At 43.4% G+C, this 288,358-nt stretch overlaps 2 protein-coding genes and 1 pseudogene across 3 annotated transcripts; 2 read left to right on the top strand and 1 right to left on the bottom strand.

Moving 5' to 3' along the window:
• S1PR3 (sphingosine-1-phosphate receptor 3) lies at window positions 55,186-68,159 on the top strand. The gene is made up of 2 exons (XM_005684237.3): window positions 55,186-55,467; window positions 64,484-68,159. Exon 2 carries the CDS (start codon window positions 64,627-64,629, stop codon window positions 65,761-65,763), a length of 1,137 nt encoding a protein of 378 aa, XP_005684294.1. The 5' UTR covers window positions 55,186-55,467; window positions 64,484-64,626; the 3' UTR covers window positions 65,764-68,159.
• SHC3 (SHC adaptor protein 3) lies at window positions 73,927-260,808 on the bottom strand. 2 transcript variants are annotated; one of them, XM_018052522.1, is made up of 12 exons: window positions 259,234-260,718; window positions 204,229-204,299; window positions 154,700-154,763; window positions 151,931-152,050; window positions 148,366-148,419; window positions 140,494-140,545; window positions 126,186-126,312; window positions 107,834-107,984; window positions 106,750-106,849; window positions 104,095-104,253; window positions 100,540-100,835; window positions 73,927-77,722 (listed from the first exon to the last, which is right to left on the bottom strand). In XM_018052522.1, the coding sequence occupies exons 1-12, from the start codon at window positions 259,687-259,689 to the stop codon at window positions 77,594-77,596; spliced, it is 1,779 nt and encodes a 592-aa protein (XP_017908011.1). In that variant the 5' UTR covers window positions 259,690-260,718; the 3' UTR covers window positions 73,927-77,593. The 2 variants fall into 2 exon arrangements, with proteins under 2 accessions (XP_017908011.1, XP_017908012.1); XM_018052523.1 differs by having other exon boundaries at window positions 77,293-77,722; window positions 106,762-106,849; window positions 259,234-260,808.
• On the top strand, window positions 271,606-272,125 carry LOC108636646 (annotated as a pseudogene).

The following is a 288,358-nucleotide window of genomic DNA, read 5'->3' as shown; positions in this document are numbered from 1 at the left end:
GTGAGTTCTTTAGATATTTTTGATATTAACCTCTTATGGTATATGTCATTTGCCAATATCTTCTCTCATTCAAGTAGGTTGTCTTCGGGGCTCTCTCTTTGCCTCCACCCAGCAACTCAGCGGTGTGGATAACACCACAGCCTGACTCCTGAGCCTGAAGCACCTCTACTCAGAGCAAATGAGCCCTAACTTATGACCAAGAAAAACTATTCAGTATGTGTTCAATTTGAGAGATTAAATGCAGATGTGACTTTAACAGTTAAATTTAAAGAGTGTCTAGTAACTAGGATTTGTTTTTCTTTTAATCATCCTGCTTGAGGTTATTGGTAAGTTATAACTGCCCATGCCACAGGATCACAAAGAGTCGGACATGACTGAGTGACTGAACTGAACTGAATTGAACTGCCCATGATTAGATTTACTAAATTTCTGTGTCTTATTTTAGGAAAAGAGGTTCCATCTATATAAGTTAGATTCACTTTGACTTCTTTCAATTGTCCAACCATTAGGAATGTTTCATGCAGACTCATTTTCAGGAAGCATCATATGCCAGTTGGGAGGTGCATGTGTTGTAGCCACTCATACTAGGGAAAAGTCATTAACCTACATCTGGAGAAGTGGTGTGAGTCTAGACCTTCAGGTGGAGCAGGCATCACATAGGATGGAAACAAAGCGAACTTGAGGCCGGACAAGGCACAAAATCACCTTAGTTGCTTCTGCCCTTCTTGGGAGGTCCATGGGCAGAAAGGCACCCTCAAGTGAGGCTGGGTGGGGCTTTGCATAGGAAGTTCATTACAGGAGTATCAGTACCGTGACAATTCAGAGCATGTTAGCTATCAGACAGTAGATGAGTGTAACTTAAATGATCATACAACCATATCACAGAGAACAGCCGTTAAAAACCCTGTTTTTGATACTTTATGGTTTAAGGAAAAATATCAGCTGTTTTAACAAGTAGCATAGAGACTTTATGTCACACAAGGTAGCTCCCTAGAGATTTCATACGCATGTGTTGTGTGTACATATAAATACACAGTACACAGTATTTTCCAGTACATAGCACACATAAAACATACACACATCATATATATGTGGTGTGTGTGTATGTATGTGTGTGCATATATATATATTTTTGTGGTCCTACTGTGTGCCCTGTCATTCACAGTACTAAGTGCTTGAGAAACATTATCTCATTTATTCCTTATGTTGACCCTTGTGGACTCCTAAGGAAACTCCTGGAGAAAATCCTCCAACCAAAGGATGCTGACATGAGAAGCATGGTGAGGACATGGAAGGGCCTACAGGCATGCCAGGATAGTGTGATGGATCTGAGTCACATGGACAGTGAAGGTGGTGATGTGGCTGAGTGTGGGCAGGCAGGTATTGTGGGTGATTTAAAACAAAGAGACATATGATATTTTAAAACTGAATGATGACCTAGAACTAAAAGTTCCAAATTCTTCTTTGGGGGGTGGGCATAAAGGTGAAGTGAAAAGGGATATGAAGTAAGGAGAAACTTATTTATTGGTTTTACAGTTATTAATAAGATTTAATTATGCATGTTGAAAATGTTCACTGTTAATATGATCCCAATGTGAGTCAAATAAAACTGAATATGCTATTATCACCTCCTTTTGTACACATATTATTTCAGATTGGGGCATTCAGTGATCTTCAAATACTTACTACTGAGGAGTTTTCCCTGGAAAATAATGACATCAGAAAGGCTGGCAACCAGCAGGATACCATCCTTAAAATTCTCCAAACAACAGAAAAATTGGAAAAGAATGTCAGCCCTAAATGCATGGCTGGCTGAAGGGGAACACCTTTCTAAATCAGAGAGTTATATAACCAGAATCCTACCATAACTGTAAGTCTCCTTCGATGGATCGAGGGTCAGACATCTCTTCTTAACTGGTCCTGCAAGCGATGAGTCATGAACCTTCTTCTCCTGCTTTTAATGCCTGGGGGCACCCCTTTGGACTTCCCCAGTAGCTCAGTGGTAAAGAATTCATCTCCAATGCAGGACATGCAGAAGATGTGGGTTCAGTCCCTGGATCTGGAAGATCCCCTGGAGGAGGGCATGGCTACCCACTCCAGTATTCTTGCCTGGAGAATCCCATGGACTGAGGAGCCTGGCGGGCTACAGTTTGTGGGGTCACAAGGAGTTGGACATGACTGAAGCGAATGAGCACACACACACCCTTTTGGAGGAGGCTGCAGGCAGTAATAGGCCCTTTTCACTTTTTTCTTCTTTATGTACCAGCAAAAGCAAAATGGAAGGAGGAGGGCAGGAGGGAATTGGGACATTGGCAGAGGTGTGAGCACAGGGTCAGGGAGGACTTCTCATTCACCTGTCTAATTATTCATGGGATGACACATCCAGGAGCAAGGAGTCAGGAGAGAAGATGAGATGAAGGATGACTGATTTGAAACATCAAATGGAAACAGGCTTTGAGCCTGGAGGGAAAAGGGGGATGTAAAGTCAAAGGTGGGTGCAGCATTCCTTGAGTAAGGGGTCCAGAGAAAGGAGACAAGGATGTGCCAACACAGGTAGTGCAGAGGCAGTGCGGTGCCTCCCCCTCCTGAGAGGGGCACAGGTGGGACGTCCGGTTTGAGGAGAGGTGATGCTCAAATAGAATGAGTGAGGACCGAGACAAGGATGGAACATACAGCTATCAACTCTGAAAACTGGGCTGCAATGAGAGGCTATAAAGTTGTGGTAATACCCATCTGTAGGATGAAGGCTTGGGGAGTGAGAAAGCAGGTGGCTGGCGGGACTCAAAGTGGGGCACTGGCAGGACAGCTGCAGCAGATGGACAAGAAGGCAAAGAATTTGAGGTAGAAAAGAGGTAAAATAATGTACAAGAAGAGCTGGGTTGTGAGGGAAGATAGTAAAAATATGGGCAGGGAGTCAAAGGACTCAAAAACTCCAAAAAGTCAGAGCACCCCTCACAGATGGAGAAAGGAGAGGGCTGTGGTTATACTCAGAAAGCTGGAAGTGGAAGCCTTCAATCACAAGATGACTATATGGCATGAGTGCAAAGTGAGGTATGTAAAGGTTGTTGAAACACCAGCACGGTAGTGATCCAAGTTGCTGGCAGGAGTGTCCCTGACTGGTGGGGGAATTTTTTTACCATGGAGCTTATTGTCTAAGTGCTACTGAATCACACCAGGATCTGCTGGGCTGCACACAGTAAGGCCAATCTATTAACACCAAGGGGTGGTAAAGCAGGACATGACTGAGCGACTTCACTTTCACTTTTCACTTTCATGCATTGGAGAAGGAAATGGCAACCCACTCCAGTATTCTTGCCTGGAGAATCCCAGGGACAGGGGAGCCTGGTGGGCTGCCATCTATGGGGTCACACAGAGTCAGGCATGACTGAAACGACTTAGCAGCAGCAGCAGCAGCAGTGGTAAAGCAAAGTGCAATATATATTGCAGGACACCAAGCAAGGAGTCCAGGTAGCTATTGCTTAAAAGACCCAGACTCCTTGAAGGCTTTCACGGGAAGGTTTTTAAGTATAGGGTTAGGGAGGAGAGTTGTGGGATGTGTGGTCATTTTGCGAACATTCTTTTGATCGGTTCGTGGTGAGGCAATTCGGAATCAACATTATCAACCTTCTGGTTCCAACCAGTCTAGGGTATATGAGATTGTGGGAAACACATGGTTAACTTCTCTCACCTGGTGGAGGTTTCAGTATCTGCAAAACAGTTCAAAGAATATGTCTCAGAATAATATCTTAGCCTTTGAGGATGAACTAACGGTCTTTAACTTTTTTTAATGGCTAAGCTATTATTATTTTATTTTACTTGACTGTTTTCCTTTCTTTCTTCATTTTCTCACTGCTCTGATTAAATTTACACCTTGGAACTAGGGGAAGGCCTAGGAGGCTAATGTTTTTCTACAGACAAGAGGCTGGCAGATTTGGTTGGTGGGTCTTTTCTAGGTAGGTCCCATAGAGTCCTTCTCAGTTACATAAAGAGCTACACAAAAACAAGATGAAGACCATCAATCTAGTTTTGTTGTTGTTGTTAATAACTTATCCCCATAGCTTTATAAAATACTATCAAGAATAAGATTTAAAAGAAATCCCACATCCTATGTTCAGGATTTTTGGTGTCATCACAGAGCTTCTAGATCAGTCCCTACCTGAACCCCACCCATACTGTTTCAGGCCTGTGATTTGGGTCCTCTGTTATTTGCAGCTGAAAGCATTCCAACAGATGCAGTTTGTGTAAGAGTTATTTCTTTGTTTCTAATTATTTTTCCCTTCCCTTATACTAACTCAGCTAGATTAATTCTTCTGGCAGAAATAACAGTAAATTTCTCCTCAAAAAATGCATGCAGATCAGCTGCATTTTAAACTAGTGAAGCAACAGTAGTTTACTTATGAAGATGATATGCTAAGGTAATGTGAAATATCAACATAAGAACATAAAGTTAAAAACATTTCCACAAAATTCAGATGTATAGGAGGCCAGAATATGAGTATTAAAACAATAATCATGAAAATGAAACTTTCTCTATTATCCATACCAAATCTACAGGTCACTGAAACATGCGGAAGTTCGGCCTTGCAGGGGAAAAAATGCAAACACATGGATATTCACTGTCAGCCTTTGGTAATAGAAGAGAAATTGCCAAAGAATGAATCCAGACAAATCTAGATATACTAGCAAAATCTGCAACAGAGAGCTTACAGAAATCCAGAGGTTCAACATCATTTGTCATTTTCTTCCCTACCTGTATTTCTCACTGTCCTAACCTGTGAAGGCAGCCAGACTCTTTCCTGGGGGCAGTTTATGTACAGCCCAAAGCAGAGGTTGCCAGCAAGACTCTTCCTTCACTGGCCTTTGTTTTCCTAAGGCCTGAGTTTATGAAAAAGACTATTCTAAGAGCCTCTGTGGTCAACCAGGTAGATATGATAGATGTGAGGGTTGGGAGTAGAAATAAGGGAGCCAGAGGAGGAGGGAGGCCAGAGAGAGACAGCCTCCAGGCACTCTCAGCTGAGCTAAATTTCCTGTTTCCTGCTTGACATATGGACACAGAGAGCTCCTGAGTTGTCCAGGCCATGCCCAACCTAGTGAGGGTTGGGTGCTGGCAGCTGCCATGATGGAGTTCACCTTAGCAGCCCCTCCCATCACATGAACCTCCCAGGGCAGGTGCCATCTGGGAACAAAGGCAATTCCAAGACTCCCTGAGGTTCAGTTCTCTATCAGCCAGAAGCATAAAGACTCTGAGTCCGATTTCAAGGAAAATGAAGACGTAACTGTATTTTGCTGACCTGAGATAGAGATCTGAACTCAGAATCACTGCTTATCAACACATTCAACACATGCATAAGGTTTTGTGGTGAGTTAGCCTTTTCTTCAGAAAACCAAGTCTGGAACAAAAGGGTTTATGAGAAACATCATTCATATGAACCAAAAAAGCTAAAAATAGAACTACCATATGATCCAGGAATTCCACTCAGGGGCATATATCTGAAAAAAAAAAAAAAAGAAAGAAAGATACCAATTCAAAAAGATGCAAACACCCCAATGCTCATAGTTGCACTATTTACAATAGCCAAGATGTGGAAGCAAACTAGGTGTCCATCAACTGATGAATGGATAAAGAAGATGTGATGTGTGTGCATGTGTGTGAGTGTGTGCAAACACGCACATGCATGCTTAGTCATGTCTGACTCTTTGTGACCCCACAGACTGTAGCTTGCCAGGCTCCTATATATATAGACACACACACACATTAGAATATTACTTAGTTGTAGAGAATGAAAATTTGCCATTTGCAGCAACATGGATGGACTTAGAGGGCCTTAAACTAAATGAAATAATTCAAACAGAAAGATAAATACTGTATGATATCACCTACATGTGGAATCTAAAAAATACAACTAGTGAATAAAATGAAAAAGAAGCATACTTACAGATATAGAGAACAAACTAGTAGTTCCCAGTGGGGAGGGTGGAGCAGCAGTGTAAAGGCAGGGGATTAAAAGGTACAAACTATTAGGTATAAAACTCGATACAAGGATATGTTGTACAGCACAGGGAATACAGCTGATATTTTATAATAACTATAAATGGAGTGTAAGCTTTCAAAATTGTGAAATCACTATACTATACACTTGTAACTTATTCAGCAACTATGCTTCAATTTAAAAAATAAAATTTAAAAGAAAGTTTTAAAATTAAAAAAAAATTGTTTTAATTTCCTGCTCTAAAGCTAACTAAAAAATCAATAGGCTGATGAGGGAATAAAGCTGAAGACATTGGTAAGAATTCATTTTTGTTTTCATATAGATAAGGACAGATACCAAAATAAATGTCGATCAGTGTGCCAGTGTGCATTAAAGGTTAGCCTGCGCCAATCTCTAAGCAAAAAAGATTAGAGTCACTAACTAGCCTCAGGGGTCTTGGAGCAGTAATATTCCAGGAGCAACAAGCAGATCCAGGTCACAGATCTTAGTGTCTAAATACCAGTTCCAACAAATGGAACCACAACTCCCTGGAGAAATGGCTGATTCTAGGACAGGGGCAAAGAAAATACCAGTTGAGCTCGGAACATTTTGTTGCTCCAGAAATTAAGTACTCAAGAAAAGAACAAAAGGATAACATTTAGGACATTTTAACTGAGCACAGGAGCCAACCTGGAAAAATTCCCAGGGGCCAAGCTGGAACAAGTTGAGCAACAAAATAAATAAGGGGAATATTAGATTGTAACTCAGAGAAGAAAATAAATATCTATGAGTACATGCTGATATAAACAAATGATTGAAAAATAAATAAATGGAGAAGTGGGACAAAAGTGCCTTCACAGATTCCAAACAGTAAGTGTAGAAGGACTGAGGAAAAGAAAAAATCCCCATGGAAACACCTAGGTAATCGTTGCTGCAGGCAAGGCCCACAGATGATGCTAAAATTAGTGGATATTGGCATCACTTCACAGTACCTACTGCAAAACATTTATTAATTACTGTAGTGGTTTTATCATAGTCCACAGATTCTTTGATCCACCTCCAGGAGAAGGATCTTACTTCCCCTCCCCTTGAGTGTGAGCTGGACTGAGTGCCTGGTCTCCAACTTACTGAAAGAGAGAAGCAGAGCCTTCACAGAGACCCCACTTCAACCAATGCTTGTGCCCGTGTCCTTACTCACCCAATCAAGTCTGACTCTTTGCGATCCTTTGGACTGTAGCCTGCCAGACTCTTCTGTCCATGGGAATTTTGCAGGCAAAAATACTGAAGTGGGTTGCCATTTTCCCCCTCCAGGGCATCTTCCCAATCCAGGGATTGAACCCTCATTTCCTGCATTGCAGGCAGATTCTTTATCTGATGAGTCCAAGGGAGGAACTAGCACCAGGGAGGTGCTTCAGGCATGTTCCTCCTGATATAGGTGTATGAGTAAACACTCACCTCTGTGATATTCTTCCCAGAATAATCACAAGAAAGCATCAGACAAACTCACACTAAGGGACAGTCTGACAAATACCTGAGCCATGCTCTTCAAAACCATCAAAGTTATGAAAACAAAGAAACATCATACCTGTTCCAGGCCCCAGGAGGATTTGTACATCTAATCACAACATGGAATCCTGGATTGAATTCCAGGGTAGAAACAGGACATTAGTGGGGACATGGATGACATCTGAATGCTCTGGACTTCAGTAAACTGCATAATGAAAGTGCAAATGTTAGTCACTCAGTCATGTCCAACTCTTTGTGACCCCGTGGACTATAGCCCCCAAGCTCCTCTGTCTATGGGATTTCCCAGGCAAGGATACTGGAGTGGGTAGCCATTCCTTTCTCCAGGGGAATCTTCCCTACTCAGGGATTGAACCCAGGTCTCCAGGATTGCAAGCAGATTCTTTACTGTCTGAACCACCAGGGAAGCCCAAACAGTGTATTACCAATGCTAAATTCTTAGTTTTGACAAATGTACCATGGTTACACAAGATTTCGGCATCAGAGAAATGGTGAAGATGAGAGTTCTCTGTACTATTTTTTGACTCTTTGTGAATATAAATTATCTCAAATGAAAAAAATACATTGTTTTAAAACAGGAAGTTGGGCCATCAAATGGAGGATGAGAGACTATTGAGGCAATAACAAGCAAAAAGCCTGATCCATCTGATATATTTTAAAAATGTTAGTCGCCTTCTTTTCCCATCTGAAGTCCTTCCTCTTGCAGAAGAAACAGAATAGGCCTCCTAAGTCAACTCAAAGTGGTAACCATTAGTTTCATTTTACCTTAAGAAGGCCTATAACTATCACCAGAGAGCTGTTTGAATAGGATAAATTTTTAAAGACAGAATTTCAGGCAACAGAGACCAGCCAGGGAGCCCCTCTCATTCACCAAAGTGAAAGGCTAGTACCTCATGTAGCTACTTACAATGTGTCCTCCATCATTTTACTCTGCAATTTCATTTCCATTTAGGATTTTATCCTAAGGAAACAATCAGGTATATGTGCAAATCTTTAGCTAGGAAGATATCCATAGTTGTGTTGCTTATAATAATTTTAAAAAGTGGAAATAAACATTTGAGAACAAAGAATTATTTAAATAAGCTATGATATATTTGCAAAAGAAATACTATGTAGTCATTTAAGAAGATGTTGGAGTACAATGCAATATTATTCAGTCTTTAAAAGGAAGGAAATTTTGCACATGCTACAACATGGATAAACCTGAGGACATTATGTTAAGTGGAAAAAAAAATTGTCACAAAGGACAAATACTATATGATTCCACCTATATGACATCCCTAGAGGAGTCAATTCCATAGAGACAGAAAGCAGGATTCGGGTTGCCAGGGGCTGGGGTGGTGATGGGGGAGGAAACACAGGGAAGCGGTGTTTAACAGGGATGGAGTTTCAGTTTGGGAAGACAAAAAACTCAAGATGGATGGTGGTGATGGCTACACAACAATGTGAATGGACTTAAAGTCACAAAGTTAAAGTCACTCAGTCATGTCCAACTCTTCGGACCCCATGGACTTTACAGTCCATGGAATTCTCCAGGCCAGAATACTGGAGTGGGTCGCCTTTCCCTTCTCCAGGGATTGAGCTCAGGTCTCCTGCATTATGGGTGGATTCTTTACCAGCTGAGCCACAAGGGAAGCCCAAGAATACTGGGGTGGGTAGCCTATCGCTTCTCCAAGGTATCTTTCCGACCCAGGAATCTAACTGGGGTCTTTGCATTGCAGGCAGATTCTTTACCAACTGAGCTATCTATCAGGAAAGTCCTAAAGTCACAGAAAGGTATATTTTTAAATGACTTTTGAACTGTGGTGTTGGAGAAGATTCTTGAGAGTCCTTTGGACTGCAAGGAGATCCAACCAGTCCATTCTGAAGGAGATCAGCCCTGGGATTTCTTTGGAAGGAATGATGCTAAAGCTGAAGCTCCAGTACTTTGGCCACCTCATGCGAAGAGTTGACTCATTGGAAAAGACTCTGATGCTGGGACAGATTGCGGGCAGGAGGAGAAGAGGACGACCGAGGATGAGATGGCTGGATGGCATCACTGACTCGATGGACGTGAATCTGAGTGAACTCCGAGAGTTGGTGATGGACAGGGAGGCCTGGCGTGCTGCAATTCATGGGGTTGCAGAGTTGGACACGACTGAGCGACTGAACTGAGCTGAACTGAAAATGAACAAATAGGACCTAATTAAATTTAAATGCTTTTGCACAGTGAAGGAAACTATAAACAAGGTGAAAAGACAACCCTCAGCAGGGACGGGGGAGCCTGGTGGGCTGCCGTCTATGGGGTCACACAGAGTCGGACACGACTGAAGTGACTTAGCAGCAGCAGCAGCAGCAGCAGCAGCATGGCAGTAAATAACAGAAAATGAAACAACTGACGAAGGGTTAATCTCCAAAATATACAAGCAGCTCATTCAGCTCAATACCAGAAAAACAAACACTGGAATCAAAAAGTGGGCAGAGTACCTAACCAGATATTTCTCCAAAGAATACATGGCTAATAAACACACGAAAAATGCTCAACATTGCTCATTATTAGAGAAATGCAAATCAAAACTACAATGAGGTATCACTTCACACCAGTCAGAATGGCCATCATTAAAATATCTACAAACTATAAATGCTGGAGAGGGTGTGGAGAAAAGGGAATTCTCTTGCACTGTTGGTGGGAATGCAAATTGATACAGCCACTACGGAGAACAGTACGGAGATTCCTTAAAAAAAACTAGGACCAAAACTACCATATGAGCCAGCAATCCCACTACTGGTCATATACCCTGAGAAAACCATAACTGAAAAAGATACATGTACCCCCAATGTTCATTGCAGCACTATTTACAATAGCCAGGAAGTGGAAGCAATCTAAATGTCCACTGACAGATGAATGGATAAAGAAGCTATGGTACATATATAAAATGAAATATTACTCATCCATAAGAAAGAATGCATTTGAGTCAGTTCTAATGAGGTGGATGAACCTAGAGCCTATTATACAGAGTGAAGTAAGTGAGAAAAAGAAAGACAAATATCATGTATTAACACATACATATGGAATCTAGAAGGATGGTACTGATGAACCTATCTGCAGGGCAGCAACGGAGATGCAGACACAGAGAAAAGACTTGTGGACAGACACAGTGCAGGAAGGAGAGAGTGGGATGAATTGAGCGGCTAGCGTTGAAACATATACATTACCATATGTAAAATTAGACAGCCAGTGGAAATTTGCTGTATGGTGCAGGGAGCTCAAATCTGGTGCTCTCTGACAACTTGGAGGGTTGGGAGGTGGAAAAGAAGTTAAGAGGGAGGGAACATATGTATACCTAAGGCTGATGCACGTTGATATATGGCAGAAACCAACATAATATTGTAAAGCAATTATCCTCCAATTAAAAATTAATTTTAAAAATAAATTAGTTTTAAGAAGAAGCTATAAAATGAGTAAAATATTGAATTTTATGTATATTTCATGACAATTTTTAAAAAGTACTGAAGAATGTAGAATCACGTGGAAAAATGTAACCAAATATTATTCAATGGAGAAACAATTTGCAAAAGAGTACTCAGTATGCACCATTTTCACACAAAAAATACACACAGACATGCACACACAGAGCACTGAGGAAGTGTCTGGAAAGAAAATGCCACAGTGTCCGCAGTTGTGGATAGTGGGAACAAAAGTGACCGTGATTTATTCATCTCTATCTTTTACCTTTTCTGAGGCTGAGCCATGAGCACTACAGAAACAGTCATGTCCCTGAGAGTAACTTGGGAGGTTCCATAAGCTATTTTGAACCTCAGAATAGACTTTCATGGGAGTGGTTCTTGAGAGTGGGGAATGAAGCGGAGAGAACCCCTGAAGAAGCTCTGTCTCTGGGGAACCCCAGCAGGACTCGGCCAATGGACCAGCTGTCCTACCCCACACTCAGTCAGATTTGTTACACCCTAGGGCCCATCATGTGGAGCTTGGATGTGAGCATTTGGTGAGATTTACTCATTTTTATTAGAAGTACATGTCAAACATTCATTTTTGCCAGTTAGTGACTATACCATTATTTACTCCTGTAAATAATGAGGGACATCAAGCTGGTTTCTGACTCTTGACATTTAAAAATTGCGGTGGGACTTCCCTGGCAGTCCAGTGGTTAAGATTTCTCCTTCCAATGCTTGGGAGTGTGGGTTTGATCCCTGGTCAGGCAGCTAAGATCCCACGTGCCTCATGGTCAGAAAAACCAAAATATAAAATAGAAGCAACTGAAACAAATTCAATAAAGACTTTCAAAATCTGGTCCACATCAAAAAATTTTTAATAAATAAATAAAAATTGCTGCTATGAATATCCTTGTACCTGTCTCCTGCTTAATCACAAGACACATCCATAAGATACTAGCTGCGTTGTAGGGCTTTAGATGCTACAGTCTGTTTATAATAAAAATTCCCTGAATTATCACAGATTGAGAAGAAGGCCAGATACATTCCAAGGTCTTAAACTCTCCTGCTGTCTGAATTTTCCCTCTTAACCTCTTTTCCACATGCTCTCAGGAGTGGATAGATTTTACGGGTTCAACGACTCATAATGACCCCATAAGGCTCAGAGACTTGGCGTTTTTTAATCAAAGCTAAAAACTGTATTGCTTTTCTAATAAAATGGGCATCTGAGACATTGGTCAGCAGAGTTGAGTGAAGGGGGAGGTGTTATGGAGTGAGTGGTTTGTTTCCACCCTGAAATCATGCCAGGTAGGCGGCCACCAACCCCATACTGGGGACCTGGCCATAAGGTGAAGGTCAGCCAAGAGGGAGGGTGGCGATGTTGCCATAAGGTAGGGTGTGTGTGTGTGTGTGTCTGCTTGTGTTTACAGTAGGGGACAGCCAAGGTACCATCTGCCGCATGTCTTCCAGATCAAAATTCTTCCTTCTATTTGACTGAATAAATTTTTCTATCTACCACTCTTGACATTTTCCAGTTTCCCGTTGTGATGGGAGTTCTCCTTTGTAATGGGAGAGGGGTGTTGGTTGATTTCTCACTTTTTTTTTTTTTTAATACACGTAAGTCTCAATTCACTCCAAGTCATTATCAGGAAGGTTTTAATGCTTTAAATGAGGTAATTGCTTCAGAGCCAGTCTGATCTCCGCCTCTGTATTATCATCCCTGAGGTGGAGAGTCTGGGCAGGGAGGGGTCACCTCTTCCAGAAAAGTTCTGAGGCACAAGCTCCCAAAAGCATTCAAAGGGAAAAGAGAATTAAACAAAAAATATGAGCATCCCTATAAATAAAGCTTGTCAGAGAAGCACCCTTGAGTTTACAGAAAGGAAAACTTTAAAAAAAAAAAAACAACAACAAGAAAAGATGCCTTCCCATTAATGTTCTGTGGGCGAGCACAGACAGTAGGGAAAAGTTCTGGAACTGGTCAGCGACCTCTGAGTTTCTGCACAGCCAGGAGACTCCATTTCTGGGCTCGTGGCTCATTCAGCAACCAAGACAGAGCATCACTTCCCTGAGAGGGTCTCCCACCACCACTCGCATAGTCCAGCATCTGGAATCTGACCTTGGAGACTCAGCACGGTTTATTTTAAGACCAAGCCACTCAACAATGCCCACACACTCCTTACTGATAGACGAAGTTCAAAGGTGGCTTAGACGGTTCCCAGAATAGAAGCGTCTCTGCTGCTTCCGGCAGCACTCCCTGTGTGACCGACAAGGGCGGTCTCAGCCTGGCTGTGGGCGCCGGGCTGCCTTCACCTGCCCGCGGCTCCCTGCTGCATCGACCGGTGTTTTTCATCCTTTGCCCAGGCAACCAGGGTCTCCAAAACCTGCACAGACATTAGAAGAACTGGAGTCTTAGGACAGCCTGTTTGTAGCTGCTGCTGCTGCTGCTAAGTCGCTTCAGTCGTGATTGACTCAGTGCGACCCAAAGACATAAAAATTCTTATGATTTTTAAAAATGTATATAGAAATTCCCCAAGAGCAATCAAGTTCGAACATTCATATTCCAAAAACCCCTGGCCAACGTTCCAGCAGTGTCAAGCTTACAAGTGTGCACAGGCTCTAATGATTACTGTTGAAAGGTTCATTTTGTCCCCTCCCAGCCAAAAGTTACTAAACCCTAAAACGCTTCAAAACTTAAAACACCAGCCTAAAAAGCTGTTACTTCTTTTAGGACTTATCTAATCTGTTTTCATAATATTTCAAAGAGAAGATCCAGGCTTGATTTCACAGACATGTAGACTTGAGGGGAAAATGACTTGTCCAAATTAGTACCTGCTCCTTAAGCCGGTTTGCTGTGTAAAGCTATTTCTTTGGCTGGCTTGCCCATTCTGAAGACGATCTGCGCCTTGTCATCCATCATCCACTGTGTATCATCAGCACCCTGTGGCACCGTTTCCATGCTCCGCCCACCACCCTGGAGGCCCTGCACTCTCACTTCCTGCACCACTGACCCACACCACTTTCCCTACAGAGTGAAGTTTATCCCCACCCTCAACCCAGGTCAGAGGTCTGTTTGAAACTTTCAAGACAGCCCTGTCAAAGGCACTTGTTCGTACAAGCATTCTGCATGCCTGTACTACGATTGCCAGCGACATCTTCCCGGCCAGTCACAGCAACTTCTGCTTCTCCTTCCTTGTCAGTTAGTTACCTTTAGTCAGGTTCTTCCAGAGGCTCCTGCTCCTGATAAAGTCCTCAAGCACCCAGGCCAGCATGCTCCTGACCCTTCCCCCAGATCTGGGCTGGCTCCCCATTATAGTCACCACCCTGCACAATTGTAATCACCTGGGACTTGTGTGGAGCTTGTTTATCCTATTGCATTAATTGTGTCTTTCACAATAACAGCTTTATGAAATTTTCTTATATAAACACATCACAGACAGAGACTAACAAGACAAAAACTTTTAAAATTTCTTACTGAAATGCACTCATGTCATTATCAGCTTAAAAGGATCAAAAGTTTCTTGAATGTAAAGCTTGCAAAAATGTATGCTCCTCTATTATTTGCCAGCAAGAATGTATACATCAGTGAGCTAAGTCCAATTTAAGACTTAGAGAATTCAGTGATGGAGCTCTTTGATCACTTTTATTTTTATTCCCATTGTTTTTAAGAATAAAAAGAAAAATGGAGGGTGGTTAAAAAAAAAAAAAAGAGCCAAAGCAAAAAGGAAATCATGGTTCACTAAATGTCAAAACCCTGAATTTGAACTCTTCAGAGAGCCATCAATCACAGAGAAGTGTTTTTTCATGAGGTAAACACCACAGGGCAAAGGAATGTGTCATACTGGTTAAGGGTGGCAAACATGACATGAAATAGCTGTAGATATTGAAAAATTAATTCCTCCTAAATGAAGGGTTATCTTCTTAGCTAGTCCTCAGCTGATTAGGAAAATCAAAGCAGAAACCAGCAAAATTCTGTGGGTTTTCCACTGTTAGACTTGCCTACTGTTCTCAGTGGTGTTCTCTGGGCTTTTGGTAAATGCAGAGTGGCTATGTTACAAATAGAAATGTATATTTAGGAGACGGTGCAAAGGAAAACCCCAGTGTGACGATTTTCTCTCACAGACACCCTTGGCTAGTCACTGCCACATTCTGTCACCCATGTGTGCATGTGTGTGTTTGTGCATGAGTGTGTCCCTGAGCAGATGCATATGTGTCTAACTCAGCTTAACAGTGGTTGCCCCTGGCTCTTGTCTATGTAGTTTCACAAAGTGCATTGCTTCCACAGTGTCACTAGTGTGATTTTTTTTTTTTTTTTTTTTTTGCCACACTGCATGGCTTGTAGAACCTTAGTTCCCGGACCAGGGACTGAACCCAGACCACAGCAGTGAAAGCATTGAATCCTAACTACTGAACCACCAGGGAATTCTCTGTCTGATGTTTAATTCTAACTATCAACTTGGCTAGGCCATGGCATATAGATGTTTGGCCCAAAGTCTGCTGTGAAGGTAGTTTTAGATGTAATTAACATTTAGATCAGTAGACTTTGAGAAAAGCAGATAAGTCTCCATAAGGTGGGTAGGCCTCATCCAATCAGTCAAAAACCTTAAGAGAAAAAAATCTTTGAAATCCCCAAGAAAAAGGGGATTCTGACTCTACATGGACTTTGGACTCAAGTTGAAATATCAGCTCTTCTCTGGGTTTCCAGCCTGCTAACTTGCACTGTAGAGTGGGACTTGAAAGCCTCCACAAACCGCATTAGTCAATTCTTTAAAATAAGTCCCTTATCTACTTGTCTATCTCTCTTGGTTCTGTTTCTCAGGAGAACCCAGACTAAAACTCCAGATAATGAGCTCATGGCACCTTTCTTGTGGGTGGAATCTAAGCAGTGCCACCACCAGTGACGTTCTTGTGAACATCATGGTGGATCTTCTCAACCCCAGACCCATACAGTGAGACACAGTCCTTGCTCTCCAGGCGCCCCCAGTCAGAAAGTGAAGTCGCTCAGTCGTGTCCGACTCTTTGCGACCCCATGGACTGTAGCCTACCAGGCTCCTCTGTCCATGGGATTTTCCAGGCAATAGTCCTAGAGTGGATTGCCATTTCCTTCTCCAGGGGATCTTCCCAACCCAGGGATCGAACCCGGGTCTCTCGCATTATAGACAGACGCTTTACCATCTGAGCCACCAGTCAGAAAAGGAACTGTCAAACAGAGATACTGGGAAGCTGAGAGGAGGCAGACAAAACCCACTGTTCAATGAGGCGGTCAGAGAATGTTTCTGGTGGGAGAAAAAAAGCTTGGAAAGAGATCTCTAGAGAGATGAAATGCCTTCTGGTTCTTTTGGAAAAATGAGTGTCAGAATGATGGTGGAAAGGGCCGCTAGCCTTGGTGCTTGGGAACATGGGCTGAATTCTGCCTCAGCTGATCTGCACTGGTGTGAACTTATTATTTCTGCATTACCGTGGTTCCTCGCATCAGAAGCCCCTGCAGGACTTTAAAATGCAGTGTTCTGGGCCCTACCCTGAGTTTCTCGGTGGGTCTGAAAGGCATAATAATTGCATTTCTCAGGTGATGTTGATGCTAATGGCCCTTAGGCTACACTTTGAGAATTTATCTTATTGAGATAAGAAGTAAGGATCCCTCACTTCTAGATTGAGGGTTGGGTGAACCATTGCATATGCTGATCCATAGGATCATTTAACCATCAACTTTGCCCAGATCAAAAGAAAATCACTCAAGGAAAGATGAAGTACTTTTAAAAAACTTTTTATTTTATATTGAGGTATAGCCAATTAGGTGGCTCATTTGGTAAATATTCTGCCTGCATTGCAGGGGATGCAGGCTCAGTTGCTGTCAAAAAGAGAAGGAAATGGCAACCCACTCCAGTATTCTTGCCTGGAAAATCCCATGGACAGAAGAGCTGGGCAGGCTCCTCTCCATGGGGTCACAAGAGTCAGACACAATTTAGTGACTAAACCACTATTGCAAATTGACAATGTTGTGATAGTTTCAGTAAAGGGACTCAGCCACACATACACACGTATCCATTTTCCCTCAGGGAGGTGCTTTAGTGCCAGCCTTTCACTGGAGGAGCAGGAGGTCACACGTGAGCCCCTCCTCCCCCAACTTCTTCACAACCTCACCCACCCAGCTTCATGGGTTACTCAGGAAAGGAATCTGGGTATGGAAAGTGGACTCAAACTCAATTCCTGCCCATCTCTCAGGACGATTTTCAATTTTTTCAATCCAACAGTCCCTGGAAAATTCTGTTCCTATAGGTGTGGCCAGCAGGATGCTGAGGAATGAAGGATGAATGGTTCTCATCTCAGTCATGACCACCTTTCTGTTACCTTGTAACTGGATCTCGCTTTTTCTGGAAGCTGGTGCAGTGAGGAGACAGCATGTTGAGAGACCTGCTCTGTTCAGTCTGTCTCAGTGTCAACATAAGGGTCCCTCTGCCTTGATCGGCCCTCTGTTAAGACCTCATGTTCTCCCAGACCAGAGTGGTGGTGGGCTATCCATCAACCAGCTTGCCTTCCCCCCAGCTTGTGAGTGAAATCCCGCAATTAAACACCATTTCCCTGTCCCACAGAAGAATGCAAGATGCCCTTGCTTCTCAGAGCAGAGCCTCGTCCACTGACTACTTGGGGACAATTATTTAAAATTAAAATGGGTACATGTATATAATGGATTGGGCTTCCCCAGCGGCTCAGCGGTAAAAATCTGCCTGCGATACAGGAGATGCAGGAGATGAGGGTTCAATCACTGGGTCGGAAGATTCCCCTGGAGGAGGGCAGGGCAATCCACTGCAGTATTCTTGCTTGGAAAATCCCGTGGACAGAGGAGCCTGGAGGTTTATGGTCCATAAAGTTGCAAAGAGTCAGACACGATTGAAACAACTACGCACTCACAAACATATTATTACTGGATTATTACTCAGCCATTTAAAAGAATGAAGTAATGCCGTTTGCAGCAACATGGATGGGCCTAGAGAGTGTCAAACTGAGTGAAATAGTTAAGCACAGGAGAAATATTGTGTGACATCCCTTATATGCAAAAACTAAAAACAGATGATATAAATGAACTTATTTGGGAGAATGGCATTGAAACATGTATAATATCATATAAGAAACGAATCGCCAGTCTAGGTTTGATGCAGGATACAGGATGCTTGGGGCTGGTGCACTGGGATGACCCAGAGAGATGGTATGGGGAGGGAGGTGGGAGGGGGTTCAGGATTGGGAACATGTGTACACCCGTGGCGGATTCATATTGATGTATGGCAAAACCAATACAGTATTATAAAGTAAAATAAAAAAAAAACCTAAATGCAAAGTAGGCAGAAGGAATGAAGAAAAAAAAAAAAACAAACAGAATTAGATTCACAGACTTAGAGAACAAACTTAACGATTGCCAGAGGGAAGGACCCAGGGAAGGGATAGTTAGGAGTTTGGGATGGACATGTACACACTACTCTATTTAAAATGGGTAACCAGCAAGGGCCTACTGTACAGAATAGGGAGCTTTGTTCAATGTTAAGTGGCAGCCTGGAGGGGAGGGGAGTTTGGGGGAGAATGGATATATGTATATGTATGGCTGAGTCCCTTTGCTGTCCACCTGAAACACACAACATTGTTAATTGGCTATACTCCAATATAAAATAAAACATTTTAAAAATAAATAAATAAAATGAACCTGAAAATCTGCTTCCTGAGGCCATCAAGTCCAAATTTGGGGGCCAGAGCCTCATCACCTGCATTTAAGAGAAACTCTGGTCCCTTAGGCAAGAGACTGCCTTGTCTTTAGGGACCGGACAGGCTTCAGAGCAAGGAGGCGTCCTCTCTGCCTTGCCCACCGCTCTGTACTAGGCTGTCTTTACCCTTCAGCCAACACATTCACTGCTACTCCAAGAGTGGGTTTCTTAGACCATCGCAGAGAAGGTGGGGAATGGGGAGGCAGAAAAGCTCCCAGGCAATCTCAACCAGAGACCAAGTAGAGGGAAGAAGAGCCAGCCCCCCAGGCAATTTGGACGGTAGCGTGTTCACCCATGTGATGCTATCACAGGGGTCAGAAGTGATCCTCTTCCATAGAGCGCATGGTCCTGCAGGGCACTGATAATCTTCTCCACTGTGATGTGCCTGCCTCATCCTCCAGACTGAATCTGAAAACTCCCAGAGGGAACAGGGTTCTCTACAGACTTCTCACCTCTGTGTATGCACGACCCCTCCGCAAACACTGACAGACCCCTTGGTAGTGGTGGTGGTTTAGTCCTAGGTCACGCCTGACTCCTGCGACCCCATGGACTGGGGCTCGCCAGGTTCCTCTGTCCATGGGATTCTCCAGGCAAGAATACTGGAGTGGGTTGCCATTTCCTTCTCCAGGGGATCTTCCTGACCCAGGAATCTAACCCGGGTCTCCTGCATTGCAGGCAGATTCTTTACAGACTGAGCTACAAGGGAGACTCTGGGGAGGCCTGCTAAACAAGGATTGCTACCCTGTATTCGAGAACACTTAACTGCCCCTGGGGATTCCAGGGTGGGCTGGATCCCAGGACTCTGAGGTGGTTTGGTAGCAAGAGCAGGAGGCTTTGTAGCACATTTTGATTCAGAATCTCTTTGGGCCTGTCCAGTGGCTCTCCTGGAAGGCAGCCTAAACCCATCGGGTCCCACACAGTATCTCCCTCCACAGGTGCCTGGCACATCCCAGCCCAATCCTCAGTGGAAAGCTCACTAAAGTGACTTCGAGGCTGCCCAAAGTTCTGCAGCCAAGGAAACGCCAAGGCTGAGATTCCCAAAACTGGTCACAGAGGTGGAAGAGGAGGTATTGGGGCTGCTTTAGGATTGGCATCAGGCAGGTCAGCTCCAGCTCTCCCCTACTCAACTCCTCCAAGGGACCCCCACAAATTCACAGCACTGTGCCCCCGGGTCAGCCTGCAGCCAGCAGGCAGGAGACGTTCCTGCAGAGCACAGAGCTGCCCCATCAGTGAGGTGGGTTTCTGGACCACCCCCATGATGACCCTGGCAGCACCATCACAGGATCACTTGCATATTTGGAGATGTTCTAGAATCAGGATGCCACTTTGAAACTCCAGAAACTCTGAGTCAGTGGTTCTCAGCTGAATGTGATTTTGCCCCCTCCCCACCCCCAGGAAACATTTTGCTGTGCCTGGAAGATGTTTTTGGTTGTCACAACTGGGAGGAAGACGTGCTATCGGCATCTAATGGGTAGAGGCCCGACTTTCTGCAGTGTACAGAACAGTCTCCACAGGAGAGAATTTTCTGGCCCAAAATGCCAAAGGTGGTTATGTGGCAGCCTGCATAGGAGGGGAGTTTGGAAGAGAATGGATACATGTTTATGTATGGCTGAGTCTCTATGCTGTCCACCTGAAACTATCACAGCATTGTTAACTGGCTATACCCCAACATATAATAAAAAAGGTTTTAAGAATTAATACAGAAAGCAAGAAATCCTGCTCTGTATGCTTTTTTAAAACCTTAATTTGTTTTTAGTGATTCAGTTCAATAGATCTCCTACTTAGAGCCTTATGTCTCCAAGTGTTGTGTGTGTCCCCACCCCCACCCACCTCCTCACCCCACCCTACCTTGGCTGATGGATGGAGTCCTAGACCTGTGCTGATCCCACCTGGCTCCAGGTGGTTTGTGTTTGTGTCCTAGTTTGAGTCTTTCCCAAAGCGAGACAAATTTTCGTTACATTAGTTCATTTGGAGACAGCTGCAGGAAGCACTTACTCAGGGAGAAGGGAGGAGGATTGATGAAGTGTGCGCCATGGTTCTGTGGGCACCTGGGGCTCAGTCCTGCTGGGAACACTCCAGAGATGTGCAATTGCCCCATGGAGCAAGAAAGACAGAGATCCTCAGTCCAGGCTCCTCTTTGGTGAGGGGTGACCTTGGGCATTGGTTCCCCAGCTTTTCCTGACATTGGAGTCTGGGCCTGCTTGGAGGTGGTCTGCAAGAGGGGCAGGCAGCCTCTGGAGTGGGCAAGGGCCAAGGACAAGGCTCTCACTTTTGCTAATCCCACTGACCTCCCCCAGCAAACATGAACATCACACTGTAACCATCTCCATTTCCCCATAAACTCCTGAACAGCAGTGATCATGTCTTCCAGCTTTGTGTTCCCAGACCTGGAGGCCTGGTACCCTCAAGAGATAACTGATACAAGAAGGAAAGAACTGAATACCAGCAACACCCAAGTGGCTGATGGAGGGATCAAACACCCACATGGCTGACGAAGGGATCGGTTACTTCATTTCCACTGACCCTGTCTGGTTTGTTAACATAATAAGAAATACACTGTGAAAGCCAACTTTCCAATCCACCTTGGTAAAACTGTAGTATTTGAAAATTCACTCTGTGCTCAGTATTGATCCACAGACAGAAAGAGAAAATGGGTATAACTTGATCCTGCCAAAGGAGACCAGCATCTAACTGAGAAGACTCTGGATAGCAGCACCTCCGGTGAATGTGTTCTGTAGGTGCATCTGCCTGAACTTGGCTAGAGGTAAGCTGCGTGTAACTAACTAGGGGAGAAAATCAAAGTCATAGGGATTTATAAGAATTTGAACCATCATCCCACCGTCTCCACATTTTTCCTTCAACATTTTGTTGTGAAATGTTTCAAATAAACTGAAAAACCAAAAGAATATTGCAGTAAAAGCCAATACGCATGCCGTCTAGATCCTACCATGCCCATTTGACCCTACTGCTTTATCACATATCCATCCATCTCGCCACCTGTCTACCCTCCAGCCACCCTCTCATCCCTACGTTCTACCTTTCAGCTCTATGACCAAGTTAACAGGTTGTAGCTTCCTGCTGCATTTATTCAGGGAAGACAGAGTCTAGACATAACAAGCAACACAAATATGCAAAAAGAGTTCAGATTGAAGAAAGCAAACCATTTATGAGAAGGCTTCCCTGTAGCCAGATGGTAAGAGATTTAAAGTTATAGATTGTTTACAACTGTGGCCAAGCCACAATTCTCATTTCAACATCCTGGGAGTTGGTAACTCCAGTAAGTACATTGTAGTTAATTTAGTCATAGCAGAATGTTGTTTTAGGACTTAAGAGAAAGGGCTAGACCTATGAGGGTTGATGGGTCTCTTTGTGCAATGGTCTCCTCAGCAGAGCCTGCCATTTGTGGTTCTGACCATTACTAGATGGTGCCCAAGAAAATCATGCTGAAAATTATGAGTGTGGGCTTTAGTTGCTGGGAATTTTATTGCTTAATATTTTGGAAATTCAACTTTCTATTTCCATAGGTATTATTCAGCATATATCATGGAACTCAATAAGATGAATAAGATTAGGTCACAGTTACGGGCATTTTCTGAGCCCTTAGTCACTTAAGGAAGCTATGGATTGTTAGCAATTGTTGACATAATCAAAGGTTTGAGAATGGAAAGAGATGACTGAGACACAACACAATAAATATTAAAAAGAAAAAGAAATAGGAAAGGACAAATAGGCCACCAGCTATTTGAAAAGTCTTTTGAAAATAACACTATTTTGAAAGTAATAAATGTAGACAGAGAAATAAATAAAAATTGAGAGAAACTGATTCAAAACCAGAAAAACAAAAGCAGCAAACTATTAAAAATATGAAAGAGCAGAACACAGAAATAACATGTTAACTATAAGCGCTGCATGCATAGCAAGAACCAGGCACAAGGTTGAACATGTTTTTTTTATCATTATTACAGCAGCTAGGAGTTTAACAGAGTAACCTGTGTTTGTTTTGGTTGCAATGACACAAAAGAGAGACTGAAGGATGACTAATGATGATAATTGCTGCAGGAAGAGGTGAGAATCCAGAATCATAACCTAAAGAGTTCTCTCTCCTATCTTGAGCATGTGAGCATCTCCTCGACTTCCACCACTACTGGTATCAGAGGAAGCCAAGTCCAAGTCCCCACTTGCCCCATTGCTTCACATGCGGTCATCACAAACTTGTTCTTATCAGCCTCCCAGGAGACAAATATATTGCAACGCTCAAGAAATATGCATTAGTTAATGCTTCCAGGTGCACTAAAACCCATCATGCGAGACATTAACTAAGGTCATATCTCCATCCCCTGCACCTGGCCTCCTTGGAAAGAGCCTTCTCCAGGGACTGTCTCCCTCTCATCCTACTAGATGGTTGTCAAATATTGTAACAACTTCTACAGAATAGGACAGAGTAAATGTAACCCAGGTGCAAGCTGTTAGAGTGAATTTCCAGGCTTCGGTGAAGATTATCCTTAAACCAAAATTTTTCATTTTACCAATGAGTTTCAAAAACTTGTGCAAATTTACAAAAATGACTTACTATGATAATAGTCATTACCTGGCACTTCATGTAACTAGCTTATATAAACACTTAAATAGGACAAGCCTCATTCATTATACAAGAATACCGATCACAGTAAGTACATTATAATACTTAAAACTGAAGGAACTTTTTGACCAACCCAATAGCAGGGACGATTAAATAATTTAGGGATTGCAGTGAAGATGCCTCTTCAGTTGAATAGAAAAGTAGATGTGACACAGAGTTACCAAAAATAAAAATGGGACTCTCAAAACAATATAGTTCCCTCTTGCAATATGAAGAGGGCCAGACCCATAATAGATTCAAAGGTATTTGAGGTTCTCTTCTTCTGTAAAAGACACTAACCAGTGGACATTTCACCATTTCAATCTCTTCTTGAACATGTAGCCTGGAGAACTCTGGAATGCAGTGAGGGCTGAATCAAAGAAGAGGCTCTGGCCGGAAGAAGCCAGATGGTGGACAGGATTCCTCTCCAGCTCCCTTTCCCCTCTGCACTGGACACACACAGTGGGCAGCTAGGCTTCCATGGGCCCCAGGGAGGGCCTGGCACCCAGCAGACTGTTCCTCTGAGAATGGGGCTATGACAGGTGCCAGAAACATCCTACGTGCATGCTAGGTCACTTTATTCATGTCCAGCTCTTTGAGACACCATGGACCATAGCCTGCCAGGCTCCTCTGTCCATAGGATTGTCCTGGCAAGGATACTGGAGTGGGTTGCCATACCCTCCTCCAGAGGATCTTCCCGACTCAGAAATGGAACCATGTCCCTTATGTCTCCTACATTGGCAGGCGGGTTCTTTACCCCTAGCGCCACCTGGGAAGCCCAGAAACACCTTGTGTGTGTTAGTCGCTCAGTCATGTCCAACTCTGGCGATTCCCATGGACTGTAGCCCATCAGGCTCCTCTGTCCATGGAGTTTTCCAGGCAAGAATACTAGAGTGGGTATCCATGCCCTTCTCTAGGTTATCTTCCCATCCCAGGGATCGAACCTGGGTCTCCTGCATTATAGGAAGATTCTTTACCATTTGAGCTACAAGGGAAGCCCTGTGCATCCTGAAGGGCTCTGTAACACTGTGACACCCTGTTGCGGGGGTGGCTCTTAATCAGAATACTTCCCTATGTGAATTCCTCCAAAAGCTCCTGCCACACACAGGATAAAAATGCAAATTCCTCACCTGGTTGGTAATGACTGGCCCCTTAGAGGCAGCCTAATCATGTCTTAATCCCTGGAATCTATGAATATGTTACCTGCATGTGGTTGCATGTGGAATTAAGGACCACATCTCTCAGTGGAAAAACAGATATCCTGCAAGGTGACATGGGATGTTATTTTCTTTTGAATCCATCAGATGGGCCCCCTGTGAGTTCAGACTCAGGCCCTCCAGAGCATCTGGGCCCACTCTCCCTTAGAGTACTGAGTGGAACAGGCAGTCTGTATCCAGGTGACCCCCTTGTTCTCAGAAGTTAAACATCTCCTGAAGGCCCCCTGACATATCACAGTCTCCCCTTGCATTCTATTTCCAGGTCTCTGTTCTTGCACTGCGAACTCAGATCTATACAGCCCATCACTAGGAACTGTGTCTTCAGGAAGAGACAAGCGTCCTTTGTAGTCCACCTTCTGCAAAGGAGTTAGGAAGAAAAGACTACTCAGAAATTCTCCTGATGCAGGACATGTTTGCATTTTTCAGAGACAGAGAAAGCTGCCTCGAGGAAGGAGAATAACCACATGAACAAACACACAGGTTAAGCCGAACATTAGCTTTTTATTTAACAAACCCAAGCATTGAAAATGTCCTTGCTTTGAAGATCATCCTTGAAAAGTATCCAGAATGGGAAATCCTGACCTCCTGATGTAATTTATGTTCATGTTCTTCATTTCTGCTGATGGTCTTGTTCTTACCCATCATTTCAAAGTGCCTGAAAACTTAAAGAAAAAGTAAAGAAAAGTAGCTGTATTCATAGTGTCAGGAAAGTCTTAAGCATTTCATAGTTATCATTTTTAACATTGTCAAAGCATTTCTCCCAACTACTGTCTTTAACCATTCCTCCTGCACTACAGTCACAGCCAGAGAGGCTTCAAGATGCAAGTGTAGGAAGATCCTGATCTCACCTCCTACCATGGTCACAAAAAACCTACAAATACATAGGAAATAAGCCCCTTAGAAAGAGACCTAAAACCCAGAGCCTCCACAGCAAAGGGTAAAAGGACAGCATCTAAATGGGTAAAAGAGGCAGAGATACAGGCTTGCCAAGGAAAAACCTAGATCCCACCTAAATCAGGAGAGATCACAAAGGTATGGGTCTTTTCCCCGAAGACTGAGGGATCTGAGCTTCACATCTGATACTCCAACCTCTTGATCCTGTACAGGAGAGATGAGCCCCCAAAACACCTGGCTTTGGAAACCAACAAGGAACATGCCCGGGAAAGCTACAGAATTACAGGGAATGGAGAACCCACTCTTAAAAGGATCATGTGCAAAACTCACTCAATCTCAAAAATAGCTTAAAACACCAGATTTAAAAGCATATGGGCCATAGGTGAAGAAGACCCACTTACTAATCTTGAAGCATCTGCTGGAAAGGAAGGAATAAGTTGCAAGACTTCGTAGGGGCTGAGTCACTCCTCCAAGACTGTGAGAGATAGATAATATACCTAATGTTGCTGTTGCTGTTGTTCAGTTGTCCAGGCATGTGTGACTCTTTGCCGTCCCATGGACTGCAGCATGCCAGGCCTCCCTGTCCCTCACCATCTCCTGGAGTTTGTCTAAGTTCATGTTCATTGCATCAGTGATGCCATCCAGCATTCTCATTCTCTGATGCCCTCTTCTCCTTCTGCCATTGGTTTTTCCCATGTAGCTAATACACAGAAATAAACAGAGAAGACAGAAATAAAATAAAATAAAATAAGAAGACAGAAGAATATGTTCCAATCGAAAAAAACAAGACAAAGCCTCAGGAAAAGAACTAACTCAAACATAGATAAGCAAGCTATCTGGTAAAGAATTCAAAATAATGGTCATAAGAATGCTCACAGAACTTGGGAAAAGAATGGATGAACTTCAACAAAAGGATAGAAAATACAAGAAATTACCAAACAGAAGTTATATCCAAACTGAACAACACACCAAAGGGGTGCAACAGCAGACTGGATATGGTAGAAAAATGAATCAGTGAGATGGAAGGCAAAACAATGGAATTCACCCAGTCAGAGCAGCAAAATGAAAAAAGAATTTTGATAAGTGAAAATATCTTAAAGGACCTTTGGGACAACATCAGGTAGATGTTGTATTGTAAGGTTCCAGATGGAGAAAGAATACAATCCAGTATTCTTGCCTGGAGAATCCCATGGACAGAGGAGCCTGGCAGGCTGCAGTCCATAGGGTCACACAGAGTCGGACACGCCTGAAGCAACTTAGCACAAGGTCCCAGAAGAAAAGAAAGGGAAAGGGCCAGAAAAATTATTTAGAGAAATAGTGGCTGAAATTTTCCCTAATTTGGTAAAGAAAATGGGCATTCAAGTCTAGAAAGCTCAGAAAATACAAATAAGATGAGCATTGTAATTAAAAAGATAAACGTTAAAGAAAGACTTTTAAAAGTAGCAGGAGAAAAACAATCTGTTAAATATAAGGAAAATGCCCCAAATCAGTAGATTTTTCAGCAGAAATTTTTACAAACAAAAAGGGAATAGTATGCCATATTCAGTGCTGAAAAGAAGAAAAACTTCAAATCAAGAATTCTCTGTTGAGCAAGGTTTTCATTCAGAATTGAAGAAGAGATCAAGGGTTTCCTGGAGAGCAAAGAATCCATGTCCCCATGGATAAGCAAAGTTAAAAAAAAAAAAAAAGTTTATCACCATTAAAGTAACTCTGCAAGAAATATTAAAGGGATTTCTTTAAGCTGAAAGAAATGGCACTAATTAATAATAAGAAAACATATTAAAGTAAAAATCTCAGTGGAAATGACAATATATAATATATATCATAATACAGTAAGTCCTCAAAATACAAACCATCAAGTTGCAAACTTTCAAAGATGCAAACCTGCAAGCCATCAAAGTCAGGTGTGAGTGAAACTGCAATTTGCCCTCCATTTCCTATTGCTGACAATCCTTCAGCTCTTCCATCTCCCAACTCCTCTCTCTCCTCTAGTCAGTAACTATTCTTGCCTGTTTACTCAATGCCAGCCCCTGAATGGCAGCTGCTATACTGTGCTATTGTACATTTAATGGTACTATACTTTAAGATTAAAAATGTTTTCTTTTTTTGTGTGTTTGTTTTTTATGTATTATTTGTGTGAAAAGCATTTTAAACCCACTATAGTACAGTACTATATAGCCAATTATGTTAGTTAACCTAAGTTAACTGTGTTGGACTTAGGAATGAGCTTTGGGAATAGAATTCATTCATGTGTAGGGGACTTACTGTAAAATAAAGATAGTGGGTCAAAAGTAGTAAATATTACTACAATTATAATAATCAAGGGATGCATAAAATAAAATGGGGTAAAATGTGTTATCAAAATTATAAACTGCGGAGCTGTGCTTAGTTGCTCAGTCATGTCCAACTCTTTGCATCCCCATGGACTGTAGCCTGCCAGGTTCTTCTGTTTATGGTGATTCTCCACGCAAGAATACTGGAGTGGGTTGCCCTGCCCTCCTCCAGGGGATCTTCCCAGCCCAGGGATTGAACCCAGGGCTCCTGCATCACAAGGGAGTTCTTTACCGTCTGAGCCACCAGGGAAGCCCAAGAATACTGGAGTGGGTAGCCTATCTCTTCTCCAGGGGATCTTCCTTATCCAGGAATTGAACTGGGGTCTCCTGCCTTTTAGGAGGATTCCTTACCAGCTGAACTACGTGGGAAGCCCAAAATATGGTGGGGTAGAGTAAAAGGATAAAGTTTTGGAATGTTGCTACCAATTAAAACAGGCTACAATTTACATAGGATGTTATATGTGAACTTCATAGAAACCACAAAGAAAAAAGCTTATAGTAAATAAAAGAAAATGAGAAAAGAATGTAACACTAAAGAAAACCAGCAATACATGAGGTAAGAAAGAAAGAGAAGAAGAAAGTTACAGAGATAAACTACATAAACAGGCACAAAACAATTAACAAATTGTCAATAAGTATGTACATACAATAATTAAATGTAAAATGCTAAATTCACCAATCAAACCATAGAGCAACTGAATGGATAACAAAACAAGACACGTCTATATGCTGCCTACAAGCCACTTCAGAGAAAGTACGTAAAGAATGAAAGGATGGAAAAAGATATTCCATACAAATGGAAATGATATCTGGAGCAGCTATATACTCATACCGGAGAAAATAAACTTTAAAACAAAGAATGTAATAAAAAGACAAGCAAAATATTGCACAACGATAAAGGGATTGATCCTGTAAGAAGATATACTTTTATAATTTATAAGTGTACATGCACCAATATAGTTTCACCAAGATATATAAAGCAAATGTAAACATTTTAAAGGGAAAATTGTAAACGACAAAATAATAGCAGAAAAATAGAATAAAATAATAAAGTAAACAAAATAATAGTGCAAGAGTAAAAGTACTAATAGTAATAACCCCACTTACATCATTTAATGGGCTTCCCATGTGGCTCAGACGGTAAAGAATCTGCCTGTAATGCAGGAGATATGGGTTCGATTCCTGAGTCAAAAAGATCTCCTGGAGAAGGGAATGGCAACCCACTCCAGTATTCTTGCCTGGAGAATTCCATGGACAGGCTACAATCCATGAGGTTGCAAAGAGTTGGACACAACTGAGTGATTAACAATAAATCAATAGATAGATCATCCAAACAGAAAATCAGTAAGGAAACATCAGACTTAGACAACATATTAGATCAATAAACTTCGCATTTATAGATAGAACATTCCATCCAAAAGCAGCAGAATACACATTCTTCTCAAATGCATATGAAACATTCTCTAGGATATGTGACATATTGGGTCATAAGAAAAGAGCCAATAAATTCAAGATTGAAATTGTATCAAGCACCTCTCCAACTGCAATGGTATTAATGTAGAAATCAATCACAAGTGGGAAGAAACTCAAAGCCACATAAACATGAAGATTAAACAACATGCTACTGAAAACCAAGAAGTCATGGAAGAAATTAAAGGAAAAATCAAAACATACTAGCATCAAAATACTCCCACATATGCTGAAAGATAAGTTCATAGCAATCTACCTCAAGAAAAATCACAAATGAAAAATCTAACCTTAATTCTAAAGAAGTTTTTTTTTTTAAAAAAATGAAGCCCAAACTTAGTAAAAGGAAGAAAACAGCAAAGATCAGAGCAGAAAATAATAAAATAGAAGCTACAAGGAAATAGAAAAGATCAATCAAACTAACAGCCAGTTGTTAGAAAAGACAAAATCAACACACCTTTAGCTGGACTCAACAGGAAAATAAGAGAATTGAAATAAATAAAATCAAAGATGAAAGAAATTTCAACTAATACATAGAAGTACAACATTTCATAAAAGACTGCTACAATCACTTATACAACAACAATTTAGCCCAACCTAGAGGAAATGGATAAATTCCTAGAAACATATAATCTTCCAAGACTGAGTCTTGGAGGAATAAAAAATCTGAGTAGACAGATTACTAGTAAGGAAATTGCAATAATAATCAAAATCTCCCGACAACTGAAAGCCCAGGACTAGTTGGTTTCACTTGTGAATTCTACAAAATATTCAAAGAAGATACTACTTACCCTTCTCAAATTCTTATTAAAATGTGAAGGGAAGTGAAACCTTCCAAACACATTTTATAAAGCCAGCATTACCCTCTATTGGGCTTCCCTTGTGACAGCTGGTAAAGAATCCACCCGCAATGCGGGAGGCCTGGGTTCAATCCCTGGGTTAGGAAGATCCCCTGAAGAAGAGAAAGGCTACCCACTCCAGTATTCTGGCCTGGAGAATTCCAGGGACTGTACAGTCCAGAGGTCACAAAGAGTTGAACATGACTGAGTGATTTTCACTTCCAGCCCTATACCAAAATCAGACAAGGACATCACAAAAAAAATAAAATTACAGCCTAATATCCTTAAATTTGGGGGCTCCAAAATCACTGCAGATGGTGATTGCAGCTGTAAAATAAAAAGACTATCACTCCTTGGAAGGAAAGTTATGACCAACCTAAACAGCATATTAAAAGCAGAGATATTACTTTGCCAACAAAGGTCCATCTAGTCAAGGCTATGGTTTTTTCCCAGAGGTCGTGTATGGATGTGAGAGTTGAACTGTGAAGAAAGCTGAGCGCCAAAGAATTGATGCTTTTGAACTGTGGTGCTGGAGAAGACTCTGGAGAGTCCCTTGGACTGCAAAGAGAACCAACCAGTCCATGATAAAGGAGACCAGTCCTGGGTGTTCCTTGGAAGGACTGATGCTAAAGCTGAAACTCCAATACTCTGGCCACCTCATGCGAAGAGTTGACTCATTGGAAAAGACCCTGATGCTGGGAGGGATTGGGGGCAGGAGGAGAAGGGGACGGCAGAGGATGAGATGGCTGGATGGCTTCACCAACTCCGTGCACATAAGTTTAGGTGAACTCCAGGAGTTGGTGATGGGCAGGGAGGCCTGGCATGCTGCAATTCATGGGGTTGCAAAGAGTTGGATATGACTGAGTGACTGAACTGAACTGAACTGAACTGGTCCTTAATAAACACAGATGCAAAAATCCTCAACAAAATGGTAGCAAGCCAAATTCAACAAACGAATACAATATTGTAAAGTAATTAACCTCTAATTAAAATAAATAAATTTGTATTAAAAACATTAAAAAGGTCATACACCATATTCAAGGGGGATTTATTCCAGGGATGCAAGGATGTTCAACATCAACAAATCCATCAATATGACACATTAATGATTAATACATTATTAACAAAATGAACAATAAAATCATATGATTATCTCAATAGATGCAAAAAGTATTTGACAAAATTAACATCCATTCATGATAAACAGTCGCAACAAACTGGGTATAGAGGGAACATACTTCAACATAATAAAGGCCCTCTATGACAAACTCGCAGCTATCAATAGTGGTGAAAAGCTAAAAGCTTTCCCTGTAATATCAGAAATGAGATAAGGATGCCCACTCTGGCCATTTTTAATCAACACAGTATTGGTAGTTCTACCCACAGCATTAAACAAGAAAAAGAAATAAAAAGCAACCAAACTTAAAAGGAAGAAATAAAATGTCACTATTTTTAGATGTAATATATAGAAAACTCTAAAGATTACATCAAAAAAGTTAAATGAATTCAGTAAAATTTCAAGATATAAAATCAATAAACAGAAATCTGTGGCATTTCTACAGACTAATAACAAATCATCAGAAAAGAAATTTTAAAAATCCCATTTACAATAGCACCAAAAAGAATAAATTAGTTGGGAACAAATTTAACCAAGAAGTTGAAAAGCCTATACAACTGAAAACTAAGACACTTATGAAAGAAACCAAAATTAATGGAAAGACATCCCATGTTCATGGATTAGAAGTATTAATATTGTTTAAATGTCCATAATACCTACAACGATCTGAAGATTCAATGCAATCTTTATCAAAATCCCAATGGCATATTTCACAAAACTAGAACAAATACTCTAAAAATTTTATGGAACCACAAAAGATCATAAATATCCAAGACAATTTTAAGGAAGAACAGAGTTGGAGATATCATACATCTTGATTTCAGAGTATGCTAACATATATCAATAGTATAGAGAGGAGCTATGGTAATCTGAACAGTATGATGTGTCAGTCACAGTCATGTTGACTTTTTTGTGACCCCATGGACTGTAGCCTGCCAGGCCCTTCTGTCCATGGAATTTTCCGGACAAAAATACTGGAGTGGGTTGCCATTTCCTCCTCCAGAACAGTATGATACTGGCAAAAAAAAAAAAAAATTGAATAGCAGAACTCACACATATATGGAAAAATTATGGCAAGGGAAAGAACATACAATGAAAACAGGATTTTCAACACCATTCTTCAATAAATGGTGTTGAGAAAACTGGACAGTCCATGCAAAAAACAACAACAACAACAACAACAACAACAAACTAGATCACTATCTTACAACGTTAGACCTGAAAACATAAAATTCCTAAAAGAAAACATAGGCAGTAACTTCACTTTTTTTTGTGGTCTGATTCCAAAGGCAAGGGAAACAAAAGCAAAAATAAGCAAACTGGACTATATCAAACTACAGAGCTTCTGCTCAGTGAAGGAAATAATCATCAAACTGAAAAGGCAACCCCTCTAATGGGAGAAGATGCTTGCAAATCATGTATCTGATAAGATACTTGCAACCATATGTCTGATATCTAAAAGATATTTATAAACCTTATATGACTCAACAACAAAAAGAAACAACCCACTTAAAAAGGAAGTATTTGAACAGGCATTTTTCCAAAGAACACATACAGATGGCCAGCAGGCACATGAAAAGATTTTCAACATCACCAGTTATTGGAGAAATGCAAATCAAAACACAATGAGACACTACCTCATACCTGTTAAAATGACTATTATGGAAAAGACAAGAAGCAACAAATGTTGAAGAGGATGTGGAGAAAAAGGGAGCCTTGCACACAGGTGGCGGGAATATAAATCGATACAGCCACTATGAAGAACAGAATGGAGGGTCCTCAAATTTAAGACTGCAACTACCATATTATCCAGCTATTCCACTATTGGGTATTTATCCAAAAAACAGGAAAACACTAATTTGAAAAGATATCTGTGTTCAATTGCATCATTATTTACAACTGCCTAGGGGTCACGAAGAGTCGGACACGACTGAGCGACTTCACTTTCACTTTTCACTTTCATGCATTGAAGAAGGAAATGGCAACCCACTCCAGTGTTCTTGCCTGGAGAATCCCAGGGACGGGGGAACCTAGTGGGCTGCCGTCTATGGGGTCACACAGAGTCGGAGATGACTGAAGCGACTTAGCAGCAGCAGCAGCAGAGATGGAAACGTGGAAGCACCCAAGTGCTCATCAGTGGATGGACTAACGAAGGATGCGGCACTTACATGTGTGCATGCTGTGTGCCCAGGCACTCGGGCATGTCCAGCTCTTTCTGATCCCATGGACTGGAGCCTGTCAGACTCCTCTGTCTGTGGGATTTTCCAGGTAAGACTACTGGAGTGGGTTGCCATTTTCTCCTCTAGGAGCTTCCCGACCTAGGGATCGAACCCATATCTCCTGCATTGGCAGGTAGATTCTTTATCATTGAGTCACCTGGAAAGCCTGTGTGTGTGTGTGTGTGTGTGTGTGTGTGTGTGTAGTACTACTCAGCCATAAAATATGAAATGAAATTTTGTCATTTCCAACAACATGGATTGACCTAGAGGGTATTATGCTAAGTGAAATAAATCAAATGGAGAAAGATATCATTCACATTAAAGAAAACTGTAAAAAACAAACAAACAAACAAACAAAATTAAACAAAACAAACTCCTAGGTACAGAGAAACGATTAGTGGTGATCAGAGGGGAAGGGGGTTGAGGGGAGGGTTAAACTATTGAAGGGGGTCCACCTTATGGTGATGGATGGCAACTAGACTTGTGGCTATGACAACCCTATAGTGTATGCTGCTGCTGCTGCTGCTGCTAAGTCACTTCAGTTGTGTCTGACTCTGCGACCCCATAGATGGCAGCCCGCTAGGCTCCGCTGTCCCTGGGATTCTCCATACAGGTGGCATAATATAATTTTGTGTGCCTGAAACTGATATAATGGGAGAGGGGAAGAAAGGCAGGAAGGAGGGACAGAAGGGAGACAAGAAAAAAAAAAAGTCATGGTCAGTAAAGGAATCCATTTCCAATCATCATTATGTTTAATGGAAAACATCTGAAAAAAAGATGCATCCATAACCGAAGCACGTTGCTGGACACCTAAAACTAACTAGTTCAATTTTTTTAAAAGGGACAAACTACTGATGCGTGGAACAACATAAAATGAATCTCAAAACAGCGTGTCAAATAAAAGAGGCCAAACCGAAGTAACAAAAACAAAAGCAGAAATCATTATTATGAAGAATGGATTTCCCCAGATCACCAACCTAGGGGTTCACCCACCTCCCTCCCACGGGCCTGTTTCGGAAACCCCTGACGGGTCTGTGAGCCACTGCAAGGCTGACAGCTGCAGGAGGCAGTGGTCCTGGCTCCCACACACCCTGCTCACCACAGCTGGCCACATCCTGCCCTGACTCAGGCCATTCTGATCTCAGTTCCTGGAAGCCAGTTGAATCTGAGGAGGGAGACAGTCTCCTTTTCTCTGCCCCAAGGCGGGGCCATTGATGAGGATCTGGAGATCCCCTGCCCCTTCCTGGGAGCCACCAGGGTCCTGTCACCAGATTCTGCACACCTGAGCCTGATCTGTGGTGGGCTTCTCCACCTGTCACCTGGCTAAGCCATTCCTCTTAACTCCGGAACTACAGTTCCCTGTGATGTACTTGCCTATAAGCCACCTCAGAGCCAAAGTTTTTACCCCAATAAGGCCATTTGAGTCCTAACTCATTACATTGCTGCCAGGCTTATGGGGGTTCTTGAGGCACTCACAGCCCTGCTCTAGGCACCCAGCCCACATCCCACAGCAAGCTGACCTCTGCCCATCATCCCAGTCCCCATTCCTGCCACACTCTGCAGTGCCCCATGCTTGCCCTTTGCCCTGTCTGGATCCCAAGGTCCTCAGTTGCTCAGAAACCTCAGAAACCTGGGGGCTTCATCATTGTCCATGGGCTTCTTGCCACCAGCTACCATTTTGGAGCTATTATTAGAGTGAAAACTTCCTTGGATATTTAATTAAAGAAGTAGCTATACAAGTAATTTGCCTCCATGTCACAGGAGCACTGATTAGACCCTGGCCTTGGCCATATTCAGCTAAGACTCTCAGGATCCCAGGGCATGGCAGGCTACTGGGCGCCCCGTCTCCCTGATGGCACACCCGGTCTCCCCCAACTGAAATGCCAGGTATGCCCAAAGCCACAGCTCCTCTCTTCACACTGCATTGTTAACGACCACCCAGTCCTTGCCCTGTGGTCACTCTCAAGCATGTCTTTCCATCTACTGCTTACACTTTATTTCTTAGAGTAAAAGACAATTTTCAAACACCCATTTATCATGTTTGGCTTCAGCTCTCCCTGTTATCTTGCTGTGATTCAGATTCAGGTTTGATTAAATAAAGTTTTGGCAGGGACTCGACTGGGGGTGGGAAGTGTGGAAGTTGTTGGGGACTTGACCGAGGAGTGATGATGCTGCTAAGTTACTTCAGTCGTGTAGTAGTGGACAATGAACTCCTACCTGGGGGAAGAAGGGTAAAGACGTGGGAGATGAATGCAGCAATCCCGTAGGAAGGGAGCCGTGGAGGATGTGCAGGAGAGTGAGAGGAATGCCGGGAGCCAGTGTGAGGAATCCCGCCTGTGACAAGGTCATGAGGAAGGAAGCTGACATACGCAAGGCGTGCTCAGACTTCAGGGACCCCTCTGGAAATTCCTAAGCATGTACCCCAACAAAAATCTGCCGGGTTTTGTGCTCTGCTTTTCCACTCTTATGACATTTTCTGGAAAAAGTCAATTCAGGGCTTTAGTCTTCTGCATTTGAAAGAGTGTTTCAATCCAAAAACCCCTCTGATGGCTTTCTAGCCTGCCTGCAGGACTCTACAGCTGCGCATGTGATTGTTTGAGGCCTCCTGACCGCAGGAGGCACAGGAAGATTAAAACATCCTAGGAATGTAGGAGCTTCCAAGGAGTCAAAATCTTTAGCATAGGACTGATTAAAAGTTTCATTTGTTGGGTCAATGCTTGCTGCCAAATTTTCATATCCTTTATTTTTAGATATAGTTGGTATATAGAAAAACAAGTAGTAGACCTGTTATTAGCAACATTAGATCTTTGAGTTAAGTACCTTCTTTGTTATAACCCACTGCACCTTTGTTCTATAGAGATGTAACTTTAGCGCTTTAAGGAGATGTAGATTAAAGAAAAACACTTCAGGGGAAACAAAATTAACATTCATTAAGGAAGAGAGCCAAAAAGTGTTAACAAGCCTCTTGGTCAAAAGATAATGTAAATCACCTGAGACCTTTTGTATACAAAATGATATACGGAAAGAATCTGGGTTGCGAATGCTACATAATTTTGTGCTACCCATTGATCTCCATATTTTATCAAAAGTATAAAAGGCCTTCTGAACAATAAAGGACGGGACCAGCTTCTCGGACCACTTTCTCAAACTAGTCTCTCGGCCTGGTTTCTGGGGAATCTTGCTCCCCCCGTGTCTCTCTCTCTCTCTTTTTCTCTCCCTTTCCCTCCCTCTGCTCTTTACTTTAATTTCAGGCTGAATTTCCATCTGGGGCGCGGAGGCTCGCCAGGTCTACTTATTTGCTCTGGCTGTTAAGACCCGCGCGAAAGGGAGCTTTAAGGCGAGGCACCCTTAGATATTCAAGCGGACGCCGGTGGCCCAACGTAGATGGTGCAAATTCCTTGTCTGGAATTTTATTGGTCTTCTGCGTAAATCAAGCTATTCAGCCCTCTTCCTCCACTTAATCTTCTTACTACACTATAGTTTCTTAATCTAATCTTATATTACTCAATAAGCAAGTCTTTCCACGCCAACGTCGTCCACCCTTCGAATTCCCTGGATCCACCGGGGCTGGACCCCGGCAGAGGAGCCCTTGGAGAGACGGTGAGAACACCGGGAATATAGGACTGTAGAGGCCTGACTGGAAGGTCAGACTCAGACCAAGCCAGGCAAGGACCAAGGATTAGCTCTACATCAGGGAGACTGAGCTGCGGGCTCAGGTGAGTCAGATCCAGCAGGTGGAGCAGCTCCTCAGCCCTGGCTGTGCAGGGCACCAGCTGCACACCAGCAGCTGGCTCTGCTGGCCTGGCTTGTGGCTGGATTGGGGGAGTGTGAGATCTCCGATGATGCTAATGTGCAGAGTGTATGTGTGTGTGTGTGTGTGTGTGTGTGTGTGACTCAGTCACGTCCAACTCCTGGCGAGCCCATAGACTTTAGTCGGCCAGGCTCCTCTGACGCAGGGAGACAGGGAGTTGCTGCTGTTGCTCAGAGTTCCTCCCACCTCAGTGCCTCAGAAAACACCTGCAGGTCTGTTAAAATGCATGTTCTGGTGCAGGAGGAACAGTGGGCCTCAGAACCTGCATTTCTGATGAGCTCCTGGGCAACGCCAAACCCAACATCATGCTTGCACAAAGAGAGTGGGCTCTTTAACAAGATTTTCTTCTGTCCAATGGCTTACACCAGTAAGCAAGAACTCACCTCAAAGTGCCCTCAATGTTCAGGTGCTAAGTCATGTCTGACTCTTTCTGACCACATGGACTACAGCACACCAGGCTTCCCTGTCCTTCACCATCTCCAGGAGCTTACTCAAACTCATGTCCACGGAGTCAGTGATGTCATTCCACTATCTCATCCTCTGTTTGCCCCCTCTCCTCCTGCCTTCAATCTTTCCCAGGATCAGGGTCTTTTCCAATGAGTTGGCTCTTTGCATCAGGTGGCCAAAGTATTGGAGCTTCAGCTTCAGCATCAGTCCTTCCAATGAATATTCAGGGTTGATTTCCTCTAGGATTGACAGGTTTACAGTGCCCTGGATGTTAACAAATAACATATGTATTCACAGAGCAACCAACCAGGAGCACATGTCACCTAAGACATTCTCAGTAAGTGATGACAGTGTTGTCCATACCCACCAAGCTCTTGCCTGCCCTGGAACTCTAGTCTCTAGTGATTCAGAGCATGAAGGCTCTTGCAGCCCCCAGCAGTCTACCCAGCCAGGCCTCCCCAGGATTCTGCCTTCCCTCTCCTTCAAGGCTGCACAGGGAGGACTTCCTCACTGTGTGCACACCAAGGTGTGAGGGTAGAAAGTGAGGCTGATGTGTGTCTTCACAGGCCTATTGGATCAGGACACCATTGCTTCAAAGCCAGAAAAGGCCCTTAGTCTGAAAAGATAGTTGGAAATTCTTGGTGTGATGATTGAGAGGTCAGACCCTTCCCATGGCCTTACTTGCCATGACTTCCCACTCCCACCCCAATACACACAAATCTTAAGTCACATCTAACATGATGCAAGGCCCAGGAGGCACAAGCTCTCCAGGCTTGGCACCTGCCACCCAGCCCTTCGCTGCTGGACCCTGCATGTTTTGTATCTGTAAGATGTAAGATGGAGGGCAAGCCCCTCCTGCAGGAAGCCTTACCCACCTCTGTAGACTGGGCTGGGACCCCCACCCTCCTTAAAAGCAGCCCTATCATCGCCTCCACTTTCTGGTCTTTCCCACTCTACTGGGTTAGAGGGGGTTTAAGGACAGGACCCAATGCCCCCTCTGGGTCTGGCTTCACAAGTGTTAGTTGTTTGGGTAGCCATTCCCTTCTCCAGGGGATCCTCCCAACCCAGGGATCGAACCTGGGTCTCCTCCATTGCAGGCAGATTCTTTATCATCTGAGCCACCTGACAAGCCCTATTAGTTGATACATTAAAAAAAAAAATGAATGAGAGATGAGAAGGAAGGAGAGAACGCAGGAAAGAGGAAAGCATTTAGCTCTCCAAACCCTGTTTTCTGTTTCTTTTGAAGGCCTCGGAACTTACACTCCATGTGGCAAGACCAAGAGTGCCCAGTGAATGTAGCTGGTGCACTACCTTTAGAAGAGTCAATTCAAGGTGACATGAGTGTAAGTAGTCACTGATTAAGTAATGAGTGGATCTAATCTTCAATTGGGTGAAAACTCATAGCATGGTTACTATCCTGCACATTCAAGTGAATGTGCTATAAGGACCAGCAGGAATATTTAAAATTCAAGGTGAACACAGGTTCACCTTACCTCATTGTAATCCAAATCAAGTAAGGTTGAGTGTGGGGAAGAAAGTAACAGAGAAATAAGAATTTCATCTTAAATCATCTCTCTATGTAGTCAGCAGAAAACAGAGTAAGAATACTGCACACCAAAGTGGTAATTGACATGAAATTCAGAAGTCATTGTCAGAGCCACCAGCCCTGCTGGACAACTGCTGAGCAAGGAGCTAGTGAGACAGCAGGGTGGCTACTCCAGAGTCAGCCTGAGGAGAAGTGCCGTCTGGGCCTGAGATCTCTGCTCCACAAGTGCCCAGATGCACATGTACAGACATGCAGACACACACGTACATACATGCAGACACTCACGTATACACACGTACACTCCACACTTTTCCCAGAGTCACACTGGGCTCTAGACCACAGAGTTGCTGAGCCAACATTTCTCTAGTCTCTGGGTTTGGAATACGTCCAAAGGGGCGGTCTGTTTTCCCAAGCCCTGGTCCCAAGTGTAGATTTCCCTCCTGCCCACTTATATTAAGCAATCAACTGTCAAACATTTTAATTTAGTGAATGAAAACCCCTTGACCCTGGAAGGCCGTAAATTAAATGAAACCTCCTCTGCACACCTGGCCACCTTGGGGGTTTTACCCCCAGGTGAGCAGCCACTTGGCTGGAGGAGGTCAGGATCCCCAGGTGCTTCCTGGGGCTGCAGCAAGCCAGGCCCCAGCATAGGGCGGCTGTGGCATGTCATGTCAGTGTGAGAGCAAAAATACTCCCCACATTCTGCAAGGTCAACCTATGTTACATGCGTATTTTAATTACATGAATTCAAAACATAAAAATTTCACTTCACGTTAAAAAAGGATGAGGAACTATGCATGCTTCTTAACAAGCCAGCAGAGTAAATGTAAATTGTGTTTCTGCTACATGGGAAAACAGAATGCCCGCCACTCTACATTGAGACTGGCTGAAATGACGCAAAACCCTCTGAAAAGTGTTGCTTTCCAGAGATAATAGAGACTCCAGCTCTCCTGATAATAGAGTTTAGGGTCTGGAGGGAGATGCGGAATACAGACAAAAGGTGAGGGGAGGAAGAGGTAGAGAGCATTTATCTCTTTAGTGGCCAGGAGGGAACAGAGAGACAATTAGATGCATCAAGCAGGACTTCCTGCAGGAAGAGCCTCTTCATCTGAAAGCCAGAGTGTGACTAGGATCCACTGAGATGAGGAGGGTGTGAGAGCAACATGTGCAAAAGGTCCTGAGGTGGGAAGTGGTGTGGCAAGGAGGAGGCACAAGGCAGGAGGTGGGCTGGAGAAAGGACCTGCAGGACATCAGGCCGTGAAGTAATGGGGACAGCACTGGGAGCTCCTAGCAGCTGGGAGGGGCTAGAGGTGAGGAGAGAGGTCACTGTGCATTTTGAAAAGATCCTTTAGGTGGCAGTGGGAAAGGAGAATTAGGGTGAGTTCAGCTGTGTTTGTGCATGACCACTGTGGAAAGTAAAGATGAGAGGGCCTAGATCCAGCCCTAAGGTAAGTCAAAAGTCAACCTCGAGTGAAGCCAGAGTTACCCACAGCGGAGAGTAAGGGGTCATCAGAGAGAAGGATAAATAGATGGCCAAGGAAAGAAGGACTGCCCAAAAGGTATCAACATGACAGTCTGCTGAGGGACCACAGTGTAAGAAAAAGCATCCTGGGCTTAGCAGCATTTGGATCCTCGTGACCTTAGCAAGAGTTATTACGGTTGGAGCAACAGATACAAGCTAAATGGGAGTGAACTGAAGAGAGAAGCAGAAAGGGAGAAAATGGCAACTTTTTAGGAAGGAGACGAAAGATGATAGCCGTGGGGAAGAGGAAATCATCAAAGGAGGAACTTGTTTTGTTGTTGTTAGCATTGTTTAGAATGAGAATGTTTAAAAACCTGTCTTAAGCTGTCTGACTGAATATATTACATTGTGCATGCATGCTAAGTCACTTCAGTCGTGTCTGACTCTGCCACCCTGTGGACTGTAACCCTCCAGGCTCCTCTGCCCATGGGATTTTCCAGTCAAGAATACTGGCATGGGTTGCCTTGCCCTTTCCTAGGGATCTTCCCCACCCAGGGATCAAACCTGTGTCTCTTAGATTCCCTGCATTGGCAGGCAGGTTCTTTACCACTAGTGTCACCTGGGAAGGCCATATTACATTAACCGAACACTTAACCTTCTCTCCTTCTTGAAACCCCACCAGAATTGCCATAAATGTACAAGGGATAAAGAGAAATGGAATAGAGACATCGGGGAAAGAGACACTCATGGAAATTTGGAAAGAGAACACCTGGATGAAGGGGAGGGAAATGCCTTAGGAAGGCTAGCAGGGAGGGATGCTGACAAGGAGAACCCCAGGAAGCCTTTGGTCTAGAGAAACAAGAGAATCTAACTGGGAGCCCATGTCCCCATCCCACCTGCTCTCAGGGCACAGCCAGGAGATGGTTATAAGAACCTACACAAGTGATTAAATGGCACAGAACCACATACACACACTCTCCATGGCAGGGTAACTTGTAGAATCCTATGCATCCATAATTATTTTAGAATAAAAAGTTAACATTTTGACTTTCCTGGTGGCTCAGACAGTAAAGAATCTGCCTGCAAAGCAAGAGACCTGGGGTCGATCTCTGGGTCAGGAAGGTGCCCTGGAGAAGGAAATAGCTACCCACTCCAGTATTCTTGCCTGGAGAATTCCATGGACAGAGGAGCCTGGTGGGCTATGGTCCATGGGGTCGCAAAGGGTCAGACACTACTGAGCAACTAACACTTTCACTTTCAAAAAGTTAAAATTTTAAATAAGTGAAAAATCAGAAAGTCCTTATATTTTCTTTTGAAAGATTTAACACATGATGTCCTTGTTCCAGTGGGAAAACTGAAGAGTATGTTCTCATGATATGTACAAGAACCAGGATGAAGACCCCCAGTGGGAAAGAACTGAATACCTCTCTGTTAGGAAGAATGGGAAAGGGACAGAAAGACCCCATGTAGATATCCCATGGACCTGCTGCTCCAGTGCTGGTGGTCTCAATGTGGAGTGGGTTTTCTTTTTTCTTTCTGAGGTGCCTTCTTTCTAGACAGTGCAATGGAGTGCTGCTGCTGCTGTTAAGTTGCTTCGGCCGTGTCTGACTCTGTGTGACCCCACAGATGGCAGCCCACCAGGCTCCACCATCCCTGTGATTCTCCAGACAAGAACACTGGAGTGGGTTGCCATTTCCTTCTCTAATGCGTGAAAGTGAAAAATGAAAGTGAAGTTGCTCAGTCGTCTCCGACTCTTCGGACCCCATGGACTGCACTCTACCAGCCTCCACCATCCATGGAATTTTCCAGGCAAGAGTACTGGAGTGGGGTGCCATTGTGGAATTTAGGAAGATGGCAATGACGACCCTGTATGCAAGACAGGGAAAGAGGCACAGATGTGTATAATGGACTTTTGGACTCAGAGGGAGGGAGAGGGTGGGATGATTTGGGAGAATGACATTCTAACATGTATACTATCATGTAAGAATTGAATCGCCAGTCTATGTCTGATGCAGGATACAGCATGCTTGGAGCTGGTGCATGGGGATGACCCAGAGAGATGTTATGGGGAGGGAGGTGGGAGGGGGGTTCATGTTTGGGAACGCATGTAAGAATTAAAGATTTTAAAATTTAAAAAATAAAAAAATAAATTTAAAAAAAAAAAGAGTACTGGAGTGGGGTGCCATTGCCTTCTCTGGCAGTGGGGTGCATGGAACTGAAAACCCTTGAACCAGCAAGTCCTGGGATCCCACAGTGACTGGGGAAGCTGAAGGAAGGCCACAGCACTGCATGCTCTCTGGGTACCTGGTGAAGTGCTCAGAGCCAGGGCTTCTGGCCATTTCCGTGCTGCCTTCCTTGGGTTCTCAAGTGGCTCATTGCCTCTGACTCATTGCCTCTCTCAACAACCACACAGTCCCCTGTTGGGGCCTTTGTTTCTCCTGGGTTTACCCACCGCTCTCCACTACCTTTCCCCGAGCCTCTGCATTTAAAAGCATAATGCTCCAAAGGTTGTTTTTTGGGTTTTTCCCCCCTTTGTGTCCTCTTTATTTATCTTTAAATGCCTATGTGAGCATTATAGCTAATGTAGTCCTGGAACATTCCCTGTGACTTTTATTGAATGGAATTTACTCTACTCTTTATGAATCAAAGTCAGTTCCTTCCAGTGTAAAGGAATCTGTTTTCAGATGATTGTTGAGGATTCTCAATTACTTGGAGGCTTCAGGCAGCAGGTCAGCCTTACAGGCAGGATTTATTTCTGGTTTATGATTTGTTTCTGCTTTTATCTAACTTTGCAAGATTCTACAGCCCACAGAACTATGAGTCTGAGGTCCTTTGGTTAACTTTGCTAGTTAAGAGATTGCAGCCCTGAAGCAAGGGACGTCATAGAGTTCTGCACTGAGGGACTAGAGAGATTACTTTACTTCTTCCCTGTTGTTTGGAATATAGAAGGGAGCAAGAGAGTCGTTGAAGGAGGACAGGGCGTGTTTGTATACTTGGTTTATAGAAGTCTGAGAGCACTTATAGAGAACACCTCTGTGTTTCTTAGCATTATTCTTTTAGCATGCACTGTATAAAATTACCATATCAGTGGTTACAAGGGGTCAAGTGTGGAAATTTCACGTGGTTCATTTTTAAACGTTTCTTTAGTAGTCAGCCTCCTCCTTCTACCAAAAATACAGCGATGTCTTTTCTCTCTTTCTTTATCTGGTCATGCTTTCCCAGTAAACCTCTGCTTATCCCAAATGCTCCCATCTTAACTAATTGCAAGATTTTCCCATTCCCCAGGGACAGCAATGTTTAATGAGGTTCATAAACAGAGGCATTAAAGACAAAGTAGAAATAGCCACAAAGAAAACTGAAGGAGGATTACTCTCCAGGTCTGACCCTTTTAAACTGTCCATTTGTATGACAGCAGCAGGGAGAAGGGTAGAGCTAATCACGGATGAATTTCCTGTAGAGCCATCATCCAGAAACTTCCCTTCTCAGGCATCATGAGATCTGCTTTCTCTTTCTAGTTTAGGTTTCTTATATTCAGGCTGCATGTTTTTCTCTTTCTTAGTTTACTCTGATTTTGCTGAAACTCATCCTCCAGTAACTTCCTAAGAAAGGGACATAGAAGGAGAATTGTTTCAATCCTTGCTTTGTCTGAAAATATCTTTATAATACCTTCAGACTTGGCTGATAAACTGGCTGAGTGCAGGATTCCCGGCTCCACTGTCTGTCAAAGCTACTGTTGAGAAATCTGGTCCTTGTTATGATGACCATTTTTCTGGCATGTGGCCTGGTTTATCTTCCCTTTCTCTGGAAGTTTTTAGGAATTGTGTTAAACCTTATGTCAGTTTTGGAGAGAATTGACCCCTTTAAGTTCCCCAGTTTATGAACATAGTCTATTTCCCCATTTATTTCTGCCTTTGACTTCTCTCTCCAGCACTCTGTAGCTTTTAGCATAGCTGTGCAGATTTTGTTAGATTTACACTTCAGAATTTCTTCTTGCTTTAGTGATTATAAGTCATATTATATTTTAAATTTCAGTTTTCATATATTTATCACCAGTATGTAGAAATACAATTAATGTTTGCACATTGATCTTATGGCCTGAAAACGCGTTTCTTAGTTCCAGGTGTTTTTATGTTTGTTTTTTGCTTGTTTGCCTTCTGTAGATTTCCTTAGGGTTTTTATGAAGACCCTCGCACCATCTGCAAATGGGGGCAGTTTTATTTCGTTCTTTCTGACCTGTATACCTTTTATTCCTTTTGTTTTTCTATTTTGCTGTCCAGGACTTACAGTATCATGCTGAAGAGAAGTGGTCTCAGTGTCCTTGTCTTGTGCCTGATCTCAGGGGAAAACATTCAGTCTTCCACCATCACATATAATGTTGGCGGTAGGGATTTTGCAGATGTTCTTTACCAAGTTGAGGAAGGCTCACTCTATTCCTAGTTATCTGACAGTTTTATCATAAATAATGTTGAATTTTGTCAAATGATTTTTCTCATCAACTGATAGGATCAAATGATTTTTCTTCTTTAGCTTGAAAGTATTCTGGATTATATTGCTAGATTTGTGAATATTAAACCAGCCTTTCATCCTTAAAATAAACCCAGCTTGCTCATGTTAATTATTTTATATATTACTGAATTCTATTTGTTAACATTTTCTTAAGAATCTATGTGGCTACATTGATGAATATTGGCCTGTAGTCTTTTTTTGTACTTTTTTTTGTTTGCTTTTGCTTTCAGGATAATACTTGCTTTACAAAATGAGTTGATGTTCTCACTTTTATTTTCTGAAGGAACTGTGCAAAATTGGCATTTGTTAATTCTTCTTTTCACACTTTGGTAGAATTTTCAGCAAAACCGTCTGGCCTGAAGATGTATTTTTTGAAAATTTAAAAATTATGAATTCCTTTTTTTTGATAGCTATAGGGCAATCCAAATTTGAAATGTTTTATTTCATAGTGGGAGAATTGTGGTAGATGGTGCTTTTCAAAGAATTGGTTCTTTCCATCTAAGCTGTCAAATGTATGTGTGTAGAATTGTTTCTAGTTTTCCTTTTTTATGTTTCTGATGTCTGCAGGGAGTGTAGTCATTACCTGTTTCATTCCTAATACTGCTAATGTCTGTCTTGCCATATTTTTTGTCAACCCTGTTAGAGGTTTGTCTGTTTATTGACCTTCAAAACAACCACCATTTATTTCATTGATTATTTTTCTGTTTTCATTTAATTAATTTCTGCTCTTATCTTTCTTGCTTCCTTCTTTCTGCTTGCTTTAGATTTGTTGTGCCTTCTTTTTTTATTTCCCGAGGTGAGAGCTTAGACTATTGATTTGAGTCCATTTTATTTTCTAATCTAAGCTTTAAAAAACATGTTTTGGAAGTCTGAGGTCTTCTGCCAGTGTTCAGCACGTGTTCTGTAGGAATTGTGATGGGGGAGGGAGGCTCACGAGGAAGGGGATATATACATATATAGTTATGACTGATTCACTTTGTTGTATGGCAGAAACAGACACAACATTGTAAAGCAATTATCCTCCAATTGAAAAAAAAATTAAAAAATAAAATGAATTAAAATCAATATATCACCCAAAAAGGTAACTACTGATTTTGATGGAAAAGATGGTTGGAAAAAACAAGAACTGTGTGCAAAAAAAAAAAAAAAAAAAGTTTTAATCAAGAAGAAGAGCTTGTGCATGGTTCCAGTTCAATGAATATAGAAGGAAAATCTTTCTCTTTTTATGAAAAGTTGTAGAAATTCTATGATCCATTTAAATGCCCAGATACTTAGCATTGTACCCATTAAATGGGGTACAATGTGCCACTTTCTAGATGCGGACCCTGACACTCAGATGTTTGACAGTTTCTTTATTAATTAACAATGATGGTAGAAGCAACACTCCCCACCCTTCTCCCCATGACAGCATTTCAGCCTGTGCTAGCCATTCTCACCAGTTGGAGCAGAGGCTGTCCATAAGGGATCTAGGCAGGTTCTACCCCCAAACCAGCCATGCACAGTCTACAACCCAGAGCAGATGTGGGGACTGGCAAGAGTGAGGTCAGTGGATGGCATCTAACCTTCCTTTTCTTGTCTTCAGGCTCCAGTCAAGTCAGGTCAAAGGAGTCAGGCCCTGGGCCTCTGCAGGCACCTGGATAGTGGACATCCATGCATAAAGGCCAGCCTAGGTCTTTCAGGAGGGTTGCAACTTCCAAAGTGCTAAAGTAAATCAACAAACTTCAGATAGGCAGGGCAAGCCAACTCCACTACTTGCCAACTGTGTGACTTTGGGTAAATGTATGATCAATTCAGCATTTCACTTTCCTCTTCTGAGAGATGGAATGATATTGGTGCCCATCTCCTACGGTTGCTCTGAGGGTTAAGGAGTTACTTTGTGTGAAGTTCTTTGAAGGTCTGGCAGGAGTAGGTACCAAATCAGTACTGATATTTGCTCTGACTTCCCCATCCAAACTCCTTCAGCCCTTTCCACTTAAGACTCAATCTCTGATGGTACAGGAGTGAGGAAATTGGCAATTACTTTTGCCCTTATCTCATCACCCTCTCTCTCCACCTTCATCTCCAAACAACCCTTCCACGGCCGAGGAAAAGCCAAGTCATTCAATAATATTGCAGACACTTGTTCAAAAAGCCAGGGGCAGGGGAGGAATACATGGAACCAGTCTGAGCAGACTGCAGACAGGTTTGTGCAAAACCACCCCATTCACTGAGGGCTATGTGAATGATAGGATAAACACAACCCAGGCATTTTTGCTGAATTACAACCCAGACTATATATATCAACAGTCCTCCATAAATGGAAAGCTCTTCTCCAGCAAGTCAGCCCCCACCACAATTTCCCAGAAGCAATATCCAGCAAGAAAAGCACTTTTAGGGACAAACTTGACTCAAAGTTTCAGGCTGCGGAAGACTGAGCTACCCGGTTTGTGGGGTTCATCACCGCAAGCCTCAGACAGGTCTCCTCAACAAAACAATGGAAAGACTCAGGAGTGCCTCCACCCTTCGCCCGGCGTGTCTTCCAGCCCACCCTGTCTCCTCCTGCTTTCAGAGAACACAGACTTCTAACTGAAAACACACCACAGGGGCAAATACACTAACATATTAGACCTTCACCACCAGCCCAGGCTGAGCTTACATTTCTCTGTTTATCTGCTCCCACTGAAACTTCTGCACAGCGGACTACAAATTTACTTATGTTACAGATTTATTATAAGTGATACAGCTCAGGAACAGCCAAATGGAAGAGACGCACAGAGCAAGGTATGTGGAAAGACCTTGGAAAGTCCATGCCCTCTCTGGGTCTATCATGTGCCCAGCATATAGATATGTTCACCAACCCAGAAGCTCAGTTGTGTGGGGGCTTCCATGGAGGTTTCACTGCATAGGCTTCATTGATTAAATCACTGGCCTTTGGTGATTATCTCCAGCCACCTTCCTCCCCAGAATGGGGCTGAAAGTTCCCACTCTGTAATCACATGGCTGGTTCCTCTCAACCAGCCCCCATCCTGAAGCTTTCCAGGGCCCCAAGCAGCAGCCATCTCATTAGCAGGCAAAAAACAATTTGAGGATTTTAGGAGTTCTGTCAGTGCCATCCAACTCTTTGCAACCCCCTGGGCTGTAGCCTGCCAGGCTCCTCTGTCCATGGGATTTCCCAGGCAAGAGTACTGGAGTGGGTTGCATTTCCTCCTCTAGGGGCTCTTCCTCACCCAGAGACTGAAACTGCACCTCTTGTATCTCTTCCATCTCCTGCATTGGCAGGCAGATTCTTTACTGTCTGGGCCACCAGGGAAGCCCAAGGAATCAGGAGCAAAGACCAAATATTTATTTTGTACTATACTACAGGGTCCATGGGCTTATCTTCCAGGGAGGATAAGCACACTTATGCATGCAGGCTCATGCGTACATGTATGCAAATACATACACACATACACTCATACACCCACACACAATGCACACATATATAGACAGGTACACACTTACATGAACACACACACTAATTAGGTGTCTGAATATTAGAAACAGCCGCACCAAATATGGAATGTGAAAAGAACAATTCCTGGAATCTGTTGGTTCTCCACTGAGCAAGAGTGGAGAAACGGGATGGATGAGACATAAAGATGGGGACAGGTGATGTAATAACTATGAAAGTCACAAAGTCACGAAGGCCAGCTTTGGCTGGGAAGCTCTGTCAAAGAAAGAAAGAGTTCTGGGAAAGAGTTCACTGGGAAAGAGCTCACTGGGAAAGAGTTCTGACAGTGAGGCAGCCTGGCTTCACTTGGCCCCAGCCAGGGTTATTAGGTACAAAAGGCCAATTTCCATGTTGCAGATCCAATTCAGATCAATGTTTTAGAGCTATTTCTCTCCCTGATAGCTCAGTTGGTAAAGAATCCACCTGCAATGTAGGAGATCCCGGTTCAACCCCTGGGTTGGGAAGATCCCCTGGAGAAGGGAAAGGCTACCCACTCCAGTATTCTGGCCTGGAAAATTCCATGGACTCTATAGTCCATGGAGTGGCAAAGAGTCAGACATGACTGAGTCATCTTCACTTAATTTCTCTCCAGCACTATGTAAATAACTTCCACTGTGGTGATCTTCTGGAAACCACAAGACCGGGGACCCCCAGGGGCTCTTTTCTGCTGGGTACCCTTCCCTGTGGCCAACCTACCCTACCCCACCCCCTGCCCAGAGCTCCCACCACTTGTCCACACGTGTGAACTCACACATTGCATCCTTAAAAATCGACCTCTGAAACCCCCAAAAAAGTAGCATGTACACTCACTCAGGATAAGAGCAAGACAGAGATCCAAGAGGCAGAGGCAAGTAGAGAGGAACGAAGGTGCATTTATAGGCACAAGTGTCTGGCTTTCCCAGCTTCTCTGTTCCTACTACTTCTGCAGCATCTCAGCTCTGCTGGGGAAGCCTTCCCTGTGGGTTAGAGTCTTAAAGCTGGATGTCTTTTCACTATGTGGCACCTGAAGGCCATGTTTCAGGCACTAATGTGCTGTAAAAATAAAGTGTATTGCTTTTCAAAAAACTACACATAAGAACATAATGTGTGTGTGTGTGTCTGGGTGTTCAGTTGAGTCCTACTCTTTGCGACCCAGTGGACTGTAGCCCACCAGGCTGCTCTGTCCATGGCATTTTCCAGGCAAGAATACTGGAGTGGGTTCTCATGCCCTCCTCCAGGGGATCTTCCCGACCCAGGGATCAAACCCAAGTCTCTTCAGTTTACCTGTACTGGCAGGTGGGTTCTTTACCACTAGCGCCACCTGGGAAGTCCACGTGATAATACATATTTGCTCAAATGATATTGAAGTCTCTAGAGAAGGAAACGGCAACCCACTCCAATATTCTTGCCTGGAGAATCTCATGGAAGGAGGAGCCTGGTAAGCTACACTCCACGGGGTCGCAAAGAGTCAGACACGACTGAGCGATTTCACTTTCACTTTCTTTCATATTCAAGTCTGGGATCATGTGGTTTTCAAAGGTATACAGACATAAATGTTCGTATCTTTTAATTTTATCCCCATAAGCCTAGATTTGATTTGATAGTTTGAGCACAGAGATGGAGAATTTTTTAAATTACTTAGTCAAGGCTATGGTTTTTCCAGTGGTCATGTATGGATGTGAGAGCTGGACTGTGAAGAAAGCTGAGTGCCGAAGAATTGATGCTTTTGAACTGTGGTGTTGGAGAAGACTCTTGAGAGTCCCTTGGACTGCAAAGACATCCAACCAGTCCATCCTAAAGGAGATCAGTCCTGGGTATTCTTTGGAAGGACTGATGCTGAGGCTGAAACTCCAATACTTTGGCCACCTCATGCGAAGAGTTGACTCATTGAAAAAGACTCTGATGCTGGGAGGGATTGGGGGCAGGAGGAGAGGGGGACGACAGAGGATGAGATGGCTGGATGGCATCACCGACTTGATGGACATGATTTGAGTGAACTCTAGGAGTTGGTGATGGACAGGGGGGCTTGGCGTGCTGTGATCCATGGGGTCGCAAAGAGTTGGACACGACTGAGTGACTGAATTGACTGAACTGAACTGAACCTCACATTTTATTTTTCTCTAAATTTTTATCATGGAAAAATTTCAAGCTCTTAGAGAAGGGGAACACATAACACAAGTCTCCCCATCCACCTTGGAGACCCAATTACGGCTAACATGTTTTTATATCAGGTTTACCTGTACACACTGTGGTGGCTCAGATGGTAAAGCGTCTGCCTGCAATGCAGGAGACCTAGGTTCGATCCCTGGGTTGGGAAGATCCCCTGGAGAAGGAAATGGCAACCCACTCCTGTATTCTTGCCTGGAAAATTTCAAGGAAGGAGGAGCCTGTTAGGCTACAGTCCATGGGGTTTCAAAGAGTTGGACACAACTGATAGACTTCACTTCTTCACTTCACTGTTTCTGCTGAATCATTTAAAATCAAGTTTCAGGTATCAAGACCCTTCAGTAGTTAAGCAGCCATCTTCTAAAAATAAAGTCATTCTAGCAAGCAGTGTGCTATTATTACACCTAACAATGTGAACAATAATTCTACAATATCATTTAATACATCATCATGTTGAAACTTCCTCCAAACTGTTTCACATTGGGTAGTTGACTTAGGAATTGATCAGCATCCATGTTTGCTACGAATATTGCTCCCTTTTAGTTGATTTTGTACTAGAACATTCCCACTCCTTCTCTGACACTGACATTTTTGAAGAGACCAGAAAAATTGATACAGAATGCTCTGCTCTCTGCACCTATCTGATCTTTTCCCCGTGGAGTCATTTACTTTGCTGTTCAAACCCTTCTTTCTCGAAAACCAGAAAGGCTGCAGGCTTGAACTTTGATTCAAGTTAAGTATTTTTAGCAAGAACACAGCACTGGTGATGGTGTGTGCTGGATTCTGCATCCTATAATACCGGGTTGATTTGGTTTGAGAGATGCTAAGTTTGATCCCTCCTGAAGGCCCTGACAGCCAGATGTGTCCACTGAAAATGGAGAATGTTCTTCCTTTTCCAGTTAGCTCTGTGGTTCACCAACTCTCCACACCTTCATAGGGCCCCTGCATAAAATCGCCTTCTCTAACTCAATTATTTCACTGACCACTGCACACTGGGATCTTCCTAATCATCCCACTGTTGTTGTTTAGTCGCTAAGTCATGTCCAACTCCTTTGCCACCCCATGGACCACAGCCTGCCAGCCTCCTCTATCCGTGGGATTTCCCAGGCAAGGATACCAAAGTGGGTTGCCATTTCCTTCTCCAGGGGATCTTCCCGACCCTGTGACAAAACCCACATCTCCTGCGCTGCAGGTAGGTTCTTTACCACTGAGCCACCAGGGAAGCCCAGTTCTTTCATTACTTCTGCATTTACGAAACATCATTCCTCTGGAAAGAGCTGTCCCTGCAAAAGGGAAGAGTTTTATCCCACAGACTCTTAGGGAGAACTGGTTCTCTCCAGAAAAGTCATGAGAGAATGTGGTCTCTAAGAGTTGTGTGGGGGCACAGAAGGTGCCCCTAGTCAGGGTCCATTGTCCGAGCTTTAAGGAAAGGAGGAGTAAGCAGGGTTGGGCACTGGGCCAGTGAGAGGACCATGTATGGCTAGAGCTGCTCAGGATGGGAAATCTTTGCAGAAAAGGAGTTTCAGATATGCCTATATATCAAATCCTCTCATCTCCCTTGGACACCTGCAGTAGAGTCCCAGAAGTTTTCAGGCTTCTGGAGTCCAGGTCCTGACGCTGGTTTTGGAGGCATCACTAAGCCTCAAGGTTGCCCTGGTGATGTCAAGATTTCAGACACCATCCAGTGACTGAAGACATGGGCACCAATCAAAACAAACCTAGTAGTGCATTTTTCACAACGCGAAGCAACTAATTGAACACACTTGTCAATGAACCAACTGATTGTTTTTGTCAGTTGTAGGCACCACGGCCTGGAAAAGGCAATGGCACCCCACTCCAGTACTCTTGCCTGGAAAATCCCATGGGCAGAGGAGCCTGCCTGGTGGGCTGCAGTCTATGGGGTCTCGAAGAGTCGGACACGACTGAGAGACTTCACTTTCACCTTTCACTTTCATGCACTGGAGAAGGAAATGGCAACCCACTCCAGTGTTCTTGCCTGGAGAATCCCAGGGATGGGGGAGCCTGGCGGGCTGCCGTATATGGGGTCGCACAGAGTCGGACACGACTGAAGTGACTTAGCAGCAGCAGGCACCATGGCCAGTACTCTGTGTTTTTACCCTGGTCATTGGCTGAAAATGTGTGATCTCTCCTCTCCTTTTCCTGACTTGCTGGTGTAGAAGTGGAAAGATGAAAGCACATTTGGTTCCCCTTGTAATCTGGAGCAGAAATGGCTTCTCAGAGCTGGCAGAGGATACTCTGAGCCAGCTTGGAAGGAGACCAGAGGGAACTCAGAGTAGATTAAGTGGAAGCAAGGCGAGGGCAGCACCAGCCCTCCACTGAGTGACAAAGGTCAACAGATCTGCAAACCCACACCAATACCCCTTTTTCTCCAGGGCTGGGGTTTCTCAACAGTTCAGTTCAGTTCAGTCACTCAGTCATGTCCAACTCTTTGCGACCCCATGAATTGCAGCACGCCAGGCCTCCCTGTCCATCACCAACTCCCGGAGTTCACTCAGACTCACGTCCATCGAGTCGGTGATGCCATCCAGCCATCTCATCCTCTGTCATCCCCTTCTCCTCCTGCCCCCAATCCCTCCCTGCATCAGAGTCTTTTCCAATGAGTCAACTCTTCGCATGAGGTGGCCAGAGTACTGGAGTTTCAGCTTTAGCATCATTCCTTCCAAAGAAATCCCAGGGCTGATCTCCTTCAGAATGGACTGGTTGGATCTCCTTGCAGTCCAAGGGACTCTCAAGAGTCTTCTCCAACACCACAGTTCAAAAGCATCAATTCTTCGGCGCTCGGCCTTCTTCACAGTCCAACTCTCACATCCATACATGACCACTGGAAAAACCATAGCCTCGACTAGACGGACCTTTGTTGGCAAAGTAATGTCTCTGCTTTTGAATATGCTATCTAGGTTGGTCATAACTTTGCTTCCAAGGAGTAAGCGTCTTTTAATTTCATGGCTGCAGTCACCGCCTGCAGTGATTTCGGAGCCCAGAAAAATAAAGTCTGACACAGGGACCAACTCAAAAGGCAGGCAGAAGTGCTGGCAACTTGCCTTCCCTCGCCTACCCCATCAGGGCTCAGTCCCACCCCTAATGGGCATTTGCTCCCAGCTCAAGGGGAAGGATGCTTGGGGCTCCTCCTCTAGAAGCAAGGGAGCAAATCACAGACTGGTAACTGGGCAACTCCCCAACTTGCTCCAGGGACCCCTGTGGTCCCAGTCCCCTCCTCCCAGGAATGGACAGCCTTGCTATGGTATCAGGCCTTCTGGTTCCTTCTTCCTGCCTTTCTCCTTTTCCTCCTAACCCTTCCTCCGCCGCCCCCACCCCTCGCCCCCGCCCAACCGCCCATCTCTTTCTCCCTCCGGCTAGAGGCTTGGAGGGTTGATCTGTGTTCACTTACTCAGGACCTTCACTTTCCCTGTCCAATAGAGTTGGTCGTCCTCTCCCGGGGGATTCTTCTTTAGGAAGCTAAAGAAGACTATCTCATTCATACACACAAGAGAGGCGAATCGCTGAGACCTGCCCCCGCAGGCCCACGAGCTCTTGTGTCCGGGGTAGATCTGGGGATTCAGAGAGTGTGTGCCCTCCGGGGAACAGCCTCTGCGCTGGAGGCTCAGAGCAGAGGGAGGTGGTAGGCGCAAGGTTCAAATCAAAATGTGGCCAAATGTCTCCCCTCAAGTCAGTCAATTCCAACCAAAAATGATCGTGATCGCGACAAAGATGATGATGATGAAACTAACAGCAATAATCTGCCAGATCCTCGCCCTCAATGCACCCGGTCCAAGCCTAGTCCCCGATCCGGTTTGGACCTTCCCGGCTGGGTGCTGGGCAGGGGTCGGCAGCCTTGAACTCCTCGGAGGGGCGGAGATTCTGAAGGGCAGTTCTGGGACAAAGGCGGAGGGGCGAGCCAAGCTCTGGGGGGACTGCCGAGAGAGGCGGGGGCGACAGGAGAATGTCCCGGGCCCGCCAGAGGCTTGACTGCGGGGGCGGACACGAAAGGCGGGGGCACTCCGGGGGTGGCAGTCGGGGAGAAGGATGAAGGCGTTGGGGGGCGAGGGCAGGAGCCGAGAGCGAGAAAGTGGGATGCAGGGGCTGCGGGGAGGGGAGGAGGGATGGGGATATAGGGGCTCAACGCTGAGGGAAGAAGTACAAAGGTGGTGGGGGCCGAGAAGAGAGGAGTGAGGGCGGAGGGCGGGGAGACGGGGGAGGGGCCCAGGACGGTGGGGGCGTGGGAAGCGGGAAGGTGGGGACTTAAGGGGCAGAGGGGGAAAAGATGCGGGTGGGGGAGCCGCAGGGAGCGGGGGAGATGCAGCGGGGCCGGGAGCTGGGGCGGGGCGCCGGGAGGTGGGGAAGGAGGTCCGGGTAGGAGGGTCTTGCGGGGGCGGGAGTAAGGGGCTGGGACGCGGGGAGATGAGGGCTGGACGGCCGGGCGGGGAGGCGGGGCGCGGGCCCAGACCCCGGGGTTAGCTGGAAAAGTTTGCGCCGGGGCCGGCGGGGGCAGAGGCTGAGGAAGCAGGTCTAGGAGACACGCGACAGGAACCCGGCGCCCAGCGCGGTGGCCGCAGTAACCCGAGCGAGACTCTCGGCCCGGGCAGGGTCCCCAGCCCCGAGCGCCGAGTCTATCCCGGAGCCCCGGCACCGGGAGGGCAGGAAGGGGTGCCAAGATGCCGAGGGTCCGAGCGCCCTTCTCGGATAGAGGTGAGCCGGCGGGACAGAAGGCCCGGGCTCCCGGGCTGGGTGGGGGCAGCTGGGTCCGCTTTTCTCACGGATTTCCAGCCCGTCTTCCAGGCCATCCAGCCCATCGCGACGTGGACCTGGGCGGGCGAGCACACCGCATCAGCATCGCCCACTCCCACCAGGTCGTCCATTCTGGGGACTGAACCCGGGCGGGGGAAGTGGGGATGGCTCCTTTTTTAACTACAGTTAGAGCATTTAAACGCCGAATGAAAGAGAAGTGACTCTTCACAGAGACGCGCCATGGGTCCTTTTCCTGGGATAATTAAGTTTATACCGCCTGGAATGCGGACCTGGGGGCTCTGGAAGTGTGTGTTCTTGTTCTCTTGGGGAAATCGTTCTATTTTATTTTCTTCGCCGCAAAGTTCCAGTTTTCCTTCCATTTCTCAAACAAGGCAGTCGGGGCTGTCGGAACCGGGCGGGGGGTGAAGGTGGGGGGACGGGAAAAGGAGTCTGGAAGACAAAAGTTCTACGGTGCGGTAATGAGGTTCCCAGGGAAGATCAGTAAGTTACAGTCATATTGAGATAAATCCGGGGAAGCGACTACTGTGGTCCTTCTTCGACGATTGCAGGAAAGTGCTAACTTTGCCACTTAACCCCGTGCCCCCACCATAGTCTCCAAATTGTTCTCTCTCCTCTTTCTCCTTACTTTCTCTCTTCCTGACGTTGGACATTGCCAAGGACATATTTCTTTGTGGTGTATTTATATTTAGATGTAAGAGAGGGACTTCTTGTTGGATTTTTAAAGGGAACATGCTTTACTTTGAAGATGAAGAGCATGAATGAGTCTGCCTCTGGAGCTCTGGGTACTTAGAGAATCAGGCATCTTTTAAAGTCTGGAGTTAGAAGTTGCAGACATTGTACAGAATCCTGGAAGTAAAGTGTTAGTCGCTCAGTCCTGTCTGATTCTTCACAACCCGGTGGGCTGTAGCCCACCAGGCTTCTCTATCCATAGACTCCTCCAGGCAAAAATACTGGAGTGGGTAGCCATCCCCTTCTCCGGGATCCAAACCCCCATTGCAGGCAGATTCTTTTCCATCTGAGCCATCAGGGAAGCCCCAAAGAATTATGTCTTCATGATTTATTTTTACAACATTCCTTTCTTCATTGATGAAAATCTTACATGTAAGAAAAATTTAATTCCTAGAAAGTACAAGGGCAGGACTATGATCTGTGGGTATATGACTAATGAGGATGGGGGTGGTTCTGGGGGGGGTGTGTGTGTGTGATGTGGGGTGTGTGTGTGTGTGTGTGTGTGTGTGGTACTCAAAGAGTTGTGGACTCAACTGATGCAGAGCTCAGTGCCAGTTTGAATACTTTTGTTACCATAGGTGAACCACACATCGAGTTTTCTCAGTCAGAAAACTTGCACTTTGGGCCTGCTAGTCCAGGCGCTCTAGTCTCCTGACACCAGGGATCCGAAACGCAAAATCAGCCATTAAGATACAGATGCAATGATTCCTCGCCCAGTATTCATCTCTGAAAATACTGCTTTCCTCTTTATATTTGTGAATTCCATTAAGTGCATGACGCTCCTAGTTTTCTACCATACGTGGATAGTGAAGCTACCGTTTCTTGTACAAGGCCTATCTTACGAATGGGCCTAATGACTTTATGTCTCAAAATTTAGGGACTGGTTTTCCTTTACCTGGAAATTATGACACTAATTTGATTCCACGGTATCTCTTCGACCCCCTAAAAATGTTTCAAGACCTACTGTGTATGCATATATTTTTGTTACAAAGACATGGGAATTTGAGCATAAAATAATCTTGAAACATTTGTTGTTGCCCAACTGGTGAAAACCTTTTTCTCTGCCAGGATTTGGGATTATACAGCTGGCATGGCAGCCTAGGGCAATCTACTGTGTTGGCCAGTTAGCTGAGACTGAGCTGCCCCTGGGCTATACAGGCTTTCTGTTTCCCCACATTTGGTTTCATGATTCCTTTCTTATCAGTTTTGGAGCCACTTTGTATTATTCCCTTGCCATATGTTTTCTGTAAAATTGGTTAATTACCTAAAGAACATTGAAATATATATATTACCATATGTAAAATTAAATAACCAGTGAAGATTTGCTGTTTGAAGCAGGGAACTCAAATCAGGTGTTCTGTGACAACCTAGAGGGGTGACATGGGGTGGGAGGTGGGAGGGAGCTTCAAGAGGGAGGGCATATATGTACACCTATGGCTGATACCGTGTTGATGTATGGCAGAAACCAGCACAATATTGTAAAGCAATTATCCTCCAATTAAAATGAATGAAAAAGATATTCCATGAGCTTTTGGAGATGATATGCTAGACTTTTCCTGTCTAGCTTTAGTTAATAATACTTTTTAACTTGTTGTTATAGTTACTAGGCATAAAGTTTCTTTTGTTTCATTTTTATTCTGTTTTTAAGGAATCACAGTGGCATCTGGAAAGGCCAGGGCATAGCCAGTCAGGTAAATCAGTGACAAGGTTGTTCAGAGGAGGGTGTGGAACCCATCGGGTGGTTCTAACGTCTGGTTGGAACTGTGAGCTGGAGTGGGAATCCTGAGTCATTTGTAGGCTCTTTGCCTTGAAGATGATGCTCCATTTCCTTGGGGTCAGAGTTTTCCGTATATTTCAGTCAAGCCCCCAGATTCAGCATTCCAGCATTTTGCTAGCATAGTAGCTAGAAGCAGTTCTGTTCTAAATATGCTGGTGGCACCCGTGTCGCTAGATAGGTGAGGAACGCATGGAAAAGCGACAGCTTCTGGAAGAGCTTATCCCTCATGTGGTGCACTGGAGTCCGATGACATGGGCATCCAGCCCTGCACAGCCTCTGCCAAGCTGCGCCACAGGCTCAGTTTCCTCCTGTGTCCATTTGGAAGCAGATGCTGCGGTGGTCTCAGCCGTGGCGCCTGCAAGGCGCAGCGCGCAGAGCGCATGCCATGCCACCAAGCAAGGGTGCTGCTGTGGGAACGGATGAAAGGAGCCCTGCGGTTACCACTTCCTGCCCAGAACACCTCTCATTTTCGTGTGCCTAGAGGAACTCATTTCCACACACTTTGATTCGTGCTGTGACAGCCTTGGTAGGAATTCAGTCCTGTACCCTTCCTTAGAACAAGCAGAGAAGAGATAGTTTGAAAAACCTGGCAGAAAAGCAATGAAGATAAAGACCTCTTGCATCAAAAGCATTTGCCCTCAGACCGATGAGCCTGGATGCCCAGGAGAACATGCAGAGAGGCAGATGTTCAAGCTGGACTTGGTTGTGGGCACAACCTGCATACATGGGACTCCTTGGACTGCTGTCAGATCTCTGTTAGCATCTGAGCCTTGTTTGCTGAGAGAATAACCTTTGTAGAAGCTGCATAAAAGTAGGAAATCTGACTGGGGACAAACTCACTTCTGCAATCTGGAGAAGAAAGGGGAAGATGTAGAATCCTGATGTGGTTCGTCTGTAACAGCCTTTCTCACCAGGCGCTCCACTAATGGGTCCAGAGCAACATGCAGGAATGCGAGGCTGAGTATGTAACACCTCTTGTCATGAACCATCTCTGAAAGCAGAGTGAGGTCACCTAAAAAACCCCTGAGTGAAGGGAAATACTCATTAGCAAAGGAATTTTGTTGGGGCCATGAAACAGCCAACTCATTATTTCCTTTCTAAATTCTTCTAAGTGGGGGAAAAAAAAAACAAACCTTGCTTTCCAAGAAATTTTACTTGGTGACAAATACTTTGTGTTTTAATTCAGTTTGTGGGATGAACTGGGAGAATATAGCATTTTAAAAATATAACACCTTGCATCTTACCAGGAGAAATCAGTGTCTCACTATCTTATTGAGCTTTTTTTTTTTTTTTTTTGGCCATTACCAAGAAAAAGAGACGGACCCCAGACTGGTGAAATATTTTCCTTTGTTTTTTTCCCCTTTTCCTTCTTTTTATAGTTTGTTTATTTTTCAAAGTGACGTGAGTAGAGAAAGTGACTCTCCAGCGTGGAAAACACATCTGGAATCCATCGGGCTCTGCCTGGCCCCCTCCCCCTCCCCCCACAGATGCTCTTCCTTGGAATGGCGGGAGGAGGATGGGGTGACACCCCTATGAACCACCTTCTAGAAGGCGTCATATTCCTTCTCTGCAGAAAGAAAAGCCTTGGTGTTGGAATGCCTTGAGGTAGACTCAAAGACCCCACCTGAATGAGGATGGAGTGAAAACTCTTAGGTAGCAGATCTCTGTTGAATAGACGGAAGACAAGCCCAGGAGCGGGCAGTATACCGCCTTTACCTTCACAGTGAAATGCAGGCAGTCAAATCCTCACTCAGAGTGGGTGAGGGGAGAAGTCTGCGGGGGTCTGGATGACCCGAGCACAGTTTGGGAGGGAGAGCTCTGCTTACGGATATAAGTAAAGCCTGCTCTCAGGCACAGCTCTGTCGGAATCTGGGTTTGTTGGAAGACCACTGCGCATGAGCAGGAGCACCACGTGTCTTCTATAACTGGCCAGGTTTTTTGAATATGTACATGACTAGCTGGCACCCAGCCACATTTTCAGCATCAGGCCGTATTTTTCAGTATGCAAGTGAAAATTAAGCAGTGATCCAATTTTTACAATGGAAAGGCAGATACTGGTCTGGTCACTACCAGCCCCAGACCTTATCTTTAAATGTGAGCATTTGTAATGTGTAACTCTCACCCTCGGTGGGGACTTCTCCAGCTACCCACAAAGACAGTTCTCAGGACCGCTGGCTGAGACCCGTAAGCCTCTGTGGGGACCCTCCATCAAAACCCAGCCTAGGCATCAGCAGTAGGAAGTCCATGGTACCCCTTGGCACACAGACACATGCTCACCACAGGGGACATCCTTAGCTCGTCCTAACAGCACTGCTGAGGACAACGGCACAGGGAAACCACTCCATGTCCACAGCCCAGAAAGTATCCATCCACACTGCAGGAGCAATGGGAAGGAGTTACCCACATCTCTCTGCATGACTCACATTGAGCAGGAAGCTCACAGGAACATCACGTTGAGAAGAAGATGCCAGGCACAGCTTCATGACTCCATTTATGTGAGCGTCAGACACAGGCTAAATTACTCTAAGGGATAAGAAGTCCAGAGAGTGGTGCCATTCTAGTGGTTAGTGACTAGAAGAGGCCATGAGGGATAGGAAAGGTTGGGTATCCCAGGAACCCTGGTGCCCACGGTGCCCAGCACTCCTGCGGTGACTGGCAGCAGCAGGATGGGTGAGACACAGAGGGCTGATGCCCACCTCTCCATGAGCAGAGCCAGCTGACTCTCAAAGATTCAGGGACCAGGGAGGGGGCAGAGCATTCTCCCCGCAGACTTGGAGTCTGTGTTGCATCCTTTCGGATGGAGGCAGGAACTCACCCGTGAGACGGTTTTGACCATGCATAGTGGCATTCAGATCTATCCAAAATCAATCTAATCTTTGGGCTGGCACAAAACTCTCAGATGGGATCAGCTTTTTAATGTTAATAACCCAAAGGAAATAAGCTTTTTTGGTTCCAAAGAGAGATGGGTATCTTCCAGTTACGCACAGTGTGGAGGTCGGTATTTTATAGAAGATGTTCTGAGAAAATATGCTCCTTGAGTGATACATATTTAATTAAGGGAAATTATAAATCGAGCATTAATGGGAAAATGTGTTCACCCTCAGGATTCATGGTTTTGATGGGTTTCTGGCACATCTTAAACTATTGTCATTTTGGTTATTTTCTTGCTGGGTATTCGTTTTTATTGTTTCCTTTCGTACCCTCTACTCAAGTTTATCAAAACTCTACATATTGAGGGGGAAAAAAATGAATGTGAGTCTGTGGAGCCTGCGGTGTACTTCCTCCGCCCTTTATTCCCAAGAGAAGTCCACATCCAGCAATTTTAAAGGGACTCGCAGCCCTCCTCTCTGTACTGTAGAGCACAGTCGGAGGGGCAGAGACTGTCTCAAGGGGGCCATGAGGTATTTAAAGGCCGTGGAGTTATCGCAGGCAAACTAGGGCACAGGAGAGAAACTTCGGACACCCTGTTTCCAAAAGGCTTTCAGATGCAGTTTCCTGGAGCTGTTTCGCCCCGGTGTGAGGGGAAATTACGATACAATTCACATTGCTCTCCTTTTCTGTAATGTTTGTATATTTTGATCATTCAGGCTGTTCTGGTGCTAGGTCACCATCATAACTCCTCATGTTATGCTCACCAGCATCAGGTCCTGGGATAGAGGGGCGGCCACCTGGACATGGCAGCCGGTGGCCTGGAGTGGCGGGGGCAAGGGTGGGGCTGGGGACAGGGAGTGTTGGAGGGCCCTCCAGCCAGCTACATGACCCCATTGCCCTCAGAGGAAAAACAGCCCCTCTCAGGATGCTGCTGCTTTGTGACTCTCACTGGAGCAGCGCGTGTGTTCCTCTTCCCTGCCTTTGGGTCGTGCCTTATCTGTGAACAAGGACACACGTGGTGCCGTGACAGGGTATCCATGTGGAAATGCCAAGCACACTCTCAGGGTTGTGCTCTGGGGTGGGAGGTGTTGGAAAGATAACCAGGTGGCTAGGCTCTCCTGTGCTGGGTTTCCTACGACAGCCAGGAAAAGTCAGCAAAGTGGGAGCTCAGAGACTCCATTCAGTGCCCACAGACGAGAGCACTTAAGATGAGCAGCAACGAGGGGCACACGCATTTACTGGGCACCGTTAATGTACGTGGTGCTGTGAGAGGAGAGATGGAGAGGATGAAATAAGGGGCCCCAGGAAAGTGCTCCGAGAGTGTCAGCTGCTGCTCCTATCTCTATCCTTAAAAAACAGTTTGCAGTTTGTTTTAAAAAGTGGTGTGCTGGGCCAGGATGATTCCAGAAAATGCTATAGAGCTGGTAGAAGTTGACCTGGAGCCTTAAGCATGGCCACGATTTAAATAAAAATGGAAAAGAGGTAAGCTGTTGAGGGGAGTGGCCCACGAGCTGACCCCCACCACCCCTGCTTCTGTCTCTGGGAGACCAGGCCCCTTATCGCAGACCAAGCAGGGGGGACCAGGGCTGGATAGGGAGACTGCCTCCTACATGAGGCCTCACAGTGCCCCTGGGTAAGGGGAGACAGCCCCAGGGTCGGGTGCTGCCTCCGAGGCTCATCAGCTATGTGGAGACCTTGGCAGGCCCCAATATTTGGTGGTAAAGTTGACTCCCGGCCCTCCGTGACCTCAAACTTCACTGAGACACCAGGGGCTCATGTGGTTTCCACAGTAAGCCACACACAAACCTCCAGGACACTAGAAGAGATCTCTGCAAAGCAGTGGGGCCGTCTTTGCCCCATGTCAGAAAACCAGGCTCCCCCAAATTAAGGGAGTGGAGGCTTGACAACATCCTCAGGCCCTGGAGCCAGCACCCGAGTGGCAGGAAGGCATCCATCTGGAGAGCCCTTGGTCAGGGAGCTCCGTCTAGAGCCTCCTCTGCTTCTCACTCACAGAGCAGCTATCCAGGCTGAGCCCCCGGGTCCCCCTGCCACTGAGGCCTTCTCTGGAATGAGCTCAGCAGTTGTACCAGGCCTTCAGATTCCACTGCACCCCAAAATGCAGAGCCCCACTTCTCTGGAGAGTGGTCCATGTGCCGCCGAGACAAACTGAGGGCTGTGATTTAAACTTATAAAAGTTAAAAAACTTCAGAGTTTAGATAGAACTGTCTAGATAGAACCAGATCCACACAGTAGGCTGATGTAAATTGACCTTGTTTGAGTTTCATTATATATTTAAATATTCATAGTTTTAATTTAGAATCAGTGCATTTAGCGAAAACCATTTCTACCTTGGTAGATGGGTGTACTCTGCCTTGGACATCACAAGAAGCCTTTGGACAAAGCCACGTGGGGGTGGGGGTGCGTAGAGGTCCAGCAGGGGAAGGGCCGTTGGAAGCCTGGCTCTTGGGCTCTCTGCCCCATTATCACTAATGCTCCCAGGTTGGTTGTTTCTTTCCATTCACACACACTGATTGAGTTTTGGCAGTTTCGACAGTTCTATCTAAACTCCGAATTTTAAGCCAAACTCAAAAATCCACTTGCTTGTCCTTGTTCTTCTTCCTTTAGTCTCAGTAGCGGTTGATTCCACTTATACAGGTTTATATTCTTTCTTCCCCTGGCTCCACGATTAGCTGCTCACTCAGGGAGTGGCCCTGTGGCCCATGTGTGGATTGTGCTGTTCTTCCTTTGGTGACCAGATGGTTTGTCTCTGAGCTCTCTGTGGGGCAGACCTGAAGGCCATCTAGATTTGATTTCTGGTCTTGGCCTTGGTCCCAGGGATTCCAGGGAAGTGTGACTACTTCCTACAACATTGCTCCAAAACCCATCAAGGAGGTTTCAGAAATCAGTGGGCCTTATTCTGAATTCCATCTTATTTTTTGGACCTGACATAATCTCTGTTTCTCTCTCGCTAACTGGGAATAAGGGTTTACCAGCTCCTGTGCAGGAAATGGGGCTCCCCAGGTGGTGCTAGTGGTGAAGAATTCACTTGCCCTTGCAGGAGACACAGAGATGCAGGTTCGATTCCTGGGTTGGGAAGATTCCCTGGAGGAAGGCATGGCAACCCACTCCAGTATTCTTGCCTGGAGAATCTCATGGACAGAGGGGCCTGGCAGGCTACAGCCCATAGGGTCACACAGAGCTGGACACGACTGAAGCGACTTAGCGTGCATGTGTGCACAGTAGATGAGTATGAACTGGTCAGCTTTCTTAAGTCCTTGAGATTTCCAGGTGGAAGTGTTCTTTGGATTTAAATCCGTGTGTTTGGATTACATGACTGAATGATGGCAGTGCTCGATCACAGAATTTCCCTCCTTGGCAACTGTAGACACAGAACTGCTTCTTCTGGTCTCCACAGTCACATAGGAAGTTGGCCTGGGTTAAAGGCCCTCTTTGGGCCCTATGGATCAGCCATCCAAATGCTTCAGCATTTTTAGTGACTTTCTCCAACTCTGTTGCTGCTGTTGTTCTTAGGTGCTGTTACTTTATCACTGGGCTCTCTCTCCTTTTATCTTTTCGTAGGAGCCTATTCTCAACACCCTAGCCGGTGTCTGGCCTGGATCCCTGTTGCAGCCTAAGCAGAAAGCAGTGTTTTCCCTGGAAATGGACGTTCTCAGGGCGCCCTCTGGTGTATTCAGGAGCTAACTGATTGTGAGTTCCAAGTGATGGCGCTGATTCTCACGCCACGCCCCAGACCTTATACCTCCAACGAAACCCTGCACGAACATTACAGCTACGTCGGCAAGCTGGAGGGCCGGCTGAAGGACGCCCCCGACGGCAGCACACTCACCACAGTGCTGTTCTTGATCGTCTGCAGCTTCATTGTCTTGGAGAACCTGATGGTCTTGATTGCCATCTGGAAAAACAATAAATTCCACAACCGCATGTACTTTTTCATCGGTAATCTGGCCCTCTGCGACCTGCTGGCCGGCATAGCCTACAAGGTCAACATTCTGATGTCGGGCAAGAGGACGCTGAGCCTCTCTCTGACGGTCTGGTTCCTACGGGAAGGCAGCATGTTTGTGGCCCTTGGGGCGTCCACCTGTAGCCTGCTGGCCATTGCTATCGAGAGACATTTGACTATGATCAAAATGAGGCCGTACGATGCCAACAAGAAGCACCGCGTGTTTCTTCTGATCGGGATGTGCTGGCTCATCGCCTTCTCGCTGGGCGCCTTACCCATCCTGGGCTGGAACTGCCTGCACAACCTCCCCGACTGCTCCACCATCCTGCCCCTCTACTCCAAGAAGTACATCGCATTCTGCATCAGCATCTTCATGGCCATCCTGGTGACCATCGTGATCCTGTACGCACGCATCTACTTCCTGGTGAAGTCCAGCAGCCGCAGGGTGGCCAGCCCACACAACTCAGAGCGGTCCATGGCCCTGCTGCGGACCGTGGTGATCGTGGTGAGCGTGTTCATCGCCTGCTGGTCCCCACTCTTCATCCTTTTCCTTGTGGATGTGGCCTGCAAGGTGAAGGAGTGCGCTATCCTGTTTAAGGCCCAGTGGTTCATCGTGCTGGCCGTGCTCAACTCTGCCATGAACCCCGTCATCTACACGCTGGCCAGCAAGGAGATGCGGCGGGCCTTCTTCCGACTTGTCTGCACCTGCCTGGTCAGGGGCCGGGGAGCCCACTCTTCACCCATCCAGCCCGCTCTCGATCCAAGCAGAAGTAAATCCAGCGGCAGCAATAACAGCAGCCCCTCCCCCAAAAGCAAGGAAGATCTCCCCCAAACGGCCGCCTCACCCTGCATCACCGACAGAAACAAAACCCTGCAGAATGGAGTCATATACAAGTGAGGGTGTGGGCCTCAAGGAACCTGGGGTCCTTGCATCGCCACAGGAAGAGCAGCGACCAACCCTGCAGCCACGTTCTTCTGGATTGCATGCCTCACCATGGGGGTATTTCCAGATCTGGGACTCGAGAAAGCTGTTCTGCCAACAGCCTGGCCTGGTGTAGATGTCTCTTCAGGAGGGGGCCCAAGGAATTGCCAATGCTTTTCAGTGCAGACACCATGCCTTGTCCATTTAGGCTCTAGGGTCTTCCAAATGTACCAAGCTGCTGATGTCAGCAGCCACCTTCTCCTGAATCCTCCCTCCTCTCTGGCCTCTGTCTGGAGAGGGAAGGTGTTGGACCACACACACTGTGCAATGTGTTTCCCAGGAACATCATCATCCCAGGATGCTGTTCGGTGACTACACTACACTGACTGTGCACGGATGGATGCTGTATAGTCATCATTTCTGTGTTACAGAGCACTTGCGTTTCAAATGTCTGCCATTGGTACCTATGTGAGCTGCAGTACATGGTGTCGTTATGTAACAGGGAGGACAAGTAAGTTCTGGCTGAACCACCAAGTATGAGGACGTGACTGGAAACTAGGTGGACAGGCCAGTTGCAGGCTCTTCAGACTGACACAAAGTGTCACGTTAAGCAGATTTGGAAAGCGCAACCCCTCTAAAAGGGCTTGTCTGAGGCTGGTCTCAGATGTATGCATCTGACCCCCAACTGTCCTGAGATGCCCTTGACTGCGTCTGGAGGATCCAGGAGAGAACGAGTGAGTTCTGTGGATGTACGTCCCCCAAGGGGACTCCTGCTTGTCTTCCGTCATTTCTCCCTGAGGAGTCTTAAGCTCATCCAAAAGTCAAATTAGCCAAATTACCCAGTTGTTTGGGGTTTCTCCAAATCCTAGAAAAGCCAGCCAAGGTATTCCAGGAGCCCGTGCCCTACACCAGTCAAGAAAAGAATCCAAGAGGGAGAAGCAGAGGACAGACCCCTGGCCCATTTCACCTTTCCGACATAATGGGGAGTTTCTGTTGAATTCGAAGATGCTTACAGGACAGCGCTGTGATCCTGTGTTGAGTTTGAATCTGTATCAGAAAAGCATCAAGTTAGCAACCCCCCTGTGCTGTTACAGCTGAGCAGCTGGGGCCGTCAACAGCCTCGTGGATTCCTGAAAGCTGACCCTTACCGCGACCGTTAGAGCAGTTTAACTGTGATCTGGCACTTTGTGCTTTCTTCAGAGAGAGGTAGCAATATTGTAATCTTTCATTTTAACACAGGTTGACCCTGTATCACTCTTTACCTTTAGAAGGAATTACTTAGAAGGCATTTTTGTACACAGTCATCCCCAAGGATTCTTCATGAAGTACAAATGGATGAAAATATACAAATTTCAGAGTTGTCATAAGTACGTAGTTGATGTACTGAGTCCTTTGTTTTTTAAAAAGATAAAAAGGAACCTTCAAAAGGATTCTTACCTGTGTAAGCCTCACTTCAGAACCCCTGAAGTTTTTAGGTTCAGTGGGAATTTTGCCTGAGTAAAGACTAAAAGAGTAGCCTTAACACGTGAGTAACTTTTCAGAGAAAAAGTGATTCCTCTTTGTTATCTCATGCAAGCTCCTCTTTATAAAGGAACATTTTCATGGGTCCTGGGTGACCATGTACCACCCAACATCTTTCTTAGTTTTTGTTGCTGATGGAGATAAATCCTATTTTCAAGGACATGCTCATCAGCGGCATTTTAGTTGTTTTCATCACATCACTGAAAAGGAGCTTATTCTCTTGTCAAACAGCCTGAGAAAACTGGGAGCATTTATAGAATAGTTAAGCATTAAGATACTGGGCTAAGAAAATAACAACAAAATTGCCTCAGAGAGCCCAAATATTGAGTATTGCATTTTGTCTTCAGTGGTGAAATGACTTAAGAACTTTATATGTTAGTTCTGAGTTGCTTGGGGGCTCCAGCTCTCTGGCGCTAATAGTAATATAACACTGCACCATAACCTCAACTTTTTTTTGAGGTAGCACAACACTTTCAATCAATCTGCATGAAAAATACCCCAAAACAGTCATTGTGTCTATTTGATATATGCAAAAAATAATAATAATCAAATTTAGTACCAAGTGTCAGAGAAGGAAATGGCAACCCACTCCGATAATCTTGCCTAGGAAATCCCATGGACAGAGGAGCCTTGTGGGCTACAGTCCATGAGGTGGCAAAGAGCTGGACATGATTGAATGACTGAACAACAGCAAAAAGTACCAAGTGTACAATCCTAACTAGCTAGCTGATCATTTAGAAGCTGAGTGTGTCAAAGCCACAGAGAACCTGTCTGTTAGAGCTCATTCAGTTAGCAACCTTTATCGAGTCCCATGTATGTTTGTTAAAAATAAAATAAAATTGAAAGCCTTTGTATAAACTGGTTGTCGGAAGTCCATGTGGGGAGCTGTGTACACTAAGGCTGCCCCTGGTGATATGCAGAGGGACAGCATGAGCTCTCACCTGCTGCTAGCTGTTTCTCCGGGAATTATATCACTCTGAGAACTCTAGTAGCATTTCCCCTATACTTCCCAGTAGCAGAGCTGGTATTTTTGGAAACTTTGGTGTATTGGGTGCTAACATTGGTGGAATAGCACCCAATACGCCAAAGATTCCGAAAATACCAGCTCTGCTTGTGGGAAGTGGCTCAGATGGTAAAGAATCCACCTGCAATGCAGGAGACTCAGGTTCAATCCCTGGGTCAGGACGATTCCCTGGAGAAGAGAATGGCAACCCACTCCAGTATTCTTGCTGGAGAATTCCATGGACGGGGGAGCCTGGCGGGTTATAGTCCATGGGGTTGCAAAGAGTCAGATATGACTGAGCAACCAACACTTTCGCTTTCCATGAAATTTGGTAGGTCAACAGGGAAGGAGGTCAGTAGGGAAGGAGGTCAACAGGGGAGGAGGTCAATAGGCCGCCCTTTCAATGGGGAGAAAACTGTAAGAGTCATGGCAGCCGAAGTGCAGCCAAAAGAGAGGGGAGGGCGGGTTCTGCTCCATTTGGTGCAGTGGAGGCACCAGGAGAGACTTGATAAACCAGCCCTTTTTTCTAGCTTTATCCATCATAGATGGCAAGTTTTTACCTCTCCACCTTGCATTCTTACACAGAAAGGAGCCAGTGTTTGGCATCGCTATTTGGTAGTGACATTCCTGAAGAAATCTGCCCCCAAAAGTAACTGTGGGTGTACTGTGGGTGTACACAGAAATTCATCATTTCTCTGTTACAGAGCACTTGGATTTCAAATGTCTGCCATTAACATATGTGCAAGCTGCAGTGTGTGGTTCCATCATGTAACAAAAACCACAACCTACTGCCACCTTTGATTTTGCCCAAGGCCAAGTGGGCAGAAGTTTACCTAAATCCCATCAGGAATGCTTTTGTCAAACTGCCATTTTCCTCCCACACCTTTGGTGTCCCCAACAGGACTCTGCTGTGATTGTATTTTAAAAGGTCTCCTGGGGAATAATTGAGAATATCTGCTTTCTATGGAAAGGCTTCCAACTCCCTTCCTCCCCTTCATGAAGCAATACAAGATCCACCATCCAAATGAGAGACTTTTCACAATATTCTTTATTGCCCACAGACTCACATTGACAGCCAGTTAACATCAGACTATTTAGAGAACAGTTGTTTCTCTCCAACCTTGACCCATGGTTCATCTACACTGGAAAAGAGCCTTTCACAGAAATGTATTATTAACGAGGTGTACGTTATAGAAAACTTGTAGTTAAATTACCAATTCCATGCTTTTAAATGTATCTATGAGTGCAAAACCTCCACACTCAAATGTTTTTAGTATCTAAGTCAAATATCAAAGGGTTTGCTACATAATCAGAAACGCACACACCACTATTCTGAAAATGAAGGCACATTTTCCGATAACCAGTGACAAGGAGTGCAGTCGCGCCTAAGTGGGAGTGACAACCTCTGCTCCTGGGCCATGGTGGTGAGACACAGAAGTGCCATGTGGCACCTCCAGCTGGCTGCCCTAGAAGTTCAGGGATGTGCCCGGCATGGCAGCAGAGCTCACAACAGGAAACCACATAATTTACTGAAAGAGTGAAGTGGAATCACTGAACGTGACGAGGGAATTTAAGCCAATTCTCTTAACCCATTGTGTTGTCAAATCTCCCAGATGTTGGCCAAATAATTTCAATTTTATTATCTTTCAAAGAACAGAAATTAGAAAACTTGAAGTTGGTTTTGTGTTTCCACTCCTCAGAGATCTCCAACACCAATTCTTATCCAGTAGCAACATAGAAAGTGGTAAATTGGCAATAAACCAGAGATCGTCACAGTAATTCTTTTTTGTTTCACAAAAGTTAATGGAAAATAAACATGAAATTTTCAAATATTTACCAGTAGGTATAATTTCCCATCCAAATGCTTTTTAAAAAGTAATAAATATCTCATTATTACACATTAGATGTACACGGGACGGAGTTCTCTCCTAATCCTCGGATTTAAGCATCAAATTTTAATTCTTATTTAGTTCTGGATACAAAGAAACATTCATGTCCTTAATTTTACAAGATTTACTCTGGAACAAGTTATAGTCAAAAGTCAAAGGAACAGAGAACATTCCACTTGCAACCGACATATAATTGTTACAAAAAAGTTTATTCAGTGTTCAAAAATGGATTTGTCTGTTGATTTCTGCTTTAATCATCCCTTGATTCAGTGGTTAGAAACTTTGGTTGTGGTTAAAATGTCCCAGATGAGTGTGAATTCGTGACTTCAGTCACCCAGGGCCACGGCATGTGTCCCCTTGTGTGCATATTTCTGCCTACAGCATTTCAAGGTGAAACAACAAAATAGAAACTGGAAATTGTATGGGATTTCATTTCTCATGCTTTCTTCAATGAGAATGCCTCTTCCATACCTTAGCCCTCAGGAGGGAGCCCCGTGTGTTTGGGCCTAAGGGGGTCATTATTCTGGTCATCTGTGGTTGTGAGAAGGAGGCAAGAATGAGGCAGGAGCACCCCAGGGATGCCTCCCACATCCCTCCCACCCCTGACCACCGTTCATGCATGAGGGTGTCTCTGCCTCCTCCTGGGCCGTCCACAGTGTGTCTGCCTGTTCTAACCTCCATCCTGTCTGCAGCCCATCTGCAAAGACTTCAGACTCCCCAGACCCACCCAGGAGCCCCACCGTCCAGGGTCCTAGTGAAGTGGGCCACACATCAGGCTTGTCGTGCCCCCATACCCTCCATGTGTGTGTTTTCTACTGAATTGTAACTGCAGACAGGCAGAACCTTTGCATGATCGAAGAGGCACAACACAGTGCTTGCCTCATGTGAACTAACATGAGACAAGGTCAAGAGGAGGCTGGTTAGTAAAGGCAACAAGCAGTGTAGCTGCACCAGGAAGACAACGCTCAGCTCCTAGGCACAGCTGCCTGGGCAGCCTCCTGACACCCACCCCTGCTTATCTTTACACACTGCTGGACGAACATAGGATGTAGGTCTGGACTTGCTGCCCCCTACCTTTTTTCTTTTTCCTTCTCTGTTCTCCCAGCCTCTCCTTTCCTGTCTTCCCCCACTGGCTTCTCTTCCCTATGTCCCTTTGTCACTTCCCACGGTGGCCCCCTCATGGCCCTCTTGTCTTGTTCCTGCAGCATCCAAGACCATTCCCCCCAAGACCAGCATCCAGGACCATGTGCAGATGCCAGGACGTATCGGTCCCCAAACTCTCAACATGTGTGTAACTTTCTAGTTGTCCATGTTAATTAAAATACCAAAATCCAGGGAGGAGTCCCAAGGTACCAACCTGCATGTGCACACATAGACAGAGATGTGTGTCCGTAATAATCAATGTAGGTATATGCATATGTATATACGTATGTACAGACAGACGGAGACAAACATCTGTCATAATTAGTAGGTATACGTATGTGTGTGTGTTTATATATATATATATATACACATATGCAGTTGATATTCACAAGTCCTGGTATAAAGTTGCAATTTTTCTGGCTGCTATAAAATATGCCAGTTTTAAAACTGCGCATTTGTTGCTTGCAAACTTATAAATATGTATAAACCCCATTATAAATAAATTGTGTCTGGCAGATGGCATTTTATCTGCCAGTAGTGATTGCATGGAGTTATAAATGCTTATTAATCCTCCACTTTTGAACTCACAGCTTGGACTCTGGGATCTATAATATGAAGTGGCATGAAAACAACCATATGTTAGAGGGGAAAAACAGTCAGCGAGACAGGTAAGGGCTAGCAATTCATACCTGGTGATGGTTCCGAAAGTCAAGACTGCCTGCCAGCATCAACTGCAATTTACTAAGAATGCAAATTCTCTGGCCCCATCCAGGAGTACCGAGTCAGGGACTCTGGGGAGGATCCCCGATGGCTCTGATGCCTGCCTTTCATCCCAAGTCTGCTTATGAAGGGCTGTCTCTCCACCCAAGTACTCCTCAGTTTGGTGTGTGAAAGACCAGCCAGGACACTGTGGCCAGAAACAGCCTTCCACCAGTGCTGGGCTGTTTGGGTAAATAAATGTCTGGCTCAATCCCTGCCCTGGTGGGTTAGCTCTTAGGTCTGTCCAGCCCTGGCTCTCAGTCCCCAGTGCAATTAGTTATCTACATCTTAGTGATTTGCTTGATCATGCCTTCCTCATCAGCTTCCTTCCCCAACCCTGAGTCTACATACACTCAGAGCCTTTCTCAGGGTCTGCTTCTGTGGGACCCCAAGCTAAACTGGGGCTTCCCAGGTGGCGCTAGTGGTAAAGAACCTGCCTGCCAATGAAGGACATATAAGAGAGGCAGGTTTGACACCTGGCTCAGGAAGAGCCCCTGGAGAAGGGCACGGAAACCCACTGTAAAATTCATGCTATGGGCATAACTGAATCCCTTTGCCATACATCTATCACTGACACATCATTGTTAGTCAACTACGTTACTGTTTAGTCGCTAAGTCATGTCTGACTTTTTGCGACCTTATGAACTGTAGCCTACCAGGATCCTCTGTCCGTGGGATTTCCTAGGCAAAAATATTGGGAAATCAACTATACTCCAATAAAAAAGATGAAAATTTTGGGCTTCCCAGGTGGTGCTAGTGATAAAGAACTTGCCTGCCAATGCAGGAGACATGGGTTCAATTCCTGGGTCAGGAAGATACCGTGGAGAAGGAAATGGCAACCCACTCCAGTATTCTTGCCTGGAGACTCCCACGGACAGAGGGGCCCAGCTACAGTCCATAGGATCACAAAGGGTCAGACGCACAAACTAAACAAAGGAATAGAAACACTTTCTTGTCCATGTGAATGGCTCATCTTTTATGCATTTTGGGGGGGAAAAAGAGCATAAAGATAAAGTCAAGGAGGGAAATACTACTTGCCATTTTCCACCAGGGGCTGAACTTTATGTAGAAACCCTGAAGGACCCTAATAAGTCCTGCATTCTGTCCTAGATTCAGCCACTGACTGTCACCACCTTCTAGGAAATCAATCAGCTCTAATTTCCTCACTGAAAAATGGATCCTTCCAGCTGTGCTATCTGAAGACGCTCCCTCGTTTGCTGTCCTCTGAGGAGCAGGGACAGTTCCAGGTTTCTGACATGTGCCAGTAAAGTCATTTTTCCGCTTCTCTTTATTAAAACCAACTTAAAGTTTCACTACAGAACTTAAGAGTATTTTTCTGAAACCCAAGGTCAAGATCTGTCTGTGTCCTGCAGTTCCCAGGTGGCACTAGTGGTAAAGAACCCGCCCGCCTGCCAATGCAGGAGACATAAGAGACATGGGTTCAGCATCTGAGTTGGGAAGATCCCCTGGAGGAGGGTATGGCAACCCACTCCAGTATTCTTGCCTGGAGAATCCCACGGACAGAGGAGCCGGGCAGGCTATGTCCTTGGGGTTGCAAAGAGTAGCACACGACTGAACAACTTACACACACACAAGGTCAAGATTTTTCTGTGTCCTATAGTTACCTACTGGTAATCTTTCCAGTCTCCTTCGCATTTTCCACTAGGCTTCCACCATTCACAGGTGGTGCTAGTGGTAAAGAATCTGCCTGCCAATGCAGGAGACATAAGAAATGCAGGTTCGATCCCTGGGTCAGGAAGATCCCCCAGAGGAGGACATGGCAACCCATTCCAGTATTCTTGTCCATGGGATTCCATGGACAGAGGAACATGGCAGGCTACAGTCCATGGGATCCCCCAGAGTCAGACACGACTGAAGCGACTTGGCACGCATGCACACTGCCATTCACATAAAAGTATTTATGGCTGCTGTCCATATGTACTTGGACAGCAATAGAGCACAGATGTACACTTTGAGAGTGAAACATCCCAGAAAACAACTGTCCTTGGTGCTCACACACAGTCATCACCCCCACACCCTCTCAAGGTCAGGTGCAGCCCTGTGGTGCAGGTGGCGAGGCAGAGCTCAGAGAAACCCAGCAGCCAGCTCAAGGGCACGTGGCTCTCCATGCAGGAGCTGAGGTGGGCTGCCCAGGGAGCCTGGGATCCTGTGACTGGCCTTCAGGGGGTGACCGATTCGGGGAATTAAGGACCAGGATATTCGTTCCATTACGTAAGCATTTCTTACATAATGCTTCAGTGCTCCCTGAAAGGAGAGCTGCACTACAGGAAGGGGGCACTTCAGGACATGGGGCTGGACATGGAGCCAGGAGTCAAGACTGTCCTGGAGCACAGGGCTCTGTGGGGATGGGGCCTCACCAAGCGCTGCTCCATCCACCCTCCCAGCCTGAAACTAGGCCCTTCCCTTCACACACGGACCCCCAGGGAATTCTCCCCCTGCTTCTACTGTGAGCCTTCAGAGTATCCTTAGGAGTCAGGCCTCAAAGCTGGCTGAAACCAGTGACCAGCAGCCCCACAGGAAGCCCTGCAGACTCTCAGCAGGTGGGAATCGCTAGAAGGCACAGCTAATTCCCACAAGATGATGGGGGAGGGAGGAGCCGTCTCCAGGGCCACTTAGCAAGAGGGGCCATTTTAGGACTCGCCAGGTCCTCCCAGCAGACACAGGGGCCTGGGTAAAGTGGCAGGAGGGCCCACAAGAGGGACAGCCGGTCCTAGTACACTCCAGGGGCCCAGGATGGCCCTCACAGCGCGCAGTGACCACGCCCTGGGAGTCGGAGGCCCAGGAGCGCATGGTTGCGCTGGCGGGAGTTTGCCTCCGAAAAGCAGCGGAGCTGCAGCGCGGAGCTCAGGAAGCGCCTAAAGGAGCGGGAAAACAGCTCGCTGCCGCCAACCGCGTGAACTTGAGCAAGTGGGCACCACCCGAGCCTCAGTTTCACCATCCGTGTGTGAGGCTCCGTGATACCCGGCACGTGGCGCTTGAAGGAAGAGATGAGATGGCCTGGTGAGCTCTTACATGCTTTACAAAGGGGAGAAAACTAAGACCACAAAATCACTGCCATTTGCTGTGTCTCAAATCCGCTCCAGTGGCTACCGGGGTGCCGGTTTGTCCCACTGCCCCATGGGAGACAAGGTATAATCTGAACTTAAAAATACATATTTTAATTAACATTGAAACGATATTTGATCCCCCCATACTTTTAATTTTGTAAATTGATTCTCATGCCAAAAAACCCCAAAACCAAAAAAAACATATATTGCTTATCACCACTGAGATAAACACTAACTTCAGAGCAGAGAGCTACTAAAACTGCAGATTAGCATTTCTTGCACACCGGAGAGAAAAGAAGACACAGATCAAGTGTTCAGGGGCTCTCAGGTCTTCGCTCTTGTTTCCTTCTCCGCTTTGCCCTAAATGTGAATGTTTTGGCCTTAGCAGCGGAGAGTGCAAGACTGTTGAAAGAAGTCGTTTGATTCATGAATATGTGTGTACACTCGCATACAGAGAAGGATCGTGCCTCCCACAGAGGTCAGACATTTATGGACATCTCCAGGATGCAGGTATACATAAAGAATGCGGGGCAATTCTCACAGCCACCTTAAATCTGCATTGTCACAGGGGAGGAGCCCAACCCAGCTACTCAGCCCTTCCCCACTCAGCCCCTACTGCCTCTGGATAAGCTGGAACAGGTATCCCAATTGCACCTGAAAGCAGAACCAGTCCAGAAAGAGGCAGAGTTGGGGAGAGGGAGTGGTTCTAGATTAGTGTCAGACTCCCCACAAAGTTCCCATTCACGGCAGAACATTCTAGAAGATTGAAACCACTGTCAGCTTGGATTCATGGGGTAAAATTCCACAGAATGCTAATATGAAGCTCTGGACCTTCCCCAACCCATCCTCAACTGTCAGCTCTACCCCATTCTCCCATCCTGGCCAAGCATACCCCCTCAAAGTAGAAATAGGGTTCACACACAGTATTAGAACTTTGTGGAATTAGCGCTCGTCAGCGTTTTCAAAAATCTACTTTTTGCTCCTCATTCTGGAAGCATCAAATTTATTACTATTAAAGGCTAAGTGTATGTGGAGGGTCTTTCTGTTGCACTGATGAAGGGGGTGCTGCCCAAGAGGGGATTTTAACTGGACAAGAGCCAATGTCGTGGCACTAGTGGGAAGGTGCCATTGAATGAATAAATCTTTCTATCTTTTAAAAGTCATCAGCTGTTAAATCGCATGGAAATCTCAAGCCAGACATTTAGAAACATTGTCAAATTTCCTAAAACCAGAAGACCCAGTAGGAGATCAGAGCATTTGACCCTGAAGGAAGGAGCTGGGACAAAGTGCTGCCTGGGGCAGGTACCCTCTTCATGGAACAATTGGGAAACCTATCGTGGAAACAAACCAGACACTAGACCCACCCATCTGTCCAGAAGCAGGACTTCAAACTGATTCCCAAAGCTCCTGAGCCTGGTCCGTAGGTTTAGGCAAACCTTAATCATCCACAACCGAAGGAACGTCTCTGAGCACACGTGTTTGCACCCATATTCTGCGCAGGTCAAATGCATGCTTCCTCCTCTGCTGAATATAAAGGGGACAGGATTTCACGAGCCGGTACGGCAGCAGCCCATTGGCTGAGAGGATGTACACATCCCCGGCTACCCAATATCCCTGCACACACCCTCGTTTTGCCATTAAACTGATAAAAACAAAGGAAGCATTTACCTGTCAAGATCTTGATCCGTGAGGCTTATTTTGGGCCCTATTTGGCAGTGAAGTGAAACCCCAAGAACCCCTGGGCAACCAGGGTCATGGGAAAAGCATGCCTGTGCTCAGCACTACCTGAAACAGCTGGAACTGGAGTGACATCTGCTTTTAGCACAGCACCCCAAACTCTGGTGCTGGAAACCCCATGAACATGGGTGTGGTGCAGGCAGCCTGGGAGGCGTCACCAATGAGAAGGGACGGCCCTAAGGACCAGCACTTCAGAGCGCTTTGCATGCAGAGCACGGGCAGCATCTTGTCTTACTCTGTTACATCCCAAATGTTTAGTACTGACCCTCCTGCTGCTTCTATTCCCTGTATTGTGCTTAATAGGTAACACTTTCCCAGTGGAATTTCCCAGTGGAATGGGTCAGCTGAATTAACATTTTGCCTGGACAACTACAGTCAAACTTAGTTTTCATTAAAAACATACAGCACAGAACATTAGTCTTACATCTTTCTTAGTCTTAAAAAATATAAATATAGAGGGATAATTTGTACAGGATGTATAGGTATGTACACCTTTAATATGCTAATGAGAATTCTGAACAAGTTTATGAAACTTGCATCTTAGGGAAGCCTTCCTCCTAGGGCTTCTGAACAAAGCTCTGAGCCAATGGACAGCTGCCCAGGTTCCCGGGGCCCAATACCCATCTACTGGGAAGAACCAAGCCCTCTTGACCACAGGTGCAGTGTCGAACAGGGCAGCTGGCGGGTCATGGGTTCCTCTCCACTGGCTGCTGCAGGCAGAGCTCGCTCCCGGCAGAGACGATGGGCAGGCTGTTTTCCAGGTGGTGGTTGATGAGGTGGCTGATACTGTCAAAGATCCTGTCCTTTGTCCGGATCTGGGAGGGATGCACAAGGAAGGTTAGTACCACCCACAGTCAGAGAACAGAGAACATCCCTCCACACCAGGAGTCGAAACTGGAAGGGCAGGCTCCTTAGGCACCCGGGATCACCCTTCCAGAGATGGTGTCTGCCAAGTCCCTGGCTACTGTCACTGGCCAGTCAATTTAGTCAGCTCATTTGTCCACCCCTCTGGGACTAAACCGGCCAGTCAATTTAGTCAGCTCATTTGTCCACCCCTCTGGGACTAAACCAGCAGCAGCAGCTGGGACTAAACCATGCCCTCCCCAACCTTTAGCAACCAGGGACTGGTGAGCTCGCTCACCTGGTGCCAGCCTCCTCTCTCCTGCTCCCCTCCTACCCTCCTGGGACCCAGAAACCTCTGTCCCACACCACCCAGCAGTATCTACAGGCTCCAGAGCCCCTGCTACCTTTGGGCCTTTGGACAGTGGTCCCTGGCCCAGACTGTGCTTCTTCCACCTGGAAACCCAACTCAGCCTCCAGCTCAGCATTCTCAGGTTCCTTCCTTCCACACCTACTCTCCCCAGGCCACCCACCAGCATCCTGCCTGCCTGCCAGGAAGGAGTCCACGGCTGTGATGAGGGGCTTCAAGTTTCTACTGGAGGGTGACCCTAGCTGCGATGGAGGGGCAGTGCTGCAGTTCCTGGTCACTCAGTTCTGGAGCTGGGTATCGTGCCTGTCCATGAACTCCTCCTGAACAGATGAAGGCCTGAGATGGGGTGCAGGTCCCAGGAGGAGCTCTGTCTCCTTGCTTTGCTCACTGGGCCTGTGCTCTGGTCCCTGGAGGCCACCAGTCCCCCCCCACCACCCTGAGTCAGTGCACTCATAGGAGAGATCACACTTGAGAGAGGCAGTATGAAGTCTGGCCAGGAGCAGTCTCTCTTGCTTTGGATGCAGCCCTAGGGGCCTGCTCCTTTGAGAGGGAGGGAAGGTGGGGCAGGGAGTCGGTACCTCACTACATCCATGGATGCTCCAAGCCCATAGTTGGCCCTCACAATGTATCTGGGTTGCCTGGGTACTCCACTCTCTCTCCAGCCTCATTGCTCAGAACTTATCCCTCTCAGAGCAACCAGATCTCTCCCATTCCTACCTTGGGGACCTGAAGACACGTCCATTTTCCTTACTTGTGTCAATATTCTTTCCCCAAGTTCTTTTTTATTTTATTATATTGGAGTAAAATATATTCCAATATAAACAGTTGTAGTATCAATACAAATAGTTGATTTAAAGTATTGTGTTAGTTTCTGCTGTACAGCAAAGTGTATCAGTTATACATATACATGCGTGCATTGTGTGCTAAGTCACTTCAGTTGTGTTGGACGCTTTGCAAACCTATAGACTGTAGTCTTGTCTAACTCAATGAAACTATGAGCCATGCCATGTAGAGCCACCCAAAACGGACAGGTCATGGTGGAGAGTTCTGAAAAAATGTGGTCCGCTGAAAAAGGGAATGGCAAACCACATCAGTATTCTTGCCTTGAGAACCCCATGCACAGTATGAAAAAGCAAAAAGATAGGACACTGAAAGATGAACTCCACAGGTCAGTAGGTGCCCTATTAATATGCTACTGGAGATCAGTGGAGAAATAACTCCAGAAAGAATGAAGAGACAGAGCCAAAGCAATAACAATACCCAGTTGTGGATGTGACTGGTGATGGAAGTAAAGTCTGATGCTGCAAAGAGCAATATTGCAAAGGAACCTGGAATGTTAGGTCCATGAATCAAGGCAAATTGGAAGTGGTCAAACAGGAGATGGAAAGAGTGAACGTCAACATTCTAGGAATCAGCGAACTAAAATGGACTGGAATGGGTGAATTTAACTTAGATGACCATTATATCTACCACTGTGGGCAAGAATCCCTTAGAAGAAATGGAGTAGCCATCATAGTCAACAAAAGAGTCCAAGATGCAGTTAAGTTCAGTTCAGTCACTCAGTCGTGTCTGACTCTTTGTGACCCCATGAACTGTAGCATGCCAGGCCTCCCTGTCCATCACCAACTCCTGGAGTCCACCCAAACCCATGCCCATGGAGTCAGTAATGGCACCCAACCATCTCATCCTCTGTCGTCCCCTTCTCCTCCTGCCCTCAATTTTGCCCAGCATCAGGGTCTTCTCAAATGAGTCAGCTCTTCACGTCAGGTGGCCAAAGTATTGGAGTTTCAGCCTCAGCATCAGTCCTTCCAATGAAAACACAGGACTGATCTCCTTTAAGATGGACTTGTTGGCTCTCCTTGCAGTCCAAGGGACTCTCAAGAGTCTTTTCCAACACCACAGTTCAAAAGCATCAATTATTCAGAGCTCAGCTTTCTTTATAGTCCAACTCTCACATCCATACATGACCACTGGAAAAACCATAGCCTTGACTAGATGGATCTTTGTTGACAAAGTAATGTCTCTGCTTTTTAATATGCTGTCTAGATTGGTCATAACTTTGCTTCCAAGGAGTAAGCATCTTTTAATTTCATGGCTGTAGTCACCATCTGCAGTGATTTTGGAGCCCAGAAAAATTAAGTCAGCCACTGTTTCCACTGTTTCCCCATCTACTTGCCATGAAGTGATGGGATTGGATGCCATGATCTTCGTCTTCTGAATGTTGAGTTTTAAGCCAACTTTTTCACTCTCCTTTTTCACTTTCATCAAGAGGCTCTTTAGTTTTTCTTCACTTTCTGCCATAAGGGTGGTGTCATCTGCATATCTGAGGTTACTGATATTTCTCCCAGCAATCTTGATTCCAGCTTGTGCTTCCTCCAGCCCAGTGTTTCTCATGATGTACTCTACATAAAAGTTAAATAAGTAGGGTGACAATATACAGCCATGATGTACTCCTTTTCCTATTTGGAACCAGTCTGTTGTTCCATGTCCTTAGCTGCAATGTCAAAAATGACAGAATGATCTCTATTCATTTCCAAGGCAAACCATCCAATATCACAGTAATCCAAGTCTATGCCCCGACCAGTAATGCTGAAGAAGCTGAAGTTGAATGGTTCTGTGAAGATCTACAAGACCTTCTAGAACTAACATCCAAAAAAGATGTCCTTTTCATTATAGGGGACTGGAATGCAAAAGCAGGAAGTCAAGAAATATCTGGAGTAACAGCCAAATTTGGCCTTGGAATGAAGCTGGGCAAAGGCTAAGAGAGTTTTGCCAAGAGAACACACTGGTCATAGCAAACATCCTCTTCCAACAGCACAAGAGAAGACTCCTCACATGGACATCACCAGATGGTCAATACCAAAATCAGATTGATTATATTCTTTGCAGTCAAAGATGGAGAAGCTTTATACAGTTAGCAAACACAAGACCGGGAGCTAACTGTGGCTCAGATCATGAAATCCTTATTGCCAAATTCAGACTTAAATTGAAGAAAGTAGGGAAAATCACTAGACCATTTAGGTATGACCTACCTAAATCAAATCCCTTACGATTATACAGTGGAAGTGAGACATAGATTCAAGGGACTAGATCTGATAGACAGAGTGCCTGAAGAACTATGGACGGAGGTTCGTGACATTGTACAGGAGGCAGGGATCAAGACCATCTCCAAGAAAAAGAAATGAAAAAAGGCAAAATGGTTGTCTGGGGAGGCCTTACAAATAGCTGTGAAAAGAAGAGGAGCTAAAGGCAAAGGAGAAAAAGATAGATATACCTATTTGAATGCAGAGTTCCAAAGAATAGCAAGGAGAGATAAGAAAGCCTTCCTCAGTGATCAGTGCAAAGAAATAGAGGAAAACAATAGAATAGAATACAATAGAAACAATAAGAAAGACCAGAGATCTCTTCAAGAAAATTAGAGATACCAAGGGAACATTTCATGCAAATATGGGCACAATTAAGGACAGAAATGGTATGGACCTAACAGAAGCAGAAGATATTAAGAAGAGGTGGCAAGAATACACAGAAGAACTGTACAAAAAGATCTTCATGACCCAGATAATCATGATGGTATGATAACTCACCTAGAGCCAGTCATCCTGGAATGCGAAGTCAAGTGGGCCTTAGGAAGCATCACTACAAACAAAGCTAGTGGAGGTGATGGAATTCCAGTTGAGCTATTTCAAATCCTGAAAGATGATACTGTGAAAGCGCTGCACTCAATATGCCAGCAAATTTGGAAACCTTGGCAGTTGCCACAGGACTGGAAAAGATCAGTTTTCATTCCAATCCCAAAGAAAGGCAATGCCAAAGAATGTTCAAACTACTGCACAATTGCACTCATCTCATGCTAGCGAAGTTATGCTGAAAATTCTCCAAGCCAGGCTTCAACAGTACATGAACTGTGAACTTCCAGATGTTCAAGCTGGATTTAGAAAAGGCAGAGGAAACAGAGATCAAATTGCCAACATCTGTTGGATCATTGGAAAAGCAAGAGAGTTCCAAAAAGACACCTACTTCTGCTTTATTGACTATACCAAAGACTTTGACTGTGTGGATCACAACAAACTGTGGAAAATTCTGAAAGAGATGGGAATACCAGACCACCTGACCTGCCTCCTGAGAAATCCGTATGCAGGTCAGGAAGTAACAGTTGGAACTGGACATGGAACAACAGAATGGTTCCAAATGGGGAAAGGAGTCGTCAAGGCTGTATATTGTCACTCTGCTTATTTAACTTATGCAGGGTATATCATGAGAAATGCTGGACTGGATGAAGCTCAAGCTGGAATCAAGATTGGAATCAAGATATTTCTGGAAGAAATATCAATAACCTCAGATATGCAGATGACACCACCTTTATGGCAGAAAGCGAAGAAGAACTAAAGAGCCTCTTGATGAAAGTGAAAGAGGAGAGTGAAAAAGTTGGCTTAAAACTCAACATTCACAAAACTAAGATCATGGCATCTGGTCCCATCACTTCATGGCAAATAGATGGGGAAACAGGGGAAACAGTGGAAACACTGACAGACTTTATTTTGGTGGGCTCCAAAATCACTGTAGATGGTGACTTCAGCCATAAAATGAAAGATGCTTGCTTATTGGAGGAAAAGTTATGGCCAACCTAGACAGTATATTAAAAAGCAGAGACATTACTTTGCCAACAAGGTCCATCTCGTCAAAGCTATGATTTTTTTAGTAGTCATGTATGGATGTGAAGGTTGGACTATAAAGAGCTGAGCATTAAAGAATTGATGTTTTTGAACTGAGGTCTTGGTGGAGACTCTCGAGAGTCCCTTGAGTGCAAGGAGATCAAACCAGTCCATCAGGAAATCAGTCCTGAATATTCATTGAAAGGACTGATGCTGAAGCTGAAACTAATACTTTGGCCACCTGAAATGAAACACTGACTTATTTGAAAAGACCCTGATGCTGGGAAAGATTGAAGGTGGGAGGAGAAGAGAAAGACAGAGGATAAGATGGTTGGATGGCATCACCGACTCAATGGACATGAGTTTGAATAAACTCCAGGAGTTGGTGATGGACAGGGAGTCCTGGTGTGCTGCAGTCCATGAGGTCACAAAGAGTCAGACACAACTGAGCGACTGAATTGAACTGAACTGGACTGTAGTCTTCCAGGCTCCTCTGTCTATGGAGGCAAGAATACTGGAGGCAAGCACAAGAATACTCCAGGCAAGAATACTGGAGTGGGTTGTCACTCCCTCTTCCAGGAGATCCTCCCTATCCAAAGATCAAACCTGTGCCTCTTATATCTCCTGCATTAGCACACGGGTTCTTTACCACTAGTGCCACGTAGAATCCCATACATATACGTGTGTGTGTGTGTGTGTTGTTAGTCGCTCAGTCGTGTCCAACTCTTTGTGACACCATGGACTGTAGCCCGCCAGGCTACTCTGTCCATGGGATTGTCCCGACAAGGATACTGAAGTGGGTTGCCATTTCCTTGTCCAACATTGCATATATCCACTCTTTTATAGATTGTCTTCCTGTATAGGTCATTACAGAGTATGGAGTAGAGTTCCCTGCACTACACACTATGTTCTTAGTCATTATCCATTTTATATACAGTAGTGTGTATATGTCAGCCTCAACCTCCCAATTTATGCCTTCCCACTTTCCTCCCTGGTAACCGTAAGTTGGTTTTCTACATCTGTGACTCTATTTCTGTTTTGTAAATAAGTTTGTTTGAACCATTTTTTTATAAGTACATATAAGTGATATCTTATGATATTTCTCTTTCTTTGTCTGATACTTCACTCAATGTGACAATCTCTTGGGGAAAAACAATTCATCTTTCCCCAAGTTCTTAGTCTCACTCCCCTGCCATAATATGGTCACTCTTATCTCTTCCCCCTCCATCAACCCCAAAGACATGGGATGTCTTTCAGTCCTGTATCTCTGGGCCTTCAGTCCCATATCCCAGTCTTCCACTAACTCTATGCTCCAGATGTGGATATCAGAAGCCATCTGCTTCAGGTTTTAAACTTTTTTAAATGAAGATGTTTTCCTCTCCTGGGATCCAACTCTGCTATGAGGCCCCTCTCCACCCAACTCTGTAAGTATTGAAGGGGAAGAAACTTCCCAGTCAGGTCCCCTGACTCTTGGGCACTAAGCCTCAGTAAGGATGTAATCTGATGGGCACATTCAGAAAACAAAAACAAAAACAAAAACACCTTATGCAAGACTTTCTGGCATCTTTGCATCAAGGTTGTTTAATCCTCCTGGAGCTCCGTAGAATTCCCCACCCAGAAGGACCCCTGAGTGCATAACAGGCCCTTTTTAGGAGGATGAAGGCATCCAGGAGGTCAGCCTGAGCCTAGTACTGTCAGGGTGTTGCCTTTACATTGATTCCTTATTCCCACTTCTTAATGATTAACATTCATTTCTGTTCTAGGGCAATAGGGCAGATGCAGGATTTATGATGGGGAGGTGTCTGGGACAGTGGTCTAAACCTAGGCTCATGTTGGCATCACCTGAGGGGCTTTCCATAACTCCATGCCCAGGCCAGCTCCACCAGGAGCTTGGGGTGAGGCCTGGCCACTAGTATGTTTCATATTCCCTCCATGACTGCAACATGCTGCCCAAGCTGAGGACCACTGCTCAATGTTTTTGTAGTGCCTAGGATGGCCAGTATAAACATGCACACATGGAACCAAAGGCACACAGAAGGATAAGAAATATAAAGAAATAGTTTACTTCATTCCCATAAACACGTGCTGAAAGCCCATCTGGATTCTGCCCAGAGAACTTGCAGCCCATAGACTATCTGTGGGGCTGACCTGCCATGTGTTGGAAATGTCAAAGGCTGATTTTAAAAGCCCAGCAGCCAGACAAACTTAGGACAAACTCCTCCAGATGCATAAAGGATTTTGCTACAAAAATGACACAAGGAATGTTAACCCTAGAAAACTATGTGCGGCAGAGGATGAGACAGTTGGATGGCATCACCATGAGCATGAGCTTGAGCAAACTCCAGGAGATAATGAAGGACAGGGAAGCCTGGCATGCTGCAGTTCATGGAGTGGCAAAGAGCTGGACATGACTTAGTGACTGAACAACAAGGAGGATAGGCTAAAATATGCATGTATTGTAAAAGAAGAAAGATCTGAAATCAATCATCTAAACTTCCACCATAGGAAACTAGAAAAGCAAGAGCAATTTAAGTTCAAATAAGAGAGAGAAATAATAAAAATTAGAGCAGAAATCAATGAAATTGAAATAGGAAATCAGTATAGAAAATCAACGAGTCCAAAAGCTAGTTCTCTTAAAAGTTAAAATCAGTAAGCCTTTAACCAGGCTACCTAAGAGGAAAAGAAAGAAAACACAAATTACTCATATCAGAAGTGAAAGAAGGGTCATCACTACAGATCTCAGGAATATTAAAATAATAAAGGAATATTATAAGTAATGATGCTTTCCCACTATAAGTAGGAACAAGGGAAGGATGTCCCATTACATTACTCTTTTTCAACACTAAAATGGAAGTCCTAACTAATACAATAAGTCAAGAAAGGAAATACTTGAGAAGGAAAAAATAAAACTGGGTTTGCTCACAGATAATATGATTATCTATGAATAAACCTCAAAAAATCAACAGCAAAAACAACCAAAAAAAAAAGAACCCAACTTTCCTGGAATGAATACATGATTGCATCAAGGTTTCAGGATAAGAGGTTAATATACAAAAGCCAATTGCTTTTCTATATGTAAGCAATGAACAAGTTGAATTTGAAATTTAAAACAACACTATTTATATTCAGCTCAGTTCAGTTCAGTAGCTCAGTCGTGTCTGAATCTTTGCGACCCCATGAACCGCAGCATGCCAGGCCTCCCTGTCCATCACCAATTCCCAGAGTCCACCCAAACTCAAGTCCACCGAGTCGGTGATGCCATCCAACCATCTCATCCTCTGTCATCTCCTTCTCCTCCTGACCTCAGTCTTGCCCAGCATCAGGGTCTTTTCAAATGAGTCAGCTCTTCGCATGAGTGGCCAAAGTATTGGAGTTTCAGCTTCAACATCAGTCCTTCCAGTGAACACCCAGGACTGATCTCCTTTAGGATGGACTGGTTGGATCTCCTTGCATCCAAGGGACTCTCAAGAGTCTTCTCCAACACCAGAGTTCAAAAGCATCAATTCTTTAGTGCTCAGCTTTCCTACAGTCCAACTCTCACATCCATACATGACCACTGGAAAAACCACAGCCTTGACTAGACGGACCTTTGTTGGCAAACTAATGTCTCGGCTTTCAAGGGACGTGAATAACCAAAACAATCTCAAAAAAAGAAAAAGAACTAAGAAGACTCACACTTCCTGATTTCAAAACTCACTACAAAGTTACAGTAATCAAAACAATAAGATATTGGTTTAAAGATAGGCATATCGACCAACGGAATAAAATAGAGGGCCCAGAAAACAAAACCCCCACATATGTGGGCAAATTTTTTTGACTGGGAAGCCAAGGCCTTTGGCTATAGAAAGGACAGTTTTTTCAACAAATGTCTCTGGGAAAACTGGATATCCACATGCAAAAAAATAAAGCCACACCCTTAACCGACACAACATACAAAAACTAACTGAAAATGGATCTAAGACCAAAGTATAATGAAATACATCTCATAGCCATTGTGATGGCTATTATTAAAAAAAAAAAAAAAAAACAGAAAATAAGAAATGTTGGCAAAGATGTGTAGAAACTGGAACTCATACATACAATGGAATATTAGTTAACTTTAAAAAGGAAGGGAATTAGTACACATGCTACAGTGTGAATAAAACTTGAGGGCATTATATTAAGTGAAAGAAACCAACATAAAGAGACAAATACTGTATGAATCCAAGTATATGAGGTACTTGTTGTTTAGTTGCTAAGTCATTCCCAACTCTTGAGACACCATGGACTGTCTGTGGGATTTTCCTGACAAGAATACTGGATTGGGTTGCCATTTCCTTCTCCAGGGGATCTTCCTGACCCAGGAATCAAACCCAAAGTTCCTGCCACGTCTCCTGCATTGCAGATGGGTTCTCTACCACTGAGTCACTGGAGAAGCCCATGAGGTACTTGGAGTAGTCAAAATCATAGACAGAGAAAGTAAAGTGGTGAAGGCCAGGGGCTCTGAGATGGGAATGAGTGAGTGAGTGAACGTCGCTCAGTCGTGTTTGACTCTTTGTAACCCCATGGACTATACAGTCCATGGAATTCTCCAGGCCAGAATACTGGAGTGAGTAGCCTTTCCATTCTCCAGGGGATCTTCCAAACCCAAGGATCAAACCCAGGTCTCCTGCATTGCAGGCAGGAGTTATTGCTTAACGAGTATAAAGTTTCAGTGTTGCAAGACAAAAAGAGTTCTGAAGGTAGCTGGTGGTGATGGTTGTATATCTATATGAACATACTTAATATCACTGTACACTCAAAAATGGTTAAGATGGTAAATTTTACACTATATATATTTTGCCACAATAAAAAAAAATGAAGGGAAAAAATGAGCAAAAGATCTGAACAAACATTTCTCCAAAGAAGATACCCAAATGGCCAATAAGCACATGAAAGGGTGCTTAACATCAAGAGTCATCAAGGAAAATGCAAATTAAAACCACAATCAGTTCAGTTCAGTTCAGTCACTCAGTCGTGTCCAACTCTTTGCGACCCCATGAATCGCAGCACGCCAGGCCTCTCTGTCCATCACCAACTCCCGGAGATCACTCAGACTCACGTCCATCGAGTCAGTGATGCCATCCAGCCATCTCATCCTCTGTCGTCCCCTTCTCCTCCTGCCCCCAATCCCTCCCAGCATCAAAGTCTTTTCCAATGAGTCAACTCTTCGTATGAGGTGGCCAAAGTACTGGACTTTCAGCTTTAGCATCCGTCCTTCCAAAGAAATCCCAGGGCTGATCTCCTTCAGAATGGACTGGTTGGATCTCCTTGCAGTCCAAGGGACTCTCAAGAGTCTTCTCCAACACCACAGTTCAAAAGCATCAATTCTTCGGGGCTCAGCCTTCTTTACAGTCCAACTCTCATATCCATACATGACCACTGGAAAAACCATAGCCTTGACTAGACGGACCTTAGTCAGCAAAGTAATGTCTCTGCTTTTGAATATGCTATCTAGGTTGGTCATAACTTTTCTTCCAAGGAGTAAGCATCTTTTAATTTCATGGCTGCAATCACCATCGGCAGTGATTTTGGAGCCCCTCAAAATAAAGTCTGACACTGTTTCCACTGTTTCTCCATCTATTTCCCATGGAGTGATGGGACCGGATGCCATGATCTTTGTTTTCTGAATGTTGAGCTTTAAGCCAACTTTTTCACTCTCCTCTTTCACTTTCATCAAGAGGCTTTTTAGTTCCTCTTCACTCTGCTATAAGGGTGGTGTTATCTGCATATCTGAGGTGATTGATATTTTTCCCAGCAATCTTGATTCCAGCTTGTGTTTCTTCCAGTCCAGCGTTTCTCATGATGTATTCTGCATAGAAGTTAAATAAGCAGGGTGACAATATACAGCCTTAATGTACTCCTTTTCCTATTTGGAACCAGTCTGGTATACCACTTTATATCCACTAATATTCTCAAATTTAAAAGTCAGATAATAACAACTGTTGGTGATGACACAGAGAAATTAGAACCCTTATACACTGCTTAATGATGCAGCTGCTTTGGAAAATTGTCTGGCATTTCAAGTGGCTATTTATAAAGTTACCGTTTGACATACTAATTCAACTCCTAGGTATATATCCAAGGTAAATGAAATATATGTCCATTCAGAAACTTTTATATAATGTTTACAGTGGCATTATTCACAACTGCCAACTGCCCATCAACAGATTAATCATAAATAAAATGTGGTATATTCATAAATGGAGTATTATTCATCCATAAAAAGGAAGTGCTAACACATGTTACAGCATAGATAAGCCTTTAAAACATTATGCTAAGTGAAAAAAATTAGTCACAAAAGTGTACATGTTGTATGATTCTGTTCATATGAAAATCCAGAATGGGATAATCTACAGAGACAGAAAACTGCTGAGTGATTCCTAATGCTGGAGAATGGGAGACTAGAAGGGTGAGAGCTAAATGGTACAGCATGAAATTACAAAATGGACTGTGATGATGGATGCACATATCTGTGAATATACTAAAAACCACTGAATCATACACTTTAAATGGGTGTTATGTAAATTATATCCCAATAAGGCTGTTTTTAAAGATCTCTGTGTCCACCAGTTCACAGAAAATACAGGAGGCAAGAAACAAGTGAAATAACACCACAAGGGAACAAGGACCCAAATCATAATGTACCCAAATCATAATGTGCCCAAATCATAATGTACCCAAATCATAATGTACCCAAATCATAATGTACCCAAATCATAATGCGGGATATTTTACAGACAAATGTCTAATTCCTCAAATAAATCAAGGGGGATTTAATTCCTCAAATAAATCAAGAGGGAGGCAGAAAGAAAGTTGCAACAGAGAGAACCATAAGAGACATAACGAAATGCATTATGCAGATCATCTATCAATTTTGATTCCAACAAACTTACTATAAAAAGAACATCTTTAAGATAATCAGGAAAATTTCAATATGTTCCATAATTATTTTTGGTTTTGTTGGTATAACGATGATATGTTATTGTTGCAGCATCCTTATTGGTAGAGATTCCTGCAGAAGTTACAGGAGAAATGACAAGGGGCCCAGAATTTGCTATGAATTACTTTGAAAATTTCCTCCTTCCCCTTCCTTTCTTCTCCTTTTCCTTCCTAAAAGAACAATCAGTCCAAAAGCCAAGAAGATAGGTCTCGGTGCTATGGGGTCATGTAGTCACAATGGCCCCACATGGCATCTTGGAGTGTTAGCAGAGTGGAAATGCCCATGGGATGGATGGATGGGCTGGCGCAGGGTTACAGAGACATCCGTGCCAGGGAGAAGGTTGGTCAGTGCAGTATGGTGGTCAGAGCCAAGGAGGGGGAGGGTGTGTATGTAGGAGGGTAGAGTGGCGCAGGCATCGGAGCATGAGCAAGGTGAGGAGGGAATCACGTGGAGAACGGTTGGGGCGGGAAGTCCGAGTCAAGGCTGGGTGAGGAAGGTTTCCACACACAGTAGGGGCAGCAGCCGTGATGGGTGATGTATCACATACAAAGGAGTTCATCAAATAGGTTAAATTGTTGAGAATAATGGGAGTCAGGTTCCTCATTGTTGGAGAAGGGAGTTGAAGACAGAGAAAAGGAAAAAAGTAAAAATGAACCCTGTGATTGTAGCTTGAAATTAGAAGAATTTTTGTGAACGCCTGGTTTCCAATTCTCTGGTGGCTCAGATGGCAAAGAATCTGCCTGCAATGCAGGAGGCCCGGGTTCAGCCCTGGGGTGGAGAAGATCCCCTGGAAAAGGGAATGGCTACCCACTTAAGTGTTCTCAGCTGGAGAATCCCATGGAGAGAGGAGCCAGGTGGCTACAATACACATGGTCGCAAAGAGTCGGACACAGCTGAGCAACTAATGCTTCACTTTCACAGATAGATATAAAAATAGATATGGAAATAAGTGTGTGTGTGTGTGTGTGTGTGTGTGTGTGTGTACAGTGTCTGCCCATTTAGAGGGTCTGGTAGCAGCAACACCCCACCAGCAATGAGCACATGCAATGCCCAGATCTTGGTCTCTGAAGGAACCAGAGCAGAGTTCATTTGGAGAAGTGGGTAACTGCAGGACTCTGCCAGGTGGCCGAGGTTTATCACTTTGCATCAGAAGAAAGAAGATGCTGAAAGATAAAGACATATCAAAAGGACATAGAAGCCAGCTTGAAGAAGCATCAAAATGAATACAATAACTAAGTGTAACCTGTCGGATGGCATCACCAACTCAATGGACATGAGTTTGAGCAAGCTCCAGGAGATGGTGAAGGACAGGGAAGCCTGGCGTGCTGCAGTCCATGGGGTCGCAGAGTCCGACACGACTGAGTGACTGAACAACAACAAATAGCCCACTGAATAAAACAGGAAACTAGAAATCCACAACAGCAAAAATAAATCAGTGATTAGATGGGAAGTTTGATCATGAAGAGGGAAGTTATGTAGTTTTCAAAGTACCTCCCCCAATGTTAACTCAAGGGAAAGGAGAGGGTCTGCTATGGGGAGGCATGCCGACACCTCCTCGGTGAAACAGTCCAGGTGAACACTCACCAGCAGTCAGCATCTCCCCAGCAGGATGCAGTGATACAGCGAGTAGTGTTTCTCTGATAGTTCATCCAAGATGCATAAGCTGACTCCAATAATGAGGACACATCAGAGGAACCTGAACTGAGAACTGTTCTAGGTTGAAGGAGGCTAAATAGACATCACCGCTGAACGCAGCACATGATTCTGAACTGGATCCTTTCAGGACAAAGGACACTCCTGGGACAACAAAAGGCTCTGGAGGATGAGCTGGTGGTGATGCAGCAGGATAAAGGTCTGATTCATTCGGGTGTCTGTACCATGGTTAGGCAGAATTGTTAGCAGGAATTCACACTCAAGTACTCTCAGGGGTGATGAAATATCTGAGCAGTTGACTTTCAAATGATTCCAGAGAAGAAAGTTTTTGTATACTGTGCTTCCAAAAGATACTCCAAAAAAAATTAATGGTGTGAGATACAGGTGAAATGACATTAGAACAATATTGGTCATTTTTGCAGCCATTAATAAGTACTTGGGAATTCACTAGGCCACTTTCTTTGCTCTGGTACATTAAAGAAAAATGTGAAGCCAGTGCTGACAGAAGACAGATGGAGGAAGAAGGGGGAGAAAAGAAAGGACCTTCAGGGTGCCCAGTCTGCCTGGGGCAGGGGACGAAGTTGTGAGACACCGGTCCTTACACTGATAGACCTGGAGAGAGCCTCGGTAGATTGCAAGGCACAAAAACAAGCACTAGAAAAACTAAAATACTTGTCAAAAAATTAAACAGGTAGCAAAAATGAGGTAGACCAAAGAGTGTTCACAGGGAACATCAAGAAACAATGTCTTGAAATTTTAAACTACTGAATCAAGCACTCTTCAAAGAACTTGAAAGAGAATCCATTGGCAGAGCCTGTCTCTCTCAGAATTGGAAACAAGGTAAGGAGGAAGGAGGGGGCCTATTGGTCTTCATTAAACCCTTTCTGCCTTTTTTGTTCATATCTGGGGACACGACGTTGACAGAAAGTTAAAAGACAGATTGTTGAGATGAACTTGTCAGTCAAGCACTTTTCATGCTTCCTTACATTTCTCCACCTCTCTTGGAGTCAGGTGGGGATTAATGGACCATGAGCTGAGTGACATGTGTAGCTTCCCCAGTGAGGCCACTGATCTTCCTCCATCCCTCTCTTCTCCATGGTGACAAGGCAGACCCAGGAGATGGACGAGCCTGCATCCCTGAGCCACCCAAGGAAGGACTGGAGAGGCTAGGGAGCCACAGACACCAGCTTGGTGTGAGTGGGAACAGAAGCTCTGCTGGATTAAATCACTTTCAACCAGAATTCACCTGTTATTTGTTAAGGCAGCACAGTCTAGACTGACTGGTAAAAAGGGAATTTAAAAATAATAACATGGCTTTATTAAGTGGAGGGATTGGGAGAAGGCTTTGTGTTTTCTTAATTACACTAAGAAGAAAGTAACAACCTAATAAATGTGAATGTTGGATGGCTGTTGTGGTTTGGTGATTGTATGAAAGCAAAAGCCCCTATGTGCTCTCAAACCTGTTATAACCTGAGACCACGTTAACAAACAACCTGAGATCACATTAATGAAGCCCACAGAACAACCAGTCATGTGTGACAGCAGCTTGTTCAAATGTAAGCACGCTCGCTGCCCACCACACTTTGCTGGCCCTTCAAGGCCAACGTGATGAATCAGTGATAAATGACTCAGGGAATAATTTTAGACACAGAGCGCTGACTAAATGTTTCTGAAAGATGTTGAAAAGATTTTTTTTAAAAAGTGCACCAGATGCCATCTCTGAGGCTGTTCCTACAGACCAACTCATGGGCCTATTTCCAGCTGGTATTTTCAAGGGTCGGTAACTACCCAGGAGCTCAGAAGCCCAGCCACAACCATCCCCGTCACCCGTTATCAGTGCCCCCAGGAGCCTTGAACAATCAGTGCACAGTGGGGAGGCACATAGGTTGATATACTCGGGGGTAAATTTAGACGCAGAACTGTTTTGCATCCTTATTTTTCTGAGTAATCTGTTCTGCCAAGTTTTCCCCTTTATAGTCTGGGACCAACCAATTACCATGAAAATCAGATGAATAAATATTGAAGAGAATGTGTTCATCGTCTATTTTCGTGTCCTCACAGCAAGCAAGCGACATTATATTTTTAATTAAGTCTTTGATTTCCATTTTCCCTTTCAACTAAAGCTGTCCTCCATAGGATCAATTAAGCTAGATAATCAGATCCAATGAAAAGCCCCCCAAAAGAACAGTTATTAGTAGGTGTGATTCACACATTTTCCCAACCATACTGCAAATTTCTGCTCCAAAATTAAAGTTGTAGAGACAACCCAGTGTGGGGTGTTTGGGGCTTGCTCAGACATCTGGTCTAACTTATCTCCTTCTTACCCCCTGCATTATCTCTATACTGGTTTGTGAATGTATAATATATTAGTAGTACATATCTTTTCATAAATCATCCTTTTGTCTATAAAGACTGAGTGACCAAAACATAATAATAATAATACTCATCTTTGATCTATAAGAGGGTATAATTTAGCTAAATTTTAATTTTTTAAAAAATTCCTAAAATTTTCAACCAAAATATTTATATTATCAGAATTGCTTATTTTCCTCTCCTATTTACTTAGAGATAACTACAATAAATTTCATAGGTATTCAATGCAGATGGAAAGAACTCTGGACTGAGTCTGTGTAGAAAACTTATTTGTGAACCCAGGTTGCCTTCTTGGGTCCTCAGTTCCTAACCTGCAAAGGTCTGAGGTTGCTTTATGTATTCAGTTATCCAGTGCTTACTGAACACCACTTATGTGCCAGGCCCTGTTCTGCTGCTGCTGCTGCTGCTGCTAAGTCGCTTCAGTCATGTCCGACTCTGTGCGACCCCATAGACGGCAGCCCACCAGGCTCCCCCGTCCCTGGGATTCTCCAGGCAAGAACACTGGAGTGGGTTGCCATTTCTTTCTCCAATGCATGAAAGTGAAAAGTGAAAGTAAAGTCGCTCAGTCGTGTCCGACTCTTCGTGACCCCATGGATTGCAGCCTACCAGTCTCCTCCGTCCATGGGATTTTCCAGGCAAGAGTACTGGAGTGGGGTGCCATTGCCTTCTCCAGGGGATCTTCCCACCACAGGGACTGAACTGACTGAACCCACGTCTCCTGCATTGGCAGGCCGATTTTTTACTGCTGAGCCACTAGGGAAGCCCTATTGTCTAGCTGGGGAAGCTAAATAATAAATTAGCAAATAAGAGTGCTTGTTTGTGGTAAGTGCTTAAGGGTAAGAATAAATCTGGGTAAAGAAGAAGCAGTTATACAAAGTATTCTATATGAGATAAAATGGTTGGGGGAGGAGGTTTCTCTGATTTGGAGTAAACCTAGATCATTGTAAGAGGTGAGTATAACCCCATAATCTTGACATCGCTTGATGAACACACAACCAAAGGAAGTAAAGATGATGAAGACAGATTTCTCTTATGAACAGCACCTGAAAAAATTCTAAAGGAAATCTTCAGACTCCAAATCCAAATCCATGATTACTATGTCATAGACCAAGCAGAGTATACCAGGATGAAACATCAGAAAAATCTACCTGTGTAATTCCCCAGACAAATGGACTTTAGGGGAAACAAATCATGGTATTATCTCAAAAGCTGTTGAAGAAACATTTGATAAAGTTCAATACCTATACATGATAAAAGTATTGGGTAATTAACATAGATGTTAATGAGAGCAGAGATTATCCTTCCAACTTGTCATGGACCTATACCAGGGGCCAAAATCAATATCTGGATTAGTAGTCCTTCAGTACACATTTGTTGAATGAAAAATGAGTGAATGAATGAATCCTTTAGGCTGATTAGAACATCTACAAAAGCTTTCATCATCCTTAAGGGAGAAAGTGAAAGTCACTCAGTCTTGTCTGATTCTTTGCGACCCCATGGACTGTAGCCCACCAGGCTCGTCTGTCCATGAAATTCTCCAGGCAATAACACTGGAGTGGGAAGCCGTTCCCTTCTCCAGGGGATCTTCCCAACCCACGGATTAAACCCGGGCCTTCTGCATTGCAAGCAGATTCTTTACTGTCTGAGCCACCACAAAAGCCCGCATGGCAACCCACTCCAGTACTCCTGCCTGGAAAATCCCATGGACGGAGCGTTGTAGGCTACAATCCGCGGGGTCGCAAAGAGTCTGACATGACTGAGCGACTCTACTTTCTTTCCAAGTTGGAAACTGCACAAGGGCGCCCCCTCCTGGCCAATGCTCAAAGAGTCCCTGGTCAGCTCAGCACTACCCTGTGAGGTCTAGGATTTGGAGGACAAGAAGGAAAAACTGTCAACGCTTGCAATGGCATGACCACTGGTCCAGTAAAACTACGACAGTCAGAAAAATTTCCAGAATCAAGATCACACTACCTTCCTCTCCCTGCAGCAATAACTATTGAGAAGAAGTAATCAAAAATAACATATCACTTAAAACAAGCACTAAAACAAGGCACCCACGGAAGTAACCTGATAAAGGAAACAGAACTTTCTGGAGAGAATTTTAAAATTCTAACAAAAGATATCTTAGCACTAAATAAGTGGAGACATGCCATGTTCATGGAGGTGATGATTTACTATTAAAAAATGTCAGCTCTCCTCAAATTAATCTACAAATTCAGCACAAGTCCTCTCAAAATCCCAGCATATATTTTTGGTGACTTGGTAAACTGAATCTAAACTCAGAACAAAGAATAAAGGTCTGAGAATATCTAAGACAACTTATGAAAAGGAGATTCAAGAGGAAGGACCCACGCCACCAGATACTAGGATAGTTCAAAGCCGTGATGACTAAAGTAGTATGGAATATGCACAAGGCAGAGAACAGAACAGAACAGAACAAACCCACAGAACAGAACTGAGAGTCCAGAAATGGACCCACGACACAGAGCACTTAGTGTGTGTTAGAAGGAGCATCAGCACCACAGAGAAAAGGTGAGTTCTTCGGTAAATAGTGATGGGAAAATGGACTCACTACGTGGTGATTTTTTAGACGTTGGGTCCTTCTCTTACATCATCTTCTAAAGTAACTTCAGTTGGGCTTGAAAGGCAGATGTGAAAGATAAAACCACGAAGCCAATAGGAGAAAATACAGAAGGAAGATGCAGTATACCTGTGATTGGTAGGTGAGAAATCTTTTAAAACTACAAACCATAAAGGGGAAAATTAATGGATTTAGCTATATTCCCAGAAAAGAAAAAAAAATACTTTTATTTGATGAAGAAGGTCACAGACAAAATTATCTGAGAGGTGAAGACGTGGGAGAGTACATATGGACATTCTATGACTGGAGAAAACTCCAGAAAGCCCAATAAGAAAATTAAAGGGGAAATATGGGGGAAAGATAGGAATACACAATTTACAAAGAAACCTGTTAAAATGCAATCAAAGAACTGTATGGCAAACAATAAGACATCTCTCCACTCCCCCACCCCCATCATATTAGCATAATTAGAGAGAGAAGAGGCAGATGAGGGACCTTCATCCTCTGCCACTGTGTATGTCGATAACCCTAGCCATTCTGGAAGTAAATGCAACCCCACAGTGACATTACATGTATATGCATTCCGCAATCAAAAATTCCACTCTTGGGATAGGCCCAAGAGAGACCGTACCAGGTGCAGGGGGAAACACGTGCAAGGTTTGCAGCACCTTCAGGTTTTTAATCCTTCACAAAAGAGCCCTGGAAGTGATGTGTAGACTGTGTATCCAGTGAGCCCCAGATGGCCCACCCAAGTAACACTTCATCACGCAGAGGCATCACTGACAGATCTCAAAAACAAGTATCGAAGGGGAAAAGAGAGAAATGATTTGGGGTACAATATCATGTTTGTGAATTTCCAAAACACGGAAGCACAAAATATGTATTTTCCCTGGTATGTATATATGTGAGAAAAAAAATCCATACAACCAAGGCAAGTGGATTGGAAGGCTATAAATTACATTTATGGGGCGTGGTTGCCCAGGTGGAAGGGAAAGAGGAGATGCAGAAGTCTAGGGAGCCTAGGTAGGCAGGCAGCCAAGTCCAGACACCTGAGGCAAAGCATCATCCCTAACACACACAGTTCAGCTGTATCCAAGTTCAACTGAAGACTGTCTTCATCCCTACCTGTCAATCAAAAAATGCAACATCTCTCATACAGAACAGACTTGTGGTTTCCAAGAGAGGGAGGGAATCGGGGAGGGAAGGACTGGGAGTCTGAGATTAGCAGATGCAAACTATTATACAGAGGCAGGATAACAACAAGGTTCTACTGTATAGCACAGGGAACTATATCCAATGTCCTGTGATAAAGCACAATGGAAAAGAACATATATATATATATATATATGTCTGTAAGTATATATATATGTCTGTAAGTATAACTGAGTCACTTCTGTACAGCAAAAATTAACACATTATAAATCAACCATACTTCAACAACATTTTTAAAAATACAACATCCTTTACTATTGAGACAACTCTACCTGCTGCATGCATTGTTCTCACTGGATAAAAGATTTTAAACAACAATCCTGGAATTTACTCAATATTTAGGTTAGTGTTCAGTTCAGTTCAGTCGCTCAGTCGTGTCCTACTCCTTGCGACCCCATGAATCGCAGCACACCAGGCCTCCCTGTCCATCACCAACTCCCGGAGTTCACTCAGACTCACGTCCATCGAGTCACTGATGCCATCCAGCCATCTCATCCTCTGTCGTTCCCTTCTCCTCCTGCCCACAATCCCTCCCAGCATCAGAGTCTTTTCCAATGAGTCAACGCTTCGCATGAGGTGGCCAAAGTACTGGAGTTTCAGCTTCAGTATCATTCCCTCCAAAGAAATCCCAGGGCTGATCTCCTTCAGAATGGACTGGTTGGATCTCCTTGCAGTCCAAGGGACTCTCAAGAGCCTTCTCCAACACCACAGTTCAAAAGCATCAATTCTTTGGTGTTCAACCTTCTTCACAGTCCAACTCTTATATCCACACATGACCACAGGAAAAACCATAGCCTTGACTAGACAGACCTTAGTCAGCAAAGTAATGTCTCTGCTTTTGAATATGCTATCTAGGTTGGTCATAACTTTTCTTCCAAGGAGTAAGCATCTTTTAACTTCATGGCTGCAATCATCATCTGCAGTGATTTTGGAGCCCCAAAAAATAAAGTCTGACACTGTTTCCCCATCTATTTCCCATGAAGTGATGGGACCAGATGCCATGATCTTACTTTTCTGAATGTTGAGCTTTAAGCCAACTTTTTCGCTCTCCTCTTTCACTTTCATCAAGAGGCTTTTAAGCTCCTCTTCACTTTCTGCCATAAGGGTGGTGTCATCTGCATATCTGAGGTGATTGATATTTCTCCCGGCAATCTTGATTCTAGCTTGTGCTTCTTCCAGCCCAGTGTTTCTCATGATGTACTCTGCATAGAAGTTAAATAAGCAGGTGACAGTATACAGCCTTGATGTACTCCTTTTCCTATTTGGAACCAGTCTATTGTTCCATGTCCAGTTCTAACTGTTGCTTCCTGACCTGCATGTAGGTTTCTCAAGAGGCAGGTAAAGTGCTCTGGTTTCCCCATCTCTTTCAGAATTTTCCACAGTTTATCGTGATCCACACAGTCAAAGGCTTTGGTATAGTCAATAAAGCAGAAATAGATGTTTTTCTGGAACTCTCTTGCTTTTTCGTTAATCCAGAGGATGTTGGCAACTTGATCTCTGGTTCCTCTGCCTTTTCTAAAACCAGCTTGAACATCAGGAAGTTCACGGTTCATGTATTGCTGAAGCCTGGCTTGGAGAATTTTGAGCATTACTTTACTAGAGTGTGAGATGAGTGCAATTGTGCAGTAGTTTGAGCATTCTCTGGCATTGCCTTTCTTTCGGATTGGAATGAAAACTGACCTTTTCCAGTCCTGTGGCCACTGCTGAGTTTTAAACTTAGTAATTCTAGGACTATGCCAGGGTGAAATCAAATTTGTTTACTTACTGGAAGATGGGGTATTTAGTCAACCCTACAGAATTATTCATGGGAAGTAGATGGGGAAACAGTGGAAACAGTGTCAGACTTAATATTTTTGGGCTCCAAAATCACTGCAGATGGTGATTGCGGCCATGAAATTAAAAGACACTTACTCCTTGGAAGGAAAGTTAAGACCAACCTAGATGGTATATTAAAAAGCAGAGACATTACTTTGCCAACAAAGATCCATCTAGTCAAGGCTATGGTTTTTCAAGTAGTCACGTATGGATGTGAGAGTTGGACTGTGAAGAAAGCTGAGCACCGAAGAAATGATGCTTTTGAACTGTGGTGTTGGAGAAGACTCTTGAGAGTCCCTTGGACTGCGAGGAGATCCAACCAGTCCATTCTGAAGGAGATCAGTCCTGGGTGTTCTTTGGAAGGACTGATGCTGAAGCTGAAACTCCAGTACTTTCGCCACCTCATGCGAAGAGCTGACTCATTGGAAAAGACTCTGATGCTGGGAGGGATTGTGGGCAGGAGGAGAAGGGGTGACAGAGGATGAGATGGCTGGATGGCATCACTGACTCGATGGACGTGAGTCTGAGTGAACTCCGGGAGTTGGTGATGGACAGGGAGGCCTGGTGTGCTGCGATTCATGGGGTCACAAAGAGTCGGACATGACTGAGCGACTGAACTGAACTGAACAGAATTATTCAGACACAATCGTTCTGCTAGGAAGAGCCAAAAAGCCAAACTCACTGTCATGAGCTATTACTTCTCTGGGGGGGAAGGGGAGACAATTAATAGGAGGCTTACCTCCTGCTCTGTCACATTTTACAACCTGCAAATAAAATCTTGTGGTTCAACTTGTAGAGAAATTTGCGGTGAGTATCAAAAGCCCAGGAACCCTGCACTTGCGAACAAAGATTCACTATGAATGTGTTTGGAAGGGAAACTCTCACAGTTTTTGTCATCACTTTTAAAGAACACGAGAATTAAGGCTTTCTACCTGGGCTCTGGTGAATTTCCAAGTCTTATACATTGCATGGGGCTCTAATCATAGGCTCTAGTAATCTGACTCTGGCCTGAAAATAAGTCCTCTGGGCCTGGTCTCCAGGGTCCCAGAGGAGTGACTGTCAGGACTCAGCAGGCGTATGTTGGCAGAGAAGGGAAAGTGGTCCCCAGTGCAGTGACCTAGGGGAGACTGCTGGGGGGAGTGGCCAGTGCAGGCCACACTCCGCCCTGTGCTCACCGTGCCTTCTGGGTCCACGAGCAGCAAGTGTTTGGCCTGGCCGTTATGCATGCCAGTGAGGACGAAGGATCCCGGGTTGCTGGCACTCTTCCTGACCAAGAAGTCTCCGTCTCTCTTTAGCAGCCCCTCCGCCTCCTTCCTACTCATCTCCCCTTGGTACCAAGGCTCTGCTTTCAGTTCTTCCAGCATCTTGGCATCTGGTGCTCTGGGTGAGACGGGGCTGATGCATTCCATGGAGGCTGCCTTGCTCAACACAGGCCCCAAGGACTGAATCTTGAGAGCATCTTCAAAAGGCTCTGCCAACAACATGTGCCAGCAACATGTCAATTCCAAGGAGAGCAAAAGATAAACAACACAATGTGAGGTTTGGCAATGCAAAGACAACTTTGATCAGGAAAAAAAAAAAAAGTAAAGTAGAGAAAACTGACTGGCTGGTGAGATAACAAGATTCTCGTAATGGCATTTGAAAACACAGCCCCAGACTTGGCATGACTCTTTCTGATGACTCTGCTTTCCCAAGACAGCTGGGCATTGTGTCTTGTGCCAAAGATTCAAGCACACCCTTTGTCTCACTAGTTAGAATGACTTCATTTTTGCATGCTGCAAGAGGCTAGGCATACTACATGCCACCTACTTTCTCTGGTACATTGGCTAGCCTCTTCAACAAATGTGCTCTCTTCTGAATAAAAATCTGTCAATACCAAAGAAAATACACAAAGGAAAAGACAACTTGCAAGGTTTTGTGCAAAACCGAAACCCAGCCCAACAAATGTTTCTTTCAAAATCTTTGTATTAGGTGCATTTTTTAAAAGAGAAGAAAACCAACATTTATTAGCGGCCTTTTGTGTGACTTGCCCCAGGCTAGGAGCTCTACCTCCCTTTGACATTCACTTGTTTCCCTGGGGGAAAAGGCTCTTGTATGAATGTTTGAGATTGAGCTTGACTCCATGCCCTTCAGAACACACTTCTCACTACGGGGCATTGCTCTAAACAGCAACAAATATCAGCAGTGAGAGAAGTCGACAGGCACATCTAATTAAATCTCAATGTTGGATTTTCAAACAAAGCAATACATACAACAGCACTCTGAAAAATGCACACAGTGCTACACAAAAGTAAGGTGTTGTGATGTTTATTGAGGACCACACTGCCAACATGCTATAATGCAAACACCACAAGACCAGGAAAGTTTCTCTCCTGGGCATAGCTACATCCCCAGAGACCAACACTGCTCCTGGGTCGTAGTTTGTACCCTATAAACATTCAGGGAGTGCTCTAAAATAAAACCATTTGTTAAATGTTAGCAGAGAATGGGCAGAAGTGAATAAATGAAGCCAAAACTAAGACATTTTGACAACTTATTAAATTATTTACAGATTTGGGGACCCCCCCCAAAAAAAGAAGAGGTTAAAACTATGGGCTAAAATTGTTTGTGTATTTTCTTTTTTCATTCTACTTTTTCCCCTGATTACCCGGAGTAGTTGAAAATTTGTGTTCTATTTCTATACCATCACCATCACCACGACATCACCATCATTATGACCATCATCTCCGACCCACTAGCACCAGCATCACTATCACTATCAACATCACCATCACCCACACCACTATCACCATTTCATCATTATTGGCACCTTCATGACCATCATTATCATCACCACCACCGTCAGTACCATTACCAGAACAATCACTATCACTATTGTTATTTAGATATAGTGGTTCAAGATACTGCTTCCCTGGTGGCTCAGACGGTAAAGAATCTGCCTGCAATGCAGGAGACCAGGGTTCAATCCCTGCGTCAGGAAGATCCGCTGGAGAAGGGAATGGCAACCCACTCCAGCATTCTTGCCTGGAAAATCCCATGGACAGAGGAGCCTGGCAGGCTACAGTCCATGGGGTCACAAAGAGTCAGACACGACTGAGTGACTAACACTTGGACTTGGGTTTCAAGATAAACAGAGCACTGGGTCTACTTCTGCAATACTTTTCAATAGACATTAGCTTCTCCGGGACTCTTTCTACTTTCTCTCTCCCCTTCTCTAGTTTTGGGAGTAGGAGTGGAAATTGAGGGATGAGAAAAGGGTGGCTTGGGCTTTCATTTTTCCCATCTCAAACCCCAGCCTAATCTAACTCTCCTCCGGCTCTGGGGCCAGAATTCACTGGCAACTTCACTAAATTAAGCAGTGAAAATGGTCTGCCATAAATTCAACTACTAAAATGAAGTTGGGAAACATTGTTAAAACTGGAGCAGAGGATCAAGGAGCTAACAGTCGGTTCTAAATTTTGCAAAGTCGCTTTATACCTCCTAGGCTACTTCCACTTTTTTTTTTAAATGAAGAGATTGGATTAGATGATTCTGCAGTTCTTCTGGCTCTGGTGAATTTCTGTCTGTAATCCTGGGAGAAATGGACTATTGTTGTCATGGAGTAGTCTATTCATAAAAGCACTCAATCCTATCCTCACCCACATACAATACCAAGTATTCAACCAGCAGTGAATTTACCAAACTTCTGGGATTCTCTATTTCCTCCTCTGCCAAAGAGTAATAATAATGATAATAATAATATCTACCCATAAGACTAATGGAAAAATAAATAATATGCACCTTGCCACGTGGTAGAAACTCACTAAATACTAGTCTCCTCTCCTTCCCTCTTTAGCCGGTAAAATTCTCAAGGAAGTTGAAAAAGGTATCTGGGGATGTAAAGCCATCTGTGAGTTTGGAATGCTCTTTCACAATTCTTTAACAACAATCTACACTTTCATTAACCAGTTCACAGATGATTTATTTTTCCCAATCTATGTGACAAACAGAGGTCGCTGACACACATCACATGAGTGCAAGCAACCGCAGTTTGTGGTCACTCTTCTCACCCCGTTTTATTTTTCATCAGACATTTGTCACTACCTGTAACGCATGGCGGTTATTTAAACTCCATGACAGTAGGGACTTTGTCTATTTTGTTTTCCTGTATATCCCCAGTAAATAGAATAGTATTTGACACCTGGTAGGTGTTCAGTGGAGAGGAAGAAGGGGAGAGGAAAAGTGGGTGTGTGTACAAAAACACGTGGGTGTATTACAATTTCTCGCTTACGTGTTAGTTTTGTTCAGCAGATTAAGAGTTCTGTGAAAACAGGGGCCAAGGCATTTCAGCTTGGCATCCTTAAAACTGATACAGTATTTAAGGCACACAATATCCAATTAATACCTAAGTGAATAAATAAATGAATCCATTCATTTATGTATATCATATGTCTCAATGTGATTGAGACAAAGTTAATTATAAAAGGAGGGGGAAGTTGCTTTGTCTTCCGCAGAGAACTGTAGAGAAGGTTGTAATATGAAAGCAGGGGTCGGCCAAATTCAAAGCCTTGAAAAACTCAATCATAACACAGAAAAAAAAAAAAACCAGCTAATCAGCATCCTTCATCAAAACCACTCTGGAAGAAAATTCAGTAATTGCACAGATTTCAAAGAAAAGACAAAGTTAAAAAAAAAACAAAAAACCAAACAGCCTTAAAAGAGAAAAAAAACAATACCAAATGGAAACGCACTCATGTCAAAGAGGTCTTTCCGCGGACTGCTCTCTGCACTGCTGCCCGTGGCAGGCCCCGTCTGCTGGGGGATTCGCTGGGTATTGACATAGGTGGGGGCTTCTCCCGTAGGAGCCACATGTGATTTCCCTTCAGGCATGCTGTAGATGTCCAAGGATCCTGCAACAAGGAAACAGACCTCCTTTTTCTTCTGATCATGATGCTTTTCATGTTAAGCCAGCCAGTGTTTCACAGAGAAGTTCCTTTAGTCCATTCATAAGAAAATCCTTCTTTCAGATGCCCATCTATTAACTCTCTTCTCTGACCCTCTTACCCTGCTGTGCTTCGGCTAGGATACTCTCCACTCCTTCCTGTCAAAATGGGACATGCTAGCCCAGGATGATGGACACCATGAAGGTTAGGAGCCCTGTCAAGACCCTAGGCCCATCTGACTCAGGCCGGGGGCCAGGAGGGGCAGGGGAACTACACCCGCCACAGAAGCTCCCTCAGCCTCCTCATTCCCTCTGCGAAGGACTGAGAGCAAAATAACTGAGCAGGAGAACAACGAGCCTTAATTCCACTGCTCTTTTTTTAAGTGTAGGTGAATGCTTCATATATTAACTCTAAAGAAATGCAATGTATTTCCAATGCTCTGGCCCCATTTTTAGAAATAAAGTAATATTTACCCCCATTTGCTTCCTAATGAATTTAAACACTTTCCTTATAAAACAGAATCAGGCTTGTGTCAGCATGGGACTTCCCAACTGAAGCAAGACTGTTGAGGCCCAACTTGGGGGGGAGGTCACTGTTATTGTCACCCAAGGTGAATGAAGGGTGTGGCCCTGTTCAGGTCACCATCTGATTCTTTGTACAGGTCACTATTTGTAACAAACTTCCGCAGATACTCTCAAGACCACCTTGGACCTGGAGAGAAGTCACCTCTCCAGGTGGTGGGGCATGAGAGTCAGCTCAATTCAACCGGCAAGAGTGGGTTCAGGATTCTTTAGGAAGCTTTCCCAAGAGCCCACTGAAGGGCTTTTGGCAGACCACTGTCTCTGCCTATAAGTCTGAGAATGCAAGTGTCCTGAGAAAGTCATCAACTTCAGATGGTTGCAAGTGTTGAGTACAGGGCAGGGAGATATACACTCCTTGGTGGTGATATCCAGAGTTCAGTTTCATTTAGGGGAAATGGCTGCTAGCAGATTAATAGGGGTTTATTTGTTCTATGGACAAGGTATTATTTGCTTTCCAATAAAACTTAAAATTCATTAAGAGTCATGAGACTCAAGTTTCAGGTCAAGTCTCATTTTTTCTCTGGTGAATTTGTTACATTGTCTGTTCTTAATCTGGCTGGAATAACTTGGATATAAAAAAGACCTCATTTTCAAATAAATCTAACAAGTTTTTCAATACAGTCAATATCTAATGTAAGTAATGTGTCTCTCTTAGTCTTTAATAGTTATTCTATGTCTAAGTACATGATTGTTGTATAAAATGCTTTAAATGTATACAGAACAAAGCTGAAAATGTAAAAAAGTGCCTCTGGCAAAGTTGTAACTTTAATTTGCTATTTCCATCCTATTCTGAGGTAGAGTCATGTAGTTTGACTCTTTTATGGATTATTAACTGGGCAGCACAAACAGGTCATCTTTAAGCTGGGACAGGCATGACATAAAATTATTTCACGGAAGGAACATTTTAAAAATATATTGTCATTTACCCACTGGCACAAATGGCAATAATGTAGGTGAAAACCTTAATGTTAAACCAACAAATGGTTAAAATATATACATAGAAGCATACATCGGATCTTAATTCATTTATCACTCCATCTCCTTCAGACCCTGTAGCCAGGACCCTGGAACCATCAAAAGTTCTCGAAATGTTTGAGGAGGTAAAATGCTTAAAATTAAAAGAAACCTTTAAAATGTATAGATACATACATGTGTATGCTTGTCTAAAAATAACTGTCTAGAGAATAGAGACTGACATTAGCAATTAAACTAAATAGTACTTAATTAGTCACACTATTTTTAATGTGGGATGTAGGTGCATGCTTATAGGTTTGATAAGAAGTGAAATGTCCTCTAAAAGGACCCAGGCCCTGTGACAGACTTGTATTCCAGGTGCCATTTCTGCCGGGCTGGTGTCACTCCGTTCTTCCTAAAGGTGACTATAGAAGGAGGAGGTGGGGCAGAGGAATGGAAGGGAAAACTACATGCTGCCATTAGAAGCTACCAGGATTCAGTATTGACTCCAGAGTCTCCCACCTTAGCCTCGTTTGAACTGGGTGTGGAGTTGGCCCTGGGGAGGTGAATTCCTTAGTCCCTGGGAGGGGCAAGCCCTCCTGCTAGAGAAGGGCCTTAGATGCATGGTCTCAGTGTGCAGGAGAACAGGAAGAACTGGGAGGGGTGAAGAGTGAGCTGGTCCTGGTACCCAGGGATGGATTATCTGATGCACGCCCTCTGACATCCCTGACAGCCATTATTTCTATTTCTTTGATCTGGTATCCCTGACAGCCATTATTTCTATTTCTGTTATCCAGTTGGGAAACTGCAGCCCCACCCACAGCAGTTATTTCCAGTCAGCCATTCTGCCACTCCACAGGACAGGAACTACCCACTAGGGAGCACGTCACTTTTGAAAAGTAATTTTTATGTTTCTTGTCCACCTTACCTTGCCTCTCACCTTGCCTGACAGGTGTTTGCTGCCAGTCTTCACCAAACGGGTCTCCTAAGTGTCTTCCCTGGTAGTAAGTTTGCTCTTTTCCTGCAAACTATAGACATATGTAAATACAAAACAAGAAAAAGTCCTCCTCGTCTTGCGTCTCCACCTTTGAAAGCCATAATACTTTAGAAGGGACTTCAATGGCCAGTGGATTGCATCCGTGTTGTACTCAGTTTTCCCTTCATGCCTCACAGTTGACATGAAGATTTGGGAAGTTAGTCTGTGTGGGTGTGAAAAAGAGGCTACATCTCATCAAAACTACAGATGCTCCCTGCTTTCAGTAGCCCCCACCTCCCTTCCCTAAGTGTGACCATAAATTAAATTCTCTACATACAGCCACATCACGCAACATGCCTTAAAATAGATTTCAGTTAGAGAATATCTACGTGTCAGAACATAGTTCCCACCCAGCATATACACCTATAACCATTCATTCCTGGGCAAAGCCACCTTGTCGATTCCTTCTTATAGAGCTATTGACACTTGGCATCAGTGTTATTTACCACTTTTATTGTCATCCACATAAGGTAAGTGACATCAAAAAATTCCATTTAACAGAAATATCATAGAGATACCATAACTCTAGAAAGAGAATGCCTTACTAGAATTTTGAATTAGAGGGGAAAATCAGGGAGATAAGTAAAACAGAAAACCTCAAACAAAAACAAAAAACCTTATGTTAAAGGCTTACATTCTTTCTCTTTCCAGAGAACTCAAAGAACCCCAGGCTTTCAAAAGTCTTGAACTCTCTCTTTTCCTCATTAAGTTCACAATACAATGGGATTTGTCCTAGGATGAAGAGGGAACTTGCAGACTTGTATCTCAGGAATCACAATGGAGTTCCAAGGCATTTGACTAAATCTTGTGATGTTAAAGCAAAAGCTTCCCCTACTGTCTGCTTTATGAAATTCAAGGGGAGGAAGTTTGTGACTTTTTCTGTCTGGATAGAATATCAGCCTGAAAATAGAGTTAAAGAAAGCAATAGGAAATGAAGTTCAGTTAGCTACCATTCAAGGAAAGATATAAGACTCACCTGGGCTGTGTCAGGACCGTGGGGTCTGGCTTTCAGGCGAGCATCGGCAAACCCCCCTGGAGGAGGTGTCTTGCTTGGAATACTGTTGTAATACGGGTGGTCTGAGCCATCACTCTCCTCTTCAGTCCATGGCTCATCTAGACTCTGCATTCTGTTAAAAGAGGATTTTCAAGAACTTTAGCCAAAATTTGAGCTTATTGTCAAAACAAAAAAATCTAATGTTAGTAACTATAGTCCCAGAAAGCAGAGTTTAGTCACTCCCCCTTCAACTATCTAGGTCTCAGGCACATATAAAAAGCAGATGAATGATTCAGCCAAATATCCCTGCCTTATTCACAGTGCTACCCTTTAGAAAATTCCAGTCTTATTTGAAGCAGAAAAGAACTCCTTCATTAAAAGTACATTTTAATGAGGAAAGACATAGTTTATATGTAATGATAATCAGCTGCTTGAGGTATTGACACACATTTTAGTATATCATGAAATTTACCCAAAACAAAATTAACTTTAACGGAGATTTAGTGACATCAAGGAAATTGGCAGAGTAAGGACCTCTGAATTATTCTATCTTCTGTAATGACAACAAGAAAGCTAGCAAAAAATGTTTTCATGATCAACATTTTTAGAACTCTGGAAATTAATCAGAAGTTTGTACCAATCTAGAGAGTGTTTTGAAGAAGGCAATGGCACCCCACTCTGGTACTCTTGCCTGGAAGATCCCATGGATGGAAGAGCCTGGCAGGCTGCAGTCCATGGGGTCGCACAGAGTCAGACACAACTGAAGTGACTTGGCAGCAGCAGCAGCAGCAGCAGCAGCAGCAGCAGCAGCAGCAGCAGAGAGTGTTTATTAAACAAACAAAAAAAGGACATAAATAGCTGTCAGGACAAGAGTTTTGTTGTATTTTAACTTGCTCTGTTTCCATCTCCAGGGTAGACTTAAAAGCCAAAATCCAGTAGTCTCAGTGAAAACCAGCTGCCTAAATAGCTAGACATGGGAGGAGCAAAAAAGCATTTCAGTTCAGTTATGTTGCTCAGCCGTGTCTGACTCTTTGCGACCCCATGAATCGCAGCACGCCAGGCCTCCCTGTCCATCACCAACTCCCAGAGTTCACTCAGACTCACGTCCATCGAGTCACTGATGCCATCCAGCCATCTCATTCTCTGTGGTCCCCTTCTCCTCCTGCCCCCAATCCCTCCCAGCATCAGAGTCTTTTCCAATGAGTCAACTCTTCACATGAGGTGGCCAAAGTACTGGAGTTTCAGCTTTAGCATCATTCCTTCCAAAGAAATCCCAGGGCTGATCTCCTTTAGAATGGACTGGTTGGATCTCCTCACAGTCCTGTAAATTCCTATTCCCAGAAAACAGTCATTATGACCTTTCTGTTCATTCTCTATAACCTCCACTCCCAAAACTGTTTTTATTTGACCTGATTCAGAGCTTGCCTATGGAAAACAGCTTCTTCCATAAAGTCATTTGTCAAAAACAATTAGAGGCAATTATTTAACACTATAACTCCCTGAAACAATAGATAACATTTGGGCTAAAAAGTAAGCTAGTCAAAAAGCTTAACAGAAAAAGCTAGGAAATTATAAATTTTGACATATTTCTAGGAATCTAGGCATCTACATGTATGCATAGAACTGTTTTCACATCCGGGTTGTGTGCCTGCTCAGAAAAGATGTAAAAAGGCATTAGTTCTCATCTGCACTGACCTTGAAGTTTTGCACAAGCAGAAAGTCAAAACTAAAGCAGAGTTGTCAACTGCCTAGCCAAGTGTTAAAGGAATTCCCCAAGATTCACACAGAGCACCTCAGCAAAAACTGGGGGACTTGGTGGTTTCAGACATTTAAATCTCTCTTTGATCATTAGCTGCCTAATAAGTGAAATGAGCAGAGTTGTCAGTGGTCATATGTAACAAAATGTAGACTTGACCAAGTTAGTTTAGGAAAATCATTAAAACAAACAACCACAACAAACAGCAACAACAGCTACTCCAGTGAACACAGAAGTAATAAGAAAGTAAACAGTCATATTGTTTATATGGAGACCTTTTGAGCAATCTGGATAGAGGATAAAACCAGCCTCAACATTATCTTAAGCTAAGGCCTAATCCAGAGCAAGTGAATCCTAATTATTTTCAATTTATGAGAGATGAGGAAGCTGCAGAAGAAAAGCTTGAATCTAGCAGAGGTTTGTTCATGAGATTTAAGGAAAGAAACTATTTCCATAACATCAAAGTGCAAGGCAAAGCAGCAAATGCTGCTGTATTGATAGAAACAATTGCAAGTTATTTGGAGTATCTCACTAAGATAATGAAGGTAGCTACACTAAACAACAGACTTTCAGTGTAAACAAGATAGCTTCATATTGGAAGAAGACACCATCTAGGAATTTCAGAGCTAGAGAAAGTCAATGCCCAGCTTCAAAGAACAAACTGACTCTTGCTAGGGGCTAAAGCAGTCGGTGACTTTAAGTTAAAGCCGGTACTCATTTACCATTCTGAAAATTTTAGGGCCCTTAGGAATTATGCTAAATCTACTCTGTCTATGCTCTATAAACGGATCAGCAAAGTCTGGACAACAGCATATTTATTTATAGCATGGTTTACTGAATATTTTAAGCCCAATGTTGAGACCTATTGCTTGGAAAGAAACAATTCCTTTCAAAATATTACTACTCATTGACAATGCACCTGGTCACCCAAGAGTTCTAACTGAGATTGATGTTTTTATGCTTGCTAACACAACATTTATCCTGCAGTCCCTGAATCAAGGAGTAATTTCAACTTTCATGTCTTATTATTTAAGAAATACATTTCATAAGCCTATAGCTGCCATAAATAGTGATTCTTCTGATTGACCTGAGCAAAGTCAATTGAAAGCCTTCTAGAAAGGACTGAGCATCCTAGAGCATCAAAAACACTCATGATTCATGGAAAGAGGTAAAATCTTCAACATTAATAGGAGTTTGGAAGAAGTTAGTTTCAACCCTCATGGATGACTTTGAGGGGTTTAAGACTTACAGGGAAAATCTGTGTCTACACAGAACTTTATGAGATATAAATGCCTATATGATAACAGACAATATCAAATCAAAAACCTGAATTTCTGCCTTAATAAACTAGAAAATAAGAGTTAAACCCAAGCAAGCAGAAGGAAAAACAATAAAGATTAAGGTAGAAATAAAAATAGAAAATCAATAGCAAAAAGCAATGAAATCAAGATTTGTTTCTCAGAAAGATCAACAGTATTGATAAATCTATAGCTAGACTGACTAAGAAAGAAGACAGCAGACTCAAATTACCAAAATTAGGAAGAAAAAAGGAAAAACTGCTACCAACCATACATGAATTAAAAGGATTATAAGAGAAACTATTAAAAATTATATACCAACAAATTAGATAATCTAGACAAAATGGGAAAATTCCTATGAAGACTCAATTTATCAAAAATAACTCAAGAAGAAATAGAAAATCTGAAGATAACTGTAACAATGAGACAAAATTAGTAATCAAAATCTTGCATCCCAAGAAAAGCCCAGAATCATATGGCTTCCTGGTGAATTCTAATATCTAAAGGAGAATTAATAGCAATTCTTCATAACTCCTCCAAAAAACAGAAGAGGAGGGAAGTTTTCAAACTAAATCTATGATGCCAGAATTATCCAGATGCCAAAACCAAAGACATTGCAAGAAAATAAAAAACTGCAGACCAATATCTTTTATGAATATGAATGGAAAAATCCTCAACAAAATACTAGCAAGCCAAAAATCCTCCAGCAAAATATTAAAAAAATAATGCAGCATGACTAAGTGATATTTCTATGGTAATGCAAGGTTGTTCAAACATTCAAAATCAACTAAAGTAATATATCATACCAATAGAATAAAAACAAATGCCAAATACTCATATCTAGACACAGAAAAATCATTTGACAAAATCTGACAGTTTTCCATGATAAAAAAAAACCCTCAAAAATCTTGGAATTAAAAAGGCATTTTTCTCAACCCAAAAAAGAGAATCTATGAAAAGTCCATAGCTAAGAACACGATTAATGGGAAAATTCTGAATATTTTCCTCCTAAGATCAGGAACATAATAAGTTTGTCCCATCTTTCCATCTCTATTCATTGTACTAGAGATTCTAGCCAGGACAATTATATAACAAAAAGAAATAAAAGGCATTCAGATTAGTAAGTCAGAATAAAACTATATTTTGTTGCACAGGACATGATCTTGTATATAAAAAATACTAAGGAATACACATATACACCCAAATTATTAGAGCTAACTGAATAATAAAAAATGAATGAGTTCAGCAAGTTTCCACAATACACAATCAGTGTATAAAATCAATTGTATTTTTATGTATTAACAATAAAAACAAAATTAACAAGCAATTTCACTTATTATAGTATCAAAAAGAATAAAAGATTTATTCTGTTGGTAGTAAAAATTATCAAAACAAGTGTAAGACTCATAACTAAAAATTACAAAACATTGTTGAAAGAAATTAAGGAATCCTAAATAAGTGGAAAGACATCCTACATTCATGAATTGAAAGATCTAATACTGTTAAGATGGAAGTACTCCCCAAATAGGTCTATAGATTCAAGATAATTTCTATCAAAATCACAATTGTCTTCTTTGGTAAAAATAAACAAGCTATGCTATTTATTTGAAATTGCAAGAGGCCCAGAATAGTGAACAGGGTCAAACATTAATAAAGAAGAATGTAGTTGGAGGACACATACTACCTCACTTCAAACTAACTATAAATCTATACAATTCAAGACTATATGGTATTTGCATAAGGATAGACATATAAATTAATGGAACAGAATTAAGAGTCCATAAATAAACCCATACATTTATAGTCAATAGATTTCAACAAGGATGCCCAAACAATTCATTATATAAAAGAATAGTCTTTTCAACAAATGGTGCTATGATGACTGGATAGTCATTTGTGAAAGTTGAACCCTTAAGTCACACCATATACAAAAATTAACTCAGATGGATTAAAGACCAAAATGTAAGAGCTAAAACTTAGAAGAAAACATAGATGTAAATTCTCGTGATCTTGGATTAGGCAATGGTTTCTTACACATGACACCAAAAGCAAAAGCAACCAAAAAGAAAATAAGTAAATTATTTGGACCTCATCAAAGTTAAAAGCTATGGTCCTTCAAAGGACATTATTAAGAAAATGCAAGACAACACAAAGAGTAAGAGAAAATATTTGCTAATTATATATCTGGAAAGAGAATTGTATCCAGAATATATAAATAATTTCTACAAGTCAACAATAAAAAGACAAATAATGCAGTCTTAAAAATGGACTAAGGATCCTGCCCATCAGAGGTTCAAGACCAGCTCCACCCACAAGAGGGCAGGCACCAGTCCCTTCTGCCAGGAAGCCTACTCAAGCCCTTAGACAAATCTCATCCACTAGTGGGAAGATGCCAGAAGCAAGAGGAAATACAATACTGAAGCCTGTGGAAAGGAGACCACAAACACAGGAAGTTATACAAAATGAGATGACAGAGAAATATGTTGCAAAAAAAGGCACAAGATAGAAACCCACAAGAACAACTAAATGAAGAGGAGACAGGCAATCTACCTGAAAAAGAACTCATAGTAACGATAGTAAAGATGAACCAAAAATCTCTGAAAAACAGTGGAGGTACAGATGAAGAATATACATAAACTGTTCCATAAACAACTAGAAGACTTAAAGAACAAATGAACAGAAGTGAATAATACAACAACTGAGATGAAAAATAGACTAGACAGAATTAATAGCAGAATAACTGAGGCAGAAAAACAAGTAAGTGAGCCGGAAGACAGAGTGATGGAAATCACTGTCACAGAACAGAATAAAGAAAAAAGAATGAAAAGAAATGAAGGTACTCTCAGAGACCTCTGGGACAGTATTAAATGCACCAACATTCACACTATAGGGGTCCCAGACAGAGAACAGAAAGAGAAAGGGCTGGAGAAAATAATTGAAGATATTCTAGTCAAAAACTTCCCTAACATGAGAAAGGAAACACTCACTCAAGTCCAGGAAGGGCAGAGAATCCCATACAGGATGAAACCATGGAGAAACAAACCAAGACACATATTAATCAAACTGACAAAAATTAAAGACAAAGAAAAAATGTGAAGAGTAACAAGGGAAAAGCAACAAGTAATACACAAAGAATCCCCATAAGGTTATTAGCTGATTTTTCAGCAGAAACTCTACACCAGAAGGCAGTGGCATGATGTATTTCAAGTGATGAAAGGGAAAAACCAACAACCAAGAATACTCTATCCAGAAAGGATATCATTTAGATCTGGTGGAGAAATCTAAAGCTTTACAGACAAACAAAAGCTAAGAAAACTCAGCACCACTAAACCAGCTTTACAGCAAATGCTAACAAACTTCTCTAGGTAGAATGAGACCAGCAACCTAAAACATGAGGCTTTGTACATATATAGACTTTGTACATATGTAGACTGCTAGATCAGAACTGGTGACAGCAAACAAAAGCTACAATAGACACACATACAGAAAAGAAAAAGCAACGCAAACACAACACTAAAGATGGTCACCAAACCACAAGAGAAGAGAACAAAAGAAGATGCAAAGAGAAAAGAACTACAAAAACAAACCCCAAACAGTTAAGAAAATGGCTATAGGAACATGCATATCAATAATTACATTAAAAGTAAATGGATCAAATGCTTCAACCAAAAGACACAGACTGGCTGAATGGATACAAAACCAAGACCAATAAATATGCTGTCTACAAGAGACTCACTTCAGACCTAGAAACACATACGGGTTGAAATTGAGGGGATGGAAAAAGACATTCCTTGCAAATGAGAATTAAAAGAAAGCTGGAGCAGAAATACTTACATCAGTCAAAACAGACATTAAAATAAAGACTGTTACAAAAGACAAAGGTCATTACATAATGTTCAATGGATCAATCCAAGAAGATATAACAATTATAAATGTATCTGTACCCAACATAGGAGTACCTCAATATATAAAGCAAATGCTAACAGACATGAAAGGGGGAATCAACAGTAACACAATAATACTGGGGACCTTTAACACTTGCTTACACCAATGGACAGATCATGCAGAGAGAAAAGTAATAAAGAAACACAAGCCTTAAGTGACACATTAGATCAGATAGACTTAATTGATATCTATAAGAAATTCCATCCAAAAGCAGCAGAATACACTTTCTTCTCAGATGCACTTGGAACATTCTCCAGGATAGATAACATTTTGGACCACAAATCAAGACTTGGTAAATTCAAGAAAATTTGAATCATATTAATCATCTTTTCTAACCACAATGCTATGAGATTAGAAATCAATTACAGTAAAAAAAAAAATTTTGTTAAAAAGAAACACATGGAGATTAAGCAATATGTTACTAAACAATCAATGGATCTCTGAAGAAATCAAAGAGGAAATCAAAAAACATCAAGAGACAAATGGCACCAAAAACATCACAATCCAAAATCTGTGAGATGCAGCAAAAGCAGTTCTAAGAGGGACCTTTAGAGCAATCCAATCTTACTTCAAGAAATGAGAAAAATCTCAAGTAAACAACCTAAATTTACACATAAAGCAACTAGAGAGAGAAGAACAAACAAAAATCTCAACAATCCTCAAGAAGGAAAGAAGTCATAAAGATCAAAACAGGAATAAATGATATAGAGACAAAGAAAAAAATAGCAAAGATCAATAAAACTAAAAACTGGTTCTTTGAGAAGATAATGTTGATAAACCTTTAGCTAGACTCATCAAGAAAAAAAGGGAGAAGACTCAAATCAATAAAATTAGAAATGAAAAAAGAAGTTACAACAGACAAGACAGAAACACAAAGGACCATAAGCAACTATTGCAAGCAATTATGTGCCAGTAAAATGGACTATCTGAGAGAAATGGACAGATTCTTGGAAAGGTACAACTTTCAAAGACTGAAACATGTAGAAATAGAGAATATGAACACACGAATCACTGAAATTGAAACTGTGATTTAAAAACTTCCAACAAACAAAAGTCCAGAGCCAGATGGCTTCACAGATGAATTCTATCAAACATCTAGAAAAGAGTTAAAACCTATCCTTCTCAAACTAGTCCAAAAAATTATAGAGGAAGGAATACTCTCAAGCTCATTCTACACGGCCACTATCTCCCTGATATCAAAACTCAACAAAGATATCACACACAAAAAGAAAATTACAGGCCAACATCATTGATGAACAAAGACACAAAAACCCTCAACAAAATACTTACAAACTGAATCCAACAATACATGAAAAGGATCAACACATGATTAAGTGGTATTTATCCTGGGGATACAAGGATTTTTCACCATATGTAAATCAATCAATATAATACACCATACTAATGAACTGAAGAATAACAACTATATGATCATCTTAACAGAGGCAGAGAAAGCTTTTGACAAAATTCAATACCATTTACAAGAAAAACTCTCCAGAAAGTAAGCATAGAGATAATATAACATAACATAATATAGGCCATATATGACAAACCCACAGCAAATATCATTCTCAACAGTGAAAATTTTGAAAGAATTTCCTCTAAGATCAGGAATAAGACAAGGATGTGCAATCTTGCCACTTTTATTCAACATAGTTTTGTGAGTCCTAGCCACAGCAATCAGAGAAAAAAAAAAGAGAAATTAAAGGAATTCAAATTGGAAAACAAGAAGTAAACTTGTCACTGTTTGCAAATGACATGATACTATACATAGAAAGTCCTAAAAATGTTACCAGGAAACTACCAGAATAGAATTTGGTAAAGTTGCTGGATACAAAATTAATATACAAAAATCTCTTACATTCCAATACACTAACAACAAAAGATCAGAGAAACTAAGAGAAACTAAGAAAACAATCCCATTTATCACTGCATCAGAAAGAATAAAATACCTAGGAATAATCCTTGCTTTAAGGAGGCAAAAGACCTTTACTCAGAAAACTATAAGATACCGATGAGAGAAATTAAAGATAACATAAACAGATGGAGAAATATACCACGTTCTTAGATTGGAAGAATCAACATTGTCATAATGACTATACTACCCAAAGCAATCAGCAGATTCAATGAAACGTCTTTCAATTTACCAATAACATTTTTCACAGAATTACAGCAAGAAAAATTTTACAATTTGTATGGAAACACAAAAGACGCTGAAGAGCCACGACAATCTTGAGAAAGAAAAATAGAGCTGGGGGAATGAGTCTCTCTGACTCCAGACTATATTACCAAGCTACAGTAATCAAAACAATGTGGTACTCACACAAAAACAGAAATATAAATCAGTGGAGCAGAAAAGAAAGTTCAGAGATAAACTTGCACACCTACGGTCACCTAATCTACGACAAAGGAGGGAAGAACATACAATGAAGAAAAGACAGTGTCCTCAATAAGTAAGCTTGGGACAATTACATGTAAAAGAATGAAATTAGAACATGCTCTAACATCATACACAAATATAAATTCAAAATGGATTAAAGACTTACGAAAGACCAGACACTATAAAATGCTTACAGGAAAACATTGGCAGAACACTTTCTGACATAAATCACAGCAAGATCTTTTTTGGTTGATCTCCAAGATTAACAAAAATAAAAATAAACAAATGGGACCTAAATAAACTTAAAAGCTTTTGCACATCAAAAGAAATCATCAGCAAAATGAAAAGAGAGCCATAGAATGGGAGAAAATATTTTCAAACACAGCAACCAACAAGAGATTAATCTAAAATATGTAAACAGCTCATGCAGCTCATTATAAAGAACAAACAACCCAATCAAAAATGGGTGGAAGATCTAAAAAGACATTTCTCCAAAGAAGACATCCAGATGGTCAAAAATCACACAAAAAGATGCTCAATATCACTAATTACTAGAGAAATACAAATCAAAACTACAATGAGGTATCACCTCACACTAGTCAAAATGGCCATCATCAAAAAATCTTCAAACAATAAATGCTGGAGAGGGTGTGGAGAAAAGGGAACTCTCCTCCACCATTGGTAAATTGTACATTGGTAAAATGTAAATTGGTACAGCCACAATGGAGAACACTATGGAGATTCCCTAGAAAACTAAAAATAGAGCTACCATGTGATCTAGCAATCTTACTGATAGGCATAGTTCCAAAGAAAAATCATAATTTGAAATAATACATGCACCCCAATGTCCATTACTGCACTATTTACAATGGCCAGGACATGGAATCAACCTAAATGTCCATCGACAGAGGAATGGGTAAATAAGACGTGGCACATATATGCAGTGGAATATTTCTCAGCACTGAGTAAAGTAAATCAGACACAGAAAGATAAATATCATATGATGTTGTTTATACATGGGAATCTAACAAATAAATGGTACAAATGAACCTATTTATGAAACAGAAATTGTCACAGATGCAGAAAACGTTCTTATGGTTACTGGGGGGAAAAAGGGAGGGAGGGATAAACTGTAAGATTGGAACTAACGTGTGCACACTACTGTATACGAAACAGATAACTAACAAGAACCTTAGAAGAAAAGTTATGACCAACCTAGATAGCATATTCAAAAGCAGAGACATTACTTTGCTGACTAAGGTCCGTCTAGTCAAGGCTATGGTTTTTCCTGTGGTCATGTATGGATGTGAGAGTTGGACTGTGAAGAAAGCTGAGCACTGAAGAATTTATGCTTTTGAACTGTGGTGTTAGAGAAGACTCTGGAGAGTCCCTTGGACTGCAAGGAGATCCAACCAGTCCATTCTAAAGGAGATCAACCCTGGGATTTCTTTGGAAGGACTGATGCTATAGCTGAAACTCCAGTGCTTTGGCCACCTCATGCAAAGAGTTGACTCATTGGAAAAGACTCTGATGCTGGGAGGGATTGGGGGCAAGAGGAGAAGGGGACGACCGAGGATGAGATGGCTGGATGGCATCACTGACTCGATGGACATGAGTCTGAGTGAACTCCGGGAGTTGGTGATGGACAGGGAGGCCTGGTGTGCTGCGATTCATGGGGTCTCAAAGAGTCGGATATGACTGAGAGACTGAACTGAACTGAACTGAACTGAACTGAACAAGAACCTAGTGTATAGTTCAGGGAACTCCATTCAGTACTCTATAATGACCTATATGGAAAGAAAATCTAAAAAGAAGTGGAGATATATACATATATATATATAACTGACTCACATTGTTGTATAGCAGAAAGTAACACAGCACTGTAAGTCAACTGTAATTTTTAAAATAGGCTATGGATTTGAGCAGACATCTCTCCAAATAAGATATACAAATAGCCAATAAGCACATGAAAAGATGCTTGACATCAATAGTCACCAAGAAAATGCAAATCAAAATCACAATTAGAGACCACTTTGTACTCACTAGGATAGCTAAAATCAAAATGATGGACAATAACAAATACCAGTGAAATTGAAACTCATATATTCTGGTAAAAATATAAAATGGTACAACCACTTTGGAAATCCGTTTGGCAGTTTCTAAAACTTTAGCACAGAGTTACCATGCTGCTGCTACTGCTGCTAAGTCACTTCAGTCGGGTCTGACTCTGTGTAACCCCATAGACGGCAGCCCACCAGGCTCCCCCGTCCTGGGGATTCTCCAGGCAAGAACACTGGAGTGGGTTGCCATTTCCTTCTCCACTGCATGAAAGTGAAAAGTCAAAGTGAAGTCGCTCAGTCATGTCCGACTGTTCACGACCCCATGGACTGCAGCCTCCCAGGCTCCCCCGTCCATGGGATTTTCCACACAAGAGGACTGGAGTGGGGTGCCATTGCCATATGACTAGGTAATTCTATTCCTAGTTATATACCCAAGAGTATTGAAACATCTGTTCACACAAGAACTTGTACACATATTCACAGCAGCACAATTCATGAGAACTAAAAGGTAAAAACAACTCTAATATCCATAAACCAAGGAATGAATAAACGAAAGGTAACAAATGTATGCAAAAGAAAATTATTAAAACCCCAAAATGCCATACTAATACATGCTACAACATAGCTTAACTTCGAAAACAATCCAATAAGTGAAAGAACTCAAGCACATACTGTATGATTCCATTCATATAAAATATCCAGAACTGGCAAATCAATGAAGACAGAAAGTAGAGCAACGATTATCTGGGGAGAGAAGATTGCAAGTTGGGGAATTAACTGCTAATAAGTATGGAGTTTCTTGCTGGGGTGATGAAAATGTTCTGGAATTATCTAGGAATGATAGTCATACAGTCTCTGACAGTACTAAATACTACAGAACTATATATTCCAAAAGGGTATTTTCATCCTAAATTATATATCAAAAATTTTTTTTTAATAATCAAAAGAGATTTGACTACATTTGAGTTCTTTTTCATTGTCTTCTCTAGTTTTGTGTTGAAAATGACCCTGGATCTTGGCAAGAATAATCAGAGGAAAAATCTTCTAAGGAAAATCAGACCATACCAAAAATTCCATTCATTTAAGATTACAATTTTTGATTTCCAGTTGGAGATGGGAGATGATTCCAGATACAGAGTCTGTCTCCCAATGATTAACACAATGAGCAAAAAATAATTCACAAATAATGAGTAAAGTCATCCAACCAGCAGCAGCAGGAGTAGATAGAGGAAGCCATGTGCGCCAACCTGAAACTTTGAGATGCTGGGGCAGCCTACTGGGCCCTAACGCACCACGCTCACTCCACACTCATCTGTCCCCAACTCTATTCTGAGGAATGTGGACAAAGAAGCTGATTATACCAAATTCTCACACTTCCAGCTCATTCCCAATTTGAAGAGAAGTGGCCTGAGCAAGCAAGAAGCAAACCCAAGGCGAACTGCTCACAAACAGAACCTCCTGTCTTGCTGGCCTCTGGGAAATCTAGAAGGAAAATGGGCCAATGACTTCTGCAATCCAAGGTCTCTGGAAAAGGGTGGGGAGGGGACAAAGAGTGTGGCAGCTGGAGGCAAGATGTGCTCTCTCATGGCCCCAGCAGGGCCAGAAGGTGACACATTCCCACCTGATGGGTCTCAGACCTGCTCAGTGGACACAAGCAGCTTGTCAGACCAGATGAGAATGATGCCAGGGACCAGGACCCCTGGTTGATGCTCTGCTTTAGAAATTTTATACCATTACTTGCATATTGGATTCAAAGTTTTCTCAATAGATAAGATCTCTCTACTTCATTTCCTTTCCCCAAAACATCTTCAAATTTTATTATATAGAAACATGTAAGGACTTCACACCTTAAGTATATGCCCAGAGAAGCATGTAGTTCAATTAACTCTCCCCATTCATTTTTGTACATACTAATTTAATAGTATTTATTTGACTTTTGTGTAACATTTTGAAAGTACAGAAAAGCTAAATTAATATAAAAGACACCTACACATCCACCACTGAGATTAAAAAAGTGTGAACATTTTCCTATATTTAATTCCTTTCTTTTTAAAGAAATAAAATTTGTCAGACTCACATTGGATGAATAAGTATGTGATATTTTCAGTAAAATGTTAATAGTAGAATCTAGGTGGTTGGTTGTACAGGTGTTCACTGCAAAATTCATTTTACATACTGGAATACTATTCTTATAAAATGTTAGGGAAGAGATACACTTAACAAAACCAGTTATAGCCCACCCCAAGCCCCTGTTGGTTTTCCAGGTGGCTCAGTAGTAAATAGTCTGCCTGTCAATATAGGATACATAGGTGGCGTGAGTTCAGTCCCTGAGTCGGGAAGATCCCCTGAAGGAGGAAATGGCAACCCACTTCAGTCTTCTGGCCTGGAGAATCCCAGGGACACAGGAGCCTGGTGGTCTACAGTCTATGGGGTCACAAAGAGTCGGACATGACTTAGCATGCATGCATGCACCTGGCTTCTATGTACAAAAATTTGGGCTTCCCAGGTGACACAGTGGTAAAGAATCTGCCTGCCAATGCAGGAGATGCAAGAGCCACGGGTTCGGTCCGTGGGTCAGAAAGATCACCTGGAGTAGGAAATGGCAAATCACTCCAGTATTCTTCCCTGGAAAACTCCATGGACAGAGGAGCCTGGCGGGCTACAGCCCATGGGGTCGCAAAGAGTTGGACATGACTGAACATGCATGCATACATGTTCCTGTCATCCTCACATGTCCTAGAGTTGGTATGTAATATTCTTGCACGTTTTTATACTCTTTATACACATGCATTTATCCATAAGCTACATATACAGTTATTTATGTGTTTTTAAAATTTCCATAAATGCTTCATATCTTTTTTTACTTCATTTAAAATGTTTGAGATTCATTTTGATAATACACATATACTGATGAATTCTGTTTAATGACTATATTCCATTATAAAATAAAATTTAGAACTTTGTTCACCCACTGTCCTGTGAAGGGCTATAGGGTCCCCACTACTTACTAACTTTTTTTTCACACAGCTTATACGAGTTTGCAGAAGTCCTTGTCAACCAGGAAAAATGGGGCTTCCATAGGCACCCCCACAATGAATACCTTAAAAGAAATTTTCCAGCGGATAAAAAAAAAATTAAAAATCTCTTTCAAGAAAGATGAAGACTTCAGAGAGATAATGAAGACAGAGGAATATAATGCCTTCACAACTAAGTCTGGAATATAGCCATAGAAGTTGGAGGGAAAGTAAATTCAGGAGAAATTAACCTTTATTGACAGTGAACACACCATTGTAATAAGCTTTCAGTAGGAGAAGTGACTAAATGATCAATATGCCTCATTACTTTCTTTTTAGTGCTGCATGGAATATTCTTATCTCCTAAGGAAACTCAAGAGTAGACGCTGAACATTTTTTATGATAAACTAAACATCTCACAATTCCTGTTTACATTTACTATTTCATTTAATGTTTAAATGAAACATTTAACCTCAGTTCTAGACCTTCTAGAACACACCAAAAAAAGTTTCTTTTCATCAGAGGGGACTGGAATGCAAAAGTAGGAAGTCAAGAGATACCTGGAGTAACAGGCAAGTTTGGCCTTGGAGTACAAAATGAAGCAGGGAAAAGACTAAGAGAATTTTTCCAAGAGAGCATACTGGTCATAGCAAACATCTTCTTCCAACAACACAAGGGACAACTGTACACATGGACATTGCCAGGTGTTCAATACCGAAATCAGATTGCTTATATTCTTTGCAGCCAAAGATGGAGAAGCACTATACAGTCAGCAAAAACAAAACCAGGAGTTGACTGTGCTTCAGATCATGAACTCTGTATTGCCAAGTGCAGACTTAAATTGAAGAAAGTAGGGAAAAAATACTAGACCATTAAGGTATGACCTAAATTAAATAAATCCCTTATAATTATACAGTGAAAGTGACAAATAGATTCAAGGGATTAGATCTGATTGATAGAGTGCCTGAAGAACTATGGTCGGAAGTTTGCAACATTGTACAGGAGGCAGTGATCAAAACCATCCCCAAGAAGAAGAAATGCAAAAAGGCAAAATGGTTGTCTGAGGAGGCCTTACAAATAGCTGAGGAAAGAAGAGAAGTGAAAGGCAAGGAAAAAAGGAGAGATATATCCATCTGAATGCAGAGTTCCAAAGAATAGTAAGGAGAACTAAGAAAGCCTTCCTAAGTGATCAATGCAAAGAAATAGAGGAAAACAATAGAATGGGAAAGACTAAAGATCTCTTCAAAAAAATTAGAGATACCAAGGGAAAGTTTCATGCAAAGATGGGCTCAATAAAGGACAGAAATGATATAGACCTAACATAAGAAGATATTAAGAAGAGGTGGCAAGAATACACAGAAGAACTATACAAAAAATATCTGCATGACCCATATAACCATGATGGTGTGATCACTCATTTAGAGCCAGACATCCTGGAGTGAGAAGTCAAGTGAGCCTTAGGAAGCGTCAGTATGAACAAAACTAGCGAAGGTGATGGAATTCCAGCTGAGCTATTTCCAATCCTAAAAGATGATGCTGTGAAAGTGCTGCACTCAATCTGCCAACAAATTTGGAAAACTCAGCAGTGGCCACAGGACTGGAAAAGGTCAGTTTTCATTCCAATCTGAAAGAAAGGCAATGCCAAAGAATGCTCAAACTATCACACAATTGCATTCATCTCACACACTAGTAAAGTAATACTCAAAATTCTCCAAGCTAGGCTTTAACAGCACATGAACTGAGAACTTCCAGATATTCAAGGTGGATTTAGAAAAGGCAGAGGAACCAGAGATCAAATTGCTAACATCCACTGGATTGTCAAAAAACCAAGAGAATTCCAGAAAAACATTTACATTAACTATGTTAAAGTCTTTCACTGTGTGAATCATAACAAACTGTGGAAAATTCTTAAAGAGACAGGAATACCAGATGACCTTACCTGCCTACTGAGAAATCTGTATGCAGGTCAGGAAGCAACAGTTAGAGCTGGACATGGAACAACAGATTGATTCCAAATTGGGAAAGGAGTACATCAAGGCTGCATATTGTCACCTTGCTAATTTATCTTATATGCAGAGTACATCATGCAAAATGCCAGGCTGGATGAAGCACAAACTGGAATCAAGATTGCCAAGAGAAACATCAATAACTTCAGATATGCAGATGACACCACCCTTATGGAAGAAAGTGAAGAAGAACTAAAGAGCCTCTTGATGAAGGTGAAAGAGAACAGTGAAAAAGCTGGCTTAAAACTCAACATTCAAGAAACTAAGATCATGGCATCCAGTCCCATCACTTCATGGCAAATAGATGGGGAAACAATGGAGACAATGACAGACTTAATTTTCTTGGGCTCCAAAATCACTGCAGATGGTGACTGCAGCCATGAAATTAAAAGACGCTTGCTCCTTGGAAGAAAAGCCATGACCAACCTAGACAGCATATTAAAAAGCAGAGACATTACTTTGCCAACAAAGGTTCATATAGTCAAAGCTATGTTTTTTCTAGTAGTCATGTATGGATGTGAGAGTTGGACTATAAAGAAAGCTGAGCACCAAAGAATGGATGCTTTTGAACTGTGGTGTTGGAGAAGACTCTTGAGAGTCCCTTGGACTGCAAGGAGATCCAACCAGTCCATCCTAAAGGAAATCAGTCCTGACTATTCATTGGAAAGACTGATGCTGAAACTCCAATATTTTGACCACCTGATGTGCACAAATAACTCATTGGAAAACCCCCTGATGCTGGGAAAGATTGAAGGCAGGAGAAGAACAGGATGACAGAGGATGAGATGGTTGGATGGCATCACCAACTCAATGGACCTGAGTTTGAGCAAGCTCCAGGAGTTGGTGATGGATGGGGAAGCCTGGCATGCTGCAGTCCATAGGGTCGCAAAGGGTCAGACATGACTGAGCAACTGAACTGAACTGAACTTAATGTTTAAAATATTGCAAGCTTCTATTATTCTTATTTTACAAAGAAAACTTATTGTTCAGTCAGTAAGTTGTGTCCAACTCTTTGTGATGCCCACGCACTGCAGCTCGCCACACTTCCCTGTCCTTCACTGTCTCCTGGAGTTGGCTCAAACTCATGTCCATTGAGTTGGTGATGCCATCCCACCATCTCATCCTCTGTCCCCCAACTTCTTCTCCTCTTGCTCTCAATCTTTCCCAGCTTCAGGGTCTTTTCCAAGGAGTCAGCTCTAAGCATCATATGGCCAAAGGATTGGAGCTCCAGCTTCAGCGTCAATCCTTCCAACAAATATTCATGGTTGGTTTCCTTTCGTATTGACTGGTTTGATCTCCTTGCAGTCCTAGGGACTCTCAAGAGTCTTCTCCCTACAGAGAAAAACTGCTGAGACAAAGATCAGGACCCTACAGCCACTGAGCCTGAAAGCTACAAAGTCCAATAAAGCAGAGCCATGCTGGTCATCCCAAGCATAGCGCCTCATGACAGGAGCCCCCGAATCAGGACTCTGTCTAACCCTGATGATGACAACAACAGCGCAGGTAGAACCCGGGGTGACACCCACCCAAGAAGACAACATATGGGGACATCACATGCTTGCAGAGGAAACAGAATAAAAACATATCACACTGGGTTTTTTTGGTAACCTTAGCTACTGTCACTATAGTTTCAAGAAAATGTTTTTCTAAACATTGGGAGCATCACCCATATGTCAGCTTCCATCTGTCGGTTTTCTGAGCCCCAGCCCAGCACCAGCCAGGTGTCCCCAGGCCCAGGAAGCCCTGTGATTAACTGTCTGTTCAGAGCACTCCTCAGGGAGCTGTTTTCTGGTTTTTCTCCTTTTAAGTTATTTTAAGAGGAAAGGGCAGAAAATGCAGAGAGGCCGCTGCAAATGGTGTCACAGCACTACTCACCGGTCATGAAGAGCAGCGATCTTGGAAGGACACTGCAAATACTGCTTAAACCGGAGCTCAAAGGCTTGTCCGATGGAGCCGATGACATCCTGGGCCAGCCCATCACAACACTCCAGAATGTGACAAGCTGTGGGAGCAAGGGACACAGCCCCATTAGAGGCAGACACTGGAGCTACCCAGGCTCCTTCTTCCTGAGGGTGAAACCCCGCAGCCTAGGGAAGAAGAGGGCGCCAAGGAGGTGGCTTTCATAACATGTCCTGGCAGCTCTGCCTGCAGCTTAATCCCAGGAGCCCCCAGACACAGCTTCACCACAGGGATCCATTTCTTAATAGCTTATTCTCTGCAAAAGTAAAGGTTCTGTTTGTAAGTTCATTTTAAATTTTTAAAATTCAACTTGATGGCTTTTCAATTGCTTGAGAGTATATAAAATATCAACTTTGAACTCAACTGGGAAATAGAGTTTGGAGGGAAATCTTAACATGGCAAAGGAATCCCTCTAAGACCCCATGAGCCTTAAAATTGGACTTAAATTGACTCTTTTTTTAAATGTATTTATTTTTAATTGGAGGATAACTGCTTCACAATGTTGTGTTGGTTTCTGCCACACATCAGCATGAATCAGCCTTAGGTATACGTATATCCCCTCCCTCCTGAACCTCCCTCCCCACCTCTCACTCCCTCCCACCCCATCTAGGTTGTCACAGAGCTGTGAGTTGAGCTGCCTGCATCATACAGCAAGTTCCCTCTGGCTATCTGTTTTGCACGTGGCAATGTATAAGCTTCAGTGCTGCTCTCTCAATTCATGCCACCCTGTCCCTTCCCTTGCTGGCTCCACAAGTCTGTTCTCTGTCTGCGTCTCTATTGCTGCCCTACAAATAGGTTCATCAGTATCATTTTTCTAGATTTCATGCATATGCGTTAATATGTGACATTTGTTTTTCTTTCTGACTTACTTCACTCTGTATAACAGGTTCTAGTTTCATCCACCTCCCTAGAACTGACTCAAATTCATTCCTTTTATGACAGGGTAATATTCCATTGAATACTTGTACAACAACTTCTTTATCCATTCATCTGTCAAAGGACATCTAGGCTGTTTCCATGTCCTGGCTATTGTAAATAGTGCTGCAATGAACATTGGGGTACATGTGTCTTTTAGAATCATGGTTTTTCTCAGGGTATATGCCTAATAGTGGGATTGCTGGTTCATATGGTAGTTTTATTCCTAGATTTTTCAAGAAATCTGTTCTCCATAATGGACTGTATCAATTTATATTCCCACCAGTCGTGTAAGAAGTTTCCCTTTTCTCCAGTATTTACTGTTTATAGATTTTTTTATTTTTTTGATGATGGCCATTCTGAACAGTGTGAGGTGATACCTCATTGTAGTTAAACAGACTCATACTGAATGAATCTTGAGGTTTCCTATGGCCTTGGAGGAAGTTGTTTGCTTATTTCCTAGGGGGAGTAAAGTGTCATCACCAAATGTGGCAACTCCAAGCACTAAGACTCAACTCAAAGCATCTTAACTTTTAAGATGCATTTATAGAGATACTAGTTAGCCAGTATGACCAACCCACCACATGCCATCTGCATCTACACCAGAAGAGCCTGGACAATCATGCTGCTTCTCATCAAAGAGGTGTTGGCAGTCAGATGAGGGCCCCTCAGGGACCTGGAGCAACCTTAACCCACTGGGGTGCCTGCCTTCCTGGTGGCCAGGAGGTGGCATAATCCATGTGGAACCTTCAGAGAAAAAAGGGTCAAATGGAGGAAGGTGCCAGAGAAGGCCCCCTCTGTTCTACAAGTAGAACTGTCTCCTCCCCAAACACATGTCCATGGCATCCCACAGAAACATCTCAGCCCCTCCACGTGGCACCCTGATCAGTGCAACATGTTCTGCTACTAATGAGATAAAGGCATTCTCCCTGGAGAAAATGACAGATGTGTGTGTCACACTCCATCTTTCTCTTGCCACCGTTAGGACACAACTGTGTTTCAAGGAGGTTCCTCCAGGAGCATGGTGGATGCCCAGAGAGGCATTGCTACAGCAGTGAGCTGTTCCCTGGGGCAGTGATTAGGAAGGTGCAGAAGCATTGCCACTGCAGGGGAAGTCAGCAAAGAGAGGACTCATTAAGATGGGAAGCTGCGAGGGAAGGAGCAGAGACATCACCACCTCCACAGTTTGGCCGCTCTTCCATCACGAAGCCGCCTTCTCTATGCACAACGCCAGCCAGGCACTGCACAGCCCACCCTGATGGTAGCTGCTGGGCTGGGGAGCCTGAGGTTTCTTCTCACAGGCTCAAAGGAGCATGCCTCTGGGGACACAGAAACAAGAATTTTCTGGGAAGACCAAGTGTAACTGGATCACTGCTTCGGGCTGCAGTGCAGTCCCCTTGGGTCTCAAGCCCATGCTCAGTGGCTTAGTCATGTCCAACTCTTGTGACCCTATGGACTGCAGCCCGCCAGGCTCCTCTGTCCATAGGCTTTCCCAGGCAAGTATCCTGGAGTGAGCTGCTGTTTCCTTCTCCAGGGGATCTTCCCGACCCTGGAATCAAACCCATGTCTCCTCATCTCCTACATTGGCAGGTGGATACTTTACCACTGAACTACCAGGGAAGCATTATCCCTTGGATACACTAGCCCTAGCACAGATATGGCCAAGGGATTTGTCCCAGGAGACAGATGTCCCAGCTGTATCTCTGTGAGCCAATAATGATATTCTTTTATGTTATTATGGGTATTAGTATTTATTATTAACCCAGATAAGCATAAAGCAAGCCCATATTAAGCAGCTGTTGTAGTCGCGTGATTATTCATTAATGGACAGGATTGGAGGTGTCTTTCCAGCCAATAAGGAAATAGGAGTCTAGGATGGATTGAGGGAAAGACACCTGGCTCCCCCTCCTGACCCGTGTTTCCAGCCACACCTGCCCCCTCCACCCAGCATCAGCACCAGCCGAGGGAACCAGCTGGCTAGTACTTTGGAGAACCAGAATAACAACTAGGGATGAGTCAAGAAAGTGAAGCTAGTCTTTCTTCTAAGGAGAAAATCAGCACTCTAGGCTTTAACACAGTGAATGAAGAATAAGGTTTCTGCCGAGGTCCGCACAGCTCTCTCACCTTCTACACACCAAAGAAGTCCAGGCCTGAGATAGGTCTTCTTTAAGTCAGTTCCTGGGACAGTTGGAAGATGCAGGGCTCTGGGTGGAAGCACCCTTGCTTGGTGACAGTGGAGCCCTAGTATTTGGATACAAGAGGGCGACAGAACCTGCAGATGCAGGATTAAATCATGACTCCAGGCTCTGGGGCTGGGCTCAGTCCCCAGTGGACTGAGTAAGCATCATCTGTCAGTTGGGTTTAAGGATCCTTCTGTAGAATGACTTCTCTGTGCTCCAGAAACTCACTCCAAATCTAAAACCACCCTGGGCTGACAGTCTCTCTGGGCCTCGGATTTTCTCTCGGTGTTGCAATGGTTTTTAGCTTAAAAGCCACTATCATCTAGCCTCACCTGTGGGAGGATTATGAGGGCCTCCCCAAAGATGACCAGCAGAGCTGCTTGTTTTATCCCACAATGCAAACAGGGAGCTGGAGGTGTCTGTCATTCATGAATGAGAAGGAGAAGCACTGGATAAAAAGTACATACAGAGTGGTGGGGCCCAGAGTCAAGACTCAAACTGATGCTGTAAAACCTAAAATGTGGCCCCCAAACAAACACAGGAGCAGCAAAATGAGGTCATTCCTCAATCTGTCCCTTTTGGAGGAAACTGGCTCTTTTGTAGCGGTACAGTAGTGTACCACTGAGGGGTGAACAGTAGTGAACAGAAGGGGGGTGAGGACTGGAGGTGCTGGTTTGCCCAGCTGGTCTCTCTTCTTGACCAAAAGCAAGGCCGACATCACCCTCCAGGAACTCACTCAGACCACACAGCAGCCACCTCAGCCCTGACACTAGCAAGGGGCCTCATCCGGCTTCACCACAAAGGCCTCTCCCAGCTGGGGATGAGCCACTTGAGAGCAGCGTGTGCTGAGACCCTTTTAATCACATCAGATAGAACTGAGATATGGCATCTTTACTCACATGGCAACCACACATCTTCCACGCACAGTAGACCCTGGCAGGGCAGAAATTACTATGTAAGGTGCTGGTTCAGTTTCCCTATGGTTCCAAACAAGTCCAGAAGCCAGTGGCTCCACCTGGCCATTGGTGTTCGAGGCTGCCCCAGCCATCTAACTGATGAGCGGACTGCAGGCCACCTGGAACCTCCATTCATCTGAGCTTGCTCTCTGAGCCCTGCCTGGGACAGTTGCTCTGTTAGTCAGCACAAACAAGTGATGTTGCAATAAGAAAGAGCCCCAGCATCTCAGTGACAACTCCATTCTTTTCTGCTCATTCCTGGGCAACTCTCCTCAATCACCCCAACTCTCCTCAACCGGGTGGTGACACCATGAGCCAGGCTGCTTTGATCTTTCAATCCTGAATTTCGATACAAGGCCTCCTCCACAAGCCAGGGGAGAAAGAGACAGCAGGGCCTGGTACCAGCACGCATGCATTCTGCTCTCACATAGAACTGTCACCTGGCTCCTCCTCTACCCGGGAAAGGCTGGCAGTACTGTCTCCTGGGAGCTTGGGGAGAAGGAGGTCAAGACATAAGTGAGCACTAGCAATGCTTATCATGTGCACCAAACACCCAAATGGCTTTACTTCTGTAAATAAGAAGTTGTCAAGGTTTGTTCATGCTTACTAGTAAAGAATTCTTCACTATACTGAGCATATGTCCCAAATAGATGCTAACTTATTTATAAATTATGAACATAATATAATAGTTCCTTCTTTCCTTGTGCTCAGTTGTGTCCAACTCTTTGCGACCCGATGAACTGTAACCTGCCAGGCTCCTCTGTCAATCGAATTTTCCAGGCAAGAATACTGGAGCGAGTTGCCATTTCCTACTCCAGGGTTTTTCAGGATCCAGGAATCAAACCTGCATCTCCTGTGTCTGCTGCATCGACAGGTGAATTCTTTACCTCTAGTGCCTCTTGGGAAGCCCAATATAATCGTATGTATATTATAAAAATATCTTTTAAAACATGTAGGCCTTTTCTGGTGGCTCAGACAGTAAAGAATCTGTCTGTGATGCAGGAGACACTGGTTTGATCCCTGGGCAGGGAAGATCCCCTGGAGAAGGGAATGACAACCCACTCCAGCATTCTTGCCTGGAGAATCCCATGGACAGAGGAGTCTTGCAGGCTACAGTCCATGGGGGTCACAAAGAGTCAGACATGACTGACACTTTCTTTTTACTTTTCAAAAAGGACACAACAAAGATAAACAAAAGTTCAAGATGTCTCGTTGACCCTGAAAGCATTACATTGTCAGTTATTATCTCAAAGCAAGATAATTATTTTGAGTGAGATATTTATATTTAGACACTGCCCTGCCAGTGTCTAACAATGATAGATAAAAATTCATCTTTCCATCTCTGGAAAACTTTTCTTAATAATTTAGAGTTTGGAGGGGTTGATTCCTTATCTGATTTGTGTGTGTGTGTGTGTGTGTGTGTGTGTGTGTGTGTGTGTGTGTTTGTGAAAGTAAGATCCCACTTCCCATACCCCCTCTGTGGTCCTGGAGCCACTGACACACAGAAAGGATGTCACTGGTTCACTGCACCTTTTATTTATGATTACAAGGTAATATCCCCTCTGTCTCAAATCAGCAGCGACTATAAACAGAGGCTCTAACATGTGTCTCCCACGTCGATACCTTGTGGGTTGGGCCTCCCCACCTTGGTGGGCACTAGTTCCATGGGGCGGGGGGCGGGGTAGTGGGACTCTGCAAGTATGGGCAGAAAACCTCGCAGGATCTGTGCTGCTCTTTTAGGAAGTCATGACCCCTTCCACCCACACCCACACCCACACCCGCACCCACAACACTTCCAACTCACACTTCACAGCCATCCAGCCTCCCCAAGCCAGCCCAGCCCTTGCAGTGGTCCCATCTTGGACTCTCCTCCTGTCCTCATATCTAGACTCACAGACTCTCCAAGAGTTCAAGTTCACAGCCACATTCTCTACCAACTGGTGACTGACACAGGGAATCTCAGAGACATCTGGAATCATTGCCCAATCAGAAAAAGACCCTACCAAACAATGACTGCTCTCTCTTTCTCCTTGTGGGCTGAGAACTCTCACCCCTTAAAAGGAACACTGAACACCAATGAATTCTTAGCAGAGAGCTGGAGGCTACAAACTCAAGCATAGTTTTCAGTCAGCTCTAGTGTGTCCACTTAGTATATTCACATGCTCATTGTTTCAGACTTTTGAATCCAAGACAGGTAAGAACTTCAAGATTCCGCTCCCATGCTCTTAATTAAGAGTTGTTTTCAACATCACTAATTATTAGAGAAATGCAAACTAAAACCACAGTGAGGCATCACCTCACAGCAGTCAGACTGGCCATCATCAACAAATCTACAAACAATAAATGCTGGAGAGGGTGTGGAGAAAGGGGAATTCTTTTACATTATTGGTGGAAATGTCAGTTGATACTGCTACTGTGAAGAACAGTATGGAGGTCCCTTAAAAATACTAAAAATAGAACTACCATAGGACCCAGAAGTCCCACTCCTGGGCATATACTCTGAGAAGACCATAATTCATACTAACACATATATGTGGAATCTAGAAAAATGGTACAAATGAACCTATTTCCAGGGCAGGAATAGAGAGTCAAACATAGAGAACAGACATGTGGGCACAGGGTGGGAAAGGAGGGTGGAATGGCTTGACCCATCTGCACCACCAGGTGTAAACAGATGGCTGGTGGGAAGCTGCTGTGTAGCACAAGGAGCTCAGCCCAGTGCTCTGCAATGATGTGGGGGATGGGAGACAGACGCAAGAGGGAGGGGCCATGTGTGTACACAGAGCTGATTCAATTCATTGTACGACAGACACTAACACGCTATCATAAAGTAACTGTACCCCAATAATAAATAAACAAAAACAAAAAGATACATGCACCCCAATGTTCATTGCAGCACTATTTACAATAGTCAGGATATGGAAGCAACCTAAATGTCCATACAACAGCGTATGTATGTTACTGTGTATAACATAAATAACTAATGAGAACCTAACATATCACACAGGGAACTCTACTCAGTGTTCTGTGATGACCTAAATGGGATGGAAATCCAAAAAAGAGGGGATGTATGTATATGCTCAGCTCATTCACTACTGTACAACAGAAACAAACATAACATTGTAAAGCAACTATATTCCAATAAAAAATAATAAAAATTTAAAAAGTGAGTTTAATATGTGTACTAGCCCTAGAGCAGCAAACTAAAATTATAAGGAGATAGTTTTGCACCCCTCAGACTGGCAGGAATCTAAAAACCTGAAAATGCCAAGTGTTGAAGAAGCCAAGGAGTCCTCCTGTGCCGCTTGTGGAACTGCACAGTGAAATAACCTCTTTTTTTTTTTTTTTAAGTTGAAGATGTCCCAAAACACAGTGATTTGTCCCAGAGGTATAAACCCTAAGAACATTCTTGCACATGAGCACAATGTGCAAAATATCTATTGGAGACTTCACTCAGTAGACATTTGTTGAACATAAACCGTGTACCACGCCCTATCCTATAATCTACAGATACAGCAAGGAACAAAACAGAGTCCTGCTCTCATGAAGCTGACAGTCTAGAGGGTAGACACTGAAAATAAGAAAGGGAAAATACACTATTTACATGGACTGAATGGTGCCCCTGCACAAAGCCCTGTCTGCATCCTGACCTCTTGAACCTGTGTAAAAGGGTCTTTCCAGATGTCCTTAAGTTAAGGACCTCAAGATGAGATCATTCTGGATTAGGATGGGCCCCAAATCCAATGACAAGTTTCTTATTATAAGGGACAGAAGAGGCGACGACACAGTCACAGAGGAGGGGGAGATGATGTGGAGACAGATGCCAAGACTAGAGTGATACAACCACAAGCCAAGGGCTCCTGGAGCCACCAGACACCGGAAAAGGCAGGAAGGCTCCTCCCCGGGACCTTCGGAGGAAGCACAGCCCTGCCCACATCTTGATTTTAGACCCCGAGCCTCCAGAACTATGAGAGAGCAACTTTTGTGGTCTTTAAGTCACAAAGCTTGTGGTAATTTGTTCCAGTGGTCACAGGGCTCCCCTGGTAGCTCAGCTGGAATTTAAAGAATTCACCTGCAATGCAGGAGACCCCAGTTCAATTCCTGGGTCAGGAACATTCCCTGGAGAAGGGACAGGCTACCCACTCCAGTATTTCTGGGCTTCCCTGGTGCACAGATGGTAAAGAATCTGTCTACAATGCAGGAGACCTGGGTTTGATCCCTGGGTTGGGAAGATCCTCTGGAGGAGGAAATGGCAATCCACTCCAGTATTCTTGCTTGGAGAATCCCATGGAGAGAGGAGCCTAGCAGGCTACAGTTCATGTGGCAGGCTACAGTCCATGGGGCCACAAAGAGCTGGACACGACTGAGCAACTAAGCACAGCACAGTCACAGAAAACCAACACAACCATAAAGACAATAATGTAAAACGTAAATGTAAATTAAGGACGACAGTACAGAATAATGGAGAAGGCAATGGCACCCCACTCCAGTACTCTTGACTGGAAAATCCCATGGATGGAGGAGCCTGGTAAGCTGCAGTCCATGGGGTCGCTACGAGTTGGACACAACTGAGCGACTTTGACTTTTCCCTTTCATGCATTGGAGAAGGAAATGCCAACCCACTCCCATGTTCTTGCCTGGAGAATCCCAGGGACATGGGAGCCTGGTGGGCTGCCATATATGGGGTCACACAGAGTTGGACATGACTAAAGCAACTTAGCAGCAGCAGCAGTATAGGATAAAATATAGGATGGCCAGGGAAGATGACTTAGGAGGTGATGTCACAGAAGAAGCCTAGAGGAAGTCAGGGAGTGAACCATGGGAAGGTCTAGTGTAAGAACGTCACAGGCATGGGGTTAAACAGGTGCAAAGACCCTGAGGCAGGTGTTTACTTGACATGTTCAAGGATGAGCCAGAAAGGAGTGGAACTGGAGGGGAGGTGGGAGAAAATCATAGGAAACAAGACAGCAGATAGACCAGGAATCAGCTCACATCGTGACAAGTGAGACAAGCTCTAGGGAGGGAGAAAAGACTTAGCTCATGGCTTATCACAGTGAGGGGCCTAGGGGACTTGTGAACAGAGATGTGCACTAGGTGGGTACAAGTCTGACTTTCAGCCAGAGTCTGAAAGTCTGACTTTCTGGGCTAGGCAGAAATATTCAGGGTCTTCTGCACAGCGATGGGAATACCAGACCACCTGACCTGCCTCTTGAGAAATCTGTATGCAGGTCAGGAAGCAACAGTTACAACTGGACATGGAACAACAGACCGGTTCCAAATAGGAAAAGGAGTCCATCGAGGCTGTATACTGTCACCCTGCTTATTTAACTTCTATTCAGAGTACATCATGAGAAACGCGGGACTGGAAGAAACACAAGCTGGAATCAAGATTGCCAGGAGGAATATCAATCACTTCAGATATGCAGATGACACCACCCTTATGGCAGAAAGTGAAGAGAAGCTAAAAAGCCTCTTGGTGAAAGTGAAAGAGGAGAGCGAAAAAGTTGGCTTAAAGCTCAACATTCAGAAAACGAAGATCATGGCATCTGGTCCCATCACTTCATGGGAAATAGATGGGGAAACAGTGGAAACAGTGTCAGACTTTATTTTTTTGGGCTCCAAAATCACTGCAGATGGTGACTGCAGCCATGAAATTAAAAGACGCTTACTCCTTGGAAGAAAAGTTATGACCAACCTAGATAGCATATTCAAAAGCAGAGACATTACTTTGCCGACTAAGGTCCGTTTAGTCAAGGCTATGGTTTTTCCAGTAGTCATGTATGGATGTGAGAGTTAGACTGAAGAAGGCTGAGCACCAAAGAATGGATTCTTTTGAACTGTGCTATTGGAGAAGACTCTTGAGAGTCCCTTGGACTGCAAGGAGATCCAATCAGTCCATTCTGAAGGAGATCAACCCTGGGATTTCTTTGGAAGGACTGATGCTAAAGCTGAAGCTCCAGTACTTTGGGCACCTCATGCGAAGAGTTGACTCACTGGAAAAGACTCTGATGTAGGGAGGGATTGGGGGCAGGAGGAGAAGGGGACGACAGAGGATAAGATGGCTGGATAGCATCATGGACTCGATGGACGTGAGTTTGAGTGAACTCCGGGAGATGGTGATGGACAGGGTGGCCTGGCGTGCTGCGATTCATGGGGTCGCAAAGAGTCGGACACGACTGAGCGACTGAACTGAACTGAACTCTGCACAGCATGTTTAAAGCCCAGAGGGTGGCTTGTTTGTTAAAAAACACGGTTGACAATAGTCAGATAAGGGAAACAACAACCTAATCATTTGCCCACAGGAAAATTAACCTCCCATCACAGAGTTATTTGATGAAATTTAACCTCCTGGCTTAAAAAAAAAATCATTGCTTTCACCTAAAATGAGGTGATGAGGTTTTGCATCTAGGGAAGGAAAAGTCAAAGGAAGTGCTCTATCATTTACGGAGTTCATACTCTGTGATCTTCTACCAGAAAGTTACCTTCCGGGACCTACCAAGTTAAGGTAACCTACAAAGTTACCTTCTGGGGCCTCTGGTCCAAAGCCAGAGGAACCCTAAATTCAGGGTTGAAATGATCGTGAGCTACTAGAGCAGCCTGAAGAAGGAAGTGTGGTCGTGTGAGCAGCTGTCCACAGGGGGCTTCCCTCTCGAGCCCATTCACCACATTTCCCCTTATTCAGGAAACCCTGGGGGAAAAGCAACTTCTAACCCTGGGATTAGAAGCTATACAAGCTGAAGAGAGGGCTCTCTGTCATCAGGTCAACACCACAGGACATTCTACAGCAAGTTCAGGAGATCCAGTGGGTGCCTGCCCAGGGATGCTACTGTGTTTATAGGTTATAGGAATACAAGCCACCTGCAGGCAGCCATATGTCTAAGCAGAACATTATCTTTTAGCTACTTTTGTGACCCGGACAGTCCATCCTGAACCAAAAGACATTAGGTTGCAGGGGATGGGAGTCATTGGGTCATAATCCAAATTCCATTGTGAAAATGGTATATTAGGATCCTGCAAAGCCTGCTTTGTTGAGAGTTTTATCCTACATATATCAGGAGTTACCTTCCAGACCTCCTTCCTGGTTGGCTTTGCCTTTCAATGATAAGTTGCCGACTTCATGAAACTTGCCCATTTGCAATGCTTATCTCCTAGAGATGGTAGTGGTGGTTACCATAGAACTTAATGACTTGGGTCAGAGATCCTTGACTCTTCCACCAGATTAATTAGAATAGCCATGGATTCTTGATACTTATATAGATGCTGGTCTGTAAGTACTTCTAGATTAACCAAAACACACACGGGAATGTATAAGCAGGAATCAATATGGAAAAGATGAATGATAACGGGGAGGGACTCTGACTCATCTCTGTAGGATTTTGACAGAAGACTTTCTGAGTTCCAGATGTGGAACCAGGTATCTGTCCATTCTAAGGAGCTCTGCCAGCAGCCAGGGAATCACAATGCTACAAGGCTTACCCTAGCATATTGACTGGGGCCTCTGTGTGGGGAGTTGGCTATCTAAGAGTCCAAATAAGAACACTTACTCCCAGAATATCTTTCTAATATGACTCCTGCATGTCAGAGGCCATTCTTACTAAGTTATACTCTCTTCCTGGAAGTTAAATTCCAGGAGGAGGAAGAAGAACAGAGCAACCAGCGGAGCGCTCCACCAGCATCTTATGGAAGGAGGTAGTGGTGGGGTGGACATACATGGGATGAAGGCAAAGCCAACTCTGAGACACTGTTCATAGTTGTACTCAGGCAACCCTCCTCCCTTCACTTACTGCCTCACAGAAGGCTGTAGCTCCCTGCATGTGTGTGTTTGCAAGGGTGGCAGGGGTGGGGACAGAGATGTGATGGATAAAAAAAGCTACAGATTGCTGTCGGAGGGCAGGTCTGGCTCCCTTGTCCCCTGAATCTGAGCTGGCTAGGACTGCTTGATTGGTAAACTATGACAGAGGTGGAGCCATGCCTGGCCTTCTACTGTATGTGCCCACACTGGCATCATGGAGCCCAGAGCTGCTACATGGGACGTCCTACTTCTTTGATGGAGGAACCACCTGGAGGGACCCTGAGACTCCATGCAGAGGGAGAAGGACCCTGCTGGCTTGGACTTCTAGTCCTTCCTGCCAAGGTATGAAGCATGGAAGTAAAATCAATCTGGCCCTTCTAGACCAGGCCAGCTACCAGCCAAAGACCTCCTAAGACCCCACTGATGCCACATAGAGCAGAACAATTGGCCAACTGAGCCCTGCCTGGACTTGTGACACAATGTATCAAAAAAATACTTTTAAAATGATGGTCGTTAAGCCACAAAGCTGTGTTACAGGCAACAGATAACTGAAAGGAAGAAGTGACCATCTCCCACAAAGCATCTCAAAGGACCCCTTTGCTGATGGTACCATCAAAGCACCAGCAGCACAGCACAGAGGTCTGGCATCTGTCTTCACACTAGCACTGCACACGGGTCCCAAGGGGGAGCTGGTCTAGAAACCAACACGCATGTGAAATATATCCTGATTTCCATGACTTTGAAAAGGCACTGTGGGCAGAAGGCACTGCTAGTTTCTGCCTGTGAAACAAGACAATAGCTTGTATGCGTCTATGGCCCTAAGTCAAATTGCATGGGCTTGTATTCCTTCCGGGTCTGTCCCTAGAGCCTGATTTCTCAGCCTTGGCTGATCATGGGCACCACTGCTCTGGGGCCTGAGAACTGGGATTTTTAGAATTTCCTGCTGCTGCTTCTGCTAAGCCGTTCCAGTCACGTCTGACTCTATGCGACCCCATAGACAGCAGCCCACCAGGCTTCCCCATCCTTGGGATTCTCCAGGCAAGAACACTGGAGTGGGTTGCCATTTCCTTCTCCAATGCATGAAAGTGAAAAGTGAAAGTGAAGTCGCTCAGTCGTGTCCGACCCTTAGAGACCCCATGGACTTCAGCCTACCAGGCTCCTCTGCCAATGGGATTTTCCAGGCAAGAGTACTGGAGTGGGGTGCCATTGGCTTCTCTGTAGAATTCCCTAGGTGATTTAAAATATAGCTCATTTTGAGAGCCATTGACCTAGGAACCATTAAAGGTATCAAAAGGAAGTCTAGGATTACTTGAGGTTAACCTGAAACAAACAAATATAAAAGAAGAACTTCAACCAGTATAACTCTGGAATGTGGGGCAGCCTGCCGCCTCCCCCTCCCCCAAGGTTAGTGGGCAAACAGAATTCCAGAATCACATCTGTGTTGAAATTTTAAAGAAGAGTGTGTGTGTATGTGCGTGCGTGTGTGTATGTGCGTGCGCGTGTGTGTGTGTGTGTGTGTGTGTGTACAGACAAAAATTTTGCAAGGCCAACTAGGAAATTTTATTTGGTTTCTGGGATAGAGGATGGGAGGAGGAGGGGAACCAATGGGTGTTGAAGGGAAGGGCCATTTTGTGTTGTTACAAGCTCCACTGGTGTCATCGATGAGTTCTCAATTGGAGTCGTGCGCCACCTGGCGGCTGCCTGGAATTCAAGCATAGCACTCTCCTCACTCAGCCCACCGGCCCAAGCAGGTTAACACAGGAGGGATGGGAGCACTGTTTGTAATTGATGGGATGGTGGGTACGAAAGGAAGGTCTAGGAATAAAGTGTCCATGAGGATGAGAAGTACTTGATCCTTCAAATCCTCTACCTAGCCTGTGTCTGAGGCCTCTCTGTCTAGCATTTTTTGCGGGGTTTAAGACGAGAGCCCTGAACTTGGACACTGGCCTCCAGGGCCACGCAGAGCGGTGTGAGACAGTTGGCAGTGGATAAATGAGGAGATGGTGTCGGGCAGGAGGCTAGCAGCTTGTAAAGGCTTCAGGTGTAACTGAGTCCACCTGCAGAGTCTAAGTGGGAGCTGCCTTGCACAGGTCAGGTGTACCAAGTGCTAGCCATCTGGATACAGGTGTGTGTTTCAGGCTCTCAGATATCCAGCATCTCCTATACAGATGTGTGGTTCAGACTCAGATATCCAGTGTCTCCTAACCCAGCCAGGTGTGCCGCCACACTTCACTGCCTATAAAGCTCAATTACCGCTGACAGTACGAGAGAACACTTGTTCGTGCAGGTGAAGAGGGCTGAAATCATGAAGACCAACTTGTATCCAGGGTTAAGCCCAGCTGCACATGAGTGAGAAATGACAAAGGTCACACACGGCTTACCTCTGCGATTAACAGGGTCCTTAGCAACGTACGCAACGTAGTCTGTTGTGTCCTGTGAAAGAAAAAGGAGCTGTCAAATCACTAATCACGGGTGAAGCAGAGGCATCGTGTACACAGCAGCTCAGATACCAAGAGCAGCCCAAACGACAGACCAGCTAAAGGACATGTCTTGAACTGCACGCAGGGCAGGGATCACCAGAGATCAGCAGACAGCTCTCACTCACACTGCGAGCAGCAAGGACCTAGAAGGCCCAGGTACTCAACATGTTGGATCACCCAAGGAGTTGTAAAAACACTGATCACTGAGTCCCAGGTCCCAGATAATCTGATTTAACCAGAGTGGATGTGGGCCCCAGGCATCAGAATTTTTAAAAGCTCCACAGATAATTCTATTATGGACCAAGGCTGAGAAACACTGTCATCATCTCTCCAACAATGGTGCTCAAATCTGAGCTGATGTCAAGAGTCCCCTGCAAGGCTTGTTACAGTGCAGATTTCTGGGCCCCACCCCAGGGTCTCCAAGGGCAGATCTGAGCTGAGGGCCCAAAATATACATTTCTGACAAGCGTCCAGGCAGCTGCTGCTGCTGCTGATCTGGGGGCCACACTGAGAAAATCAGAAGTGGATGTTACAAAGATTGGTTACAAATACCCTTAATGGGTGGGTGAGGTATGATGACTTAATGACTGATTTTAATCCTTTCGAGATGTTTCCAAAGTTTGAATTCTATTGAGAAGTCCAGTACTTTGGCCACCTCATGCGAAGAGTTGACTCATGGGAAAAGACTCTGATGCTGGGAGGGATTGGGGGCAGGAGGAGAAGGGGATGACAGAGGATGAGATGGCTGGATGGCATCACTGACTCGATGGACGTGAGTCTGAGTGAACTCCGGGAGTTGGTGATGGACAGGGAGGCCTGGTGTGCTGTGATTCATGGGGTCGCAAAGAGTTGGACACAACTGAGCGACTGAACTATACTATTGAGAAATCTCCCCCTTACACATGAAATATAAGTCCCTTGCTGATTCACCTACTTGGCACACAGAGGAATTGATGATCTCAGAAGTGGGCCTAGGCAACCATGTGGACTTTAGTTTCTAAACAGAGGAACCAACAATTCTCTGAATTGGTTTTGTTTTTTTGTTGTTGTTGTTGTACTGGGTCTTCATTGCTGCACGTGGGCTTTCTCTAGTTGCTGCAAGCAAGGGCTACTCACTAGCTGTGCCCAGGCTTCTCATTAAGGTAGCTTCTCTTGTTGCGGAGCACAGGCTCTAGAGCACGTGGGCTTAGTTGCCCTGCAGCCTGTGAGCTCAATTCCCAGACCAGGGATCAAACCTGCATTGGCAGGCCAATTCTCAACCACTGGACCACCAGCAGTGGCCACAGGTCTGGAAAAGGTCAGTTTTCATCCTAATCCCTAAGAAAGGCAATGCCGAAGTATGCTCAAACTACCGTGCAATGGCACTCATCTCACTCTCTAGTAAAGTAATGCTCAAATTTCGCCAAGCCAGGCTTCAACAATATGCGAACTGTGAACTTCCAGATGTTCAAGCTGAATTTAGAAAAGGCAGAGGAACCAGAGATCAAATTGCCAACATCTGCTGGATCATCAAAAAAGCAAGAGAGTTCCCTGAAAAACATCCATTTCTGCTTTATTGACTATGCCAAAGCCTTTGACTATGTGGATCACAATAAGCTGTGGAAAATTCTGAGAGAGATGGGAATAGTAGACCGCTTGACCTGCCTCTGGAGAAATATGTATGCAGATCAGGAAGCAACAATTAGAACTGGGCAACAGACTGGTTCCAAATAGGGAAAGGAGTACGTCAAGGCTGTATATTGTCACCCTGCTTATTTAACTTATATACAGGGAACATCATGAGAAATGCTGGACTGGATGAAGCACAAGCTGGAATCAAGATTGATGGGAGAAATATCAATAACCTCAGATATGCAGGCAGAAAGTGAAGAAGAACTAAAGAGCCTCTTGATGAAAGTGAAAGAGGAGAGTGAAAAAAGTTGGCTTAAAGCTCAACATTCAGAAAACTAAGATCATGGCATCTGGTCCCATCACTTCATGGCAAGATGGAGAAACAATGGAAACAGTGGCAGACTTTATTTTGGGGGTTCCAAAATCACTGGAGATGGTGACTGCAGCCATGAAATTAAAAGATGCTTACTCCTTGGGAGAAAAGTTATGACCAACCTAGACAGCATATTCAAAAGCAGAGATGTTACTTTGTCAACAAAGGTACGTCTAGTCAAGGCTATGGTTTTTCCCAGTAGTCATGTATGGATGTGAGAGTTGGACTGTGAAGAAAGCTGAGCACCGAAGAATTGATGCTTTTGAACTGTGGTGTTGGAGAAGACTCTTGAGAGTCCCTTGGACTGCAAGGAGATCCAGCCAGTTCATCCTAAAGGAGATCAGTCCTGGGTGTTCATTGGAAGGACTGATGCTGAAGCTGAAACTGCAATACTTTGGCCACCTGATACGAAGAATGGACTCATTTGAAAAGACCCTGATTCTGAGAAAGATTGAAGGAGGGAGAAGGGGATGACAGAGGATGAGATGGTTGGATGGCATCACTGAGTCAATGGACATGAGTTTGAGTAAACTGGGATTGGTGATGGACAGGGAGGCCTGGCGTGCTGCAGTCGATGGGGTCACAGTCAGATACCTGAGCAACTGAACTGAACTGAACTGAATTAGAACACCAAGGAAATCCCATCTCTGAATTCTTCAAAGCAAAAGAAAGACTTTGCTGCAAAGTTGATATTTTCAACATTCAAAACATTCTCAAGGCAGGGGGGCAACTGGTAAAATTCTCCCCATGGCTGCTGGTATTTCCCCAATGTGATGGCTTCAGAGGACTCCAAGGTTATTTGCTTTGGGGTTTTTGTTTTTTTTTTTTTTTTTTTCAGCATTTGCAAGACTGTCATGAGTTCCTTCATTGTGATTCTCTGTGGGCAGAGAAGACAACCATTTCTCTTCCTACAGCACTCCAGAAAACCCTCCAGTGTGAGGGGGAAAAGGGGAGAGTGGACGTGGGGGTGGAGGATGCCGTGGTACGATCATCCATGGCAGGGAGTTCATGGTTCAAGGTGTTTTTCCAAACATCTCTCCCCAGAACTCACAACCACTCACTAAAAAAGGAGAGAGCTTCCAGCAGCTCTTGATATATTGGACTGCTAGCCTGGGGTCATTCTCCAGCATGCAGCCTGGCTAAGCTGTTTCCTCTTTCTGCGCAGACCACTTGCCTTTGGTATATTCACAGACTGACCAGGCAATTAGAGTGGGAGACCCACAGTCGACACAGCTTCCTGTTTCAACAGGGAAGATCTGCTCAGAATCTGAAGCTATTTGGCAAAAATAAGGATTGTAGCTTGTAATCATAGACACCTTTCTGGGTGCAAGAGATGTGAATGTCAGAAGTGACCCTAGAAAGCACTTAGTGTTTCTCAATCTGAGATCCATGGAACGCTGGGTTTGGGCAGGTATATTCTCCAGCTTTTGAGATATCTCAAAATCTCTTTTATGGTTTATATTTATACCAGAATCTCTTTTATGGTTTCCTTTCCATGAGAATCTTAAAAGTTAATACAAGAAAATGCGGGATCATTCGAACAACTGTGTCATCAAGCTCTGCATGCAGTTTCAGTGCCAAGATTTTCAGTGGGGTTTCCAACATTCTGGGTGCCACATTTTTTAAAGAATTAGAGAGAAAAGAACAAGCAGACTAGATGGCTTTGCCCCACCTGAAGCAATTTAATGTCACTTTTGTACGCAATGAGGTATGACTGAAGTGTTTACTTGAATAGAAGAAATTAGTGGAAAGAGTGAGTCATCCGACGCCTGTGATAGTACAGTTGCTGCCCTCAAAAGCTCCATGGTGGCCAGTTTTAGAGTCACATTGGGAGCAGAGATTTAGTTTCAGCAAAACTTTATGCATCACAGTAAATTAATTTTACTTTGAATGTCGTCGAGTCTTACTGTGTTTATTTGCACTTCCAAGTTTGATGGGGATTTACAGTTCAATAAGAGATGTAAACAAAAGGAGTCTACACATAATTTATTTTTGCACATATTTTGATACCAAAATTAGAGTCCACACTTCTGGCATATACAAGGAAATTCTTCTATTTCAATCCTTCCTCCAGTCTGAGAAATGCTCTGCTGGCTCCAAGCTAGGGAAGGAAGACGAGGCAAGAGACATGGCGTGCCCCTGTCACTCAGCTGATCAGTGGTTACGCCAAGGACACAGCCTTTCTGATGCCAAAAATGATGCACTTCTTCTGGCACAGTAGGGAAGTGTATTGCTATTCAAAACAATGCTATTGACATCACCCAGTCATCCAGTGAGCACTCTAAGTTCCAAAGATGGGGCTGCTTATTCTGTATTTATACACGTGTCTTCTCACTCCCAAGCTTTTCTGAGCTCAACCATTATTCTGGCATTCTTTTAGTGATCTTTTAAAACTGCTAATAATAGTAAATTATTATCTTACTCATCTTATTCTTATAATGAATAAGAATAAGACAATTATAATGAATAAGAATAAGACAAATACTGTCTTATTCCAGTCTGTCTTATTTGGCATTTCAAAACACTTTATTCTTACCCAGTAAACTGAGGCACAAAGCAAAAAAGTGACACACACTTAGCATCAGAACAAGGAAGAGAAATAAGAATTGTTAGTTTTATTTAAAACATCTACCAATTGTAATGGTTACAAATAAATTTGTAATGGGAACTCAAGCACAAGATGATATGCAGCTGAATTGCTTAAAATTAAGAAGTAGCTAGGTTTCCTATCCCCTAGAATCATAACATTTTTTATATCAGAAAAAACATTAAAAGTTATGAACTACTTTAGGGGTTACTGAAATGTTTCCTTTTTTAAGAAGAGGTGATGATGAAAATTGAAAATAGTTCACAGACCGTAGTGCATCCTGGATAAGAAAAAATAATTTCAACCCAGGACAATGTATTTGACCTTCCATTTCCAATCTTTGCACCTCCTCTCATAACATCATCATGAAGATGAGGTTTGAGACAAGTTCTTGAAAGGAGATGTTGATGCAGGTGTTCAGTGTTTCTGCGTCTTATTTTTCAAACTTCCAAATTTAAGAAACTGGTTCCAAGCATTACATTAGGCAAGAAGTAGACAGCCAGTGCAGAATAATTACACCTGGTTACAGATGTAAGTATAGGTATGTGTGCAAAATAATTAGACCTGGCTACAGATGTAAGTCGGAGAAGGAGATGGCACCCCACTCCAGTACTCTTGCCTGGAAAATCCCATGGGCAGAGGAGCCTGGTAGGCTACAGTCCATGGGGTCGCACAGAGTCAGGCACGACTGAGGGACTTCACTTTCGCTTTTCACTTTCATGTACTGGAGAAGGAAATGGCAGTGTTCTTGCCTGGAGAATCCCCGGGACGGGGGAGCCTGGTGGGCTGCCATCTATGGGGTCGCACAGAGTCGGACATGACCGAAGTGACTCAGCAGCACAGATGTAAGTATAGACGTGTGTATATGCCTCGTGTATGTGTGGCACAGGTAGAGAATAAGTGTCTGACCATGTTTTGATGTAATCTTCAGAAGTGCTCCTTGGATGGGCTTGATTATGGAAGACTTCCACTTTCTAAACGTACATCTCAATGAGATATTTCATTTTGCAGTGGATCGTAAGAAATCAAAGGATTGAAAAGAAAATAAAGGAAGGGAAGGAAAGGAAAAAAGAAGAGGAAAGCATCCTGGAAGACTTCTGAAGATTAGACCCTAAGTATGAAATAGGGCTAAAGCCAGTGAAACCCACTGAATAAGATGTTTAAATAATGCTTTGATCATTCTGTGACACTTTCAGTTCAGTTCAGTCGCTCAGTCATGTCCAACCCTTTGCGACCCCATGGACCACAGCACGCCAGGCCTCCCTGTCCATCACCAACTCCTGGAATTTACTCAAACTCATGTCCATTGAGTCGAAGAAGACATCCAGCCATCTCATCCTCTGTCATCCCCTTCTCCTCCCTCCTTCAATCTTTCCCAGAATCAGGGTCTTTTCAAATGAGTCCGTTCTTCATATCAGGTGGCCAAAGTATTGGAGTTTCAGCTTCAGCATCAGTCCTTCCAATGAACACCCAGGACTGGTCTCCTTTAGGATGGACTGGTTGGATCTCCTTGCAGTCCAAGGGACTCTCAAGAGTCTTCTCCAACACCACAGTTCAAAAGCATCAATTCTTCGGTGCTCAGCTTTCTTAATAGTCCAACTCTCACACCCATACATGACTACTAGAAAAACCATAGCTTTGACTAGACGTACCTTTGTTGGCAAAGTAATGTATCTGCTTTTGAATATGCTGTCTAGGTTGGTCATAACTTTTCTCCCAAGGAGTAAGCATCTTTTAATTTCATGGCTGCAGTCACCATCTGCAGTGATTTTGGAGCCCCCAAAAATTGTCTCTCACTGTTTCCCTGTCTATTTGCCGTGAAGTGATGGGACCAGATGCCATGATCTTAGTTTCCTGAATGTTGAGTTTTAAGCCAATTTTTCACTCTTCTCTTTCACTTTCATCAAGAGGCTCTTTAGTTCTTCTTCGCTTTCTGCCATAAGGGTGGCATTTTAGCAGAGGTTTAAGGGCGACACTTTAGCAGAGGTTTAAGGGCAAAGAGCCATCTGCAGGGTGGCCAAGTCCCTCTCCTGCCAGTGCTCTTGGTTCAGGCATCTCACTGTCTCAGACCCTTGAGCCTGTACCTCCCCAGCAGGAGCATCTGAATGATGCTGGGGAGATGGGAGTGATATCTCCCCGGAAGCTGCAGCAGGTGGGGGAGAGAACAGCAGGCACAGACTTTCCTGTAGCGAATATATTCAATGTCATGATTACACTCTCCTTTGGAAATGTAAGACTGGAACCAGCAGAAGAAATCACTCCCTTGATTAAGCTTTCAATGTGCCAACAGCAGTTTTACAATCAGGCTACCCAGGTAGGAGTGTGGAAGAAAGAAATATGAGTTAAACATGGAGTCTGGGAAAAATCCCCTTTCCCGGCTAGAAATAGACAAGGTCCCTGGCCTTGAGATAAGAAGTAATTAATATAATGCACTGATTACTCAGGCTATCTTGGACCAGCAAGCCTTACATAAAATCTGAACACTGCCTACCAACAATTTGATTAAATAATACAAACAACAATAAGGATAACAAAAATACTGTCCTGCCTGAGGAGGGAGTGGTTTTCCTGACACGGAAACTGAATGCTAGCCTTGTATCGTAGATTTCCTGACCATATGTGGGGAGCAAATTCCCTAGTTATGCCACCTTCTTAATAAAAGAAGCAACAAAAACTGGAACATTCTCCTATTCTCTATCCTCTCTCTCCACAACTCCTTCCCTGTTGGCAAAACAAATCATTAAAAGATGACAGTGTTAAATTTGGAGAGAAAAATACCAATTTCAAATATTTATGAATAAATCAGAGTAAGTAAATTCACAGCCTTTGGATAAACTTAAAATCCCCAAATGGAGAACTCCGGGGGAGAGCCAAGAGGAAAACATAAACGAAGCAGGACCGGCAGAGTCAGGCGCACAGAGGCCACTTTGAAAACTAGGGAGCTATGTCACTGTCCCTTAAGAAAGCCGCTGCTTCAGAGACTTTTGACAGCTTTTAACTAACAAAATGAAATCTAATAGTAGGTCGTTGCCATGGGTCACCCCTAAAAAAAATGATAGGAAGAGCTTATGGAATGGAAGCAGAAATAGCTGGTATCACAGTTAAATTTCCTTACAGGGTTCTAAGAGGCATGTTTTTGAAGCAGGGTCCCTTCTCAGCAACTCTGACAAAAACAAGCAAAAACAACACCAGGGGTACTTACCGGGTCTCCCCCGGAGGCAAAGGAGATGGACTGCATGTGATGATTGGCTATAATCTGCCAGGCCGAAAACAAGAAACAAAGATGTACTGTTATTATCCTTCCCATGTCTTGGAAAACAAACTGTTTGTTGGCAGACAATACAAATCAATAAGGTTTCCTGAAAACTGGTAAAATTGGTACCCAGTGAAAAGAACAATCATAAAAGTAGTAATAATAGATAACCTCGAGTGAAATTTCACAGCATATCAACTGTTCATTTAACTACTTTGCCAGAATTATCTCATTTATGTCTCACAGCAGCCCTGTGACGTAAGTAACTATTGCAATCCCATCTTACAGATGAAGAGCCTGAGGCCCCCAGGGGCTAAGCAAGCAGTTGGCTCAAAGCTCTATAGCTAATAAAAGGCAGAGCTGAAACCTGAACACAGAGGGTCTTAATAACCATGCCTCTTTGAGAAGGAAGACGTCTCACCTACACACCAAAACGGTGTAGTTTGTTTCCAAAGACATATGGGGTCTAAAGACCCCATAGCTGGAGGGGAGGGGAATGTGGTTTTCCCCTGCTTCATCTGGTTTGTATCATGAGCACACGGATTAGCTTACATCCAAGATCACAATCAATGCCCTCTCCAGCACTCTTGCCATTGATCAATTTAAAAACCAGCAAGAATGTTCCAAGTTAATTTTAAAATGGGAAATTTCCATTAGCATTATCAACTGCAGCATACAGAGGAATTTAGTAGACACTGAGCAAATTAGAAGCTGCCCTAAATTTAAAAAGCTACATAAGTCTTCCCTGCTATTTTTATCCTTTTAAAGACAATGCAGTAACACTGAGGTAAATTTTCGGGGGTGGGAACAGCATTCTTGCCTCCAGCCCAGCATAACCAAGTTTGTTTCTGCACAGCCCCCTCAGGCCCTCGCCAGCAGGCAGGCAGGCAGGCAGAATTCACAAAGCCATAATCCTACCATCCAAGGGATTTTTCCGATCGTGCGCCAGTAAACCTCAAAGCAAAGCAATAACTGAATTACAAGATAAAATGAGATATTTTAAAATGCCTACTTCAGTTGTTGGCACTCACAAAACTACTCAGAATCTGGAAAAATCCTGAGCATATATATGAATAAAAACAATGAGTCCAGCTCTGTAGCCTGTACTCAAACCCAGCTGGATCAAACTAATGGCTGCCTTTTGCATCTGTTTCCTGCCTCTAGTCTAGGGGTAGGGGGCTCCCAGGGGAGCAATGATGACGTAGCAGTCCCCAAATGATGACAAACTGTGACTTCTATAGTTGTTCATCTCTGCTTGTTAAATGTTTTAATTTTTTATTCCAAAGCAGCCCTAAAGCTGAGATTTGGAAATCAAAGATTTCAGAATAAAATGGACATCATATTTGGTCAACATGACCATTACTGTGTGATTTTATGTTGTCACTTTGGGTAGAGTAGAAATTGAAAAGGAGAGTAAGAAAATGAGAGCTAATTAACTAAAGGATGTGTTTTGCTCTGAGGGTGTTTCATCTCGTTTCTCCTCCTCGCAAGCGCTGCAGAGGAGAGCTAGCACTGCATTTCTGTTGTTTCTCTGGATTGGGAAGGGCAGGCCCACTCAAGCTCCTTCTCAATCCGCTACAGCCAGGCCTAAACTCGGGAGAGGCTGAGGGATGGGAGCTCTGGCTCCTGCCAAACCTTCCCCAGACTGTGCTCCTGTCGTCTGCCCTGGCATCTCCCAGGACGCTTGAGCCTAGCACTCCCTCCCAAGGGCAGGGCGATGAGACCAGGACATACCCCACCAGCCCCCAACCCCAGGATGGGGAAGGCCAACCATTGTGACCTCATCCTTTCTGCTCTGAGAGTTTGCCTCTCTCTCTCGTTTTATTTTTTGAGGTGGGACACGAAGTATACGGTGGAATTGCAAAGATCTCACAGAATTGAGGACCATGGCCTGAAGGTTCCTACAAACAAAAGATACAACAGTCACATGCAGTAAAAATGGAAGAGAACAGACTGCGGTTGCCGAGCGGGGAGAGGGCAGGAGGGAAACACTGGGAGTCGGGGATTAGCAAATGCAAACCATTATATAGAGAATGAATAAACAACACGCTCCTACACTATGGCACAGGGAACTATATTCAATATCATGTGATAAATCATTATGGAAAAGAATTTTTGAAAGAATATGTATATATAAATACATATATAACTGAATCACTTTGCTGTACAATGGAAATTTACAAAACATTGTAAATCAACTATACTTCCATTTTAAAAAAAAGAATGAAAGTGGGCCTGTGAGGGAAACCCTGAGGAAACCTATCTCATTAGCTTTCATGCGCAAGCGTGCTGCACCCCAAGTCACCACAGTGCTCAGCTAGAGGCAGCTCCAGAGAAAGGCTGAGACCATTGCATCTTTCTAATCTACCATGAGATGACTGGTTACCCATCCCTCAGAAGGGCCGATGAGAAAGAATTATCCATCAGTTGAGTGAGGACAAAGGAATGGAGTGAGAAGTGGCATCCAGTATGCCAAAGCACAGCCTAGGCATTACCTCTCATTTCTATGCCAGATCTAGAATTTACTTCAGCATCTGGGGTTGGGGGCAGGGATGAGGTGGTGTCCTATTCATCCTAAATGAAGCTGGGCAGGCTGCTTGCTTACCTGAGGGTGTGGAAATCAATAAATATGACTGTGTTTAGCAAGATGAAGTTAACCCTGGGCATCCCCGGGAACACACAGCAGAGTGGAGAAGTATGTCACTCAGAGGTCTGTGGATTGCCCAGCCTCCTCCATGGAGACACACCTGAATCCCAACTTACACGGCTGCCAACAGAACCCCAGACTGAGCTGAGCGTGTTCACCTCCTTTGTTTCCTTTGACTTTCAGAACCAAAGTTCTCTTGGTTCCAGGATAGCTACTCATACACCCATTTTCCCAGCTGAAGGAACTAACAGTCAAAGAAACTTAAATGACAGACTGTGGAAAAACCCAACTATCTTAACAGAGTCTTCCTCAGTAAGCTTCATCACCCCCACCGCAGTCAGCCAGGACCCCTCCACACTGGACGAGCCACAGATGCACCATGTCGCATCAACTCCAGGACAGTCTCAACTGTGAGAGCCTCCAAAATAACGACCCACTAAGAAATTAACAATACTGTCAATTAAACCACAGCATGTGACCATGTCAAAGACGATAAATGTGAAAATTAAATGTGGGCTGTAGAACCAATAAAATACAACTAAGAGAAAACAAAATGGGGCAAAAGGACATCGACAGGAAACTTCTGCATATGCAAATACACCTCTTTCTAACTCTAAGTAAGTCAGTGATTTCATGCATTTTCCTTCCCTCCCCCAACAAAAGAAGGTTATTCATAGCAAAATTCAAAAGACCTAATTCCAGCTATCACTCACTTGATGAACTTTAAAAGTGGCCAGAGTTTGTAGACTGGTGAAAGTTTATACAAATGTGTTTCACAGGGACCCAGTAAAGCTGGAAATGGGAAGCCCTTTCAAACAGCCACGGTTTGGGGGTTCTGGGCAGGGCAGGGCCTGGGTGCCTACAGACCTGTTTGGAATCTGGCGTCCGCAGGTTCAGGCTGGCTGTGGAAATGGTCAGGGAAATGCTCATGCCTGCAAACTGGAGGTTGCTCTTGCCCAAGATGCTGGACAACATTTTGCTCGGAGGCTGTGAAATGAAGAAGCATTATTTTAGCTTTCCATTCTCAGGAGGCCGCACTGACAGGGCCCCATGCTGTTCCATCTGCCACACCTCCAATCTCCACTATCCCCTCTCATCAGGCCCGCAAAGGCAATGTCACAGAAATGAGCTGGGAGGGTGAGATCTGACCCTAAAACATCAATTCTAGAGTATGCAGTATGCAAACTAAAACACCTAACATGCACACACTGAGATGAGGACCCTGCAGGAAGGTCAGAGGTGTCAGTACACCAGGCAGCTCATTTGGGATGAGTCTCATGGGGGTCACTCATAAGCCTCAGAAAAGCATCACAGGCCACAAGTTTTGCAGCCTCAGAAACTGGTTTCATCCCACCAGGAAACTACTCAGGACTAGACTAAATGGACCAACTCATGGGGCTGATGAACAGTCAAATGGTCCAGTTAAATCTGTTGGGTCTGGGGCCAGCACAAGGATGGACAGACCCAGTTCTGCTCCAACTGGTGCATAAAGCAGTCGTCCAGAACTGTCCTTGGCACAGGGATCAACTGCGCCCCGCCACATCCTTCCTTTTCAGATTAGAACATGCCTTCTTCTAAGATGCCAATGCACACTAGTTCTTAACCAGGCAGGCACTATTTTTGAATCCCCTGCCAGAGCTATTTAAAAACAGAGATGCCTAAGGCCCACCCAGGAGATTCTGATTAAGTATGCCAGAGTGGAGCCTCAAAATAGAAATTGCTTCCCCTACTTTTGTCAAGAGGACCATGAGGGAATCCTGAGGACTGCTGGTCAAGTACCATGTGACTATAAAAGCGTTCCTGTTTTCAAAATTCTGGAGCCTGCCTGGTCCTCTATGTCTCCCGTGGGCTGATTGAAACACAGGCTAGCACATCAAGCTGAGCCTTCATCCAAAATTATCTGTCTGAAATCCAGTTACTCTGTGGGTTCACAAATGTCTGCAAGCTGTGAAAACAGAGCTGACCCGCAGCCCTGGAAGCAGCGGAGGCAGTGACACAACGTGCCCCAGAACCTCAGCCTTGGGACCGACTCGAAGACAGGGATGCATGCACTCCCCACCATTCAGTCCAGGCTCGGAAAAGTCCAGATCATGGGTATTTAATTATGCATATACTTTCACTTTTTACTTTCATTCATTGGGGAAGGAAATGGCAACCCACTCCAGTGTTCTTGCCTGGAGAATCCCAGGGACGGGGGAGCCTGGTGGGCTACCATCTATGGGGTCGCACAGAGTCGGACACGACTGAGGTGACTTGGCAGCACCAGCAGGCACTTAAGGAAAGAGTTTTTCTATGTTTTCTCTTAATCAAGTTTTTTTTTTTTTTTTTTTTTTTTCCTTTCTGGTCCAACCACCTTCAGGATGAAAAAAAGGTCAAGGAATTAAAAGTGCAACCCCTGAAGTCAGGCGGCCTGAGCTTGAGCTCAGCTCCACCATCTTCTCGCATTGTAAGTTCCCATCCCTGTACCTCAGTTTCTATCATCTGTAAAATGGGGATATCCAGTGGTATTCTAGAGCTGGTTTGTTCTAGCTAAAGAAAGCCAATTATTAATTTTTTCGGAGTCTTATGAGCTGGTCACAAAGAGTCGGACATGACTGAGTGACTGAACAACAATAACATGAGCTGGTCATTAAAAGAAGCTGCTACTTAAAATTAATTTATGTAGACTTACAATTAAATCGATGACATTTAAAAAACAAGCAATAAATACTCAAAACTCATCACTTCCTAATTGTTGCTGCATTAGCTATTATGTATTAGCTGTGCTGTTCAGGTTGGTGACTCAGCGGTAAAGCATCCACCTATCAGTACAGGAGAAGCAGGAGACTCGGGTTCAATCCCTGAGTCAGGAAGATCCCCTAGAGGAGGAAATGGCACCCCACTGCAGTATTCTTGCCTGGAAAATTCCACGGACCTAGGAGCCTGGCAAGCTACAGGGCATGGGGTCACAAAGAGTCAGACGTGACCAAGAGATTGAGTATGCATGCCCACGCTGCTCAGGCTCCCTATGTCCATTACATGTAGCAGGGATGCTGCGTAACAGTGACCTAGAACACACTTCTTCCCAACTCCCCTTTAGGCATATCAGGTTAGAGCTTGAAATAGGCCATAGTGGAGCATTTACACCATGGAAACTGGCAAACAAGACAAATTTAGTGCTTCTCAGTCTCCATCTCCAGCCCCAAGAGCCTGTTGCTCAACTTTTACCAGCACACCCCTGAGGGCATCAACCACAAAGAGTTGCTCTAATGAAATTAATTAATGTACAGAAAAGCCGAGAAGAGCATCTGGCCCTGGTTTACAGGGCTTTAGGCATAGACCTGGGGTGTTTACTTTGGCAACCCTGTTAATTAGTCTTGATAGCTAACTATCCTCATCGACCATATGGCAAAGAGGGAAACTAAGCTCTTTTTGTTTTTAAAAGTGACAAAAGTCATTGTCACTGTAAGTTACCCCCTTTAAACCAACAGATGACTCTTGGTTCCCTGCTGCTCAGCAAAAAAAAAAAAAAGTGACAAGAGCCAGGCCATGGGAGAGAGGAACTGAACAATGTACGTGATTAAAGATACTGCGTGGTGACAGAAGCAGGGAAAAGGAGAGGAGACACAGGTAGACACAGAGCTGGGAGGACGGTACCTTTCTCTTCCTGAAGGCTCCCTTGGATCCAGGGACAGCTTCACAAACCCGGCTGATGGCTTCCCTAAGAGGACAGGAAGAGAGATCCATTTTATCACATCCATCAGGATTACATAACTCAGATTGTCTACATGTACAAAAAACAAAACGAAAAATCCACCAGCAGTGCATCTTAGAACCTCTGACTGCCAGTATCGTAGTTCTATCTGTTGCAATGGCCATTTCCTAAGGCTGTGATATGTATCAATGCCGCACTTGCTTTTTTCTCTTTCAACATTTGGTTAAGATTCCATTTTAGAAAATCAGTGCCGTGAAGCGCTGAAGTGTACTTTTCTGGATGTTCTCTCCATGGCTGTGGTCATGGCACAAGGCCCAATTCTAATCAAGCACTGCTATTGATCAAGATCCTTCTGAAGTGAGTCAGAATGTAATTAAAAGAAATTCAGTCCTCTGAGTGCTATTCCCAGCTTCTGCAGTTACTAAATATCATAAAATCAAGAGAGTTTTGAAAGAGGAGAGGAACTCCGGGGGTATACAAATGAGCCAGAAATGAGGCTCTGTGCAGGCATTTCTAGAGTAGCTACAATGTGCTGGGCACAGTCCTGAGGAAGGAGACAAGGAACATAGGTACCAAGGGGGACTGACAGGAGGACCAGCTGCAGAGCGTCTGACCCACAGGCCTGTCCAGGGCAGGAGGCGTGAAGCAGTGTGTGCATATTCAGTCATGTCCAATTCTTTGCAACCCTGTGGACTGTAGCCTGCCGCATTCCTCTGTCCATAGGATTTTCCAGGCAGGAATACTAGAATGGATTGCCATGCCCTGCTCCAGGGGATCTTCCTGACCTGGGGATCGAACGCACGTCTCCTGCATTGCAGCCAGATTCTTTACCCCTGAGCCACCCAGGGCACTCACAGGAGCAGTGGGTGGGTGCAAAAGTAAGACCAGGTGGAGGCTGCTATAGCCCAGATACTGGAAGCTGGGGAGAACATGGCTCTGACGGGTGCTTGAAAGCATGTGTAGCAAAATTTTGTGACTCAGCCTCCGTGAGAAATGATGAGTGATATGCCAAGTGAGGCCTCGAAGTCAGGAGCCCTGAAAAGAGCTGGGTTAACTTCTAACTCCCACATGGAAAAGGACAAAATAGTAAAAGAACATAAAAAAAATAATAAATAGGAATTTGGAGACACATTGAATAATAAAGAAGATAATAGGTCCTCAGTGACATTTCACAAACTTTTTCAGCTGAATACTTCTTGTAATTATTTCTATCATCTACAAAAATTATTACTGTCACAATAGAATGCTTTTAAGAGAAATATGACCTTGTCAAATTAAGCAAGAGACTATTAAGATAAGCTTTACATTTGCCATTCAACTCACTGTAGAGAAAAGAGAAAGAAATACTATTCTAAAAGTTCAGATGCCATAAAAACTGTAGACAATGAATCATTATGATGCAGAAAAAGTTTATTTGAAAGAAACAAATTTTTTGATGTTTATCCTTAGTCATTTATTTTAAAATACTATTATTCTAAAAGTGGTTCTATCAAAATGATCATCCAAAATATTTTCTAAAGGTAAACACCTTATTGAATACAGTCGAGTCATTTCTCTAGAGAAACATGCATTTTTAAAAAAAGTTACTATATTTTATCTGTTTAATTTTTTAGAAGTTTGATGCCTGTCTGCATTGTGTGTGTTCTATTAAATGATATATTTAGTTGAGCAAAGCAGTTCAGTCTCTGATAGTCCCAGCAGGCTAGAAAGACATTATTTGGTGAAAAGTTTCCAGTTAGTCATTTTTTAAATATCCCTAGTAAGCACCGGATTTCTTTTCCCTTCCACCAGTATGCAAGAGGAAAAAAACTGGTCTTGGATCACAGGCTTCAAAAAAGAAATGTCAAATGTCTAATTTAGTATATAGCTTCAGTTCAGTTCAGTTCAGTCACTCAGTCGTGTCCAACACTTTGCGACCCCATGAATCACAGCATGCCAGGCCTCCCTGTCCATCACCAATTCCCAGAATTTACTCAAACTCATGTCCATTGAGTCGGTGATGCCATCCAGCCATCTCATCCTCTGCCCCCTTCTCCTCCTGCCCCCAATCCCTCCCAACATCAGGGTCTTTTCCAGTGAGTCAATTCTTCGCATGAGGTGGCCAAAGTATTGGAGTTTCAGCTTCAGCATCAGTCCTTCCAAGGAACACCCAGGACTGATCTCCTTTAGGATGGACTGGTTGGATCTCCTTGCAGTCCAAGGGACTCTCAAGAGTCTTCTCCAACACCACAGTTCAAAAGCATCAATGCTTCGTGCTCAGCTTTCTTTATAGTCCAACTCTCACATCCACACATGACCACTGGAAAAACCATAGCCTTGACTAGACAGACCTTTGTTGGCAAAGTAATATCTCTGCTTTTGAATATGCTATCTAGGTTGGTCATAACTTTCCTTCCAAGGAGTAAGCGTCTTTTCATTTCATGGCTGTATATAGCTTAGACATCATCAAATGTCCCATGTAGTCAAGCCATGAAGCTTGAACAACAGGCCTTGCTAACTATGTATCACTTTGGGAGGTGGAAAAGGCCAGTGAGCATTAAGAATGGGATTGGGGTGAAAATGTTGCAAATACTAAACATGGTCTATCAAACAAATCCCATTGTCTCTATCCCTCCCATAGAGAGATAAGCAACCACCTCAGGGCATGTTCAGAGATTTAATCTTTTGGCCTTAAACTTCGCAAATGTAAGACATTCTAGAAATGTTTCAGAGTTCATGGACTCAGGGAAGTCCTAGGTATCCCCCTTGTGAGCCAGCTTTTAGAATCCCCAAGGAGGTTTGCAAACCAAGCTGCTTTTCAGAAAAATGCTCTCCTTTCATCATTGGCAGAAACTTGTTTCTAATGACCATATTCCTTAAAGTATGAATTCTCATTTCAGTCAGGTTGATGGTATCCATTTCTGTTTGAAATAGAAATGTGACATAACTATTAATAAGTGCAATAGTCAGATGACTGAAATTAGCTTGAACTTCAAAGTCTAATTTCAATGTAACAATTTTTATTGTCCCTCCTTACTCCCTAGCAGAGTGCCTCTTGGTGATCAGTACTATTTCAATTGGTTCATTTAGCAATCATTATTTAGCCTTTGTATAAGTCCATTTAATCCTAGTTTGAGCTTCCAGTTGTGCTTTTGCCCTGTTTTTAATAATGGAAATTGCATCCTAACATTCTGTCCAGCGAGATCCCATTTTGGTAAGTCAATAATGACCTTGGAGTTCAGTTAATATGAAAATGGAATGTTTGGCACCTCCAGAGTCATCTGAGAGTACAATTACTGGCTTCAATAGCCAGCCCCAGATGCTAATCCTTACTTTCTCATGATTTCACCACCGTCCCTTTTTCAGTCTAAAAGTCTCATTGTTAGAGCCAGTACCCTTGAGATTTAATAGCTTTTTCATTGGAATACAGTACTAGATCCTTTGAAATCATGCAGCATCACCTTATTCCCTACTCACAATCTCATTGCTGCCCACCCAGTCTCCCCAAACACACACACACACACACACACACACACACATTTTATAGACTAAAACAATAAAAAGAAGAAAAACAGGACATCTGGGTTATTTCTCCACTTATCACTCTTATTCTAGCGGGTTGGGTGTGCAACAAACACACACATATAATCACAAATTGTGATCCATTTCATGAAGAAACAAAAAGTAAGGGTATGTAGAATGTGTAGATAAGTAGAATCTGCCACCCTCAAATATGCCTCTCTGGTGTAAGGATCATTTTGAGCTAAAGGCAACTGAGAAGAAGCAGATACAAGAAAAGCTCCCTGCACTTCCCCTATTTGCCTAAAATTAGGACATGAATTTTCAAAGGTATTTCTTTCTCCTCTCTACCAGGAAGGACACCTGGAGACAATGCTACGTGTGTGTGTTAGTCGCTCAGTCAGGTCCGACTCTTTGTGACCCAATGGACTGTAGCTGATGGCCTGTCCATGGAATTCTCCAGGCAAGAATATTGGAGTGGGTTGTGATTTCCTCCTCCAGCGATCTTCCTGACTCAGGGATCAAACCTGGGTCTCCTGCATTGCAGACAGATTCTTTACCCTCTGAGCCACCAGGGAAGCCGGAGACAATGCTAGACCTTGATCAACTAAGAAATGCACCAGCGGAATCTGCATAACAAACCTTGTTACAAACTCTTATCTTCCATTAGTTTCGCCATGCATTTTATCTTCCCACAATCTGTCACCCCTAGAAATGCAGTCTTTTTCCTTGTGCCTTGTCAATTCTGTACAGATCTATTCTTCAATTAAGATGTAAGCCCAAGATCTAAGCGCTTCTTTGTGTTACTCAATGCTGAGTGTGCCTATATGCACTGCATGCTTTAAGCAACAGTTCACCTTTCTCTCATTAATCTGTCTTCTGTTAGTCTAATTTTAGGTTCCCAGGCAAAGAACATAGGAGGCTAGAGCACAAAAGTTTTTTCCTCCCCTACAGAATAAATGTGGTAATGCATATCAGTTGAGGGGAAAAGTTACCCAGTGGGGGGCATTTAAGTGCCTGGGTAACCATCTAGGGAAAAGTAAGTTGAGTTCCTATCTTATATTTATATAAGTTTGCGAATAGATCCTAGGTGGATCACAAATTTAATTTGTTTGTGATGAAACCATAAGAGTACTAAAAGAAAACAATATCATAAAACTTCATGCACAAGAAAAAATGGCAACATTTCACAATCAAAGAGATAACTGTCCTAATATAAGTCAATAAGGAAAACATCAAAAACCCAACGGAAAATGGATAAAAGATAACAAAGAGTTCACACAGGAAATAAATGGCTCTTGAAAATATGACAAGATTCTCAGCTTTACCATAGTAAGAATACAAATTAAAGCCTATACTAAAAATCAACTTTCACAGTCAAAGATTTAAGCTTGATAAGACTTTGTAGGTAAAGTACCTGCACCAGTAAGAGTGTGTAAGTTGGTATAGCCTCTATGGGAGCAGACTGCTCATATCCCTGACAAAACGAAAGACATGTAGACCCTTTCATCCAGCACTTCTACCTTCAGGAATGCATCCTCTAAATACACTCAGAAACAGACAGAAGACTTACATACAGCACCACTGATTGCAGCAAAGTCTTTGACATGCTGATGGGAAACAATGTCTATCATGGGACCAGTTCAACAAATTATGGCACCTCCATTAAATGGACTATCAATAGTGTTGTTGATGGTGCCCTCTCCACTCTCACCTCCCTTTTCCTCCTCAGCTTTCTCCAAGTCACTCTTGTTCACACTAACTGTCCCTGCAAAGTCGCCAACACCCTCCCTGGCACCAAACTGACAGGTGATCTCCTATCCTCACTTCCTTGATACACTGCCTTTTCTTGACTTCTTGCTTCCACACTCTTCTGACATGCTCCACCCTCTTGAGTGTTTCTGGTCAATTTCTCACCCTCTCCATGACTCTGCCTCTAAATCGTAGAGAGCCCCAGGGATCTATTCAGCTCAGCTCCTCTCTGTTCTCTGTATAACCTGGACAAGTAGATGGTGCAATCTGAGAACAAATTTACTGCCCAAACATCTTCTGTCTAAATCCACTCCTTCCTGGCTCTGGATGAAGCCCTTGGGCACACCCAACATCTGGTCAACTCACTTCCGGACAAGAAAATGTCCTCAGTCACTTACAACTGACTCCATTTTCCTATTTCCAGTGATTGAAAATGTTTAGTCCCAGTGTAACGGTGAAAGCCTGGAACATCATTTAAAGTTGGAGCTCTTCTCCCTCTGTTAGTTAGTATGCCTGGAGCCCAAAACCTTCTGGCGGCCAAGGAAGGAGGTGCCTCCCATCTTCTGGACACAGCTGGGATGGGGTCTGGGGATGCATACAAAAAGTCAGGAAGCACTGAGGGACACTGTCAGCCCTGGCTCTGGGCCCTCAGGCCAGGACTGAGGTTTGCCGCAGACTCCTCTCATTGCTTCTTATGCAGAATACATCACGAGAAATGCTGGATTGAATGAAGCACAAGCTGGAATCAAGATTGCCAGGAGAAATACCAACAATCTCAGATATGCAGATGACACCACCCTTATGGCAGAAAGTGAAGAACTAAAGAGCCTCTTGATGAAAGTGAAAGAGGAGAGTGAAAAAGTTGGCTTAAAACTCAACATTCAGAAAACTAAGATCATGGCATCCAATCCCATCACTTCATGGCTAATAGATGGGGAAACAGTGGAAACAGTGTCAGACTTTATTTTGGGGGGCCTCCAAAATCACTGCAGATGGTGACTGCAGCCATGAAATTAAAAGACACTTGCCCTTTGAAAAAAAAAGCTATGACCGACCTAGACAGCATATTAAAAAGCAGAGACATTACCATGCCAACAAAGGTCCATCTAGTCAAAACTATGGTTTTTCCAGTAGTCATGTATGGATGTGAAAGTTGAACCATAAAGAAGGCTAAGCACCAAAGAATTAGTGCTTTTGAACTGTGGTGTTGGAGAAGACTCTTGAGAGTCCCTTGGACTGCAAGGAGATCCAATCAGTCAATCCTAAAGGAAATCAGTCCCTAATATTCATTGGAAGGACTGATGCTGAAGCTGAAAGTCCAATACTTTGGCCACCTGATGCAAAGAACTGACTCATTTGAAAAGAACCCAATGCTGGGAAAGATTGAATGTGGGAGGAGAGGGGGATGACAGAGGATGAGATGATTGGATGGCATCACTGACTCAATGGACATGAGTTTGAGTAAACTCTCAGAGAGGGAGATAGACAGGGAGGCCTGACATGCTGCAGTCCATGGGGTCACAAAGAGTTGGACATGACTGAAGGTCTGAACTGAACTGAACTTGCTTCTTTGACAGCTCCTTCCCCCCTCCCAGGAATAGTTTGAATGCACCCGTACTATGAAATAGATAATGTCCATCGTCAACTACCCACACACCTGCCTCTCCTAGCATCACACCCATGGAATAGCTCCAGCCTGTTGCTGCTGACACAACCTCATTCTTTAGCTGAATGCTTTCTAGCATGGGTTCAGTGGGCTCATGACCCATTAGGGTGCCTCCTGTGCACAGCACCTTCTATCAGCTACAGGTAGTTTCTCTCCAAACACATTTCCTCCTGCTTAAGGTCTCAACATTGCAATTCTGTTGATCCACTGGGCTGCCCAAGCTCCCGGTGACACATGCCAAAGTCTGTATCATTTTCTCAAAGCCCATCACTGTGTCTAAAGCAAAAGGAAACCATCTGGCCCTCCCACATTAGCAGCGTAGAGACCACAAGACCCAGGACTCTAGCCAGAGAAATCCTCTCCATAATTCCCAACACCATTCATTATGCCTTCTGGGTGAGTATTGGGAAAACAGCAGCAAAGTAGTTTCCACAGCCATCTGTGGTGTGGTGAAGCCACCTTAGCCCTCCAGGAGTGCTGGAGCCATGCCCTGCCTGGACCTCTGCTAAACAAAGGCAGAGTCCAATTTTACTCTGTGGTTACCTCTACCTATTTCTGTCCTAAGGTGTCTTATTATCTCTAGCTCCAAATGCCTCATTTGTCTTCATCTACGGCTTTAATCTTTCCCAGGATGTTGATACCAGGATTTTAGAGACAATTACCACATTCAGTTGCTGTCTCCAGCTCATTGTCTAAAGTTTTCTCAGACTTGTTTTCAAACAAAGCCTTGATTGTCCCTACCAAAAGCATTCCTTCCTGGTCTTCCCATGGCAGAAAGCAGGACCATGGTCCAGAGAGCTACCCCCACCCCACACCCAGGAGCTTTCCTTGATCCTCCCCTGCCACCCCCACACCAAATCCATCAGAGCTCTGACCACCGTGGAGAAGCAAGATGGTCTATGCTCTCAAGAAACCTACGGAGCAGAGGAGGAGACCAGCGACTCATGGAATACTCCAGAGAAAGCAGTAGCCAGAGCACGTGCACTGTCAACTGCCAGAAGGCAATTCTGTCTTTCAGAGAAGCAAAAAGGCAGGTACACTTTGTCCACAGAGAGGCCTCCATGCTAAAGGAGCTGGAGGCCAGGGGTGGTAGAAGATCTCAGGAGAAAATACAGATTGGAAATGGGATCAGAGAAGCATGACATGATGGAAAGATAAGGAGCAGCCTCAGGGAACAGTGGATGGTCTGGGAAACAGCAGACTGGGTCAGATTTGCAGAGGGCTGGGAGAAAGAAACAAATGGGTTTAGAATTCAGACCCAGGTCCAAGAAGCATTCAGAGGTACTCTGAGGAGTGACAAACAGAGGCCTTTTAAATAGGGCTGATATTGGCCATTATCAAAAAATCTACAAACAATAAATGCTGGAGAGGGTGTGGAGAAAAGGGAACCCTCTTGCACTTTTGGTGGGAATGTAAATTGATACAGCCACTATGGAGAACAATATGGAGAGCTACCATATGACCCAGAAATCCCACTACGGGGCATATAACCAGAGAAACCATAATTTAGAAAGATACATGCACCCCAATATTCATTGCAGCACTATTTACAATAGCAGGTCATGGAAGCAACTTAGAGTCCATCAACAGAGAAATGGGTAAAGAAAATGTGATACATATACAATGGAGTGTTACTCAGCCTAAAATAGGAATAAAATTGAGTCATTTATAGAAACATGGATGGACCTTGAGACTGTCGTACAGAGTGGAATAAGTCAGAAAGAGAAAACAAATATTGTGTATTAACAAGTATTTGTGGAATCTAGAAAAATGGTATAGATGATCTTATTTGAAAAACAGAAATAAAGACACAGACATAAAGAACAAACATATGGACACCAAAGCAGGAAGGAAGGGGTGAGATTAATTGGGAGATTGGAACTTCCATACATATACTATTGATACTATGTATAAAAAAGATAACTAATGAGAACCTATTGTACAGCTTAGGTAGCTCTACTCAATGCTCTGTAGTGACCTAAATGGGAAGAAAATCCAAAAAAGAGGGGATATATGTATATGTAGAGCTGATTCATTTTCCTGTAAAATAGGAACTAACTCAACATTGTAAACCAACTGCACGCCCCCCCCAAAAAAAAAAATATTTAAGAAAGAAAGAAATAGGGTTGATATGATAGAAATAAAACTGAATGGACATTAACCTAGCAGCAGTATGCTAGAGAGAGAGGACTGAGAAACAGCAGGTGGGGAGACCAGCCCAGGCCTCTGTGGTGAGAATGACGAGAAAAAGAGGTGCATTTGGAGAAGGAAACCCACCAGGCCTGCCTGATAGTGGTGAGTAGAGCTAAGGGTGGGGCCATAGACAGCTCCTTCTCACTGTTTGGATGGCTTCTCCTTCCCCCAAAGACGTTTGAAAGCAGCCCATTCTCTCCATCATGAAGCCACGAGACAGGCAGGCAAGGTATGAGAGCCAGCACTCAGCAAGGATGGGGCCAGGAGCCTGCTAGTCAGGCTTAGAGGGGACATGGGTGCTCAAAATGCCAGGAGGAGGACTGAGTGCAGATGGCTTCTTCCTAGCTTCATCCATGCAGATGGAGGGAAATTTCCCAACACCTACAATCTAAAGTATCATACAAGATTAAACACAATGTTAGGCATCAAAAATACCCCAAACTTAATTTGTCAAAAGGAATTTCACCACAACAGGTCAAAAATGCTTCAGTTTTCCAACAATAGGTAGGTTTCAAGCAGAAACAGAGCCATGAGTTTTGAAATCTCTGTACCGCTTGAAGAATCACTGAGATAACGAAGCAAGTTCCCCAACTGTCACAGGTTCACAGTCAGCTCTGCCACTGTTATCCCAACATTCCCAATGCTTGTGATTTGCCCCAGACACACGTACACAGTAGGTGTCAATAAATACTGGTTGCTGATTACTAAACAGATACAAAAACTAGTATCCTATAATTTCTCATTTAAAATAAAAGCCCAACAAAAAAGTAGAAAAGACATTCCTTAAGCACCTTGATATCTCCAAAAGGAAACATAAACCCTTGAGATTGCTAAAAATATCTGAACCAAAGAAAAAAGCTCCCTGAGACAATATTAAACCTTATATTCTTAATGGTTTAAATAACAAAAGTCTGCTCAAGATCACTGGTGGTGGTCACAGACATCTCTGGCTGAGAGTTCAGAGACTTGCTTTATTTATTCTTAGGAGTACTTCCACTGAATTTTTTTTTCCCCATTAACATTCTAATTGGTGAGTTAGAAAAAGTGCTCCCAATTCAACTGCTTCAAGATACTAATAAGCCAATCAAAGAGAAAGGTACACCTCATAATTGCTCTGTTTGGACAGGCGCAAGTTTATAAAAAGCCAAGTTCACAGGTAATCAGGATGAGTCCACGACCCACATTGAGCTGCAGGCAAGGCGGTCCCATTTCCCTCGGAATGCCAGCCACCAAGAGGTTAAATGGGGCTGCCCAAAGGAGCGTGGAATCCACAGACCTTGGAAACTCTGCCTATATCTATCTTTAATGCCAGCTTTTAAGAGAGATTCATCTTCTGAGATCAAATACCACAGGCTCTAAAGAACCTAGTGCCACTGAAACCTGCTTGCTTATAGCACAGCAGAAATATAGGAGAAGCAAGCAAACCTGACCTCAAAATCTCTGACCCTTTGGATACAGATACCAAAAGCAAACCAGTCAATTCTAAAGGAAATCAACCCTGCATATTCATTGGAAGTACTATTGCCAAAGTGGAAACTCTAGTACTTTGGCCACCTGACATGAATAGCTGACTCATCAGAGAAGACCCTGATGCTGGGAAAGATTGAAGGCAAAAAGAGAAGAGGGTGACAGAGGATGAGATGGTTGGAGGGCATCACTGATTCAATGGACATGAACTTGGGCAAACTCCGGGAGAGAGTGAAGGACAGGCAGGCCTGGCATGCTGCAGTCCACAGGGTCACAAAGAATCAGACACAACTGAGCAACTGAACAACCACCAAAAGCAAAAGGGGTCCTGACATTTTCCAGACTCTGTTCTACATGCCTTCAAGGTATGTCTGTGTGCTCAGGCACTTCAGTCGTGTCTGGCTGAAGTCAGGTCTTCCCATTCAGTCATGTCTGACTCTTTGCAACCCTATGGACTATAGCCTGCCAGGCTCCTCTGTCCATGGGGATTCTCCAGGCAAGAATACTGGAGTGGTGGGGAGGGAGGTGTGAGGGGGGTTCATGTTTGGGATCGCATGTACACCCATGGTGGATTCATGTCAATGTATGGCGAAACCAATACAGTATTGTAAAGTAAAATAAAGTAAAAATAAAAATTAAAAAGAAAAAAAGAAAAAAAAAAAGAATACTGGAGTGGGTTGCCATTTCCTTCTCCAGGGGATCTTCCTGACCCAGGGACCAAACCCACGTCTCTTTCAAGGTGTGGCTTCATTTAATCCTCACACATCCTTGGCAGATAGGACCACTGATGCTGGTTTTACAGTTGAGGAGATGAAGACATAGAGTAGTTAAGCACAGTGTCTGAGATCACACAGCCAGCAAGCTCCTGAGCCTGCTTAGAATCCTGGGACTGACCCCTCAGCTCCAAGACCAGATCACATGGGAGGTCCACAGAGATGGTGCATTTTTTGAATCCGTCTCTTTCTGGACCTTGGGAGAGCCCACCCACATATTCCCCAGGAAGGTCACCAGCAACTGACTCAGAATCTTAGCATTCTCACCATCTCAGAACTACAGGAGGCCTTGGAAGTCCTCAACACCATTTCTAACCCACTGGAGACCCTGAGTGGTGGGAAAGACAAGGGCCGTGAGTAAAAAAAACAGGTGCCATAATATCCAAAATCTATGGAATGGGTAAACAAACCATATTCAGAGTAAAACTCTGCTGGGAGTGAAAAAGAGCAGACTAGGGATCCATACAGAAGATGGACGAGTGTGAACAAAGTTACATGCATGAGGGAGGTCAGACAAAAGAGAGTAAGTGCCACCTGATTCCACACATATTTAAAAATTCCAGGAAATGCACATCAACCTATAAGTGATGGTGCTGTGTGTGTGACTGGGAGACCACAGGAGGAAGAATGAGCCTGTTCCCATACTCCCTGGGAGAAGCCTGGGTCTAAGTTTCCCAACCACATCTGGTCAAGTCAGGACAGGTTCCCATCTTCAAGCCTCTCTGTGGCTCTAGTCTTGGCTGCACTGCCTAAACCTGGAACAGACACCTGCTCTTCCTTCCCTCCGTCCTCTGCATTCCCTTTCCTTTGTAAAATGGCAGCTACAGCATTGTGCGTGTCCCTTTGGCCAGACAGCTCAGACACTAGGCTGGGCTGGCTCCCGTGCTTTGCTCTCTACCGCACTGCAGACCCAGAAGCCATTTCCCAATGAGATCTTTCCCTTTAGGATCCTGTGGGTGGATGGATGCAGGTCTCGGAGGCAGCAGCTAAAAATAGGTTTAGCCAACAGGAGGATCTCCAATGCAGCCCTATTTAACAGTCCTGAGCCTCGCACAGACACGTCCTCTGTCATTATTTTCTGTATATCATGACATTTTGACATCTTAAAGAAATTTTCTAGCTGGGGACAGACCACTCCACTGGGATTAGCTGATTCTTTAGAGACAGCAAAGGGCCCAGTGGAGCACCGATGACATGCCGATGAACAAATTCAGAGCCAGGCCTCCTCTCTCAGGCCCCTGCACCCTAGAGGCAACATTCCTCTGGCTCTCTCAGCACCAGACTGGGTGCCAGGTAACTGCTATAGCTCAGAGCCCACAGGAGTTATTCGAGCTAGCTAGGCTGGAGTGCACATGCTGCCCATGGAAACCCCAGCAGATACTCTGGCCTAAACCTCCTCCCTCCTGTCCTCTGCCTTCTGCTCCCTCCTGTGCCTCCTGACATCAGGGTCAGGGGAGCTCATGCCAGCCTCACAGAAACTCAGGGGCTATCTCAGTCTGACACCTCCTCCTCTCTACTCTTGTGGGGCCCACCTCAGTGAGCTCCCCTTTTTAGAACAGGCATTTGGGGTCGAAGGAGGAGGGAGGAGGAGTCCTGGGGAGCCCAAGGGTCAGAGAAGGGGAGGGTAGGGAGAGGCAGGCAACTCCCCACGCTCCCGCCTCTTTTGGGGACCTACTTCATGGGTCCCCAAACATCCTTTCTGTCACCATCTTATTAATAATAGAACAGCAACAGATTCTTATATAAACAAACTCCAGAAGATGAGCAGCATGGAATATAGGAAGCTAAAGTAAAAATTCCTAGAAATAAAGACCACATAGACACAATGGGTTGTTTTTCTCAAAAAGATGTTTAATATCAGGCAAGAACTACAAGGCGGTCAATCAAAAGGGTGATCACAGCACCCTGTGGGTAAGGAGGTGGAGACCCCCAGAGAGGTGGGGAAGTGCAGGATTAGGGGAGGGGGCCAGGGCAGGAGCCTCACTGTGGAGAGCAGAGAATTCGGGGCTCAGGATACAGCACCTGGCTAGACCAAGGTGGCCAGGGTGCTCCAAGGGTGTGAAGGTCCCCCTCCGCAAGTCCTCAGAAAGTGCCTTTCAGAGACAGTACATCTGGAAAGCAAGAGAGAAAATCTGGTTTGATTTTTCCTCATGTGCAAATGGTGTTAATCTCACCCCTTCCTATGGGAGGCACCCATCATGTGGGTGTTTGTTTAAACAAGCGACATTTCCCTTCTCTGATCATTCAACAAACTCTGTGCATCACAGGCTGTTCTATTTGGAGAGAGTTCCCTTCTTAGCCCTCTTGTCTGACTTTCTGTCTGTATTTGGCTGTTTCTATGTAGTGTGAAAACAAGTCCCTCTGATTGATTTTGCAGAAAAGAAAGGAAGAGGGAAGGAGATGGGGCTTGAGGGAAACATTAGGAAACAATGAATAAACTTTTAAAAAAATATGCTTGAGCAGCTGCCTGTGTGTGGAGGTAATTCTCAATTTAAGGGGCAGAGCGAGAGGGAACTGGGAGCCTGGGACCCAGAGGGTAGATCTTCAGGCTCCCTGCAAACAAGGACTCTAAGCTGTAGGAGGGAGGCTCACATGAACACACACACACACACACACACACACACACACACACATATGCTCATTCCATGAGCCAGCACCCCAAGAGTAAGAAAACTGGCCTCTGTTGTGTGCCTTCACACCCTTCATCTCCCTGAGCTACCATCCCTGAGATGTAGCCACCATCTTTCCCCTTTGGGAAAAATGAACTAAAATAAAGTGAATTCTCTGGGAGCTCAGCTGGTAAAGAATCCACCTGCAAAGCAGGAGACCCCAGTTTGATTCCTGGGTCTGGAAGACCCACTGGAAAAGAGATAGGCTACCCACTCCAGTTTTATTGTGCTTCCCTGTGGCTCAGATGGTAAAGAATCTGAATACTATTCAGGAGCCCTGGGTTCAATCCCTAGGTTGGAAAGATCCCCTGGAGAAGGGAATAGCTACCCACTCCAGTATTCCTGCCTGGAGAATTCCATGGACAGAGGAGCCTGGCAGGCAATAGTCCATGGGGTCTCAAAGAGTCAGACATGACTGAGTGACTTTCATTTTCACTTTCAAAATGAATTCAGTTCAGAGAAGGTACTTAATTCTTCCCAGAAACACATTATATTAGAAGACTCAAAATCTGAATTAGATCCTTGGGGCTCCACAGCCCTGAGCCTCCTTAGAGGTGATGGTGGGGAGGCCCTGGCCACCTTAACTCACCCGATGCACTCAGTGACCCAGGGACTGCCTGCCATCAGCCACTGTGAGCAAGGAAGCAGGCACCTCCATGGTCACAGGAAAACGGGACCCCAGGCTCAGGTGTGAGATCCTGTCCCGTCGCCACAGCCCACAGTGACCAGAGGCAACACCACTGGGTGTGTAGCACTGCTTGGTGATGCTGGGCACGGCCCCAGACTTCCAAGGTTTCATCTCTTGCGAGGATGCTCAGCATTGCGGAGTTGAGCTCTGCACTTCAACAAGCACATCATCGGGTCCACACACAATCCCAGGAACACACACAGTGGGTGGGCACTCAGCATCGATGAGCCAGGTCAGGTCAGAAGAGAACCTTTAGACCCAGCATCTCACTTAGATCACAAGAGGCAGGGGGCAGACACTCGAACCCCTGTTCATTTCACTCTCCTCTTGGGGTGTGGGGAGACCAAATAGGTCATGTGAGACCACAAGGCCAGCACTGGCACTGGGGTGGGCCCAGATCAGCCCTTCCCTCCTGAGGGTCGAACATGTGCAGAGTAGCCAGACCCAGTGGGCAGTGGGGACAGACACAGAGAAGAGCTGCCTGCATGGGATGCGTTCAGAGCTGATACAAGAAGGAGACCAAATGCATGGAGTGTGAAGGAGGGAGGGCCACATCCAACCTCACATTGTGTGACATGACAAAGGCCTCAGAGAAAGGAAAGACCACAGGCCTTCAAGTGCAGGGTCAGAACGGGGAAGTCCTTTGCTGCTGGGCACAGGCTGGCCCTCTGGGGGTTTTGGTGGGCTCTCTGTTGAGAAGGGTGCCAAGCACCATGCAGGAAAGGGGAGGACAAGCAAAGATGTAGAAATAGAGAGAAGGGAGGGTGGGCCCTAGTGGACCAGGAGGAGCCTGGAAGGTAGCTACAGAGCCCAGAGGGCTGGTCTGGAATGGGACCTTGGACAGGAAACAAAGAAACAGGCAAGTAACCCACAAGGGTGGTGTTGTGAACATCATGGGAGAAATTATGTCACTGAAGAGATGTAAAGGAAAAATTACTGGGAAGTAAGATGAAAGTCTGGTAATGTAGAGACAAACAAGAAAGACTCTTTTCCTTCCAATAGCAGTGAGCTCATAGAAAGGGGAGTGATGTGGTGAAGGGTGGGGAGTCCTACACATACGGATGACAAGACATAGGATGGAGTGTAACAGGTGGGGCAGCACCTGCCTGAAGACAAGCAGAAAATGTCATCACAGGACATAACGGGGTCTGAATGAATGTCCCCAGATACAAAGACATAATAGTATTAAATGCAACGTCTCCCCAATACAATAAATTAATTTGATTATAATTGTAATCCTAACGAGATCTTTTTGCACTCAACAGTATGATGTTAGAATACATAAGAAAGTTCAAAACTTGAGGAGAAAAGGCTTTAAACAACAAGAAAGACTAATGAGGGGCAATGCCTCCTACAAGATCAGAATCATGGCTATACCACCACCAAGATCAAGCACTGGAGGTTATTGGTACACAGAAGACAAATCTGTAAGTAGACTGATATAGGATGCAGAAACAGAGCCAAGGGTATAGGGAATTTAGTAGATGAAAAAGTGGAATTTGGGCTTTCCTGGTGGCTCAGCGGTAAAGAATCCGCCTGCCAGTACAGGAGATATGGGTTTGATCCCCGGGTCAGGAAGATCCCCTGGAGAAGGGAATGGCAACCCACTCCAGTATTTTTGCCTGGAGAATCCCATGGACAGAGGAACCTGGCGGGTTACTGTCCGTGGTGTCGCAAAGAGTTGGACACAGTTCAGTTCAATTCAGTCAGTCAGTCATGTCCAACTCTTTGCGACCCTGTGGACCACAGCACGCCAGGGCTCCCTGTCCAGCTCCCGGAGTTTACTCAAACTCATCTCCATCGAGTCAGTGATGCTATCCAACCAGCTTATCCTCTGTCATCTCCTTCTCCTGCCTTCAATCTTTCCCTCAAATGAGTCAGTCCTTTGCATCAGGTGGCCAAAGTATTGGAGTTTCAGCTTCAACATCAGTCCTTCCAATGAACACCCAGGACTGATCTCCTTTAGGATGGACTGGTTGGATCTCCTTGCAGTCCAAGGGCCTCTCCAGAGTCTTCTCCAACACCACAGTTCAAAAAAGTTGGACACAACTAAGTGACTAAGCACACACACACAAGGTGGAATTCAACTCAACTGCAGATGCTCTTTGGGCACTTGTACCTTATGAGAGGTGAAATAAAAAATCCAGATGCAAAAAATTAAGTAAAATATTAATAATCATTAGTGTGATCTTACAGCGAGGGAAATATTGTGTTGCAAAATACAATAGTGTGTGCAAAAAGCTCCCCTAAATTGACAAGAAAATGAAAAAGAACCCGACAGAAAAATAGTCAGGAGATGTAAAAGTGTTTCATTAAAAAGGAAAGGAAACCAGCCGGCAAATATGCATGAGAAGGTGCCACATTTCTGGTACACAAAAACCTTAAAGGAAAACAACAGCAACATTGTTTTGACCATAATACTGGTAAAATTAACATTAAGACTCAGTGCTCAAATGTATTAAAAAAAAAAAAAAAACAGGTGAGGGCTGTATTTATAAATTGCTCAAAATGGTGTGAACTTGAGAAGCGACCCTGCAGCAGCCCCATGTCAAGGAATCCTATCAAAACCCGAGCTCCAGCACCAAGGACAGAGTTCCCTGTGACCTTGCAGGGTCCAGAAAATAACAGATATGGGAGGAGCTGACTAAATTGGCACATAGCCATAATGACTTGCAGCCATTAAAAAATGAAGGAGTCAGATCCAAATCTACTGATTTGTTCATGAAGAAGGCAAATTGTAGAAATCAGTGTGGTATCAATTAGTATTTAACAAAAAGAGTGGGGAGTTACTATGTGTGTGTATGTGTGCTACATATATGTGGTGTGTGATATGTGATGTGTGCAGTGTGTGAATGCAAAAAAAGAAAATGTGATTACCTGTTACCTCACCTCAAGTAGCTATGATTGGAGCAGAGAAACTTTGCCTTTTCTTTCTGTACTTCTATACTTTTGAACTCATTATAATAAGCACCTACTGTATTAATGAAATTTTTAAAGAAAAACATGTTTAATAGAACAAGAACTCAGTCTATGTGGTCACATATATCAGTAATTCTTCTTTTTTATTGCTAAGTGGTATTTACAGCAGGTACATACCAGAATTTTCTTATTTACTGGCTGATCAATGGGTTGGGCTGTTTCTAGCTTGGGTCTATTATGAATTATAATGCTGTGAACATTCACCTACTGCGCATATATGTTTTGCTGGCTTATCTGGTAAATTCATATCAATTTTATTTTTAAAACTGTCCAAGAACTTCCTTAGTAGTGCATGGCTAAGATTCAACGGCTAAGATCCCACACACCCAATGCAGGGGGAGTGTGGAATCCTCTGGTTAGGTTTGATCCCTGGTCAGGAAATTAGATCCCACATGCTGCAACTAAAGATCTTGAGTGCTGCAACTAAGACTTGGTACAGCCAAATAAGTAAATAAATACATTTAAATAACTTTTTAGAAAAATAACTGTTCAGCTACTTTCCAAAGTGTTGTGCCATTTTGCATCCTTAACAGCAATGACACACAACCACATTGCTGGGGCCCTCAAAGCATTGTGGGAAATGAAAGAAGGCAGACACAGAAAACCTCGTTCGGCACGGTTCCATTCATGTGAAATTCTAGAAAAGGCAACATTATAGGACCAGAAAGTACTATAGTCGCCTGGGGCAGACTTGGGGATGGCTATCAATTACAAAAAGCATTGGGAATTTGGAAGAGGGGACAAAAATGTTCTGTAATTAAATGACTGTATACAATTGTCATCGCTCCTCAAACTATACACTTAAAATAGGTGGATTAAACTCCGGGAGATGGTGATGAACAGGGAGGCCTGGCATGCTGCAATTCATGGGGTCGCAAAGAGTCGGACATGACTGAGTGACTGAACTGAACTGAACGGAACTGAGACCTCAATGAACCAAGGGGAACATTTATAACAATAAAAATGTTTAATGAAATAAGAAACATGGCCTACACTTGGTGCACACTAAGGTACACATCCTAGAGAAATGCATGCATACATTCCCTGGAAGAGACGCACAAAACCACGCATAGCAGCCTCACAGTCCCTGGGTACCGTTCATCAGTAGGAAAGAACAGGCAACAGCGTGAATGAAGGTCGAAGAGGACACAGGAAGCGATGAAGGAAAGGAAAAAGACTGGCACAAGGACAGGGTATATCCTTCCATTTATGAGAAGTTCAAGAACAGGGTAAGGGTTTACTGGCTTGGGAAGCCACAGAGGGAGTTCTGGGGTCTGGGAACGTGCTAAGTCTTGATCTGGGTGTCAGCTATTCAGTGTATGCATGCGTAAAATTCCAGTGAGTTATATGCTGAATATTTGGACACTCTACCGGAGGTATGTTATATTAATACCTCAATGAATTCATTGTTAAACACCAACAAAAATGAAAATTCAAACAACAAAACCAGTCAGCAGGACTGGAATGTATTCTGCTACATTAGGACCCACTGTCATTAGGACCCACTGTAGCTTTTGAAGCCAGAGAAAAAAGTGATGAAAATTTTGGATCAGGGATGTGATCTTTTTAAAGGAGAAATTGGAGGAGGAAGTGTTCCTGGGCAAATATTTAGGGGTCAAATGTGAAAGTGAGTCTCTGTGGTTAAAGAATCCTGGCGAGAGCTGGGATGAAAGGAAAGTGAGAACATAAGCAGCATTTTCAAGAAGAGCACACACAGGTTGAAGACACTGATTCTGAGTCTGGTGACAGGGTAATGTTATTATCAAGGAAGGAAGATTGAAAAAGTAATAACAATATCCACAACTAATACTTAGGGAGTGTTTGTTCAGTGGCTGACCCTGTTCTATTGATTTTGAGCATATTAATATTTTAATGTTATGATTCCCATTCTACAGATGAGAACCTAAGACCAGAGAGGTTAAGTGGCCTATCTGAGGTCACACAACTGGGAGGTGGCAGTGGGGAATGGATCTCGTTTGCATCATAAGCCCTGGATGTGGGAAGAAATTTGACAAGTTCAGACTGGGGCACCTGGCATTAAGAGTCACAGTGAACATCCATTACCTATGAAGGGATCAAAGGTGAACTCACATGCGAAAGGACCTTGAGATAAAAAAGCAAAACTCTGTAAATAATCATTTCTGTTAAAGCCACAGTGATGTTAATGTATGGCAGGGGCCAACACAATATTGTAAAGCAATTATCCTTCAATAAAAAAAGAAATAAAGAAGCCACAATGAGATGCCAAGTCATATCTATCAAGATGACTATTATTAAAATAAAAAATTTAAGTAAACTGAAAATAGTAAGTGTTGGCAAAGATGTGGAGAAACTGGAACACTTGTTCATTGCTGGTAGAAAAGTAAAATGGCGCTGCTGCTGTGGGAATTGGTATGAAATTTCCTCAAAAAATTAAACATAGACTGACCACAAAAGCATTGTGAAAATGTTTATCACTCAATTATGTCTGAATCTGCAACCCCATGGACTCTAGCCCATCAGTCTCCTCTGTCCATGGGATTTTCCAAGCGAGAATGCTGGAGTGGGTTACCATTTCCTTCTCCAGGGGATGTTCTGGGTCTCCTGCATTGCAGGAAGATTCTTTACCATCTGAGCCACGAAGAAAGCCTAAAACTGACTATATGGCACAGCAATTCCATTTTTAGGTATATATCCAAAAAATTATATATATATACACACACACAAACTATATATATATATATATATATATGGGTGTATATATATATGGGTATACAAATACATATATATATATGATATGTAGGGATCCACATATTTGTACACCCATATTCATAGCAGCATTATTCACAATAGCCAAAAGGTGGTAACAACTCAAGTATCCATTGATTAGGCAAGTGGATATACCAATGTGAACTATACCTAAGTGGAATACTACTTGGCCCTTAAAAAGCAGGAATTTGACACATGGTACAACATGGATGAACTTGGAGGGCATTCTGCTAAGTGAAATCAGCCAGTTTATAAAGAAACAAACACTGCATGATGCCTCCTATATGGAGGAAAGTGAAACTCACAGAGACAGAAAGTAGGATGGAAGTTGCCAGGGGCTAGGGGGAGTAAGGAATGGGAAGTGATTATTTAATGGGAACAGAATTCCATTTGGGAAGATAGAATCATCCTACAGATGGATGGTGGTGATGGCTACACTACAAGGTGAAAGTACTTAATATCACTTAATCAGTTAAAAATGGCTAATGGTTAAAATGGTGAATTTTATGTTTAACCAAAATAAAAATAAAAAACAATCACTGCTGTCAGAGCCAGACACCAAGGGCCGTGTGTACCCCCACGAGGGCCATGGCAGCCGCCTGGCATAAAAGCGTAATATGTCTCACACCTACAGGCTAACCCACTGGGTCACAGGCCACTGACTGATATCCATCAATTTTAACCTTGTCCTTCATCTTGGATATAATTAAACCTTCAGCATTTCCTGTCAAATGCATCATCATTCTTCAATATATTTTTATGCCCATAATGATAGAATTCCTGCCTGCAGCTATAAATAATTGAACTAAGTAAGGCCTTTTCAAACTTAAATGGTAATACTCTTCTCATGGGACATCCTTCGGCACAGCCTGTGCTCTGCAGCTATTAAAAGGCTTTGTGGGCGTCTGGCCACATGTCAGAAAGCACTGCCTCAGATACAAACAAACCACAGCTAGAAAATAGTAAATAACATATACTTAGGCAATACATTTCAGAGGATCGGGGTCTACTCTACTACACACACTAATGTTGAATATGGATGGATAAGAGAGTCATAGTCAGATGAAAACAAGAATTCTGTCAACACATAAAATGTTACTGGCTAATAAATGGGCACGAAATGATTCTTGATCCCCCGAGAACCAGGACATCAGTATTTGCTTGTATCCTGGATTCAAGAAGCTGGATGGAGACTGTGAGGCAGCCTGATTCCATCCACCCCCAAGTGAGGTTTGCACTCAGACTCGCCTCTCACCAGGCGTGAAGGGCTGAGTTAATTTCCATCTAGACTAAGTAAGTAGACTGGAGGGAGTGAGCTGGAGATAATATATGGACATAACATAAAATTAAATTAATAATCTGAACCTGATGTTACTTAATGTTATATTGGACAAAAAATGAAGGGCGCAAAACTTTGCATAGTGCGATTGAACAAATGTGAAAGATTAGGGGAAAACATCCCCCTTCTTTTGGGGGGTACGTTTCTTTGTTTTCTAAAATTTTTCTGGTGGGCATGTATATGTGACTTTTATGATGAAATTAAATTTAGTTTTAAGGTAGGCAGGTGGCGCTAGTGGTAAAGAATCCGCTGGCCGGTGCAGGAGACTTAAGAGATGTGAGTTCAATCCCTGGGTCAGGAAGATTCCCTGGAGGAGAGCACAGCAACCCATACCAGCATTCTTGCCTGGAGAATTCTGTGGACAGAGGAGCCTAAGGGCTACAGTCCAAAGGGTCGCACATGGTCGGACATGACTGAAGCTACTTAGCATGCATGCAGGTTAGTATAAAGCAGCAGTTTTAATCCAGGGGACATTGGGCAGAGTTTGAAGACAGTTTGGATGTTGTGGGAGGGGTTGTCTAGTAGGTAGATCTCAGAGGGGTTTTTAAATGTCCTAAAATGCACACAACAGTCCCCCCAACAAAGTGTGATCTGACTCCAAAATTAAAGGATGCCGAGGCTGAGAAACCCCGGGGTGGAGCCTAGTTTTTGTTTCCCATAAGGGACCACAGTGCCCTGGATCCCACCCCCAGGCCAGCAGCAGTACCAGCTGTGTTTGTGTGTGTGTGTGTAAGTGTGTGTTCTCCCAGGAGGAGTTCATGGATACCCCTTTTACAGGAGAGAAAAATGTCCAAGGAAGGTAGACTCATTATGAAAGTCACTGAAGGGGCTGCCCCCACCCTCCCGGTGCACACTCAGGGGTCACCCAGTGTGCAAGCTGCAGCACCTTCATCCTCACCATCACCTGGCTGTCCTGCAGGTACCTGCGGGTCAAGAGAGAACAAGGGTGAGGACAACCGGGGCCTCTCATGTTCACAGGCAGCAGGCAGAGCTTGATAGTGCTTCCGATGCTCCTTGAAGGGTCTGAAAACCAGACCCCCAGGATCTACCTGCCAGCTGCCTTCCCCAGGGTGAGGGGTCTTGGGCTCTGGACAGAGTGGAGTGGACAAGGAATTCAGCAGCCACCTATGCGAGGCTGGTCCTGCGAAACTCGGGGCCTGAGGAAATGAAGATTGCTTTGTTGAAACAAGACAGCACGACAAGGAGCGACCAGGGCCCAGTAAGAGTGTGGAGGAAACTGCATTAGGCAGCAGGAACCAGTTGCCCCAGCCCTTCATGGGGAGCCCTCTAGGGCATGTGCCCCCAGACAAGGGGACAAGCAGAGTTAGAAGTTCCACCAGAGGGGGCGCTGTAGAGACTCTGGATGCTGCGGGGAACGCGCCAGAGTAGATGCCTGCCAGGCCAGGTTCCAGCAAGCAGTATGAGGAGCTCATTCGCTTAAAAGAACAACCAACCACAGACCCTGTCGTGTCCCCCAGAGAAGTCAGGATCAGACTCACCGCTCAACAATATGCCTACCTCTGATAGATATTTTAGGTATTAAAGTACATTAAACTAAATTACAGGAAATAACAGATTAGCTAATTGAATTCACTTTCCAGTGCTTAAAGGCTTTACTACAAAAGGAGCTATAAGCTGCTGATCTGGAAATTATCCAACAAGTCTTCATTTTTCCAGGTCATAAGTAGAAAATGAAAATGTAAAGAGAAAGGACACTATCCCACAATATTATATTCAAACAAAGGAAGCCTGGTCTTCTAAAAATAAGTGACTTCCAGTCTGCTCAGCAGATGTAGCTCTACTCATTTTCACAGAAAAGGTCCTGGGGCCGAAAGGAAGGAAAAAATTTAAATCACTCTTTCTACTCAGAGTTTGTCTTATTAATCACATCACTATCTGCAACTTGCTTTTATCTGATGCTTCATTTTTAGTTATTTCCCTGGATTCGTGGAGGGGGCTTCCCTGGTAGCTTGGATGGTAAAGCATCTGCCTACAATGTGGGAGACCCGGGTTCGATCCCTGGGTCAGCAAGATCCTCTGGAGAAGGAAATGGCAACCCATTCAGTATTCGTGCCTGGAAAATCCCATGGACCGAGGAGCCTGGTTGGCTACAGTCCATGGGGTCACAAAGAGTCAGACACGACTGAGCGACTTCTCTTCACTTCTTCTGGATTCATGAAAACTTAAGATTTCAACAGACATTGATTGAGCACCTACTATGTACTGGCTCAGGGCCCAAGTCTCTACTAGGGACAGCCTGTTGGCTTTGTGGGCCATGAAAATGCCTCCCTGTGAACTCATCAAGGAAACTCAAACCCAACTTTCAAGATAACTTGGCTCAGCCCTGACTGCATTCAGACATCTTAGACTTAGTTCTTTTTGCATAATAACATATACTGAGAGTTTTTAATAATGATATATGTTTATGATTCTAAGGGAGGAAAGATGAATAAACCTTCCATATACAGTCTGAACACTACTGTATCAACAATGTATAAGAAAAGTAAACCATCATAGTTGTACCAAACTAACTCATCAAAGTTGATGTCACCAATATGGAAGAAGTTACATCGTGTATCTCCTAAGGTCATGCACTGAGAAGGAAACAATGATTCCTATTGTTCACTGCCAAATATAACCCAAAATGAATCATGGGAAAGCAACAGGAAAATTAAAAGTGTGGTAAATTCTACAAAATAACTGGCATGTACTCTTAATAAATGTCAGCGTCAAGAAAGACAAAGAAAGGCTAGGTAACTGTTCCAAATTAAAGGAGTCCAAAGAACATGATGACTAAATATAATGTGAGATCCTGGATGGAATCCTAGACTGGGCAAAGCCAGCTGTGGAAGACATTACTGGGACAATTGATGCAATGCAGTGATGGGCTATAGATTAGGTAATAGTGTTCTATCAGTGTTACAGTTCCAGATTTGATCACTGTACTCCGGCTAGGTAAGGAAATGTCATCGTCCTGAGGAAAGACACTCTTACGTAGCTTTGAATGGTTCAGAAAAAAAATTAGAGATTGGCAGGGATCTTTTGTTCCATTCTTACACCTTTTCTGCTTAAAATCACAAACAAAAATGTTTTAAAATGCACAGAAAAGATGAAGGAAATGTTATCTTTAGTCAAACTGAAGATGAACCCAGTTGCAAAAGAGATCATGGGGTATGTCTCAGAAATAAAAAATGCTCATTGTCTGTCACACAACTAAAGAAAACACTGTGACACAATACTTCATCCCTCAGAATTTTTATTTTATACTTTCAGAGAACTTTTTTAGACTTATTGATGAATAGAGTTATATATATATATATATATGTATGTATCTTTTGTGTATATATATATATATAAAACACTCCTATATATTCAAAAAAATAGGTAAGTGAAATAAATGGACTAAAATATTTCTGCAACCTCTTGGCATTGTGGTTTCAACACTTCTGAATCACGTTATGATTCAGTTGTTGGTATCTGTGCATTTCTATGAAACATCATCCTCTGAGCCATCCAGAATGCAGGTGAGACAGCAGGTTTTAAATGAATGCTCTGTTACTATTTTGGTATTTTCTTCCAAGCCACTGAGGCCTATTATGCAAGAGTTAATGCTTGTGCTTTCCAAAAGGTCTTGCGGGAAGGATTTTGACCCATTTTTAAGACTTACATTCCCTTGAATGGTTGGTGAACTGACCATCGAGGGTCAAAGTTGTCTGCTTGAGCTGACATGAGCAATCAGCAGATGTTCACATGCTCAGCAATGACATCAAGGGCAAAGAAGCCCCCGCAAGGTGGTAGGAGGGGCGAATTCACATTTAGAATCAAACCCTATTCCCACCAGAGATGCTCAGAGGGCTCAAACAAACCTTGTGTGCACCAGAACCAGGAGAAAGGAGCAGTGACCCATAAGACACTGACCCAGACTTGCCCAGGAGTGTCTAGGAGTCTCCAGTGGAGGCGTGGATGAGTGGTGGCCTGCTGCAGGGTTGGGGGCATTGAGTGTAGCAGTACGTGCATGGGACCTTTTGAAGGAGGTCACCATTATCTTCATTACCTCCACCTAGTTTGGCCCCAGGTAAATAATGGGGAGGGAACACAGCTCCAACTATCAATGGAAAACTGGATTAAAGATTTACTGAGCATGGCCCTGCCCATCAGAACAAGACCCAGTTTCCCCATCAGTCAGTCTCTCTCAAGAAGCTTCCATAAGCCTTTTATCCTTCTCCAGCAGAGGACACAGACTGAAAACCACAATCACAGAAAACTAACCAATCTGATCACATGGACCACAGCCTTGTCTAGCTCAATGACACTATGAGCCATGCCGTGTAGGGCCACCCAAGACAGACGGGTCATGGTGGAGAGTTCTGACAAAATGTGACCCACTGGAGAAGGGAATGGCAAACCATTTCAGTATTCTTACCTTGAGAACCTCATGAACAGTATGCAAAGGCAGAAAGATAAGATACTGAACGATGAACTCCACAGGTTGGTAGCTGCCCAACATACTATTGGAGACCAGTGGAGAAATAACTCCAGAAAGAATGAAAAGACAGAGCCAAGGCAAAAACGACACCCAGTTGTGGATGTGGCTGGTGATGGAAGCAAAGTCCGATGCTGTAAGAGCAATATTGCACAGGAACCTGGAATGTTAGGTCCATGAATCAAGGCAAACTGGAAGTGGTCAAACAAGATGGCAAGAGTGAACATCGTTTTAGGAATCAGTGAGCTAAAATGGACTGGAATGGGTGAACTTAACACAGATGACCATTATATCTACTACTGAGGGCAGGAATCCCTCAGAAGAAGGATGTAGCCATCATGGTCAACAAAAGAGTCCGAGATGCAGTACTTGGATGCAATCTCAAAAGTGACAGAATGATCTCTGTTCGTTTCCAAGGCAAACCATTCAATATCACTGTAATCCAAGTCTATGCCCCAACCAGTAACACTGAAGAAGCTTAAGTTGAATGGTTCTATGAAGACCTACAAGACCTTCTAGAACTAACACCCAAAAAGATGTCCTTTTCATTATAGGGGACTGGAATGCAAAAGTAGAAAGTCAAGAGATACCTGGAGTAACAGGCAAATTTGGCCTTGGATTACGGAATGAAGCAGGGCAAAGGCTAATAGAGTTTTTCCAAGAGAACACACTGGTCATAGGAAACATCCTCTCCCAGCAACATAAGAGAAGACTCTACACATGGACATCACCAGATGGTCCACACCGAAATCAGACTGATTATATTCTTTGCAGCCAAAGATGGAGAAGCTCTATACAGTCAGCAAAAACAAGATGGGGAGCTGACTATTGCTCAGATCATGAACTCTTTATTGCCAAATTCAGACTTAAATTGAAGAAAGTAGGGAAAACCACTAGATCATTCAGGTATGACCTAAATCAAATCCCTTATGAGTATACAGTGGAAGTGAGAAATAGTTTCAAGGGATTAGATCTGATAGACAGAGTGCCTGAAGAACTATGAACAGAGGTTTGTGACATTGTACAGGAGACAGGGATCAAGACCATCCCCAAGAAAAAGAAATGCAAAAAAGCAAAATGGCTGCCTGAGGAGGCCCTACAAATGGCTGTGAAAAGAAGAGAAGTGAAAAGCAAAGGAGAAAAGGAAAGATATACCCATTTGAATGCAGAGTTCCAAAGAATAGCAGGAGAGATAAGAAAGCCTTCCTCAGTGATCAGTGCAAAGAAATAGAGGAAAGCAATAGAATGGGAAAGACTAGAGATCTCTTCAAGAAAATTAGAGATTCCAAGGAAATATTTCATGCAAAGATGGGCACAATAAAGGACAGAAATGGTATGGACCTAACAGAAGCAGAAGATATTAAGAAGAGGTGGCAAGAATACACAGAAAAGCTATACAAAATGATCTTCATGACCCAGATAATCACAATGGTGTGATCACTCACCTACAGCCGGACATCCTGGAATGTGAAGTCAAGTGGGCCTTAGAGAACATCACTACAAGGAGAAGGCAATGGCAGCCCACTCCAGTACTCTTGCCTGGAAAATCCCATGGACGGAGGAGCCTGGGTGGCTGCAGTCCATGGGGTTGCACAGAGTCGGACACGACTGAAGCGACTTAGCAGCAGCAGCAGCAGCAGCATGCAGTTACAAGCATAATGTAGATGGATCTTAAACTGCATATCATGTGTAATTCATAAATGAGATTGTGCTTACATAAAGAAATAATCCTCTCAAGTGTAATTAATGGACCTTTAGATATGCAGATGACACCACCCTTATGGCAGAAAGTGAAGAGGAACTAAAAAGCCTCTTGATGAAAGTGAAAGAGGAGAGTGAAAAAGTTGGCTTAAAGCTCAACATTCAGAAAACGAAGATCATGGCATCTGGTCCCATGACTTCATGGAAAATAGATGGGGAAACAGGGAAAATAGTGTCAGATTTTATTTTTGGGGGGCTCCAAAATCACTGCAGATGGTGACTGCAGCCATGAAATTAAAAGACGCTTACTCCTTGGAAGGAAAGTTACGACCAACCTAGATGGTATATTAAAAAGCAGAGACATTACTTTGCCAACAAAGGTCTATCTAGTCAAGACTATGGTTTTTCCAGTGGTCATGTATGGATATGAAAGTTGGACTGTGAAGAAAGCTGAGTGCCAAAGAATTGATGCTTTTGAACTGTGGTGTTGGAGAAGACTCTTGAGAGTCCCTTGGACTGCAAGGAGATCCAACCAGTCCATTCTGAAGGAGATAAGTCCTGGGTGTTCTTTGGAAGGACTGATGCTAAAGCTGAAACTCCAGTACTTTGTCCACCGCATGCAAAGAGTTGACTCATTGGAAAAGACTCTGATGCTGGGAGGGATTAGGGGCAGGAGGAGAAGGGGACGACAGAGGATGAGATGGCTGGATGGCATCACCAACTCGATGCACATGAGTCTGGGTGAACTCCAGGAGTTGGTGATGGACAGGGAGGCGTGCTGCAATTCATGGGGTCACAAAGAGTTGGACACGACTGAGCGACTGAACTGAACTGAACTGACACAATAACCTTTCTGTGTTGGTGCTTGTATTTAAGACTGTAAATCTCATCAGCTTTTGCACAGTTAATGTCTCTATTAGACTCTTTAAAAAAGTATCTTCTATGGTAAATAAAATGTAAAGACTGCACCTGCTACTATGCTAGCTTTCATTCTTACATATTTTCACAGCGAACCTGTTTTAATGAATTTATTTTGAGAAGTTTTAAATCAAATTCTATGTCAGGATTTTTCATTAATGTCCAATAGGTGGTTAGATTTGTTCAATGTTAAAATAGGTATTATGGTAACTTCTTCATCAGTTAAATTACTAATTTAAAGTATAACATGTTTTTTATTAAGAGAAACTAACTTATAGAGAAGTTTGGCTTAGAATAGACAACTGCTAAGGCTCTTTGTGCTTTAATAAATCATGATGTTGTAATAGAAAAAAAAATAGAAAACATCACTACGAACAAAGCTAGTGGAAGTGATGGAATTCCAGTTGAGCTATTTCAAATCCTAAAAGATGATGCTGGGAAAGTGCTGCAGTCAATATGCCAGCAAATGTGGAAAACTCAGCAGTAGCCACAGGACTGGAAAAGCTCAGTTTTCATTCCAATCCCAAAGAAAGGTAATGCCAAAGAATGTTCCATCTACTACACAACTGCACTTGTCTCACACGCTAATGAAGTAATACTCAAAATTCTCCAAGCCAGGCTTCAACAATATGTGAACTGTGAACTTCCAGATGTTCAAGCTAGATTTAGAAAAGGCAGAGGAACCAGAGATCAAATTGCCAACATTTGCTGGATCATAAAGCAAGAGAGTTCCAGAAAAACATCTATTTCTGCTTCTATGCCAAAGCCTTTGACTGTGTGGACCACAACAAACTGTGGAAAATTCTGAAAGAGATGGGAATACTAGATCACCTGATCTGCCTCTTGAGAAATCTGTATGCACGTCAGGAAGCAACAGTTAGAACTGGACATGGAACAACAGTCTGGTTCCAAACAGGGAAAGGAGTATGTCAAGGCTATATATTGTCACTCTGCTTATTTAACTTATATACAGAGTACATCATGAGAAATGCTGGACTGGATGAAGCACAAGCTGGAATCAAGATTGCCAGGAGAAATATCAACAATCTCAGATATGCAGATGACACTACCCTTATGGCAGAAAGTGAAGAAAAACTAAAGAGCTTGTTGATGAAAGTGAAAAAGGAGAGTGAAAATGTTGGTTTAAAACTCAACATTCAGAAAATGAAGATCATGGCATCTGATCCCACCACTTCATGGCAAATAGACGGAGAAACAGTGGAAACAGTGACAGATTTTATTTGGGGGGGCTCCAAAATCACTGGAGATGGTGACTACAGCCATGAAATTAAGACACTCTGGAAGAAAAGTTGTGATCAACCTAGACAGCATATTAAAAAGCAGAAACATTACTTTACCAACAAAGGTCCATCTTGTCAAGGCAATGGTTTTTAGTCATGTATGGATGTGAGAGTTGGACTATAAAGAATGCTGTGTTGAAGAATTGATGCTTTTGAACTGTGGTGTTGGAGAAGACTCTTGAGAGTCCCTTGGACTGCAAGAAGATCCAACCAGTCCATCCTAAAAGAGATCAGTCCCGAATATTCATTGGAAGGACTGATGCTGAAGCTGAAACTTCAATATTTTGGCCACCTGATGCGAAGAACGGACTCATTGGAAAAGATCCTGATGCTGGGAAAGATTGAAGGTTGGAGGAGAAGGGGACGACAGAGGATGAGATGGTTGGATGGCATCACTGACTCAGTGGACATGAATTTTAGTAAACTCCAGGAGTTGGTGATGGACAGGGAGGCCTCGCATGCTGCTCTCCATGGGATCGCAGAGTTGGACCCGACTGAGCAACTGAACTGAACTGATACAAGTTCAGTCCACTGAACTGAAAGAGGTTAAGATATGACTCAGTATAAATGTACCCATATTTCAGAGATGTTAATATGTGAAAAGAGTGCATCTGAAAGTTGAAATGTGGTATTTTAAAATATTTAACAGTGTTGGGTTTATGGGTAGGAGATTATACTGCTTCTATGCACTCCAATGTTGTACCAATAGACATACATTAACTTTTGGTGTTACTTTTATACTCAGAAAACAACGGATACATTTTGATCCACAGAATAGAGTTATTTCATGAAAATCTTATGCCTGATTATTATTTGTGTATTCCCTTTGTCTCCCAAGGCACAAAATTCCCTACCTATTAGTTCAGGTTTAAGAAGCCTCTCTGATGTAAAAAGCATTAAATGACTCAATAACTATTAACCAAAGATTGTGAAGTGTAAGGAAAAGCCAGTCTCCAATTATGCCATGAAGGGTCTTGGAAGCCTAAAGGGTTCCCTTCCCTAGGGAAGAGAAGGAATCCCAATGCATTGATTCTAAGAAGCACATTTTTTTTTGTATTTTAATGTTTCTGAAACTTCTGTGGGCCAGGCAGCATTTATGATGTAGTTACCATTGGCTGCATAAATGCAACACAATTTGCAGAATGAATATCATTAGTCTGAAAAAAAAAAGTTTCAAGACAAAAAAAATTTAAGACAATAGTGGAAAGACAGGTCGCTTGAAATAAAATTCACATAAGGTAAAATTCACTCTTTTAGATGTTCAGTTCTATGAATTTTGAAAAGTATGTACACTTATGTAATCATAATAAAATCAAGAGATAGACTATTTTCATTATCCCTGAAAGGGGTCCATATGCCCCTTCTGTGGTCATTCCTTTTCTCCCTCCTCCAGACCTTGGCAACTAGGGAGCTGAACTCTGCTTTTAACTTCACCTTTTCCAGACTATTACACAAATAAATCATACAGCATGTAGCCTTTTGTGTCTGACTTCTTTCACTCAGCACAGTGCTTTTGAGATTTATCAATATTATTGCATGTAAGAAGATTTTGTTGAGCAGACCATTAGTAATATAGAATCAGTAATTTAAAACTTCCCAACACACCAAAGGGGGAAGAAAGATGGAATGAACTGGGAGATTGGGATTGACATATATACACTATTATGTATGAAATAGGTAACTAATGAGAACCTACTGTCTAGCACAGGGGACTGCAGTCGGTGCTCTGTGGTGACCTAAATGGGAAGGAAACCTGAAAAAGAGGGGATATACAGCACTCCATGGGGTCACTAAGAGTCGGGCATGACTGAGCGACTTCACTTTCGCTCTTCACTTTCATGCATTGGAGAAGGAAATGGCAACCCACTCCAGCGTTCTTGCCTGGAGAATCCCAGAGAGAGAGGAGCCTAGTGGGCTGCCGTCTATGGGGTCGCACAGAGTCGGACACGACTGAAGCGACTTAGCAGCAGCAGCAGCAGCAGCATGGATACATATAGCTGATTCACTTTGCTGTACAGCAGAAACTAACACAACAAAGCAACTATACTCCAATAAAAATGAAAAAAACAAAAACTTCTAACAGAAAATCCCAGGATCAGATGGCTTCATTGGAGTGTATGGAAGCAATGTAAACTCTTACCCATAAACTCAACACTGTTAAATATTTTAAAATACCACATTTCAACTCTCAGATGTAATGAATCAGCTTTAAAATATTTAAAGAAGAATTAAAACTGATTCTTTTCAAAGTTTTCCAAAAAACAGGAGAGGAGAGGAAAGTTTCAAACTCATCTTATGAGGCCAGCATTGTCCAGACACCAAAACTAGACCAGGACAACATAAGAAAAGCAAGCCTAGGCCAGTATCCCTGATGAACATAGATGCAAAAATCCTCAGCATGATATTAGCAAACTAAATTCAACAACCATTAAAAGGAGCATATACATCATGATCAAGTGGGAGTTACTCTAGAGATATAAGGATGGTTCAACATCTGCAAATTAATCAGTGTGATACACATTAAGAAAAAGAATGATAAAAATTATAATGTTCATATCAGTAGACATAGAAAAAGCATTTGACAATATTCAATATCCAATTACGACAAAAACTCTCAACAAATTCTCACCAAAAAAATAAAAATACCTCAACATAATAAAAGACATATGCAACAAGCTCACAGCTAACATAATACTTAACTGTGAAAGCCTGAAGCTCCAAGATCAGGAACAAGACAAGGATGCCCATTCTCACTACTTTTATACCACATAGTACCGGAAGCTCAAACCAGAGCAATTAGGCAAGAAAAGGATATAAAAAGCATCCAAATTGGATTGGAAAGGAAGAAGTAAAACTGTCTCTATTTGCAAGTGACATATTATGTATAGAAAACTCTAAAGACTCCACCAAAAAAAAAACCAAAGCTGTTAGAACTAATAAACAGATTCAGTAAAGCTGTAGGAAACAAAATCAATACACAAAAATCACAACGAACTATCAGAAAGAAATTAAGAAAACAATCCCATTTACAATTGCATAAAAAAGAATAAAATAGGTATGAATAAATTTAACCAAGAAGGTGCAAGATCTGTACACTGAAAACTGTAAGACACTGAAGAAAGTAATCAAAGAAGACATAAGTAAATGAAAAGATATTCTATGCTCATGGACTGAAGGAATTAATACTATTAAAATATCTATACTATCAAAAGCATTATACAGATTCAATGCAATTTCTATCAAAATTCCAGTAGCATTTCTCACGGAAAAAGAACAATCTTAAACTTTGTATGGAACCATGACACACCCAGAGTTCCCAGAGCAATCTTCAGAAAGAACAGACTGGAAGCATAACATGTCCTGATTTCCAAGCCATAGTCATAAAAATGGAATGGATAGCATAGAAACGAACCCATTCATATATAGTCAATCGATTTACAACAAAGGAGCCAAGAATATACAATAAGGAAAACATATTCAATAAATGGTGTTGGGAAAACTGGACAGTCACATGTAAAAGAATGAAATTGGACCATCTCACACAATACAAAAAAATAAAGGTTTGTGCATAAGACCTGAATTTCCTAAAAGAAAAAAAAAAAACAGAAGATAAGCTCCTTGACATAGGTCTTGCCAATGATTTTTTGGGTTTGACACCAAAATAAAAGGTAACAAAAGCAAAAGTAAACAAGTGGGACTACCTCAAACTAAAAAGCTTCTGCACAGCAAAAGAAACCATCAACGAAATGAAAAGGCAGAATACAGAATGGGAGAAAATATTTGCAAACCATCTATCTGACAAAAGGTTAGTATCTAAAATATATGAAGCACTCACACAACTCAATAGCCAAAAAAAACCCAGTACAATTAAAAAATGGAACGAGGAATTGAATGGACATTTTTCAAAAAAGACATACAAATGGCCAATAGGGACAGAAAACGGTGATCAACAGTACTTATCATTAGAGCAGTGCAAATCAAAACCAAAATAAGATATCAGGTGCCAACCTGTTAGAGTGGCTCTTATCAGAAACAGAAAAGGTAAGAGTTTTTGAGAATGTGGAGAAAGGGAATCCTCGTGCACTGTTGCTGGAAATGTGAATTAGTTCAATCACTATGGAAACCAGTGTGGAGATTCCTCAAAAAATTAAAAATAGAACTACCATGTCATTATAGTTCAGTTGCTCAGTAGCGTGTGACTCTTTGAGACCACGTGGACTGCAGCACATCAGGCTTACCTGTTCTCCACTATCTCCGGGAGTTTGGTGAGATGATTGGATGGCATCGTTGACTCAATGGACATGACTGTGAGAACTACCATGTGATTCAACAATTCCACTTGGTGAGGAAGTTTGCTGTAAATGGTGATAGAAGGCCATTGTTGTTTTTGTTGTTCTTGGTTTTTGCATGTAGATATGCAGTTGTCTCAGCAGCATTATTGAAAAGCCTATGCTTTCTCCATTGAGTTACCTTGACACCTTTTTCAAAAATAAATTGACCATATTGGTGCATATGTTTCTGAACTCTACATGTCTGTCCTTGTGTCCTTATGCTAACATTGTACTATATTGGTTACTGCAAATTTGTGCAAATTCTCTTTGTACGGCTTTTTCAAAATTGTTTTGACTATTCTAGGTCTTTGATTATCCTATATATACTGAAGAATCAGCCTATTGCTCTCTACAGAGATGTTACTGAGATTTTGATTAGAATTATATTAAAATATACTGAGTGACTATATATAAAGATCTGGTATTTTAACCATTCTGTCTTCCAAACCATGAACACAGTACATTTCTCCACTTATTTAGATCGTTTAAAATTTATCTCATCAATGGTTAGAAGTTTTTGCATATAAATCTAACACATATTTTGTTAATTTAACACTATTTCATGTCTTGTGCTATTGTAAATGGTTCTTTTTAAATTTCAGTTTTCAACTCATTCTTGTTAGTATGTAAAAATACAGGATACAACTGATATTTATACCAATTGTATTCTGCAAATTTGCTAAACTCACTTATTAGTTCTAGTAACTTTTATGTATAGAGTCTTCAGAAATTTCTATGAAAGCTGCAAGTAAAGGCAGCTTTATTTCTTCCTGTCTAATTTGTATGGTTTTTCCTTTTCCTTCTTTACTATCTTACTAAAAGCTCTAGTACAATGTTATATAAGAGCTGTGAAAGTAGACATTCCTGTCTTGTTCCTGATATTAGAGGGAAAATATTTAATTTTTCATCACTAATTGTGGTATGGGTTATAGGGTTTTTGTGGATGTCTTATCAGATTAAGGAAGTTTCCTTCTATTGGTAGTGTGCTGAGTTTTTATCATGAATGTGTCTTAAATTTCATCAAAGGCTTTTCTGCATCTATTGAGATTTTCATTTTTCTTTTTCTTTTTCAGTCTGCTGATATGTGTAATTACACTGATTTTTTAAAATGTTGAGCCAACCTTACAAGCCTTAGATAACCCCTCCAATGTACAATGTATCATATATGTACAATGTATCAAAAAGATAACAATAAGCTATATTTATTGTTTAAACATTAATGTTTGGTAGAAATTACCAATGGAATCATGTGTCCCTGGAGTTTTCTCTATGGAAAGATTTGCTTATTGCTTTTACCATGTATTTAATTTCTTTAATAGATACAGACCTATTATGTTTATCTATTGTTCCCTTAAGCCTCTTTGGTAGTTGTACCATTTTATCTAAGTTATTCAATTTGTTGATATAAAATTGTTCATAATATTCCCTTCCCATCGTGGCAGTATCTGTAGTATCTGTAGTAATGTTCCTCCTTCCTTCCTGTTATTGGTAATTTGAATTTTCTCTCTCTTTCCTTGACCAAGCTAAGTAGTAGTTTATCAATTTTAGTGCCTTTTAAAAACTACCTTTTCAGTTTCAAAGTTGTTTTCTATTCTTTTCCTGATTCTAATTTTATTGCCTTCTAATGCTTTTGAAATAACCTAAAGGACAATAAAATTTAGAAAAACATAGACAACAAGACTTGGAGTCAAAAAAATGATTCACTTTATTCAGACTCTGAATTAGAAGAAACTTCTAGGAACATCTTTTTCATATTACTTATATTTTCCTTCTAACAAATGTACAAGTATTACAATGATATATATCTGTGTCTGCAAAATATCCAAAATAGCTTTTTCAATATATGTAAATTGAATCTAAGTGATGTGAAAGCATTGCGTCATATTTTAATTGACAGCGATTTTTTAGTGGTTATAAAAAAAGGAAGTGTTTTATATATAGGAGATGATATTTGAGTAGATGAAACATGGCCTGTGTCTTTAAAAGTCTAATACAATGTGCATAAGGTAAAAGCCTACAAAGCAATTCAGACAAAGTGGTCTTACAGCTCAGGGTAAAAGTGAATACTTCTTATAGCTGAATATTTCACTTCAAGGTGTCATAGTGGACCAGGAGAATGGAGCAGTGTGTAGGTTGGTATGGTTGTGCAAAGGAAGCATAATGGGGAGTATAAGAAATATATTTGGAAAGGTAGGATGGGGCAGCTCAAATAGAACATTGAATATTAAGTTAAATTTTTTTTTTCACTGTATTCTGCAGGTAGTGGGTAAGACAATGAAACTTAACAGGAAGTAATATGTTTTAGGCACATTAATGGATTAGCAAATACAAATAAAACTGAAGGAGAGAGAGAGTAGAAAAAAGGAGAGCAATTACTAGGGAGGCTTCCAAAGGATAACCCACAGCATTGGTAACTGTACAGGTAAGAGAGATGACATTAGACTGACTCCCTGGTTCCTACTTTGAGAGAATGCATAGGTTGCAGTTGTGACAAACATTCAGGGAGTTGTGAGCTGGACCCAACTATGGTAACAGAGATGAGAATGGAGAGACAGAAACAGAACAGAGAGTCAGAGATAGGTTGCTTAGGACCTGGCAACTTGCTGAGCAAGAAGACACAGGTCCATCAGTTGCTAAAAATACAGGGCTGTACCTAAGGAAAGATCCAGAGGTACAGATACAGATTTGTGGCTTATATACCTAGAAGTGTTATTTAAAACACTGAGATTACCAACAAAGAGGGGATATAATAAAAATGAAAATATCAGTAGGCGCTTAAGGCACCTTAAGCCCTTCCATGTACAGGACAACATGTTAAGTGCTTTCCAGATATCAACGCAATTTCTTCTCAATCCTTTGAAAGAGGCACCATGATGATTCCCATTTTAAAGACAGAGAAACTGAGACACAGAGAACATAAGCTATTTGCACAAGATCACAAGCTGGAAAGTTACTCAGCCTAATATAAGCCCAGACAATCTGACTCCAGAACCTGCAACACTAGCTTCTCTCTGCAAGGAGCAAAAAGTTCCTTATGGAATGATATATTTGGGGGTAAGTGGACTCAGAGAAAGAGACAGAAAAGGAGCAATCAAGGGGGTACATTCTTACACAAATGTGCTTCTGGCATGAGGATTATAAATATACACTATACCAGATGGTCCTTAAGGAGAGTATGGAATGAATGCTACACATGCATCTTATGGATTCTATTTAAACCATTCTAAACCATGAACTCAAGAATGCTCTCCATTTTAAAAATTTTTGGACGAGTGGAAACACTGGAAAAAAATAAATAGACCTATTTTCAAAGCTGTGGTTTCATAGATGGTAGTTGCAAATGGTTCAGAAGTGAAAAATAGAACTCTGGAACGTTGCTTCTCAAAATGTGGTACCTGAGCTAGCAGCATCAGCATCTGCCCCTGAAAACTTGGTAGAAATACACATTTTCAACCCCCACCCCAGACCTACTGCATCAGAAACTCTGAGGGTGAGGTCCCACTATCTGCGGTGACGAACTTTCCAGGTAATTTTGATGTATGTTTGAGTTTGAGAACCACTACTCTGGAAAATGAGATGATACTTGTATGTGTCGTTAAATCTCTGGGGACCCTGTCCCAGGTCAGACCATATCTGTGTGGCCCCTCTATTCCAGCTTGCTAGATTCTTCAAGAAATCCAGAGTACAGCGGAGCCCGGGTTAGGTGAAGAGTCCTTTCCAAGTCGTGTGATATGGTAAAGAAGAGAAAAAGATCTTCTGTTCCTATTGCTGTCATCCAGAGATATTATCAGGCCACCCTGGATATCACCCAGGCCTCGCCCCAACCGACTGCAGCAGAATTCTCTCCATAGGAGGAGATTATGGTAACTGGCGATTTTCCTGTTTTCTCTGTCTTCCCTTCAAAGAGTGATACATCTTTACTAAATAAACGTTTCACCAGGAGACAAAGCTAGTTGCTAAAGAAGTAAATAAGCAACCAAAAAAAAAAAAACAACAACAACAATAACTCGAGGCTTTGCACATGAGGATCTGCCAAGTCCTCGACTAGTTAAGTGTTAAACTCTTAGACACTGTGTCTAACCCCTTTCTCTGTGTTTCAATGACATCTGAACTTATTCTAGCCACGCACCCTTCCTAGCCCCACATCCCATGAGATCCTGGCTCATGTGTACAGCCAACTGGCTGTCCAAGCGCATGCCCTGCAAGCCTAGTTGACACTGACACTCCCACCCAGCAGACTGTCCGTAGAAAGATCTCTCCACCCAGGTTCCCAAGAACAGATCCCATGGTTGGAGGTTTTTATGCCCTTGGGCACTATACCCTCACTGGAAGAGACAGCTACTTAACTTGAAGCTGATCTTCTAAGCAGCTTGTCAGAAAATTACGGTGATAGGGTCATCCTGACAAAGTGTTAACCAGTGTCTGAAATCAAAGTAGAAATGAGGAAGTAGAATAATGTATTTTCCAGTTGGGAAAAAAGAAAAAAACAAAACAAGAATCAGACTCAGTTCAGTTCAGTAGCTCAGTGGTGTCTGAGTCTTTGCGACCCCATGGGCTGCAACATGCCAGGCCTCCCTCCATCACAAAGCCACGAAGTTTACTCAAACTCATGTCCACTGAGTCGGTGATGCCATCCAACCATCTCATTCTCTGTCATCCCCTTCTTCTCTCACCTTCAATCTTTCCCAGCATCAGGGTCTTTTCAAATGAGTCAGTTCTTCACATCAGGTGGCCAAAGTATTAGAGCTTCAGCTTCAAAATCAGTCCTTCCAATGAACATTCAGGACTGATTTCATTTAGGATGGACTGGTTGGATCTCCTTGCAGCCTAAGGGACTTTCAAGAGTCTTCTCCAACACCACAGTTCAAAAGCATCAATTCTTCGACATTCAGCTTTCTTTTTAGTCCAACTCTCACATCCATACATGACTACTGGTAAAATCATAGCCTTGACTAGACGGACCCTTTGTTGGCAAAGTAATGACTCTGCTTTTTAATATGCTGTCTAGGTTGGTTGTAACTTTTCTTCCAAGGAGTAAGCGTCTTTAAATTTCATGGCTGCAGTCACCATCTGCAGTGATTTTGGAGCCAAAAAAAATAATAAAGTCTGCTACTGTTTCCACTGTTTCTCCATCTATTTGCCATGAAGTGATGGGACCGGATGCCATGATCTTTGTTTTTTGAATGTTGAGCTTTAAGCCAACTTTTTCACTCTCCTCTTTCACTTTCATCAAGAGGCTCTTTAGTTCTTCTTCACTTTCTGTCATAAGGGTGGTGTTATCTGCATATCTGAGGTTATTGATATTTCTCCCAGCAATCTTGATTCTATTTTATCCCAGGTCAAGGTGAGAAAAGATGACTCACTTAAAACCCTTTGGACGGAAAGATGGCATCTCATCCTTTCCACCCAGGCCCCTCCACCTTACCCAGCCCACCCCATCTCTCCCCACCCCTACTCAGCCTTTCCCATTCCAAAACCCCTACCTAGCCACCCCTCCTCAACTCATCTATCCTATTACCTCTCAATCACCCCCTTTCCGCCCCACCTCTCCCCATTCTAACCTACCCTACTCACTTTGAGCTAGTTAAGGTGGCGAGGGTCTCATCCTTCCTACAAACTATTCATACAAAAAGTTTTTTTTAAAAAAAACAACACTTGTATTATATTTACTTCTATAATTTAGTGACATTCAATGAAGAGTTGCTGAAGCACAGGACAAGCATTCCCAGGATAAATAAAGCAAGTAGAAGGCAAGAGCCCACTCTGCCCCACAGCTAACCCTTTTCCTTACGTGTATTTGTCCCATTCATCCCAACCAGACTGCAATTCCTCATTTTCTCCATGGCCTGCTCGAGGCCATCATGTCACTGCGTTTGGGAAAGGAGTTTTTAATTAACAAGCAATTTCCATCTGCCAATGGTGCCCCCCTGCCCAGGGTATGTCTGGAGTTTGCCAGCATTTGTGGCTTCCCTAAGGATGCAACTCTCTTGTTCAAGTAGCAGTGGGTGACTCCTGACTCTAGATTCAGACTTGCTCTGGTTCCAGTCTCAAATTTGCCACTTCCTGGCACTGTGATCTTTGACAGTTTTTGTAAACATTCTGATCCTCGGTTTCCTCATCTCCAAAATGTACACAGTCCACCTCCCGGGGATCCTGAGAGAAGACACCACATGCTCTCATTGCTATCTGAAATTGTTATGCCAAACAACACAAAACTGCTGACATTCGACTATTTTCAACTAAGAAAACTATAAGTTCACCCGTCTTTTGATATATCTATGTGCTTATTCTCTCTCCCTGCAATAGAAGTTTAGCTTTTATTTAGTGTCCTGTTCCTAATATCTAAGTAGTGACTAAACACAACATGTGATCAATAAAAATTTGTTGAATGAATGAATGACACGTTTAGAGCAATATGGTAAGTATTCAATAATAGTGTTGGTATTATTATTATCAGCAGCAGCAGCAATCAGCAAAGTGAGAAGATAGAATGAAATACCAGATAATATTGGCGTAAGTGAAAACCAATGCTACATTACCAAAAATTTCACCCTTTTCAGTAACTTTAGTTTGTTGTCCAGTGGTTTTTTTTTTCAGCTAGAAAACCGTCCCTGAATGGAACTGGTTGATATTGATAATTAGAATAATGTCAATAATAGTTGATATTATCATATACAGAAATTTGGAAAGAGTGAGTAAACTGCAAAATTGAATCCATGATAAAGACCCTATCCAGATCTGCTGAACACCTACTATGTGTAACCTGGCAAACCAGGTGCAGCCCCAGCACTTTGTAGGTTTAAGACTCTAAACAAGCCTGCTTGTAGGGATTCCATCCCTGTTCCACAGGTGAGGCGCCAATCCTGAGAAGTAATGAGAACCTAGGATGCTCCTCTCCGTGAGAGGTAATTATGAGCTGGTACCTACAGATCCCTTTACTCACCTGCTAGGTCAGGAACCCCACCTGTAACTAAGGCTCTGCTGCTTGGGTCAGGAGACTGCTGTCCAAAGATCAGGCTAGGGTGGCTGCTCAGAGAGCCCCAAGAGAAAAATTTGGATTTGGAGAGGATTCAGAGAGACAAGCACGGGGACCAAGTGATGCTGTGAGTCTTCAGCGAGAGCTGTCATTTTGCAGCCCCCTGTCCACTCTGGGCTCCATGGACGTCCTCATAAAAATGGCTATGCTCCCTCCAGGACCAGAGTCAGCCTCCACTGCTCTGATAGGAGCTTCGCCAGCGCCGGTGGCCCATTCCCACCCTCTGCTCCCTGCAACACCCTCCCCAGTAGGCTCCTCACGCTAAGCCTCAGGGTCTGCTAGGGGACAGATGAAGGCACTTGTGTGGGTTTGGTCAATGGAATGGCCTTGAGACTTTACCTGTATACAGCTTGTGGCAGATGTTGTAACCTCTCATTTATTCCTCACAAAGTGGGTGAATGCATCAACATATATTAGCAAGCAGAGATGGAACACCGAACTGCGGCCAATCAGAAAGCAGATACCTATGTCCCTCAGCCCGGGAACTCTCTTTCTGTCCTAAAGGCAGCCGGGCTTGGGCCCAGGCTTCGGCCAGGTGCAGGGTGTGCCTGTGTCCCTTCACTGTATCCGACTCAGGCCCCACCCTCTGGCGGGTATTAGCATTACTGCCCAGAGGTAGACAGGTAGAAATCTTGAGGGGCCCAAGTGGAAGCAGTTGCCTCAGGTTCATGCTTTCTTCCGGTCTGCCATGTGGTCAGGGAAATTCACCGCGAGGTTAAACGCTTCCTTCCCCAGGAAGTCCTCCAAGATTCGTCCAAGCCTCTTCCGTATTCCTGTGGTACTTTTTATACGCTTGCTGTCACCAGACCCACTGCCTCGTGACTTTGGCCCTCTTTCCCTAGTCGTGGCTTTTTGGGGCACCTGTGATGCACACACCCCCATCTATCACATTCTCGGACGCAAATAATGACGAATGAGGCGCAAAGCACAAAACTACTTCGGTTGGTGGTGAAGCCCTCAGTAACAACGTAGAAGTAAAGCGGAAGGACTCAGCCCGCTACTCCAAAGCCCGGATGCGTTTGCACGGAGGCAAGCTGGTGTTTTCAAAAAGAATTCTAAACTGAGAAAACACTAACTCCCTCCCTGCCAGGCCTCGCCCCTCTGGGGGTGGAAGTCTTCGAAAGGCTCAGCCTGAGAAACGTGTTCAGAACAAATAAATTTAGAGCGAGCTGTAAGGCTGAAATCATAAGTTAGCCATCCTGTGCCGGCAGGATGTACACAGGGATGGGCAGGCAGGCTGTTCACACCCACTGCTCCCCTTTCTAATTCTGAGCGTCAACCAGCCTCGGGAAAGATTTTTACAGATTTCTTCCTTTTCCTGGCATGTTGAACTTAAATCGACATTAGCCGTGTTTCTTTTGTAGCGAAAAAGGAATTCTCCAATATGATAGAGGAGGAATCTAATTGGCGAGATAAGATCCCAGAGCCTGAAGGCACCTGAGCAAAAGTCAGTCTCGTTTTTCATGTCACCTGCCAGGTATCAAGTGCACATCTTAACATCTTTGATATAATGTGTTTGCAGATAAATAAGAGTGAAAGTCACTCAGTCGTGGGCCACTCTTTAGGGCCCCATGGACTGTAGCCTGCCAGGCTCCTCTGTCCAAGGAATTCTCCAGGCCAGAATACTGGAGTGGTAGCCCATTCCCTCCTCCAGGGACTTCCCAACCCAGTGACTGAACCCAGGTCTCACACATTGCAGGCAGATTCTTTACCGTATGAGCCACCAGGGAAGCCCCAAAAAACTGGAGTGGGTAGCCTATCCCTTCTCCAGGGAATCTTCCCCACCCAGGAATCAAACCCGGGTCTCCTGCATTGCAGGTGGATTCTTGACCAGCTGAGCTACCAGGGCCCTTCCAAATTCATCCTCTGGATCTGCAAGGTGAGAAAGCTACAGAATCAAAGTCCTGCCCGTTTCGTGCAGCATGTGAGATCCATGCCATTATTGTCCAAGAGGAAGCGATCACCTCAAAGCTGAACAGAAGATGTTCAGACCCCCTCCCTGCCTGGGTGTTTCCAGCTTCCTCCTGGTCAGGATATGTGATCAGACCCCAGGTCATCCCCAGACCGTGTACAGTTCTCCCAGAGGCAGAGCTGCATAGCGCCTTACCTGCCCTTCTTCCTCTGCGTCCATCTCCTGTCCCCACAGCTCCTCACAGGCTGAACGCCACCCTGAGGATGGGAAATCTTCTACAAACAACACAAATAGCTCATTAGTAAATGTAGCCTTACCCCAAACCTCAGCCTGGGCACTGAGCCACTCCCCCATGAGCTGGTGATGAAATGGCCACATGACACAGAAGTTTGATGTGAGATGGCAAAGGGCTGTGGTGGACATTGTGGGGGTGGAGGAGGCCAGGATGCCTAGCCCCGCAGCCTGGTCGGTCCCTCTCTCGCAGGAAGTCCAACGAGGACACGCGGTGGTGGGAGGCCTTCATGCACGTGAGGAGAGACACCACAGCTGGGATGCATGCACACAGATGAGGATGCTGGGGGAGTTAATGGAGCTGAAGGACTGTGTGGTGAAAGGTTTTACCTTGGCCTTTTTCTTTTTTTGAGAGCATTGAGAGACTGTTGGAAGCCAGAAGTGACTGGACAAGCGAGCGTTACCAAGGCTGCCAGGTCGACTCGGGGAAGAGAGGGTGGATGGAGAGAAAAAGCTGGACTGAGGTTGTCCAGCTAGCCATCTTTCAGGCTGAGGATGGACCCCTGCACGCTCCTAATTGACAAGAGACCCCTGCAAGCCAGGCCGCCATTCTCACTGTATCAGGCTGTATCAGGAGCATCCACGATCGATCTTTAACACCACGTCTGCGGGTTCTCGTCTCCCTCTGGCCGCCAGGGCATGCTGGTTGTTTTGTTCAAAATCATGGCCCTGTAGCCATCACAGTGCCCAGCACTGTCAGACCAGTTCCACATAGTCACACATCTACCATCTAACCAAACTCCCTAAGGGAAACATCGGACATAAAAGATCCCAACATCACAACGTTCAGTCTGACTTACCAGCTCATGGCTGATCCTGTGTCCATTACACTCTGCCCCCTCTTACTATGTGAGAAAGTTGTGGCCGGGTGACTCTGAACTTCAACTCATGCGAGCATCCATGATAAAAGTCTTCAGAGAACCCCATCGATAGGTTGAATCAGAACAAAAAGAGGGACTTCCTTAGTGGTCCAGTAGCTAAGACTCTGTGTTCCCAATGCAGGGGGCCTGGGTTCGATCCCTGGTCAGGGAACTAGATCCCACATGCCACGACTGAGAGTTGGTGGCTGGTGTACCGCAACTATAACCTGGTGCAGCCAAATAAATAAAATATATTTTTTAAAAGAACAAAAGGAAATGCCTTCCTCAAAGAAGGAGGTTGTCCTTACACAAATTTTGAGTTTGGTTTCAAACCAAAAAGATTTCATACATATTCCTGGAGAATTTTCAAAACACCTGGACTCTGAAGCAGAGCCCTCCAGCATGTTGATGCTAAGTGGAGTGCTAGGGAGCAATATCGCCCACGGGCCGTGCTGGTCAGGGTCTGGGCTGAACCTGCATCTTCAGGGCCCATTGAACTATGACAGTTTTAAAATAAGGGAAAGTGGCCGGTTAGCTCTGTTGGTTAGAGCATGGTTAATAAAATAAGGGAGACAAAAATCCTAAACTAGATTCAACTGTTTTCTCTCTACAGTTTGTGTTGGTCTCTGCTCAACATTTTGTATATTTACAGGAACTCACCCTCACCTTCATTTACAGGAAGTGTAGCAAAGCCTTGCACACTGAGTTCATGTGTCTATGTGAGGCTGAGTGGAAAGCAAACTTGATGGTTATTGGATGAATCCAAGCACTGCAGGAGGTCAGCTGGGATCTTTAGAACCAAAAATACACGTCAGACCATCACACTTACTGTTGGAGAAGGACCAGCTTGCTGAGCGCTCTGGGTCTAACCGCATATATATTTATAGCCTTCCATGCCCTAAAAACAGCTTAAGGTGATTTCCAATAATAAATCAAATTTAACACGGTAAATCAAGTTAGCCGATGGGAAGGGGAAAGAAAGTAAGGCCTTGCTTTTCCTGTGATCATGGCACGTGGGCGCTTCCTGTCACCCTGCAGGGTGGCCTGACAGGCTGCTCGCCCGAGTCAGACCAAAAGCACACTCGCCACCCCGTCCAGTCCACCCCATCTGATGGGGCACGTCATGCTCTGACAGGAAGTACAGTAACTCAGTCCAAGCCATCCCCCGAGGCACAGGGTGTGGTCCCCATGGGCAGAGTGGCTGGTCGCCACAGCAGTGGCCATCAGCATTCTGCCGGTCTCCTCATGTGAAGACCTAGTGGCTTAATGCAGATGAAAGCGTAGGTCTCTGACTGACTTCCAGCTGGGGAGCTGGGTCCTCCCTGTTTCAGGCCCCCCACCTTCCCCAGGGTGAAACCAAGCCGAGACCCTCCCCCACGGCCCTCCGGGCTGCACAGCACAGTGAAATCCATGCAGGGAGAAAGGTGGTTCTCCACGTGGGTTTCAGGTTTCACAGATCATAAGGTGGCGCTGGTGATGGGGGAAACAACAGAGGACAGTTTCCTCAAGCTCTTGGGTGGCCCAGCTTCTGCCATGGGGTTCCTGTATGGCCTTAATAGTGCTGAGTTATAAGGGTGTGGGGAGGCGTGCTGAGAGGGGTCACCTTGTGGGGTCAGAACTCAAGGGAGTCACCCTCTTCAAGGCCATGCAGGTGCAGGGACCAGGGGCACACTGGGAAGGTAGTTCTTCTCAGTTCAGTTCAGTTCTGTTGCTCAGTTGTGTCTGACTCTTTGTGACCGCATGGACTGCAGTACAACAGGCTTCCCTGTCCATCACCAACTAGTTCTTGTGCAAAAGTTTTTTCTTCATCTGTCAAACGTCTCTGTCCCCTGAGCAGACTTTCATAAATACAATAAGTCCCCACATATGATCCTTCAAGTTGTGTGTGTGTGTGTGTGTGTGTGTGTGTGTGTGTGCGCACGCTCAGTCGCTTCAGTCATGTCCAACTCTTTGTGATGCTATGGACTGTAGCCTGCCAGGCTCCTCTGTCCATGGGATTCTCCAAGCAAGAAGACTGGAGTGGGTTCCTATGCCCTTCTCCAGGGGATCTTCCCGACCCAGGAATCAAACTCAGGTCTCATGCATCTCCTGCACTGCAGGAAGATTCTCTACAGCTGAGCCATCAGGGAAACCCAAACCTTCAAGTTGCAAACTTGCTAAGATGTGAACATGGTTCACATGTCCAAATCACATAAATTAGTTCACACGTGTGGCATACACTGTCACATGGGTGCATTCTCTACCAGTGGCTGTGCTTTGTGCACTTTACTACAGTGTTGTCTAGAGTGCAGAGGTGCGGTATCTTTATTTCAGGTTCAGGATGCCTGGAAGCAAGCATTACAGCAGCAGTGATGAAGCAGGTACTACTGTACTTTTCAAGGTACTGTACTGTAAGACTTAAAATGTTTTATTTGGTTTTTGTTTGCTTTTTTATATATTATTGGTGTGAAAGGTATTTTGAATCTTTTACAGTATAGTACTATATAGCTGGGCTTTCTAGGTGGCTCAGTGGTAAAGAATCTGCCTGCTAATACAGGAGACACAGGTTCAGTCCCTGGGTCAGGAAGATCCGCTGGAGAAGGAAATGCCAATGCAATACAGTCTTCTTGCCTGGAGATCCCCATGGACAGAGGAGCCTGGCAGGCTACAATCCATAAGCTTGCAAGAGTTGGACATGACTTAGGGACAACAACAACAATAGAATTTAACTACAACATTAGGTTTCCCTACAACCTTTCAAGAATGCCTTTAGTACGTATATAAAGCACATCAAGATGGGAGAATTTAATCACAGGTATGTTTAACACTCATAAATCACGCCACATCCACAGGACACCACTGAGCATTTTCGTCCTGGGTGTGAAGGCTGCTTTCTGATGTTGATTTGTCAAACCATTTCCTACAAGTGCTGTTTGGCTCGTAACAAAATAAGACAGAGGTCACATGATAAAAATGAGGCAAAAGACAAAAAGCATCACAGAGAAGAACAAACACAGTTTTCAAAAAGTTATACGTATGTATAACTGAATCACTTTGCAGTATAACAGAAATTAACAAGATATCATAAATCAACTATATTTCAATTAAAATAAATATATTGATTTTTTTAAGTCTAATAAACCCAAGGCAATTCTGATATAATTGAAGTACAGCACCAAGTTTCCTGACTCGAGGAATGGCACTTCACTTGGCCCATTACATTGCTGCACCTCTGCTAGAATCTAAATAGAATGGAATTGGATGTCTGCTCCACAGCTTTTTTCTACCACTGCTATGATTTTATCTGCCCATTTGGCACCCAAAGAATGCCTAGACCTTGATCCAAAAGCACACTGGGATTGCTACTGCCCCCCCGCCCCCACGCCCACCTCCATTCCTGAAAAGTAGGACTTGGCCATTTGCACGTGCATCTTTCTCCCCCAAAACAGGGGGTCTGGCAAAGCAGAACAGCATGGTAAAGACTCGAAAAATATTTCAGAAGAATTAAAGTGACATAAAATTATCTTGGAAGTTCTAGGACCTGTAAAGAAAATCCAGTAGAAATGGTCGACAATTCTGTTTAAAAAACGACGGCACCATACACAACATTGTAAATCAAATATACTTCGGGTTTTTGAAGTTAAAAAAAATACAAAACAAAACAACTGCCACCCCCCATGAGAAGGTGACCAGGGTCAGGGGTTCCAGTGTCTGTAGGTCCGTGGTTAAGCATTCTGCCCACACCCCCGACACAGCACTGCCTTCTTACAGCTGGGATGAATGAGTGATTGACTAAACATTCAGACTTTTACTCTAACTGCTCTCACTTCAAAATACCATTCTTTTGCCTTAGCAATATCCATAAACCATTTCCTACAAATATGTGGAGATGGATTCTCCCCTTGGTGTAGATTACTACTGTGTTCACGGTAAGTGTGTCTTGAGTTGCTTGAGAGAGAAGGAGAACATCAACTCTTTTGAACATGAATTTCTTCAATGAGCAAGAAGAAGTTTCATTGTGATGCTTAAAATGTAGATTTGAGGTATGTAAATTACTGAGCAGCTAATTACCATAAATAATTGCTTTCTAAAGCTCAATCTTTAGTTTTTGGCTTGCTAACACAAAGATATCCAATAGACAAATTTGAACGAAATAAAACTGAGGCATTTTCTGAAGTCACTGTTTAAATTAAACAATGCCACTACTGCCAAAGCAATATAAGCTCACCACCTTCTGAAATGTAGCTATTGCACAGACCTAGTCTTAGCTTTCTGGTTCTCTTCTTCAAGATGACTTGAAATTGGCATTTTTCTAAAGATACAAGCTCTACTAGGCTATGGCTCTTATAAAAACATGCTTAAAAACAGAATTGGCCCTCAAAAAGTTTAAAATCTGGTTTAAAATATATAAACCTGCTCAAAATCCCTGATGCCTTAAAAGAATCAGTCTGCTTTCTAAATTGTTACTCCCATTAAGATTTCTACTTCCAACTCTGTGCATTTTATTCTCTGTGTATACCATTGGAAATCCTCTCTTGACATCTTGATTAAAAAAAAAAAAAAGAATTAACAGAGATTTAAAATATCAATCTGGTCTTAGAGTTTCATTTATTAAAGAAACAAACATAAACACTCCACTTGTTTGCAACTTAATTATAAAAAGAGTTTGGAAGTGAGGAGTGTTCTTCAGGAAGCTTGTGTCAAGATATACATGTCACAAACATAGAAGAATGCTTGGGAGACTTGAGACAGTGGGTCCTGACTCCCTGTCACTGGTCACCAGCACTCAAGGGGAAGACTTTCCCTCTGGAAATTTCTAGTGGTTTACCTCAGAAATCATTCCTTTCTCAAGTAAAATCACAGAAGTCCATTTTCAAGAGGGCTTACCTGGTAATTTGCGTCCTTGTACTGAAGTCAAGTGACCTCATTGAGCGAAGAACTTCAATGCACCCCAGATACTGCAAAGAGAGAAAATGTAAGTCATGAGTCAGAGAACTAAGATGAAGAGACAGTTCCTAACCAAAGCAAAGTCCTTTGGGGAGCCACACACATTTTTTCAGCCACATTATAACTTTTTATTCATGGTGACACTTCATTCTGTTTCTATAGAAGTAACAACTCACACCCATCGTAAAACACCCTGAGTGCTTACATTTGGCACTATACTTAACTTTCACGAAACCCATTAGTAAGTTCACTTTCTTTAGCAATACATCTTCAAAAACTTTTGTTGAGGTATAACTTGTATGTCATAAAATGCAGAAATCATAAATGTACAACTCAATGATCATTTAAACATGTACCTGTCATGTAACCACCACCCAACATCCCAACATCCCATTTCTAGTCCTTTACTAAATTTCCAGAAGTTTATAATATTTAAAGAAAGAATGAAAACACTATAATACCAACATTTTGGCCAACCTTACACTTCACTATTTTGTAAATACATTTTGGGTTTTGAATAAACAATAGATTATCCCCAAAGGTGTTTTATTTTGGTTTACCAGAAAGACCTCTTCTGAATTATTTAACATAAATTTTCAGAATTTCAACTTCACATCTAAGTTTGTAGCTAAATTAGTTTATCAGTTTTATACATGAGAATGTATGTGTATATGTGAATATATGGCCACAGTTAGAGCTACAGACAAACAACTAGAATGGAAGAGATAGAATATTCGTGTTCCAAAGCCCTCGGGGGAGTTTGAAGGTACAGATGTTTTATACTAATGACTTTAAATTTAGACATAGCAGGAAGGGACCTCATGCTGTAGTACAGAAAAGACTGCATTTAAATTATACAGAAAACCTGAATTTGAGCCTGGCTCTGTCATATCTTCTTACATAACCTCAAGCAAATCTTTAAACGTCTCTGAAATGTGACTATTACTCCAACCACTGAACATTCACAGAGTTATTTAAATACCACCACCTCCATCAGTTAAGTGGGTACCATGAAGAGTCACAGAGACATATGAATAAGATGACCACCAACCGTGCAGAGTCATATGATTAAAGGGACAATATCACAGAATCATGTGAATATCAAGACCAGCATCACAGGGTTATATAACTACCACCACCACCACCAAACTCGAAGACTTACGCAAATACCACATCCATCATCACAAACGTACATGAGTACCATGACCAACATTGCAGAGTTATGTATATTACAACGAGGTCACAAGTCACAGGAAAACGATGAACAACAGTGCATGATTACGTGACTACCACTATCGCTATTATAGACTTGTGTGGATGCCATCGTCGCTACGGCAGGGCTAGATGATGACCACCGTCACTAAGATATGTGGAGACCACGACCCCCTGTGCCGAGTTACAGGATTGTCAAGACCAGCACTGTCACAGTTATGTGAACATCACAACCACATCCCAGAGCTATGTGAGTACCATCACCAGCAGCATTAAAAAGTGAAGTGATTACTTCAACCAAAGTGGCAAAGTTGTGTCAATAACTCTGAAATGTGTGAAGACCATTACTACCACCACTCCAGTTATGGAAACCTCCATGCCCACCACTGCAGATGTGTGAATATGACATGACCACTGCAGGTCAGCTAGTTACTATGCCCACCATCACAGAGCTACTGAAGACCGTTTTATAACACTGAAGAATTATATGATACCACCAACACCACCATCGGAAAATGTGAATTCTGTGACTACTCTCTCAGTTATGGGAATATCACTACCTCACAGTGCCATGTTAATGCCAACACGACCATCACTGTAGAGCTGTGTGAATTCCATGCCCAAGTCCTGGTGTTATCTGAATTATACCATCACTGTCCCCGCAAGATCTGTGAATAACAATATCAATGCCACACAATTATGCCAACACCATGACAAAATAACATCTTAGGATTATGAATACTGTGATGAATTGCAGTGTCCATGAACACAACCTTCCCCAGTGATGCGGGGTCATGTGAATACAAGACCTCTGCCACACAGTTATTTGAATATCACATGTTGGGCTGAGTCCTACAGGCTTGCAAGCCCTGCACTTGCCCCACTTCAAGACCCAAGAAAGAGCTGGTGTCAGCAACAGAGACATCGATGGCTTAATGGATGAGGGGAATCTCACATGTCTGAAGCAAGGTCCCGGAGCAACAACCCACCATGTGCAGCAGACAGCGGGCAGAACAGGGCAGTAGTCTTCACTCCTAGGGGGAGAGGGAGGTTACCAGTTATAGGGGGAACTGACATCAGGTTGGCTATCAGTTAGCAGGGAAAACCAGGAGGGGAGCATGTCCGTAATGGCCCATTTGATAAGGTATCATGGTGGAGATGCTCTAAACCCAAGCTTAGAATGATCACCGGCTGGGGCCGGGGGCAAGGATGTGGGAAGGTCAGTCATGTGAGTAGGGTGTAGGTATAGCTGGCACTGGTCAAGCAGGGGATGTATAGAGAGCAAGAAAACAGCCATCTTGGGTGGCCGGATCATCCACCACCTCTGCCTCGACAATGATGATATGTGAAATGCAAACCCCTGGCCAACCTCCAAGGGCCATGGAAATAACATCAGCAACATCATAAAGTCATATGAATGCACCTGTCACAGTGGCACATTGTCTGTATGCAAATACCACCACCACGATAGGGCTGTGTGGATACCATGACCGACATCACGGCTATGGGAGCTGTGGGAGCTATGAGAATAGACAGCCACCGATGAGGTTATGTGAAGACTATCACTAACACAACCACTGAGTTATGTGATTACCACAACCAACACCGCAGGTTGCGTGAACAGCATAAACAACGTCTGACATCATTTCAATGCCATCAGCAACACTGCAGATACGTGAATATCATGTCCACCACAGCAGAATTCTGTGAAGACCGTCTGCACCCACTCCACAGAATAACCCATAACAAGCTCACCACTGCAGAGGCAGACGAACACTACCACTTAGATCCTTGCAGAGTCACATGAATACCACAGCCACCAGCTCTGCAGAGATATATGGATATGACCACAACAAACATCACAGATTCTTGTGAATACCACCACCAACGCTAATGCAAAGCTCTGTGAATTCCTTGATAAATGTGCAGAGTAACGTGTAGACCAACGTCTCAGAGTTGTCATTACCACCACTACAACCTTCACAGGCATGCCAGTACCTCCACCGCAGTTACAGTTATATGAAGACCATGTCAGATTTTAGGGAATTATATAGGATGACCAGTACTGCCACGTTCACAGCACTGCGTGAACATCACCACCAACACTGCCAAGTTGAATTACCCTCCCGAGGGTCTGTAGCAATGAGTCCTGTTCCCACCAATGTCTAAGCAAGTTTGCTTCTCTACCCTCTGTAACAGCGGACAACATCAATCTTTTGAAACTTTGCCTCTCGTGGGCAAAAGCATTTCTTTTCTGTTGTTGTTTTCATTTGAGTCTCCCTGTCATCTAATCAGATGGTGTAGTTTTCTCATTTGTTTATTGCTATTTGCACTTCTTTTTCTGTTAACTGACTGTTCATATCTTTGGTCCAGTCTTCTATTAGGTTCTTCATCTTTTTCTTCTAGATTAATGTGATGTTAATCTTTTGATGGTCAGTTTCTACATTTTGGGCTTCCCTGGCGGCTCAGAGGTTAAAGCATCTGCCTGCAATGCAGGAGACCTGGGTTCGATCCCTGGGTTGGGAAGATCCCCTGGAGAAGGAAATGGCAATCCACTCCAGTCTTCTTGCCTGGAGAATCCCATGGACAAAGGAGCCTGGTGGGCTACAGTCCACGGGGTCGCCAAGAGTCGGACATGACTGAGTGACTTCACTTCACTTCACTTTTCTACGTTTTACCTAAAAGAACTTGTTACCATAGTAATAGAGTATTATTTCCTGTGATTACACGTCTATCCTTTCTGGTGTGGCTTTGGAATGCCCTGTCTTGCATGAGAAGGTCTTGTGTCCACTGATTCTCACAATACTCTTCTAAATTTTATTTTAAGAATATTTATTTATTATTTACCTATCTACGCTTTCACTTTACTTAACGGTTTTCATCTAGCTTTTTAATCTATTTGGGATTTATTTGTCTATATAGGCTATGGCATGAATCATAATGCTAGCCTCCAAATGGACTACTACTTATATGAGTTGTTGTTGTTCAGTTGCTGAGTCATGTCCGAATCTTTGCAACCCCATGGACTACAGCATGCCAGGCTACCCTGTCTCTCACTATCTCTGAGAGTTTCCTCAAATGTATGTCCATTGAGTCAGTGATGGCATCCAACCATCTCATCCCCTGTGGTCCCCTTCTCCTCCTGCCCTCAATCTTTCCCAGCATCACTTCTTTTCCAATGAGTGGGCTCTTTGCATCAGGTGGCCAAAATCTTGGAGCTTTAGCTTCAGCAGCAGTCCTCCCAATGAATAGCCACGGTTGATTTCCTTTGGGATTGACTGATTTGATCTCCTTGCTGTCCAAGGGGCTCTCAAGAGTCTTCTCCAGTACCACAGTTTGAAAGCATCAATTCTTCAGCCATCAGCCTGCTTTATGGTTCAACTCTCACATCCATAATAAATGATTGCCAGAAAAACAATAGCTTTGACTATACAGACCTTGATCGGATAAGTGATTTCTCTGCTTTTGAATATGCTGTCTAGGTTTGTCATAGCTTTTCTTCCAGGGAGAAAGCATCTTTTAATTTCATCTCTGCTGTCACCATCCACAGTGATTTTGGAGCCAACGAGAATAAACTCTTCCACTGTTTCCACTTTTCCCCTATCTGTTTGCCATGAAGTGATGGGACTAGACGCCATGATCTTAGTTTTTAGAAAGCTGAGTTTCAAGCCAGCTTTTTCTCTCTCCTCTTTCACCCTCATCAAGAGGCTCTTTATTTCTTCTTTGCTTTTTGCCATTAGAGTGGCATCATCTGCATATTTGAGGTTGCTGATATTTTTCCTAGCAATCTTGATTTCAGCTTGTGAGCCATCCAGCCCAGCATTTCATATAATGACTCTGAGGCTTCCCTGGTGACCCAGATGGTAAAGAATCCACCTGCAATGCTGGAGACCCAGGTTCAATCCCTGGGTGGGAAAGATCCCCCAGAGAAGAGAATGGCTACACACTCTGGTATTCTTGCCTGGAGAATTCCACGGACAGAGGAGCCTGGGGTTGCAAAGACTGGGACACAATTGAGGGACTAACTTTCACTTTTCACCCTACATATAAGTTAAATAAGCAGGGTGACAATATACAGCCTTGATGTACACCTTTCCCAATTTTGAACAAGCCAGTTGATTCTTGTCCAGTTCTAACTCTGCTTCTTGACATGCATACAGGTTTCTCAGGAGACAGGTAAGGTGCTCTAATATTTTCCTCTCTTTAAGAATTTTCCACAGTTTGTTGTAATCCACACAGGATAGCTCAATTGGTAAAGAATCTGCTTGCAAAGCAGGAGACCCCAGTTCTATACCTGGGTTGGAAAGATCCGCAAGAAAAGAGACAAGCTACCCACTCCAGTATTCTTGGGCTTCCCTGGTGGCTCAGCTGGTAAAGAATCCGCCTGCAATGTGGGAAACCTGGGTTCAGTCCCTGAGTTGGGGAGATCCCCTACAGAAGCGAAAGACTAACTACTCCAGTAGTCTGGTCTGGAGAATTCTATGGACTACATACAGTCCACGAGATCGCAAAGAGTCGGACATGACTGAGCGACTTTCACTTTCATTCACTTCACACAGTCAAAGGCTTTAGCATAGTCAATGAAGCTGAAGTAGAGGTTTTTGGAATTCCTTTGCTTTCTCTATGACTAAACAGATGTTTACAATTTGATCTCTAGCTCCTCTGCCTAAGCTAAATCCAGCTTGTACATCTGGAAGTTCTTGGTTCATGTACTATATAAAAGTCTAGCTTGAAGGATTTTGAGCATGACCTTGCTAGAATGTGAAATGAGTGAAACAGTGCAGTAGTTTGAATATTCTTCAGCACTGCCTTTCTTTGGAATTAGAACAAAAGCTGGCCTTTTCCAGTCCTGTGGCCATTGCTGAGTTTTCCAAATTTGCTGGCATATTGAGTGTAGCACTTGATCCTAACAGCATCATTTTTCAGGATTTGAAATAGCTCAGCAAGAATTCCATCACCTCCACTAGCTTTTTTGTAGTAAAGCTTCCTAAGGTCCACTTGACTTCTCACTCCAGGATGTCTGGCTCTAGGTTAGTGACCACACCATTATGATTCAGTTGAGTTCAGTTCAGTAGCTCAGTCATGTCTGATTCTTTGTGACCCCATGAATTGCAGCATGCCAGGCCTCCCTGCCCATCAGCAACTCCCAGAGTTCACTCAGACTCATGTCCATCGAGTCAGTGATGCCATCCAGCCATCTCATCCTCTGCGTCCCCTTCTCCTCCTGCCCCCAATCCCTCCCAGCATCAGAGTCTTTTCCAATGAGTCAACTCTTCGCATGAGGTGGCCAAAGTACTGGAGTTTCCGCTTCAGCATCATTCCCTCCAAAGAAATCCCAGGGCTGATCTCCTTCAGAAAGGACTGGTTGGATCTCCTTGCAGTCCAAGGGACTCTCAAGAGTCTTCTCCAATACCACAGCTCAAAAGCATCAATTCTTCAGTGCTCAGCTTTCTTCACAGTCCAACTCTCACACCCATACATGACTACTGGAAAAACCATAGCCTTGACTAGATGGACATTTGTTGGCAAAGTAATGTCTCTGCTTTTCAATATGCTATCTAGGTTGGTCATAACTTTTCTTCCAAGGAGTAAGCATCTTTTAATTTCATGGCTGCAATCACCATCTGCAGTGATTTTGGAGCCCAGAAAAATAAAGTGAGCCATTGTTTCCACTGTTTCCCCATCTATTTCCCATGAAGTGATGGGACCAGATGCCATGATCTTACTTTTCTGAATGTTGAGCTTTAAGCCAACTTTTTCACTCTCCTCTTTTACTTTCATCAAGAGGCTGTTTAGTTCCTCTTCACTTTCTGCCATAAGGGTGGTGTCATCTGCATATCTGAGGTTATTGATATTTCTCCCTGCAATCTTGATTCCAGCTTGTGCTTCTTCCAGCCCAGCATTTCTCATGATGTACTCTGCATATAAGTGAAATAAGCAGGGTGACAATATACAGCCTTGACAGACTCCTTTTCCTATTTGGAACCAGTCTGTTGTTCCATGTCCAGTTCTAACTGTTGCTTCCTGACTTGTATATAGGTTTCTCAAGAGGCAAATCAGGTGGTCTGGTATTCCCAACTCTTGAAGAATTTTCCACAGTTTATTGTGATCCACATAGTCACATAAGGCTTTGACATAGTCAATAAAGCAGAAATAGATGTTTTTCTGGAACTCTCTTGCTGATGACCCAGCGGATGTTGGCAATTTGATCTGTGGTTCCTCTGCCTTTTCTAAATCCAGCTTGAACATCTGGAAGTTCATGGTTCACGTATTGCTGAAGCCTGGCTTGGAGAATTTTGAGCATTACTTTACTAGTGTGGGAGATGAGTGCAATTGGGCAGTAGTTTGAGCATTCTTTGGCATTGCCTTTCTTTGAAATTGGAATGAAAACTGACCTTTTCCAGTCCTGTGGCTACTGCTGAGTTTTCCACATTTGCTGGCATATTGAGTGCAGCACTTTCACAGTATCATCTTTCAGGATTTGAAACAGCTCAACTGGAATTCCATCACCTCCACTAGCTTTGTTCATAGTGATGCTTTCTAAGGCCCACTTGACTTACATTCCAGGATGTCTGGCTTTAGGTGAGTGATCACATCATTGTGATTACCTTGGTCATGAAGATCTTTTTTGTACAGTTCCTCTGTGTATTCTTGCCACCTCTTCTTAATATCTTCTGCTTCTGTTAGGTCCGTACCATTTCTGACCTTTATCAAGCCCATCTTTGCATGAAATGTTCCCTTGGTATCTCTAATTTTCTTGAAGAGATCTCTAGTCTTTTCCATTCTGTTGTTTTCCTCTATTTCTTTGCATTGATTACTGAAGAAGGCTTTCTTATCTCTTCTTCCTATTCTTTGGAACTCTGCATTCAGATGCTTATATCTTTCCTTTTCTCCTTGGCTTTTCACTTCTCTTCTTTTCACAGCCATTTGTAAGGCTTCCCCAGACAGCCATTTTGCTTTTTTGCATTTCTTTTCCATGGAGATGGTCTTGTTCCCTGTCTCCTGTACAATGTCATGAACCTCATTCTATAGTTCATCAGGCACTCTATCTATCAGATCTAGGCCCTTAAATCTATTTCTCACTTCCACTGTATAATCATAAGGGATTTGTTTTAGGTCATACCTGAATGGTTTAGTGCTTTTCCCTACTTTCTTCAATTTAAGTCTGAATTCGGCAATAAGGAGTTCATGATCTGAGCCACAGTCAGCTCCTGGTCTTGTTTTCGTTGACTGTATAGAGCTTCTCCATCTTTGGCTGCAAAGAATATAATCAATCTGATTTTGGTGTTGATCATCTGGTGATGTCCGTGTGTAGAGTCTTCTCTTGTGTTGTTGGAAGAGGGTGTTTGCTATGACCAGTGCATTTTCTTGGGAAAACTCTATTAGATTACTCGTCATTAAGAGCTTTTGTGTACAGTTCTTCTGTGTATTCTTGCCACTTCTTAATATCTTTTGCTTCTGGTAGGTCCATGCCATTTCTGTCCTTTATTGTGCCCATCTTTGCATGAAATGTTCCCTTGTTATCTTGAATTTCTTGAAGAGATCTCTCATCTTTCCCATTCTATTTTTTCCCTCTATTTTTTTGCATTGTTCACCTAAGAAAGTGTTCTTATCTCTCCTTGCTATTCTCTGGAACTCTGCATTCAGTTGAGTATATCTTTCCCTTTCTTCTTAGCCTTTCTCTTCTCTTCTCAGCTATTTGTAAGGCTTATACAAGTACTTAAGTAAGAACTTATATGAATATCACTAATTTAATCATTCATTCATGTCTCGCTGGATTAATGTGCCAACTTTGTGGTATATTAAATTCCTATTTCTGTATGGACCTTTATCTGAACTCTCTTATATGTCATTGGTCAATTTATGAGTCTCTGGTGCTTATTTTTCCTTAAGAACTTTAAGATTATTTAGTGAAGTTCTCCCACACCCCAAAAACCAATTGAATTCCATTGAAATTTCATATGCTACCTTGAAAAGAATTTACATTTATTATTAAGTATTTTATCCACAAACATGAGAGTTGTCTCAAATTCAGATATTATTTATTGCCTTTAATAAGACTTTGTAGTCTTTATTATATAAGTCTCATCCTTTTTTTGGTGTATTCCAAGGCATTTTTGGGCTCCCAAATCACTGCAGATGGTGATTGCAGCCATGAAATTAAAAGATACTTACTTTTTGGAAGGAAAGTTATGACTAACCTAGACAGCATATTAAAAAGCAGAGACATTACATTGTCAACAAAAGTCCATCTAGTCAGGGCTATGGTTTTCCCAGTAGTCATGTATGGATGTGAGAGTTGGACTATAAGAAAGCTGAGCATCGAAGATTTGATGCTTTTGAACTACAGCATCAATTGGAGAAGACTCTTGAGAGTCCCTTGGACTGCAAGGAGATCCAACCAGTCCATCCTAAAGGAGATCAGTCCTGGGTGTTCATTGAAAGGACTGATGCTGAAGCTGAAACTCCAATACTTTGGCCACTTGATGTGAAGAGCTGACTCATTTGAAAAGACCTTGATGCTGGGAAAGATTGAGGGCAGAAAGAAGGGTGACAGAGGATGAGATGGTTGGATGGCATCACCGACTCAATGGACATGAGTTTGAATAAACTGCAAGAGTTGGTAATGGACAGGGAGGCCTGGCATGCTGTGGTTCATAGAGTCGCAAAGATTTGGACACGACTGAGTGACTGAACTGAAGGCATTTTTGTATAAATTTTGGTAACCACAGGGAATGAGAGTTTGATTTTTCCATCATGTGTCTACCTGGTTTTTACTACATAGAAAATTCACTCAATGGGCTCCAGAGATGTACAAAATTGAAGGATTGTGCAAGCCTGGACAATGGAGCCCAGAAAACCTCCCGGAATTGAGGACAACCTCCTACCACCAAAGAGACTGAAGCATACAACACAGTGTAAAGTCAGGAAATTTAGATGCAGAAGTTTCCACATTAGCCTCATAGGAATTCTAGGAAAATGAAAGAAAAAAGTAGAGGGACAGTTCTCTTTCAGCACCAAATATATGAAAACAAATAACACGGAAAGGATGAAGAAGAGTACTAAGCCAAGAATCTTATATCCACCCAAACTAGCATTCAAATAGGAGGGCAAAGCAAAGACTCAGAAAGTTAACCACCCACAGACGTTCTCTGAAAGAATTATTTCAGGAAAACAAGGACTACAAAAAAGAGAAGGATGTGGGCTGCAAGAAACAATGATAAGAAAAGAATCAACAAAATTTACAGGTACACTTTATACCTAAGCAATTATTGATGCATAACTCTAATTCTTTTTTATACTGACGGGAAGTTAAAATCTCAGATGATCTCAATATGGTTGGTAGGGGACAAAGGAAAAAAGTGGTGGAGGAGGATGAGGGAAACTTGCTGAAGGAGACTGGACCACATAAGCATATGAACATGAGGATGCTTAGTTCACTGGGTCCACCTTCAGGGACCTAGGGCACAGAGAGGAGATAAAGACGGTGCAGGTACTGCTGGGAAGAGCAGTGGGAAGGAGGAATGGTTCAGGAGGAGTATTAGCTCTGAATCCTTCCATGTTGTTTATAGACATTTTACATAGCAAGAACATGTGTGTTTATTACTCATGCAATTACAAAATGAGGGAAAATTAAAAATATTTTCCACCAAAAGAAACAGACCATGTTTAATAAAACTGGACCTCCAAGCCATGATGCAGATGGACCAAAAAGTTATTAAGGCCATCTTGTGTCTCAAATGACAAAGGATCTTAAGCAGCCCTCCTGGATCCTCTAGAGAGCTACCTTGTTCTGATGATGCAATAGTGAGGGAAGTGATCCATGAAACCAGCCACACCTCTCAGGCAGGCTACTTCTATGACGGGTGTCTTTGAACTCCAGCCTCAGAGTTGGTCAAGGATGTGTGTGTGATCCCAGCCAGACCAACAAGTCACAGTCCTGGGGGTTTTGGTGGAACTGTCTGGACCAGGGCAGCTTCTGAGAGCTGTGGTGGTGGTGGTTGTTTAGTCACTACGTCATGTCCAACTCTTGTGACCCATGGACTGTAGCCATGGGTCTACAGTCCAGTTGACAGTCCATGGCTCTCCTGTCCAGTTAATAGTAGCTGTTCCTCAGTCCCCATACCTTTACTTCCAGAGGTTAGAAGAGTTTATGAATAACTAACCCTGGTGACTTTTAGCTTCATTGCCTATAAGAGGCCCCATTCCAATTTCATTCAGAATGATGGTAAGCCCAGGCTTATTATTTTCAACCATGGCCCCTAAATGGGAATGTCATCCATGTTGCATGAACTCCTTACGCAAAATTCAGACTTAAATTGAAGAAAGTAGGGAAAAGCACTAGACCATTCAGGTATGACCTAAATCAAATCCCTTATGATTATACGGTGGAAACGACAAATAGATCCAAGGGATTAGATCTGATAGAGTGCCTGAAGAACTATGGACAAAGATTCATGACATAGTATAGGAGACAGTGATCAAGACCATTCCCAAGAAAAACAAATGCAAAAAGGCAAAATGGTTGTCTGAGGAGGCCTTACAAATAGCTGAGAAAAGAGAAGTGAAAGGCAAAGGAGAAAAGGAAATGTATAATTATTTGAATGCAGAGTTCTAAAGAATAGCAAGGAGAGATTTTTTTTTTTTTTTAAAAAGCCTTTCTCAGTAATCAATGCAAAGGAATAGAAGGAAACAATAGAATGGGAAAGACTGGAGATCTCTTCAAGAAAATTAGAGCTACCAAGGGAACATTTCATGCAAAGATGGGCACAAAAAGGACAGAAATGGTATGGACCTTAACAGAAGCAGAAGATATTAAGAAGAAGTGGCAAGAATACACAGAATTATACAAAAAAGATTATAAATATCCAGATAATCATTACGGTGTGATCACTCACCTAGAGCCAGACATCTTGGAATATGAAGTCAAGTGGGCCTTAGAAAGCATCACTATGAACAAAGCTAGTGGAAGTTATGGAATTTCAGTTGAGCTATTTCAAATTCTAAAAGATGATGCTGTGAAAGTGCTGCACTCAATATGCCAGCAAATTTGGAAAACTCGGCAGTAGCCACAGGACTGGAAAAGCTGTTTTCATTCTAATCCCAAAGAAAGGCAATGCCAAAGAATGCTCAAACTACCACCCAATTGCACTCATCTCCCACACTAGTAAAGTAATGCTCAAAATTCTCCAAGCCAGGCTTCAACAATATGCAAATCTTAAACTTCTAGATGTTCAAGCTGGATTTAGAAAAGGCAAGGAATCAGAGACCAAACTGCCAACATCTGTTGGATCATCAAAAAAGAAAAAGAGTTCCAGAAAAACATCTACTTCTGTTTCATTGACTACACCAAAAAGTTTGACTGTGTGGATCACAACAAACTTTGGAAAATTCTTCAAGAGATGGGAATACCAGACCACCTGACCTGCCTCTTGAGAAATCTGTATGCAGGTCAGGAAGCAACAGTTAGAACTGGACATGGAACAACAGACTGGTTCCAAAGAGAAAAGGAGTACGTCAAGGCTGTATATTGTCACCCTGCTTATTTCACTTATATGCAGAGTACATCATGAGAAACACTGGGCTGGATGAAACACAAGCTGGAATCAAGACTGCCAGGAGAAATATCAACAACCTCAGATATGCAGATGACACCACCCTTATGGCAGAAAGTGAAGAAGAACTAAAGAGCATCTGGATGAAAGTAAAAGAGGAGAGTGAAAAAGTTGGCTTAAAGCTCAACATTCAGAAAACGAAGATCATGGCATCTGGTCCCATCACTTCATGGCAAATAGTTGGGGAAACAGTGGAAACAATGGCTCACTTTATTTTTCTGGGCTCCAAAATCACTGCAGACGGTGATTGCAGCCATGAAATTAAAAGACACTTACTCCTTGGAAGAAAAGTTATGACCAACCTAGATAGCATATTAAAAAGCAGAGACATTATTTTGCCAACAAAGTCCATCTAGTCAAGGCTATGGTTTTTCCAGTAGTCATGTATGGATGTGAGAGTTGGACTGTGAAGAAAGCTGAGCACTGAAGAATTGATGCTTTTGAACTGTGGTGTTGGAGAAGACTCTTGAGAGTCCCTTGGACTGCAAGGAGATCCAACGAGTCCATCCTAAAGGACATCAGTCCTGGGTGTTCATTGGAAGGTCTGAAATTGAAGCTGAAATGCCAATACTTTGGCCACCTGATGTAAACAACTGACTCATTTGAAAAGACCCTGATGCTGGGAAAGATGGAGGGCAGGAGGAGAAGGGAACGACAGAGGATGAGATGGTTGGGTGGCATCACCGACTCAATGGACATGTGTTTGGGTAGGCTCCGGGAGTTGCTGTTGGACAGGGAGGCCTGGTGTGCTGCAGCTCATGGGGTCGCAAAGAGTTGGACAACACTGAGCAACTGAACTGAATATAAGCATTTGTTTACTGCATATGTGCTAAGTCACTTCAGTCATGTCTGACTCTGTGCAACCCTATGCACTGTAGCTTGCTAGGCTCCTCTGCCCATGGGATTCTCCAGGCAAGAATACTGAAGTGAATTGCTATTGTGAATTGCTATTCACTTAAATACTAAGTGAATTGCTTCTCTAGGGGATCTTCTTGGCCCAGGGATCGAACCTGTATCTCTTACATCTCCTGCATGGGCAGGCAGGTTCTTTACCACTAACACCACTGGGAAGCCCATTGTTTACTAACTACATGTAAAAAGACCCTACACCATTCACATCACAAGTGTTAATGAACACTTATCTGCACCTGTTAGGATGCTCACATAGAAAGAACTTGAACAGGCATCATGCCTTTGAAGACCTCACAGTTTAATGGTCATTCTTTGACAGCTACATCATGGGGCAGCAAAAGAAATGTGTCAGAACAAGGAAAACAAATTGCTGGGAAATCATGAGACCATGAAGCAATGTCCAAATGTACTGTGTATATGAGGCAGTGAATCTCAAAGTGTGGTCCCCTGGCCAGCCGCAGCATCTCAGAACCTGTTAGAAATTCCTGCAAGCTCTCCAGGGATTCTGATGTCCACTCAAGTCTGAGATTTGTCTATATAAATACTGATTTAACATTCCAACCTTTCTTTATCTGATCAATGTTGTACAAAGGCTGCTGCTAAGTCGTGTCAGTCGTGTCCAACTCTGTGCAACCCCATAGATGGCAGCCCAACAGGCTCCTCTGTCCCTGGGATTCTCCAGGCAAGAATACTGGAGTGGGTTGCCATTTCCTTCTCCAATGCATGAAAGTGAAAAGTGAAAGTGTAAGTTCAGATCTTGGTTTTTCCATTTAATACTTGAAACCTTAGTTTGTTTGCTTTTTAGTTAATTCTCCCATAGCCTGGGGCTTCCCAGGTGGCACAGTAGTAAAGAATCTGCCTGCCAATGCAGGAGGCGTAAGAGTCGCAGGTTTGATCCCTGGGTCAGGAAGATCCCCTGTAGGAGGGCATGGCAACCCACTCCAGTATCCTTGCCTGGGAAATCCCATGGACAGAGGAGCCTGGAGTGTTACAGTCCATGGGGTCGCAAAGAGTCAGACATGACTGAGCAACTGAGCGAGCACACAAGTGCACACCTAGAGCCTTACTTTCCTTAAATCAGAACAGTGGTGACAACCTGACTCCTGGATTTGCTGTGAATATAAAACTCACCTGTAAAATATTTCACATAACTCCTGGCATACACATGGCTTAAGATACCAGTAATATTATTATTTTGTACACTTCAGGCCAAGTTCCTAAGGGTATCTTCATAAATGTGGCTGAGGGTTCAACTACAGTTTATATTTAGTTTAAAATGGCGTATGTTTCAGTGTGTTTTATTTTTTTTCATACTCCAGCTAACCTTGAGGGTCTCAGAATTTTGTAGCTTTTGGCTTCTCCTGCTTTCTGAAGTAAACCTGGTAATAGCCCCCAGGTAGGGCATCCAAACATCCCAAATCTTGGGAAACTGATGGCATAACACTGGTAAATGGACTCTGTGAAAACCCAAGTTCATGATATTAAATAAAGAATTTCCAATCGTGTCTGAAGACTTTCTTCAGGAAACAGAGGAATACAGGCAAACAACACTATTATTAAAAATAATAACTCAAAGGCACAGAATAAAATCAGCTTTCTGGATGAGAAGCATTAAAAGCAAAAACATCTGGGGTTGGAGACAGAGTTCCTGTAACAGAAGTGAGTGTCACTGATAGAATAAACTGAGCCAGCTTGTTCAAGAATTCAAAGGAAAAATTTTAAAGAATTCAAAGAAATAATAGGGTGTGTAGGCAAGAATCCAGAGCCATCAGAAAAACAACTGCAACTTACAAAGATTCTGAAAGAAAACTCAGTTCATCCAGAGCAGGAGGAAAATAAGGGGAAATGTTCCTTCAATACAGAAGAAAAGAGTGATAACCGCCAATAGCAGTGAGACAAAAGTCATCATTTTGTAAAAGAGGGTCTTGATAAAGACGTTTCTCAGCAACTGTGTGCCTGAGCCAGCTACAAATGAATGAAAAGGGCAGGAAGCAAAAAAAAAAAAAAAAAAAGGCTGGGAAAAGATTAGCCACAGATCTCTCACCCTCCACCGACTCTGATGGCTCTCGCCTCACCCCAAGAACTGGGACTGCCTCCTCAGAAGTCTACCTGGAGACACAGTCCCAGCCATGAGTGCCTGAGGATGAGGGTGACATCAGAACTGTCTTAGCAGGTGCGTTTTTCCCTGCCCCACCAGGTGTTTTAGGAAGTGAAGGAGACTGGGGGTCAGGGACATATTGCTGGAGCCAGAACTGTAAAAGTTCCCCAATGTGTGTGTGTTAGTTGCTCAGTCATAGCCAACTCTTTGCAACCCCATGGACTGTAGCCCACCAGGCTCCTCTGTCCATGGAATTCGTCAGGCAAGAATACTGGAGTGGATAGCCATTCTATTCTCAGGGGATCTTCCCAACCCGGGGATTGAACCCAGGTCTCCTGCATTGTAGGTGGATTCTTTACCATCTGAGCCATCAGGGAAGCCCTTAAAAGTTCCCCATGGGATGCAGGAATTCATGGACAGAGAGACTCAGGTCCTAGAACAACCAAAAACTGCCAGGAGCTCAGAACTCACAGGAGGGCTGGGATGCCAGGGAAGGTTTACAGTGCTCACTGAAACCTGTCACCTTGAACCAATAACTCCCAGGCCCCCAAATTCATTTCACTCTTGCCGGCTGCTTGGACCCTCCAGAACCTGAGGGGTGGGGCCTCTTGCATGGTTAGTTAGTGTCGGTGGGCTTCACAAACTGGCAAGCAAAACTTGAGCTACAAACACGCCCCTCACTCTGCAGTTCAGTTCAGCTCAGTGGCACAGTCACGTCCGACTCTTTGCGACTCCATGCAATGCAGTACGCCAGGCTTCCCTGTCCATCAGCAAATCCCAGAGCTTACTCAAACTCATGTCCATTGAGTTGGTGCTGCCATCCAAGCATCTCATCTTCTGTTGTCCCCTTCTCCTCCCACCTTCAATTATTCCCAGCATCAGGGTCTCTTCAAATGAGTCAGTTCTTCACATCAGATGGCCAAATTAGGAGTTTCAGCTTCAGCATTAGTCCTTCCAATTAATATTCAGGACTGATTTCCTTTAAGATGGACTGGTTGGATCTCTTTGCTGTCCAAGGGACTCTCAAGAGTCTTCTCTAACACCACAGTTCAAAAGCATCAATTCTTCAGTGCTCAGCTTTCGTTATAGTCCAAGTCTCACATCCATACGTGACCTCTGGAAAAACCATAGCCTTGACTAGATGGACCTTTATTGGCAAAGTAATGTCTCTGCTTTTTAATATGCTGCCTAGGTTGGTCATAAGTTTTCTTCCAACCTCTCTCTTCAGGGAGAGAAAAATAATTATGTACCCACTCTCAGGGCATGGAGAAACATCTAGACTTTCAAAGGCCCCTTCTTGGGCCTTCAGCAGGCTCTAGGGTTGTGTCCTGGGCCCTTAGTGCTTGCTATTCAGACCAGATATGAGTTTTCACCTTGAGGATCCATCTTCCGTATTTAAAGAAAGACAAAGTTTAGCTTGAAATTCCACGAACTTAAGAAATAGAAGCATGAAAGTGAAATGTGAAAGCCGCTTAGCCGTGTCCGACTTTTCACACCCCCATAGACTATACAGTCCATGGACTTCTCCAGGCCAGAATACTGGAGTGGGTAACCTTTCCCTTCTCCAGGGGATCTTCCCAATGTAAATCCCAATAAAAGACATCTGCAAATGCTAAAAAAAAAAAAAAAAAGCAGGGCAATATTGTCTTTTATTGAAAATAATAATTATAATCTGAACAAATGCATTCTTTTTTCTCAAGTTTTCTCTGCCTAATCAAACATATATCCACATTTCTGTGTGTATGTGTTTATATATATAAAGGATATCTGACAAGATATATACTTGGTGTGCCACCAAGAGTATGCTGAGGGAGAGAAGTACCCTCGTATTTTGATTTCACACCATTAGGACTGTTGGATTTTCACGTGTGTGTAATAAGTACAATAAGAGTAAATGCATTACTCATAATAAAAATATTATTAATTTATATAACCACACAGAAAATATTTTTTATACATATAAAGAGGCTCAAAACAGTTCTTTTGTTCCAGAAATTCCATTTCTGAAATTTTAACATATGAATGGATCTTAACGATCCCTACTCCTAAAAAACCCTTATGCATAAAGATCCTCTTGCTGTTTAGTTGTGTTGTTTTGTTGTTCAGTTGTGTCCAACACTTTTCAATCCCGTGGACTGTAGCCCTCCAGGCTCCTCTGTCCATGGGATTCTCCAGGCAAGAATACTGGAGTGGTTTGCCATTTCCTCCTCCAGGGGATCTTTCCAACGCAGGGACTGAAACTGTGTCTCCTGCGTTGGCAGGTGGATTCTTTCCCACTGAGCCCCCTGGGAAGCCCTATCAACTATTATTTGTTACAAAAGCAACAAAGACAGACTAAATGCTCCTCAGGAGATGAGGGTCATGGGGTGAAGCTATCAGAGGAGCTATGTCATCATTACATATTTATGAAGACTATATAAAACTGAGGAAAGAATGTAATAGGGACTTCCCTGGTGGATTCCTGCCTTCTTAGAATCTGCAAGGGACATGGTTTCAATCACCGGTCAGAGAACTAAGCTCCCACATGCTGTGGGGCAACTAACCCTGTTCTGTACAAGCCACATCTAGAGAGAAGCCCATGTGCTGCAAATAAGACCTGACATAGCCAAATAAATAAATGTTTAAATATTTTTAAAAATAAATACCTTAATAAAAAGGAATGCAATGCAGTCAATTTTTTCAAACTGTATCTATAGTATGATAGTAACTAGATCTTTCAAAAGCTATATATAAAAAATCAGAAGGATTATACCAAAATGTTAATCCTTAAAAGCTAACATTTATTAAGCAATCACTATGTGACAGACATGTGCTGACCATTATGAGCAGTGATCAAACCTACGTAATTTCATTAGCACTCAAGCCTACGTAGTTAAAGCAAAATGAGAAATTGAAAATTGGGAAAAAATTTTGAAAAATTCAGCGACATCAGTGTTGCTGGAGATGAGATGAAACAGTCTTTATTTACTATTGGTGGAACCACAACTGATATAAGCATTTCAGAGAATGGCTCACAAATTTAGATATGCGCTTTTCCCTATTGACCCAAAACTTCTCCTGTGACAAAGTACTTGTGGAGATTCCCATACATGTTAAGAGGGGGCACACGCAAAGATTTTTACTGTGTGATTATATCAGAAAGAAATTTAATCATGGTTGATCACACAGTAATTTTTAAAAAAAAAACATGGCTCTGTTTTTGAAACTTTTTTCAAGGCAAGCAAATAAATAACAATAATAAAGCTAACTTTGGGAAAGTATGCGTACTATGATACCGTTTAAGTTAAAAGCAAAAAAAGAAAACCCACAAAACTACTTATTCCTAGTGAATATATGTCTGCAAGGATACAGGTATATCCACAGGAAAAAAAATCTACAAGGACAGGGAGCAAACTGGTAGCTGCAGGGACCACTGGAAAGGAATTCGATACCTGATGGTAATGAAAAGGGACTCCTGCTTTTTCATTCTATGCGACATGATGTTTTTCAACAAGAATGTACCCACATATTACTTATGCAATTACAAACAATTAATAGCTAAGGGCACAGGAGGATTTCCCTGGTGGCTTGGATGGTAAAGCGTCTGCCTACAATGCGGGAGACTCAGGTTCAATCCCTGGATTGGGAAGATCCTCTGGAGAAGGAAATGGCAACCCATTCCAGTACTATTGCCTGGAAAATCCCACGGACAGAGGAGCATGGTAGGCTACAGTCCATGGTGTTGCAAAGAGTCAGACTGAATGACTTCACTTTCACTTTAAAGGGCACATGAAGAAACCATGCTTAGAGTAATGGTTCTTAAAATTGAGCACACCTCAGAAGCACCCGAAGGCCTTGTTGAGCCCAGAGTGCTAGGTCCTCTCCACCCCAGAGTTTCTGACTCAGTGGTCTGTAAAGGGCCTGATGCAGATATCTGGTCAGAAGTCACACTTGGAAGAAGCCACACTCAGTCCTTAGGAAGGTGAAATGCTGAGCTTACAGGATCACAGGAGGAGTCAAGTTTTGAACCCAGGCCACCTCATCTCAGACCCTGACTTTTGACTTCAACCACCTGCTGCCCAGAGTTATCTTCTTTGTGTGGTGGGATTAAAGGGGATTTGTTTTTTGACTATTTTTAAAAATGTACTTGTTGGACTTTTAAGTATAATACCAACTCATTCTGAAAATCCTTAAACTGTATTTTCTGCATTTTCCAAAGTTCATAAGTATGCATTGCTTTGGTAAATTTTAAAAAATTACATAACTTTGTTATGTAATAACATAACATACCCTTTGCTCAGTAAAGCATCTGCCTGAAGCAGGGACTTCCTGGTGTGAACTTGAGCTGAGCTCCAAGCAGGACTCAGCTCACCAGGCTGGGAGACAAGCTCTCATTCCATTTATGATGGACATGCAGAGCTGGCAACACATATCTTTTCCCTAACACTGGGCATCACCCCAAAATACAACTAGGCTTAACGAAACTAGGGAAATTAAAAAGGAAATGCATTCACACTATGAATGAGGAAAAAACTTTTCTGTTTAAAAATGATAGAGGTTTTGGATGATGTTGGCTGTTTGCATGCACACTGCAGCCTCTCACTTCCACTTAAATCCCCAGTACTGGCAGAAGAGTTAGAAAGAATAGGTGAATCCCTAATTACAATGGGAAGCAGAAGAAGGGGTGTATCGGTGGACTGGCCGCATTAAGGCATCCTTGAAAGAGAAAGCCAATCAGAGTAGGACTGAAGAAGGAAGTCACAAACATCATGCATGAAGCATGGGACTGACACTGGAGCACTGATGAGCACAGACAGCATCGAGAGAATGTTGCCAAGAGAATGCTTGCTGAGGCTTCATCCTGGTTCCTGAACTAACTGCTTACAGGAGGATGCGGTTACAATGATTGACAGCGTATCCAAGACCACGCCTAGAGATGGACACAATTCCTAAAACCCACTGCTGCTACGTACATGAGAAGAGCAAAAGGAGACTGTAGGATCAACCATACTAAACACCAACAGCATAAAAGTACAAAGACTTGGGATGAGTAAAAGAAAATTTAAAAGACATTGAAGATAGGTTCAGATATTTGTGTACCCATCAAATATAAGATGCAGGCATAAGAATATAGAGAAAAGATAATAGAGAAGATCCCATTTCTCCTTTGAAATGTTCCACCAAGAACAGGGAATTCTCTGGTGGTCCAGTTGGTTAGGATTCCTCACTTCCACTGCAGGGGACACGGGTTCAATCCTGGGTCCACAAATTAAGATCTCACAAGCTGCATAGAGCAGTTAAAAAAAAAAAGATTAAAAGAACAAATAAACAAAAGCTCCCATGTCTTGATACAATGTCAGAACAATGATAGAGGAAATCCTCAAAAGTTTGGGTGTTGGAAAAGAATATTCAGTTACTTAAAAACAAACAAAAAAAAGAGTTAGACATAAAAATGTGAATGTACTTGATGCCTCTGAACTGTATACCTAAAATGGTTAAAATGGGGAATTTTATGTTTGTATATATTTTAGCACAATTTAATATACATACATACATAAATACATAGATAAAAGAACAAGCATATGGATAGCAACCTCTCACCAGCAACTTCAGATACAAGAAAGATAATAGAACAACATCTTCAAAATTCTGAAGGAAGATAATTTTTCAACATAGACTTCAACACCCAGCTAAACTATATTGTGGAGGGAAACAGGAAGAAAACATTTGCAGATACACATAGATTCAGAAAGTTTACTGCATGGAAACTCTCTGAAAGAATTACCTGATGTTGCATTCAGTGAGAATTAAATCCTAGAAAAAGAAATGGGAAATAAAACACAATATTTAATAATCAATGAAATTAACTGTTAAGTCTAAATGTCTTGTGGTTGTGTCTTAATATAATAATAATCTGGAACTAAGGTTCTAAGATGGGCTTGATAAAGGACAGAAATGGTAGGGACCTAACAGAAGCAGAAGATATTAAGAAGAGGTGGCAAGAATACACAGAAGAACTGTACAAAAAAGATCTTCACAACCAAGATAATCACGATGGTGTGATCACTCACCTAGAGCCAGACATCCTGGAATGTGAAGTCAAGTGGGCCTTAGAAAGCATCACTACAAACAAAGCTAGTGGAGGTGATGGAATTCCAGTGGAGCTATTTCAAGTCCTAGAAGAATATGCTGTGAAAGTGCTGCACTCAATATGCCAGCAAATTTGGAAAACTCAGCAGTGGCCACAGGACTGGAAAAGGTCAGTTTTCATTCCAATCCCAAAAAAGGCAATGCCAAAGAATGCTCAAACTACTGCACAATTGCACTCATCTCACATGCTGGTAAAGTAATGCTCAAAAGTCTCCAAGCCAGGCTTCAGCAATACATGAACTGTGAATTTCCAGATGTTCAAGCTAGTTTTAGAAAAGGCAGAGGAACCAGAGATCAAATTGTCAACATCTGCTGGATCATGGAAAAAGCAAGAGAGTTCCAGAAAAACATCTGTTTCTGCTTTATTGACTATGCCAAAGCCCTTGACTGTGTGGATCACAATAAACTGTGGAAAATTCTGAAAGAGATGGGAATACCAGACCACCTGACCTGACCTGCCTCTTGAGAAACCTATATGAAGGTGAGGAAGCAACAGTTAGAACTGGACATGGAACAACAGACTGGTTCCAAATAGGAAAAGGAGTACATCAAAGCTATGTATTGTCACTCTGCTTATTTAACTTCTATGCAGAGTACATCATGAGAAACGCTGGGCTGGAAGAAGCACAAGCTGGAATCAAGATTGCCGGGAGAAATATCAATAATCTCAGATATGCAAATGACACCTCCCTTATGGAAGAAAGTGAAGAGGAGCTAAAAAGCCTCTTGATGAAAGTAAAAGAGGAGAGTGAAAAAGTTGGCTTAAAGCTCAACATTCAGAAAACAAAGATCATGGCATCCGGTCCCATCACTTCATGGGAAGTAGATGGGGAAACAAAGGAAACAGTGTCAGACTTTATTTTGGGGGGCTCCAAAATCACTGCAGATGGTGATTGCAGCCATGAAATTAAAAGACGCTGACTCCTTGGAAGAAAGTTATGACCAACCTAGATAGCATATTAAAAAGCAGAGACATTACTTTGCCAACAAAGGTCCGTCTAATCAAGGCTATGGTTTTTCCAGTAGTCATGTATGGATGTGAGAGTTGGACTGTGAAGAAAGCTGAGCACCGAAGATTTGATGCTTTTGAACTGTGGTGTTGGAGAAGACTCTTGAGAGTCCCTTGGACTGCAAGGAGATCTAACCAGTCCATTCTAAAGGAGATCAGTCCTGGGTGTTCTTTGGAAGGACTGATGCTAAAGCTGAAACTCCAATACTTTGGCCACTTCATGTGAAGAGTTGACTCACTGGAAAAGACTCTGATGCTGGGAGGGATTGGGGGCAGGAGGAGAAGGGGACAACAGAGGATGAGATGGCTGGATGGCATCACCAACTCGATGGACATGAGTGTGGGTGAAGTCCGGGAGTTGGTGATGGACAGGGAGGCTTGGCGTGCTGCAATTCATGGGGTCCCAAAGGGTCGGACACAACTGAGCGACTGAACTGAACTGAACTGAATGTTCTACAATGACATGGAAGGTAGAAGGAGCATAGCAGAGGGAAGATGGGGAAAGAAGGGAAATGAAAGATAAGATAGTGAGGCTCCCTCCTACATTGTTGGTGGGAATGCAAACTAGTACAGCCACTATGGAAAACAGTGTGGAGATTCCTTAAAAAATTGCAAATAGAACTGCCATATGACCCAGCAATCCCACTGCTGGGCATACACACCGAGGAAACCAGAATTGAAAGAGACACATGTACCCCAATGTTCATCGCAGCACTGTTTATAATAGCCAGGACATGGAAACAACCTAGATGTCCATCAGCAGATGAATGGATAAGAAAGCTGTGGTACATATAGACAATGGAGTATTACTCAGCCGTCAAAAAGAATACATTTGAATCAGTTCTGTTGAGATGGATGAAACTGGAGCCGATTATACAGAGTGAAGTAAGCCAGAAAGAAAAACATCAATACAGTATACTAACACATATATATGGAATTTAGAAAAATGGCAATGATGACCCTGTATGCAAGACAGCAAAAAAGACACAGATGTGTATAGCGGACTTTTGGACTCAGAGGGAGAGGGAGAGGGTGGGATGATATGGGAGAATGGCATTGAAACATGTATACTATCATGTAAGAATCGAATCACCAGTCTATGTCTGATGCAGGATACAGCATGCTTGGGGCTGGTGCATGGGGATGACCCAGAGGGATGTTGTGGGGAGGGAGGTGGGAGGGGGGTTCATGTTTGGGATCGCATGTACACCCGTGGTGGATTCATGTCAATGTATGGCAAAACCAATACAGTATTGTAAAATAAAGTAAAAATAAAACTTTTTTTAAAAAAAAGATAGTGAGGCTCTTGTCTCCTTTGGACTAGAATACTGACTAACATCAGATACCAAAGCTGGTATTAGAAATATACCAGTTTAAATTGTGCGTTACGTTTTAAGGTAACTTCAAGTGGCAAATACATGAATGAAAGGTGATCAGTTTCCTTAGTCATCAGGTAACTGCTCATTGAACCACAATGCACACACTATGCACCCATTTGGTTGGTAAAGTGGAAAATACAGTATCAAGAGTAGGGGGTGGGGGGTGGAGCAACAGGAACTCTTGCACTGCTGGTAGGTATATAAATTGTGGAAAACACTTGGGAAAACTGGCATTTTCTTCTGAAACTGAATATGTTCATACCCTGTGATACAGCAATTCCACTCCAAGAGAAATAAATCCATCTGCCCACCAAAATAAATGTATGAAAATATTCATAGCAGCACTAGTCATAGTAGTCCCTAACTGAAGGAAAACCAAATATCCACCAATGGTATAATTAATAAATACATAGCACTATATTCACAAAATAAGGTGATGATATAGCAATGAAAATTGGAAGAACCTCAACTATCTACAATAGCTTCTCTCTGTAATTGAAAAAGGAGATCCTTCCAACACATCATTCATTCTGTAAATGTTAGTGGAGCCCCTACTTTATGCCAGAACTGGTCTAGACAGATGACAGGACACCAGCAAACAGTATAGATGAGAGCATGCTCTGACTGAGAGTCCATGCTAGAAAGCATGATTTTATCCTTCACCTGCCTTTTGGGTTTCACACACCACCTCCACACCCATACTCCTAATAAACCAAATCTTTCATCACTACCTCGTGCATCCCATCTTGTCACACCTCTTGTGTCCATAGAGGCAATACCCTCCTCCCTGCAACTCCTTTCCTTTCCTCCCTCCCCACTTCCCCTTCTCAGATGACTTCCAACCCTTCATGATATGCATCAAATATCAGACACCCAGAAAGTGCCCCTCCCTCCTCAAGTGGTAATATCCCTTATTTTGTAAGAGCACTTCTTGTGGTCTGCAGCCATGACCTCTGCCTGTTTGCATGATCCTTTTCCACCATTCTATCATGGCATGACGCTTTACTCAGAGAATGTAACAAAGTGATGCTGCCAAAATTCAAAATGAAGAAAATTTAAACCTTTAAGTCTCTCTGACATTTCCATGCCCGCCCTCCCTCCCGATTCCCCAATATCTCAGCTTGCCTCCAAAATATCCAGTTATTGCTCTGCACCCTCATCCCCAAACCCAGTGCAGGCTCCAGCACCCACTCACACACTTTGTCACCTGGAAGAATCCACAGGCCTGTGTCTTTATTCCTCTTTGCATTCCTAATGCCTCAATGAAATGGGTACAAAGTAAACATTTGGTGAATGTATTCACTAAAGGCTAATGAAGTTAAAGATGCTTTCAGCATCTCTCCAGCAATCAGAACCAGAAAGCATGTAACACTTCAGTTGATAATGTGGGAATCTCATGAATCATAATTTTTTCATTAACTTTTTATTTCACTTATTAGCACCAATTTACACTGGTTTGTGATATGTAACATACGCAAACATTCTCTGATTGTGTTTCCCTGAAATTAGTCCAGAATTTAGATATTTAACTGTGAAATAGGTCTTTTCACTTAGCTATATTAATCCAAGTGAGTGTCTGAGTGTGTTTATTTTAAGTTAAAGAACAATAAGGAAAACACAGTAGGAGATGGGAATGCCGATCCTAGCAAAGGAGGAGAAGAGTAAAAAGCACAACAAATATTTGCAACAATATTCTGTAATTATTTCAAAATAAAAAGAGGCTTAAAAATTCAGGAATAGAAAAAAGCAGACTATAACACTATTGCTATAAACTTCAACATTTTATCTCCATTTACCTCCATGCCAGTTTTTCCCCATGTGGAGCAGTATCCTGGAAATTGATACAAGTAACATTCAATTCAGAGAAGGCAATGGCACCCCACTCCAGTACTCTTGCCTGGCAAATCCCATGGATGGAGGAACCTGGTAGGCTGCAGTCGATGGAGTTGCTAAGAGTCAGACATAACTGAGCGACTTCACTTTCACTTTTCACTTTCATGCATTGGAGAAGGAAATGGCAACCCACTCCAGTGTTCTTGCCTGGAGAATCCCAGGGACAGGAACCTGGTGGTCTGCCATCTATGGGGTCGCACAGAGTTGGACACGACTGAAGCGACTTAGCAGCAGCAGCAGCAGCAACATTCAGTTGGTATAACAGGTGCATTTTCTAAAAGGTCAGTAGTTGATAGTTTTCCAAATGAATTACATGCTTAGAGTTTCCCAATGACTAATTATAATTTTTAAATGAATATATATTCTATGAGTCAACTACCTTCTCTCTAAGTCTATATGTTAACTGGCACGTGTGCTTTTATGTCCAGTGTGCCATAATTACACAATTCAACAAGTATTTAATGTTTCTATATGCCAACCACTACAATATAAAAATGAACAAGAAAAATCATTGATCTCAAATTTCACTCCTCTGTCTTCTGTTCTTTTAAAAGCATAAGAAGACTGTTCTACAAAAGGCACATACCAATTTTATGCATTGTTCTAAGTCGCTTCAGTCATATCTGATTCTTTGTGACCCTATGGACTATAGCCCACGAGGCTGCTCTGTTCATGAGATTCTCCAGGCAAGAATACTGGACTGGTTGCCATTTCCTTCTCCAGGGCATCTTCCCAACCCAGGGATCAACCCACATCTCTATGGCTCCTGCCTTGCAGGTGGGTTCTTTACCTCTAGCACCACTTGTTAGTTCAGTTCAGTCATTCAGTCTAATCCGACTCTGAGACCCCATGGACTGCAGCATGCCAGGCTTCCCTGTCCATCACCAACTCACAGAGCTAGCTCAAAATTTATGTCCTTCGAGTCAGGGATGCCTTCCAACCATCTAATCCTCTGTTGTCCCCTTCTCCTCCTGCCTTCAATCTTTCTCAGCACCAGGGTCTTTTCTGATGAGTCAGTTCTTCTCATCAGGTGGCCAGAGCTGGAGCTTCAGCTTCAGCATCAGTCCTTCCAATGAATATTCAGGATTGATTCCCTTTAGGATAGACTGGTTTGATCTCCTTGCAGTCCAAGGGACTCTCAAGAGTCTTCTCCAGCACCACAGTTCAAAAGTATCAATTCTTCAGTGCTCAGCTTTCCTTACGGTCCAATTCTCACATCCATGCACAACTACTGGAAAAACCATAGCTTTGACTATACGGACCTTTGTCGACATATCACTTTTGCTGAATGGCAAATGACAAAGCCCTGCAAAACCTGCGTATATTTCTGCATTCATCTTGATAGTCAGACAAGAGCAGACTTTGGACTCACACAGCCCTAGGTTACAGACCCACCTCGTGGCTGTGTGAACTGCAGCAAACTTTTTTGTTGCAGGCCTTTTTATTTTTTCTCATCTGTAAAATGGAATTACTGTGAGAAATACACCAGTCAGCACAGGTTGTAAAAGAGTGGCATTAATTAAGCTGTGCATAATGAGCGAAAGCTACGTGTACTGTACTCAGAATACTGACTATTCATCCACATCAGGCTCCTGTGATAAGGATTTCAATTGGCTTTTCATAAAACTTGTACCGATTTATACATCCATTCATGGTGTGTGAGAACACCCTTTCCCCTTCCTCTTTGCCACGTCTGCAGGCTGTGATTTATCTTCATTTTGTTATTTACCTGAAAAATAGTTTTTACAATGAATTTTATTGCTTCAGAAGTGAGATCTGGGCTTCCTTGGTGGTCCAGTGGTTAAGAATCTGCCTGCCAGTTCAGGGTATGCGGGTTCAATCCCTGCTCCGGGAAGATCCCACATCCTGCGAGGCAACTATGTCCATGTGTCAGTCTGCACTCTGGAGCCAGAAAGCTGCACTACTGAACCCAAGGGCCACAACTACAGAAGCCCATGGGCTTAGAGCTTGTGTTCCACAACAAGGGATGCCACCACAATGAGAAGCCTGTGCATTGCAAGGAAGAGTAGCCTCTCACTCACTGCAACTAGAGAAAGCCCTCGTGCAACAAAGACCCAGCACAACCAAATAAATAAATATACAGTTTTTAAAAGAAAGAAGTTGAAGCCTTGTCTAAAAAAGGAAATTCACCTGCTATGAAAAGCCAGCCATCCTGTCAATGTTTATAATTCATTCATTTTAGTATATGCACAATATTGTACACCATCTGCATTATTTAATTCCAGAACACTTTCATCAACCCCAAAATAAATCTGGGTAAGGGACTCATTAGCAATCTCTACCCTCTCCCCACCACACCTCCTGGCAAACACTAATCTACTTTTTATTTCTATGGAATTACCAATTCTGGACATTCCATATAAATGGAATTATACTATATGTGCCCTTTTGTGCCTGGCTTCTTTCACTTAGCATGTTTTCAAGGCTCTTCCAAGTTATAGCACGCATCAGTATTTCATTCCTTTTTATAGTTGCATCCATCCACTCAGCAGTCGATTGGTATTTGGGTTATTTCCACTTTGGGGCTATTATGAAGAAAGCTGCCATGAACATTCATGTACAAGTTTTCATGTGAACATACAATTTCAGTTCTCCTGGGCATATACCTAGGCGTAGAATTGCTGGCCATGTGGTAACTCTATATTTAACATTTTGAAGAACCACCAAAACTTTTTCCAAAGTAGGTACAGCATTTTACACTGCCATCAGCAACATGAGTTTCAATTCCTCCACATCCTCACCAACAACACTTGTTACTGTCTGTCTTTTTTATTTCAGCTATTCTAGTGGCCATAGAGTGATATCTTATTGTGGTTTTTGATTTGCATTTCCCTTATTTAACTTATATGCAGAGTACATCATGAGAAACACTGGGCTGGATGACGCACAAGCTGGAATCAAGATTGTCAGGAGAAATACCAATAACCTCAGATATGCAGATGACACCTCCCTTATGGCAGAAAGTGAAGAACAACTAAAGAGCCTCTTGATGAAAGTGAAAGAGGAGAGTGAAAAAGTTGGCTTAAAGCTCAACATTCAGAAAACTAAGATCATGGCATCCGGTCCCATCACTTCATGGCAGATAGATGAGGAAACAGTGGAAACAGTGGCTCACTTTATTTCTCTGGGCTCCAAAATCACTGCAGATGGTGATTGCAGCCATGAAATTAAAAGACGCTTACTCCTTGGAAGGAAAGTTATGATCAACCTAGATAACATATTCAAAAGCAGAGGTATTACTTTTCCAACAAAGGTCTGTCTAGCCAAGACTATGGTTTTTCCAGTGGTCATTCATGGATGTGAGAGTTGGACTATAAAGAAAGCTGAGCGCCGAAGAATGGATGCTTTTGAACTGTGGTGTTGGAGAAGACTCTTGAGAGTCCCTTGGACTGCAAGGAGATCTAACCAGTCCATCCTAAAAGAGATCAGTCCTGGGTGTTCATTGGAAGGACTGATGTTGAAGCTGAAACTCCAATAGTTTGGCCACCTGATGTGAGGAGCTGACTCATTTGAAAAGACCCTGGGAAAGATTGAAGGCAGGAGGAGAAGGGGACGACACAGGATGAGATGGTTGGATGGCATCATTGGCTCGATGGACATGGGTTTGGGTGGACTCCGGGAGTTGGTGATGGACAGGGAGGTCTGGCGTGCTGTGGTTTATGGGATCGCAGAGTCAGACACAACTGAGTGACTGAACTGAACTGAACTGAATGACTAAAGATGTTGAGCATCTCTTCATGTGATTACTGACCATCTGCATGTCTCTTTTGGAGAAATGTCTGTTCAAATCCTTTGCTCATTTTTTAAATTGTTATTTTCATCTCTATTATTGAATTATAATAATTCCTTATGTATTCTAGATGTCAGTCCCTTATGAGACATGATTCACAAATACTTTCTCACATTCTGTGGTTGCCTTTTCACTTTTTTGGCAGTGTCCTTTGAAGTACAAATTTTTTTCATTTTAATGAAGCTAAATTTATCCACTTTTCTTTTATTGTTTGTGCTTTTGGCAATATAGCTAAAGAGACCATTGCCTAATCCAGAGTCACAAAAATTTACTGTGGTGTGTTTTCTATGAATTTCATGGTTTTAGCCCTTATATTTAAGTTTTTGATTCATTGTGAGTTTATTTTGATATATGATGTGGAAAGGGGTCCAACTTCATTCTTTGCCTGTGGATATCCAGTTGTCTGAGCACCATCTGCTGAAAAGACACATGTTGGAATACTTATCAAAAATAAATTGGTCATAAATGTATGGACTCTCAATTCTATATGATCTATATCCATTGATCTATATGTCTGCACTTAGGCCAGTATCATACTGTCTTGAAATCAAAAACTTTGAGTCTTCTAACCTTTCCCTATCAAGATCATTTTGGCTCTTCTGAGCATGATTGCATTTTTAAATTATTTAATTAATTTTTAAATTCTCTATTTGATTAGCTTGTTTATTTTATTAGTTTCTGATTCCTCACTGGAATGTAAGCTCTATGAGGTCAGAGACCATATCTACTTTTCTTTAATTCCTGGTTTCTACCTTCTGCACCTGTACAGGGCCTGAGTATAAACTCAGCGTGATTTATTGAGTAAATGAATGAATGATTGAATACCCAAGTTTCTATAGCAAAAAATATTGGAAATAGCATAAATATTAAAAAATAAGAAAGTGTTTAAGTTATAACGCATTAATGAGATAGAATATTATACAACCATTAAAAACCATATCTTCAGGAATTCCCTGGTGGTCCAGGACTTGAGACTTGGTGCTTTCACTTAGCAGGCCCCCAGATTCTATCCCTGAGCAGGAAACTAAGATCCCACAAGCCCCACAGTGCAGCCAAAAGCAAAATATGTTTTCTAGTGAATTCCCTGGCAGTTCAGTGGTTAAGGCTCCCTTCCAATGCCAAAGTCCTGGGTTCAGTCCCTGATCAGGGAAATAAGATCCTGCAAACTGTGTGGCATGGCCGAAGGGGGGGAAAAAAAAATGCCTTCTAAGAATATTTAACAATTCAGAGAATCATTGAACTTGATCTCAGTTCTGCATAAATGAAAATAAGGGCTAAAACAATCATGGAAATCTTAATAGCAATTACTATGAAAAATTGTGATTACAGGTAATTTTAATTTTCTTTATGCTTTTCTCTAGTTTTTACTTTTTCTGCAATTTGCTTGCATTGCCTTCATAAGAGAAAGATAACATTATTAACTAAGTTCAGTTCAGTTCAGTCGCTCAGTTATGTCCGACTCTTTGTGACCCCATGAATCACAGCACGCAAGGCCTCCCTGTCCATCACCAACTCCCGGAGTTCACTCAGATTCATGTCCATCGAGTCAGTGATGCCATCCAGCCATCTCATCCTCTGTCATCCCCTTCTCCTCCTGCCCCCAATCCCTCCCAGCATCAAAGTCTTTTCCAATGAGTCAACTCTTTGCATGAGGTGGCCAAGGTATTGGAGTTTCAGCTTTACATCAGTCCTTCCAAAGAAATCCCAGGGCTGATCTCCTTCAAAATGGACTGGTTGGATCTCCTTGCAGCCCAAGGGACTCTCAAGAGTCTTCTCCAACACCACAATTCAAAAGCATCAATTCTCAGCCTTCTTCACCATCCAACTCTCACACCCATACATGACTACTGGAAAAACCATAACCTTGACTAGACGGACCTTAGTCGGCAAAGTAATGTCTCTGCTTTTGAATATGTTATCTAGGTTGCTCATAACTTTCCTTCCAAGGAGTAAGCGTCTTTTAATTTCATGGCTGCAATCACCATCTGCAGTGATTTTGGAGCCCAAAAAAATAAAGTCTGACACTGTTTCCAAAGTATCCATATTTTGTAATGTTGTATATAGATTTTCAGATTTGCAATAATAGTCAATGGTTCTGTTTTTAAGATTTTAGTTGTTAGTGGTACTGATCGCTAGTGACTTGAAGGGTTTCAGGTTCTATAGGGAAACTGGCACTTGTGATGTGTTCTCTGGGAAATTCAAGTTAAAGATGTGAGGCATATAAGATATACTATAAACGAGCTCCTGCGTGAGTCTCATCTGTGACCTGGTCAACCATCACTCGATAACCTGTGGGAACCCAAAGGCCCAGGGCAGGCTGTGAACTTCATCTTTCATCCAAATCCCCAGTGGTGACCATTGCACCTGAGCATAGACAACGGCTAACCAACTGACTTCCCTGGTAGCTCACATGGTAAAGAAACTGCCTGCAGTGCAGGAGACCCAGGTTCAATCCCTGGGTGAAAAAGATCCCCTGGAGAAGGGCATGGCAACCCATTCCAGTATTCTTGCCTGGAGAACTCTGTGGACGGAGGAGCCTGGTGGGCTATAGTCCATGGGGCTGCAAAGAGGCGAACGTGACTGAGTGACTAATACTTCATGTGACTTCACTACACACCTACAATCAATTAGAATTCAAATGTCATTGACTTACAGAATGTGTGACAACTTTAAATTCAAGCAAAATTCTGTTTCAGAAATTTTAGGTTTGAAAAATTCTTTAGAATTGCTGAAGTTAGCTGTGGCCCAACCGTCTTAGCGAGTCAAACACAAACATTTGTGTTCAAGAGACTTCTCTACAAAGAACAAATCTGGAGACAGTGTGAAGAAAAGGGGACCCTCCTACACTGTTGATGGGAATGTAAATTGGTACAGCCACTGTGGAAAACAGAATGGAGGTTCCTTCAAAAGCTAAGACTAGAGCTACATATGAGCCAACAATCTCACTGCTGGGCATGTAAGCAGAGAAAACATGATCTGAAAGGACACATGCACCCTAATGTTCACTGCAGCACTGTGTACGGTAGTCAAGACATGGAAGCAACCTAAACGTCCATCAACAGAGAATGGATAAAAAGGTGTGGTACATATATACAAGGGAATATTACTCAGCCATTAAAAAGAATGAAATAACGCCATTTGCAGCAACACGGATGGACCTAGAGAGTATTATACTGAGTGAAGTCAGACAGAGAAGGAGAAATATCGTATGACATCCCTTATATGCTGAATTTAAAAGGAAATAATACAAATGGACTTACAAAACAGAAAGAGACACATAGACTTAGAAAATGAACTTATAGCTGCCGGGAAGGAAGGGATAACTAGGAACTTTGGGAAGGTCATGTACACACTGCTCTATTTTAAATGGATAACAAAGACCTGTTTATAACTCATGGAACTCTGTTCAATATTATGCACCAGCCTGGATGGGAGGGGGCTTTGGGGGAAGAAAGGATACATGTATTTTTATGCTGTTCACCTGAAACGACCACAACATTGTTCATCGGCTACACCCCAGTACAAAATAAGAAGTTTCAAGGTTGGGAAAAAAAGTTTATGGACATAAACTAATGGTGGCAGAAGTCAGAAGAGTGGGTACATTTGGGAGGTTCCTGACTGGCTGGGACACAGGAAGCCTGGGAATGTCCTTTAGATCTTTGTCAGGTGCTCTGTAGGTGTAATGTGTTTCTATATATATATGATGTTCATTGAGCTAAACACTCAAGGTCACATAGTCTACTATGTGGTCAATAAAAAGAATAAAAGATCACTGCTCTTTAAAAAAACCCTCAAATCACTTTATTTTTAATGCTCAATTTTTTTCTGACAATGTATGTTCCTTGTAGCAAAATTTAGAAAATACAGACAAGCATCAAAAAATGAAAATCATTCCTAATCCATCCACCAAAATAACTTGGCATTATGATACATGTTGTCTGAAGCCCTATGACAGCTCAGCTTCTGTGCACAGGCTTATAGGGCAGCTAGAAAGTTCTGTACCAACACTCGTCAACTTCAACACTGGTGCTGGGCACTGCGGCCACATAGACATCACCCACCCACAATGAAACCTGTTTCCAATATCCACACTGCTTCTTTCCAGCAGCAAAAACCAGCTGGCTGGTTTTCAAAACCAGTTGCTGGTAATTATCTTGCTACTCACCCTCCATGACAAACCCATGCCATTCATACTGTAGCCCCAAAGAAAATCTGCAGACTTGTGAAGCTGAGAACCCAAAATGGGGACCAGGAAAAGCAAATGATCGCTCCCCAGCTTTCATCCCATCAAATCTCAAGCTCACCTCCCCTCAGGGTCATGTAGGACAGCACTGTACCATCACATCTGCCTCCTGGAACAGATCCACATGAGTTAGGAGGCTGAGCTGACACAGAGCTCGAGTCACAATCTTGTGATATGACAGTACTCTTTCTTGAATAAAGCAAATGAATAATCAATCTCTTTGACTGAAGACAGAGGTCGTCCCTGATTCATGAAACTTTGGAGAGGTGAGCTCCGGACTCAATAATAGGGACACGGATGGCTCAAATAGCAAGCTTTCAGGAAGCCTCTGTCACCTGCTAGGCGCTGAGCCAATTGCCTACTAATGTTCACTGACTGCACTCTTTCTGACCAGCCCCATGAGACGGTGCTATAGTCATCCCCATTTCAGACAAGGGACTTAAGGCTCCGGTGCACCTCCTCCTGGTGGGCATCACCCTGGGGAATGGACGATTAAGAGCTAAGTAAAGTTGTCACCTGTTCAGAGAACTTGGAGTAATAAAGTGCAAGTGAAAATGTTAGTTTAGTCACTCAGTCGTGTCTGACTCTTTGCGACCCCTTTGTAGCCCACCAGGCTTCTCTGTTTATGGAATTCTCTAGGCAAGAATACTGGAATGGGTTGCCATTTCCTTCTTTAGGGGATCTGCCTGACTGAGGGACTGAACCCAGGTGTCCTGTATTGCAGGCAGTTTCTTCACCATCTGAGCCACCGGGGGTACCTGTTGTTAAGTCCAGAGAACTCAGGCTATCTGTTGTTAAGAATAAAGCCAGAAATATGTTTCCGGTGCAGTTAAAAAAAAAAAAAAAGCGCACATAAAGAGGAGCACGCTGCAGGACGGTCTGGTGGGAATAAAACGGTTGAGTGTTGAGAGAGGTGACGACCCACTTTCAGTTTCCCTGTTTCCTTTATTAGATTTTTTTCAGCTCCCACACAAGGAAGAAATTAGCCATTTGGTTCCATAGGCATCCTACATCTACATTTCCTTAGCTAGTGTGACAATTCTCATTTAATCTTTCATCTAACAGAGAAAATTATATTAATACAAATGCCATATAGGCTTTCATCAAAAAAAAAAAAAATAATAAAGCCAGGATGTCTTTGTAAATGTTAGCTGGTGGCATGTGTCATCCATCTCATTTACAACGAGGAAGCTGAGTCAGAGAGAGGAAGTATGACTGGGGTTTGGTTAAAAGTAAACCACTGTGCTTCATTTCATCTGAAAATCACAGGCAACGCAATAGGCCACATCTGCTATTCAAAGCCAAAGGAAAAGAGGGAAGAAATATTCCCAAAATACCTATGGGTATGACAGCTAAAGCCACGTTATAGCTAATGTATGAAGGAGGCGAAGCTGACCGGCCCTCTTTAGCCTACAAAGACTCCATTCAGTCTGACACTGAACTAGCTGTTTGGTCTCAGAAGATACATTCTCTTGCCTGTAGAATTGGTTTTCTTTACTCTCCAGCCCCACCTGAAAAAAATAAATAAGACGATTATTGGACAAGATGGCCCCTGAAGTCTCCTTAGCGCCTCTCTGTGTAGTTGAACCTTTATAGGCCTCGTGCCAACAGCCACACTCTCAGCCCAGCCAGGCTTCTTCTGGGGACCCACTGGGCCTTGAGCTCTAATCTCAGCACTGGGCCTCTGTATTATTGAATCAGACTGTATCTGGATGCCTGGCTTTGTCTTCCATTCCTTGCCACAATCCCTTTTGCCTGGAGCCTGCCTCACTGTCCTGGCTTTTAGTGAGCGGCTGCCAGCCCAGCATCTGGACGCTGACAACTGAGAACCTGGCCAAGCTATCTCAGAAGCCTTGTCATCGCAACCGGATCTCTTGAAACAGCCCCTTCACATTCCTAGGGATGGTGACTTGTATCTTCTTTCTTTTGATACTTGTCAGTCTTGTTAGGCTTATCCATCTTACTGATTATTTTTTCCACAGACTCAGATTTTTCTTTCATGATTTTTTTCCTATTGATTTTGTTTTTCATTACATTGATTTCTGCTTTTATCTTTGTTATTTCCTTCCTGCTACTTGATTTGGCTTTATTTTGTTCTTTTTTAGTGTCTTGAGCTAGCTACTTGGGTCACTGCTTGGAGAAATTTTCTCTTTTCCAAAGTAAGCATTTGTTGCTATAAATTTCCCTCTTGGTACTATTCTAGCTGTGTCCCATATATTTTGATATGATGTAGTTTCATTTTCATTCAATTCTATGTATTTTTGAATTTCCTTTGCAATTTGTCCTTTGTCCCAGGGATTATTTATAGGCATGTTGCTTAATTTTCAAGTGTTTGTATTTCTCTGTTGTCTTTCCTTATCAATTTCTAATTTGAATTCATTGCAGTCAGAGAACATACTTAGTATGATTTCAATTATTTTAAACTTGGTTAGGTTTGCTTGCTTTATGGCTTGAGCTGTGGTCTATCTCAGTAGATATTCCATGAGTACTTGATAAGAATGTTTATGCTGTTGTGGTTTCATAGAGGACTCTACAGATGTCTATCCAACTCTATAGTTGATTATGTTGCTTAGTTGTGTATATCCTTGCTGATTTTCTGGAGAAGGCAATGGCACCCCACCCCAGTACTCTTGCCGTGTAAATCCCATGGATGGAGGAGCCTGGTAGGCTGCAGTCCATGGGGTCACGAAGAGTCGGACACGACTGAGCGACTTCACTTTCACTTTTCACTTTCACGCATTGGAGAAGGAAATGGTAAGCCACTCCAGTGTTCTTGCCTGGAGAATCCCAGGGACAGGGAGCCTGGTGGGCAGCCGTCTCAGGTCGCGCAGAGTCGGACATGACTAAAGTGACTTAGCAGCAGCTGCAACAGCTGATTTTCAGCACAGTAACCCATCCACTGCTTGGAGTGAGCTGTAGAAACCTCTATCTATAACTGTGGGTATATACAAGCATTTCTGTACTTGTTTCTGTTACAAGAATTAGTTCATAATACACATGTAGCTACACTATGCTCTTCTCATCCAACAATGCCTTGTGAAATCCAGTCAACTATAATAAAACTCTAACTCACTGTTTTAAACGTCTGCATGTTACTGTGTAGTATTAATACACCATAACTTTTTTTCCACCATTCTGCTGGGGGACATTTGCTTTATTTTATGGGTAGTGTTATTTTCAGTGATGGTTCCGCTGTCCTTCTTAACTGTGATTCTGAGTTTTGCTAACCAAGGTTGATGGTTGGAAGTTCACAACAGTTGTATGGCCTATAGGAGGAGGATAGGAGGGCAGAGATGAGTCTGCACTGAGTCTTTTGATAAAAGGAACTTTGATTCTGAAAATCATGTTTGTAGATTATAACGAATAATCCACAAAGAAAGCCCTATCATCCTTTCTTGGAAAACAGAGCAGCTGTATCTTAGATAAATGTGAATTTGCCTCTGTCGTGGAGGCTTATGAACTAAGGCCCAAATTATCCTTCAGTTCAGTTCAGCCGCTCAGTCATGTCCGACTCTTTGCAACCCCATGGACTGCAGCACTCTAGGCCTCCCTGTCCATCACCAACTCCTAGAGTCTACTCAAATTCATGTCCGTTGAGTCGGTGATGCCATAAACCATCTCATCCTCTATCATCTCCTTCTCTTCCCGCCTTCAATCTTTCCCAGCATCAGGGTCTTTTCCAATGAGTAAGTTCTTTGCATCAGGTGGCCAAAGTGTTGGACTTTCAGCTTCAGCATCAGTCCTTCCAATGAATATTCAGGACTGATTTCCTTTAGGACTGACTGGTTGCATCTCTTTGCTGTCCAAGGGACTCTCAAGAGTCTTCTCCAACACCACAGTTCAAAAGCATCCATTCTTTGGCGCTCAGCTTTCTTTATAGTCCAACTTTCACATCCATACATGACTACTGGAAAAACCATAGCTTTGACTAGATAGACCTTTGCTGGCAAAGTAATGTCTCTGCTTTTTAATGAGCTATCTAGGTTGGTCATAACTTTTCTTCCAAGGAGCAAGCGTCTTTTAATTCCATGGCTGCAGTCACCATCTGCAGTGATTTTGGAGCCCCCCAGAAAATAAAGTCTGTCACTGTTTCCATGGTTTCCCCATCTATTTGCCATGAAGTGATGGGACCGGATGCTATGATCTTAGTTTTCTGAATTTTGAGTTTTAAGCCAACTTTTTCACTCTCCTCTTTCACTTTCATTCCAAGAGGCTCTTTAGTTCTTCTTCACTTTCTGCCATAAGGGTGGTGTCATCTGCATATCTGAGGTTATTGATATTTCTCCCATCAATCTTGATTCCAGCTTGTGCTTCATCCAGTCCAGCATTTCTCATGATGTACTCTGCATATAAGTTAAATAAGCAGGGTGACAATATATAGCCTTGATGTACTCCTTTCCTGATTTGGAACTAGTCTGTTGTTCCATTTCTAATTCTAACTTATCCAGTTCTAAATGTCCCCTTCTAAATTATCCTTAGGACAGGATAAAACTCTAGAAATATACACTAATCCAAGCAATACCACCAAATTTTTCACATGAGCAACATCTCTTAAAAGTAATTAGCAAACTAAAACATAAACAAATAGAATCCAGGATATCATGAAATTGGGACTGTTGATTGAGTGAGAAATGTTTAACTTGGAGAGAAGAAAGCAAGGGAAACATTTCTCCAGCTCCCTCAGGCTCTGTAACCTAATAATGAAGATCAGACCTGCAAATGTCAACCACATGGAGGGAAGCCATGGAGTGTAATCCCACAAGGACCAGCATTAGAATGGTCCCTCCTTTAAATAGGGGGCATCCTGACTCTAAGAGGCTAGAGATGGCAGCTGACCTCTCACCGTCCCTCTGACTCTGGCCAGCCCCTAGTCAAATGCCATGCCCACTCCCACCTTCAAAGTGTTTCTCACTCTGGCTCTCTTGCTTGAACACCCTCCACTCTTCCACCTACGCAGATCTGGACAGTCTTTCAGGACCCAGAAAACAAAAATCCCACACCTTCTGTGAAGCCTTTCTTGATAACTCCAGCTACCACCAATCTCTCGCTATGCCATTAGCACCTTATTGAACACGATTTTTTTTTCTTTCTTTTTAAAATGGAGCCACTTTTCCTTCTCAACTGGATCACAAGTTCCTTTTGTAAAATCACCCTGTACCTCTTTCACAATCCACAATACCTTCCACAGGACAAGGCAAGTAATTGAGTCCTCAGAAAATATTTGTTGATACATTCATTGTCCCTCATTCTTTTTAATAAATCCATGTGCTTTAATTAGAGGTGGGAGCATGTGGAAGTGTTCAGTTTAGCTTTCTGTTTGGAAATGTCCTGGTGACATTTGGTCATACAATATTTTAACTTAATAATAATTATTCATGGCTCTCATTAAAGTTGATTCTCTTATTGAAATCCTTCTGCAATTAGTGTTAGAGAAAAAGCAATATAAAACAGAATTCACGGGTCCCTCTGGTCTAGGGAACAGCCTGTAAAGACTTTGGGTGGGCTATGTCATACATGCCAGTTCACAGAAAGAACAATTATCAAGGGATTTTTAAACAGAACAGAGTTCAAAATGTGCCTCTCTGAAGTCACATTCTTAATCACCAACCATATATGACAGGACCACAGGTCACCCTCCTAAGCAGTCTCTTTTGCTCCGTCATACACCCCAGTGTCCTCCAGCCACCTTGACTCCTCCATTTCCACATGGTAAATGTTTGTCACAGGCTCTCTACCCAGGGACATTTTGGAAAAAGCCAGCTGACCTCCTTTCCCACAGTGCATGGCCATGGAAACCTTCTCTGGAGAATGATTTCTTGAAAGCAGGGATCACTGAATTCATGTTAGGTTTGCAGGAGCTCCGGCAGCATCCATCTGGTTCTCACTCAGCATGGATTGAACTGATGCGCACAAAGACAGGCCTACGGGGCTGTGGAGACCCTGAGGAGAGACATTAACTCTGCCTCACCAGAGAGACAGGAGGGAACAGCTGCCCAAAGTTCTTGAAAGCTAACAGAGTTAATGCACTCTCCATCTCAAGGGACACGATTTTGAGAAAACTCTAGGAGACAGTGGAGGACAGAGTAGCCTGGCGTGTTGCAGTCCATGGAGTCGCAGAGTCAGGCACAACTGAGCGACGGAACAACAGAGTTATTCCAGGCCAAGATGGAGTGGACAGAAGAGGCCCAGAGTGGGAAAGTGGCCTTTGAACTAAGGCCAGAGTTGCAACTTGTATGGGGAAAACAAGTTGTTTTAAGTGGCTGGAATACTGGAGGGACAAGAGTTGAAGCTCAAGAGCTAAACTGAAGCCAAATCGTGAAAATCTGGGTGTCGTATGAAATTCATTTGGATTGAATTCCATAAGCAAAAGCAAGCAACAGAGAGATTTAAATTAAGAAGATGAGATATGCATTTTACAAAGATAAATGACTCACCACATTAACAGAATAATGCAAAAAATATGTATTTACTCACTAGATGCTGCAAACTAATTTGAAAGTTTTTGAAAACTAAAGTTATAGGAAATGTTTCTTAACTTGTAAAAGGGTATATGACAGTAAATGTCCTCCTTTATAGTTAAGTAAGAGGACTCATTTTGTAGCCAGGAGTGAAAAAGTCACCTTCATCGATACAATTGATCACTGTTCTCTAGGTCCCACAAGTATCATAGGAAAAGATTAATATTAGCAAAAACTTACTGTACTCACAGGCAAAAATATTTGCCCAAATGGAAATACATGGGTAGAAGAATGTTCATTATTTTACTGGGATAAATTGGAAACTATCTACATGTCTAACAATAGCTGCTGCTGCTGCTGCTAAGTCACTTCAGTCATGTCCGACTCTGTGCAACCCCATAGATGGCAGCCCACGAGGCTCCCCTGCCCCTGGGACTCTCCAGGCAAGAACACTGGAGTGGGTTGCCATTTCCTTCTCCAATGCATGAAAGTGAAAAGTGAAAGTGAAGTCGCTCAGTCATGTCTGACTCTTAGCAACCCCATGGACTGCAGCTTACCAGGCTCCTCCATCCATGGGATTTTCCAGGCAAGAGTACTGGAGTAGGGTGCCATTGCCTTCTCCAGTCTAATAATAGAAAACTAAGTATTAGCACCTCCATATACATGAATATTGGGCTTCCCAGGTGGCTTAGTGGTAAAGAACTGCCTGCCAATGCATGAGACATAAGAAACATGGATTCAACCCCTGGGTAGAGAAAATCCCCCAGAGGAGAATATGACAACCTACTCCAGTACTCTTGCCTGGATTATCCCATGGACAGAGAAGCCTGGTGGGCTACAGTCCATGGGGTTGCACAGAGTTAGACACAATTGAGTGGCTGAGCACAGACGCACGCACACAGACATGCATGCACGTAGACTGTGCATGAGTATTAAGCAAATGCCAAAAAGAATGAAGCAGAATTATAAATACTAATACTGAAAGATTTCCGAGGCATATTAAGTTTTTTTAAAAAGCAAGTCACAGAAAAATGTATGGAGAATATTTCGCTTTGTGAAACAGAAAGGGAGAAGAAATGATACAGGAAAGGAAGGTAGAAAAGTGTGCATATGTGTGTCTGGAAATACAAATAGCAAACAGGTGATGATGATTATCTATGAAAGGAAGAAAATTTGAAGGGAAGGCAGTTGAGGGGACACTCTGAAACATCTAAGTAAGACTATATCATCTTTTTTATTTAATTTAAAACAGAAGAGTCTTTCCCAAAGCCATCATCAAAGACTGGTTCATTGTACTAATCACAGCAAGAAATTGTGAAGGTATGAATCAGGGCAAAAGGAAAAGAAAAAAAAAAAGACTTGAAACCCTGTGGAATAGAAATGATAGCTCAGTGATTGAACAGATACAATGAGTTTAGGAAAAGGAGGCATTCAAGGATGGCTTTGAGGTCTTGAATTTGAGAAGTAGGCGAGCAATGAAACCATTAACTGAGGTGGGAAAGAGCATGAATTCAGTTTGAGATTTGTTTCATTTAAGGGGCCCTGAAAGAGAGGATGGGCATGTTACATGGACAGTGAACAATACAGACCTGCGCCCAACATACGCCACTGGCCTTTGACCTATGACACAGGTCCAAGCCACCACCACTCCTCCTTATTACCTCTCAACTGTCTACTTTTATTTCTGCCTTTCCAATCTGTTCTCCACACAGAAGATAGAATAATCTTTCAGAAAATCTCCAGTGGTTTCCCACTGTACTTGCCTAGTGCTGGCCAGGCCCTGGGGACCCTCCCTGACTCAATACACTAATTACATTGGCTACTGTCAGTTTCCATCTCCTCCTAGAATGGAACATTCATGCACACACACACTCACTCATGCTTGAACACATCTGCATACCAATTCCATTCATCTTCCTTGATATCTAGGGCTCCACTTCCATATCACCTCCTCTGAGAAGCCATCCTTGATTTCCACATCTTCACCACCAATGTGATCTCCTGGTACTTTCTCTCCTCTGTCTCCACCACTGGCACCAAAAGAGCAGGAATTATGCTTATTTAATCACCTCTTTTGAAAAAGGCAATGGCACTCCACTCCAGTACTCTTGCTGGAAAATCCCATGGACAGAGCAACCTGGTAGGCTGCAGCCCATGGGGTTGCTAAGAGTTGGACACGACTGAGGGACTTCACTTTCACTTTTCACTTTCATGCATTGGAGAAGGAAATGGCAACCCACTCCAGTGTTCTTGCTTGGAGAATCCCAGGGACGGGGGAGCCTGGTGGGCTGCTGTCTATGGGGTCACACAGAGTTGGACACGACCGAAGTGACTCAGCAGCAGCAGCAGCAGCAATCATCTCTTTATCCCCAACACATTACCCCAGGATGGGAACTTAATAAACACTAGTTGAATAAAATAATGGGTTAGTAGATTGATGGAGGAGTTAATGAATGAGAAGAGGAACAGAGAGGGTAAGACTGTTCATAAATAATCCAGGAATAGAAATGAGGAGCAAAAGCAAAGAAGAACCTTCACAGCAGATGCCAGGAGTCTGGGAGACAGGCTGTGAGGTGACAGCACCAGATGAAGTGGGTTTTTGATTTTATAATTAGGGGGTCACCGAGGAACCTTTTCCAGACACTGTCCACAGGTCAGAAGAAGTCAATTGTCTCATGTTGGCATGAATTAGGTGAAAGAAAGTGAAATGAGGAAGGTGGAGTAGCGAGGGAAGAAGGGATACTTGGAGGGGAATTTGTTTTAGGTGCAAGCAGCCTAAGGAGGGAGGAGGGCACGGTAACCCACTCCAATATTCTTGCCTGGAGAATCCCATGGACAGAGGAGCCAGGGAGCTACAGTCCCTGGAGTTGCAAAGAGTCAGATACGATTGAGCGACTAAGCATGGCACAGTCTAAGGAAGAGGTCCAAACAATCAGTTATATTTTATAAAAAGTAATACTCAAAACTCAGCACTTCTAAGTATTGTTTAATATGTTAATATCGTCCACACCCTTGAAGTTAAGACTCTGCAAAGCTGTGTTACTACACATCTTTTCCCACCTCCCATAATTATTTACACCCCAAGAATTGGCAAACCCTGGGAAGATCCCCTGGAGCAGGAAATGGCAAGCCGCCCCAGTATTCTTAACTGAAAAATTCATGGACAGAGGAGCCTAGCCGGCTACAGTTCATGGGATCTCAAAAAGCTGGACACAACTGAACATGCACAGACATACACAGCACATAAATCATGCTTTTGTCCAGAAAGCCAGGTGTTAACTTTTCTCAGCAAATCCCTGCCCTGGGAGTCTTAACCAACAGATAATGCAGGAGTGAGAGAGGGTGGGTGGAGGGCAGGGCGCAACAGAAGTGGGGAATGCAATTAAAGGACGGGAGTTTGTGGATCACACAGGAACATCAGAACCCCCTCCTCTTAGCCACCATTGGATGATTTTTATTTTCTTTTCCCATGTTAGTGAATAAGTAACTAAGTCACTCTGTAAACAAGCTTATTATCTATTACAGGAGTTGCTACTTCCAGTGAACAAATTCACAGCTCAGTCCTTTAGAGAGTGCAGCCAGCACCACCTCACAAATAACCATCCTTAAAAAAAAAAAAAAAAAGCAGTGTTTGGGGACTTCCCTGTGGTCTAGTGCCTAAGACTCCATGTTCCCAATGCAGGGGGTCCTGGTTCAATCCCTGTTCAGGGAACTAGATCCCACATGTTGCAAATAAGTTCTCATGCTGTATGAAGATTCAAGATGCTGAGTGCTGTAACTATGACTGTGTGCAGCCAAATAAATAAATAAGATAACTTTTTCAAAAGCAGAGTTTGGACTCCCCTGGTGGTCCAGTGGTTAAGACTCTGGACTTCCAGTGTCGGGGACACAGGTTCAATCCCTGGTCAGGGAAGATCCTGCATGCCACATTGTGAGGCCCCAAAAATAATAATAAAAATTTAAAAGCAATGTCTCTAGCCCAGAGACCAGGAGGAGAGTCTGAAGGAGGACTCCTGAAGGAGTGAAGCCAGCAGAACCCAGACAGGGACATCCAAGACTGACACATGTGAGAATCAGGATTTCTAGACTGTGCCCCAGCTTCCATCAGTTACAAGAACATGGACAAAAGACAGAAGCTTCTCAGAACGTGAGCTCAGGAAAGCCTCAAGTGTCTAACAGTGCTTCCTCTGGCCCAGGACTCAGACCAGCTTGCCACATGATAATCAGCCTTTCACACAAAGCCTAGTTTCTGAAAGGGACCAGCCCTAGCTACTTCCACTGTCTGGTAATATATACTCCTCATTCTCTAATTTGCTCAAGGCTACAAACAGAAGCTCACGTGAAACCACTTTTTAAAAATCTATGAGAGCAACCCTTAAATTGAGAAAACCAGGCCTATAAATTATTATTATTATTTGCAAATCAGAAAAAAAATGCAGTTTTTCCATTTTAGTAATGACTCAAAGTGGGGCTTCCCAAGTGGCTCACCGGTAAAGAATCCACCTGCCAAGGTGGGAGACACAGGAGACATGGGTTTGATCCCTGAGTCAGAAAGATACCCTGGAGACGGAAATGGCAACCCACGCCAGTACTCTTGCCTAGAGAATCCAATGGACAGAGGAGCCTAGCAGACTGCAGACCATGGGGTCACAAAAGGAACTGGACATGACTTAGTGACTATACAACAACAATAACACATGGATCTAGAAACATCTGTTTCCCTCCTAGAGCCTCTGTCCCTGGTTGCGAGCCTGTACAGAGACACATAAGGGGGCTGTATTTCCACCAGTGAACTTGTTCTGGCCTCTGGTGATAATACTAGGTGTGACACCTCATGTATCAGGCCTCCACTCTGAGCAAGTGTCAAACCACAGACACACTCTTGCCACTGGTCCCCAAAGTTCCACAGCTCTCCTGGTGTGCAGGGGTCATAGTTCATCTGTCTTATACTCCAGGGCTTTGGTTTGAGGTCCTACTTGAGGAATTTTTAAAGGTGTCTCCATTTGGTGTCCAGAGAAATGGTAAGAAAACCTGAGACTCTTCCAGGAGATTTACTTAGTCGTTTCTTATCTTTCACCTCCATTTTTCCAGGGCACGTGAATCTCTGGGTGAACTAATGGCCATCCTAGATGAGACTCCAAAAGTTTGTGGCTATGCCTGTGATGGTAAATTTGCGTGTTAACTTGGCTAACAAGTGACCAACAAGTGATTCTGGGTGTTTCTGTGAAGGTGTTTAGGGATGACTTTGACATTTAAATGAATAGACTGAGTAAAGCAGACTGCCTTTCCTAATGTGAGCGGGTCTCATCCAGTCAACTGAAGGCCTGCGTAGAACAAAAGACTGACACTCCCCTAGGATAAGAGGGAACTCCTCCTCCCGGAGGGCCTTCAAACTGGGATAATGGCTTTCTCCTGCCTTTGGTTTCATACTGAAATGTCTCTTCCTGGGTCGTAAGCCTGCTGACTCACCCTGCAGACTTCTCAGTAATCACATACGCCAATGCCTTGTCACAAAACTCCTCCTATACATACATCCTACTGGTTCTCTATCTCTGGAGACCCTGGACTAATACACTGCTATAAAAACAGTTTGGGAGAAAACCCTTTCCTCAAAGGGTCATCTGGTTGCTAAAGAGTCAGAGGTGGGGTGGTCCAGGGAAGCCCGAGCCAGGGTAGGTGGCGAGGTACAGCTCCCACCCCATCCCCTGGGGGTGCCCATCAGCGGTGCCTCTTGGAGCCCACTGTCATCACCTTTAAAGCAGAAACCACAAGGGCTGCCCTACTGTCTCTGTGCTGAGGACCACAGAGTCAAATGCAAAGGTGTCCCAGTGCCTGTGACCCTGAACATGCTCCGCCAGATGTGGAAGCACTATGAAACCCAATCCTGCAACTTATTCATCAGAACCTCGAGTTCTGTCTGAGCACCCCAGCCCTGCACGATTCAGGAAGTGGGGGAGGCCGTGAGCTGGCAGCTGGAGAAGCTGACTCTTGGGTACCTGCGGGCTCATCAGACCATCCTCTCTTTTTTTTATGCTGATGTTTTGTATGCTCGGTGTGTGTTTGAACATCTCCACAGCACATGTTTACATTTTATAAAGAAAGGTTGATGGGACTTCTAAGACTCTACCCTCCCAAAGCAGGGGGGGCTGGGTTCAGTTCCTGGTCAGGAAATTAGGTTCCACATATGATAACTAAAAGTCCGAATGCCACAGCTAAAGATCCTGCATGCTGCAAATAAGACCTGGGAGCAGCCAAACAGTAATACCATACATTTAGGGAAAAAAGAAAGATGTACAAAAGAAGCAGGTGAGAGACATCACAAGGCTGCAGGACTACCAGCAACAGAAGGTGGCCTGTCGGTGTCTGGGCTTAGAGGCCATGACCATGTTTCTCTGCGGGCCCTGGGACCCAGCAGGTAATGGGTCCCAGGCCCCAGAGGCTGCCTTTCTCATCATTGCTGCCTTATAGAAACCATTCAGCATTAGGGGACAACCATCTGTTCCCCCATACGCCCTCCTCCCCGGGGTTGGGGGAGGGCAAAGGTCCTCTCCTGCTGAGCCGGCTGTGGGGACTTCTGCTTGATCAGGCCTCTGCTCAGTAACATCAGTGTCCAAACCAAGGCCCGGAGGGAAAGGAAATAAGAAGTCTGTGCCAAGTGCTAGGAGGGAAAGGGGTCTTCAGTGTCTTCAGGTGCAGCACAGCGGTCCCAGCAGAACCGAACTGAGCACACACACTGAATCCACCTCCAGAAGGGCCAATGAAAGGGCTGGTTCTTCTCCATGAAGAACACTCAAAAAACAGTCACCTTTTCATGGTTTCATCACCAGAGATAAAAACATTGTTTCTCCCTCCTTGGGGGAAAGCATAAGAGACCCTGATTTTATAGTGTTTCTGCTGAAAACCAGGTTCGGGGCTAGTTTTCCCTCAACAGAGCTAGAGCTGTGCTGCGGTTTTTCAAAAAATTTTTAAACAGAAGATTTTTATATGGGCAAGTGGTATTAGAAATGCTGAATATCTGCAAAAGCAATAGGATTAAACCTGGTCTGTGAGGCCCTTCAGACTGCCAAACAATTATGTTTAACGGAATTTGATCAAATAAAGTGTGTCAGAAGGGTCTCAGCAGAGAGGCTGGGTGAAGGCCAAGTCCCACTGAGTCTGTGGAGTTGGTACAAATTTAAATTTCTTAAAATTTGGAATCAAATCTTTGCTGCTTTTTCTGCCCATTCAATAGACAGAAGTGAGGAAAGGCTCTTCTGAGGGGCCTTTACTTTGGCAAAACAACACATTTCAGAAAAACTAAAATGGCTCCAAGTCAGCTTGAAAGTAAGCAGCTGGAACCTCCCTGATTAAGATTCTACACTTCCACTGAAGGGGACGATGGTTCAGTCCCTGGTCAGGGAAGTAAGATCCCTCATGCCAGGTGGTGTGGTCAATAAATAAATATAGAAAGCAAGGAGCATCATAACAACAAGCTCTTTGAACATTCTTCCTCAGAAAGTCTTGGCTTGGAGGGTTTCAGGTACTCTGAAGCTGCTGAGCGTCAGAAACACCAGTGATAAGGTGAGGCTCCTACCGCTCGACTCTCCCATTTCTGCAGCTTCTCCTCCAGCACCCAGGTTTCCCTACAGCTCCTGCAGGAGATGAGACCATGGCTAGAAATGGAGATCTCAGCTGGAAGATGGTGGAACTTGCCAGACCTCTCTTGTCGAGAGGTAAGGCAAGTCTGAGCCCAGAGTCTGAGGGCGAAAGGCCAAGGATGCCCTGAGCTGCTATCATCCACCAGAGCAAGGGCAGAGGCTGGTCCCAGCCTGAGGCACTACAGAGTCAAGAAGGCGCTAGAGGAAACCAGGTCCCCGAGGAGAGCAGCAACTGGTCCTCTCCTCCCAGGTGCATCACAGGTATGCATGGCACCTTCTCCCCACCAAGGTGAAGAGAACAGCACTGCGTGAACCATGGAAACTCAGCCTTTGACCCAGCATCTTGTTGGAATTCAGTGGTTCTTGTGGAGATTCCTGGCCCTGGCCCTCCAAGGTTAACTAGTGTCTTTCTATTTACTTTAGGAAAGCAGCACCAATCCTAATGCTGGGAGGCACAGACTGATGCCTGTGTGTGTGTTCCTGTGTGTGTGTGTGTGTGTGTGTGTGTGTCTGTGTCTGTCTGTGTTGTGTCTGTGTGTCTGTGTGTGTGTGTCTGTGTGTGATTAGTTGCCCAGTCATGCCTGTGTGTGTGTCTGTGTGTGTCTGTGTGTGTGTGTCTGTGTGTCTGTGTGTCTGTGTCTGTGTGTCTGTGTGTCTGTGTGATTAGTTGCCCAGTCATATCTGACTCTTTGCAGCTCCATGGTCTAGAGCCCACCAGACTCCTCTGTCCATGGGATTTTCCAGGCAAGAATACTGGATTGGGTTGCCATTTCCCCCCTTCAGGGGATCTTGCGGATCCAGGGATTGAACCCGTGTCTCCTGTGTCTCCTGCATTGGCAGGCAGATTCTTTCTTGCTGAGCCTTTACCACTGAGCCACATGGAAAGCCCAGACTGACACATATCAACGGGTTATTGTCTCCACACTGGTGGTGGGGAGGGAAGAGGCTAAACCACATGGGGACAGAATGATTTGTTGTTTGTTTTTTTTTTTAACCTCAACTGAAAATCAATACTTATGAATTTGCAGGACCAAAAGCAACTGGTAAGATTATTGTGCAGTTGCATGTTCACACACACACACACACACACACACACACACACACACACACAGAGCCAACATCCACTCACTCAGCAGGACATTCTTACGCTTAATTCCTCCCACCATAAAGACATTCTTCATGCACTACATATTGTAAATTTTTTATGCTAAAATTCAATTTGTTTCTTGTCCTTTACCCAGGAAATATGCCCAATTGATCATTTTTTGCATTTCATCTGAAACTATCTTTTTCTGAATTAATTCCACGTAACTTTATTTGTCCTTGGGTATTTTTGTTTGAAGTGTTGAGTCTTCACTGTGCTTTCCCCTGAATCCTATGCAACTTTCTGGGCAGTAGCACCACGGGGTCTGGTCTTGGCCGCAGCCACCCAGAAGGCACGTGACCCGGGGAACCACACCCTGACACTACAGTGCAAGCCAGAAGCCCCTTTCTTCCAGATGCACGAGGCTCAGGAGCAAAGACCTGCCCCAGTCATGACAGGTTGACCTCTTGAGCCCCACTGAGGTGGCCAGGCACCCTGCAGATTCTCCACATCCAGGCCGTGTTCCTGCTCGGAGACACCACAACCAAGCGAGGGGCAGCAGGCATCACACACCCTTCAGAACAAGCCAGTTGGCTGGAAAGCCAGCCTCTTACATGTCTTATATGTCTGTTGCCCAAGTGTCCCATTATCACAACTTTGCTTAAATGATATTTATCATATATGACAAATATGAAAATATGACATATATTCAAAGATAAAACCGAGTGGGAATGTAAAGGGGCAAGAAGTCCACTCTTCGTAAGATTTAAGTCTCATCAAAAGCTTATCTTTCAGAATTATTTTCTCTTAAATGTGAATGTAAAAGTAATGAATGAAATAATCAGGCATTTCTGGAAATATAACACTTACTATTTTCTAATGACCCTGTCCGAAGTCATTACAATTGTCTACTCGGTGTGTGTGTACGTGTGTGTATGAGTGTGTGTGTGGTGTTGGGTATGTGTGTATGTGTTTATGTATGATGTGGTGTGTGTGTACATGTACACATTTCACATATCTGCTATACTTGTGTCGCATAAAAAAAAAAAGAGGTGTCATGCTTTCCAGATCAAATAAATAATTTTGTCTACTTATCTCACAAGAATGTCTTAAACTGTCTTTCAAATCATTTTGACAGTTTACATATAAGCCGTACATTTATGAGATTTTTCAACAATTTTAAGAAAAAAGTCAACTTTTAAAATTGTGTTCTATATCAAGGAACAACTTACTAATCTAGAATTAAAACAAACTTCGATCAATCCCACCACAATAATATATCATGACTATACATGAAATAACTCTGTTGGTGACTGTTTAATATGACCTTACTTAGCTCATAGTTATCAAAAGAATACAGTGCTAAGAAAAGAAAAAAGATTTTAGATACTTTTTCTAAGAATAAATTTAAAATACTTTTAAAGACAGTGAGGCAAGTGAAAAAAAATACCAATTAAGAATAAATTTTACAGTAAGAGCAGTTAATAAAGACCACCTATAGAAAGCAATAGAACATTTATAAATAAAATGAATAATTCATACACCCTAAATATCATCAGAGTCACAAATGGGAGAAACAAATAATTTTTGAAGAGCTCTTGTAAAAACAAGGCTTCATCCCAAAAGAAAAACAGTCCAGCACTTCAGGAAATAATTCAGTAGTTCTCTGATTATTAAAATCTCCTATAAACAGCTCATAATGTGAAGCTATTATCAGTAAAGACATAGCATCACTCTCTGCAGACCAAAACCTTGGCTGTCCGAGGGCGCTGTCACAGGATTTAAGGATGAATAACCTTTCTCTGGTGGCTTTCCTATTGGCTCAGTTGGTAAAGATCTGCTTGCAATACAGGAGACTTGGGTTCAGTCCCTGGGTTGGGAAGATCCCTTGGCAGAGGGCATGGCAACCCACTTCCGTATTCTTGCCTGGAGAATCCCATGGACAAAGGAGTCTGGTGGGCTACAGTCCACAGGGTTGCAAAGAGTTGGACATGACTGAGCGACGAAGTACAACCTACATTCTCACTGGGTTGCTGGTGATCAGCAAGCATCTTGACCTCCTGATTCTTGCTATGGGCACTCAGGTCAGCCCTGAATGTGGCCACTTCTTATCCTGATCTTGTTTTGAGCCTGTGGTGTCATGTGCTGTAAAGCGAACTCTTCTTCTTAGAGAACCCTCCCACTGAGGGCCAACAGCTAACTCAGGTGTAGCCCACACAGTATTGCCTTCCATCAGGGGTGGTCAAGGCTGAACCTCAAGACAAGCTTACTTCAAATGACTCTTCCACAACAGCCAGCAGCTATTTTAAAGAACTGACCCCCAACTGTTCTTGGCTATCTTTCCTTCCTAAACTGTTCGCCCTGCGGATCTGTGGGTAGAGCATCCCAATATTGCCTTTGGGACCTGCTAAAAATCAGTAGTAGCCCCTACGGGCACTCAGGCTCCTTGCCAGCTTAGATTTCTAGGCAATAGAATTTGAAAGTGGGCAGCAGTGTCCTCAATACTTGTCTGTATGTCTCTAGGCCTTTCAAGCCCAAATGTAAAATAGTTTAAAAATAGAATTATAATGAAAATATCCATTGCTCTTTGCTGTTACAATTTTCCTTTATCTCAAGGACATACTTTCTTGTTCTTTTCCTTTTGTGTCACCAAAAAAGAAAAAAAAAACCACACACACAAAACAAAACCCAGTGTCAGGCACACTTAGGTACAAAGGTGCCACCAATGGGTGTCCTGAAGTAAACAAACACAAACTTGAACCCTTGCTCATTTGCATAATCTCATGCTGTTATTAGCATCAGATTCAAGGGAAGGCACGAAGGACAAATTAAACATGCTCTGAGCTTGGAATTCTACTGCTGCTCAGGTATTACTATTTTTAAATTTCAAATCCTTCATTAATTAATATTACAACCTGCTATTCAAAAAATTTGGTGTTTCCTAATTGATACACCAGACATCTATATGTTACAATGTCCATTTTTATATAAGTAGATTACATTTAAATATTTTTAGAGAATAAATCTGTGTGCAATATCCTAATATTGTCAGTAGGTAGATATGTCTGTGAGGCAGGAAATCTATAATTATACAGCAGATGAGTCTTCCAGGAAACTAGAAAACATTTGGGGTTTTCCTTAATTTAGACATACATTTAAATCAAAGAGAATAATAACAAGTTCTCTCCCAAACTCTAAGCCTTTAGATTTTGCTGTTGATGTACAAGCAAGTTATAAAGACTGCCTCTTTTCTATCTGCCAGAGATCTTTCAAAGTAAGGACACCAATAAAACTATTTGCAAATCAGCCAATAATACCAGGTTTCTTTCTTTCTTTCTTTCTTTTTTTTTTAAGTTTTGTGATCTTTCAAGAAAATAAATTCAGGGTTCTAAACTCAACAAGGGCAATTCAGAAATGTGCACTGACAGAAGGCCACATGATACTGTGAATCAAATGTGCGCAGAAGAAATTGTCCTTTAGTGTCTGGACTCCTTTGCTGTGTGATTTCAAACTTCTCCAGGGAAACCTAAGTTTATATTCCTGTGACGCCACCATTCACCACTGAAGATGGACCAGGTGACAGCAAGGAGCGCTAACAGGGCACGCTATGTGCCCCTAGGTCACTACAATCCTTTGGCACAGCAAAATGACCCCAAATCCAGAAGGCTCTAGGCAGACCCAGCCTTTCACTTATTTGAGTGTTGCTCTTGCTTCAGGGTTGAGGGAACCGGATGTCACTACCTGATAGCCCAGCACAATAGACTAGCTTTCTTCAGCCACAACTGACATTTAGAACTGGATGTCAGCCTTCATCCTTCAAAGAGCAAGAGTAAAGCCCTAAGCAAAGCAAGTTATTTTTTTGAAGGAAACTTTAGAGACATAAGTTTGAAAATTCTCCCTCCATTTGGAAACTACCCTCCATGTTCAACATGACAGGTATAAAAACCTTTGCCAACATCTGTCTAACATGGTTCTTCTTTTTTTTCTTCAGATAGCAATTATACTATATTACACATGGCACAAGTAATATACTCTGGCATCACTTCTTAACCTCAACGTTGTCAGGGGTTTTGTTGTTTGGTTTTGTTTCTTCTCTTTTCCTTTTGTTTTCGGCTCCTGGTTATATAACTTAAAGAAGGCATACAAGAGGAATATTCTTTTTCTTTTACAATAAACTCAACCAGCTGTGCATACTTTATGTTGATCTTCATCCCTTTTGTAAAATATGTGATTAATTCACTCTCAGAAGTTAAGAATGAAGATTAAATTAAAAAGGAGACTCAAAAGGAGAACAGGTCCATTTTTAATACTGATGATCGCATTCCTTTGTTAGTACTTTTGAGATAAAGATAATCCACAAAGTCAACTGTTTCCTTTAATATTTGGTTCAAAATTATCAAGATATATTTTGCCAGGGGATGTGGTCTGTAGAATTTTCCAACTGAATCTGTAGCCAGTAAGTATTAATAGCCACTAAGAGCCTGCAGGTTTCTCAGTGTGACTGACAGCACTGTGGGGACAGTGTGCATCTCATTTCTCTTAAAATGAAAAGTCATGTCTTGGAGTGACCAGTCTGAAATAATGTCATTTTGGCCCCTTTCCACTGTCTGGAGGCTGTCTGCCCAGCTGGAAGAGCGCTGTGGTGATTCTCTGCTGCCCAGTGACCAGAAGGATGTGATAAGCATGTGGCAGGCCAGTGGAATGCTGCTAAGTATTTGTTCTTTAAATATCATAGAATACTTGCATAAGAGAAGAATTTTGTGGACTACATCAGGCATGATTGTATAATTCTCTGTGTTGGAGGAAAAAAAAAAAAAATCTACTTTCCAGCCTGTGGCTCAGCTTCCTTTAGCCTATTTAAAGGGAAGGCCAGAGTCCCCAGGGAAAAACAGTCCCAAATTTCCTTCTGCTGCTGTAAACCAAAGCAGGTATGGAAGGAAAGGCAGAAACCAAAGAAAACCTTGCTGGCTAAGAAACTGCTACCTATCTGGTATAAAGGACAGTACTTGGGCTGCACTGCAAGGAGCTGAAAATTCTTGCTGAGGAAAGAAATGAAACCATCTACCCTGCTGCCTGGGGCAAACACAGGAGAAGTAGTGACACCACCTGCCTTTCTCATCGCAGGGGCTGCCCAGCTCTTCCAAGTGTGTACCCTAGGCAGACCTGATGCACAGTTCCCAGGGAGAGTGGTCCATGCCGAGAGGGGTACTGGCCGGACACATGGCAAAGCTCGGTGGCAAAGGCATGCCAAAGGAGCGGAGCCAGGGGAAACCAGGACAGTGAGGTCGCCGAATTCAAACCTTCTTCCACCGGATGCGCAATGGGTGCGTTTGCTGAGCTGGGTCCCCCCTGCCAAACGAGCTGGCTGCGAAAAAGTGCGCACCCCCTGGCCTCCAGAGCGACCCACTGTGCCGGACGCCTCTGCGCCCCGGCTTTCCCACCCGGCGGCCCGCGCCCGCACCCACCTTGACGACGTAGGTGACTCCTGCCCCCAGCACCTGGTCGCTGGCGTGCGGGGCACGGGGCGGCGGCTCGTCGCCGGGTCGGCCCTTCCTGGCGGCGCGCATGGCCGGGACGCGGGGGCCGGGGGGCGCGCTGCCGTCCGGGGCGGCCAGGCTGGGCGCGCTGCAGCTGCCCGAGAGCCGCGCGCCCGCCCGCTCCCTGGCCGCCGACAGGCCGCGGAGGCCCGAGCTGGAGAGTTTCAGGTGGGACACCTTGTGGAGCAGGTGGCCCAGGCTGCCCGGCCCATCGTCGGGCGCCCTGCGCAGCGCTTCTCCGGACACCAGGTAGGGGGCCGCCGCCGGGGCCGCGCGCGCCGCCGAGACCTTGCCACCGCCGCTCACCGACAGGTTGTGCAGAAGGTCATCGACCGATGTCACCGAGTCATTCCTGAAGCGGTTGTACTTGGTGCGTGGAAGCATACCCCTCCGTGGGCTCGCCGCATCCGCCCGGGCGCTGCAGGTGCCGGCCCCGGCGCAGGCTGCCGCGCATAGCAGGCGAGCCGCGGTCCCCGGGGCGGGACGGAGCGGCCGGGACAGCAGGCTGGGGGGCGCGAGCAGCGGCGCCGGCCTCCCACCGCTAACACCCCGCACGGCCGCGGCCGCGCAGCCCCGGCCCCGGACTCGGCTGCTGAGGGCGGTACGTTCGCTTTGCAAAAGTCATAGTTTCCTCTGCTGCGCGCCCAGCTGCTTGGGGCTGCTCACAGCAAAAGCATGACTCACTCCGAGAGGAGACCCTTCTCAACAAAGGCTCGGTGAGCACTGCAAATCACTTCCTGTAGCAAAAAAAAAAAAAAGAAGAAGAAGAAAAAAAAAAAACCACATACACCCACTGACAGCACACTAGAGCCAATCAATTCTCAAATTTCCTTTCTCTACCTTCCCAGACATTTCCTTCCAACCTTTGCTTTTTCACCTCCCCTTCCCCTGCCCCCTCTCAGCATCTATGCCAGAGGTAAATTCTGTTCTTTCAAATGAACTTTCTGAAACCCATTATTCTATGCTAGGGTTTTTTCTTCCCTGTTCAGCCCATCTGTGAGCCTGGAAAAGTGTCTGACGGTGCAGCGTTAAAATGTGACGAAGGATTTTTAAGAATAAGATCTTCAGCGGATCCTCATGAATTTTGATTTGGAAAGCAGCAGGAATTCTTAAATAGCCAAAAAGAAAAGATTCATTCCCAGGTGAACATAAAATATCAATCTCCAAGGTTTTTTTCAAGTCAACAGAGCAGCCATGACAACAGTCTTTGTGGCGATGCAGTTCCTCCCCCTCCCAGGAAAAAAAAAAAATCTGCGTATGAACTTCTGCCCAGAGCCACTGAGGGTCTCTTCCCTGATAATTTACAGCAGTCTTTCTCAGCCAGGGTTAAGCTGAAAACCTACTTCTGAAAAAGAAGAGTGTTTCTTTTGATGAATGGCAACAAACTCCAGAAATCCATTCCAAAAGGGGGGCTGTGCTTGAAGCTTTATTCCAACTGAATGTGCTCAAGCTCTGGAGAAATGCCTAAGAAACGCTACAAATACATTTCAATATCCCTTTGGTTGCTGCTTGCAACCCTGCAGAAAGAAAGGGAAAAAATGCAGCTGCTGTCAGTACACATCAAGCCCGCCGAAAGATGCCTTGTTTTCAGGGAGTCAGACACCGGCTGCAAGTAAAACGCACAGGCCTCCTTGCTGTCCGCGGAACAGAGCACTGAGCCCCTCCACCCGACCCCAGAAGGTCTGCGGAGACACGAACCCACTGACCCCTGTCACCATGGGCTCTGCCGGCCTTCAGAGGTCTTCATCGGTCTATTGAGAGAAGCTGCCCTTCACAGTGAAACGCTTTCGCTCCCTGTCCAAGTTTCCCGTCTACTTCTATGCAAAAAATGAATTTACCTCTAGCACTTTATCAGATTACCCTTAGTCTTCTCACACCCACGGCTAGACATGTGACACTTGAGGCACCCAGCCTTGAAAAGCTTTATGGAACAGGGTGTGACGAGTGCCACTCAAGGTGGGCCAGGTGAGGCCCGCTGCGGGGACGCAGAAGCGTGGAGGAGCGGCAGCTCCCCTCCCAGGGCCGCAGGCCTAGCCGAGCAGCCGCATGGCATTCATTTTTTTTCTTCCCCTTGCTGGCATAGCAACAGCAAATGCACACTCCAGAGATGGTGGTGGTGGTTATCCAAGTCCCCCCAAATCTAAAGCAAAACTTCCCTATCATTCCCAAACCGTGATCTTCATTAGAAGCAGACAAAAACAGCAAAATGTGAATGAAATGCTGTTTGTGTGAATGAAAGGGCTAGCGAGCGAGCCAGCGTTTCTGTGAATGAAGCCGGGCCTTGCAGCCGGCGCCAGGCAATCCCCTGGTTCCAGCGGCCTCAGCCAATGAGCAGCAGCCCCGATGACTCATTCAACAAAAGCTTGCTCAATAGTGGAAGATTCCATTTCAATCAAAGGCGGGATCTTTCATCCAACGGCAGTGTGGGAAAAAAAAAAAAAAAGCCAACCTGATTACAAAGATGTAGGGAGGAAGAAGAAGGCTGTTATGATGAGAAGAAAAACTAGTTTTTCCAAGGAAATTCAAGATCCACTGGACAGGTATGAGTGCGAATAGGACTGCCCTCTTGGAGGTGAGCTATGCCCTGAAACTTTCATTCAGCCATTCATTTACATCAAGAGCAATCATGAATGTGCCATTCTGTTCAGCATTTATTATGAATGTACAGTGAATGCACATTCAATACCCAGGCTCCTCGCCCTTGATCCTTTTTGTGAAAGGAATATAGAACAGGCATGCATGTTCTGAGTCCCCAAGGAGAGGGAAAAAACCCGAAGCTACAACGTTAACCCTTTAGCCAACAGGAGACGGTCTTTCCTTTTGTTATGATGAGGCAAGTAAAGGGAAATTGACCACTTTACAAAGTAAATAGCAATATAAATGTACCACATGTAAAGAAGATATAATCTAAGAGGGAGATTGGTATTTTAAGAATACAATAGGATAGTAAAACCTCACTTATCAGGGAGATGGTATCAGCATTTTGGGACTTAGGAGAAAAGCAAAAAGAGGATCCCAAAGATTTCTCAGCACCAAAATAGAACCTGCAACCCAGCCAAGAAGCGCACCCCCTCCCCACCTGCCCCCCACTCCTTCCTTCCCAGGACAGCCCTGTGGACCCTCACTGGGGGCTGTTATTGCTTATTTTAAACATTATCCCAGAAGCCCAAGTATCAGGTTTATCAGCCTGTGACAATATAAAGATGGATGATGGATGAAATTTTCATAGTCTGGTGACACAGACAAAAACAACAACAACAACAACAAAACTGAAACCATTATTAAGTCAGCCTCAAGAAAGCCAGGCAGCCTAGGGCCTTTCCAGAATATTTGCTTTTCTTTTTAAACCTGTTCGTTTAAAAGTGTATTGACTTTCTATTGCTGCCATAACCACAAAATCTGTGGTTTAAAGCAAGGCAAATTTATCTCCCAGTGCTGTAGATCAGCAGTCCAAAATGGCTCACAAGTGGATAAAGTGAAGATGTGAGCAGGGCTCATTCCTCTGGGCTTTCTAGAGAAGAATTGCCTTCTCCGTGCCTTCTCCTGCTTCCAGAGGCTGTCTGAAACTGTGCTCCTGAGAATGGGCCATAAGCTGGACACTGGGGAGTGTGGCTTTGCCCATAGATTTCATTCCAACTACAGAGGCAGAAAATTGAAAATTAATATTACTATGCAGTATGTTATGTGAATGTTGTAATATGTGTGATACGTAAAACCTTTCCGTAGGGTACCATACTGAGCATGACCTAAGGATGCCAGGGTTGACTTCAGCAGGCAGATGACCCCCCAAGAAAATATTTGAGGCACTACTGGGATCCTCCAGATAGGCTGAGGAAAAAAGGTACCTCGAGAGGAGATGCTGGGTAGGGAACAGCTCAAGTCTTGAGCGAGCTCATGATTTCCAGAATCCTGTGTAGACTGGTTGAGCTGATGCATAGTATTGGGAAGCCAGGCCACTAAGATGGCCTGACCCGGAGGATCTAGGAATAACCAATAACTTCCTTGAGATGCTTGAGCAGGTTTGCAGTGGCTTGAGAGAGGTGACACAGTCAGGTCTACATTTTATGTGGGCACCTTGACAGTAAGGTGGGTGGCCTTGCAGAGTTGTTTACAGAACAAGTGAAAAATGATGGAGACTTGAAGGAAGACCAAAGCAGTGGGCTGAACAAGAGACAATAAAATGACCTGGATGACAAAGATGGGTGAGAAAAAGTGGGCCAGGTTGGCTTGTCTGGAGGCAAAGCTGAGATGGAGTTTGGGGTGCAAGATGCTTGTTAAGGACCAAACTCCATGGGAGGCAGGAGGAGGCTAGAGGAATGGGCAGAGGAAGAAGTGGGGCTTTGTGAAGCCACACATACCCCAGCCTGGTGGGCTCCCCACTGAGGGTCCCCCTGGGCCTGTTGGGCTTTCCTTTCTCCTTCACTCCTCACTCCCTCAGCTGCCCCAGGAGTAATGGCCTCCAGCCAAACAGCAGAGGCTCCACTCTGCACAGAAAGAAACAGAGGATCAGAAGGGTTATGAGATCTGCCCAGGACACACAGGGTTAGGAACTGGCCATTCTGTCTGACTCCAAATCCATATTCATGACCACGGCCTCAGCGAGCTTGAGTAAGGACCTGCTGAGAATCAGCTATGGAGGTAGTGGTTCCCCAAGACAACACCTTTGCAGTGTAACAGAGGGGCTGCCACTTAGGTCACGGGGTGGTGCCAACTGAATGAGAGATGACGAAATGGATGAAAGCAGTCATACTTTCCAGAAGACTAATTGCCATGAAAGGGAGGATATAGGGCAATGGCTGGAGGTACAGCAGGAAGTATAGAACAGATGATAGAAGAGTTGGGGGTATGTTTAGAAGAAAGGTGAGGGCAGGACTTCCCTGATGGTCCAGTGGTTAAGACTCTGCCTTCCAATGCATGGGGCCGGGGTTTCAATCCCTGGTCAAGGATCTAAGATCCTACATCCACCTTATGCAAAAACAGAAAAAGAATACAGGTGAGGGCTTTAGATTAGAACAGAATGGAAGAAATGGAGATCCAGGAAAGAGGTGGAGGTCAAGAGGATAGGTGGAGCTATCAGCCTAGAGAGGACAGTGGGAGAGATGGAGAACTGGGGAGCAGATCATTTGGGGTTGAGCAGGAAATAGGTGGTTCTAAGGAGGAGACCCGTTTTCAGAGAAGAGGTTAAGAAATTTCAAATGATAGTGACTATAAACAAGGAATATAACAGTTCTATTAGCATCAAGCCATTAGCCACTGTAATTGCCCAACAGTGCACCCTGAAGGGAATTCAGGATGGAGGAAAACAGAAAATATTCTGTGCTTTGGATATTGGCCCTAAATAGGTAAGACATATATATGCTTAGTCACTCAGTCATGTCCCACTCTTCATGACCCCATGGACTGTAGCCCACCATGCTCCTCTGTCCATTCTGATTCTCCACTCAAGAACTGGAATGGATTGCCACACCCTCCTCTAGGGGATCTTCTCCACCCACGGATCAAACAAGGTCTCTTGTATTGCAGGTGGATTCTTTACCATCTGAGCCACCCAGGAAGCTCAAGAATACTGGAGTGGGTAGCCTATCCCTTCTTCAGGGACACTTTACCAACCCAGGAATCAAACCAGAATTTCCTGCATTGCAGGCAGATTCTTTACTAGCTGAGCTACCAGGGAAGCCTGTAAGACACATATATCAAGGAATAACTTCAGTGGACTCAGATTCTTGTATCTTTTTATACATAGAAAAGCACTGAAATCATTAAGTTGAGATGTCTGGATTTTTGTGATTAGCAGTAATCTTATGATATTCAACTACATGGTTTGTTTTTTTTTTTCCCCCCCCAGCAAAAGAAACTTGTATATACCCTGTCTCTTCCCTTACTTCTTCAGAACAGTTCATTCAGAGCAAGCTGAGAGGCTGTCTCCTGAGTATAGTCCTCAGTGCGTGCATACTAAGTTGCTTCATCCGTGTCCAATTCTGTGTGCCCTATGGACTGTAGCCTGCCAGGATCCTCTGTCCACGGGGATTCTCCAGGCAAGAATACTGGAGTGGGTTGCCATACCCTTCTCCAGGGGATCTTCCCAACTCAGAGTTCAAACTCGTGTGTCTTACGTCTCCTGCATTGGCAGGCGGGTTCTTCACCACTAGCGCCTCCTGCTAAGTCCCATATAGTCCTCAAAAAGATCCCCAAATAAATCTTAACTTGCAAATTTCGGTTGTACACTTTTCTTCAGTCAATGAGACACACCAGGGATTCCTAAAAGCCAGAAGTCATTCCCACCTTTAGGGCTGAAGGAATGGGAAGACAACTGAACCAGTGGAATTTCAGAGGGAATTTTAGAGGTAGGGCCACTGGGAGGCGCTGTAGTTTTAAAGGAATACTGTTATTGCTGGAGAAGCAGAACCAACGATGGGAGGAAACAGAATAAATACCCCAGCTTCTCTCTTCCCAGTCTCTGACTCCTGTTAGCGCCTTCCATTAGCCAAACTCACAGGAAGCCAGAGGTCCAGGGAACTTGGTGGTGGGGAGTGAGGGGCCAGCCTCCCAGGAACGTAGCAGGCAAGGCAGAGTAAAGGGAGGTGGACCACAGGTGTCACCGTGACTGTGTCTGCAGATAAATCTATCTGCACTCATGGTAGGAAGCCAAAAGACTTTGATGACCAATGTGAAGTTATACCTGATCTCTGTAACACAAAAAGCAAGATTGTACTTAAAAAGTTAAGGTAGTCCATTTAAGTCAGAAAACTGAGGTGAGGATGAGCGCTTACAGAGCCTGCTGAGGAAAAGGGATGATGCTGCCGACAAAGGAGGAAAAGCAAAGGTGTTCCTGTTCTGCGTTATGAATCCACCATGATTATATGAGGGCAGAGGTGTGATTTTCTAAAGGTTCATCTGCTGACATATGAGCTGGAAGATAGCGTATCATTCGGTAGAAGGTTCATTCGAGGATACAGGTGGAGGCGGGGAGGAGAGAGGGCAGACTAGCGGGAGTGGGAGACGGGCAGTGGGGAGAAGAAGCACGGAGATGGAAGTGGCTGTGGGAGCAGGAGCAAGAGCAGCGCGGCGGTATGGAGGAGAAGCCCTGGGGAGGCGGCTGCTTGGATCCTTTGGGATGCACATTCAAGGGAGGTGGGAGGGAGCAGAAAGTCCCTAACCGTGTCCCTGAAACAGAGGAGCTGCCTCACAGGAGGGCAAAGCAGGGCTCAGGGGTGACAGGTTCACTAAAACCAGAGGTTCGAGTCATCCTGGGGGCAGGCTGGGGAACGAAAGAAAACTCATTTCCCACAACAAGGTGGGAAGGGATGGGTACTAGGGAAGAGAAGACAGAATGAGAATACAGGATGTGTAGACAGGAAGAAATGTGAGTCAAACCTAGATCTGACCCTGGAGAAAGGTTCCCAGACTGAGGTGGGCAGATGTCTTCTCTGTAGGGACCCTAAGGTGCCTGGAGGTAGGACTGTCTGTGGTATAGGAATCCTCTGTAACAAGTCTCCTGAGGGAGAGAAACCCAGATGCTGAAAACTGGGTGTGCCCAATGGTTCAGCATCAAGGACATCCCTTTTCTTTTTTTTTTTTTTTTTTTTTTAAGATTTACTTATTTTTAGCTACTCTGGGTCTCCATTGCCACACAAGGACTTTCCCTAGTCATAGTGAGCCAGCACCACTCTCCGCTGAGGTGTGGGGATTTCTCATTGTGGTGGCTTCTCTTGTTGCAAAGCACAGGCTCTAAGTGCAAGCTCAGTACTTGTAGTGCGTGGGCTTAGTCGCCCTGTGGCATGTGTAATCTTCCCAGACCAGGGATTGAACCTGGGTCCCCTGCATTGGCAGGCAAGTTCTTAAGCACTAGAGCACCAGGAAAGTCACAACAGGTTTTTTTTTTTTTTAATTTAGTTTTTTTGAATTGAGGTATAGAGATCCAAATAGCCCACTCTAAAGGAGATCAGTCCTGGGTGTTCTTTGGAAGGAATGATGCTAAAGCTGAAACTCCAATACTTTGGCCACCTCATGCGACGAGTTGACTCATTGGAAAAGACTCTGATGCTGGGAAGAATTGGGGGCAGGAGGAGAAGGGGATGACAGAGGACGAGATGGCTGGATGGCATCACCAACTCGATGGACATGTATTTGGGTGAGCTCTGGGAGTTGGTGATAGACAGGGAGGCTTGGCATGCTGCAGTTCATGGGGTCACAAAGAGTCAGACACGACCGTGCAACTGAACTGAACTGAATTGAACTGATAGCTGATTAACAATATTATAAAAGTTTCAGGTGTACAACCGAGGGATTCACAATTTTTAGAATCATACTCCATTAATAGTTATTATAAAATCTTGGCTTATGTTCCCTGTGCTGTACACTATATCTTTGTATCTTATTTATTTTATACATAGTAGTTTGATTCTCTTAATCCCCTATTCTTATCTTACTCCACCACTCCCCTTCCTCTCCCAGCTTGTAACCACAAATTTGTTCTGCATATCTGTGAATCTGTTTCATTTTTGTTATATTTGCTGGTTTGTTTTACTTTTTAGATTCCACATATAAGTGATAACATATAGTATTTGTCTTTCTCTCTGTCTTATTTCACTTAACATAATACCCTCCAGATCTATCCATGTTGTTGCAAATGGCAAAATTTTATTTGTTTTCATGGCTGAGTAATATTCCTATACACACACACACACACAGATATATATGTATTGATTATTCATCTATATGTGGGTTAATTTCTGGGCCTTCTATTCTGTGTCATTAATCTATGTGTCCGTTTTAGTGCCATACCATATTATTTTGATCACTATAGCTTTGCAATATAATTTGAAATCAGGTAGCCTCATACCTCCAGCTTTCTTCTTCTTTCTCAAAATTGTTTGGCTATTTGGGACCTTTTGTATTAATATTTCTACAAAATTTTAGAATTATTTGTTCTAGTTCTGTGAAAAATGCCATTGGTATTTTGATAGAGATTGCACTGAGTCTCTTGGGTAGCATGGTCATTTTAACAATATAAATTCTGCCAATCTGTGAAGACTGTGTATCTTTCCATCTGTTGTGTCATCTTCAGTTTCTTTCATCAGTGTCATAATTTTCCTTATATTCCTTTGTAAAATAAATTATAGCTTTTACTGAAGAATTAATTTATTTAGAAAAAAATTTAGTGAATTCTATATTCCCATCAATTCCTTGATCATATGCATGTTTAGTTTTATGTAGAAACAATTTCATGTTCCTCATTCTCCTCTAAAGAATCTATTTTCAGGGATATTTCCGTTTATAATATACTCTCCACAAATACATTTCATGTTTCATGGAATTGAGAAAACATAATTCCTTTAGGCTTTCCTCATCACTGGACACTGGTTGTTTCTAGTTTATCAATGCTGTAAACATTGGCATAATGAGAAACTTCACACACCCAGCTTCCTTTGTATCACTGGATGATCTCTCAGTATAAATCACAGGGAAAAGCAAACTTCCGTACCTCTTGATTACCATTGCTAAGTGCCTTTCCTGAAACTCTTTATGTTTTCACTTCTGACAGCAATCAGTAGACCTGTGTTTCTGCAACCTCACCAGTTTGGGGTTTTCGTTGTTTTTGTGGTTTTCATAGTAAAAAATGATTTTTCTTATTTAATGGTTTTCAAGATGGTTATTCAAGAGTCTGGGCTCTTGACTGGTGGAGGGGATGCCATAACTCTGCCTTCATAGAGACTGGTTGGCTCCAAACCAAAAATGACAAGATTTTCCCCAATTTGGATAGGGAAGTAGGATGGGGAGAACCAGTCTACCTGTGGACTTGAACTTGTACAGACCCTCACCTACATCTTTCCATCAAACAGAGGGCCTGTTTTGAATCTCACCCTTATCTTTCTGGACTCACAGCATTGTTTTGGCTATTTCTAATTTAGATTATTTCTTCCAGACTCTGTGTGGGTTCTCACTATAGTCAAATGTTTATCACTTTTAGCTTTTTCAAAAAATATTTTATTATATGTATAATTATGTATAATATAGTTATATTGTTATATGATTGTTTACATATTATATATTATGCATTATTATTTACACATAATTTGTGTACTAATAACCTATATAAGCTATATTGGTATAATATTGATATATATTAATATTAAAGTACTATTTATCTTTCATATGAATATGTGCTATGATTTATATAATACACAGCCATATATATTAATATACTTATATAGCCTATGTTTATACATGTTTATGTATATTAATTATATGTGTTATTGCTCTTTCATATGGATGTATTATGTCTTATGATTTACACATACGTGACTGAACTGAACTGAACTGAACTGATACATACTAACATAGAAGCTTTCCAGGTAGCTCAGTGATAAAGAATCCACCTGCCAATAGAGAAGATACAGGTTCAATTCCTGGGTCAAGACGATCACCTGGAGAAGGAAATGAAAACCCACTCCAATATTCTTGCCTGGAAAATCCCATGGACAGAGGTACCTAGCAAGCTGCAATCCATGGGTTCACAAAGTTGGACACAACTGAGTGACTAAGCATGGATGCATACATACTAACCTACTTATACAATCTTTGTCAACATAATATTTATATACATATTAATTATACATATTATTTTTTCTTCATTTGTGGAGTCAGAAGCCACAATGCTGGGGCATCAATATGCTGACACTGGTACCCTAGAAAGGACTTCACTGTCTCTGATGTACTTAGTAAGACTGAGAATAAAAATTCTGTGTGTTTTCCCCCTGCAGGCACCAGCAGCCCCTTTGTGTTGTCATGGTTCTCAGACAGGGATTTCCTGATTGGATGTGTCACCATGAAGATGGCTGGCATCACCTGGCATTCCTGGATTTAGTAGATGTTGATGGTTCCCAGTTATGCTACCCAATTACTTCCCACATGAACAATGTCCATTGACCACACAGTAAATGTGCAAATCCGGTCAGTGATGCCAAACTGAAAGCACACCCCCTGGATATGTTCCAGCCACAGTACCCAACAGATTGAAACGGCTCCACCTTCCAACATCTCAGGACATCAAGGTGGCCAACCTTGAGAAGCCTAAGACCAAATCGTGGCAAATTCCTTACACAGCATCTTCAAGGAGTTCACTAGAACTCTTGGAGAACTTCACAATGTGAAATTCCTCTGCAACAGAGTTCCCAATGTTGGCTGCACATTGGAAATCTTGAGAACTTCCTTATCAAAGAAACCAGAAATTTAAACCAAGAACCTCCAAAATAATAATAGTGAAAAAGATGTGCCAAATACTTTTCTAAGTACTTTAAATGGTCTTTCATTTTTGCCAATTCCCAAATTACATATACAGCGCCACTGTCTTTGTTTTATAGATGGAGAAACTGAGGCACAGAGAGCTTAAGTAACGGTTCACAGTCACAGGCTAGAGCCAGGCCTTGGCTTTGGCAACTCTGGTCAACCAGGCTATTGACTGACCTACAGCCTTAGGAGTTAGCAACACCAGGTACCTGGGGACTAGCATGTAAAGAGTATGAGCTGAAATAAAGAGGCTTACTTGAAAGTCTGTTTAGAGGTAGTTTCCAAGGTCTTTCCCCAACCATCCACATCCAGGCTATAGCTTCCTGCCCACCCTGCTGAAGATAAGTTGTTTTTGCTTTGGAGTGGGATGGAGGCATCTGTCCTGACACACCCCGTACAGACAAGAGTAAGCACTGCCAGGGAGAGGCTGAGCTGGCAAATGTTGCCACAGTAAGTCCACCACAAAGGGCCCCTGCTCTTCCTTTCTGATAAACCCAACAGAAATTTTTGAGGATATCTAGAAAGCTGAACAAAATTACAAAAAGATGGAAAGAAGAAAAGATAAGAAATTAGAACACCATATCAGAAGATTCATCAAGCCAATTGTAGAAGTTGCAGGAAGAAAAAAGAAAGAGGTAGAGATAGAGGAGGGAGGGGAGGGAGAAAGGAAAGGAGATAAGGAAGGGAGGGAAAATGCAAAGAGGAAATAATAAAACAATAGCAACATTTCCTTGAACTGAAGCACATGAATACTGAGATTGACCAAGACTGGGGTACAATGAGACCTTTCTATGTTGAAAAGCCTCACTGGGAGACACACAGAGAGAGAGACAGAGAAAGAAAAGCAGGTCACATATAAAGAATCAGGATCAGAAACACTGGAAAGTAGACATCCCTAGAGCCATGCCCTCAAAATGGTGAGTCTAATATTTCTGATTAGACTTTTATACCCAGCCAAATAATCAACAAGGGTGAAGGTAGAACAAAGACAGTTTTAGATATTCAAAGTCTCAAAAAAGCCTTTTCATGAAGACGGCCCTGAAGGCAAAGAAGGAAGCCCCTGCCCCTCCTAAAGCGAAAGCCAAAGCAAAGGCTTTGAAGGCTAAGAAAGCAGTGTTGAAAGGCACCCACACCCACTAAAAAAAAAAAAAGATCTGGGCATCACCCACTTCCCAGCAGCCCAAAACACTGTGGCTCAGGAGGCAGCCCAAATATCCTCGGAAGAGCGCCCCTAGGAGAAACAAACTTGACCACTATGCCATCATCAAATTTCCCCTTACCACCAAGTCAGCCATGAAGAAAATAGAAGACAACAACACACTGGTATCCATTGTGGATGTCAAGGCCAACAAGCACCAAATTAAACAGGCTGTGAAGAAGCTCTATCCCATTGACATGGCTAAGGTCAATACCCTGATCAGGCCTGATGGAGAGAAGAAGGCCTATGTTCGACTGGCTCCTGACTATGATGTTTTGGATGTTGCCAACAAAATTGGGATCATCTAAACTGAGTCCAGCTGGCTAATTCCAAATATAAAAGTTTTCAGTATGTATATTTAAAAAAGTATCTCAAAAAAAAAATCTGCATTTTTCCTCAGGCAGCTACTATGAGATATAGTTCCCCTCACCCCTCAGGGTACATATTTAAAAGAAGAAGCCATAGGATGCAGGAAATGGGACCCAATCCCAGACAGAGGGGAAGGGAAATTCTGGGGTGATAATGAGGGGACTTCCAAGATGGCCTTGCAAGAGCAGGCAGAGGGTGACAGGAAAGCATGGTTCAGAAATGCAAAACTGGACACAGAGAGAGGCAGTTCAGACTCCTGATGGGACTTGGGATACTACTCATGATAAGTACAAAGAATCTGAAACAAATTAAAAAGACAACCTTTCAACTCCAAGGAAGGTAAGAAATTGGTGCAGAAAAGGAAAAATAATTGCCATGTAATACATGGTTCAGTTCTCAGTAATATTTGCATGATCAAAATAATGTAAACACTGAATGTTAATCTAGTCAAAATACACTGTATTTGTACAGGGAGAATTGGGGTCTGGGAAGAGCATTTATGGTGTGAATGTTTTATAAATTTTGAAGAACCAATTGATTCCAAGAAATAACGGAAACACATTACTGCTGGGAAAAGTGGAGGAGGGCTGCCATTTCTCCCGACAAGTCTTATACAGCATATGGACCATGCAGATGACGTACATACATAACTTTAGACTGGAGGTTTGTAGATCAAGTACTATGATCCGATAACCAACCAGGAAAAAAAGTGTTCTCCCTTAAGCCTCTGATTTTGGCAGTTTTGTGTCTTAGTGGTCTTGCCAGGAGGAACTGGCTGTAAAATATATTTCCACAGGGCTAAGTGAATTGATGCATTGGGTAAAGGTTCCTATGGTTGTCAGGCTGCATGGTAAGAGACTGCCAAGACTGATGGCTTATTTTATAGAAATTCATACTAAGTGGTTCTGCCAGTCACATGATCTACAGTTTGGCTGATCTTTGGGCCACTCCTGCTGGCTGCCTCAAAGGTTCATCTATCCTCAGGTCAGGGTGTCACCATTTGCTAAGAGGTCATGAAATGCACTCATATAAAAATCTAATCTAGTGGGAATGCAAAACAGTGCCACCACTTTGGAAAACTGTTTGGCAGATTCTTAAAAGTTTAGACATAGACTTATTTATCCACCCAGCAAATCTACTCCTTAGAATCTACCCAAGAGAAAGGAAAATAGACGTCCACAAAAGACTTGTACGCAAATGTCCATAACATCATTATTCATCATAGCCAGAGAGTGGAAACAACAGAGATGTCCAGCAACTGGTGAATAAAAGACTACTCTGAAGGAACGAGCTACTGATACGCATACAACCTAGATGAACCCAAAACTGTTATGCTATGAGAAAGAAGCCAGACACAGCAGACCACCGGTATGATTCTATTTTGGGTCTTCTCTGGTGGCATGGTCCTATTTATATGAAATGTTCAGACAAAGCAAATCTACTGAGAGAGAAAGCAGATCAGTTGATGCCTGTGGGGAAGATGAGGTGGAAAGCAGCAAGGACTGGGGGTTAACTCCAATGGGCACAAGGAATATTTTTATTTATTTTTTAATGATTTTTTAAAACATTTATTTATTTGTTGGACTGTGATGGTTCTTAGTTGTGGCATGTGGGATCTCCAGCCGTCATTGTGGCATGCAGGATCTTTAGTTGCAGCATGCAAAATGTTAGTTGCAACATGTGGGATCCAGTTCCCTGACCAGGGATCAAATCTGGAGCCCCTACTTTTGGAGCTTGGAGTCTCAGCCACTGAATCACCAGGCACATCTCACAAGGAAGTTTGAAGTTTTTTCAGGTGCTAGAAACATTTTAGAACTACATTGTAGTGATGCTTATAAAATCTTGTAAATTTACTAAAAATTACTAAATCATAAAGATAATTTACTAAAAATTAATTTTTGAATGGGTGGATTTTATGGTATGCAAAAAAATTTGTTTTAAGAAAAATATTTGGAAATATTTCTTTACTTAAAGAAATGGAAACTAAGACAGTGTTTTGTGTAAAACCATTTCCATTCTGATTCTCCCAGTGATATTACAGGTTAAGCCTTCCTTCAGATCCTGTATTTCTTATACACGATGTTACATGAAGTCAACTGCTCTGCACCTCACCATCAGCAAAGATGCTTAGGGCAGGATGGGATGAGATGAAGAGAGACATATCTAGCAAAATAAAGAATCTTCAGTTATAGTGAAAGTGAGAGAATATTTTTCAGCTTTTAAAATGTGGGTGTACTATATTTGAGTTTTCTCTGAGGAGTTGTATGCCTATGACATTACATTTTGAAGTAGAAGATCTTCTCTTAGGGCACGTTTCAACATTACATGCTAATCAAAGTGCTTCCTTGGTGGCTCAGTAGGTAAAGAATCTGCCTGCAATGCAGAAGACCCAGCCTTAACCCCTGGGTCAGGAAGATCCTCTGGAGAAGGAAATGCCAACCCACTCCAGTATTCTTGCCTGGGAAATCCCATGGACAGAGGAGCCTGGTGGGCTACAGTATACAGGGAGTCTCAAGATAGTCAGATACGAGTTGACACAACTGAGTAACTAAACCACCACCACCACAAGGGTGATGATACTGGGTCCCATCCAGAGAGAGTGTCGATGTAAATCTGAAATGATACTCACAAATATATACGGGAAAATAATCCTATCAGCAGCTAGTGAAAGCTGGTGCCCAATATTGATCTACTCTGATCTTCTACTGAGTCACTTTTTAAAATTTTGTTTTAAAAGTTGGATTATTTTTTCAAAACTGCAAGTTTTATTGCTTCCATTTGGCTTTCTTTGCAGTTTTTATCAAACCATCAAAGCATACTAGGTTTAAAGAGTTAGCATGGACTTAGAAGGAGTATGACTACCTCTAGCTTGGCCTAATACCTCCCTTTCAAGGATAGAGAATAATGGAGGACTGACTGATAACAATGTTTAATGTTATATAATCTATAATACTATAAATGAATAATAACATGTGAATAATGTATAATAATTTACAATACTATATGTGAATATTTCCTTACCCTGAGTCTACCAGCCGCCATTCAGTACTGTTTAGTTGTGATTATAGGTTAGCTTTTCCCTGTATTTCCCTATTGAATTACTTACTTAGAGGTGTGGTCAAGGGGAAATAGCTTTTCAAATTTAGATTTTCCAAATGAGCGTTTAGAGTAACCATTATTTGATGCTAAGCATTCACACCTCCTATAACAGTACTGTTAACTGACTGGAGCATAGAACATATAAAATGCAAAACACTATAATGTTTTGAGTTAGACATCTGAGTGATAGTTACACCTTAATAAAAGGAGTTTGTGTATTTAGACATATCAGGCCAGTTCCCTTAGAAAGCCAGGTCAAGAACAAGAAAAATAAATGATATTTTTAGTTCCAGAAGACTCAGAGATTTTGCCTCTGTTACTATGCAGATCTGCATGATTGGTGCAGTACTGTCAGGATAGATTCAACTATACTATGGTAACAAAAGACCCAGCATCTTGTGGCACATTTATTACTTTATCTCTACATCAACCCTGGGTCAGCTGTTCTTTGCTCCCTGTTGTCTTTTCTTGGGGACTCAGCTAGCAGAGCAGCCTCTTGTGCCCACGGTCCTGTGCAGACAGAACACTGCGGGCAATGATCACATTTCACGTTTCTCTCAGGAAGCGACCTCATAACTCTGCTTATATTTCACTGGCCAGGGCAAGTCACGTGGCCATGCCTGAGTTCTACATGATGATGTGATTCAGTCTTCCTGGAGAGAGTGGAGAAATGAGTAGTGAACAACTTTCCCATCCAGGCTGCCACATAACAGCGAGTGGAGTTCCATGTGCTATATAGTAGGTCCTTGTTAGTTATCCAGTTTAAATATAGCAATGTGTACATATCCATCGCAAACTCCCTTATTCTCCCTTCCTCCGTGTACTAAAACAGCATGGATCTTGAGGACACTCTGCTAAGTGAAATAAACCAATCACAAGAGGATAAGCACTGTGTGATTTTGCTCATGTGAAGTTGCTAGAGTAGTTAGATTCATAGAGACAGAAAAGAGATTGGAGGTTGCTAGGGGCCAGGGGAGGGAGAAATGGGACACTTTGTTTAATGGCTATTAAGTTTTGGCCTTATAAGATGAAAGAAACTCTGGAGAGTGAGTGTCCAACAATTTGAATGTAATTAACATTACCGAAATGTACACTAAAAAATGATTAAAAGGGTAAATTTCATGTTATGTGTATTTCATCACAGTGTTTAACAAATAAATATTTTTTAAGAAAACTATATGACCTCAGTTGTTACAAATGCACAACTGTGAGGGGGCATATTGATAATAGGAGAGGTTATGTGTCTGTGAGGGCAAGGGGCATATGGGAAATCTCTGTACTTTTCTTTCAGTTTTTTGCTGTAAACCTAAACCTGCTCCAAAAATAAACTTAAAAAAATTTTTTTTTCACTATATGCCCACTAAAACAAGGAGGCTTTATAGAAGAACAGAAAAAGGAGTTAGGTGTAAAGTGGCCCAGGTGGCTCAGTGGTAAAGAATCCTCCTGCCAATGCAGGAGATGCCAATTCGATCTCTGGGTGGGGATCTCCTGGAGAAGGAAATGGCTACCCATTTCCAGTATTCTTGCCTGGGAAATACTATGGATAGAGGAGCCTGGTGGGCTACAGTTCATGGGGTCCCAAAGAGCCAGATATGACTTAGCAACTAAACAACAACAAAGTAGCGAGACCATATTCAGGAGAAAAAGAAAAAAATGTAGGACACCCACTTAAGTCTGAACCTTGTATAAGTCATTTTTTATTTTTTAGCATAAGTATATCCCATGTAATATTTGAGTCATAATTACACCCCCAAATCATTTGTTGTTTATCTGAGATTCAAGTTTACCTTGGTGTCCTGCAGTTTATCTGGACCCTAGACCCAGGACCCTGAGCTATCTTCCCAGATATGTCTGTTCCCAGAGTCTCTGCCATGGGCCACGTGGCTCCCCTCACTGCCCATTTCACCCATCATGGTCTTCTCACCATGTGGATAGCTGTGCTGTTTTCCTATAGGAAGAGGAGTTGTTGAGCCAGGGAACTCCACCCTGGAGGACATGCAAGTTGAAGTTCTCTCTGCCAGCTACACAGTCCTCTCTCACCCCCGATTTAAGGAGTTTTTGCAGTCCTAGGCATGGCAGCAGCTGGTGGTCCTTTTCATGCCACTCATGTTTCCTGGAGCAAGGTCCCTTTGCTCCTGCCTTTGTCTGTTTCAGACTGAACAGAGGCTTTTCAATGCTGCTGCTAGCAATCCAGCCTCCCCTCCTCCTTATTGCTTCATTTGCGCTTCTGTGACATCCCTAAAGTGCCATCACTAGAAAGGCACTCAATATTCCAGGCACAGGGGCAGAGAGCGATGATCTTACAGATATTTCTGAGATTTACTTTAAAATGCTCCAGGAAAAAAAAAAAAATACTGAGGGATACAGGAAACAAGACTGGCAAAATGCCGATAAGCAGGAATGTGCCATGAGAAGGCAAGGGGGTCATTACATGGTTCTTTCTGTGTTTTTGTGGTTTGAAATTTTCCATAATAAAAAGTTAATAAGTAAAGATTTAAGCGATGAACAGAACATCAAAAACACCACCACAGAATCCAACTTCTTGGACTTTCTGTTACCGTTTTGGCATAAATGCACTTTGTCCAAGCTCCTGATGTTTCCTAATAATTTAAAGTGTTTAGATATCAGTGGTTTCCCCAAAATAAAGATACAATATCCTTATCCACTAATACCATAGAGGAGTTCATCACCCCAAGCAGAAAAGAAAACCTTTTGATAATTTGTTTCCATGGGTCATGGGTCAATCAGAGGGGCATGGACCCCACATTCCTGGAATGTCAAGGACAGTGAGCCATTTCTTCAGATTCACTTTCCTGTGTCTACTTCCAGGCCATTCCAGCCATAGAGGCAGGGGATTTCCCTGGTAGTCCAGTGGTTAAGACTCCACCTTCCAATGTAGGGGACATGGGTTAGATCCCTGGTTCAAGAAGTAAGATCCCCCATGCCACAGGGCAATTAAGCCCACATACCACAACTACTAAGTCCATAACAAGCAACTGAGACCCACTGCAGTCAAATAAATACTTTTTTAAAAAATAAAAAAGAAATGCAGACATAGAGGGCATATTTCATCCTCTGATAGCTCCTTCATTCATTCACTCATTTATTCATTCAGCAAGTATCTATTGGGTGTTCACGTGTACCTGTGACTTACTGGCACACAATGATCAGGAAGCCAGAAACAGACCCTGTACATAGCTTGGGAAATGAGTAATTACATCATCCATGTCTCAGGGATCTAGGGGTCTGAGTAGCGCTTGCTTTAGTCTGGGTAGGGCAGGGAGAGACTCCCGCACAAAGTGACATTTTAGCAAGGTCCAGAAGGTGGCAAAGGGGCTGCAGGAGGTTTTCCCCAAGTAGAGGGTAGGCATGTATGACAGCTGGGAGCTGAGGTGAGGCCTGTCCACAGAAGGAGCAACAAGGAGGTGGGGGGACTTCCTTTGTGGTCCAGCAGCTAAAACTCCATGATTTCAATGCAGGAGTTCAATCCCTGGTCAGAGAACTGGATCCCATATGTTGCAATTAAAAGCTTTTGCATGCTGTAATGAAGAGTGACGATCCTTTGTGCAGCAGCTAAGACTCAGCTCAGCCAAATAAAAAAAATATTTTTTAAAATATATAAGCTATTCAGAAAACGAAGATCATAGCATCTGGTCCCGTCACTTCATGGCAAATAGATGGGGAAACAGTGGAAATAGTGTCACACTTTATGTTTTTGGGCTCCAAAATCACTGCAGATGGTGACTGCAGCCATGAAATCCTTGGAAGAAAAGTTATGACCAACCTAGATAGCATACTCAAAAGCAGAGACATTACTTTGCCGACTAAGGTCCATCTAGTCAAGGCTATGGTTTTTCCAGTAGTCATGTATGGATGTGAGAATTGGACTGTGAAGAAGGCTGAGCGCCAAAGAATTGATGCTTTTGAACTGTGGTGTTGGAGAAGACTCTTGAGAGTCCCTTGGACTGCAAGGAGATCCAACCAGTCCATTCTGAAGGAGATCAGCCCTGGGATTTCTTTGGAAGGAATGATGCTAAAGCTGAAACTCCAGTACTTTGGCCACCTCCAAAGTGTTGATTCATTGGAAAAGACTCTGATGCTGGGAGGGATTGGGGACAGGAGGAGAAGGGGACGACAGAGGATGAGATGGCTGGATGGCATCACTGACTCAATGGGAGTGAGTCTGAGTGAACTCCAGGAGTTAGTGATGGACAGGGAGGCCTAGCGTGCTGCGATTCATGGGGTCACAAACAGTCGGACATGACTGAGTGACTGAACTGAACTGAACTGAACTGAAGCAGAAATGGTGGAACGGTGGAGCATGTCCCAGGAGGCTGGCTCATGTGGTCCCACTTCATTCTCTCATCCTTCTCCCAGGATGAATTATCAGCTGCTTGCTTCTGACTTCCCTTTGCCAGGGTCTGGCTCATGTCTCCCTGTCTCCATGCTGTGACCTCTGCTGTCCTCTTTTCCCATCAGAGGCCCAGGCTCAGGTGGGCATGCCTGAAGCATCTAAGGTGGGATGACCTGGACCCATAAAGCTTCCCCAGCTCCACACTGCACACGTGGAGATAGCCAGTGGAAGATCACCCCTTAGCTGGGGACGAGCCTCTGGCCCATTCTTAATCCAGGTAATAGGGTGTCAGCCCACACAGAATGGTCCCATGAGAATGTGGGAGGCTCTGCTTCCCTGAATCTTCCCTAACCTGGAGCACAGCACATCTGTTCTGACACTGGCAAGGGGGAATCCTGGCAATGGTCAAGCCAATGCCAGGATACCCCAGGTCACAGTCAGAGCCCCAGGTATTTGTGAACAGCCCTCAGCTAGGAGCACTCCCTGAGCCAGTTTTGTGCCTGGGGTCCTGTCCTCCTCCTTCCGTTCTTGAGCAAGTCTCCGAGCCTGACTCTGCCAGCCAACTTGAAGAAGCCTCTCAGGACCAGCCAGAAAACATGAACTGTGTCATTTCAGTGACTGCATGCAAGTCAAATGCTCCACTGTTTGCACTTAAAATTGACATTGCACAGTATAAAGATGAACAATAGACTTCACGATAACTTAATTCTTTTTCTTTAGATCATTAAATATAAAAGAAAAAAACACCACTAGAAGTGAAGAAGGAACATGCATGAGGAAAATAAAGGCTTTCAAAATATCTTTAAGGCATAATTTTCCCTGCTTCTTTAACAAGGGATCCCATATTTTCACTGTGATCTGTGCTCACACGTTTTGCAGCCAGCTCTGGAGGAAGAACGTGTGTGATGAAGCCAGTGAGTGGGGAGTGAACAGGTCTAGAAAGACCTTGCAAAGCAGGTGAAGGAGCGTGACCTCATCTCAAGGGCAACCAGAGCAGCTGAGGTATCTGCAGTAAGCGATTCTGAGAGGACAGAGTGATACCAGCAAGATGTTCATTCCTCATTCCCCACCCTACCACCCCACCCAGCAACAGATGACTAGACCAGAGGGAACCAATACACAGGCAACCCAATGCCCTATGGCCAATCAGATGCTCCCTCAGAAAATCTGAACCAAGGAGAGTATGGCTGAGTCAGGAAACCAGCCAGCTAAATGAAGAGCTCAGAATGAAGGTTCACAAAAACCAGCTGTGACCCCCTCGAACCTGTGCTGAGTTCTGTGCTTTCCCATGTGGATGCTCAGCTTGTCTTTGGGCCCGTCTCTAGGGCCTGATCTCTGGTAGCTTCAGCCTGCAGTGGTTTGAAGCAGGGCTTCAGTTCCCTGGCCAGATTGAGCCCAGGTCACAGCAGTGAGAGCACGAAATCCTAGCCACTAGACCAGTGGTCAGTGACAAGGCCTTGGCCTTTTGGTTTTGCAGAAAAAGAACTGCCACAAAGAAGGAAAGTAGTGAAACAAGCATTTATTAGGAGGAAAAACAAGTACAGTACATGTGGATAGATACACAAACAAACTCAGGAAAGGAACTGCTGAGCTGCAACTTGGGGTAGTTTGAATTACTTTCATGGGACATTTCTTCTGGCTTTCTTTTGACCAATCATTTTGATCTGCCTGGTTCAGAGTCCATACTTAGTATACCTCAGGATCCTCCCAAGTGTGTGATCACCCAAGAGATCCTCTTCAGTCAGGATCTCTTAGCCTAGATGAATTCTACTGCAAAGGCTTATGGGTAGTTAGCGTCACTTAGCATCACTCCCCTTTGATCTCCATGGAGCCTTTGTGCACATGTGTGGTCAGTCTCCCGACTTCAAGAAGGAGAACATATGGTCTCTTATCTTCTTTTTGGGCAGGGCCCAACCTCCTCTCTCAATTGTCCTGCTATGGATATTTTGGAGTTTTGGTCCACAGGAAATGAATCTGCAATTGCTTTACCCTAGTAGATGGGAGGAACCCAACTACCTCCTGCCTCAGGCCCACTTTTGTGAGCATATAAAGAACAAAAGCATGCCTCCCTACTCCCATGCAGTTGGAGGTCTCCACACCCCACTCAGTGTGCCAGCATGAACTGACCCTTCTCTGTGTCCCAGGCCAAGAACAGAGACACACTTGAAACTTGTTTTATACCTCTAATAATTGACAATTACTTGGGCAAACATGCAGGATACTGCCAAGTAGAGCAAATTTTGTTCTAGAAATACTATCTCTTCCAAGTGGTAATCTTCTTGGTGACCTGGACTACTAGCTTGCCATGTGAGTTTATCAAAACAGTGCCACCGCACTGGGGACTGGTCCTTAAAACATTGTCTTCCAAACTCAATCCAAAGGCCAACGAGAGGCTCTTCATGTCCCAGGGATGGGCCCCTCATGTTCCTGTTCCTCAGATGACAGTGTGGTTGTGCATTAGGAATTGCTCTGATATAGTTCGTCTATGTCTTGTCCAGAGTAACATTGTTCTTCAAGTTGCACTGACAGTTACACCTGCATAGTGTGACACGCCTCTACGGTTTTCCAACGAGTCTTCAAAAATTGTCAAATTCTCAAACGAAATCAATTTAAATAACTTGAGTTTTTTTAATTTTTAAGATATGATTGACATATAGCACATTAGTTTCGGGTGTACAATGTAGTGATTTGACATATGTCTACATTGCAAAATGATCATCACAATAAGTCTTGTTAACATTCGTCATGACATACAGTCACAGTTCTTTTTTCTTGGATGAGAACGTTGAAGATCTACTGTCTTAGCAGCTTTGAAATATATGATACAGTTTTGTTAGCTATAATCACTAGGATGAACATTGCACTCCCACAACTTATTTATTTTATAACTGGAAGTTTTCATTTCAGTTTTTTAAAATGCATCATCATGTAGACAAACAATGGATTTTAATCAATTGAAATGTTGCAGAAAGATTGGGCTGGGATCCCTAGGGTAGAGAGTCAGGAGAGGGAGACATATGTAGGATGGATCAATTCGACAAAAGACGAAGACGAGTGTGTGGGGATTGGATCTTTAACAGCGCATCCACACAAGCTGACAGCTACTGGCAATTCGGTTGGGAGGCTGCACCAGCATTTACACAATGCTTCCAGAAGACAGGAACCATGAGAAATATTTTTGTTAGAGTAATTCATTAATTTTTACACCAATGTCCTACAAGATTAGAAGTATTGTCTGTACTTTTCTCTTTTTATGCCCTTCTCTAGGGGAACTTCCCAACCCAGGGATAGGACCCATGTCTCTTCAGTTCAGTTCAGTCACTCAGTCATGTCCGACTCTTTGTGACCCCATGAACTGCAGCACGCCAGGCCTCTCGGTCCATCACCAACATCCGGAGTTCACTCAGATTCACATTCATCAAGTCAGTGATGCCATCCAGCCATCTCATCCTCTGTCGTCCCCTTCTCCTCCTGCCCACAATCCCTCCCAACATCAGAGTCTTTTCCAATGAGTCAACTCTTCGCGTGAGGTGGCCAAAGTACTGGAGTTTCAGCTTTAACATCATTCCCTCCAGAGAAATCCCAGGGCTGATCTCCTTCAGAATGGACTGGTTGGATCTCCTTGCAGTCCAAGGGACTCTCAAGAGTCTTCTCCAACACCACAGTACAAAAACATCAATTCTTCGGTGCTCAGCCTTCTTCACAGTCCAACTCTCACATCCATACTGGAAAAACCATAGCCTTGACTAGATGGACCTTTGTTGGCAAAGTAATGTCTCTGCTTTTGAATATGCTATCTAGGTTGGTCATAACTTTCTTCCAAGAAGTAAGCATCTTTTAATTTCATGGCTGCATTCATTATCTGCAGTGATTTTGGAGCCCCAAAAAATAAAGTCTGACACTATTTCCACTGTTTCCCCATCTATTTCCCATGAAGTGATGGGACCAGATGCCATGATCTTCGTTTTCTGAATGTTGAGATTTAAGCCAATTTTTTCACTCTCCACTTTCATCAAGAGGCTTTTTAGCTCCTTTTCACTTTCTGCCATAAGGGTGGTGTCATCTGCATATCTGAGGTGATTGATATTTCTCCCAGCAATCTTGATTCCAGCTTGTGTTTCTTCCAGCCCAGCGTTTCTCATGATGTACTCTGCATAGAAGTTAAATAAGCAGGGTGACAATATACAGCCTTGACAGACTCCTTTTCCTATTTGGAACCAGTCCGTTGTTCCATGTCCAGTTCTGACTGTTGCTTCCTGACCTGCATACAGATTTCTCAAGAGGCAGGTCAGGTGGTCTGGTATTCCCATCTCTTTCAGAATTTTCCACAGGTCATTGTGATCCACACAGTCAAAGGCTTTGGCATAGTCAATAAAGCAGAAATAGATGTTGTTTTGGAACTCTCTTGCTTTTTCCATGATCCAGCAGATGTTGGCAATTTGATCTCTGGTTCCTCTGCCTTTTCTAAAACCAGCTTGAACATCAGGAAGTTCACGGTTCATGTATTGGGGGAGCCTGGCTTGGAGAATTTTGAGTATTACTTTACTAGCATGTGAGATGAGTACAATTGTGCGGTAGTTTGAGCGTTCTTTGGCATTGTCTTTCTTTGGGATTGGAATGAAAACTGACCTTTTCCAGTCTTGTGGCCACTGCTGAGTTTTCCAAATTTGCTGGCATATGGAGTGCAGCACTTTCACAGCATCATCTTTCAGGATTTGAAATAGCTCCACTGGAATTCCATCACCTCCACTAGCTTTGTTCCTAGTGATGCTTTCTAAGGCCCACTTGACTTCACATTCCAGAATGTCTGGCTCTAGATGAGTGATCACACCATTGTGATTATCCGGGTCGTGATCAATCTGATTTCGGTGTTGACTATCTGGTGATGTCCACATGTAGAGTCTTCTCTTGTGTTGTTGGAAGAGGGTGTTTGCTATAACCAGTGCATTTTCTTGGCAAAACTCTATTAGTCTTTGCCCTGCTTCATTCCGCATTCCAAGGCCAACTTTGCCTGTTACTCCAGGTGTTTCTTGACTTCCTACTTTTGCATTCCAGTCCCCTATAATGAAAAGGACATCTTTTTTTAGGTGTTACCCCACATCCGAGACCAGGGGCAGCGCCCGAGGCCAGGGGCAGCATCAGGGAGGAGCAAACCCACGCCTAAGACCAGGGGCAGCACCGTGGCTGCTTGGGCGCAGAAGGGCCTAGAGGAGCCATCCACGTTGAAGGTCAGGAAGGGCGGTGGTGAGGAGATACCCCTCGCTCAAGGTAAGGAGCAGCAGCTGCGCCTTGCTGAAGCAGCCGTGAAGAGATACCCCATGCCTAAGGTAAGAGAAACCCAAGTAAGATGGTAGGTGTTGCAAGAGGGCATAAGAGGGCAGACACACTGAAACCATACTCACAGAAAACTAGTCAATCCAATCACACTAGGACCACAGCCTTGTCTAACTCAATGAAACTAAGCCATGCCCATGGGGCAACCCAAGATGGGCAGGTCATGGTTGAGAGATCTGACAGAATGTGGTCCACTGGAGAAGGGAATGGCAAACCACTTCAGTATTCTTGTCTTGAGAACCCCATGAACAGTATGAAAAGGCAAAATGATAGGATACTGAAAGAGGAACTCCCCAGGTCAGTAGGTGCCCAATATGTTACTGGAGATCAGTGGAGAAATAACTCTAGAAAGAATGAAGGGATGGAGCCAAAGCAAAAACAATACCCAGCTGTGGATGTGACTGGTGATAGAAGCAAGGTCTGGTGCTATAAAGAGCAATATTGCATAGGAACCTGGAATGTCAGGTCCATGAATCAAGGCAAATTGGAAGTGGTCAAACAAGGGATGGCAAGAGTGAATGTCAACATTCTAGGAATCAGCAAACTAAAATGGACTGGAATGGGTGAATTTAACTCAGATGACCATGTCTCTTAAGTCTCCCGAATTGGTATACGGGTTCTTTACCACTAGCGCCACCTGGGAAGATGCAGAAATGAAAAGAGAGAAATAAGGCATCCTGGAAGCAACGATGGAATGGGGAGGTTGGGGGGGTGGCGGGGAAACTCAGGACCACTGTGTTCCTGCAGTGCTGACTCTGGGACTCAGTCCTGTTCTGTGGTGTCAGAGAGAAAGCCTGAGACAATGCTTTCTTTTTTCTAAAGAAACCCTGCAGATGTGTAACGAGTCAGGAAGTCCAAACTCTGCATCCAGGTTAACTGGAAATGTCAGTGATGCTCAGCAATGAAGCCCCTGTATGTTCTTCCTAAAATGGAAGAGATGGGGGACTTCCCTAACGATCCAGCTGTAAAGACTCCAGGCTTCCACTGCAGGGGCCTCAGGTTCCATCTCTGATCAAGGAACTAAGATCCCCACAAGCCAGGTGCAATAGCCAAAAATAAAATAAAAATGGCAGAGGCAGGGTTGAGAATGGCTTTAAAATAAGTGATGAAGGCCAAACCCTGACAGATGACACACGGTATTTCCCACACTGGTGCCCTGACGGAGCACTCAGGGCAAGGCATGTCATCAGTGCAGCAGTGCAGCAAAATCATGGCAGCCACTCATCCATCAGGTGTCCTGGTAGCTCCCACTGCAGCACCGTGGGCAGAAGACCCTCTAGTTACAGGAACAGCAACCAGCTCCAGCTCCAAGACTCTGCAAAAGGCCTCCCACTGCCTCCCCTCGGGTTGGCCCTGTCTCCCTAGTAACATGCTCCCCAGGCAGCCCACAGACCTCAAACAGGGACAGAGAGCAGCTCAGCTCAGTGCCCGAGGGCTCCTTTAAAAGATCCAGCCATTTTCCTTCACCTCCCAGGACTGCAGGGGGACTTACAGAAATTTGAGACAGCTAGTTAGACTGCCAGCATCTACCACAAAAGCTAGTAGAAGTAGTATTGGCAGGAAAAACACAACTCAAGGAAATGACCTTTTTAGGATGTCAGTAGGAAGTAGGATCTAGTGTGTCTAGCCTCAAGACATACACATCCATGCAGTATTATATTTAATGCAAAATTCCCTGTCCTATTGCTTCCTACAGAGGCAAATTATTATTCCTAAATATCCCCTGGCAGCAAGGAAGTACTCAGGATCAGTAAAAAGATGGACATGCACTCATTTTCCTTACCAAGCAGTACTGTGCTAGAGCCAGCTGGTACCAGCTCAATAGAGCTTGTTAGAAAGAAAGAGTCAGTCAGTCCTGTCTGATTCTTTGTGACCCCAGGGACTGTAGCCTACCAGGCTCCTCTGTCCCTGGGATTTTCTAGGCAAGAATACTGGAGTGAATTGCCATTTCCACCCCCAGGGGATCATTCTGACTCAGGGATCGAACCCAGGTCTTCTGCATTGCAGGCAGATTCTTTACCATCTGACCACCAGAGCCTAATATTTTAAGCCTGATTTTGTGAGCCTGATATGAAGTCTTTAGTAACTTAAAATCGGCCTTGATGGAGCACTGATGCCATAGAAATCGGCAAACATTGATCAAGGTTTATTTGTTTGTTGTGTTCCAGAAAGCTGATTGCTAAAGATTTAGCCCCATCCTGATGCCCATCTGCTACTTCCCAGGTGGATTTGTTAGTTTCTTCACCATTCCAAATACTATTTGTCCTCTAGTCACAAAACAGGAATCATAATTCATACCCAAAAAATCATTTTTTCTAAGTGATAACAATGAATGTGAAACTGGCTTCCCTGTTGGCTCAAATGGTAAAAAAAAAAAAAAAATCCGTCTGCCATGCAGGAGACCTGGGTTCAATCCCTGGGTCAGGAAGACCCCTTGGAGAAGGGAATGGCAACCCATTCCAATATTCTTGCCTGAGGAATCCCACGGACAGAGGAACCTGGTGGGCTATAGTCCATGGGGTTGCGAAAGAGTCGGACATGGCTAAGCAGGCACACAAGAAATTACATAACAATGGACAAATATCTGCATTATTTATACCCTCACACCCTAGTCCTTAATATAAGCAAGAATATCCCTGCCTTCCTATGTCTTGTACCAGAAATTTCATTTCAACTTCCTTCCTTTCTTTCTTTCTCTCTTTTCAGTGTTTATACCCTTGGTTTTAAATTTAAATTGAAGATTGTCAAATTTGTCCCCATTCCCTCACGAGGAAAGTCAGGGCAAGCTATGTTCTTCCAGTGCCAGGGATTGAAGCTGGGTCACCTGCATTACAGGCGGATTCTTTACAGTCTGAGCCACCAGGGAAGACCCATTAAAAAAGCACAGGAGAGTCTAAAGCACTCTTTCCATTTCCTGGGTTCTTTGCAGACATGAGCTGAGCACCCACTAGGAGTCACTAAGTAGAACTAGATCCTCTGGCCTTAAGGCCAGAGTGGTGGGGCAAGCGTGAATCCACTCTGTGAAGTGGGATCCACAGCCACTGGGCTACCAAAGTTGCCCCATGTGACCACCCCCATGTTGCTCTAGAGAGGTAAGATCTCCGCTTGTTCACAAGTGCACAGTTGCTGCTAATCAGATTATTTCCACCAAAGGGAGCGGTCCCTCAAAAATGTTCAGTTCTTGTTCTCATTTCTGAACCATGAACTACCCTCTTGTTTTCCAGAATAGACACGCTGCATCCCTGGGGAGCATGGCGAGGCAGATGACCCCATCCTCAGCAATCTCTGGGAATGTTGGCAGCTGCAACATCACTCATCACAGTGATGTGCAAATCCAAACAGCCTTCAACCCAAATCAGAAGCCTCCATGAAAGTACTGTTATCTCATGACCTTCACCGGCTTAAACAAC

The sequence above is a fragment of the Capra hircus genome, chromosome 8 (genome assembly GCF_001704415.2).
Source record: "Capra hircus breed San Clemente chromosome 8, ASM170441v1, whole genome shotgun sequence".
Lineage (NCBI taxonomy): Eukaryota > Metazoa > Chordata > Mammalia > Artiodactyla > Bovidae > Capra > Capra hircus.
Note: the sequence above shows the minus strand (reverse complement) of the source record. Positions and strands in the feature narration are given on the sequence as shown.

Excerpts from the sequence above, each read along its gene's own strand:
- S1PR3 (XM_005684237.3), top strand. The coding sequence starts at position 64,627 with ATGGCGCTGATTCTCACGCCACGCCCCAGACCTTATACCTCCAACGAA.
- SHC3 (XM_018052522.1), bottom strand. The coding sequence starts at position 259,689 with ATGCTTCCACGCACCAAGTACAACCGCTTCAGGAATGACTCGGTGACA. Across the intron at positions 204,300-259,233 it reads GAGTCACCTACGTCGTCAAG|TATCTGGGGTGCATTGAAGT; the intron begins GTGGGTGCGGGC and ends CTCTCTTTGCAG. Across the intron at positions 104,254-106,749 it reads CAGGCAAGGTGAGAGGCAAG|GATCCTTGGACATCTACAGC; the intron begins GTAAGGTGGACA and ends TCCTTGTTGCAG.